The sequence below is a fragment of the Dasypus novemcinctus genome, chromosome 11, assembly GCF_030445035.2.
Source record: "Dasypus novemcinctus isolate mDasNov1 chromosome 11, mDasNov1.1.hap2, whole genome shotgun sequence".
Classification (NCBI taxonomy): domain Eukaryota; kingdom Metazoa; phylum Chordata; class Mammalia; order Cingulata; family Dasypodidae; genus Dasypus; species Dasypus novemcinctus.
The window spans coordinates 116,405,384-116,663,169 of record NC_080683.1 but is presented as its reverse complement, the minus strand read 5'-3'; the positions used below and the strand labels follow the sequence as shown (position 1 = coordinate 116,663,169).

Here is a 257,786-nt window from a genome sequence, read left to right as displayed (position 1 = left end):
GAAACACTTTGTTGCTATTAAATATTCCATTAAAAGGGGCAGTGCCTCCTAGACTCTTTGGAATATTCATGAATGAATATCCCCCATCCACATAATCTTAGGACCACTGAATAAACAAAGGGTGTACAGAGAGCATAAGGGAAATGAATATTTAAGGGAGGATTTGTTAAACCTTGGCATAATTTACTGTGGGAACTAAAGTGTACCATAAAACAATAAATTTCTGGTTAAATTTCGGTAAATATCCCATGTTATTCTACCCTGAAAGATGTGTATCTACATTAAAAGATGACAGCATTATTAGATTGAACCATATGAGATCATTGATAGTCTACCATTTTTTATTTTCAAACACAGCAATTTCATATGGGTTACCTTAATATATATTTGTTCTAATCATGAAGTGATACTCCACTGATGCTCTTTCAGGAAAACAGGTATCATCTATGTTTCCTTATTTATACTTTTGGCAGAGGCAGACAGCCCAAGTAGGAGAGATGGACTCAGAAGTCAAGGTCTTTTGTGTTTGTCCACAAAGCCAAACAGGTTTTAATCTAATGGTTTAATTTAGGGCATAATTTAATTAATCAGAGCGTTCCGTTCTCAAACTCTGTAGAAATGATTCTGCCAGTTTTGAAGAACAAATCTGTAATACTAACTGTAAAAGAAGTTCAGGAGTGGGGAAAAAAAGGAGTGGTTACTAAAAACAAAAAGAAAATAAAGGGACTGATGACAGTTCAGCTCATTCATTCATCCCCATGACTAAATATTTACTGAGAACCTACTGTGTCCATCAGTGTCTGCATCCATGAGCTGGCAATAACAACCTCTTTGGAGCTGTTATAAGGATTAAAAGAGTTAGAATGTAGAAATCACTTTACACAGTGCCTGGCATGAAGCAGGTGATATAAAAGTATGTATGGCATCATTATTAACTGCCAGATCATGTCTTTGCATCAAGAAGAGGCATCATTTAGAGACGTGACTATGATGACTGACAGGCAGACCTTGCCCAACTTGGCTTTTCTTCCTGTAAATTACAATAGGAATTTGCTTCTTCCTTTATGCCTTCAGATGGAAATCGTTCAGGGCTTGATCCATATTTCCCAATTAATTCTGAGTTCCTTTTCTATCTCTTGTCCTGCTAAGCATGTCAGAAGCATTGAGTATTTCTCTAATTTTGTTACTTTGGTACTTTGCAGCATGCCCACTCATGCACGCAGGTCCACCCAGTGCTGGCAGGTATGTCGGAGTGAGTGGCAGGGGTCACTTCTGCAGCCAGGGTCCCACCAGCTCGGGAACCATCATCTAGGTCCTCACCTGGATTCCATTCTCTGCCCGATAGTCAAGTGGACTCGGAAGTCGAGGGTTTAGAATCTTCAGCAAGGCTTGGTCACCCTGTCACTGGCTGTTCCTCAACTCTGGCATTTTACATACCGCTCCCCATGTTAGGTAAGTCTTCCTGGTGAAAACAGCTCCTCATGGCTCTGTTTCCACACCCCTAAATCCTGAACAACTGCGTGAATGGAAAACCGCCACTGTCAAATGAGACCTGGTGCCCCGCTGACCGCGGGAAGGAAGTGAGTGATCTGTGGAAGGGGCGCTCGTCCCCTCAGCCTGCAACAGGCTGGCAGGCGAGTCCGTGCAGACAAAAGCTATTTGTCCAGCCCAGGGCACCATCTGCCCAGCGCGGTAAATCTAATGTGAGCGTTAAATAGATGGCTTTGCCACAGGTGGGTGCACCTGGGCCATAAATCAAATTCTTTCTGGCCCATACATCTCCACCCCCACTTCTCGTAGATGAATTTTTACTAGATTATCTCAGAAGAATTGTTTTTCTCTATTTCTCCCCAATATCGCCCATAAAATTTCTAGAAACTGTGTTTACCGAGACTTTGCTCAAAAGCACATGCCTATCGTTTTTATTAGTGCTATAATTGTGGGTCTTTTAATAGTATCTTTTATTTTTTTGTTGTAGAAGATTAGATGGATAGATACATTGATTCGCTAAGATTCATGAACGTTTTTCATCATAGAGGACCTATAAATACATGGAAAAAATAAAAATTACCTGTAATATCTCCACCCAGAATTAACCACTTTACAGTATTAAGGTAGAGAAATGATTCTCATTTGGGGTAAACTTTGCCCCCTGGGGAACATTTGGCAATGTCTGGAGACAATTTTGATTGTCACAACTGGGCAGGGAGTTCTACTGGCATCTAGTGGGTGGAGGCCAGCAGTGCTGCTAAACCTCCTATAATGCAAAGAAGAGCTCCCGGAACAGAATTACAAATGTCAATAGCATCCAAGTTGAGACATTCTGGTACAGAACTTTCCAGACACTTTCAGTGCATATATGTATACATTTTTCCCAAAAGGGAGGGTCATATTGAACTCTTATAAAACATTCCCTTTCACTCAAAAATACATATCACTCAAAAATATATATCAAACGACATAAAAACTACACTTAGATTAGCTTTATGATGCACTCATCCTACTGAAGTTAGAACTTTTGAAGTGAGATAAAAATTCTATTTTCTAAACATAATGCTTGAAGAATTTTTAACTCAAGCAGCAACCTAAAGTCGGAATCATTAAGAGCAGTAATTCAGATGTTTTTGAAGGTGCAGTGAGTCCTTTAAAGATAATAAACTTCTCAAGAACGTAATTTCATGGACATCACTACCTCTCCACCTTGGCTGGACAGTGAACTTCCTTTTAGCTGTTGGACCTCCCTGGAACTCGGTTCCTACCACCACCACTTAAAAGTCTTCTGGACCTTCGGTGACAGGTCCTTGAAGACAGCATTGGTTTTTCAGGCCATTATGTTGACCATGCCAGCCCTGATACTCCTCCAGACTCCTCTGCATCTGGCAGCTGCAAGATCACTGCCCACTTTGCTAGTTTTTGTCTATAACAAAATTTCCAGTGGGTTTCCATTGCTGAATGCCAATGAACACGCGGAGTTAAAGTTCTGAAAGCATCTCTGCATCCGAGGCTCCCTTAGGCAGGGGTGAGGGCTGGTGGGTTACGTTGTGTGGAAGACTTTCTGGTGTGTTTGTGTTAGTTTAAGGAAAATCCTTCCATCCTCAGGAAAGGCTGCCTGTTCTAGTGTTTCCTGACACTGGATGTCTAACTCATTGCTCATTCTGGAAGCAAGTGAGGTGTTTTCTCCCTAACTCCTCTCAGGAGATTTCTCAGTCATTCTCTGGATGAGAATGGTACTTGGAGTCTTCCCACAACCCAGAAGATGGACATATGGCACATGTTTATGTTTTCTTGCCCAGACCACCGAGAAGGATGAAGACTGATGAGGATAAATATCATCTGCCATTTGCCTGTCCCTGGAACTGGCCTCTCTGAGACTCACAAATTAGACTCTGCTCTCTTAAAGGCTTCATATAGTTAAGATGATTTACATATTATTATTTCTTTGCATGCAAGCTTATCCTTCCCCATTCTGAAATTGATCAAAATGGAGAAACTTCAAAAATAGTTGATGGGCGGGGAGGGAGTTAATGGAGCTTTTAATCCCAATCATAAGGGTGGGGGGAGAGATACCTTTAAAGAGAAGGGGATCTTTATTAAATGTTTTACTTTCTGTTTCCAAAAGAATTTGACAGCATTTGTTAACAAAAGGGTCCACGAACAAATGGAAACAAACCTTAGAGTTCTTCAAATTGATCGATTCATTACATGTTGATTGAAAGGATGGGCTCTGAAACCAAGCTGTTTGGTTCAAAGTCCAGCCCTGCAGCTTCTTAGGGTCACCTCGGATGATTTGCTTACCCAGGTTGGACAGGTTCCCTCACCTGTGAAAGGCGGGTAATCACTGTACCTACCTCGTAGGACTGGGCAAGGTTTAAAGGAATCAGTATACATTTCAAGTTCCTAGAACAGTGCCTGGCATGAAATAAATGCTCAATGCATGTCACCAAGAAAAAAAAAAAACACCCAGAGGCACAGATAAGAATCTTCTTAGAAGCACTGTTCATTAAGAAATCTAGAAGCATCACAAATGTTTACCTGCAGGAGAAAGCTGTGAAAATGAACGAACTACAGCTGCACAGGCCAACATAAATAACTAGATGGAGGATAATTCCATATAAAGTCCCAAAGCATGCCAAAGCAAATACTCTAATGTTTAGGGATACGAAAATACATGGCAAAACTATCAAGAAAGGCAAGGAAATGGCAAACACAAAGTTCAAGGGCATTGATCCCCTGGGAAAGGAAGGAGAGGGCAGGACAGGCTCATGAGGGACTTTGGTGGAACTGGTAATGGTTTCCTTAAACGGTAGTAGAAACAAGTGTTTCCTTTTATTCTTCATTCTTAAACTGAATATGTATGTTATACCCATCCACCCTAGAGTATGCATATTTAATCAAGAAAAGCAAGAAGAGCACTCCCAAGGCCCTGAATTTTCCTGACATTTTCGTACATCCCCACAATCAATACGGGCTTTGTGACAGCAGCCAACGCACTGGAAACTCTGAAGGTGACTGGACATTTTCCCTAGAAAGTCAGAAACAAGTGAGTCATTCTCTGTTTACAAAGCTTCCTAGTTCCCAAAGTTTTGACTCAGTCTAAGATTCTGAAAAGGGAAAGGCTGTCACCCAGCTGGTTCATTGAATTTCTACGGTGAAGGGCACACTCTTGAAACTTCGGTTTTGCTGCAGACACCTGCGCCCTGGCAGGACCTGAGGCCAGGGGATTCACAGAGACTTCTGAAAGCAAGTGTCTCTCCTACAGCCAGGAAGTAACCAGGTAACAAGTAAAAAGACCTCAGTCAAGGCAGGCGGCGTAAACAAATCCCTTCTTTAGGAACCAGTGAAGAGCCAATCTCTGTGAAGGGGTTTGAGGTCTGCACGGGAAGGGGACTAGGATTTTGACACGCTCTACCTTTGCATTTCAGCTAGCTGGTCCTTTTCGTGTTAAACTTGCCTTGGTTACAGACCCTTAGTGACCATTAGCAAATAGAACTGTGTTGGCTTTTCCTAAGTCTCATGTTTCCTGCCAGCTGGTTGCCACCAGCTTCCAAAATCACAGATTTGAGCAATGCTTTCCACTGGACACACTCCTAATGCAGGCATAATGAAGAGCCTTAAACATTTAACCTTTGCAAGAAAAGAGATTATAAACAGAAGTATAATTAAGACATTTGCCAGTATTTCTTGATAGCAACTCATATCAACTGAACCCTCGTCTCCAAAGCCTAAAGTGATGGGTTCTTTCTGAGCATCCCACTGTAAGAAGGACTTTTAGGCAATGGGAAGGCAACTCCAAGAGGGTCTGGAAGGTAGGGCATGCAGGGTGTTGAGAAAGCATGGCTGTTTATCCAGGATCTGGGGAAGCGCAATGGCTGCCATATGCAAAGGACTTTCCTGAAAATGAAGACATTAGACAGAGGTTTGTTGCTTCAGAGAATGGAATTGGGACACATATTTGGGAGTTGCTGAAGGGCAGAGCTCGGTGGCAATAAGGAAGGACTTTCTCTAATGAAGTGGCAGCTCTTAATTCTTACCCACATGGGGCTCTGAGTTCCATGTTACTGGGAGGGTTCAAGCAGAGGCTGGGTTCTGCTGAAGCTTTTGCAAAAGGGATTCCTCCATGGGGCTGGGGGTTGGAATCAGTGGCCTCGAAGGTCTCTTCCACCTCTAAACATCAAATACAAAAATTAAAAAGAATATTTGGAGTTTTTATTTTCTCTTTTTTCCTTTTTCTTTCGGGCAATTTACTAACATGTGCTCATTCTCTGTTTCCCACAACAGTTCGTAGACCTGCCCTTTTTGACTGGGTAAGAGGGGCCAAGGGGTGCCTTGCTTTGAACATGACTTGCAGGACTTCAGAGGTTGTCACCTGAAACCTGAGCCTTAGGCTGGCTGTTCTAAGTGCTCAAATTTACAAGAAATTACAGTTTGAGCTAGAAATGTCTTTTCCTTTTCATTGCTATTATGCCTAGGCAATTCCCTTTTTTTTTTCCTTGATGAGATTTTTATGAGATTTTGGATTTGACTATATAAAAACAGCTCAGACAGCATCTAATTTCCATCAGTCTCTTTCTGGTCCTTAGACCAGGACTAGAAATTACTAGAACAACTATATGTCAAAGAAACACATATAAGCAATAGGTTAAGAACAATTTACATTTTGCAAGCATTGCTTATATCACCCTTCAGACCTTACATCTTTCACAAAAATTAACTCAAAATGGATCACAGACCCAAATGTAAGGCACGAAACTATAAAACCTCTGGAAGAAACCAGGAGAAAATCTAGGCAGTCTTGGGTCTGGCAATTAGATTTTAATTACGACACCAAAAGCACAAGCCAGAAAGTGGTTCTTGGCCAGGAGGGGCACGTGCTAAGTCTCTGAGGCCTGCTTTCCTTTGCAGGGTGAGGGACGGTGGGGAGGGAGGCAGCTGGGAAGGAGACGATAGTGGGAGCTGATGAGCCAGATCCCAGAGCCTCGGGGCCAGTGCAAGGCATCTGGATGGCAAATGGCAAGGGGAAGCCAAGCGGGTTTTAAGCAGGAGATGGACATGAACTGATGGAGTCAATAAATGTCCATTGAATCTGAATCTGGACAACTGTGTGACCATGGATAGTGGACGCCTTCCATTTTTAAAAGAGAACGCAGAAGGAGAAGGTGAGTTGTTTTGTATGTGTTGGGGGTGAGGCTAGAGCAGCTTTTGTTGGTGATTTTTTTGTTGGTAAGAGTTGGGGTAAAGTGTGATATTAGCCTGGGGAACACCACCTTTCAGATTGCTGCATTACTGTCAAGTGGCAAGGTCAGCGGGCTGGCAGGGGTCAGGGGAGAGGACTGCTCAGGAATTAATTTTGGGGGAGTGGCTGTAGCTCAAGTGGTTGAGTGCCTGCTACCCATGTACAGGATCCTGGGTTCAATTCTTGGTATCTCCTAAAAAAAAAAAGGAATCTTTCTCTTAAATTAGAACCTGACGGAGAATTAGCTAGGCAAAGAAGGGAAATCAAGGACAGAACCATGGGAAATGCAGGAGTTTAAAGAGAGGGCAGAGGAAGGAAGGCCAAGGCTGCTGAGAGATGGGAGGGAAGGACGAAATTACGAAGGTCCCTTTGGTTCCGCCCCACATAGCCTCATCGAAGCATTAGCGACCCCCAAGTGAGGACCCTCAGCAGCTTTGGCAACTGAAACGCAGATTCCAGGCCCAAGAACTACTGGGAGGAATCCAGGGGAGCACTACTATATTCTGGGTTGGCTACACCAGTTCTCATTGAAGGGGACTGGTTGAGGCCACAAACAGAAGGATAGTCAAAAGAAAATTGGGTCCCAGAAAATTTATCTTACAAAATGAACAAAAATATAACTATAAAATGTTCACCACTGCATTTATACAATACCAAAGATTTTCAAGTAATTTACATGACCAAAAATAAAAGATACGTTAAATCAATTCTATGACACCCATAAGATGCAAAAATATGCAGCCATGAGAATAACGCAGATGTATGTGAAATGGCAAGGAGCATGTTTATGCTATGTTAAGTGAAGAAAATGTTAAAAAGCTATGGAACGTATCATGTTTTCATAAAATTGTGCACATTTTTGTAAACATGTATTTATAAATATATATGTATATAAGTGCATATTTTTGTCTTTCTACGAATCTGCTTTCTCATTTTTCATCATGGATATATATTACTTGTGACTTTTTTTGTCTGTTTAACCATTTTTCAGTGTGTAATTCAGTGGCATTTAAAACAGTCACAATGTTGTGCAATCACCACCACCATCCATCACCAAAAGTTCTTCATCACCCCCAAAGAGAAACTTTGAACCCATTCAGCAATAATTCTGTATCCAAGCCCCCCAATTCCTGATAACCTATAATCTACCATCTGTCTCTGCGAATGTGCCTATTCTAGATATTTCATATAAGTGGAATACACAATATTTGTCCTTTTGTGTCTGGCTTTGATTACTCACATAATGTTTTCAAAGTTCATCACATGATAGCATAAATCAGAACCTCATTCCTTTTTGTGTGTGTTTACCCCATTTTGTTTACCATTCATCGCTGATGAACACTTGGGTTGTGTCCACCCTTTGGCTATTGCTAAAGTATCTATTTGGGTCTCTGTTTTTGATTCTTCTGAAGGTACATCTAGAAGTAGGATCGTCTGATCATATGGTCAGGCTGTGTTTAACTTTTTGAGGATCTGCCATGCTTTTTCACAGCAGCTGGACCATTTTACATTCCCACCAGGAACCCCGGAGGGTTCTAGTTTCTCTATATCTTTGCCAACACTTGTTTTCTGTTTTTCCTAATTGCTGGTGACATTTTAAATGTATTTTTAAAAGAAAGGTGTGGGGGAAAAGGTTGGGAATTTCTACCATGGGGACCTTTACTGTCGCAATGATTAGCACCACCCTCAAGAGCAGAGGCACTTCTAGGCTAGCGCACTTTTAAAGGACCAAGGTCTCAAAGAAAAGGTAATGAGGAATGCACAGTAGCCAAAAGGTGGAAGCAGCCAAGTGTGCATCAGCAGATGAGTGGACAAGCAAAACAGGCTACAGCCGGCCTTGGAATTCTATTCCACCACGAAAAGGCAGGTAGGTCTGACACCTGTTACAGCCTGGGTGCACCTTGAAAACCATATGCCAGGACGTAAGCCAAACACAAAGGACAAATACTACATGGTTCCACTTACATGAAATACCCAGAAGAAGCAAATTTATAGTGGTAGAAAGTGGATTAGAGGTTACCAGGGAGTGGGAGCAGGGGAATGGGGAGTTATTTCTTAATAGGTATAGAATTGCAGTTGTGGGGGGGGGGGGATGAAAACGTTTTGGTAATGGATGGAGATGATGACGGAACAATATTGTAAATATAATTAATTGCGCTGAATTGTATATATTCAAGTAGTCAAAATGGGAAAGTATATTGTACATAGCTTATCAAATTAAAAATGTAAAAAAAGACCACAGAAGAAAATTAAAGAGCCTTTTTAAAAAAAAGCAATTAGGAAAAAATGGTGAATTGAGGCTTCCGTGTCTGGCACCTCCCCGACAATGTCACAAAGGACAGGAGCAGTCTATGGGCTGGATAGGCACATCCGAAGGTGTGTTTGAAGTAAGGAAGCAGAGCCCGGTGGGCCCAGCTGAAGATGAAGCGGTCCGGGAGGTGCCATCCAGGATAGAGCAGAGTTGAGCGGCTGTAAGAGAAACGAGAGCTCTTCACCTCAGTCGCAGAGAGGAACTCACACAATCCTAGCCAGCTTGTCCACTTTAAATGTCTCAAAGACCCAAGGTAAACTCTTCAGTTACAAGGGGGTGCATTTTCTGAATATCTCAATACAGTTAGATACAGCACATGTGCTCACTTACGGAAGCCAGTTTGGGCTCATGAAGAATCTGAAATAAAATATATGCTGGTACAAGCGCGTGTCCTGACCTTCCATAAGTCTGATCTGAAATACCATTTGAGGCTAGATGGTAGGTACATTTTTTTAAATTATTGAAGTTTCAAACTAGGCAAGGAGTTTATGAAGACTCTACCTAATTGATGTGGGTGGCTAATAAAAAGAAACACCTCTGTCATACCTGTACATCCAGGGCAAGTGTGGAAGGCGATGGCTAACCATTAAATTTGGGATGCCCAGCAAAACTGCAGAAAAGCCCAGCATTTATCTCAGAATGCACACGCACAGCCTGGCTTTGGCAGCGAGGGTTCCGGGTTGAGTCCAACCCTGGCCCTCCATTCTGAGCTTGTGGGCACAGTTGTGCACCTGTGGCAATCGGTGCCCCCTCGGCCGCTTGAGCTGCGCTCTGCTCTCGGCTGGGAGCTCTGAGAAAACTCCAAGAGCTGCGGCTGCCCTCGGAGAGCGCGGGAAGGAGCCGCAGGTGCAGGCACAGCCGGGTGTGCACCGCAACCTCCAGGGAGGTGGGTAGGTAAGAACGGGGGTGAGGGGGCACCCCGCAATTACAGGCTGCCTTGGACTGCCACAGGTGAAGCCCTGGATGTCTATTTCCAAAACCAGCCCCTGCTCCCACAGCCTTGCTGGAGGCAGGTCCCTCCTGCCATTGCTCCCGCACCCTCCACCGCCGTCGGGAAGCCCTTTTAATGCGGGGTTCTCCCAGCGGGGCCTCCTTGAGGGCCCTCTTTGCTCCTGGTGTTTGCTCCCAGTGGCCTGAAACCACAGAAACGTATTGTCTCATGGTTTTAGAGGCTGGGAGTCTGATATCAAGGGGTCACTTGGCCACGTGCCCTGAAACCTACAGGGGCCGCCCCCCCCGCCACTCAATGCTTCTGGCCTTGGCCCACAGTCTCCAGCACCCTTGGCTTGCACACGCCTCCCTCCAGGCTCTGCCGCATCTCCATGTGGCCCTCACCTCTCTGTCCCCTTCCTAGCAGGACACCAGTCACACCAGATTCAGTCCACCCGGCTACGATTTGGCCTCATTTTAACTCGACTCCTGCCCTCTGAAATGACCCTATTTCCAAATAATGGCACATTCTGGGGCCTTGGGGACACAGTTCAACCCAGACCACTGTCCTCTCTTCAGGCCACTCCTGCTCCAGGGTCGGCTTTGGGCTGGCCCAGGCTTCTCACAACGTGCCACAGCCCCTGCACGGGGACAGCGCATCCAGGGGGTGGTGCGCCATCCCTGCACACCCCCTCCTGCCTCAGCCTGGCTCCAGCTCGGGCCCTGGGCCGTACCCCCTCTTCTTGGCGGCTGCCCTCCAGCCAGCTGCCCACGTCATCTGCCCACAGCGAGCGGCTGAAGTGGGGACGGTTCAGCTCAGGGTTGGCTCTCCAGGCAATCAGAGACACTTGCTGAACAGCCTTCAGATTTGCAGAAAACCACAGCTGCTTCGAGAGGATTCCAAAGAAACCAAAACCACGGCCTGTCCAGGCAAAGGACATGAACTTTGACCCGAAGGCCCCACTGCCTGCTTCGTCCTGTGTTCCAGCCAGCCCCCTCCCCACCACAGCCAAGATCGTAAAAGAACAACACCTGCTCTTGGCACTCACACACTTATTTGGCAATCTGATACACTGAATTGTTTCATACACAAGGATATCCGTGCTTGGGAGCCGCTTTAGAGCTTGCTTTCCCTGAGTGATTTGATTCCTGTTTTATTTTGTTTTTGTTCCTACTTCAAAGACCACTGAGGTTTTACAGCTGATTTTTTGTCAGACGTTATCAACCATGACTCACAGCCCTTTGATGAAGGATAAAATTTTGCTACTTTTTAAGCATAGCTTTCAAAATTAAACATCCAAGTGAAAAAGTGATGTGGCTCCAGTAGATATCAGCAATTAACATCATGAAAATAATTCTTTTCAGATAAGCTCAATAATGCATCGAGACTGCCATTTCCCTTGGTTCAATCCTGACCTAATTCTGAGCAGTTCTGTGCACACCCTTTCCTTTTAATTGTTTGTAAATTGGCTCTCACCACTGAGCTTCTAGGGGTCAGGAGGGTTTCAGGACACCTTCTGTCCCCTGAGGTCCCCTAAAAAGGCCTCCCTCTTTCTGCTTAGGCAGTGATGGGCTGTCAACTCTGGGGTGGCTGCCCCTCCCTCCACGCCCCACATGGAGTCAAGGGGCTAAGTGGCATCTGCCACTGCAAAAGCCGCTGGAAGCCTGAGGAGATGGAAAGGCTGTCGTCAGGGACCTGAGAAATCTGCTCCAATAAGACAACATGGCCTTTTAATTCTCTCAAGAAAAGAAAAATTCCTTTCGAAAAAGAAATATCTCTGCAGCCAGCCACTAAGAGCTCAAGGACAAAAACCATCTATAAATGTCCTCTCTCTTATCTTATTCCCTCAAAGAGATAACTAAAAAAGGTCAAGATGGTTGTAATTGGATTTTATAAATCAAATGAATAGATTGCTATTAAGCGTCACCATAGTTGGGCACGAGGGACCTAAGGATAAATGATGTGTTCCCTGCCCTCAAGGAACTTACCATGTCTTCTCTACGCACCATTCGTTTAGAATGAGCTGTTTTTCCCAGACAGAGAAAATCACTATTAAATGGATTCCACGCTTCTCTGACCTTTGTCAGCTGTGCTGGCGATTCGGGGTCATTTGGCATGTCAGCTGGGTACAGCGATGCCCCTGGAGAGACCAGCGCCTTGAACTCTCTCTTCACACCAGCCAGAAATCTGAGCAATGTCCTTGATGTCCTCCTGAACTGGAAATTCTACTTCCTTGGCTCTTAGGCTCTTACCCCCTTCTCCATTTCCCTTGGCACTGTCCAAATCTGGCCTTCATGACATCTGTTTTCATTTCCTTGGCTGCTTAAGCAAATATCATGAAATAGGTTGGCTTAAACAATGGTGTATTCGGGTTCTCTAAGGAAACAGAACCAACAGGAGATACCTGTAAATATCACTGTGAGGACGCACAAGTCCAAATTCCATAGGGCAGGCTGCAAGCCAGGCGCTCCAATGAAGGTCCTCAATGAATTCCCCAGCAGGAGCTGTCTGTCTGAAGTAGAGATGGGAATTCTCTCTTCTGGCTGCTGAAATCATCACATCTCTGTTTAAGGCCTTCAGTTGTTTGGATGAGACGTCAATCTCCTCAGCTGATTGTAGATGTAATCAGCCATCTATGCAATCAACTTACCGATGATTTAAATCCACGAAATGTCGTTAGAGTAACAAATGGGCAACTGCTTACTTGACCAAACAACTGGGCACCATTACCCGGTCAAGCAGCACATGAACCTAACCATCACCAATGAGGATTTATTCGCTCATGGTTTTGAGGCTGGGAAAATGTCTACATCCAGGCATATCATCAAGGCAATGCTTTCTCCAAAGACTGTGGCATTCTGGAGCTGGTTGTCAGCAATCCTTGGCTCATCTGCCATGGCAAGGTACATGGCAGCATCTGCTGGTCTCTCCCTTCTCTTCCAGGTTTTGTTGACTTCCGCTTCTTACTTTTGCGGCTTCCTCTTTCTGTCTGAATTTCATTCTCTTATAAAGGACTCCAGTAATAGGATTAAGACCCACCCTACTGGTTCTCCCGAGGGCTATGGAGACCCACAGGTTCTGTGGTCATGGCAGATGGCTCTGGAGTTCAGTGCCATGTCAGTTGACCCTACTTTGGAATTTGTGTTCCTGAGAGTGAAGTAGTTGGACTCAAGATGTGACCTTTCTACACATGCCTCTTCTGTCACTTTTACTGAACCTATGGTTGGCGCTAGGGTTGGTATATACTCAGGAGGCTTGAATCTCTGGACTGTCCATGTGCCAGCTGGGCCTTGAGCCTCAGCAGACTTGCAACTCCTACCCTCTGGTTCATTGGACTTACCCAGGCCAGCTAACAGGGAGATGAAGAAGGTCAACCACCACACCAGGGAGCCAAGAGTGCCTACAACTGCAAGTAGGAGAATTGCATCCATCATCCATGTGGAATCTAAGCCCCCTCTCGATATAGAGGTGGAATGGACATTACCATCCCAGGGTCCACAGGATGGAGGAATAAAATATGGATTAGAGTGGACTTACTGATATTCTACTATGGGACTATTGTGACTAATAATGGAACAAATTGTAGCATTGATATGGAGAAAGTGGTCACGGTAGTTGCTGAGGGCAGGGAGAGGAAGAAAAGATGTGATGTGGGGGCATTTTGGGGACTTGGAGCTGTCCTAAATGATACTGCAGGGACAGATGCTGGACATTATATATCCTACCATAACCCATTGAAGGGACTGGGGGAGAGTGTAAACTACAATGTAAACTATTACCCCTGTGGTGCAGCAGTGCTCCAAAATGTATGCACCAAATAGAATGAATGTGCCACAATGATGAAAGAGATTGTTGATGTGGGAGGAGTGGGGAGGAGTGGGGGGGTATATGGGGACCTCTTATATTTTTTTAATGTAACATTAAAAAAATAAATAAAGAGATCGTTAAAAAAAAGGCGCACCCTGACTGAGGCAGGCCTTAACTAAAGTGGCCTCATGTAAAGCCTACCTACAATAGCGTGGTACATTAATTAATGTAGGTACAATGTTTGATGGGGCTACTTCAGTTCTAATTCCCTTATATTTGTTTGGGTAATATTTTGTGTAATCTAAGTATCTTTTAAAAAAATAAAACATATATTTAAAAAAAAAAAGGTCCTACCTACAATGGGTTCTCACCCACAGGAATGGGTTTAGTGTAAGAACACGTTTTTCAAACCACCACCACGTCTCACCTTGAAAACCTGAAATGCATTCCGGCTTCAGTCTTATCTAGCACTTAATCATTCTCCACACTATATTATTTTGTCTTCATTGAGGTGAAATTCACATAATATACAATTAACCTTGGTTTTAGTGGCCTTTAGTGCATTCCCAGTGTTGTACGCCAGCCCCTCTGGTTTAAAAACTTTTTTGTCACCCCAGAGCACCCCTTTTGAGTCAATGCTAGCTTATAACGGCCTTTTTATTTGTCAATTTCTATGCTAGATTATCCGTCCTCGAGGACAGGTGCTGAGCTTTTAGTCTCTCTATCCTGGGGACCGAGAGGCGGGATGGCCAGTAAGAGGCCCTCGTCCAAGCTTGTTAAATGGAGGTGAGTGGCGCCGGGACATGTGGCCATTGCCAGTCTCCGGGATACGCTGAATACAGTTCCGGCTCCTCAGTCCGCCCTCAGGTCAAGGCTGGCTCTGTATTTTAACAGCCCTCTGCTCTCCTCGTAAATTCTTGGTTCTCATCTGCCCATGGCTGGCAAGTCAGATAAAAGGTATTTAGACTGTGTGTAAAACAAGAGTGAAGAGGCTCTGCGTCCCTCCTCTACAGTTAAAGCAAGAGGATCTCGTGAGACTTATTCCAGCGCCTCAGGAAACTTCGTTCCATTGCCAGGTTCCAGGTCGCAGAAGCTGCCAAGAAGTCTGACTTCTAAGTAACTCAAGCGTAGCATATTACATTTTTTGATAATCAAGTGTTTCCATTCGTACTTTTCTTTCAACAGGAATCTTTAAAGTTTGTGTCCAGAAATGTATAGCGGGAGTCTTGATTTTACTACATTTTTTATGATAAATACGAAGCTTACAAAAACGCATTCTTAAATTTTAGCTCCCCAGAAAATATCCATTTCTAGTTTCATTTATATTTTTCTCTTTAGCTTTTTCAAACACAGTTTCATGTTAAATGAGACAGGATGGTTTTAAACAATGTTAGAATGAATTCAGGGTATCCTCCACTAAAATTTCTGTTGACGGCATCCCCCAAATCCTATTAATGGGTTGTCGGTGGCGAGCTGAGCTAGACAGCCCCGCAGCTCCTCCGCCCAGAGCCCCGGTTTCGGCCGCTCCTTGCCAGACTGTGATGGGTTGTGTTTCTTTCTGGGAGTGAAGATGCTGACCACCCTGTGGACAGAGGCCGAGCTGGGAATTGAAGCCACACTGTCTCCAGGTAGGCATTGTCTTGGCCCCGGCCGGGAGGCCACACCAGCCCACCGGTCCTCTCTTGGTGGTGCCGTCCTTCCAGGCCGTGCCAAAGCTCTGGGCCTGGCAGCTGCTGGTGGGAACAGGTGGACACCTGGCACTGGACCAGTGAGGCCAGAGGCTGGACAGGGCCACTAGATTGGGTCTCAGCTGCAGTGGCGGTAGGTTGTCGATAAACCCGGTCATGGAGGGTCAGGGCGGGTGCAGGTGCGTGGGGCGCGATGCAGGCACAAAATAAAATCGATTGTGAGAGGGACAGGGGGCTGAGAGGAGCAGTGAGTTTCGGCTCTGAGGGCCTGGGGAGGCACGGGGGGGGGCACCTCAATCCAAGGGTGACTAGCGACACAAGCCGCAAGGCCCAGTGCAAAATGAAAATGCGGAGCCTCTTACTCAAAAGCAGAGGGGAAGTATCATTAAGGGGACTAAAAGATAAAGCTTTTTCCTTGAAAATATTTTATTATTTATAAAATTTACGAGTTAATAGTGGCACATAAGTAGCAACATAAACTTACGTATTAAAAAATAATATTTTTGGTGTCCTTTTTATATAATAACTAATACTTTATTGGTGATATCCTGATCTACCATAAGTGTTTTCTGGCTCTGTCTTCTGCAAATACATTTATTAGGTCATCAAAATGTATACTTTCAGCAACTTCATTTTCAATCTACATAATTGAAAGCAATAGCAATCACTCTTGGAAAATGCAAATCTCAACCAATTTTTTTATGATTTTTAATTTTAAGGAGGACCTTTTTTCTGATGAAACTGTTACTGGAGCTATTACGAATATTTTACAGACTATGACAACATTGGGATAAATTTCTGATAAATTATGTAAAAGTACAATTTAGCACATCTGAAACTGATACTCTTCTGGAACAATTTTTTTCAAAAAACATCTAACTGCACACAAGTCATTTTTGTCTTAGTGTGGATTTAAGTGTAAATTTACACATTGGCATTTTAATATTTCCTATGACATTTATTACAGAGGTCATCCAAGAAGCTGAAGGTAACTTGATGATTTGTAGAGGACACAAACACTGTTTATGCATTCCATCACTTGTATCTTAAATTACAAGGCAAAATTAACTTTAAAATTACTTTCATTAATAATTGGTTCATCCAGTGCTCATATGAAAATAGTGCCCTTTTTTGCCAATTGCAAAAAGTCTTTACATTTAATTTCTAAGTCTGTGGATATTTACTTTGTGATGTTGCAGCAGGTTCCAAAACCAAAGAATTCCAGTAACTCAATGATGGGCTTTATTGCAATATCCACATGTCCACTTTAATTTTGTAATCATTACTGACAGTTTTACTGTCTGAGCTCCAGCATTTCCTGGCTGGGTGCTCAGACCAAAGTGCAAATATTTCTGCGGCTGCCCCAGGGATGGGTTCTGGGGACAGAGGAAGAGCAAGTCGCCCTCCTGACCCTCCGCCACGGGCCCTGGCATTGCTCCCTTGTGGAGCCCTCCCCTCTCCTGGGGCGGGCTCTTGCTGCTTCTGCCACTGCCATCACCGTCGGGGGTCCCACTTGCGTGTGAGCTGATACCTGGCTAGCTGTGCCCCGCCGTCCCATTGGCCTTCACTTACACAGCACAAGTTCAAAGATAGACTTGTAAAGCCTGTTATGACAGCCACACAGGCCACAGATCCATGAACCAGCCCTGCCTCAGTTCCTGTTCAGCCAGTTTGGTTCCGTCTCCAGGAATCTGAGCTGGCCTTGCATCCTGGGGAGCCCACAGGATGGCCTATGAAGTTTGGACAATGAAGCCATCTTGGATAGACACTGCTGGATGCGCTCATTGCCCCATGCTCTCTTCTTTGCACCTTCCCAGAACTCTACTGCTGAAAGACATTAGGTGGCACAGCTATGGTCTAAAGCATAAGCAGATTTCCGGACAAATCTTTTCGTTCCTGACAGACACACGGCTTCTCCTTTCTGTGCCTCTTCTTCCTGCTGGGAATGAGGACCTGAGGTTGCAGGTGGATGGATCCTTGTAACCAAGAAGCAACAAGCAAGTAGAGGGAGACCTCGGGGCAGGTCAGCAGAGCAGAAGGAGCCTGGACACTGTTCACCCATAACATCAGGAAGCAGCCACACCGATCCCAGACTGCCCCAGCTTCCAGTTCTTTAGAAACATAAATTCTTTGGGGGCTAAGCACTGAGTGGGTCCCTACCACAGGCTGCCACATGCATTCTTAATAGCCTCTACGTAAGTTGGCGAGGGGGGTGTTTGTGTCGTTCAGCTTGCTGGAGGTGCTCCAGCCAGACCCTCTGGGGCCTCTTCTGTGGACAAGGACCTTCGGTGGGATTTCACACCTCCTGGCCAGGCTTGCAGCTCTTGCGGGGAGAGGGCACTCTCTTCAGGCTGCCTGTTGGCCCTAGATATTCTCTAGTGAATCTTCCTAAGTGTGTGAATTCACATGCCCCTGGGTCCCCTCTAGGATTGAGTAAGTTACCCAATGTGGGACTTTGAAATTATATGCTTGCTTGGTCTGTCCCATTTCCCTGCTCCCCTGCCAGGTTCTCCTGGGGAAATTTCCTAAGAAACTACTTTCACATGAGTCCTCATCTCGGGGTCCACTTCTAGGAAACCCAAACCCAAGACACAATCCAAAGATCTCTAAATAGAATAGATATATCAGGGATTTAAAATCAATTTAAAAGCCAATCAGTTGTATGTCTACTATACAGCTGAGACTTCAACAGGAATAAAGTTCTCCTTCCTTGCACTATGTCCCTATAATCTCCAATATAAATGTCAGTCTCTACATATCCCAACTGATAGCAGCCCAGTTTTTGAGAGTTCATATATAATATGATAGTCCAAATAAAAATACGTTGATTTGTCTCAATATAATACAAGTATAATCAACAGAAAGAGAATATATGCAGAGGGTTGCTTCTATATTGATACCAACAAGATGACCAAAAGACACACACACACTATAAAATAAATATTGGTTACAGTGGTGATTGAGGATTGGCCATCACACCTCTGGACACCTTTAGGGGGAGCCAAGCTCTGGCTCGGGGCTACTGCAGTTTGACCCTAACCAACCTTGGCCTTTTCATCACCTTCCAACATTGTGTTTGATTATCTAAAAGTTTCAGTCCTAAAAAAAAAAAAGGTTTCCATCCTAAGATCCTGATTAGCTTGCCGACCTTCTCTGTTGGCCATTTAAGAAATGCCCAGTTGGATGATATGCATGTTTGTTTGTAAGTTCACAACTTTTGCTATGCATTTAATGTTTATGTATGCCATGTATGAATATATACTTCAATAATGCTTTATTATAAAAAAAAGATGCAGCAATTAAACACACGATATACACATAAAAACTCAAAAGAGAAATGCATTTCAGAGTATTGTTTTACACGTAAAAGAAACTCAAACAGCTTTATTCACAGCGTGATTATCTTTTATCTTGCTGCTGTGTATAGTTGCCTTGATGTCAGCATGCCTGCAGATTGTTTTTAGAGACCCAAATCAATACTTTCATTGAGAAATTTGGCCCATGCTGGCTTGTCAGCGCATGATGAAGCTGAAACCCTTCCCAGCAGCTAACTTCTGAGGGCCAGATCAGGAGCAGATGGCCCGTGTCGCTGCTGGGACGCAGGGGAGAAGCACAGATGGACAGCTGTGGTGAGGCAGTTTAGGAAGCAGGCGATACTCAGTGACAAGCAAAACGCTCCTTCATGTGTTAAGGGCACAATTTTTTTGAAAATGGAAAATTTCTTCCTATAGTAAAGGGTCTCTCTTATAAGATCTTCCCTTGCAATTCCTGATTTTCACTGCATCTTTGTCTCTCTATTATTCAGCCAAGTGGGGGTTAGAAAATGTCCCAGTGCAAGCTCTGTGGAGCCCATAGGCCCTTAGAACTATAGCGCTAGAGGGAACCTTTGGGATCATTTCATGCTGAGTAAAACCCCTTTTGTTTTGGAAGGTGGTGAGGGGCGCGCTGGCCTTCCTGTTGCACGTAGCCATGTACTTCACCTGGCAAGACGGTGGACACAAGGGTGCGTGGGCAAACAGCCATGCCTTCTGCTTGCACGACTCGGAAGCCCGCTCCAACTACCTTAAAGAAAGGAGAGGAAGGGCAACAACTGAAAGAACCCTGTGGCTCTCTCAGAACCCGAGGACAAAGAGGACGGCCGAGACGGATGGGAAGCTGAGACGCTCACCGCGCCCAGGAAGCCCCCTCTCAGGAATTACGGGGTTTTCTGCAGAGCTGCCTGCTCCTCTGCCACGTGCCCCGCAGCCCAGCTCTGCGGCGTGGCCTCTCAGCTCGGGGACCCCCAGGGCTGACTCAATCTCCAGGGGTTCCAGGAGGGAACCTGGGCCCCATTCAGCATGCCCGCCTGGTCACTAGTGAGTCTCCTGAGGGAACCCTGGGGTCACATGTCCACTCCCAGTCCAGTCACGGATGCTTGGGGTAGGCAGAGTCACGTGTCCAGCTCTGGAAGTTTCCGCAGGCTGGAAAAAATCGGGAACCCTAAGAAAATGAAACAGTTTGTTCTCCTGAAAAGTACTGCCAAATTCAAACAAAAACCTGTTTAAATATTTTATGGGATACAAGAATAGTCTAACATGTGGCCATTTGTTACTGCAATATAGCTCACCTATAGGTCAAAAAATAAGGAAAATTATCAGTAGATACCAGTAAGGCATTTGGTAAAATTCAATAATGATTCATAATTTTTTTACTTTGAAAATAATTATCTAAACACCATTACAAAGGCAAGTGGTAAGGGGTACTGATGCTTAACGTATATAGAATTTTTAATTAGTTGACTGTAAAAGTGTGGGAATAGATGAAGTTGATGATAACACATCACAGTGACTGTAACTAACACAACTAGTTAATAAATGTGATTGTGGCTGAAAGCGGTAGTCTAGGGATATAAATGTCAATTGGAAGAAGGCGAAGGAATAATTTAGGGACTGAATAGCGTGGTGGACCCAGAGGCAGATAAGGATTGTTGCTAATAGTACAAATACAAGATTGTTCTTCCATGAACTAGAACAAACGTATATTACTATTAAGAATATTAAGGTGGTAAGAACATAGTTTTGCTTGGGAAAAATACAATTAATGTAACTTATGGACTACAGTTAACAGCAATATTGTAATATTCTTGCATCAGTGTCAAAGAAGGCACTACATCAATGCTAAACATTAATAGGGGGTATATTAGTCAGCCAAAGGGGCGCTGATGCAAAATACCAGAAATCTGTTGGCTTTTATAAAGGGTATTTATTTGGGGTAGGAGCTTACCATAAAGCATAAGTCACTTCCCTCAGCAAAGTCTGTTACCGCATGTTGGAGCAAGGTGGCTGCCGACATCTGCCAGGGTTCAGGCTTCCTGGGTTCCTCTCTTCCCAGGTCTTGCTTCTCTCTGGGCTCAGGTCCTCCATCTCCACAAGGCCAGCTGTAGACTATCACGTGAAGGGCTCTGTCTCTCTCCCCGGGGTTTCTGCCATGTCTAAGGAGCCATCTCTATTCCCTTGTGTTCTTCTCCTGGCTCAGGTCCTCTCTTCCAGAGGCTGGCTTCTCTTTCCTCTATATGCTTACTTCCCCGGGCTCCAGTCAAGACTCTAGAATCAAACTCTAATATCAAAATTCCACCCCTGTCCTTTGCCATGTCTTTTCTCTGTGGGTCCCCACCTTTTGGTGGGGTGGAAACTCAACGTCCTACTGATGTGGCCTGATCAAAGCCCTAATCATAATTTAATCATGCCCAGGTACAGACCAGTTTACAAACATAATCCAATATCTATTTTTGGAATTCATAACTATATCAAACTGCTACAGGGGGTTTGAGATTTTTTCTTTTGAACCAAGTAAAACGTTAAAAAATTAGCTGAGATGATGATTGCACAACTATGTGAAGAAAGTGAGAACCACTGAGTGTACACTTTGGATGGATTGTACAAGGCACAGGACTGTATAACACAGGGAACCATGTGGTGGAAGATGAAACATGGTTAAGAGTACCAATATGAGAGTATTCTCTCATGAACTATAACAAATGTACAGTACTAATACATGATGTTAATAATAGGGAGGTATGGAAAAAATATACCAAATGTAAGCTATGGGTCATAGTTAGTGGTAATAATCTGATCATGTTCTTTCATAATCTGTAACAAATGTTCCGCAACAATGGAAGGCGTTGGTAGTAGGATATTATATGGGAATTCTGCACATTATGCATGTGTTTTGTACGTTCACAACTTCTCTAATAAAATATATATAAATATATATATACATTTTTAAAAAGGCAAGTGGAAGCTAATTTAATTATAATAGACAATAGTGTAGTATATTTAGTATAGAAAGAATAGTAAATTTTAAAAGATTAACTCCTTAATTTAAAAAATGGGCAAAGAATTGAAGAGACAATTCAAAAAACTTTCAGCCTCATGAAAGATTAAAATACAAGATAAAACAATTCTAAGGCATTAGTTTTACTCATCAAATAGACAAAAACTGACATTGTAATTATACCCAGGTTGTTTATTAGAGTGTGGTAAAATGTATAGACTCACAATGTTTTTTGGCACACACACACATATATATATTTAAATTTTTTTTGAAAGTATATATTGTACAACTTTCATGAGTGCCTTTTGGCATTATTCATCAAAAGTAAATGATTATACAATTTTACTAGGAATTTATCAGATGTATTACAAAACTTATGTATATAGATATTTATTACAGAACACTGTAAAATATAGGGAACTTATAAGCAATAAAAATGTATAATAATTAAGAATCTTAATTTGTGATACTATAAACAGATGATATGAGAGGCTGGGAAAGAATGCACACAAAATAGTTTACAGGCTTATTTCTAGGTAGAATTTTTAAAATATCTTTGATTTTTATTTTCCTCTTCATGTTTTTCTAGGTTTTTTCCAAAATTTTTATAATGCATGGTTGTCTTGTCAATGAAAAACACTGAGTATTCATAAAGATAAAGAAAGAACACAAAATTTTAAAATAGGAAACAGGGAAACATTGGAGGCATTCTCTTTAAAATCAGAACAAAGAAAAAATATCAAACGTAACAATTATTGTTATTTTTATACCCTGTCAATCCAAGGGGGAAAAAAGGAATAATGAAAAAAGTTAATCCAAGGAAAACAGCTTAGTAAAACGAACCAGATACAGTAAGACAACCTTCCTCACAGCAATTACAGGCCAGAAAATGTAAAATAGTAACAAGGAAAATACACAAGCTTATGACTTACAAAAGATAATCATACCTTACTTACGTTCCTAAAAATTGCTGTAAGGATTAAATAAAATAATAGATTTGAAAGCCCTTTCCTACTTGCAAGAAAAGTCATGCACTATTGTATGAATTTGTAGTTGAAAAGAAAAAATTCTGAAACTAACTGATCCATTCCGAGCAATAGTCACTCTTTTCCTGCTTGTGAAGAACTCATTTTACTGTAGTTGTGTGTATTTGTTGCTGATGTCCAGGAGAATCATGTAAAAACAATGGCTTATAGCGAAAGTGTCCATGCCCCTGGTCCTCCCAATCTTGGCACATACAGAAGGCAAGGTACGAGCAGGCGACCTTCAGGGAGGCAGTTCTCGGGGAGCGTGAGAATCCACAGAGGACCCTCAAGGGCTGCGCGTGGTCTGATGGCCCTGCAGATGTCACACAGGCAAGATCCAAGGCCACTCCCAGCCCCGCCCCGTCCTGAATGGATGAGTGAGTGAACGTCTGCTCTAGAGCGGAGAAACAGAGGAGGCAGGCGGCTCGGGAGAAATCTCAGTAGAAAGCGGGATCCAGGAGGCAGGAAGGAGCCCTGACCCTAAGCGCCGACCCCTCCCCCATCTCTACCCCTGCTCCCTCCTTAGATTCTGAATTGGTTAGAAGATAAAACTCAAACCCGAAGTCAAGACCTCCTTGTGACTAGCTCACGTCCAGGAAAAAAGTCATACCTAACGTTCTCATTTCCAGGATCTTTCAATATAAGCCACGCAACGGGTTAACTTAAGCAACAGGAATATGGCTCGTGGTTTCCAGAAGCTAGCAGGTTTGCTTCCCTTCCCTTCCTCCGGGGGTTGGTACGTCTGGCCACCGGCAATCCTGCGGCTTCCCTACCACATGCCGATGGCCTCTCCTTTCTCTTCCGGATTCTGACGACTTCCGGCTTCCTGCCTGTACTCACGGTTTCCTGTGACTGTGTCTAAATTCCTTCCTTCCTTCTGCTTACGGCCTAGCACACCTAAGCTAAAGAAAAATCAATACATTAATAAAGGAGCTCTGCGTGCCTGATTCCAAACGTATTTTACTTATCTAATACCTTCTCTGGCTTCTCCACCAACATCTGGCTCAAAACTTTCTGAGCTTCATGCCTCCTTAGATAGAGGCGTAGATGTCACAGTAAAATCTAAAACACTGGGTTCAAGTCCCAGCTTCACCACTTACTCACAGTGTAATTTTCAACAGATGGCTTGGCCCTTTTTCGTGACTCATTTTCTTCATCTGAATAATAGGGATAAACCATTTACTTTATAGGGTAGCCTGAAGGGATTAGTAAGATAATGCACGGAAATCACTTGGACAATGCTTAATGCATAAGGATTGCTCTATATGATGTTTTTAAAAAAGTAATGTCTTGTTATACGTTGCAAGTTGTTATGACATCATTATTACAAATGTAATGACATAGAGAAAGTCTTTCTCCCTGAATTCCTCTAAGGAGTGGTATATATTTATTTAGAAGAAATATTTTGATAAGCTGATTGAGATAGAGGATAAGACCTCAAGGTCATGTTTAAGGTGAGAAAAAATGGTAAGCGGGCATTCAAGAGGCAAGCTGAGGAATTTGTTTAACTTCTGAGAAGGAAGGAGGAGAAAAGAAGAAACCAAGATGCGAGGGAGAGAAAGAGAGAGGCACAGAGAGAAAGACAACGAATCTGAGAGATGGACCCCAGAATTTTATGCTTAGGTTATCTAACCAGGGAAACACAGAGGAGAGGGTATCAACAGCTGCACTGTCAAAAGTCCCTTTGGAATTTTAGAAAGGATTTTTATATATCTCTTGATCTAGCATTGTGCATTTTTGGACTTATATTACATCATACAGTTTTGAAAATTAACTTAGCATACTAAAGGTACAATTCTAAGTCAAGCAAATCCAATTTTAAACACGCGTATTTGCACAAAAATAAATTGACTGAGTAGGTGCCTTTTAAAGGACCCTTTTCTTATTTGTAAAAATAATAAATGTATATTGGGTTAATACAGAGAAATAAAGGAAGAAAATAAAATCAACAGTAATCCCTGCACCAAGGGATCACCCCCTAACATTTCAAGGTATTTACCCTCAATTATTTGCTTTCTAGACATACTTTCATTGTTATCCTACTGTTTGTGCAGGATTTTAAAATAAATTTATCTTTGAATAGGTAAAACTTTCATATGGAATTAAATTCAAAAGGCCATACAATTAAAATAAGACAAGTTATCCAAGTGCATTTCCCAGAGGAAACCTCTACTGCCAGTTTATTTCAAACTTTTCGAGAGAATAATACATATAAGGATATATATGTACCTAATTTAGTACAAATTATAGCACACTGGTATAGTACACACTATTCCATACATTATTTTATTTTCTTGATATCAGTATATTACCATATTTTAGAAATCCTTCCATAGCACTACATAAAGATCCTTCATCATTTTTAAAGGCTGTGTAATGTTCCATTGTCTAGATGTAGCATAGGTTGTTTAATCAGTCCCTTATTGATAGACATTTATGTTGATTCCAAACTTTTTACATGTTTTATAATTCTTTTTTTACCTAGTATTACTGCCTGTCTATTTCCCATGTCACTATATATTCTTTATATATAAGATTTTAATAAATTGCATAATGGTCAATTATGTGTATTTATACTGATTTTTAAACAATCTCTAGCAGGCAATGATCATTCTTCTATACAATTTCTGCTCCTATCTCATTCAAAATATTTCCTGGACACACCCAAAGGATACATACATCATTAATGTTCTTAACATATATCTTCAAATTGTTTTCCAAGAAAAAAAAAATGCTACCAATTTTTAATCCTATGAGTAGCTCCTATATCAGTGTTGGTATTACCAATTTTTTAAACTGTAAAATTTTCCAATTTCATATGCAAAGACATCTTGTTTCCATTGTTTGTTTTCATTGTTCTTTTATTCACTTAATATTTATTTATTTATTTTTAAGATTTATTTTTATTTATTTAATTCCCCTCCCCTCCCCTGGTTGTCTGTTTTCTGTGTATTTTTGCTGCGTCTTGTTTCTTTGTCCGCTTCTGTTGTCGTCAGCCGCATGGGAAGTGTGGGCGGCGCCATTCCTCGGCAGGCTGCTCCCTCCTTCACACTGGGCGGCTCTCCTTACGGGGCGCACTCTTTGCACATGGGGCTCCCCTATGCGGGGGACACCCCTGCGTGGCAGGGCACTCCTTGCGCGCATCAGCACTGCGCATGGGCCAGCTCCACACGGGTCAAGGAGGCCCGGGGCTTGAACCGCAGACCTCCCATGTGGTAGACGGACGCCCTAACCACTGGCCAAAGTCCGTTTCCCTCACTTAATATTTATTAAGTGCCACCATAATCCAGGCATCGCTGTCGGCCCTGGACATAGGACAGTGAGCAATGTACTTCTCTCTTTGAGCTTACATTCTTGTACAGATTTCATGTTTAGCATTAATCCCTTTTAATTTTATTTTCAGTTACAGTGTAAAGCATCCTTCTAATTTTATATTTTTTCCTAAAGAGTTAAACAATTATCTAGTCCCCCCAACTTACTGAGCAAGAATTTCCTCCCCTACTATTTTACAACACCATCTGTAGCAGTTTTGATATTATTTATGAATTCCTAAAAAGGGTTATGTTTGTAAACTGGTCTGTTCCTCTGGGTGTGCTCCCCCTTGATTGTATTAGATTCAGCTGAGATGTCTTTGATTAAATTATGTTCAGATTAGGACTTTGATTCAGCTATGTCAGTAGGGTGTAACTCAGGGTTGAGTCCCCACCCCTTTGGTGGGCTATAAAATGGACACTCACTCAAGAGGACACCCAAGAAGATACACAGGAAGAAAGAGCTCCATCAACACAGCAGAAGAGAGAATTTTGATCCTGTGGCTCCAGCAAGAGAAATGAGCAATTCGCCTGATAGTTTGCAGCAGAGCCTGAAAAGAAACAAGCCCTCTACCAGCCTGTAGCTGGGAGACAGGAAGGCTGAACCCTCCCAGAGGTCACCCGCCATCTTGCTTCAACATGTGACAACTGACTTGGGTGAGAATGTACCTCCATGGCACCTTGAGTTGGACTCTTTTGGGCCTTGTAACTGTAAGCTTTTACCCCCAAATAAATACCCTTTATAAAAGCCAACAGATTTCTGGTACTTTGGCTATCAAAAAATACCATCTTTTTCTTATATTAATTTTCTCATAGACTAGAACTATTTCTTGGTTCCACTGATATACATATCTGTTATTATACCATATAATGCTATTTTATTGGAGTTGTGAGTTTATTTTTAATACTTAATAATTTTCCCTTATTACTCTCAGCTTTTCTGAATTTTCTTAGCTAATCTCACAGATCATTCCTTAAAATAAGCTTTAGAATGAATTTGTCAAGTCCTGTTTCCCTAAAACATAAACCTAGTAATTGCTATGTACAACAATTCACAGTATGATTACATTAAATAACAAAATCCCCAGTTCATTTAAATTGTGATTTTGGGTTAATTTATTTACATTTAACAACTTATATTTATTCCAGGAAATTTGACAGATGTGTGTTTTGAAATTTTTCACAGGGCTTAAGGACCTGTGAAATTCTTTTAAAAATTTACAGCCTAGAGTTGAAGGAAACTGTATTTTTAAATAAGTTACTATCATTATTAATAAAACATGTCTCTCTGATCTCCACACTATTTAAAATTTTTTAAAATTCTTTCCCATCATGTATTTCAAGTAAATGATGTATCTCTCTGTCTCAGGGAAGCTTCCCCATTCACCACACACCCAGCCCCATGCTCCCACCCCAATCAGATGCTTCTCCTAAACCTCTCCCTCCTACCCCAGCATCATCCCCCGCTTTAGATCACGGATGCTGGGTCCCCCTCCATCCTCCAAGGCTCCCTCAAGAGTCACACCTTTTAGCATTGCCTGAGCACCTTGTTAGAAGTAATTTCTTCCCCCTGCTAAAGTTGAAGTTTCAGACACTATTGCGTCTTACACTTATCATGTATTGTGTAATGATGGTAATTATCTTTTACCTAACTTATGTTTAGGTTTTGAACTGTGATTCATTAAGTCACATTAGTTTGGGCAATATATTTTAATACAGTGTGCCCTAAACGTTTTTAAAAATCAGACTGGTTAATTCCACCTACTTCTCCTAAATTTTTGTGTTCCAAATCACCTGAATTGGCCTCACCAAAGACACTTTTGTCAAAAGGAACACGTAGCATTTAAAATGTGTCTTTAGGTGGCGGACTTGGCTCAGTGGTTAGGGCGTCCATCTACCACATGGGAGGTCCGCAGTTCAAACCCCAGGCCTCCTTGACCCGTGTGGAGCTGGCCCATGCGCAGTGCTGATGTGCGCAAGGAGTGCCCTGCCACTCAGGGGCGTCCCCCGCATAGGGGAGTCCCCCGCACAAGGAGTGCGCCCCATAAGGAGAGCCGCCCAGAGCAAAAGAAAGTGCAGCCTGCCCAGGAATGATGCCGCACACATGGAGAGCTGACACAACAAGATGATGCAACAAAAAGAAACACAGATTCCCGTGCCACTGACAACAACAGAAGCGGACAAAGAAGACGCAGCAAATAGACACAGAGAACAGACAACCAGGGTGGAGGGGAAGGGGAGAGAAATAAATAAATCTTAAAAAAAATAAAATAAAATGTGTCTTTATGTGGTTCAGGGATGGCCTCAGAGCTGCTTCTCTGAGGACTGGATACAGATGTCAGTGGAGGGCGATGCTTTCCTGGGTGTTTCCAACTGAACCTTCTCTGTGACGAAATAAGCCCCGGGCAGAGAATTGGAAAGGCTGGATTCCTGCGCTCACTGCTTGGTCTTTCCCTTCTCCGGGCCCCAGTGTCTTCACCTGTATAATGCTGCTCTTGTGCTAGCTCTAAGCCAGGGGAGTTGCTTTGTTTTGTTTTGCTCAACTGCAGCAGCAATAGAGCCCTTTTAAAAAGTTGAAGTAAGGGGAAGGTTGGCAGATAAAAAGGGAGGAAGCTGGAGCCTGGGCTGGGAGTTGGAGTCAGAAGCCTGAGCTTGGGGCCAAGAGAGGGAGCCTGGGCAGGGAGAGGAGCCCAGGGTGAGACAGGGACCCTGGGGTGGGAGAGGGAGCCTGGGCTGGGAGAGGCAGCCCGGGGTGAGAGAGGCAGCCCAGGGTGGAAGCCGGGAGCCTGGGAAACCATTCAACTCGGTCAGGGTTTCCTAAGCTTGTGGCATTCACGAACACCCTTGCGTGGCTGGCCATAGCATAGAGCAGGTGTTTTTTATTCATTGATTCATTCGCCCATTCTATAAAGATTTGTTGTTGGGGTTCCAACAAAAATAGAGCCCCTCTGTCGGGGATGTGATTCCATTCGTGGGGGCATATCCAGAGGAAGAGTCCAGGCTCTGAATTCACACCAATCTGAGTTCAACGGATTCCAGCAGATCCACCCCTACATTTGGGTGAAGCTGGGCGAGTTATACCATTTTTCTTTGCTTCAACTCAGTCTCCTGTAAAATGCCACTCAACTCACAGGATAATTGTGAATATGAAATGAGGACCTATATACAAAGCAGTCCATACAAGGCATGAGGCCCGGAGCCCTAGGCTTTTAAAAACTCTCCTCCTAATTTCTTTAGCCTCCTTGTGAGGAGATAGGTTGAGTTGCTAGCCACCTGCAGACCTTCACTGCTGCCCAGTGTTAGAATGAGCCTCTGCACACGTCCTCTAGCCCTCTTGGTGTACCATGGTCCATGTAACACCTTGGTGGAGCATAAGTGCCGTTGTCTCTTCCAGGATGGGAAAGCTAAGAACCTCATGTTCCTAGCCCCTCTCTCCATCTTGGTAAACAGTCATGAGTGCTTAGTTGCTCCAGTGATTTGTATCTAAGGTGCAGCCAGCATCTATTTGCTGCGTGTTCTTCTTTGTCTGCTTCTGTTGTTGTCAGGAGCACAGGAATCTGTGTTTCTTTTTGTTGCGTCATCTTGTTGTGTCAGCTCTCCACGTGGGCGGCACCATTCCTGGGCAGGCGGTACTTTCTTTCGCGCTGGGCAGCTGTCCTTATGGGGCACACTCCTTGCACGTGGGGATCCCCTACGCTGGGACACGCCCACATGGCTCCACACGGGTCAAGGAGGCCCGGGGTTTGAACCACGGACCTCCCATGTGGTAGGTGGACGCCCTAACCACTGGGCCAAGTCCACTTCCCAGGGGCTCCTGTTCACACCACCAGCTCACCCCACTCCCCAGTGACCTCATTCCATCCACAAGCAGCCTAGAGGAGCTGCCAACCCGCTCTCCGCAGTCGGCCCATGTCCCCCACCACACAGGCTGGGGACTCTTTGCAAGAGGAATTACACTAGGGTGTCCCATGCCAGACACCCCCCATGAAAAGAGCCTTTCCTCAAAGCCACCCCTTCCTAGGGCCTGCCTTTCCAATCCCACCCTGTGCAGCCAGGCACAGACTTCTAGCACCATGAGTCATGGAAGGAGCTGCACAGCTCGCTCACAGAGACAAGCCTCTGAGAAGTCAGCGTGGAGGTCTCCTAGGGACCCGGCCGCAGCCAGCCCCTGTGCAAGGCAGGACCTTCTCCGTGGACCCTGAACAGAGCCCACTCCCACACGCATCCAGTGCAGCCTACAGCTGGGCTGGCAGCCATCTTCGGGTATGGGCAAAAGGCCTGTGTGCCAGTCCCAGCTCTGCCACTGGCACATCATGTGATGTGACACCAGGCAAGCGCTCCCTTCTGGACTTATCATCTTCTTTTATAAAATTAGGACTTCGTTTGATGGGGTTTGAGCTTCCTTCCAGAAGTTGCCTTCAACCAATCTGATCCTAACAATCTGTGTCTTCTGCACGACAGCCCTGCAAATCTGCAAGGCCGGTGTCCATGTCACCTCCTCCCCTTCCGGACAGCCCCACCGTGCCTGGTTTCCAGATGACGTCACCCTGCTCTGGAGCTGCGCCAGCTCGCCCACGTGGTTCAGATAAGGGGCACAGCAGGGCCTGCCCGCGGCGCCTTCCAAGGCCCCTCTGTCATCGCCAGAACCGCGGCCGACTCCATTAGAACCTCCGGCCGCCTGCCCTGGCTCATGGAAAACCACTGACTTAAGACCTGAAGGGTTAGGTGGGAAATATCGGCCATTTGGCAAAAGAGACGTGCCCACAAATGCACAACCTCCTCATTTCCAAGCCATTCGTTTAAGAAAAGAGAAACATTAGGAAAACTGCTTGTAATAAGGACTCTGAGGCTCCTCCAAGAGCAACTTCTTTCTGCAAGTACAAGTGGAGCCAACACCCTGACTTGGGCAGTTCCAGAGAAAGCACCCACTGGGCCCGGGGAACGCAGCCAAGGAGGTACTGCTGCCACCTGGAGGCGGTCATCGTACTGCGCTTCTGTCGCCCGAGAGGACTTCCGGAGGAAGGCGAGGAAGAAACTACTCCAACAGCTGCCTTCCCACTGGAGTCAGGACGCAGAGGAACTTAATAGCGCCGGCACTCTCGACGGAAGCGCACCCAGATTCTTTCCCCCTCTCCCTTCTTCCCATCCGCCGGCCCCGCAGCTTCCTCCCGGCCCCCCGGGAGCCACGTGGGCCCGGGCAGCACCCACAGCGAGGCGTCTGCACCGCCAGAGCGCCCCCGATCCCCGCTTCTGTCACCCCCTCACTGCCTCGGGGCCTTAGACGGCGTCTCGGCACCCCCTCCGCTCCCCCACCTGAAGGGGTGCGAGCAGGGGCGGCCCCACCTCTTCAAGCTGGCGGCGCCCTCTGCGCTGGTGCAGCCGGGCACGCCCACGCGGAGGCAACCCCGGGGTCCGCTGTCCCCCGAGAGCTTCCCGGAGGCCCCGGCTTGCACCTGCGCGGGTAAGAGGAGCCGCGCCCCCCCCCCCTTCCACAGCCTCGAGGCCCCGCGCCGAGGCCCCCCGCAGACGCCACCCAGGGGCCCCGAGGGCGGCAGGCACAGCGCCCGCTGCTGGCCCCTGGGGGCGGCGCCCCAGCCTGGCCGCACGTGGGCCTCTTGGCCATCCGGGCGACCCCGGCTTCTCCCACACAGACGCCCCCCTCCCTCCCCAGCGTCCCCCTGCGGCGACAGCAGGCAGTGCGGGTGGACGAGGACACGCCCCCAAGGCTGGCTTCGCCTTAAAATAACTGATTTCCCCCTCACTAGTTTACAAGTTGGGGGAGGGGGGGAATGAGAGAAGAAAAAGGGGGTATCATGGGCCATTACTCACAATAGCCAAAAGGTGGAAGCAACCCAAGGGTCCATCAAAGACGAATGGATCAACAAAATGTGGAATCTCTCCGCAGACACCGGAGGAGCCGAGTTCTGGCACCGGCGACAGCACAGATGGACTTTGAAGCCATCATGTTGAGGGAAATAAGCCGGACACCAAAGGAAAAATAGTGTATGCTCTCACTGATATGACCTTATTAGAATATGCAAATTCATAGCGACAAAGCAGATGAGTGGTTAGAGAGGCAAGAATGGGGGTTATTGCTTAATGGAGACAGGGTTTCTGTTTGGGGTAATTAAAGAGTTTGGGCGGTGGTTGGTAGGGGTGGCAGCACAACATTGTGAATGTAATTAAAACCACTGACCTGTACCCTTAAAAATGGTTAAATTGGGATCTTTTGCTCTATATATGTTGCCACAATGAACTGTTAGACCAATCTTACAGAAGGAGTGTGGGCAGAGGATATACCACTGGGTCTAGGGGCCAGCTCTGCATCTTACTCGTGTGTCACTTTGGGCAAATCACTAAACTCTTGAGCCTCAGTTTCCCTGTCTGTAAAATGCAACTCACGGTGCTCAGGCTGACTGAGATTACACGTGGAAGCACCTGGACCCCAGTTGTCCTTCCATAAATGTTTAAGAGATTATTGCCCAGACCAGAAGTATCACAACCTTGGAGGAAGCAGCAGGGGATATGAAAAAGAAGAGCCATATCGGAGAGATATTTCAGAGAGGAAGATGGAAAATGATCGCCCAATCGTTAAAAAACAAAACTGAGGCTTCCAACCCAAGGCCGCCTTCCCTGCACCCCCTCGCCATCACCATCCTGGTTTGGGGGGCTTCTTTTCTCCTTCAAGACTGTCAGATGTTACTGTCATTTGAGAAGAAGGGAGAAGAGAGAAAATATAATAGAACAGGATGAATTCCAGACTAAGTCAAGTCCACAGCGACACCTTTAAATGTTGGCGTGCTGCAATGATTGGTTTGTAGAAGAAATTGCCAGGCCCCTGGCTTCTGCAAATGAGCGCGTGCCCCATCCTGTGGATTTCCTTATCACAGTTCTCGTCCCTAAAGCCTGCTTCCGTCTCTCCCTCTAAGCCAAGCATTCTCGAGGGAGGCAATAGAGCCCCCAAGGGGTGAATATTGGTGCTTGGGGAACCCCCCAAGAATCTTACTGTTTTTATGTATGAAGCACAATTACACACATAGTACATAAACAGATATACAGTATAGCTGTGGTATTAAAATACTGCCTGTGGGTGGGCAAGGGGAGGCTAAGTAGAAATAAAGAATTCAAAGAAGCTACTTAAGGGGCAATAAGGAAAACAAGGTTGGGGAATCTGCTCTCACTGTCAGTCCCTTTCAGGCAGGGACTCTGAATTCACGTCTGTCCTGGTATCTGCTGGCCGCGTGGTGGGGAGTAATCACAATGTTGCCTCGGATATTGTTGTTCACAGTTTTTAATAATCGCGCTCATTCTTTTGGGATTGCAGAATGGATAAAGGATAGGTAATTCAGTGAATGCTTGCTTGCTGTCTAATATTAGGTGTAATTCGCAGGTGATGCTGAGGAAATAAAGTGGCAGGGGTGTGTCTTTCAGCAATTAAGAGCTTTGGACTTGATCCCTGTTCTAATAATAGGCCTCCCTTGGGTCTGCAGCTTGTGTGCACAGGAGGAGCACACTCTAGTCGCCGGCTTCCCAAAGGACTTCCTGGCACTTCCCTTGGACTCTGCTTTCTTTCCAGGAGCGCATCTGAACCGCACGTGGCCCCGCCGTCAGGGAGGAAGATGGCAGGTGGTAGCTTCATTTCCCCTGGCACGTTTACCTTTAGGGTTATGGGATTTGTAGGTTGCCACTACAGAGTCGGTGTCTGTTCTCTTGTGATATGGTTTCCCGTATAAATATAAACAACTACACACACACACCTCGAGCCGTTCACAAAGCCAGTACAATTTTTAAGATTATTAAGAACGGCAAGGAATTATGGATGCTTCTAATCTAGAAGAAAACCCCTCTAAAAAGCAGTTTTCTCCTTAGCCCCATCAATCAATGCCATGAAGTTGCCGTTGTATTATTTCACAGTTCCCAACTCACACCTAAAACCCAACCGAGCCCAACTTGTCACATTCCCGGCGGGCTTTGGCTCCTGAGCCACAGCGCATGCGCTGCCTCGCGGGACCTTGCACGCTGGGGGGACCCTGGCAGGACTCCTTTGGGGTCGCGGCTTCTCGCCCACTTCCGACAGCTGCCCTCTGGCTGGCGAGCAGGGGCAGACGCCCACGGCGATAAGCCCAGAGCCGGTTCCTCTGGCCCTTTCAGGAACAGAAGGAAACGCTTGGGGCTCTAATTAGAGACCCAGCAACCACAAAGAGCTCGTCGCAGCAGCCTTAGGGAAGAGGGGCTGGGTGCGAGAAGCCCGGGCCTCCTTTGCCCTCCTTTCACTGCGGAGGAGTCTCCAGGCGTGTTGTTTATTTCAGGCAGAGCTGAGCGGCCGACGCCTGCCTGCACTAGGAAGACCCTAGGACCCTCGCTCTGCGCCCGGCTCTGACCCCATCAATCCTCAGTTGTGGGTGTCTGTTAGCACCAGCGGTGCGGCTAAATGCTGGCAGGAGGAAGACAATTGAGATAAGATCTTATCCCTAGGGTGCTTACAATAAGTCACCCCACACCCGTTCCCCAGGTCTGTCTATCTCTCCTTTTCCCAGTGGGGGCAGGCCCTGGGGCCAGAAAGGCTTTAGATCCAAGCTCTACCTTGTATTAGCAAGTTAGTAACATCTCTGGGCCTTGGTTTCCTTTATGCAAGTGGGGAAAATGACAGTTCCTACTTTGTAGAGTGGTGGTGAGCATCGCAGGAGTTAGGTGCAATGTGCTTAGAAGATGTTAAATGAGTAGGACATATTAACTATTGTCATTAGCACATAATTTTCTCTTGCTGCATCGTCAGGAATGGCATTATCTTTTATTTCATCTCCATTAAAAATTATAACTCAGATCAGAAAGGCAGCACTGGAGCAGTTATACAATGTCAAAAGGTAGCTGAGACATCTTAATTGGAATTCTAATTGTTGACTTAATTAATAGAGATGCTGAATGTTTCTTCACACATTTATGACTGTTGTGTCATGGGAAAGTGTTCAGAGTCTCTGATGTTTCTTTTCATGTACTTGGGGACATCCAGGCACGTGCTTTTTGTCTGGTTTAGAGAAGAAGGAGTTTGTGATTTCTTAGAAAATCGAATTAACTTATTTTTCCCTCTGATAAGACTAAGGTAGGCTCATTATAATATTTCTAGAAAATACAGCAAAGTATAGCAAAGCAAGGAAAATCACTTAAAAGCCCCAAATGAAATAATTCCTGGGAACATCTTTTTTATTATAAATTAAAGTTTTACTGCACAACACCACATAAGAATTGGCCTATTTAGTGTCTCTTTGGCAATTTCTAGATCAAAATGATTTCTTAATCTTCCAAGCCTTTTTGTTGAACATGTCTCAACCAAGGCTTACATTAATTCTTTTTGTGTGTGTGTGCATAACTTAAATTGAGTAAAACATGCAGATCTAAAGAGTACAGCTAGACGAATGTTCACACAGGTATATTCCATTGCTTCCAGCTCCTAGTCCACAAAGAGCCTCTTTCCAGCCCCCAGATGAGTGTCTTGGCCTCTTGGAGTCAACACCTCCCATGTCTAACCACCACACTCTCTCTGTCTACCCAGATTCAATTGCTGGCTTCTGTTCTTCAAATGAGTGGGTTCCAACATTGTATAGGTGTTTTTTGTGTTTGGCTTATTTCTATTCAATATTATGGTCTGTCCATGTTGTTATACATACCAGTAATTCATTTTTGTTTTGGTTATTGTTTTTAAAATAGTATTGCATGTGTGAATTTATCTACCTATTCTACTGTCTCTTTTTATTATGTATTTTTTTATTCGAGGCATTGTTGGTTTACAGAAAATAGAGTTCCCGTATACCCCTGTCAGGCATATTTTCTCAACAATTAATAGTTTTCATTAGTGTGCTACTTTTGTTACAAATTTTTAAAAATAATTATTATACTATTAACTATAGTCTAATGTAACTTAGTTTACATTAGAGTTCATTGTTTTGTACAGTCCCATGTTTTGTTTAAAACAAATCAATTCTATTGATACATATTAATAAAGCATACAATTCATCCAAAGTGCACAATCAATGGTATTTAGTATAATCACAGTTGTGCATTCATACCTTCAATCGTTATTAGAACATTTACATTATTTCAATAATAATAATAACAAAAAACAGACAAACAAGAAAATTCTTCACTTCTCAACCTCTCTATGCTTCCCCTACTGTACCTAGCTGCTATTTCTGGCTATTCTTGCACAATTTTATATAAATTATTTTGAATCAGTGAGATCATATAATTGTCCTTTTCTGTCTAGCTTATTTCATTCAATATAATCTCTTTGAGATTCATCCATGTCATTGCTCACATCAGAACTTTATTCCTTCCCAAGGCTGAAAATATCCCATTGTATCTATATGCCACTTTTTTTTAAAAATTTATTTATTTATTTATTTCTCCTTCCTCTCTCCTTTGTCTGTTCTCTGTGTCCATTCTCTGTGTGTTCTCTGTGTCTGCTTGTATTCTCATTAAGCAGCTCCAGGAACCGATCCTGGGACCTTTCAGAGTGGGAGAGAGGTGATCGTTCTCTTGTGCCACCTCAGCTACCTTGTCTGCTGCGTCTTTTATTATCTCTCCTCTGTCTCTCTCTTTGTGGTGTCATCTTGCTGCACCAGCTCTCCACATGGGCCAGTCCTGTGTGGGGCCAAACTATGTGTGGGTCAGCACAACACATGGGCCAACTCACCACAAGGGCCAGCTTGCCTTCACCAGGAGGTCCTGGGTATCAAACCCTGGACCTCCCAAATGGTAGATGGGAGCCCAATCACTTGAGCCACATCCACTTCCCTATGCCATATTTTGTTTATCCATTAATCTGTTGATGGATACTTGGGTTGCTTCCACCTTTTAGCTATTGTGAATAATGTCACTGTGAACATCAGTGTGCAAATATCTGTTGAGTCCCTGCTTTGAGTTCTTTTGGAAGTGGGATTGCCAAGTCAGATGGTAATCCTACACTTAACTTCCTGAGGAACCCCCAAACTGTTTTCCACAGCAGCTGCACCATGAACAAGTGTTCTTATTTCCCCACATCCTCACCAATACTTGTTATTTTCTGTTTGTTTTTTTTAATAGTAGCCACTATTTAAACAACTAAAGATTGTTAAACAACTAGTGTGAAATAGTATTTCATTGTAGTTTTGATTTGCATTTCCCTAATGGCTAATGATGTTGAGCATTTTTCATGTGCTTATTGGACATTTGTATATCTTCTTTGGAGGGAAGGGGAAGAAAAAAATAAAGTGCATTTCTTTAAAAAAAAAAGTAAAGCAATAATGGAGTGGATGTGGCACAAGTGGTTGCATATGCACTCGGCTCACCACATGGGCACTGGCTTGGCTCACCATGCAGGCACTCAAATGGGCACTCAGCTCACTGTGCAGGCACTCACCTTGCCATGTGGGCAGTCATGTGGGCCCTCGGCTCACCACATGGGCACTCAGCTCAACACACAGGCACTTGGCTCACCACATGGGCACTTGGTACACTGCACTGGGCACTCGGCTCACCACACGGGCACTGGCTCGCCATGCAGGCATGCTTTCTCTTCTTTTTTGAACCTGGGTCCTCCCATATGGTAGGCAGAGGCCTTATCACTTGAGCCACATTCACCTCTCTATTCCTTTTCATTAAAGATTAAGTATAGTTTAAGGTGATGTATATAGCTGACAATTTGACAAGGGGTAAACTGTGATGGTTAGATTCATGTGTCAACTTGGCCGGGTAATGGTGCTCAGTTATTTGGTCAGGCAAGCTCTGGCCTAATTTTTACTGTGAGGACATTTCATTCATGTAAATCATCAGTAAGTTGATTGCATCTATGGCTGATTACATCTACAAACAACCGAGGAAATTGCCTTCAGCAATGAGAGATGTCTTGTCCAATCATTTGAAGGCCTTAAAAGGAGAAGTGATGATTTCAGCATTCAGAAGAGAGAATTTCCATCTTTACTCCAGCCAGCCAACTTCTTCTGGAGAATTCAGAGTTCCTAACCTGCAGCCTGCCCTACAGAATGTGTACTCACACATCCCCATGGTTGCATGAGACAATTTTATAAAATCTCATATTATTTACAGATATTTCCTATAAATTCTGCTTCCCTAGAGAACCCTGACTAATACATCAGCAGATACCACTATGTGCCTTGCCATGTAACAGAGAAGTCCAGGATTGCCAGGAGCCAGACTTTAAGGAGAAAGCATCCCCTGATGATGCCCTAATTTGAACATTTTCATGACCTCAGAACTATAAGCTTGCAAACCAAAAAATCTCCATTGTAAAAGCCAATCCATTTCTGATATTTTGTATTTGGAAGCTTAGAAAATTAAAACATGAGGTTTGGTATCTGATTTGAGATCTTTCTTCTTTTTAAATGTATTTAGAGCTATAAATTTCCCTCTCAGCCCTGACTTTGTTGTATCTCACAAGTTTTGGTGCATATGTTTTGTTTTCACTCACCTCAAGGTATTTCCTATTCTCCCTTGTGATTCCTTCTTTGACTCATTGGCTGTTTAAGAGTATTTTGTTCCATTTTCACATATTTATGAACTTTCCAGTTCTTTCTCTGTTATTTCTACCTCCATTGTGGAGGCTTATACTATTGAGAATTCTTTTGTGACTTAACGTATAGTCCATCCTAGAGAATGACCCTTGTGCACTATAGAATAATGTGTATTCTGCTTCTTTTGGGTGAATTATTTAATATATGTTTGTTAGGTTGTATTAGTCAAAAAAGAGGTGCTGATGCAAAATACCAGAAATCAGTTGGTTTTTATAAAGGGCATTTATTTGGATAGAAGCTTACAGTTACCAGGCCATAAAGCATAAGTTACTTCCCTCACACAAGTCAGATCCACATGTTGGAGCAAGATGGCTGCCAACATCTGCAAGGGTTCAGGCTTCCTCTTCCTCTCTTCCTGGGACTTATTTCTCACTGGGCTCCTTTGCTCTGCTCTCTCCTCAAGGCCAGTTGTAGACTATCAGGCAAACAGCATACATCTCTTCCCTGGGCCTCCTTCTGTGTCTAAAGGAGCCTTCCCTCTTTCCTCATGTATCTGCTTTTCTGTGTGTTTACTTCCCAGGCTCCAGGATCAAAACTCTAAACTCTGCCCTCTGCCATGGCTCTTCTCCGTGAATCCCCACCCATCCGGTGGTGGGGACTCAACATCCTACTGACATGGCCCAGTCAAAGCCCTAATCATAATTTAATCACACCCAGAGAAACAGACCACTTTACAAACATAATCAGTATTTCTTTTTGAAATTCATCAATGATATCAAACTGCCATATAGATACAGTTAGTTAACAATATGATTCAAGTCTTCCGTTTCCCTATTCATCTTCTGTCTAGATGCTATATCCATTATAGAAAGCTGTGTATTGAAGTCTCCTACCATTAATATAGAACCATCTATCTCTCCCTTCAAATCTGTCAATATTTGCTTCATATGTTTTGAGACTCTGCCATTAGGTGCATATATATTTATCATTGTTATGTCATCTTGTTAAATTGACCCCATTATCAGTATATAGTGAGCTTCTTTGGCCCTCATAATAGTTTTTTACTTAATGTCTATTCTATCTGATATTGGAATAGCTATCCCAATTATCTTTGGGTTACTATTTGCATTGTGTAGCAGTTTGATATTATTGATGAATTCCAAAAAGAAATGTTGGATTATGTTTGTAAACTGATCTTTTCCTCTAGGCATATTAGATTATATTGGATTCATAGTTCCCCTCAACTGAATCTGATATAATCAGATAACCCCCAAAGGGTGGGGACTCACAGATAAAAGGCATGGCGAAGGACAGAGTTGAGATGAGATTTTTAATGTTGGGGTTTTGATGTTGGAATTTGATGCTGAAGCCTTAAATTGGAGCCCTGGGAAGAGAGGAAACCTAAGCCTGGAAAGAAGCAAGCCCTGGGAAGAGAGGAACCCAGGAAGCCTGAACCCTTGCAGATGCTGGCAGCCATCTTGCTCCAACATGTGAAATTAGACTTTGGTGAGGGAAATAACTTATGCTTTACAGCCTGGTATCTGTAAGCTCCTATTCTAAATAAATACCCTTTATAAAAACCAACCAATATCTGATATTTTGCATCAGCACCCCCTTGGCTGACTAATACATGTGGTATATTTTTCCACCCCTTCACTTTAAACCTCCTTGTGTCTTTGAATTTAAGATGGCTCTCTCGTAAATAGGACATATTTGGTTCATGCCTTTTTCACCCATTCTGCCAATCTCTGCCTCTTGACTGGAGAATTTAATCCATTTATATTGAAAGTAACTACTCAGGAAGCAGATTTGGCTCAACTGATAGAGCATCTGCCTACCACATGGGAGGTCCAGGGTTTAAACCCAGGGCCTCCTGACCTGTGTGGTGAGTTGGCCCATGTGCAGTGCTGATGCACGCAAGGAGAGCCCTGCCATGCAGGGGTGTCCCCCACGTAGGGAACAAGAACAAGGAGCATGCCCAGTAAGGAGAGCCACCCAGTGCAAAAAGAGCGCAGTCTGCCCAGGAGTGGCACCGCACACACAGAGAACTGATGCAGCAAGATGACGCAACAAAAAGAGACACAGATTCTCAGTGCCACTGACAAGAATGCAAGTGGACACAGAAGAACACACAGCAAATGGACACAGAGAGCAGACAACCAGGGGGGTGGGTGGGGAAGGGAGAGAATAAATAAAAAATAAAACTTTAAAATAAATAAAGTACTGATAATTCAGGTCTTTCTTCAGCCATTTTGCTACTAGGTCTTTTTAAGTGTTTTACCTTTTTGTCCCTCAATTCTGTCATTAATATCTACTTTCATATTTATTTGGTTTTTAGCAGTATACCATTTTGAATCCCTTCTTATTTCATTCCATTTTTTTTTTCAGATATTTTCTTTGTGGTTGCTTTGGAGCTTAAGTTTAACATCATAAATCTATAAAATATCATTGCTCTTTAAATGTCTATATCTTTGATTATTCATTGAACACCTCTTGGTGAGTTAACTATCATTTATTATTCTTTCAAGAATTGCATTTTCCTGTTTTTTCCAGTGTTTTTCAATATTCCTTGTTGATTTTAATTGTTCTTTATTTGCTAATATTAACCTTTTGTCTGATAGAGATGTGGCAATTTGAGATTATTTATTAATCCCAAAAAGAGAAAGATTATGTTTATAAACTAATCTGTTCTGGGTGCGATACCCTTTGATTATATTGGATTCAGTTGAAGGGCCTTGATTAAACTACCTGTTAAGGTTAGGGTTTTGGTTCAACCATATCAGTAAGGTGTGACTTGGGTTGAGTCCCTGCCCCCTTTGTGAGCTGATAAAAACAGATACTCAAGAAGAAACACAGGAAGAGCAAGACCCCCATAGATGCCAGAGGGAAGAACTGTCATGTGACAGAAAGGAGAAGGCTCACACAGCTAAAGCCCCAAGAAGAGAGACCAGGCAGAGCTCAGCGACCAGGTTTCTTCAACATGTGGCAACTGACTTTAGTGAGACAGCAACCTTGAATTGGACTCTTTAGGGCCTTATAACTGTAAGCGTTTACCCCAAATAAATACCTTTTATAAAAGTCAACAAATTTATGGTACTTTGTAACAGCACCCCTTTGGCAGACTAATACAGATGCTGAAAATAGTTTCCCCAATTTTTAATCAGCTTGGTGATGGAGTGCTTTGGGCCCTATGAAAGTTTTCAAATATGATATATAGATAGGTTTTTAATGGTTTCTGCCATTACATCACACTTTAGAATGACCTTCTCAATTTTAAGAGTATAAATCTATCACCTACCCAATATGTGCTCACTGAGTGCGACGAGTGTGCCACAATGATGGGGGAGGCTGTTGATATGGGAGGAGTGGGGTGGGGGGTGAGGGGTATATCCCCAACCTCTTATATTTTTTAATGTAACATTTTTTTTGCGATGTATGTATCTTCAAAAAAAATACAATTTACAAAAATGATGAGGTGGGGGGGTGGGGAGTAGTTTATATGCGAACCTCATGTTTTTCATTTTTTAATGTTTTTAATATAATGTTCCTTGTGACCTATTAACTTTAATAAAAAAGAAAACATAGGGAAAAAAAATCTATTCACCTATATTTTCTTCTAGTCCTTTCAGGATTTCAGTTTCTAAGCAGTAAGATTTTCATGCATTCACCCAGTACTGCATAAGATGTGGATGATTAATAAAGGAGAGCTCACGTGGGGTGGAAGGGGCTTCTTATCCCCACCAGGATAAAAACTAAGCAATGATTGTAAAGAGAGGGGGAAAAGTAAAATATCAGACTGATAGTGGAATGATTTCACAGATAACGAGACAGACACTCAGAGTGGTCCAGTGACTGCCAATGGCACAGTGCTGTTAATTGATGAAATGGGTTGAACCAAGATCACCTGGCTTCAGAGTCTGAGCTCTACATCACCTGACTTCCCCGAAACACCAAGTCCACCTGATCTAGCCCCCATCCCCATCCATGGTCCCTACTTGTATTGCTTTGAGCTTAAACACCTAGGCAATTTCTTCCTTGTCCCTCACTCTGACCATGGAAACTGGCTCATTGTGTCTACCTCCCATAGGTTAAAGTAGAGTGAAGGTGCTTGCTGGCTAGGTTGTAGAATACCTTGGGGTTTGGGTGAGCAGTCGGGGAGGAACAGGATCTTGGATGGCTTTTCAATGCCCAGGCTCAGAAGCAGCTACAAAATTTGCAGAGCCCACTGCAAAAGGAAAATGCAGAACCCCTTGTTCTGGGGCTAAAAAGCTGTTTCCTTTTACCCACTCTTTGTCTCTTGCCCTTTTGGGGTGTTTTCTATTTGCTATTTAATGTCAGGCTCCCACACGCCCCCGAGGGGTGCAGACCCCACAGTTCCGGGCCTGCCTGGGAGGACGGAGCCGGAGTGGGCCGGCCGATTCCTCCAAGGACCCAGCAGCCGGAGGCGGGCAGGGGGTGGCAGAGGCAGGTGCCCAACTCCCAGTGCATGCTCCCTTGGTCCCTCAGACCTCACTTCAAAAACACAAATTTGAGGATAAAATTATTCAGTTTCAAGACACAACCTCAGGGGAAGCGGATGTGGCTCAACTGATAGAGCGTCCGCCTACCATATGGAGGGTTCAGGGTTCAAACCCAGGGCCTCCTGACCCGTGAAGAGCTGGCCCACGCTCAGTGCTGCTGCGTGCAAGGAGTGCCGTGCCACGCAGGGGTGCCCCCTGTGTAGGGGAGCCCCATGCGCAAGGAGTGCGCCCCACAAGGAGAGCTACTCATCACGAAAAAAGTGCAGCCTGCCCAGGAGTGGCACTTCACACACAGAGAGCTGACGCAACAAAAAAGAGACGCAGTTTCCCAGTGCCACCTGATAATGCAAGCGGATGCAGAAAAACACACAGCGAATGGACAGAGAGCAGACAATGGGGGGAAGGGGAGAGGAATAAATAAAATAAATCTTTTTTAAAAAAACTTGGTGAACTTGGTGGGGGGGGGGGTCGGGTAGTGGGGGAAGGGCCTTTCCTGGGCAAGGGGCTTGCCCACCCAGATCTCTGGCCCGCCTGTCTCCCTGAGCCCTGAGTGACCACTTCGTTCCACATTTATCTTTCTCCTCCTTCCCTCCTCTGCAGCCCAGGCTGCCCCTAGCCCTAGCCCTGAGCTGGCTGAGATAAGCCCCAGCAGCCACCAGGGACGGCGAGCTGCCCCCTGCGCTGCGTTGGCTGCGCCAGTGTATTCCACGTAATTACCAGGACGGATTCTCTGGGACTGCCTTGAGTGCTATTCCTAGAACCGATGAGCCAGAACCTTTCATTTAGATGCAACTTGAAGAGGCAAAGACAAATAACTCTGGTGCGGTATTTTCACGGGTTAGGCAGCTGATTCAGCCTGAACAGAAGAATAGCTTTCCAGAAATACACAGAGGAGCCCCCAGGCCTGAAGAACCCACAGCTGACAGCTACGAAGTCACAAAGGAAGTGCCACTTAGTTGCCATTTGCTAATGAGGTGTATTTTGGGAGAAATAGAAAAAAGCTGTTAAAATAATGAAAGTCAAAGCCAAAATAGAAACCTTCTTCCCATCTGTTTTATTTTATCAATTAACAGCTTGATTATCAGCTTGGAAGATGATCTGGTTGATATCAGCAAGAAGGGGATTAGGGCATTTAAGAAGGGAAGGCTCTGTCTGGGGGGCCTGTTTTGATTTTGCATTTAAAGAGAAAGCATGTGCACGGGGAAGTGTTTATAATTGTGTGATTACAACATTTGCTACATTTGCTTTGCTTTCATAAAGACATGTGCTAACTAGGAGATAGATACACATGCTGAAGAGCCATATTTAGAAAACAGCTTCTACAAACAGGCAGGGGAGCTGCTCAATTACAGAGAGGATAGTTAAAAGCAGTGCTGAAACATATACATAGAATTAATTTTCAGGTGTTTTCTTGAATTTTAAAATTATTGTGCTCGAAATAAGTTAACAAAAGAGTCTCGTGAACTTTGAATTCAAGCAAAGATTTTTAAATTAATTTTGTCGTTTTCTCCCTGTCCATCTGTTCATAACAAGGACGTTTTTTAAAAACTAGCTTAATTGCTTTGCCACCTGAAGAGCCTAATCTTAACCTAGAGGCCTTGAATTACTTTGGGTACACGGTAAGGCCTGCGCCAAACATTGCCTCAACCTACCCAACCCGCCCGTGTGTTTGTCCACGACACTCATGACATGTTCAAGTGCACGGCACACAAAAATAAAGGCCACACACAAAATAAAGGCCCTTAGCAGTTTCAAAAGTGCCGAGAGACCAGGTGCGCCAGTTGAAAGAGAACTTTAACTGCATTATTCCAGCTTTAAGGACATTTTAATTTCATTTGGGAAGAGTAAGCACCATCTGCAGTGGGAACAGTGCTAATGACAGGAACCAGGGACCCAGGAGCAGCCTGTCCTGCCTTTCCTCTAAGGCCTCTGTCCTTCTTCCAAATTGTACCTTTCCTGTCCTCTAACCTTGCCCTGTTTTGTAAACCTTTCGTTCTCATCTTTAATTCTTTTCTTGATTGAAACACACACAAAAAATCAACCCCTCCAACAGGCTCTCTCACAACTCAAAATATATTATTATTGAGCTTGCTTTGGGAGCTGTCTTGTGTACAAGATAAAAATATTGGGTTCTGAATCTTGCGCTGCTGAGGGTGAGTCAGTGCCCCATTTATAACTCAGAGGGGCTAGCCACGGTGGAAACGAGAATTAACTCTTTTGTGCCCTCTCACTCCCCCCCGACTTCCTTTCTTGACTGGTGCTGCGCCCACTGCCCTCCCTTCACCCCACTCCTTGTCCATACCACCCTTCAGAAGAGTTCTTGTCTCTTCTTTCATTTAACATCCATCATGCCCTATCCCAGAAGCCCTCAAAATGGCACAGGTAGTATTACAGGAGTCAAAATTCCAGCAAAATTCAGCAGCTATATGGGCTTTTTACTAAAATGCTTCTACCTGAGAAAGAGCCTGTGGTCTAGGTGGCCTGCCGGCTCTCTGCTCCCATCTCCACTTTCACAAGTGACTTTCTCCCACCTGGAAAAAAAAAAAAAGGACAGCTTTGGCCCATCAGGACTCACCAGTCTAAAACTTTGGTACTGAAACCCTCTGAGGCACACAAGAGAAAAATAATTTGGAATAGCGGTGTCCACATCAACCATGGGATAACAAAGATAACAAATCCTTTTACAAGTCAAGCAGTTTCCAATTCTTTTTGAAAGAAGAAAACATTCAGTAGTCAGCTGACAAATCATTACATGTAATCTTTCATGATAGATCTCTATGGGATTTTGTTAGGATGGATCTTGGAGAAGTGAATGGTTTTCCTAAAAGACAACTTTCCCCCTTCCCATCTACTTATTTAGTGAATAGTTTCTCAACAGTTGCACCTAGAAAAATGACAAATATGAAAAGAAATAGATGTGATCATGAAAGCTCATGGATTATCCCAGGTTTGAGTTTAGAAAGCCGTTGGAGAGGGCTCTCTCACATGCACAGACATACAACCAGATCACTGCCCCCACTGCCTGTCTGTCTGTCCATCGCCCTGCTCACTCCCCTCCCCTTACCCTGAGACGTGTGCTCTCTGAGCCTCTGAATGTCCCAGATTTTGAAAACAAACCTGAAGAGGGCAGGGATCTGGTTTTCCCTTTACCACGAGCATAGCTGTCAGCACTTAGTCCACCTAGTACTTTAAATGTAGCCCAACAAAACCAGAAGAAGGCTCGCCTTGCCCGTGAATGCAGTGGAGAGCCCTACGAGAAGCCTAGAGAAGACTGAGGAGTCACCTTTTCAGTCCCTGCCCAACTGTTAGGGTCTTCACCACAGGACCTGGTCCCACCCCGTGCGCCCATTTCCTGGGCTGTGCAGGATGTAGAGATGCATGAACACCAGGCTCACCTGCAATCAGCTCGAGAGTGAGAGGACATGTGACATTCCTTCTCTACTGCTTATCTTCTCCTTTCTACTTTTGCAGTACACAACCTGTTAGTTAGTTAGTTAGTTAGTTTCGTTTTGTATGCCCAGAGTCAGAGATATTAAATGATCATTTAACCCTCCCAGGTAAGAGGATTTTACTCATTCAACAAATATTTTGGTGTCCCTCGTATTGCCAGACAACTGTTGCAGATGCTGAAGATTCAGCAGTAATGAAACAAACAAAAAAAAAATCCTGGCTCTCAAGATATTTCTGGGGGAGGGGAGGCGTCTCTCAATGGAAACCCAGCCCTGAGCCACATGCTCCTATGACCTCTCACTTAGGTGCCTCTGCAACCACTTGGCCGGCACCCAGGGATGGCCACATCCTCTTACCTGCCCATAGCAAGGGCCAACACCCAATGGCCAGACGGCCAAACCCAGCCTGCTCCCTGTTTTTGTAAATAAAGTTTTATTGCAACACAGCCCTAACCATTCCTTTACAGATTGTGGCTGCTTTGACGCCACAATGGTGGAGCTGAGCGTTGCCAAGGAAACCATATGGCCTATGGCTACAACACCTAAAGTATTTACTAGAAAAAGGAATGTACCAACCGCTGCATCTTTGTTTGCCCCTCCTCTTTGCACATCTGCAAAAGACTCAAATTTTCTAGAAAATTTTACTAAATATGTACAAAAGGAAAATGAATCCAGAGAAGAAAAGAAGCACAAAAGCGTTCTGACACCGGCCAGTGGTATCTGATGCTCTCTCGGGTGGCTTGGCATAGCCTGCCCTGGCCTTCCCGGCCTCTGCCTTCCGCTCCCGCCGCCGAGGCTCGCGGGGAGCTGCCGACTGCGCCTCGCCTCCTCTCCCCGCCGGCTCTCCTGGAGCCGCCTCAGGACCCGGGCTTTGGGAGCTGCTCCTGGACAGGGAGACTCCTCAGCCCCCTGGGCTCGCCCTGTAGCTTTTCCACAAACATCCAGGTGTCTCCATTTATCCTCAGATGCCGGGGCTCTTGGAAAGGGCTGTCTCTGGGCTACAAAACGAGAGATTGTAAGGTGATGAGTTTTGTTCGTTCGGTTAGTTGGGTTTTGTTTATTATTATTATTACTGGATTCATGAAAATGCTCTAAAAATGGCTGAAGTCATGAATGGAACTATGTGATTATACCAAACACTGACTGTACACTTTGGATGGGTTTATGCTTCACTAATATGTGTCAATGGAAGTTGTTTGGTAAATAAGAAAAATGCTAGATAAATACGGCATCTCAGCGAAAGGGTCCCCTCCTGGAGCAGCAGAGGCAGGTTCCAGCCTCCACTCCCTGCATGAGCTCCTCGATAGCCCGAGGAATGTGCAGATGGCCTGAGGAAACCAAACCTATTGACGGATGATAGCCCAGACCCGCAGGAGGAAGGCGCCTAAACCAGGGCAGGTGCGAGTGTCAGTGCTGAGGGCTGAGCCAGGAAAGGCGGAGGTGAGCATCGAGAGGCAGGGAAGTCTCTGAAGAGGTGGCGCTTGAGGGATGCAGGATGCGGGCCTGCAGAGGGGCGTGGGCGCCCACGCTGGGGTCCTCTCCACATGATTTCCTCCTGGTAACTTGTCTCAAAAGCCCCCACGCAGGGAAGCGGATTTGGCTCAACAGATAGGGCATCCGCCCACCACAGGGGAGGTCCAGGGTTCAAACCCCGGGCCTCCTGGCCCACGTGGTGAGCTGGCCCACGCGCAGTGCTGATGCGCGCAAGGAGTGTGCAGGGGTGTCCCCCACGTAGGGGAGCCCCATGCGCAAGGAGTGCGCCCCGTAAAGAGAACCATCCCGTGGGAAAAAAGTGCAGCCTGCCCAGGAGTGGCGCTGCACATTCAAAGAGCTGATGCAGCAAGATGACGCAACAAAGAGACTCAGATTCATGGTGACGCTGACAAGAATACAAGCAGACACAAGATCACACAGCGAATGGACGCAGAGAGCAGACAACTGGGGGGAGGGGGCTCAGGGAAAGGAAGAGAAATAAGTTTAAAAAACAAAAAACCCCTTGGCAGCCAGGGGGTGGGGGTTGGCGGCTGTGGAGGTATGAATGGCTTTGTTTACTGAAAACAAAAGAAAGAGGCTTTGAAGAGGTCTTAACTCTTTAGAGAAAAATAGGCCTTTTGCAATCAGCAGTGGAAAGCCATTTGCCAGAATAATCGCTTTCATTCCCATTTGATTAGTAAAACGCCCACTAACGGTGGAGGAAGTCTGTCAAACAGTAACTGAAAGAGGTTTTCTCTCACAGAGGTCACAAGGATTGCTGTCCTTGTGAGGGAAGGGCTTAAGGATACAGAGTTCCACAAGAAATTTCCTCCGTGTTGCACGCTCCCTCCCCCACCACCCCATAATGATTTTTTTTCCTTAGCGTTCCTAAACCTTCCTTAAAAAATTTTTTTTGATGATAACATCTATATATAACATGAAATTTGCCATTTAAGCCTTTCTTAAGTATGACATTCAGTGGCATTAATTACACTCAATATTGGGTTACCATCACCACCGTCCATTATTAAAACTTTTTCATCACCTCAAACAGAAATTCTGTCCCCATTAAGCAGTAAAGCTCCCATTTCCCCTCCTCAGGCCTTGAGAGCCTCTATTTTTTTTTTTAAGATTTATTTTTTATTTATTTCTCTCCCCTCCCCCCCACCCCCTGCAGTTGTTTGCTCTCTCCGTCCATTCACTGTGTGTTCTTCTGTGACTGCTTCTGTCCTTATCAGCGGCACTGGGAACCTGTGTTTCTTTTTGTTGCATCATCTTGTTGTGTCAACTCTCCGTGTGTGCGGTGCCATTCCTGGGCAGGCTGCACTTTCTTTCACTCTGGGCAGCTCTCCTTATGGGGTGGACTCCTTACTCATGGGGCTCCTCTATGCAGGGGACACCCCTGCGTGGCACGGCACTCCTGGAGCGCATCAGCACTGCACACAAGTCAAGGAGTCCCTGGGTTTGAACCCTGGACCTCCCATGTGGTAGGCCCTATTCATTGGGCCAAGTCCACTTCCCTAAGTTACTTTCTGTCTCTGTGAAATTACTTAGTCTAGATATTCATAAGTGGAATCACACCATATTTTTCCTTTTGTGACTGGCTTCTTTTACTTAGCATAATGTTTTCAGGTCTCAGCCATGCCAGTAACTATCTTTTAACTCACTCATTTTCCTTCTTTATAGGGCCAAGGGATAAATATTCTTTTACTCATATATTAAGTGGATCTAGACTGATGTAAAATAACAACAAGGAAACTTCTTAATACAGGTAAGATTAAGTTTTATCATTTGCCTTTGGATTTTTGTCTTCCCTCTATATAAGTATTTCTAAGGGAAAAACACCTGAGGTCAAAAATATAACTAGCATTCCCTTTACTTCAAAGGAAGAAAAATCTTTTTTTGTGGGATTGTTGGAACTGTTTAACATCCATTAAGGAGCACTCTGTTTTCTCTTTTATAATTTGCATTTGAATTCCAAAGATTTCCCTCTGAAGTATTTCCAAAGGAAGATTCAAACAAATTGATTTTTTTTCTTTTAAGTGTAATATTAAGGTCTGATTCTATGTACTTAATAAGGTACTCTTGTTGGTACTTTATCAAGATTTTTTTTGTTCTACCCATGGAGGTTTATTAGGGGAGGAAGAGGTTGAAAGATGAAGGGGGTATGTTTTCACCAGACAGTGGTTCCAGGATGGAGACGTTGTGGTAGAAGAAGTTGAGTATACACAGTATTGAAGGGCAGGACACAAGAAGTTGAGAAGGAAGATTTATTACCACCAGCCGGACTCGGTGGACGCTTGTCCTAATAAAAACTGAGCCCCAAATAAGATTTTTGAGTCCTTTTTATACAGAGGAGGTAGGAGTGGGAAGTCAAATGGTGCTTGTATGCAAAAGGACTTTTCGTTAGTTTCTTCAAGTGTTTTATCTGAGTATTAGATGGGTTATATCCTCCAGGTAAGCTTGAATTAACACATATCCTCCACATTCCAGATAAGCGTTTAACATGAACCCAACACAGTCCAGGTAAGCTTTTAACATGAACCCCCCCATATGTGAATTAACACATTTAGTTTGCATCCCCCCTGAATATCCAAAGCCTAGAGAGTTTATACCTCTCAATTGGCTCTCCAGGGAACTAGGCATACTTGGATATAGAATAAGTTTGAATTATGCACAGGCCATATTAGAAGGAGCTCTCTGGCCAGGTCATGTGTTTCAGAAGAATTCAGGAGGAGAAGCAGGGGCTGGCAGGAAGCACATCCTGCGGGTGTCGGGCTGGGAGTGCCAGTCACGCTTGACATGTTTCAGATCACTTGACACGGCCATGCAAGCAAGAGAAAGTTATATGGCTTTTAGTCTTCTCAGGAAAGGCTCGTGTGGGTGGATTAGGGGGGAAAATGAACTTCTTCTCGTTTTTAATTTAAATGACTTTCGAGCTAGTTCTAGACTGCGGAGGAGTTGATCCAGCACCTGGTTCATGCACACTCGCCCCTGCAGCCACACCAAACTTTTCCTGACTCGCTCCAGCAAAATCATACTTGACTCAGTCTGCTCTGAGGGTCACCCAGTGGGGAAGTCAGCAAGGAGGCAGACAATCGCCCTGCTGGAGGAGGGACAGCTAGTTATGTTTCAAAAGGGGGACAGGAGCTCCCAGCAAGAAGGGAAGGAACTGCCAGGGGAAGGGAGCAGCATGTGCATGATCCCAGGATGCAAGCATGGGTGGGCTAGCTCAGGATGCAAACATGGGAAGGCTAGCTCAGGATGCAAACACGGGTGGGCTAGCTCAGGATGGAAGCATGGGTCCTAGCTCAGCTTGGGAAAGAAAGCAGGGCCAATGCTGAGGGCCTAGAGACCATACTAGGCATTTGCAAGGAGTTCTGAAGTCAAAGGGAAGCAGGACTAGGATGTTAAGAAGGGAATAATCTGATTTCATGAACAGCCCTGGGGTTACCCACCATCCCCAACACCTCCAAAGGACTTGAATCAGGAACCAGGTAGGACAAAGTCAGGGCTGGAGCCCTGAGGGTGGTTCAGGAGGGATTTCTAGGAAACGGCTGTGCTGAACCTGCTGGTGGGTGACAGCAGAGATGGTGGTGCCATTCAGGGTTCAGAAATGGGAGCCTCAAAGAGAAGCGGGAAGGGGGCTAACACAACATGGGCTCTGTTTAGATTAGAAGAGTTTAGTCCATGGAAATATCTCAAGGGCAATTGGATATAGAGACAGAGCAGGTCAGAAGGATACATTTGGTGTCCTCCAGGTACACCTCCGGGGGTAGAAGATATCACAGGTGCTGATGAGATGGCTGAGGAGGAGGGTGGACCTCTGGGGAACTCCCACATTTAAGGGATCCCAAGAAAGAGGAGGAGAGGGAGTGGCCTGTGGGTAGAACAAAAAGTCTGAGGGCAATGGAAGGTCCCAGGAGAGGAGTGTGTTTTGGAACGAGAGCATGATGACCAGGAACTGATGCCACAGGGAAGGGCCATAAGATCAAGAGAGAGAAGAGACTTGGCTCTTGTAAGTTTGGCATCCTGGAGGATCTCGGTAGAGTGGTTTTAGCCGAGTGGTCGGGACGACACCAGATCCCAGATGGCTGCAGACTAAACGGGCTGTGGGAAAGCAGGAACAGCAAAGCAGACTTGAAGTCCCGGAGCTTGACATCGCAGGCAAGAAGGAAGAAGGTACAGAAAATAGGAGGAGATCCAGGTCAAGGGAAGACATGGCATATGTGTGTGTGTGTGTGTTTGTGTGTGTGTGTAAGAGAAACAGAGAGAGAAAGAAACAGTAACAGAGACACAGAGATAGGGAGACGACACAGAGAGAAAGAGAAAGAGACAGAGTGACCGAAAGACAAGACTTGCCTGTATCCTCAGATGTGCCATCTCCTTCTTTTTCCTGCCCATTGAGAACCCTGGCAGTCATCTAGTCTATTTCTGGGTTTTTAAGTAGACTAGAATGGTGTGTGATGTGGAAATCACTATTTATGGAACACTTACTACACGTCAGAAGCTCCATAGACTTTTTTTCTCTTTCAATCATCTCAGCAGTCCTCCCTGTGGGCATTTTTGTATTGTCCCCCTTGAACTACTGAGGAATCACAGAGTCAGAGAGACGGTGTTTTGCCCAAGACCCCTGCAGGTCAAGAGCAGAGCTGGGATTTGGGTCTGGGTCTAGCTGAACCTAAAGCGCTGAGAATCCTGGGAGCAAGAGTCGTCCATCACCGAGGAGTTTCACCTCCAGGGTGGGAAGAAAGTGTTGGACAGCCGGTCACAGCTCGCGAAGCCACCCTCTTTGGGGCACCGAGCAGGGGAGAACCAGAGGGTTCCGTTCCAGAAGGAAAGCGGTTGGTAAACCACTTGAAAATCCATCTCTTTTTCTTCTTGCCCTTTGACTCCCATCTACACACCTGAGCGCACAATTCTATTATTTTCAAACTCTTAATTTCAGGGTAGGAGGAACTGAGTGAGTTTTAGCACCGCAAGTGGCTGGCTCAGCATTCCGAGGCCCACGGCACGGAGCACCAACGTCCTGCCCAGAGAGTTTCGCCTTTGTGTCTGCCGGGTTGCCTACGATAGCTAGTTCAAATTTTTAAACATTTTGTTGATGTATAACCTACACAAGGAAGACCTCACAAATCCTCAAATGTTTAGCTTGAGGGATTTTCCCAAGGCGAATGCACCCATGTAACCAGCCCCCACCTATATTCTTTTAGAAAATTATTTCTCCTTTGTTTCCACAGTTCTAGAGCTTACTTGGTAATTCAGCTCGCTACCTCACAGAGCATTTAGAAGGGCTAGCTAATTATAGCTTTAACTGTAAAACACTTTGACAAACTTGAAGTAGGGAGAGAGCTGCTTAAATTGATTAGAATGTCATATGGTTTCTACTTAAATTATTTCACCTGCAAGAATGTCAAACTGTCCTCATTAGCAGATCACGAAAGAGATGTGTTTGAGATTCAATTTAATGGAGACCTGTGCATTTTTAAAAGTATTGGTGGCTTGTTACCTGAAATATTCCTGCTTAAGTGGCCTCAGTCAGCCTCCTTCCCTTGCCAGAACTTTCTCCACATTCCTTTTTCTGTAACAATGAAAACTTTATGTTTGAAAGAGAGCATGGTCCCCCAAATGTCCTCTGTTACAGGCTTGGCTATTCCTGGTCCCCAGGCCCAACTCTTACTTTCTCAGTTATTTTAATGATGCTTGGTTCAAAGCTACATCCAGATTCTAACCTCCAGACTAGGAGCATTCTTCACAGCCTGCACTCATTCTAAGCCATGTCCCACCTGGAGATGCCTGGTTTGAAAGCGCTCAGGTGGAGTGGTGCAGGAAGGCAAGTGGCCTCTTTTCTGGGCTATGCTTCCACCAGATCAAGGAGCTGGGAGGTTGGGGGAGCGGGGAAGGAGAGCATCTATGGGACAGAGATGCCAATGGTGAACTCTAGCAAGGCCCAGGCCCAGAGTGAACCACTGGAAGAAAAGTTGAATAAACGGGACAGGATTTTGGTTCCAGCAAGTCATCAGTGCATGAGCCATCGTGGACTACAAGATGTGAACCAAGAATAATGATGCTTCCTGTAGCCACATGCAGCTGGCCTCGTTAATATTATTAAAATAAGTCCTGCTGTGTCTAGTCATCACAGCATGGTTGGGAACTGCCGGAATGATTGGCCCTTTTTCCCATCACCATTCTGATCAATCAGTCATTTTCCATAGCCTCTGGGTTATTAGTTCATCTACTTGCGCCTTGTCTGAAAGATCAGGCTCACAATCAAGAAGTGCACTCAATGTAGAGAGAGAGTTCTCATTCCCGAATTATGTGCCTCTGATCTGCCAAGCTTAAAGATTTATCAAGGGAGGGACGTTCAGCCCAACATTGGTAGTTACTAACTTTATTCTCTACCTCAAGCCAAGAGCGATAATTTGCAAATTAAAAGTCTGTTTTGTTTTGTTTGAGCACTGGTTTCCATACTATTTTGGATTCTCAGGTCGCAGGCCATGTGCGAAAATCTTACCTTGCCAAGAAGAATGTGTGCTCCTTGAGAGCAGAACAGTGTCTTATCTTGTTTGTATGCCCAAAGTGCCTTACTCAACATGGTAGGTGGTAAATATTTGTTAGCTGGAAGACTGATCCAGGGGAAAAAAGTCCAATAGACCATATTAGTATATTATTTATGTAGGAATATACTACATTACATGGTTTTTACTTGTCCCAGTAGTAACGTGAACTCAGTCCAGATTCTTTTTAAAATTTAAACCACTCTTGCAGACCGTAAACAAATTAACCATCTGATTAGGCCAAGTATCTCTCAGAGAGAGCAACACCTTTCCTTACATAATTCTAACAATAGCTTCGAATGAGGACCATACCCAATTTCAATCCAGTTTAGGAAGGGTAGGACCCGGCCCGCACGAGCAGCTAACAAAACCTTCACAAACGGGCTCAGTGCTTCTCTGCAACACACTGGAGATTATCCTCTTGTTCTCAGCTCTCCCAATTTGTACCGTCTCAAGAAAACATCATTTTACATTCCTGACAATGAAAATTGCTCTCTGAGCAAAGTGCAGTGCCCCAGTTAAGCAAGCCAAAGGCGAGATGTGACTAGAAGGAGATAAGAAAGGTCCCAGGGCTGGAGGTAAGAAACAATGTGGACCTCACTGACCTTCTCCGAGAAGAGAGAAGACCGTGGGTCTAAATCTTGAATAATGGTATTATTAAGTACTTCAAATGCAAAATATGCCCAGATCTGTTTTTCTAATTAAGATGTCTCTTCAACACAAGTTTTCAACACCTCATTTAAATAATTATCTTGTAGGGTATTCTGTCCTTCTATCTTGTGTATTAAGAGTGTTCAATCAGGAGGAACTTGACCAGTTTAGGAATGTTTGTTAATTAAAAGATCTGGGGATTTAAGAGGAGTACTTCCAGCTTTGGGAGAAAACTCAACATTAAGTCAACAGAAGTTACAGCTCTTGAGAGGTGAAAGTGAAGGATTAAAAAAAAAAAAAAAAAAAAAATTAAACAGCTCTTACTCTTTATCCAGAACCAATAACTGGCAGGCATTTGGGCTCATCATCGGTCACATGGGAGAGCCCCATCAAAAGGGCCACTTCTAGAATGCCACCCCAAGCTGTCCTCTGGTAGATGGACCCTTCTGCACTTCCTTGTCCAGCCTGGCTAGGCTCCCCAAGCATCATTTTCCGTTACTGAATCTGGAGGAAAAAAAAATAGGTTTTTGTTTGTTTCTAGCTACCCAGCTTACATAACAATCTTGCCCAGGTTTTAGGATAATATAATTTACCAGCAAGAGATTACTATCCAACTTAATAGAAAAAGAACTAACAAGATGTCTGTGCTATAATTTGGTTTTGAACATGTTGATACCAACACCATAGAGGGAAATTCAGGGAGGATTTACAATGCACCCCATTTTCCAAGATCTGCACAGAAGGGCCCGTGAATCCCTCCACTGCCAGCATTTCTTTAATGTTCATGATGAATGGTTTTGAAATTTAGTTTTATTTAGAAAAACAGTTTTAATGAAGCAAAGCATATTTTAAATGCAGGCGAGGAGATGCACTGGCTAAACACTGGCTGAGTGCTGGAAATCATAGTTGTTTGAGACACGACGGTGAACAAACCCCAGCTCTGCTTGTGGGCAGCTCATTTGAGTGAGGACACAGCCAGCCACCGACCGTGCGGAGAAAGTCCTCCAGGGGATACTGATGCAGGGACTTCCCGGGTCTGGAGGAAGCTGGCCTGGCTCTTCAAGTGCAGTGGCACCCTGCTTAAAGGACCTGGGTTTAGAATACTTCTACAGGGCAAAGCAAACCCGTGGAGCAGTTCAGTGGCATTAATTACCCGACAGTGTTGTGCTACCATCTCTACCATCCATTGCCAACAACTTTAATCACTCCAGAGAGAGCCCTGTCCTCATGAAACAGTAATTCCGTGTTCCTCCCTCTCCCACCCATCACCTGTTACCTATTTTCTGTTCTCAATGAATTTGTTTATTATAGGTATTTCATATGAGTGAAATCATACAATATCTGTCTTTTTGTGTCTGGCTTCTTTCACTCAGCATCATGTTTTCAAAGTTCATGCATGTTGCTGCATGTATCAGAACTTCATTCCTTTTTACAGCTCAGTAATATTCCCTTGTGTGTACATACCACATTCTGTTTATCTCTTCATCAGTTAATGGACCCTTGGGTTGCTTCCATCATTTGCAATTGTGAGTAATGCTACTGTGAACACTGGTGTGTAAGTCCCTGCTTTCAAATCTTTTGGGTACCTAGTAGAGGGATTGCAGGGTCATACGGTAACCCTACACTTAGATTTCTGCACAATTACCAATCTGTCTTCCGCAGCCCTTGTACCACTTTACATTCCCACCAGCAGTGCATGAGTGTTCCAAAGTCTCCATATGCTCACTAACACTCGTTTTCCGTTTTTAAATGAATAGCCAACCTAGTGGGTGTGAAGTGGTATCTCATTGTGGCATTGATTTGCATGTTGGCGTTGGTTTTTAATCAATGCTTCTTGTGGATGGGACTTAGCAGCATCAGCTCTAGCAGCACTGGTCCTTTGAAAGACCCCTGGGTGTCATCAAGTCCACTGGTCTACTTTGGATACCAGCAAGCCCCTACCGTCCTTCTCTCCTCACTTACCCTCTCTTCTAGCTGCTTCTTCCCTTCACTGTCTCTCTCCATGTGCTCTTCAGACCCTGTCTAGCTCTGCTAAGGTTTCTCAGCACTAACGTGGTGACCGCTCCCTGCTCTGGTGAGACCTGCACCTGGCCAAACGCAGATGTGATGACCCACCCGTATCTCAGGCTAAACTGCAGGGCTCTGCGGGGCAGGCATTCGGTGGGCTCTGTCTAGTCATTCACGATTTATGAGTTATATTGATCACCAACCCCAGAAGAATGACGGAAATCCAGGCATAGATATTAACTCCGAAATACAGAACAAATTTGTTCATCTGCCAAGAGCTATTTCAAACACTGTTCAGAAGATTAAAGGAAGGCCAGACAACTTCACCCTTCAATTTTTTGTCTGACCTATTTCTATTTCTCCTGGCTAAGTTGTTATTATATTATGAGGTTCGACATTATTTTTCAAGACAAGAATCCTAGCCAAAATAAAAGTTTCTTTATGAACGTTGTTATTAGATTGAGCCAGCATAAGTCTCCTAAAACCTGAGTGCACAGAGCCTGGGGGCTCCAGGAGCACTGCGCAAGCGTGCTGCTCCCTGCTGAGCACCTCTCCCAGCCATGCTGCTTCTGGACAGACCACACAGCCTGTTCCTTATCTAGCAGACTCAATTTATAGCATTTTATTTTCCAAGAGCGGCCCTGCCTGGAAATCGGACTTACCAGCAGGCCATCTTGAAAGGAGCTTATAGTCCATGTGGCTTCCAACTGAGCGAGAAAACTAAAGTTATACTTTGATTTCCTGACTCGGATTTCTTTTGTCAGTCATGCAACAAATATTTATTGAGCCCTAGACCAAGCTGTATGCACAGTGTTGGACTCTGGGAAGTACAATACCCTACCTCAGGGAGGGGTCCTGTCTGACCCACTGGCTCCCTTTCTGCAATCATCTCCCCGCACAATTACGGAGTGGAAGTATTTGCTTACAAAGCCATTCATCAAATGAAAAAGTTGGTGCCATCCGGTGCTTCCAGCAGTGCTCTGGAAGGCTTCGGTAATATGTAGCAAAGTGAGTTCCCTTTTATACCTTCACACTGACAGTTAGTGCCAACAGAAATGGCTGTTTCCCAAGCTAGCAATAATGTTTATGAAATATATTACAGGTTTTGGAAGACAGCCACTAGGAGAATTGCAAAGTGTAAACGTTTTCCCTCTTTGCCTAACGGATTCATCTGAACATTGAACATTATTCTTTAAGGAAAAACAGGGAAATAGCCATTTGGACTGGGTTGCTTATTATGTACTGCTTCAAGGGTAACAGGGCACAGCACTTATTATTGAGAAAGAAGGTAGCCCTCGGGAGAGCTGAGCAATCCGTGAGCACGCACTCCTCCCACCTCCAGGACGTTTTAAGTTTCTGCCATGACCTCTGTTCACCCCCGCTAATCCAAGGTAGGGTTGCTACAGCCAAGATTTACAACTGGTGGTGCTATATTAAATCAAACACATTGTAATTGTACAGAAAGCCAACCCTAAGACGGACGTTCCTTCTGAGATCTTTAATACAAGGATACACACAAGGTCCACATGAAGTCAAACAGCCAATCCCAAAGCAAGAAATTTGGTCCGCTACCCAGATGGCCCTAAATTTAGATATTCTGCCTCAAATAACAAAAACATCAAGATGACTGGGGTTTTGAAACTTTTGGCCAGGTGTTTTGGCACCAAATGATTACAACCAAACTCTCTTCCATCCCACTAAAGGAGAAGATTGATCAGGAGGCAGGATGCGCCAGACACAATGGGAATTAAATCCCGTGGAGGGACAAAACCAAAGGCATGCTCTTTGCTAGCAGGCAATTGCTCCTTCTATAGCATCAGATTCATTTTATGGATTATTTTCAGAACCTGTCATTGAGGTTAATCCATTGTTACCTTCTTGCAAGCCTTTGAGATCTACCAAATTAGTTTACAATGAGGGAGGGATATGAGAAAATTATGCTATCTCTTCTTTTGCTTTCATGTTCTAAAATCTTTTCTGTGGTGAGATAAAAGGAATAAATGACAAACAGAAATGACTCAGATGGCTTGGGATAAATTATTTTTGCTCTTTTGAACATATCTTCTATACTCAATTAACTCTCTGTTGCCATAAACCATGAAGCATACTAATTCTTATTTGAGTTATACCATAAAATATTGTACTCATCAAAACTCTATCAGACATGAAATGTCTAGAATGTGAATATTCATAGAGAAAATGGATTAGAGTTTACCTTGGGCTGGAGGAAAAGGGGAATGGGGAGTTCGTGCTTAATGGGGGTGCAGAGTTTCCATTTGGGGTGATGGCAAAGATTGAGTAGTGGATGGTGCTAATGGTAGCCCAACATTATACAAGGATTTAAGGCCACTTAACTGTACTCTTAAAAATAGTAAGAAGAAATGGCAAGTTTTATGCCATATATGTGTTACCACAACAAACTAGGAAAAATTCAACCACCTGTTAATGAAGTCAACGAAAAAATAGTAAATAGCAGTAGCTTACCCTTACATGCAACAGCATGCCTCCAGTGATTCTGCACACTAGTGAGAGGCAACGTGGCTGTACCGGTCAGATCCTGCCTAAGCCCCTGATCTAAAAAGAACCCCAAAAGACATGGCCACGTCCTAACCCTTGGTCTCATGAGTATGACCTTCTTTAGAAATAGGGTCTTTGCAGATGTAATTAGTTAAGATGAGGCCAAACTGCTGTAGGGGGGTCCCGGATCTGATAGGACTGGCTTCCTCATCAGGAGAGGGGGAGAGACACAGAGGAGAGAGGCAGGGAAGGCAGGGCCAGAAACTGGGTGATGCGGCCGCAAGGATTGCCGGTCACCCCAGAAATGAGGCAGGTGAGGAAGGCCCCTGCCTATGGGGGTCAAAGGCACACGGCCCTGCCGACACCTTCGTCTTGGACTTGTGCTCCCCAGAAGTGTGAGAGATTAACTTTCAGTGGCTTGTGGTACTTTGTTACGGCAGCCCTAAGAACCAGAAGCTAACCCTCAATATTAAAGCTCAGCGGGTTGACGTGGAGATAGCTCTCTCATAGCCCTGCCCCACAGCACCATCCAGGACCCCCATTTCCTCTGGCACCTGCTCTGCCACACCCTAAAGCTGGCCCTTGTCGGAGGGTCCTGGCTGGGTCAGGACCACAGGCACAGCCTGGCCAGTGGGACTGGAAAGGACACACAGGTTTCTTTTAACAGGTGATGAGCCCCTTGCCCTCCATGCACATTTCACGGGTGACCTCAGTCCCGCGGCCGCCGCCCTGCAAGGGCTGAAAGGAGCGCGGGGCACAGCTGCAGATTCCACCAAATATAGTTGTCTAAAACATAATTTAATTGAGCACTGTCACAAATTTTGCATTGCCTTCTAAAAATGTGATTTATTTATCCTCTCTCCTTGGGAAGGGGGCATCTTTATTTGCAAGTTGTCATGAACATCCTCGACAGCAGCAAAAAAGCTCCAGTATTAATTAAGAACCTGTGGGGGGAAACGGACTTTGGCCCAGTGGTTAGGGCGTCCGTCTACCATATGGGAGGTCCGCGGTTCAAACCCCGGGCCTCCTTGACCCGTGTGGAGCTGGCCATGCGCAGTGCTGAGGCGCGCAAGGAGTGCCGTGCCACGCAAGGGTGTCCCCCGCGTGGGGGAGCCCCATGCGCAAGGAGTGCGCCCGTGAGGAAAGCCGCCCAGCGTGAAAAGAAAGAGCAGCCTGCCCAGGAATGGCGCCGCCCACACTTCCCGTGCCGCTGACGACAACAGAAGCGGACAAAGAAACAAGACGCAGCAAACAGACACCAAGAACAGACAACCAGGGGAGGGGGGGGAATTAAATAAATAAATAAATCTTTAAAAAAAAAAAAAAAAAAAAAAAGAACCTGTGGGGGAAGCGGATGTGGTTCAATAGATAGAGCATCTGCCTACCACATGGGAGGTCCAGGGTTCAAACCCGGGCCTCCTTGACCCATGTGGAGCTGGCCCATGCACAGTGCTGATGTGCTCAAGGAGTGCCCTGCCACGCAGGGGTGTCCCACCCATACGGAAACCCCACGTGTAAGGAGTATGCCCCGTAAGGACCCCTGCATGACAAAAGTGCAGCCTGCCCAGGAGTGGCACTGCACACATGGAGAGCTGAGACAGCAAGAAGATGCAACAAAACAAGACACAGATTCCCAGTGCCGCTGACAGGAATCCAAGCAGACACAGAAGAACACACAGCAAATGGACACAGAGAGCAGACAATGGGGGTGGGAGGCAGGGGAGAGAAATAAATAAATCTTTTTTTAAAAAAAAGAACCTATGGGAAGGGAAATCTGGGAGAGAAACAGGCTCTTGATGGAATGTCACCATCTTTTACAATTATTATTTTGATTTTGAATAATTCACAGGATACAAACTCCAAAAGGTAAAAAATGATACATCTCACACAGTGTATCTCCTTTTACCCGTGTATCACCACCACCCAGTTCCCCTGCCCAGGGAGAGTTCTTGTTGCCCATTTCTTGTTCAGTCTTCCAGAGATGTTCTGTGCATGTAAAAGCTCAGCGTCCCTATTTTCCCACGCACCCTGGCAAATGATATGCGGTTTTCAGTACTATGCACTTCTCCTTAACACATTTTGAAGATCAGCCCCAAATAGAATTGTGCCTCATGCTTTTCAAATACCAGCAGGTATTCAGTGTGAGGCTGTACTATCAAGTATTTAGCCAGGACCCTTTAGTAGACATTCAGGATTTGGTAATTTGGGGTATGGTCAACAAATGCTTCGATCTTACATATGCATTGTTTTGCCCATGTGCAATTACAGTTCCAGGATGAATTCCTAGAATGAATTGCTGGGCCAATAATTGGTGCGTTTTTTTCCTGCCAGTTTGTTTTCCTTGGTGATTTCCAGCCCAGGTGCCCTGTGTGGGCCATCTGTGAGAGCCGAGTCCCCGCAGCTGCGTGGACACAGGTGTTCTCACTGCAGGTTAATTTACTTTCCTCCTATTATAAAAGAGGGCAGGGCTCCTTTCACATGTGTCCAAGCCACTCAATTTCCTGTGCTGGGACTTTCTGGTTATATCTTTTGCCTGTCAGTATAGGGTTTCAGGTTCCTTTTTAAAGTATTGGTGAATATAGGAAAATTGTCCAGCTTGATCATTCAAATAAAATTCAGAAGGAAAATGTTAGCATGTTTATCGCCCTTTCAAAGGCTGTCTGAATGTTTATCATCCAACTAGCCCTTTGAAAGGTTATCCTTCAAGTATATAAAAACACTAATTATATTTACCATAAAAACTTGTTAGGGAAAAACAGACTCTTTACAAATTGGTACGTAGTATATACTTAATAAATGTTTGTTGAATTAACGAATAAATCATGGGTGGGTGGATGGATGAAAGCTGGTGTTGCCATGGAAAAAAAATGTTTTGTTTTTCAAGTATATTTTCAAGATAAATTATAATGCTTACATGATACCAGTTGGGAAATTTTTATTTGAAAGAAGAACGTCCAACCGGAAGGGACTTTAAAGCAGGCATTCATTAGGACATAATGATGGGTCTGGACCTAGGCAGTGGAAGGCTTCGGGGACCGGGGCTCTTCCCCTTGTCCCGCGCGCTGTCCTCTGCCCACTGCCATCCGCCGCAGCATTGTCCACTCGCGGCTGGGAGAAGACTCGTGGTGGTTTCAGACGTCTCAGCCTCCCCTCCTGACACAAAGGCAGCCTGACGGGAGTTTGTTCTTGAGCGTTTCATAGAGAAGCACATCCCCAGGGCCTCTCCTGGCACACATACCCATCCGTCCCATTCGCAGGGCCAGGCCACAGGCTCACCCCTAAACCCATCACTGGCAAACAATTATGGGCTGTAGTTGGTTTAGCAAAATGATCATTCACTCCCTGGACACTTGGCCCACCTTTCCAGCACATGGCTCCTTGTTCCTAGGTAACTTCAGAGTTCTGTGTGCGGGAAGAAAGCAAGGGGAGGGCAAGACAGGGGGGCAGTTGGCCAGCTTTGCCTCGGTTGTGGAAGGTTCCAGATAACTTTCTGCGTGAATCCAGTGTAGTGGGACAGAAACGGGGGTGGTGGTTGATAGTTGGGGCTTTTCCTACTTTGCAGGAAGCCGTGCAGAACTCATCACGGAGAGTGCAGGCTCTTTTGCTCCAGGGATCACTGTTACAGCTCTTCCAGCTATTTCTCAAGAAAAGTACTGGGAAGCAGACTTGACCCAATGGATAGTGTGTCCGCCTACCACATGGGAGGTTCATGGTCAAAAACTCTGGCCTCCTTGACCCGTGTGGAGCTGGCCCATGCGCAGTGTTGATGTGCACAAGAAGTGCCCTGCCACGCAGGGGTGTCCCTGCATGTAGGGGAGCCCCACGCGCAGGGAGTGCACCCCGTAGGGAGAGCCGCCCAGCACGAAAGAAAGTGCAGCCTGCCCAGGAATGGCACCGCACACGCAGAGAGCTGACACAACAAGATGACACAACAGAAAGAAACACAGATTCCTGTGCCGCTGACAACAACAGAAGCGGACAAAGAAGAACACGCAGCAAATGGACACAGAGAACAGACAACTGGGGGCGAGGGGAGAAATAAATAAAAAATAAATCTTTAAAAAAAAGAAAAGTACTGGCAAACAGTAGGGCCGGGGTGCTTGACTCTAGTGCAAGGGTGACTCTAGGGAAAGACCTGCACCCAGTGTGACAGGGCCAAGGAGAGGGGACCCAGCCAGAGCGGGACCCTGACATGGACTTCAAGTTTTCCTTTTCTGCACTGAAATGTCCTTTGAGCACTCCGTAAATGTTGTCAACTGCATTCCAAAATCAGTATTGTATTAGCAAAACATTGGGTTAAAACGGGAGTGCAGGAATAGCCTACAGAGAACGGTCAAAAAAAGCAATTCAGTACAGCAAGAAGTGATGGGACCAGAAGAGGCAAATCAGTAGAGACAGGAAGCAGATTAGTGGTTGACGGGGGCTGGGGGAGAGGGCGGGAGGGTGGGGTGGGAATGGAGAATGACTGCTAATAGGTGTTGAGTCTTCTTTCAGAGGTGATAAGATTGTTCTAAATTTAGAGAGTGGTGATGGTTGTGGAACTCTGTAAACATACTAAAAACCACTGACTTGTACCCCGAAAATATGAGAATTTGATAGCATGTAAATTATATTTCAGTAAAGCTGTTTTTTTGGCAAAAGTGGTCAGCATGGCAGCCTCTAGAGTAAGCGGCAGCACTGAGCTTGTTCGGCGCTCCCTTGGAATTGCATGGTGGCCTGGACTCTCTGTGGTCATGGGAGGCAGAGGAAGATGCTATTTTCTTGGACACATCAGAGAACTGGGGTGGCCAGGCAAACCACCACCGCAAAACCTGGAGGGTCATGAATATGGAGCTGCTCACCTGGAGCCAAAGCTGCTGGAGCCACAGACATGGAAATGGTCATTTTTGCAAACTTCTGGAGGTTGAATGTGGACCACAGTGAAAATGAGAAGCTCCTGGGGCTGCTGACTTGGGGAGGAGCACACTTTACTGGGTTTGACTTCCAGGAACCCCAGCAGTAACGAGGAACGGAGGAAGACCCCCTTGGGGCTCTGGTGGGGAGAGGGAAAGAAAAACCCTTGTGAAATAAGCCCAGAGATTTCTCCATAGCCAAGGCCCACCTGCCAGGGGCAAAGTCTTACCAGAGCCTTATTCTACCTGGGGGAAGTCCATTTCTCATATTCCAGCCCCTCTCCTCTCCCTGTCTCACCAAAAGGGAAGAAGAAAAAGCTAATAAACACTTGCCAAGGTCACAGCCCAGAGACACAGGCCCACTAAAAGACTGGGGTTTAGTGGGAAAGCTAAAGAGTGCTCTCCCCCTCAACACACTTTATCCCACCAACCCAACAGTGCATTACAGCTGGAAGAGTTGCACGGCACAGACACATCCTATCTGCAGAGTTCTTGGGGAAGCCCATAGTCACAGAGGAGACATAAACAAGGACACTAGAGGAGTTGGAACCTTCTGACACCTACAGCTCTGGCAAACATTAAACATTGTCCAATTTTTAGCCAGATTAACTTGAAACTTCACACTAAAGACCCATTTACCTCAGTTCCTATTACCCAATACATCATGCCTTGCTTTCAACAACAATAAAAAATTAAAGGCATGCTAAATGAAAAAAAACACATCTGAAGGAATAAAGCCATCAGAACCAGACTTGATTTTGGAATTATCAGGTAGGGAACTTAAAATAACTATGATTAATATGCCAAAAGGACTAATGGAAAAAAGGAGACAATAGGTAAAAACAGATGGGTATGTAAGTGAAGAGATGGAAGCTCTAGAAAGAACCAAAAGGAAGTGCTAGAAATCAGAACTGCTGTAACAGAAATCAAGAATGCCTTTGAGGTGCTCCTCAATGGACAGGACAGCACAGCTGAGGAAAGAATCAGTGAGCTTGAAGACAGGTCAATAGAAATTTCTCAAACTGAAGTGCAGAGAAGTCTTTGGCCAGTTCTGAACTGGTAAGTTTCACCCAGTTGAGTCCTCATGAGTCTTGTTGTTAAACCTCCAGGCCCCTGACAACTCGTGGCTGCTTCTGCAGGCCTACTGGCCTTGCTGGAGCTTAGGTCCCTGCTTCAGCTCTGCTCAGCAGCTCACAGCAACACACACACACCCTCTCGCCAGCCCAATTCTGGGCACTCATTGCCCCTGTGTGCTTCTGGTTGACCAGGGCCTCCTTTGGGGGAAGCTGCCAGCAGTGTGGACAGCAGTGAGAAGCTGACTCTGATAGTCCAGCTGTGTTTTAAAGTCCAGCTGGGAAGTGAGAGGTGAGCATGAGGCAGGGCCTCCATCCTGAGGAACTGATGCAGAAACAGGTCACCAAAGCAAGGACCAGACACCCAAGTGGGTATGTGGTGGGGGGTTAATCTCAGAAATAAGGGAGAATCTGAGTTGTCAAAAATATGACACAAAGAATGAGCCTGTCAAGCAATGACAGTGACTACCAGTGATGTCTTGCTCACAGTGAGGTCCTGATGTGACTCAGAAGCTGCCCTACCTGAGCCCAGGGGTCAGCATGGATTGAGTCTGTAGATAGCCTCAGGTGTCAACGATGGGTGGAAGCAAGGATTAGAAGGCAGGAATCAAGCCATGCCCAACACGTGCTCATACCTTCTGCACTGAGCCCCAGGTGCCAAGGCACCATCTGCCCTGCCCTGGACTCACTTTCTTGCTCCTTGTAGAGACCTCCAAGCTTTGCCCAAATCAATGCATGTGACAGAACCTCCATTTTTGATCTTGCTGGGTTTTCCTTCTTCTACCTTACCCTATTGCAATCCCTCCATCCTCCAAATGTAGGAGCCTCTACAAACTTGTTGATAGGAAACCATTCATCTTTTTGCCATAAATACAAACTAACCAATCACTTTAACCAAAGTGATTGTCTGCAGTGAAAAGCTATCACCCTTTCCACTGATCTGAGAGTGGTATTCACAACAAAAACACACTCCATTCTACTTTGCTGCCTCTCATTTGTTCTCAGCTTCCCAGGCTTGCAACAGGAGTTGCAAGCCCTGTGGAGTGCCAAAATTAACACTCACGCTTATTTTCAAGTCCGTATAACCCCAGCTAACCGCCTCTAGCTGCGGCCCTATGTGGGCTCCTACAGCTTAAACCACTGGCAAAGGTCCCTAGCAAAGCACTCAGTTGCCTGCGAAAAGCGGTAACTTAGGACCAGTTATGACTGGGCATCCCCTGGCTCATCAGCATGTGTGGCCAAACTGATGCAGCTGAAGTTTATTCTCTCCTTTTGCTGTGGGTTTCGTGGATTTGAGGAAAGGAAATGCAAACAAAAGACATTCAGCTACCATCAAAAGTCTCAGGAACAAGCTGGCCCTGCGGCAAATGGCAGGAGTGCACTCACTCTCAGAGGAACCCTCCAGGAGGGGGCGGCCAGGGGTCCAGGTGCTTCCCTGCTCCCAGACGACATCCGTTTCACCCGTCATTGGTTTTGGATGGTCCCACCTGTGAGGTTCGGCTCTGGTTCGAATTTTAAGTGATAGAGCTGAAATTTAAGGAAGTAAATGTATAATAAAATGAGGCAAAGCTGCGATGAATAGGAAGGAAGAAAAAAAAGGGAGGGAGGGAGGTTGGTTTTGCAAAGCCATGTATTTTATATTACATCTCCAACTCCATGTTAACGGAAGTCTGGTGGGCATGGCTTTAACGCCTCAGCAGTGAGGCCATGATTTTTCTTCCTTGTAACAGTTGCCTTCACTGGTAAACGAGGGCATATTTGATTGTTACTATGGCTTTTGTTTTAAAGCCCACTGCCACGTTTATTTAGGAAGTTTATTTAGAAAGTTCCCAATGCTGTGAGTTTAGTACCAGCTACTGTACACCACACGCTGAAGACAAACATAAATGACACGGCAACCTAGAATAGAAACGTGTCTCATACAAATTTATAACAACATTATCTTTTAACAGACTCGTACTTTATTTTGGCAAATTTAATATAGAAAAATATCATAATGTGAATATAGCTGTTGCTCTTTTTGTAGCATGGCTTGGGATGAGCAGTGCAAGATGGGAGAAGGGTTGCTTTTCAGAAGAGTCTTTCTTCTGGATGGGTCAAATACTGGATTATATTTCAACCATTGCTTTTGCTACGAAGAATATTGGATCCAGTAAAAGTGGTTTAAAAAGGTGATGGCCTTCCTAATAAATATTATAAAGCAATGAACCAAAACAACCTTGAAAGTATTTTTATAATTAATAAATGTAAACATCAAATTTCACAATTAATGCTCAAAACTCTTATTTTCAAAAAATTTTTAACATTTTCTACCATCATATAATAATAGAGTAACTAAGCACATATTTTAAAAACAAAGTGAAAAAGTGGAGTAAACATTTCAGATGACTCTAACAGTAAACATAATTCAGTATATTTATATGCAAAGTCATTCCAACAATATACTCTTTTTTTCCAGCTGGCGATCAAAACTGTAGTTCTAACTACCATCAAAAATGTCCCCTGAATGTAATTCCCGAGCTTATTCAGTGCTGTCATCACTCTGCTCTCCGTCTTTGGCAGGGGGTGCTTGGGGGACCCTTGGTACATGCAGATATTTGGCTATGGTTATAAAGACAGGAAACAAATGTGCCAGGATTCTGAAACGAAGCCACTGCCTTGTTCTCAAGATCTTCACATCCCTTTGTCTCTGTGATGCCTCAGGTAAGGTCACACTAAATAATTCACAGGGGTGCTCTTTCTGTTCCTATCAGTCTCTTCAGCTTCTCTCTCTGCTTCCCTTCCCCACTCCTCAAAGACTACAACTGGGCAGCCCCTCCTCAAAAGACCTGGCATCTGTAGCATATAAAACCAGCGCATGTACAGATGGACCTACATGCTCTGTCCCCTTCAGGGGCTGGGTAACTCCTCGTTTTCTATCAAATAATCCTTCTTCGTGTACTTGGTGCCCCTAACTAATCTCCACACTTGGAGGTAGGCATCCCTTAACGGCCTCTTGCTCCCTTCTCCAGCGCCCGCTGGCGTCTGCCCGCTCCCCATCTCCAGCCCGCCTCCCCTGGGGCTGCCGCTCGCCCCCGGCCCGCTCTGCTGCCCGGAGCCCCCTGTCGCCTCCCCACCTTCTGCGCCGCCACCTCCACCCTCCCCGGGCAGCTCCTCCAGGGGGAACGGCAGCTGGCCTCCAGCTGGCTGCGCGCCCTCGTCGGGCTGCGCCTCCAGGTCCTCGTAGGTGCTCTGCTTCCGCGTCTCCACGAATTTGGCCACACAGTAAATGACGGAGCCCAGGGTGTTCACCACGACGCCGGCGATGAACAGGGAGGTGGGCGCCACGTCGCTGAAGGCCACCATGCCCACGGTGATGGTGGCGATGCTCTTCACCACGCCCACGAAGCTGGTGGTGACCGCCGAGTTGATGTAGGTGCAGTGCAGCGTGGTGAAGTTCATGGCGCAGCCGATCAGGATGCAGGCCACGAAGATGCTGACCATGGCCGGGTCCTTCCAGCCGGGGAAGGCCCAGGCGTGGATGGAGTCGGTGCTGGCGAAGGAGAGGACGACGAGCAGCGGCGTGGCGGAGACGGCGATGACGTACTGCGCCGTGAGCGGCCCGTGCTCCGCGTCGGCGCTCGCCTTCTGGATGAGCACCAGGTAGGCGGCGTGCACCAGCACCGCCAGCACGCCCGTCACGTACCCGATGGGGTCGCCCGTCAGGTCGCCGGCTCCTGCGGCACACGAGAGGGCCCGGGCGGGAGGGAAAAAGAGAGAAGACGCCGGTGGGCGCGGGTGCGCAGCTGCTGGCGCCACTCGCCGGGCTGCCAAGGGCTCGGGGTCGCGCCCTCGCTTCTCCCGTCCAGCGTGGCTGGCCCATTCTCGCCGCCCCGGGGGCGCCGGGTGTGGGGTGCGGGAGCCATGCGCGGTCAACTCCCGGGGCGATCCAGGAGGAGAGACGCCCGCCCTGCCACACTGCCGGGGGCCCCGTCCAGCGCAGATGCCCTCGGGGGGCGGCGGGAACAGGGGGAGCCCCGGCTAAGGGCCCCCAGCCCCGAGCGGTCCTCAAGCGACAGCTTCCCGCCCCCGCCCACTCCAGGCTCGCGGGGCCGCCCAGCCCGTCCGCGCGTGGCTCCCGCTGGGGCCCTTCCGCTTGCGCCCGCACCCCCGCGCGGCGCCGCCGGCCCCACGGGCCCCGCCGTCTGCGCCGCGCTCCCCGTGCCCGGCGCGGCCCAGGGAGTTTCTCCTGACGGCGCAGTCTGGCTTCGAGGACGCCGGGAGGAAGGAAGGGTTGCTGGGGGGCGGGGGGGGGTGGGGAAGGGGGAAGGCACGAGGGGCGGAAAAGGCTATACGGGGTGACGGGGACGTCGGAGCCAGGACAATCGTGGCAGGCGGGAGTGGAGGGAGAGTGTGGATCAGAAAGAGGGGCGAGAGCGCCGCGGGAGGCACCGCGGGGTCCCCGCCGTCCCGTTGGCGAGGCTGGCCACTCCATGCCTCAGTTTCCCCATCGGGCAGCGCGAGTGCCACACGAGGTGACCCCCACCTGGAAGCCGGGGCGCTGCCCGGAGTGGGCGGGCTGGGGAGGGCGCGGAGCCCGCTCACCTGCCAGGGCGGCGCCGCAGGTGGTGATGAGCACGGCGGCCAGCACCCCCGGCGAGGGCGCCCCGTTCCTGAGCACCAGCACGCCGACCAGCATGGTGACCAGGGGCAGGCAGCGCTTGAAGACCACGTACATGGGCAGGCTGAGGCCGCGCAGCGACCAGAGCGTCAGGCTGGACTGCAGCGTGGAGAGCGCGGCGACCCCCGCGAAGGAGCGCGCCAGGCGCAGGCCGAAGGGGGGCACGGCCACCAGCCCGAGGCGCCGCAGCAGCTCCAGGCTGAGCGCGGCGGTGGAGCTGGTCAGGCACTGCACCAGCGTCAGGAAGGAGAACTGGTAGCGGCTGATGAGGAACTTGAGCAGGATGTTGAGGGAGCCCGAGAAGACGCCGTGCGCGATGGCCACCGAGATGCCCAGCACGCGGCCCCGGCACCGCAGCCGCATCGCGCCGGCCCCTGCGCACCCCGCCGGCGGCAGCGCTCGGGGGGCCGCGGGCGGAGCGAGGGCGGCGGGGGCGCCCGCCCGGCGCGGCGGGGAGGGCCGGGGGCGCCGGTCGGCTGCAGGGGACAGCCGCGGCCCGGGGTCCTCGCGGCTCGGCGGCTGCGTGTCCTACTGGCCCGCCGCTCCGGGGAGGCAGGGACAGGGGCGGGGGACTCCGAAAAGTGGCGGGTGGGGGGCAGGCCCGAGAGGAGTGGCGGGAATCCTGGCGACAGCGCTGTGTAAGGAGGTGACGAGCGCGGTGGGTGGCGTCCCGCGCGCTGTCCCCGTCAGGGAGACGACGCTGTGGAGCCGAGACCCGGCGCCGGGCCGAGGGGCGCGCGGGCTCGGGGAGGCTGGGACCCCGCCGAGCGGGAATTTTAGGGACCTGAGCGCCCCTGGACCGAGCACCCCTGATGGACCGCAACAAGTGACGGCGCCCCGGTCGCCACCCCCACCCACGCCGTCCCCGGTCCCCGGGGCTGCAGCGGCTTCGCCATCCCCGGTCCCGCCCGCCGCAGCCGCGGGGACCGGTCTAGCCGCCCGCCGGCGGGGGAAGCGGTCGGGGTCGCTGGGGCTCCCCGACCCCCCGCCGCGGGAGGAGGCCGCGCCCAGGCCGCCGGTTGCGCCTCGGGGCCGCAGGCTGCCCACCCTGGGCGCATCTGTCCCGAGGGCTCCGGAGCGCGGGCGCGGGGGAGCCGCCGGGGGCGCCGGGGCCGGGCGAGCGGGGGCGCAGGTTGGCGGGGAGGTCAGGGGATGGACCGTGGGCCCAGGAGAGACCGGTCTCGGGTGAGCCGCCCCGGAGCCGAGGGGCGCGGGGGCGGACGCGGGCCCAGGGGAGCGCGCGGCGGCAGAGCCCCGGCCCCAGCCTGGCGGCTCGCCCTCTCCGGGTCCCAGGGAGCGGCTCGGCGGCAGCGGTGGCTTGGGACAGCAGACGCGCGGGCCTGCGCCACCTCCCCTTACCTCCCCGGCCTTGGGGACTGCCGGCTTCCATCTGGCCAAGAGAAAGAGGAAATTTTCTGCGGGAGCAAGACCTCCGAAGCCCTTGGCTCGGCCTTCAGCGCCCTGGGAAGGAAGCTGGGGGCGCGGGTAACTCCGAAGTGGAGGGGTTCGCTGAGCCGATGCCCCCGCTAAGCTGCGGACACAGCTGAATCCGGGCGCGACTTGAAGATGACGGCCCGGCCCTGGCGAGGGGGCAGCGAGGCAGGGGAGGGGCCGCGCCCCGCCTCTGGTCCCCTCCTGGTGGTGGCTTCCCGTAGCCTCCCGCCCGCCGGGACCCCGGGCTCCGGACCTTTAAACGCGCACCCCCCTGAACCCAGGACATGGTTCCCTGGCGCATCTGTCCCTGCTGTCGGCCTCGGTGCGGACCCCGACCCTTCCGGGCCAGGTGTGTAAGCTGGGATTGTCACCAGCGCAGCTGCATGGCCGCAGCCCCTCGGCTGCTTTGTCCGGTAGGTGAGCTCGGAACCAGCCACCCACCTGAGCCCAGCGCCTGGCAGGGCCATCCCTACCTCTGCAAGGTGGGCATCCAAGAAAAGGTTTCCGAATGGCCCATTGTGCCAACTTTCCAGGAAAAACTGGAAAGCAGGACACTGAAAAGGCGCCTCCATTCCCCAGGGAATTCTTGGGTTTTTGTTTCTGAACGTTGTGGTTACCCACTACCGGCTATTTCAGGGACTTTATTTTTGAAAAGTTGCTACCATTTCTCTGGTAAATAATGAGGTCTGGTGCAGCAGTTCAAATTATCTGTATGTGTGTGGTGAATACTCAAAGCATACGCAGAGGTTTTAAAAAGTATTTGAAAATTAACTTTTAAAAGACGTCAGCAAATAACGGATTGCTGCTTCCCAGGACCACTGCAATTAAAGGATGGCTGCTTTAAGCCATCTTAAGAGACTCCCATAAAGAATTATCTGCCCAGACTTAGTTTTGGAATGATTCATTTCTGTCAGCAATTACAATTGCTTCCATTTGTGATACTAACATTAGGTAAAAGATTTGGGGCTGATTCAGCTATTTTACCCTTCCCATTTAGGCAAGAACATTTAGCTTGACATTTGAAACTTACAGTGGCATGAGACAGAATATGTTTTCTCCTTTACTTATTGCAAATAAATTTTTCTCATGATGGTTTTCATTTTTATTATTAAAAAAAAAAAAACTTAACACCATCTCTCACACACCAGTTATGAGATAAATGCCTAAAGAAAAATGGGAAAAAAAGGGGGGATACTATTAGCAAGGTTAATTGAACAAGGAATGTCAATCCAAAAGCCAAATAGCTATTTGACCCACTGGAGTCAAGGTATGAGCAGACCCAGGCTCTGCTCTTTGGAACCCCTGAAGAAATGTTAATGGCCTTAGATAAGGCCTTTAGTTCATTCGTTCATTCAACAAACATACGGAGCAAGTATTTTGTGCCAGGCAGTCTGTTAGCCAGAGAGGACCAAAAGGGGGGCATGCATGTTTGTTCCCCCGTGGTTCTCAGGTGGAGGTGAGGCAATGCTGAGAAGCTAATGAAATAATGGGGTCAGGTGGCAGGAAGTGGGGGTGGGGAAGGGGGAGGGAATGCACGGAGGGCAATGAAAGCAGCTTGAGAGGAATATCAGAGAAGACTTCCCAGAGGAGGAAGTAAGGACTTGGGGGAAATTTTTACTTCTCTTTATGATTTCAAATTGTAAAAGTAACCCATACTACTTGTAGTATACAAAAGGAAAACACTTAATAACCGTGACCATGACATCTTGAGTTGATTTGTCTTGCAGCAATAGGTGCCCAATACACATAAGAACAATGGATCGTTCAGTGTCAAGATACAGAGCTCTATCTCATTCTTTCTCCCCCCTCCCCTTCCTCCTTCCCCTGCTTCCTCCCACTGCCCTTCTGTTTTTGTTGTCTGTGTCCATTCACTGTGTGATCTTCTGCATCTATTTCTCTTTTTTTTCTTCTTCTCTTCTTTCTCTTCTAGGATTCACCAGGATTCAATTCTGGGGACCTCTGATGTGGAGAGAGTTTCCCTGTCAATTGCACCACTCAGTTTCTCGTCTTTGCTGCGCTTCACCTTGACTCTCCCCTTTCTCTCTTGTTGCGTCATCATCTTGCTCCGTGACTCACTTGCCTGGGCACTGGCTCACCGTGCAAGCACTTGGCTGGCTGCATGGGCTCTCAGCTCACCACACGGGCACTCAGCTCACCACACAGGCACTCAGCTCACCACACGGGCACTCAGCTCACCACACGGGCACTCAGCTCACCACATAGGCACTCACGTGCACTCGGCTCACCGTAGGCACTCAGCTTGCCACGCGGGCACTGGCTCACGTGCAAGCACTTGGCTGGCTGCATGGGCACTCAGCTCACCACACGGGCACTCACGTGCACTCGGCCCACCGTAGGCACTCAGCTTACCACGCGGGCACTGGCTCGCCGCGCAGGGCATTGACTCGCTGTGCAGGCACACTTCCTCTTTTTTCACCAGGGGGCCCCAGGGATCAAATCTGGGTCTTCCCATATGGTGGCAGAAGTCCTATCCCTTGAGCCACATCCATTTCCCTCTATCTCTTTCTTTTAAATGACTATTCTAAAATATAACCTTTAGACATTTAAGTTATTCCCAAACAATGATCAAATTAATATTCTTAGACATTTATTTTTACATACTTCTGGAAGTATCGTTTTAGGGAGGGGACAGGAAATCCTAAAAGTGAAACTGCTGGGTGGAAAGTCACTTCTACATCTTGATTCATTGCCAAGTTGCCCTTCAAAAAGGTGACAGCAGTGACCTCACTTTAACCAGTACTGGATAGTATCTGTATTTGAAATTTTTGCCAAAAAATGGCATCTCACTTTAATGTATATTTCTTTATCATTAATGAGACAGTCTGAGCATCATTTTGAAGTGGATTGAACATTTGCATTCTACTTCTGTGAGACGTGTACTGGGATGTTAATCATGTTATACATGTTGCAAATATGTTCTTCCAATATCTTGTCTTTTAATTTTGCAAATGGTGTGTTGTGCTATTTTCAATTTCACATGTCGTCCATCTCTTTTTTTCATCACATCATGTGGGGAAATGAGCTGCAAATGATGGGTAAGACTTTGCCAAGCCAAGATCGGGGCAGCTTGGCCCAGCTTGGGTACAGAGAGGAAACCCTGCATTGTGGACGTGGGGAATCTGTGCGCACGCTAGTGTGGCTGGCGCACCACGCGCGCGACCAAGCGGAGGGCAGCAAGGCTGCGGGGAAAGGCAGGCGCTGACCCCTGAGGGACCTTGGCCGCCTGGTCCGTGAGCTTGACTGTTTTCCTGTAGGCAATCCTCTAAGCAGAGAAAGGTTTTACACTAAAATTGATGTAATCAGATTGCATGTTAGATCCATCTCCGGCAGCTGTGTCGAGGAGGGCTCTGAGGACATGGGGCTAGAGCCAGACGTGCCATTCAGGAAGCTGCGGCAATTGTCCAGGGAGCGCTCATGGTGACTCGCCCCGGCAGACAGTGGTGCGGAGAGGGGAAGAGACGGAGCGGAAGGTATTTAGGGGGAAAGGGACAGGACCCCGTGATCTCCTGAACGTGTGGAGTGGAGAGAGGAAGAGGGAAGAACAGGATGACGCCAGGTCTTCAGCCTGAGCGCGGGATGAAAGTGTGCGCGGGAGGAGTGGGTTTCGTGGGCACGATGGGGCTGACTGGAATGGGTGCACCTGCAGTGCGAGGCCCACGAGAGGAGGCCTGGGGCTAGCAGTGCATATACGGAAGCGGGCTCCATTCAGCGGCTTAGCTCCCGCAAGGAGAGGCCTGCCCGTTTTTGGAAGAGCACAATTACAGCTAAGATCATATTTAAGAACTGCCCAAGGCAGAGGGGCAGCTGGCTCTCTGCCTGGCCCCCCTTGTCGGGGAGGACCTTGATAGGATCCCCCCATGCCCAAGGCCTGCTTCTTAGGTCTTAGACTCAGTTCTGTCTGCCAGTTCTCTCAGGAACGATAAGGACCTAGTCCCCAGAGTTCAAAATCGTGACTATTTCTCAGGGACCAATTCCTGGTACTCTGAAGAATGGGAGGCCATGTGGCTGTCAGATGGGTTTGGAGTCAGTCAGACTTCAGGGGCCAGCTCTGTTACCTCCTCGCTCTTATGACCCCTGAGAGGCCTGGTGTTCTTGTCCGGAAAGCAAAATAAAGATGGAAAGGGCTAAGAGCTACAAAGCTCTGGGTGTCCGGCTCATAGGCGACGCTCGGTGCCGGCGAGCCCCCTCTCCCCTCCATGCTCTGGTGCTCAGGCGCAGGAGGAGCCCGGGCGGGTGACGGGCCGAACTCAGAGCTCAGGGGCTGACGTGAATGCGGATTCTCCCAGCCCACTGGGGCTGACGGGTGGTCCTCTAAAGGCCAGAGCTGCTCAGCTTGTCAGCTACCAAGAACTGAAAACTGTTCAGAATTCTCTTTCAGGAGACAATCCAGCTCCCTTCCTTGTTTTCCCATTCTCCTTCAAGGAACCAACTGGCTACAGGTCCACCCACCCACTTCCAGGCTCGCAGATCCAGGAGCAGGAGGTGAGTATCACAAGGTCGGTGCTCTAAGATTGCCAACATCCCAGACTGAAGTGGAGGGAAGAAGACATCAAGGGAGACATTAGTTTCTAAAATCACAAGTATATGTCTTAAAAGGTACATGTGAGGCGATTTTGTTCATAAAATCCCTTGAATTCGAGAAGGAGAACATGCGTGTCATTTCATTCTACCGTGAACAGGAGTGGGGTAGGGTATGCTGGAAAGTCCACTGTAAGTTCTCCGACATGCAGAACAGCGCACTGTGGGTGGCGCCAGCTGAGCACACCCTGGTGTGCCATCACCAGCTCACACTGAAGGGGGCAACAAGTCCTCTGGACCCCACTGCTGGGACACCACCAAGGATGAGGACAAGCACTCATCATCACAACACACTTAGGTGAAGCAGTGTCCTGTTTATAGGAACGCCCCAAAATAATCAGGACTGATTGGTCTGAGAACAAAAGAGTTGTATTTGAGATCATTCAGTCAACAAGTATTTATTGAGCACCTTCTGCATGCCAGGCACAGTGCTGGGGCCAAGCGTGGGACTGGGATGCGGTCCTTGCCTTCCGGTCATGGGCACTGAATGGGGTAACTGACCAGGTGTACACAGTTAGGTTGCTAGAAACCGTAAAAGCAGATCTTTACCCCCCGCAGGTATTTACAGGACTTGCAGACATGTTTAAGCCCCACTCCCGGCTCCATTTTATCCTCCTTCTGTTCCACCTTTTAACATGCTTTCTTGTTTCTGTACTTTGTAAGCTGTCTTAACATTTTCCAGGAACAAGTAAACAAAGACGTATGTAATGTAAGACACCATACATACATTTTATTTCTCTGATTATTACCCTTTTACTTTTGAAAAATTCTCAAAAACTTGTCAAAAATCAGTTATAATTTTTCATTTAATAACATTTTTAGTATTATTTAAAAATATAATAAATGTTATGCAAAGTGGTTTTACTAATTTTGCCTTCTATGCTACTTTTTTAATAGTCCATCAAAACCTAGAGATTTTTCAAGGACACTTAAAGAGGTAGCAGGAGGGTATATAGCATTAATGAGGGCTAATTTCAAGGGCAATTGCTAGAAATCTTAGTAGGGCCTTTGACTTTTTGCTCAGTGAACAGTTTTTAAAAATTTGATAGTTGAGAAGCAGGAAGGAGGAAAATAGAGGGTTATGGGTACAATACCTGAAAAGATTTGAACAAATATTAAAAAATGTAAGCTCGTTGCTCACAGCACCCACTCTCTGTGGTGTGGCTCCAGCCCTTGAGAGAGTCTTACTCGTTCTGTGCATTAAGCACATGGCAGACACTCAAGCAGCTGCCAAATAAATGCACAATAAACTCCTCTTGGAGCCCAATTACTGAACCACACATACGTCCCACTGCATATAGTATTGTATTCTTAGACATACAATATTTTAGATAAAGTCCTCTTGTGGGGATGTCATGCAGTGATAAAAGGTCAAGAGATGCAGTTTATTTTCATTTTTATCAACAGCAGCGATACTTTACATTAAAAAATCACATAAAAATGCAATATATCACCATCAGTATAATCTACTGATCTCCTATATTTTACTATTATACAATATAAGGATTACATTTTAATAGATATTACAGGGTATGCCATAACAGCAATTACTCCATAGGATTTTAAGAAAAATGGCTTATGGTACCAGGTTTAAACAGGGAACAAAGTCTCTATCAGCTGCCTCAAGAATGATTTCAGGGTAAATTTTGCAAATTTGAAATCTGCATAGCATAGAAAAGCATAATGTGTATGTTATCAACAATCCATTTATTTCCTGTTAAGGTATTCTTCAGCCAATCCTCTTTGCTTCGGACCAAAGCAGTGTTTCTCAGGCAGGGACAGCAAGGCAAGCAGGATCATAAACCTTGATCGTTTCATCCCAAGCACAGTCAACCACCTACAAAACACAAACGAAGCAAGAGTAAGGATATTGGCAAATACATGCATTCAAAACTGGCAGCAGAGACTGCGTCATTTAGATCACCCACCGGTAAGCCTATCCTTAAATAGGAAAAACACAGGGATACATTTGTGATCGAAGGTCTTTTCTTTTTAAAATATATTTCAGTGATGGTCTCCCCCAAGCAAATTTGCCTACAAGGATCTCCTCCCACCCCAAAGCTACATCTTTCCCTACTTCCAGAAATAACTGTGGGAAAGATACATTCCCATGCTGTGAACCAAGACCCCGGGCTAGGCACCATGGGGACAGAGGCGAAGATAAAGGACAGCTCTGCCCTCTGCTCTTTCTGGACTGTGCATGGCAAGTGCTCTCCTCGAGGGGCTCTGAGCCTGCACTATTTGAATGCACTGGGCACTGTGCCAGAAGACATCACCACTGCCATGCCACCTGCACTGGCTCTCTTGAAATAAAAGATTTTAGGAGGCAGACTTGGGAGACAAGGGCATTCAAGTCTGAAAAAACACATGAAGAAGAATATGATGGGAAGAAAGTCCATGGTGTTGAGGCACTGTGTTACAAGGAAAATGTAGTGAGTGCAGCAATGTCTCAGGGCAGAGGTTAATAATAAAAATTGATTGCATTTCTACATACCAGCAGCAAACAAACAGAAAATGAAATTCTAAACATCCATTTACAATAGCATCAAATAACAAAACAATAATAAATTTAACAAAAGATATGCAAAACTTCCACTAAAAACTACAAAACCTTGCTGGGAGAAATTAAAGAAGACATAAATAAGTGGGGAAATAGAGGGTTATTGATTGGGAAGTGGACTTGGCCGAGTGGTTAGGGCATCCGCCTACCACATGGGAGGTCAGCGGCTCAAACCCCGGGCCTCCTTGACCCGTGTGCAGCTGGCCCATGCGCAGTGCTGATGAGCACAAGGAGTGCTGTGCCACGCAGGAATGTCCCCTGCATAGGGGAGCCCCATGCACAAGGAGTGCACCCCGTAAGGAGAGCCGCCCAGCACGAAAGAAAGTGCAGCCTGCCCAGGAACGGCGCCGCACACACGGAGAGCTGACACAGCAAGATAATGCAACAAAAAGAAACACAGATTCCCGGTGCCGCTGATAAGGATAGAAGCGGTCACAGAAGGACACACAACGAATGGACACAAGAGTGCAGACAACTGGTGGGGGGGGAAGGGGAGAGAAAAAATAATATATATATAGGCTTAAGGATTGGAAGAATAAATATTGTTAAGATGCCAATGTTTCTCCAAATAATTTATAAATAATTTATAATCACAATAGGTCTTTTTATAAAAACTGACAAGGTGCTTTAAAAATTTACGTGGAAATGAAGGGGACCAAAAGAATCTTTAAAAAGACCAAAGCTGGAGTTCTTATACTACCTGACTTACCGCTGTATTTGACAAAAGTGCCAAAACCATTCAATGGGGAAGGGAGAGTCTCTGCAATGAATGGTGCTAGAAAGACCGGCTAGCCATATGGGAAAAAAGAACCTTGACCCCAACTTCATACCACATACAAAAATTAATTTAAATGGATCACAGACCTAAATATGAAAGCTAAAAGTATAAAGTTTTATAGAAGAAAACCTAGGAAAATATCTTCTCAATCAGGAGGTGAGTAAAGATTTCCTAAACAACAAAATAAAACAAAACAATAACTATATAATTTTTAAAAAGATTTATTTTATTTATTTCTCCCCTGCCCCATTTCCCCCATTGTCTGCTTGCTGTGTCCATTCACTGTGTGTTCTTCTGTATCTGCTTGTAGTTCTTCTGTGCCTGCTTGTAGTCTCATTAGGTGGCTCCACGAACCAATCATGGGACCTTCCAGAGTGGGAGAAAGGCGATTACTCTCTTGAGCCACCTAAGCTTCCCTTCTGCTACATCTTCTTATTTCCTCTTCTCTGTGTCTCTTGTTGCGTCATCTTGCTGCGCCAGATCTCCATGTTGGCTGGCACTCCTGTGCAGGACAGCTTTCCCACACAAGGTGGCATTCCCACGCAGGGCAGCACTCCTGCACAGGGCCACATTTCCGCATGAGCCGGCACATGCCACGTGAGCCAGCTTGCCCTCACCAGGAGGCCGTAGACATCAAACCCTGGACCTCCTACATGGTAGACGGGAGCCCAACTGGTTGAGCCACATCCATTTCCCTAACTACATAATTCTTGATAAATTAGTTTTAATAAAAAATAAACCTTTTTAACATCAAAAGACACTATTAAGAAAATGAATATGCAAGCCACATGGTGGGAGAGAATATTCACAAAATATAAATCTGACAAAGAAGTTGTATCCAGAATATATAAAGAACTACTCCAACTCAATAAAAAGACAGCCTAAATTTAAAATGGGCAAAAGATGTTAACAATTTATACACACAAAAACCCTCAACATCATTAGGCATCAGGGAAATTCAAATAAAAACTATGAGATACCATTGTATCTTACTGTAACATATATCACAGTTTTGCTAGACTGGCTAAAACGAAAAAGACTAATAATACCAAATGATAGCAAGGACACAGGGCAGCTGTGACCCTCGTGCATGGCTGGCAGGGATGTAATATGATATGAGCATTTTGGAAAAACTATTTGGCTAATTTTTATAAAGTTAAAACTATCTTTTGACCTGCAATTCTACCTCTACATATTAATCTAGAAGAAATGAAAACATACCTTCACAAAAAGATGTATTAAAAATGTTCAGGGAAACGGACTTGGCCCAGTGGTTAGGGCGTCTGCCTATCACATGGGAGGTCTGTGGTTCAAACCCCAGGCCTCCTTGACCCGTGTGGAGCTGGCCCATGCGCAGCGCTGATGCGCACAAGGAGTGCCCTGCCACGCAGGGGTGTCCCCCACGTAGGGGAGCCCCATGTGCAAGGAGTGCGCCCCATAAGGAGAGCCGTCCAGCGTGAAAGAAAGTGCAGCCTGCCCAGGAATGGCGCCGCACACACGGAGAGCTGACACAACAAGATGACGCAACAAAAAGAAACACAGATTCCCGTGCCGCTGACAACGACAGAAGCGGACAAAGAAACAAGACGCACGCAGCAAATAGACACAGAGAACAGACAACCGGGGTGGGGGGGGGGAGGGGAGAGAAATGAATAAATAAATCTTTAAAAAAAAGAAAAATGTTCATAGCGGCTTTAGTCACAATAGCCAAAAAATGGAAACAAAATGCCCACTACCAAGAGAATAGATAAACAAAGGACAGTAAATTCACATACGGAATACTTCTCAACAACAGGAATATCCTCAACAAGATGGGCAAATCTTTCAGAGGTTAAGCTGAAACAGGCCAGAAACAAAAGTACATACTGCAGGTCTACATTTAAAGAAGTTTTTAAAGAGGCAAAATTATCTAAGGTGAAAAGAACTAGAATGGTGTTTTGTTTGTTTGTTTTTCAGATACAGGGTGGGGTGGTGGTGGTGGGAAGATGGGAAAAGGATCCAGGGAACTTGGGGTGAAGATGCAAATATTTCGTGTGATGCAGTGCGGATTACACAGTGCATACTGGTTTTCAAAAAATGTATATGTAACATTTGTGCACTTCAGTGGATGTAAATTTTACCTAAAAATAGTAAAAAGTAATGGTAATAATAATAACAGAATGAGGGGTGGGAAGTAAAGAGAGAAATAAATGAAACAAGAATGTAAGTAATCGCTGAAGTTAGGTAATTAAAGTTCACTTTGAATATGTGTACTTCGTATATGTTTTCAAAAATTTTTTTACAAGAAAAAGAAAAGAAACAATGTAGCCATTGATATGAAGGACAAAGTACTGAGGGAGAGTCTTTACTACAGGTACTTTGCACTCTCTTCTCCACCCTTTAATGGGTACAAAAGGTGGTAAGTAACTGGAGGGAATCCCCAGGCATGGGTAATCTGAATTACCTGGCTGTCATTAACTGGGAATACAAGAACCACTCAAATTAATCAGCACTCCTCAGCATCCACTAACAATATTTTTAGATCAGAATCCCAGCTACAGAGAGCATTAGAGACCTTGTGGTCAAGCATTTTTATTTTAGCTTTAAAAGCCAGGATCTTGGAGGTTGGTGGCTGCCTGCTTCTTCCTTTCTCTCCGCACCAGGCTCCTGGGCTCAAGTTCAGCCGCGCAGTCCTGGCCCTGTGCTCTTGTGCTGATCCCTCCCCCCGCCCTGGAGAGGTGCCCTCACCTGGCATCGGTCATTCCTAACCCCCATCCCTGGGTGCCCTCTTTGGCCCCCTACGGATCCTACGGTACCCTGCCCCACGGTACCTCCAAACCTGATTCTACTTATTTCTTAATGCCTGTGTCTCCAGCTCTTTGAGAGCACCGACCATGTCTTGCTAGAACATAATCACAACTCAATGAACAGTGGCTCAAAGAACGAGTTTTTTAGACGAAGACTTTAGAGATGAACTTTTTCTCGTGTTCACACACTAGAGTAGCAGAGCTGAAACCAGAACCCGAATCTGTTGAGTCTGTCCACTAAAAATAGTGCCTAATAAAAGGCAAACTGACATTCATTATTTACCTAGTCCTGCAGGTGCAGTTTTTATACCTTGGAACACAAAGATCATTCTATTAATTTACCCTGGCCTCATCTATGTATATTTTTTCAAGGGCTGGGCCTGCCCCATTGCTAAGTGTCAACTATCATGGAGAGGTGAATCAGGAAAATGAGATTTCTGATTCTAGCACAAGGTATCCACAATCGTGTTTCTGAAATCCTTATTCAGCACTCTTCAGTCCAGCTTCTTATTTGCTCAGAATTTGGTACAATAATGAACAAATGTCAAGGGCACTGAATCAGCAAAGTTTCCTGAATTTATCATTAAATTAACTGGTAAATACAAAAAGGGCTAAAACTCCAATGGTACTTAACTGGGGACAGACTAAAATTAATGAAAATAATATTTTCCCATTAATTAATTAAACCCAAAGTCTATAAAGTTAAAAAAGCTTACAATAATTTTAAAATAAGGTTAAAAAAAGCCTTTACTAAACCACAAAGCAGCTCCCAGTGCTGGCCCCACGTCTTCCTGGTAAGGAAGGCTGCCGCCTCCACCATCCCTGCGGGTCTTGCTAGTTATCCTGGCCACCCACCGCCCTCTGCAGACACGCTTCCCCTCTGAGTCTAGGCCTGAGAATGAACCTTGGGCTCTTTCTTAATGTACCACAGTACCCACCCAAGGACAGCCTGAAAAACTGTAAAAGACAACTTTGCTAAAAATAAAAACAAAGCGAACTGACATGAAAATACCCAATTTGCTTTGCAGAATGAGGTCCTCTCATTCTTTAGCTTGCAAGCCAGAGAGCAGAACCCTTCCTGGCACATCCTGCCTCCTCTGAACAAAAGCCACCCTTGCCTGCTGTCCCACGAAGACCACTTCGAGGCCAGGCTCGGGAGAGGGAAGAGGATGAGGCCAGGGCAGCTCCTTTCCCACCGACCCAAGTTCCTCTTTCCCAGTTACAGTCTCCCATCTGAGGATCCACCTGTTTGCCTGTGACCCTGATGTTGGGAGAAACTGTGAAAGACTGAAATCAGCAAAAATATTACTCGGTGTGCTTTCAGTGACACGCGTGTTCTACAGGGGCCTGTGCCTCTTGTGCTCTCGCTCTCTGCACTATTTTACAACTCCGTGGGTTACAGAAGATGGACAGTGATGCGAAGGACTCTTGCCCATCAAAATAGCAAACGAGTGAGCAATTGCCCTCTCAGGAGATAATTCCGAACATTACATTTTATGCCTGGTCAGATACTGACCGGTTTTGCACCTAGAAGTAAATTCATTTCAGTATCCCTGATTGCTTCTAAGTACCTGGTCTTCGGTTCCTCTGAGCTAGTTGTAAAGTGTTACATCAGTTACACAAATGAGTTAAATAAAATCTTCAAAATGTGTTCTTGTTATATTTGCACGAGGTTCGTGACTTCACCATTTTGAAAACTGTCCACTAACCCTTCTTTCTATGGATTGTGATGATCCATGTTTTCGCACAGGAAATAAACAGTAACAAGCGCCGTTTTCTTTACAAATGTCATAAAACGGGGAGGAGGGACAGGCTGTTACACTAGAGACAGGTTTAGATGGGTGCTGAATCGGGCACGGCAGGGAGCTCTGCTCCTAGTGGCGAAGGTGAAGAGGGCAAGCCTGCAAGATGCACAGCCTCACCGGCACCTCACCCGTTCCCAGGGGCGAAGGTGCTGGTCCTTGACTCTAAGAAGAACATAATAGATGCCTCCAATGCAAACTCATGCAACGCCCACACAAAAGTCTCTCGGCATATGGCTGGTTTTTATTGTTGTTCTTTGTTTGTTTGTTTATTAATTTATTTATTTCTCTCCCCTTACCCCCCGCCCCAGTTGTCTGTTCTCTGTGTCTATTTGCTGCGTGTTCTTTGTCCGCTTCTGTTATTGTCAGCGGCATGGGAATCTGAGTTTCTTTTTGTTGCATCATCTTGTTGTGTCAGCTCTCCGTGTGTGCGGCGCCATTCCTGGGCAGGCTGCACTTTCTTTCGTGCTGGGCGGCTCTCCTTACGGGGTGCACTCCTTGTGCATGGGGCTCCCCTATGCAGGGACACCCCTGAGTGGCAGGGCACTCCTTGCGCGCATCAGCACTGCGCATGGGCCAGCTCCACATGGGACAAGGAGGCCCGGGGTTTGAACCTTGGACCTCCCATGTAGTAGACGGACGCCCTCACCACTGGGTCAAGTCCGCTTCCCTATTGTTGTTCTTATCTCAACCCTCAACTGAGCCCAAAGCATTATACTAAACTACAACTTCCTGGAGCCACCTGTATAGGACAGTCTTTCTTAAATTTCAGCGTGTATCCACATCACCTGGAAGGTGACTGTATTAGTCAGCCAAAGGGGAGCTGATGCAAAATACCAGAAATCTGTTGGCTTTTATAAAGGGTATTTATTTGGGGTAGGAGCTTACAATTACCAGGCCCTAAAGCATAAGTTACTTCCCTCACCAAAGTCTATCACCTCGTGTTGGGGCAAGATGTCTGCCTTCGTCTGCCAAGAGTTCAGGCTTCCTGGGTTCCTCTCTTCGGAGGGCTCAGACTCTCTGGGCTCAGCTGTTATGCTCTCTCCACAAGGCCAGCTGTAGACTATCAGGTGAACAGTTCTGTCTCTCTCCCCTTCTTACATGTCTAAGGAGTTGCCTCTATTCCTCTGCTCCAGTGTATTCACTTCCCGGGCTCCAGCTCAAATCTCCCAACTCAGTCCTTTGCCATGTCTTTTCTCTGTGAGTCCCTGTTCACCAAGGGATGGGGACTCAACACCCTACTGACATGGCCCAATCCAAGTCCTAATCATAATTTAGTCAATTAAAAGTGATACCTTTGACAGATCAGTTTAAAGACATAATCCAATACCTATTTTGGAATTCATAAACAATGCCAAACTGCTACAGTGACACAGACACAGATTGCTGGACCCATCTTTGCAGCACTGGTTCCCCAAGTGTGGGCCCAGCATCTGCATCCTTGCAAAGTTAGGGAACAGTCCCCAAGACTACCCTGGCTTCTGACACCAACTGCAGAGTTTGGGGGGTCCCCAAGACTACTCTCAGGTTTGATCATTCACTAGGACTCACAGAACTCACTGAAAGCTGGTATACTCATGGTCATGGTTTATTACAGGGAAAGGATGCAGATTAAAACCAGCCACGGGAAGACGTGCATGGGACAGAGCCCAGGAACTTCCTCGCGAGGACTTTCCAGGGGTCCTCTCCCAGTGAGGATAAGGATGGCGTTACTTCTCCAGCAGTAATGTACGACAGTATGCACAGAATGCTGCCAACTGGGGAAGTCCACCTGAGCCTTCATGTCCAGAAGTTTTTCTGGGTTAAAGTCGTTTAGCCCTGGCTGGTCACCCACGTAGCTGACCTCAGTCTGCAGCCCCTCTAGAAATCCAGCTGAACTGCATGGCCTAAAGCACCCAGCCTAAATCACACTGTTACTATCTGGGTTGATCCAAGGCCTGAGGTAAACAGACACTTTTATCAGGCAGGGCATTCCAAGGGCTTAAAGATTATGAAGTGGGAGCAAAGGCCAAGCCAGTCTTTGGGCAAGGCTGAATTCTTTATTACACAGGTTTTTGTTTTTTTAATATTTAATCTTCTTTATTACATACTAAAGTCTTCAAATCTAGAGTGTATTGTTTATACTTACAGTTCATCTCAAATTGTACACTAAATTTTTTAATAATTAGAGTGAAATGTAGTCCTACCAAAACAATAAAGTTCATGTTTAATGGAAAAATATTTTAAATAGTTTTTAATATTAATTACATTTTTCCTGTTCTACTTGTTTTAATTTTTAAATATAATATACTTTAAAATATATATATATACTTAGATTATGTAAATGTTACATAAAAAATGTGGGGGATTCCCATATGCCCCACTCCCTACCCCTCCCACATTTTCCCACATTAACAATATCCTTGATTAGGGTGGTACATTTACTACAATTGATGAACACATCTATGGAGCATTGCCACTAAGCATGGATCACAGATTACATTGTAGTTTACATTCTCTCCCACACAATTTTCTAAGTTATGACAAGATACATAATGGCCTATAACTGTCACTGAAACATCATTCAGGACAATTTCCAAGTCCTGAAAATGCCCCCATATTATACCTATTTTTCCCTCTCCCTCCCCTCAGAACCTCCAGTGACCACTGTCTCCACATCAATGATAACAATTCTTCTATTGCTAGAATCACAATAAGTCTACAGTAAAATAACAGTAAGTCTACTCTAGTTCATCGATCATTCCCCAGTCCTGAGGATTCTGGGATGGTGATGCCCACTCCACCTCTAAATGAGAGAGAGCTTAGATCCCATGGGGCAAGTAGATGGAACTATCTTCCTTGCAGTTGCAGACTCTCTCTGTTCCTTGGGATGCTCATTGTCCACCATCACCTCCTTGTTTGTTGTCCTGGGTGATTTCAATGACCTGGAGAGTAGGTTTTGCAATGCTGTTGAGATTCAGGGCCCAACTGGCACATAAACAGCCCAAAGATTTAAGTCTCTTGGGCATACATCTATCCATTCTACACAGGGTCTTTACACCAACGTCCCCAGACGACTTGGGGAACAGTGTCCATAGATGGGCCTCAGCAAGTTCCATAAATGCAACCGCTGTTTATACATACATTGAGGGGTATAGGAGTTTGGCATTGTTTATGAATTCCAAAAAGAGATCTTGGATTATGTTTGTAATTGATTGTTACAAACTGTTGTAAACTGGTCTCTGTTTCTCTGGTCTGTTTCTCTTGGCATATTAGGTTGTATTAAATTCAGAGGTTTCACTTTTACTTGATTAAATTATGATGAGGGTTTGGATTCGGCCACATCAGTAGGGCGTTGAGTCCCCACCCCCTAGATGGGCAGGGACTCAGAGAGAAAACAACATGGCAGAGGAGAGAGAGTTTAAATGTTGGAGTCCCGGAAAGTAAACACAAGAGAGAAGAACACAGAGCAGTAGACACAGCTCCATAGACACGGCAGAGGCCTCAGGAAGAGAGAGAGCCTGATAGCCTACAGTTGCAGCTGAGCCTTGAGAGAAATGACCCCCAGGAGAGAAACAACATTTATCCCAGGCTACAGCTGATACTGGAAGAAGCTGCGACCATGGAGACTTAGGAGGAAGAGGAAGGCTGAACCCTCACAGAAATGGCAGCCATCTTGCTCCAACACGTGGCAAGAGACTTCGGTGAGGGAAGTAACATATGCTTTATGGCCTTGTGACTGTAAGCTTCTATCCCAAATAAATATCCTTTATAAATGCCAACATATTTCTGGTACTTTGCATCAGCACACAGTTGGCTGACTAACACAAGCGGGGTTCATAATTTCCTTCAGATTCTCAATACTTGAATCTAAAAAAGGTCACGAGTCCATTATACTTACCTAAGGAACCTTCTAATATACAGCCAGGACTAAGAACCTCTGGTTCAGAGCATATGGATATCAATTGTCTTTTTTTTTCTTTCAATTTTTAAAGAAGTTTTAGATTACATAAATCTTACATCAAAAATATAGGAGATTCCCATATATCTCACTCTCTCCTCCCCCATTAACATCTTTCATTAGTGTGATAAAATTGTTACAAATGATGAACACATATGGATGCACTGCTACTAACCATGGACTACAGTTTACATTACAGTTCTGTACACTGTACACTCTGCCCCACACAATTTTAAAGGATTTGACAAAATGTAGAATGGCCTGTATCTGATATAAACTGTCTTAACTCAGCTTTTGCCACATGAGTAAAGATTGATTTCTGTGGGAATATTTTTGTAGAGGAATTCTTTGTTGTTGACTAAAAAAATTACAATTCAGCAGAATTCAAATATTACTTTTGAGAAGAAAGAGGAAGAGATCATTTTACCATCTATATAATGGTAAAATATTTTGTGCTATATTTCCACCATTTTATTTATCTTTGAGTTTCAAATCTGGAAGACTGACATGTGGGAGGAAAAGTGCGATTTGGGAGGGCAACTAAGAAAGAAGAAACTTGATTGAACTATCTTTAAACCAAAACTCCAGCCCTACCTAAATCTATCTAAAACTAAAAGTTTATATGCTTCCTGATAACTATTCTATATAAGCCAGTATCTAGAATTTTTACTTAAAGACATGAGAAAATTGTATTAATCATTTAAGCGCTAATCACAATATTTTCATTTTATTTGAAACAAATAAATGGATTGTGTTCTAAATGGGCTGAGGTGGTTTACACATTAACCCATAGGGTAAAAAAAAGTAAATAAAGATACAACAAAATACAATCTGTTCTAAAGAGAACAAATGGCGCAAAAGCTTTCAGGCACCAGACTGAACATATTACAACACTTGCACAATGAATTAGGTTCTCTGCTTTATGACAGTTAAGGAGAGAACAGGAGCACACTGGAAAAGAGAGCTTTTGTTTTCTAAGAACAGCCGCGAATCATTCTGTATGTAGTAAAAATATAATTCTTGTGTATATAAATGATTGGTCAATGAATGAATGAGTGAATCTTTCTGGCAAGACTGTTGTCAGGCACAGACTCACAGAGGATGAAAGGCTGCTAAGGAGACGTGAGATCAGACATCTAGGGAAAGGCAGGAGACCAGTGGTATTGCTTCTATGTCCCAGGAGCTCTCGATTATTCTTCTGCAACACAAGGCTGTTTAAAACATAAGACACACATACATGCACTCATTCCCTCACTCAGCACCTCCTCTGCACCAGAAGGGTTCTGAGGGCAGCATAGTGAGCCCAGTGGTCCTGGTCTCCGGCTCCTGTGCAGAGATGGAGGAGTAAATCGACAACTGCACACAGTGATCAACACAACGACGGAGGAAGTGTGGGGTCCAGTGAGAGTATGTTGGGGTCACTCTATCCAACGAGGGACAGGGTTACCTAGCTGAGGCCCAAGGAGGAGAAGGCCTTGAGTCAGAGAGTGGTGGTGGTGGTTTACGTGGATTTGTTGCTCTTGTGCTTGGGTTTGTTTTTTTTTTTTGGGGGGGGTGGGGGGGAGTGGCTGCTGAGGGAAGGAAGGAAAATATTCTAGGCAGTGAAATAAATTAGAATAATGAAGTAAAAGTCCTGGCTCTAAGGAAACGAAAATAATTCCTCTGGTGCACCTCTTGATCTGAAGAGAATCAATCATCTTCATTATTATTTTTTAAAGCTGTTATATTCTACAGCAGTGAAAAAAACTAAATTAACAGGATAGAATTCCATACAAGCTCTTTTAATTACTGCATTCTCACTTTTGTACAGCAAAATAGGTATTCCTAAGTTTTAAGAATAAGCACACTAATTAAAGATATAAATTCCTTGCAACTGCACTAACATCAACTTCTTTAAAATACATAGCAAAGCATTCTTGAAAATTTGAAAAGAAATTTATCAATATGACCTATTAATTCCTAAATACTACTAAACACATACACCATGATATCATCAATATGGAATGGTTGAGATCAACTGTACGAATTCATTAAACAAATATTTCAGCATTTCCTGTGTACAAAGTACTGGGCTAGCTGCTACAGTAGACCAAAGATGGTAGAGAAATGAACCCAATCAATAAGGGTTTAAAATAAAAAATTATCGGTAGATCAAATAAGATTTGTTACAAAATGTCTTTAATCATAAAAATCCCATAAATACAAGATTTAGAGAATAAAATATTATAATGAAAACACCAGACTTCAAATACATATTTGCTAAATCAGTCTACCTGGGTAACTGTGGTCATTTTAGACCCACACAGCATAGATTGTTGCCCACACCTTAAGTTCCATCCCACCCCAGGAAGGGGAGGATGGGTATGAAACTTCATCAGTCTCTCAGGGCAACTACAGATGGTAGTGGCCTGCATGACTTGGATAATTACAAATGGCTGCAGCTCTGTAACTACCTCTGGCAGAGGAGAAAGGTGGGAGAAGCTTCATTGATCCCTGGGGCAACAAGGGCAGCATCAGCCTACACAGCTTACAGTATCAACTACATCTTCAGTTCCTACTACACAACCAGCAAGGGCAAAAGGGCAAGAAAGCTGTAAACTAAAGAAAGAAACTGTTGCTGAGGATAAATACATAGAGTAAGCCAGATGCCAAGACACCAACAAAAGTTACAATCCATACCAAGAAGCAGGAAGATATGGTCCAGTCAAAGGAACAAGATAAGCCTCCAGATGACATAAAGGAGTTAAGACAACTAATCATGTATGTTCAAACAAATCTCCTTAATTTATTGAGATGATGAAAGAGATTAGATTAAAGGATATTAAGAAGACACTAGGTAAGCACAAAGAAGAATTTGAAAGCATACATAGAAAAACAGCAGATCTTATGGGAATGAAAAGCACTATAAATGAAATTAAAAATACACTGGAGGCATAGAATAGATTTGAGGAGGCAGAATAAAGAATCAGTGAACTTGAAGACACAGCCTCTGAAAGTGAACATACAAAAAAAAGAGATGAAGAAAAGAATGGAAAAATTGAACAGGGTCTCAGGGAACTAAATGATGGCAAGAGACATGCAAACATACATGTCATGGGTGTCCCAGAAGAAGAAGGAAAGGGAAAAGGGGCAGAAGGAGTATGTGAAGAAATAATAGTAGAAAATTTTCCAACCTTATTGAAGGATTTTGATATGTGTCCAAGAAGCACAACATACTTCCATCTGAATAAATCAGAACAGACCAACTCTGAGACACATATTAATCAGAATGTCAAATGGCAAAGACAGAGAATTCTGAGAACAGCAAGAGAAAAGGAATGCATAACATACAAGGGATACTCAATAAGATTAAGTGCCAATTTCTCATCAGAAACTATGGAGGCAAGAAGACAGTGGTATGATATATTTAACATACTACAAGAGAAAAACTGCCAGTCAAGAATCTTATATCCAGCAAGATTGTCTTTCAAAAATGATGGCAAGTTTAGAATATTCACAGATAATGAGAAACAGAGGGAGTTTATAACAAAGAGACTGGCTTTGCAGGAAATACTATAGGGAGTGCTACAGTCTGAAAAGACAAGACAGGAGAGACAGGCTCGGAAGAATCTGGAAATGAAAGTTTAATCAGTAAAAGTAACTAAAAGTATAAAAAGAGTGGTGAAAATATGACAGATAAAACCCAAAGGTCAAAATGGGTGAAAGAAGAACTGCCTTTATAATAATAAATTGAACGTTAATGGATTAAACTCCCCAATCAAAAGACAAAGACTGGTGGAATGGATAAGAAAATATGAGCCATCTATACGCTGTCTACAAGAGATTCACCTTAGACCCAAGAATACCAAAAGTTTGAAAGTAAAAGGCTGGAAAAAGATATTCCATACATGCAGAAGCCAAAAAAAAAAAAAAAAAAAAAAAGCTGGAGTAGTTATATTTTTATTTATTTTTCATATATTATATGAGCTGAAATAGACTGTAAATGCAAAACTGTTATTAGAGACTAGGAAGGACATTTTATATTAATAAAAGAGGCAATTTAACAGGAAGAAATAACAATCACCAGGAAGAAATAAATGTATATGAACCTAACCAGGATGCCTCAAGATACATGAGGTAAACACAGGCAAAATTTAAGGGAGAAATAGATATCTCTACAATAATAGTTGGAGACTTCAATCTACTATTCTCAACATTGGATAGAACATCTGGACAGAGGATCAATTAAGAAACAGAAAGCTTGAATAATATGATAAATGGACTAAACTTAATAGACACTGCATCCCAAAAGAGCAGGATATACATTCTTCTCAAGTGCTCATGGGTCTTTCTCCAGAATAGACCATATGTTGGGTCACAAAGCAGATCTCAATAAATCTAACAAGATCAAAATCATACAAAGCACTTTCTCTGATCATAATGGAATAAAGTTGGAGGTCAACAAGAGGTGGAAAAAAGGAAAATTCACATATATATGGAGATTAAACAACACACTCTTAAATAATCAGCGGGTTGAAGAAGAAATTGCAAGAGAAATTAACAAATTTCTTGAGATGAATTAAAACGAGAACACAACATACCAGAACCTATAGGATGCAGCGAAGGCAGCACTGAGAGGGAAATTTATAGCTTCTAATGCTTACATTAAAAAAGAAGAAAGAGCTAAAATCAGTGACCTAACTACACATCTGGAGGAACTAGAAAAAGAACAGCAAACTATTCTGAAAGCAAGTAGAAGGAATGAAATAACAAATATCAGTGAAGAAATAAATGAAATTAAGAACAAAAAAACAATAGGGAGAATTAACAAAACCAAAAGTTGATTCTTTGAGAAGGTTAACAAGAAAATAGGGACATTGACCCCAGACAAATAAAAGGGTTCACTAAAGGATACTACAAACAACTGTACACCAACAAACTAGACAATGTAGATGAAATGAAAAAATTCCTAGGAATGTATGAACAACCTACACAGACCCTATTAAAAATAGAAGACCTCAGCAAACCAATCACAAGTAAAGAAGTTGAAACAGTTATCAAAGAACTCCCCAAAATGAAAAGCCCAGGACGAGATGGTTTCATAGGTGAGTTCAACCAAGCATTCAATGAAGATTTAATACCAATCTTACTCAAACGCTTCCAAAAATTGAACAGGAAGGAACACTTCCAAACTCATTCTATAAAGCCAATATTACCCTAATACCAAAGCCAGGTAAAGACATTATAAAAAAAGGAAATTATTTTAATTATCCTAATAAATATGAATGCAAAAATCCTCAACAAAATCCTTGCTAACTGAATGCAATAACGCATTAAAAGAATTATTCATCATGATCAAGTGTGTTTTATACCAGGCATGAAAGGTAGTTCAACATAAGAAAATCAATCAGCATAATACACCACATTAATAAATCAAAGAAGAAAAGTTGCATGAGCCTATTGATGCAGAAAAGGCATTTGACATAATACAGCATCCTTTCTTGATGATACTACTACAAAAGATAGGAATTGAAAGAAACTTTCTCAACATGATAAAGGCCATATATGAAAAACCCATAGCTAATGCCGTACTCAATGGTAAAATACTGAAAGCTTTCCTGCTGAGACCAGAAACAAAACAAGGATGCCCACTGTCACCACTACTGTTCAATATAGTGCTAGAGGTTCTAGCTAGAATAGTCAGGCAAGAAAAAGAAATAAAAGGCATCCAAATTAGAAAAGAAGTAAAATTTTCTCTATTCGCAGATACGATCCTATACCTAGAAAGTCCCAAATCTACACAAAGCAGTTAGAGCTAATAAACAATTTCAGTAGAGTATCAGGACACAAGATTAATATGCAAAAATCAGTGGTGTTTCTATACACCAATGTGTGCAATCTGAGGAGGAAGTCAGGAAAAAACTTCCATTTACAATAGAGACTAAAAGAATCAAATATTTAGGAATAAACTTAACCAAGGAAGAAAAGCAATTGTATTCTGAAAACTACAATGCATTGCTAAAAAAAATTTAAAAAGACCTAAATAAATGGAAGAACATTCCATGCTCATGGATTGGAAGACTAAATATCATTAAGATGTCAATTCTACCCAAATTGATATACAGATTCAATGCAATCCCAATAAAAAAACACCAGCATTTTTTGAACAAACAGAAAACACAATTACCAAATTTATTTGGAAAGGTAAGGGGCTCCAAACAGCCAGAAACATCTGAAAAAGGAAAAGAAAAGTTGGAGGACTTCCACGTCTGTACTTTAAATTATATTACCTAGCTATAGTGGTAAAAAGAGCATGGTACCAGCGTAAAGAAAGACATGTAGACCAATGGAATTAAAATGATGTTTCAGAAACAGACCCTCACATCTATGGTCAAGTGATTTTTGACAAGCCGGTCAAACCCACTCAGCTGGGTAAGAAAAGTCTATTCAACAAATGGTGCTGGGAGAACTGGGTATCCACAGCCAAAAGAAATAAAAAGGACTCCTATCTCACACTGGATTAGTCAGCCAAAGGGTTGCTGATGCAAAATACCAGAAATCTGTTGGTTTTTATAAAAGGGTACTTATTTGGGGTAGAAGCTTACAGTTACCAGCCTTACCAAAGTTTGTCAAGAAGGTAAAAAGGCAGCACACTCAGTGGGAGAAAGTACTGGACACCACATATCCAATAAGGGTTTGATATCTATTCTACACAAAGAGGGCATACAACTCAACAATAAAAGAGCAAGCAATCCAATTAAAATATGGGCAAAAGACTTAAATAGACATTTCTCCAAAGAGGAAATACAAATGGACAAAAGGAACATGAAAAAATGTTCAATATCACTAGCCTAATAGAAAATGCAAATCAAAACAACAAAGAGATATCATCTCACACCACACAGAATGGCCATTATTAAAAAAACAGAGAACAGTAAGTGCTGGAGAGAATGTGCAGAAATAAGGTACACTCATTTACTGCTGGTGGGTTTAAAATGATGCACCCTCTGTGGAAGACTGTTGGTTCCTTGGGAAGCTGAATATAGAACTAACATATCACCTAGCAACTCGTCTACTAGGACATGAATAGGCATCTGCACACTGATGTTCACAGCGGTATTATTCGCAATTGCCAAAAAATGGAAACAACCCAAGTGTCCATCAACCAATGAATGGATTAAAAAATGTGGCATATACATACAATGGAGTACTATACTGCAGTAAGAAGAAATGAAATTGGGACACATATGATAACATGGATGAATCCTGAAGATATTATGTTAAGTGAAATAAGCCAGACACAAAAGGACAAATACTGCAAGGTCTTACTAATATGAACTAAATACAAAGAATAAACGCATGGAGTTAAAACCTAGAGTATAGGTTATTAGGAGATAAAAAGAAGGTTGTGAAGGAGTACTGATGTTTAATGTACGTAGATATTTTAATTAACTTGACTGCAAATGTGTGGAAATGGATAGAGTTGATAGCAACACATTATAGTGAGTAGCAGCTGGTTAATAAATAGGATTGTGGTTGAAAAGGATAGTTTAGAGTTGTAAATGGCAATTGAAAGAAAGCTAGAAAGTAATGAAGGGGCTGAAAAACACAGTGAACCCAGGGGTGGATGAGTTATAGTTATAGATTGGTTAATAGTATAAATGCCAGAATGGTCTTCTGTGAACTAGAACAGATGTACATGACTATTGTAGGGTGGTGGAATATGGAGAATTATGGGAAAATACAATTAATGTACCCTATGGACTATAGTTAACAGCAATACTATAATATTCATGCAGCAATGCCAAAGATCTACTGTGTTAATAATAGGGGGTATAGAAAAAACATGCCAAATGTATGCTATGGACCAAATTTAGTGGTAATAGTCTGAAGATATTATTTTATAATCTGCAACCAATGTTCTGCAATGGTGTGGAGTGTTGGTGAAGGAGTGATGTATGGGAATTATACACATCTGCATGATCAATTTCTGTAATAAAAATAAATTTAAAAAGACTAATAACATAAGACGAGTACAGATAATATTGAACATTTAAAGTAAGATTAAGAGTTGATCATCAATCCTGAAAGCAACAGATTGCCTTTTGAAGGATTCTAAACAGGGACAGTGTGATGAAAATGAAAATGAAACTGTGCTAATTTGAAAATTAAAACAGTATGTCACTAGTATGGCAGAAGATGAAGAGTCAGAGCAGTTAAAGAACATCACAGATGTGGGTGACCATATATTCCAAAAAGAAAAAGACATAGTAGGAGTCAATTGTAGCAGTACCTGTATATTAGAGAAGAAAGGCTGGAAAATGGCAGCAATAAGAATAAATATATATTCTGTTGCAGAAACATGGTATGCCTGTTCACTGGTTGCAATGTTTCTTAAAGGTCTCTTAGTAAAGTTCTATACTTTTCTTCATCTAGAGTCTTGCATTTTATTCTTTATTAGAGAAGTTGCGGGTTTACAAAACAATCATGCATAAAATACAGGATTTCCATGTACCACCCCATTATCAACACCTTCCATTGGTGTGGAACAGTTGTTATAACTGTACATTTTTATAATTGTACTATTAAGTATAGTCTATCATTCAACTCAGGGTTCACTGTGTAGTACAGTTTCATGGATTTTTTTTTTTTTAAGATTTATTTACTTACTTCTCCCCACCCCCTTGCTGTCTGCACTTGCTGTGTCTGTTTGTCCCCCTGGTTTCTTTAGGAGGCACCGGAACCAAACTGGGGACCTCCAATGTGGGAGGGAGATGCCTAATTGCTTGAGCCACCTTCATTCCCTGCTTTCTTCTCTCTCTCATTATTTTTTCTTCTTGTATCTCCTGTTGCATCGTTCTGTTGCTTGCTGATGTTTGCCATGCCTACCTGTCATGCCAGAGCACTGTCTGTCTTCTTTAGGAGGCACCAGGAACCAAATCAGGGACCTCCCACATGGTAGCCAGGAGCTCAATTGCTTGAGCCACATCCACTTCTCCTTTTGCCCATTTTAAAATTGGGTGTTTGTATTTTTGTTAAGTTGAAGGATTTCATTATACATTTTAGATATTAAACTTTTATTGGATATAGTTTCTAAATATTTTTCTTCATTTTCATGATAAAGTCCTTCAAAGCCCCAAAGTTTTAAATTTTGATGAGATACCTATGTACCTATTTTTTTGTTGTTGTTGCCTGTGCTTTTGGTGTAAAGTCTAAGAAACCATTGCCTAACACAGGTTTTAAAGATGCTTCTCTACATTTACTTCAAGGAGTTTGATAGTTGTGGCTCTTATTCTTAGGTCTTTGATTCATTTTGAGTTGATTTTTTTATAAGATGTGAGGTAGGGGTCATCTTTAATTTTTTGCAGATGGAGATCCAGTTTATCCAGCAACATTTGTTTAAGAGACTATTCGTTCCCAACTGAGTGGTCTTTGCCCCCTTGTCAAAAATCAGATGGCCATAATTGTGAGGATTGATTTCTGAGCTCTCACAATTTGATTCCACTGGTCTATATGTCTGTCCTTGGGTCAGTAGCTTGCTGTTCTAATTACTGTGACTTTGTAAAATGTTTGAAGATTGGGAAGTGTGAGTGCTTCAACTTCATTCTCTTTTTTCGTGGTGGCAATGGCCATTCAGGGCCCCTTACCCTTCAATGTAACTTTGGTGGATTGCTTTTCCATTTCTGCAAAGAAAATGCAGCTTTCTATGTATAAGACCTTTATATCCTTTGGGTAGATTAATTCCTAAATATTTGATTCTTTTAGTTGCTATTGTAAATGGAATTTTTTCTTGATATCTCCTTCAATTGTTTATTGCTTGTGTATATAAACACTACTGATTTTTGTGTGTTGATCTTTTACCCCACCACTTTGTTGAATTCAATTATTACCTCTAGGAGCTGTTAAATTTTTCAGGACTTTACGTATACAGGATCATGTCATCTGCAAACAAGGAAAGTTTTACTTCTTCCTTTTCAGTTCAGATCCTTTTTAATTCTTTTTCTCGCCTAATTACTCTGGCAAGAACTTCTAGGTCAATGTTGAATAACAGTGGTAGCAGTGGGCATCCTTATCTTGTTTCTTTCTGACTTTAGAAGGAAAGCTTTCAGTCTTTTACCATTAAGGAGAACGTTAGCTGTAGGCTTTTCACATATATCCTTTATTATGTTGAGGAAGTTTCCTTCTATTCCTAGTGTTTTTTTAGAGTGTTTATCAAGAAGGGGAGCTGGATTTTATCAAATGGTTTTTCTGCATCAACTGAGATGCAGGTTCTGTGGGTTCTCCCCCCCTTCATTATATTAATGTGGTGTGTTGCATTAACTGATTTTGTTATGTTGAGCCACGTTTGCATATCAGGAATAAATCCCACATGATAATAGTATGTAATTCTTTTAATGTGCTGTTGTATTTCATTTGCTAGCATTTTGTTGAGGATTTTAGTCTGTAATTTTCTTGTCCTGTGGTATCATTGTCTTCGGTATGAAGGTGATGTTGATCTTGTAGAATGAATTAGGGACTGTTCCTTCCTCTACAATTTTTTGGAAGAGTTTGAGCAGAATTGGGGTTAAGTCTTCTCAGAATGTTTGATAAAATTCCTGTGTGAAGCCATCTGGTCCTGGGTTTTCTTTGTTGGGGAAGTTTTTGATTACTGATTCAGTCTTTTTACTAGTAATTGGTTTGTTGGGATCTTCTATTTCTTCTTGAGTCAGGGTAGGTAGTTTGTGTATTTCTAACAAACTGTCCATTTCATCTAGGTTATCTAATTTATTGTTGTACTGTTGTTCACAGTATCCTCTTACAGTCCTTTTTATTAAAGCAGCATCAGTAGTAATGTCCCCTTTTTCATTTCTGATTTTAGTTATTTGTGACCTCTCTCTTTTCTTTGTCAATCTAGCTAAAGGTATTTCAATTTTATTGATCTTTTCAAAGAACCATCTTTTGGTTTTATTGATTCTCTGTACTGTTTTGTGTTTTTGTTTATTTTTTTTTTGTTTTTTGTTCTTTTTCTATTTCATGTACCTCCATTCTAAGCTCTGTTTTTTGTGGGGTTTTTTTTCCCTTCTATTTGCTTTGGGCTTAGTTTGTTCTTCTTTTTCTAGTTCTTCCAGTTTTGAGGTTAGATCTCTGATTTGAAATCTTTCTTCTTTTTTAATGTAAGCATTTTGAGCTATAAATTTGCCTCTCAGCACTGCTTTTGCAGCATCACATAAGTTTTGGTATGGTATATTTTCATTTTCAATCATCTCAAGATATTTTCTAATTTCTCTTGTGATGTCCTTTTTCTTTTTTACATTTCAGTGTACACTTTTATTGGCTTTCCTTCAAAATGTGTTATAACTGTTTGGTAGCACAAATTTTTAAAAAATTAATTTTTTCTTTTAAATGTTACATTAAAAACATATGAGGTCCCCATATACCCCCCACCCCACCCACACCGCCCCTCCCACATCAACAAACTCTTCCATCATTGTGGCACATCCACTGCACCCAGCGAATACAGTCTGTAGAACCACTGCAGCACATGGACAGTGGTCCACATTGTAGTCCACACTCTCCCCCAGTCCACCCAGTGGGCCATGACAGGACACACAATGTCCAGCATCCATCCCTGCAGCACCACCTAGGACAACTCCAAATCCTGAAAATGTCCCCACACCATTATCTCTTCTTCCCTCTCCCGACCATCAGCAGCCACCATGGCCACCCTCTCCACATTACTACTACAATTTCTTCCCTTACTAATCACAAATAGTTCCCCAGCAGAACACCAGTAAGTCTACTCTAATCCATACTCTATTCCTCCATCTTGTGGACCCGGGATGGCTATGACCAGTCCCCCTCTACATCAAGAGGGGGTTTAGATTCCACATGGATGATGGATGCAATTCTCCTGCTTGCAGCTGTAGGCACTCTTGGCTCCCTGGTGTGGTGGTTGACCCTCTTCACCTCTCTGTCAGCTGATTTCCTCTTTAACCCATTGGTTGCTTAAGATTATGACATTTAATATGCATATTTTATTAAGTTTATTCCTCTATGCATTACACACATACACATATATTTGTTGCTGTGCAAAATCAATTTTTACCATTTTATTTTCTAACTGGTACTTGTTATCTAGATAAGGTATGCATTTTTTATAATTACTTTTAGTGACCTTATTTAACTTAGTTTCAAGAGTTTAAAAATTCATATTCTTGGATTACACAAGTTGGCAAGCACGTGGAGTAAAAATAATGATACAATTTTCTACCTTTAAAAATTATTTATATCCCATTTTGTTTTCTTATCTTACTAATTGCCTAGAATTTCCAGAACCCTGTTGAATAATGGTGATGGTGGTAATTCTAATCTTTAATGGGGCTGTTGATATAGTTCAGGTCTAGAACTAAAAGAATTAGGTTCGTACTACTCTCCCTGGTAGCAGGGTAGAGAACCAAATGGAATACTGGAAGAGCTTCAAAACCAGTTAAGAAAGTATTATAGTAATCTATAGCAAAGTACTGATAAATACTTATCTAAGGCATTGGACCAAGAAGGGCATAGTACAGATTTCAGAGATATTGATGAGATGCCCATGTGAATTTAGAGAGTGCAGAAAGAGAAGAAAATTAAGATGACTCCCAGGTCTCTAGTCTGGCACCACCATACAATCAACTGACCAGGCTAGAAATACTAGAGGAAGAGCAAGACATCTTCTTGGATCAGACAATAGAAGTGGAGGGAGAAAGGGTCAAGCATAAGAGCAGAGAATTAAATGACAGCCTTGAGGAGAAATTACACAAAAGTAAGAGGGGTTAGAATTGAGTAATGGAGAATATTTACTTTTGGAAGAATGATAAGGAAGAAACTAGCTAAGGAAATGTGTATATTTGGCAAAGTGGTAAGGAAGAAGAGGTTAGTAGGTTGCATTAAAACAAAAGAAGTGCATAAACTTTTTGAAAATATTAAAACGATAAAGCTAAAGGAGCATAAAGTCTCAAAAGAGCATATTTGGTTTTCAGGAGTTTCCTGGTGAAACTTTTAGGCTTAACTTCAACTGAATGATGGAAGACAAAATACAGAGGGATAAAAGGAGATTTATCTAAAAGTATCTAAACGACCAGGTAAATCTACCAATTTAGAATGTAGTGTAGCAAAATAGGACAGCAAAGTCAGGAACTGGTAATCCCAATAGGGTTTTGAAAATAGAGAAATGAACTGGCTGAAGATGGAAATCCGTGGATAAATGAGTTAACAAAGGGTGGATGTGGGAGCCAGTGAGAAAACTAGGAGCCCACTGGAAGGAAAGAGAAGCAGAGGTAGAACATAAATATTCAGAGGTGATAGAGAAAGGAGAAGATGTTCTTTCCTGTGCCTCAATTTTCACAGCAAAGAATGTGAGGCCAAAGGTCCAGAGTGTTCATTATACTGTAGAAGACTGGGAACAGATATTGGGGAGAAAGGGCTAGAAAATCAGGAAAATCAGGAGGGCACATTGAGTAGAACCAAGGGCTCCAGTAAAGCTTCATAAGAAGTACTTTGGCTTGCATCAAGGCGGCATGCTTGCTTGTTTTTAGAAGCAATGCTCTCTAGTCCAGAGAGGGAGAAAGGAGTAAGAGGGAGGGTGGTTCAGGAATGTGAACCCAGAGGCAGAGGCAGCAGAGGCTAAGGTGTCACCAGCTCTAGGGAGCTCTCACTGAAAGGGCTGTATCACTTTAGGGCTAGACCTGGGAAGGTTTTATCGCTGAGGAAAAAATAAGTGATTTTCATATACTCTTAAGCTAAAAAAATTACACAATTATGACAGCATCAAAGAGGAAAAGAGCAGAGACTAAAGGCTGAGGCCACTGAATTCTCAGGCCTGGGCTCCTTTCCACTCTAAAGCTAGTCTGTTACAGATGCTGAAATATTACCTGAGACAAAAGGTGAACAGGACAGAGATCCCAAGTGCCAATAATGCCAGTTCTCCTCTATAATCTGATGTTCAAAACTCATATCGAGAAATGACTGGAAATATTTTTTATCCACTTTCAACTTTTAAACCTGATACCTAAAATCGTGGAAATAGAGATTTTAGCCAAAGAAAAAGGAACTGCGTTTTAAAATGATTTCTATTATTTTTTACTAAAATACCAACAAAGCCAAAGATACTTTAAACAAACACTTGGAAACGATTTGTTTAAATCAGTATCAAATCTAAATATCTTCCACTGAAACAAAAAAAAAATATAGAAATTTCTTCTACCCGATCTTAAAGACAAATCTTTATAGCACCTACATGTTCCCAGCATGGCTAGACTACGACATTCATTTGTTAACAATGCTGTTTACCAAGCATTTGGGGAGCCCTGGAAGATAACTGCAGAAAAAGACTGGGAGAGCAGCTGCCACCAGAAGGAGGGAGGGGGTGACATCTGGGAAGAAGCAGGAGGGGGCAGCTTGGATGCTGGTGCTCTGCAGCGTCGCTGCAGTCCCGTAGGGATAACTTACTGAGCTGTACACTTAAAGTATGTGAATTTTTCAGTATGTTTGTTATACTTCACTTAGAAAGTTAAGGACTGAAAAGAAATATTAATGTGGTATAGCAGGCACTCTTTGGAGTGGCAGGACCATGGGTAATCTTTTTTCCTTTCTTCTACTTAAAAGTAATTTTTTCAAATTTTCTCATGGGAAAAAGTTAAATAAACTGTTTTAAACTTATAGACATGATATATCTATTTTGAAAGAGATTAAAAAAGACAAGAACTATGACTCCAAAGGAACATGTAAGATAAGTCAACCTCTACCCAGCTTATAAATAAAACACCCGTGAACATTCAAAACAGCAGATCTGATACCGCAGAGGACAAAGTCGGGGATTCTAAAGCTACAGTAATAAAGAAAACCTCAAATATACAAATGGATATATTGCAGCGCTAGAAAAATTCACAAACCCAAAGAGAGAAAAAGTGGTATCCAACTGAGAAATAATAAGGAGAAGCGAGCAATCAAAGAATGGCAGCACTGTACAAAACATGATCAGAGGGGAGAAAATCAAATAAAAAATTTCTGAAGAGAAATATAACTTCAGCCTGGTTAACAAGCGAGGGCAAAGAGTATATCTCAGCAATTATCCTTAAAGAATGACCTCAGACACTTATTTGCCAGGTTTTAAGCCTTTAAAGACATTGTGTCTTTACATTCTGCCAAGAAGAAAGAAAGTAAAATACAAGAATGTCTTTGGACCTCATTTTTCAGATCTCTAAGAAGAGAGAAACTAAAAAGGACAAGAATTATAAATACAAGAACAGTATACTCAGATAAATCTCTTTAAAGCCAGAGAGTATTTTAAGACACAGAAGCCCTAAAGTAACGTCAGCAAAGCCCTCCAGCTACAAAGAGCACTACCAGGGAACAACAGGTTTTTGAAGGCAGATGGAAAGATACTTCCTAAGAGATGAGTAGAATAAGATAGGAACAAAGGGTGAAACTAAATTAACACACTATCAGCAAACTTGACTACCAACTGTTAAAATAAAGGATGAAAAGATTATGTCAAACACAATTTAAATTACCAGTTAGAACAGCAAGAGGTTATTGTGGTAAGTTTAAAAGGGCTACAAATTCTCTACAGCTTGTCCTATCAAGAGGTGGCGTCCACTTTCCACTCTCTGAGTCTGGGCTGGCCTCCTTACTTGCTCTGCAGCAGGGACACTGTGTGACTCCCCAGGCAAGTTCTCAAGAAGCCTTGAAATTTTTGCTCTTGTGCCCTTGGGAGGCTACAAGTGCGAAGGCAAGTGGCCCGGGATCACCTGGAGACATGGGGCCAGAAGACAGACCTGTGAGTGAGGTCAGCTGAGCCCTCCCCACACCAGGTAAGCCACCAGGTGACTGAAGCATCACCAGTGACATCGGCTGGAACCACAGCAGAAGTGCTGCTTCGCTGAGCCAGCCCCACCTGCCTGCCCACAGGACTGTGAGCAAGAAAGACGGCTGGTGTTGGAAGCCCCTCAAACTGTGGGGTCGACTGTTAGGGAGCAACAGATACCTGATAAGAACACACACCACGGGCTTGATTCTCATCTCTACTGGAAAGGAGTTCAATATTACTTGGCAAAAATATAACAACAATATAAACAATACAAATATCTGTGCTAATACATGTGAAGTTAGGTAAAAAATATAAAGTATTGGTTGAGATTATCACCTTATTTTGAAATAAAAGAAAGTTTAAAGTCTGAAACACAATATAAATAAAATGGAGGAAAAATGGAGAAACTTTAATATGAGTTTACAGGGAGAATAATGCAAATGCTTCCCTGAAAATATTATACAAAAAGTAACAGGATCCTAGGCACTTGGAGTTAGACAACCTCTTTTTCAAATCCAAAATCCACAGGTCAGAATGTCTTGATGATTCTACCTTCTTCAATCTCTTATATATTTACCACTTTTTTTCTGATCTGACCCTTTCCAAATGCCCTCACTTGAGAGGCAGCTGCCCCTCAAAGGACCCTTATACCTCTGGTGGGAAAGCCTCTGATTTCCAGAGGCATCATATTAAACTTTCCAAAAAGGCCTTCTTAAAAGGACACCATTTGGATTCAGAGTGCACCCCAATCCAACACGACCACATCTTAGCTAACTGCATCTGCAGATACCCTATTTCCAAATAAGGCCATATTCTGAGGTTCCAGGTGAACATGAATTTTGGGAGGAAAACTATTCAACCCAGTACAGTAGTTATATTTCTTTTCCTAAGAAAATTTAGTGGCTGTCCTAGAGATTACAATATACATCTTTAATTGAGCACAATCCATCTTTATATATCATTATACTGCTTCACATATGGTATAACAAATTTGCAACAGTATACTTCCAATTCTTTCCTTTCCCTCTTGTGCTATTGTTGCCATATAATTTTACTTTTACATGTCATAAAACCTGTAATACATTGTTACTATTTTTTTGTTTTCAGCAGTCAGTTATCTTTCAACATGATTCAAAATAAGAAAAACTATCTCTTATGTATACTTCATTTGTACCATTCCCAGAGTTCTTCATTTCTTTTTACAGTTTCATATTTTGGTCTGCATATAATAGTCCTCTGCCAGAAGCACTTTTTAAAAAGATTTCTTGTTTTAAAAAAATCTGCAGGCAATTAATTCTTTCAGATTTTATTGTCTACAAAATTTTTTTCCTCTTTATTTTTAAAAGATATTTTCAATGCATATAGAATTAAGAGTTCAGTTGTTTCTTTTAGTACTTTAAAGAACACACTCCCTTGTCTTCTGGCCTGCACAGTTTCTGACAAGAAGTCTGCTGTAATTGTCACCTTTTACCCTTTAGATACGATGTGTCCTTTTTCCTCTGTCTGCCTTCAAGGTTTTCTCTTTATCTTGGGTACTTAGGAGTTTGAATATAATATTGTGCCTCAAAGTTTTGTTTTGTTTGCTTTTTAAAATCCTGCTTGGGGTTCTCTGAGCTTCCTGGATCTGTGACTAGATAGTTTTCATTATTTTTGGAAATTCTCTTCATGTATTTCCTTCTCCTCTTCTCTCTTTCTCTCTCCTCCTTCCAGGATTCCAATTACACATCCTTAAGAGCACTTAATATTATCCCACAGTTTCCCTAATGCTCTGTTCTATCCTCTTTCCTCCCCAACTCTCAATTTTCTCCTTGTGCTTTAGCTTGGGTAATGTCTACAGACTCATCTCCAAGTTCACTGCTGGGTGTACTGATGAGATATTGAAGGAACAATATACCGTATTTTTATTTTGATCATTTCCACTAGACTCTTACTGGTATCTTCATCTCTCTGCCAAAATTCCTCATCTGCTCACACCTGCTGCCCACCTTTTCCACTAGATCCCCTGGTAGAACAGCTGCAGCTTCTGCTTGTGATAAGCCACAGGTGAAACAGACCAACCATCCTTTCTCTCCTTGAAGGGAGTGGTCTGTTTGATTTCAGGTTACTTGTTTGCTCTGCAATCTCTGCTGTCTGATTGGTTCAAGAAAAGTTGTGATTTTGTAGTTCTTCTGACTTTTACTTATTCTTAGAGCAGTAATAATGATCTTTCCAGCTTTCCACACCGAGCTTCTATTCATTTCCACCTTAATTTTTAAGACAGACACTTGGATTGTTTCTACTTTCTGGCAATGAACATTCATGTACAAGTCTTTGTTTGGACATTCTTTTCATTTCTTGTGGGTGGATACCTACGGGTATAAATGCTAGGACATACAGTAAATTTGTGTTTAACTTTTTCTTTCTTTTTTTTTTTTACTGAGGTACCAGGGCCAGGAAGCCCTCATACATGGGAAGCAGTACTCAACCACTGAGCCACATCGGCTCCCCTGAGTTGGTTTTTTAATTGTTTTTGTTTGCTTGTTTTTAGGAAGCACCGAGGACCAAACCTAGGACCTCCCATGTGGGAAGCAGGCACTCAACTCTTGAGTTACATCTGTTCCCTGTGTTTAACTTTTAAGCAACTGTCAAATTGTTTTCCATGGTGGCTATAACACTTTGCAATACCATCATCAATATGTGGGTGTTTCCCTTTTTCTTGAACCACTTTTTTCTTTGAACTTCCAATACATCATAGATTCCAAGTTTTCCTTTTACCTCACTGGCCATTCCTTCTCAGCCCCTTTACTGGAATTCTCTTTCAGGCTTCCAGATGTTAAGAGTGCCTTGAGGTGCAATTCTACCACCTTCTTCTTCATTAACATACTCTCTCTAGATGATTTCATCCTGCCCCAGAATCTTTCAGGTTTTCATATGGTCAAAACTCCCAAATTTGTACCTTTACCCTTGACCTCTCTCCTGAGTTGGAGAAACCTATATCTAACTGCCTTCCTCATGTCGCCATTTGAATGACAAACAGGAGACATTGTAAACAAAACTCATTGATTGTCCCTGTCCCAAACCTCCTCTTCCACCATCTCAGCAAATTAAATGATTGTCCACCTTGTGGCTAGGTCCAAATCCTAGGAAAACTCGTTGATTCTTCTGTTTCTTTCACAGCCCATTTCTAATCCCTCAGCAAATCCTGTTGTCATTATCTCCAAAGATTAGTTGAAACCAGATGAAACGTTCAGCAATTTCACATGGTTCAACCTGAAATATCCTGCATCTTTCTACCTCTCCATCTTTAACATGTTACTTTAAGCTACCTTCTTCATCCTTTGCTTGATTATCTCAAGAGACTTCAAACTGGTCTCCAAGCTTCTACCTTTATTACAAACTATTCTCCACAGCAGTCAGAAAGATCTTTTAAAAACACAAATCAGATTATATCACTCTTCTGCTGTGAGACCTCCAGAGGTTTTATACTACAAATTAGTGAAAAGCAAACACAGGGCCTGCCAGATCAGCCCCTACCGGGTTCCTACCATTCCTTCCACTCGCCCCTCCTTCACGAAGCCCCAGTCACACTCACGTTCTTTCTGTCTCTCACGCCAAACTCGGGCCCTCACCATCTCAAGGACTTGACATTTGCTGCTTCCTCTGTGAAAAAAGACTTGCCTTCGATTTTTGGCTGGCTGGTTCCATTTCATTATTCAGTTTCCAGCTCAAATTTCTTTCTCAGAGAGGCTTCACCATTCAAACAAATGTACCCCTCCCCCATCACTTTCTCTCAAACTGCCCCCTAACTGAACAGTACTTACCATTTCAGGAAATTATCTTATATATTTACATGTTTATTTTTTACTTCTCCAACAACATGTAACCCCAACCTGGTCTGCTGCTTTTCCCCTAGTGCTTAGAACGATGCCCAGCACTTAGTATCTATTTATTAAAAACATGAATGCGTATTTTCCCAAAGCATCCTTTGTTTCCTTCTACTCTAGCATTGATCACACTACCTGTGATTACCAGTCCCATCCAGCTCTTGTAGAGACTCAGTAAACATTTATAGAATGAAAGAGTAAATCGATGAACGCCAAAAAAAGCATTAAGGGAAACAGAGAAAGTTATTCTGTAATACTTTTAAGAGATTAAAAATGCATTAAGTAATCAAAAATGCATTAAAAATAAAAACCCTTCAACACTTCATTTATATGACCTAAAAGATAGCAAACAATTATATAAAGAATAATTGACTAACAGTGAAGAACAGGGAGAAACATCAAAATTTAGTTTGAAATCTCAACACTCAATTTTTTAAAATATGACAAGTAAATAAATATATTTGCTTAATTCTAATTTTGAATACCTTACCATAAACAAGAAAGAACTCTTCCAGTCTCAAGTACTAGCCTGGCTCCCTCCCATGACAAGGTCTGTGAGATACAGTTATCTTTGCCTATTTATGATCTTTCTTTTGCCTCTTCATAAAGGTAATTCCTCCTCATTAATCAGATCTCAGATGAGCCTCACTTCCTCTTAAAAGCATTCACTCATCTCTTAAACGAGCCAAATACCTACCCTGATTATGAACCCTTAAGCACAATATCGTCTCCTTTATTGAACTTCTCTCATCTCTCCGTTTACATTCGTTTGTGAGATTATATGATGTAGCCCTGGAATAAATGCTTCAGGAAGGAAGTGCCCTTGTTTATTTCTGCTCCCGACTGAATCCTCAGTACCTAGTACAATGTGTGGCATATAAAAATACTTGTGGAAAGAATAAATGAATGAGAGGGAGAGGGGAACAGTGTTCTTATTTCAAAGTTGCTTTCCAACCCTGATTCCATTCCACTATGAATAAATTCAGCAGAGATTTCAAGAAGAGTCAACTGTGCATTATACCTTTGCATCTACCGCTTACTTAGAGTCTAAACACCTCTGCTTCTCCATTCCTATTTGTTCTCAGCAGCAACTAATTCCTTAATACCAACAGAACTTTGGTTCTCCAATTGATCAATTAACACAATAGACGGTGGCACATACCAGGCTCCAAACAAAATATATGGCCCTGCATAAAATCTCGTATTAGTTCCTTCTAATAGGTTCTTTCTACTGAGGGGGTCTGCAGTGGATTTATAAATGCTCTGGAGCTCCTCCGACACGGATGAGGAGCACTGCGGCAGCGGAGGTGGGGAGGACGTGGGCGGTCTGAGGCCCTGGGCTGGGACTCAAGAGTGTGGGTAAGAGAAAGGCAGAAAGATGAAAATATTTATTTAGTTCTTCATTTGGTCCTGCCATGCTTTAATAGGTACTCTGCGACTTTTAACAGGCTTAGAAAACAGGTAAGATTATTTTATCAAAAATCATCTATAATAAATGTATTCCTCAGAAAAGGAACTTGTTCATATGAAGCACATTGTATTTATTAAAGATAATGCCATTTTCACTCATCACTGTTTCAGGAGTTCTCTTCTTCTTACGTACTACGGAGCCATTTTTAGACAATTATTCTAATGCTAATGAGAATATTTTACACCCAGAATTATGTCTTAAATTCCTAAAATGAAAAGAAACCAGAATTAAAAGAGTAGACGTGCTCCTCTACTGTTTTCGTCCCTGACCCCTCTCAAAGGGGGAGCTGCCGTCCTGAGAAGGCCGGCCAGGCCTCCGCTGCTTCGTGGCTGCCCTGAGCTCGGCCCTCGCGCTCCTGCCCCCGCCACCCGCTGGGCGCAGTCCTCTCGCACGCCACCTTTCTCCCTTCCGCACGCCACCTTTCTCCTGTCACCCCTTCCACTCAGAGCCCTCGGCACGGTAAGCACGAGACCTGTGGAGGTTCCTTCTTCTCTCAGAAGAGTCGGGTATTCAAGAGGAGAAAGATAACATGTCTCTGGGTACTTCCTCTACCCAGCATTTCAAATGTTCAAACGTTCACGTTTTCAGCAGAGATCAGATTAAACTTAGCTCTGCCCTGAGCTAAGTAACAATTCTGTCCATAAAAGCAGCACGCAGCACCACGGATGGCTATTTGTAAAGCGTACGGGTAGGAGAAAAACATCAGGAGATGGTGTCCATTACCTGAGTAGGGCTATGGAGACTTAAGTCTAAACCACAGGTAAACTCAGTGTGATGCTCCACTGTTTCAAGAAGAGGATCAGGGTGGGAAAAGTTCCAGAATCTGTGAATACAAACAAAAATAAGTGCTAAAACTACCAGAAAACTTATAAGAAAAAGATAGTTGGTATAGCAAAGATTTTATCAAAACAGGCTGAACCAATTCATAAATGCACAGCCCTAACATTGACATACATAAAACATCTAAAAAAAGAAGAGTATATCTTATGCTAAAAAAAAAACAAAAACACCAAAATGGAATTATTAATCAATCTATCCTTGTAAAAGATAATTGTATTCCCATTAGGATACCTTACAGGATGGAACCTTAATAAGTTTTGGTTACACTTTAAAAAAAAATATGTAACACTAAGACATTTGAGATGAGAGATATTGTATGCTTTTGTAGCGATTTCCAAAAGCATGCACAGCTATAAAATAAAGATATCGGATTAGATGAACTCTAACATTTTGTGAATTTAAATACTACTTCATTTCTCAATGACTGACATGAAAAGATCTTAGGTTTAATTTACATTTCAACAGCATTAAAATTCTGTGAAAATAATATGTTCTCTTATGAAAACCTCTGTAATTCTAAAACTCTTTTTTTTGAGGCACAGCCTTTCTTATGGATTGCACATCAAGTAATTTCTAAGAGGCAAGAAAAACAGAAATATGTTTTCCTGAGCCAATATTAAGTATTCTATTTACCTTCTAAAGACTGGGAGTGATAATATTCACCATAATACATCTCTGATTTTCCCTGTATAGAGAAGAATTTGGTCCTATTTTCAATATACAAAATAGTACTTTATTTCTAAAGCTTTATTTGCTCATCATCTTTTTTATTTGACTCTAAACACCCCATAAAAATGACACATTTGGAATCATAGTCATACCCTCCTTCAGCCTCGCTAATGAGCTACATCATGGAACACACAGAAGCGTCAGCAGGTTGCTTTGAAAGAGAGTAAACACACAGAACCAACAGTCGCAGTTTGTTTAACCTGGAGCTATTATTTCCCTAATAAACACAGAGTTGGCCCTATTAAGTTCTGAAAAGGACTGTTGCTGTGGATAAGCAGCTGTGTGGACACCAGGGAGACTATGAATAAACGGCTCCCTCCTCAGATTACTGAAATCTGCAGAATATTTAGGGAGAGTGATTTTACTTTTGAAAGTCTGCCTGTCCAAAATAAGGAAGCAACAGGCAGTAGTCTTGCTCAGAAATCATAATGGTCTCCCCCGTCCTTGCATATTTGTTCCTTCAGGTCTAGAAAGAGTGAACTGTATCAAAATTTAATTTCTTGGATCTTGACCATGGTTAAATAAGTAAAAGTAAATATGTAATTGTAATTCAGTTTCCAAAACACTGGATGTTTTGCATGATTTGAAACAACAAGCAAATGATCTTATAGATAACCATTATGTTCCCAAAAACACTCAAAATAGTTTAAAAAATATGCATTTACTATGGCAAAAAGAAAAATATGGGAAAACGGTAGGAAAATAAGTTGGAACTGCAATGAGAGCAGAAAGCAAAAATGTACTGCATGAAATTGTATGTGCTTGTCAGGGGAGGGCCAAAAGATGCCAAGCTTTCTAGCCGCCAAAGGTAAAAAAAGGGGGACACAATAGGCCCCAAACTCAGTGCCTCTAACGAAGCCGTTCTTGAGACATTCAAAGGGAACTCTGCCTCAGGAGTGCCTGGAGGTGAGACTCTGCTTATGTCATGAGCAGTGTCCTCAACCAGTCTAAGCTGACACGGGGACGCTATTTCGGTGGCTGCTGCTTACACATCAATGGCACCACCCCATCCCACCCCACAGTCAAGGGGATGTCACCCAGAAACTCCGCTCTCTGACCATTTGTGGTTTAGATTTTATTTCAGTAAAACTGATGGGCTAAATATTCTTTAGGGAAACCATAAAAATTGGTTTCTTTCAGTAGAACTTTCTAAAGGTAATGAACAGCAGAGGGGATTTGTTTACACCTTCTGGACAAGTTCCTGGAATGCAGTTTTTGTTGTTACTGTAGTTGTCTGGAGCCAGCTGAGGGCCAAGCTGCCAGGAGGACAAGACAGGCCTGCCCTCACGAAAATGAGCCATGCACCTGCAGCCTCAGGTGGGGACGGCAGGCACCGCCGGAGGGCCGGGACGCTATTCAACAGTAAATTGGAATGTCCTCCAATACACAGTCACAGGCAATCAAGGCCCCACATCGTTCGGCAGCATGGAAAACAGGCACGATAAATTTCACCTCAGAAAACTATCAAGTATTCATGCACACTTCCAAAAAATTCACCAAGCTGAAACGCACATGAAGGATTCTCTTTGGTGGGGGCAGAGTTTATCTCGTGAATGGCCGAAAAGCCCTCCTGGCCATTATGCCACTCCACAGCTCTGGCGGAAATACGTCACAGGCAAAGTGTGTGTGACGGTGCCCAAACCGCAAGGGCTGTTTCCCGCAGCACGGCCACCGAGGAGACGAGGCCCACCTGCCTGAAAGCCACTGGGAATCCTGGGTACAACGCATGAGCAGCCAATCAACCACAACCACCACAAGGCACCAGCAGGGAGGGGACAGGTGAGGAAGACTCGGGTGAAACTAAGTGAAGGCTGAGCCCAGACAGTGAGCGGAGCACAGAAGCCAGCCCCGCCTGCAGTGGATTTGCTAAATGGGTAGAACTGGAGCTTCGATTTTCTTAACCTCAAGGGAATCAGGGGCCAGGAAAATCAGAAAAATGGATATTAATATTTAGAATTAAAAAGGAATTTTCAGTAAAATAAAAATAGCTTATTAAAACTATCAAGTTAAATACAAAGCTAATTACACAAGCTAAGTAAACTGAGAGAACCCAAAGCCCAGCAAAAGGCCTCTGCCAGAATTTATTTTCAAGTCACTGATGGCCTTTTTTAATTACGAAGAAATATATGCATTTCTTTCCTTGTTCCCACTGTCCAGCAGCAATCGGATCGCTGCTGTCCGATGCACACAGGTCCAGAGGTTTCCTACGGATTTCCACCAGGACCACCAGGAAGGGTGCGCTCCCGGGAGGGAAGCGGCACTTCTCCCAGCGCGCTCACGTCTGCAGCGGGGTCTCTCCTAGCAGCGTCTGACCGAGGGCTCCCTAAATTCCACATACCCAAGATTCCTCATGCACCAATCACACAAGCAAACGGGCTGTTTCTTTCTGGAAGAAGTCAGGCTGCATATATCATTAAATGGTCATATAAGGAGCACTATTTTTCAGGGAAATGTTTGTTTGTTTTGATCTAGCATATATACTCCTTGGTGCCTTTTTGTCTCTTAACTGATGAAATCACTGACTATTTAAGCTCTCTCATGAGAAGCGAATACACTGGACAGGCCTCCAGTGATTAAAAATATTATAGAAATGAAGGACCATTTTTCATTTAAATTGAAGATGGAGAGAGAAAAAAATGATTATAATACAATGTCTTGGCTGAGTTGCTTCTTCCTTCTGACTCCACAATTCTTTAACAAATCAAGTATGTACCGCTGTATTCAATAAATCATCAAAACTATTTCAAAAATTAAGCAGAGATTACTTTTTACTTTACTGAAATATAATTTGAAACCTCCCATACCAACATTTTTAAAATTCAGCCAACAGATGAAGTCAGTAGAATGTTTAAAATATTTCTAAAAGTTCTTTCTTTTCCTTTCCTGTGCTAGACTTACAAGTTATTCATTAATTCTTTGTGAATCTTTCCTAAAAACAAGACTGGAAAGTGTTTGACCTTATATGTATGAAGATTTGAGTTGTGTTTCATAATTTTAAGTGCTTGCACTATTCTAATCCAATAGCGCATTAGGAGGAGAGTAAAAAAACCAATTGGGTAGAGGTTCTTAGCCTTGACCACCCTGGAATCAACTCAGAAACCTTAAAAACGATTACTGGGTAAGGTCCACCCCTGGAGATTCTGATTTAACAGGCGTGAGGTATGGTACAGCCCCAGGAGGTTCAAAGCCCCAGGTGGTTATATTGCAGCCAAGGTTGAGAACCTCTGACCAGGTGGGGGGATATTAAGTAGGAATATTAATTAAGAATCACAGATCTAGACCAGTGGTTCTCAAATTTATATTTTGATCCAAAACACTGGAGGGCTTGTTAAGCACAAATCAGGAGGGCTGGTGAGGGGCTTAGGATTGTTAACAGGAGAAACAAGGCCCCGGTGGCAGGTGCTCCTGCTCAGGGACCCCACTTTGAAACAACCACTGCTCTAGACAGTCAAGCTGGTAAGAACTTACTAACACACAGTAGCTCTAACCACCACTGAAGGCAAAACTTTGGGCGAGAAAAGGGCAGGCAAAGATTTTCAAAAGAAAAGTAACACCCTTATTTTATATAAGTTGATTAACTTAGCAAATAAAGTGGTTGGCTATTGCCTAGATACAAAACACAGAACAGTATCAGTGTTCACGCCAGCTTCCTAGTGAGAAGGAATAAAGATGACCCCCAACAGCTTTCCACTTTACTCCATTCTCAGCAAGAAGGACTTCCAGTTTGCACAGTGCTTTCACGTGACCTTATACTGTTTTTGGTCATCACAAAGACTCTGCAGCAGTTTGATATGGTTATGAATTCCAAAAATAGATATTGGATTATGTTTGCAATCTGTCTGTACCTGGGCATGATTAAGTTATGATTAGGGCTTTGAACGGGCCACATCATTAGGGTGTTGAGTCCCCACCCCTTGGGGGGTGAGGACTCACAGATAAAAGATATGGCAAAGAGCTGAGGGTTTTTGATGTTGGAGTTTGATGCTGAAGCCTTAAGCTGGAGCCCAGGAAGTAAGCTCACAGACGAAAGGGAAGAAAGCCCCAGGAAGAGAGGAACGCTGAGCCCAGGAAGAAGGAAGCCCTGGGAAGAGAGGAACCCAAACCCAGAGAGAAGCAAGACCCTGGAAGGGAGGAACCCAGGAAGCCCAAACCCTTGCAGACGTCAGCAGCCATCTTGCTCTAACACATGAAAATAGACTTTGATGGGAAGCAGATTTGGCTCAAGGGATAGCGCGTCTACCTACCACACGGGAGGTCCAGGGTTCAAACCCAGGGCCTCCTGACCCGTGTGGTGAGCTGGCCACGCATAGTGCTGATATGCACAAGGAGTGCCGTGCCATGCAGGGTGTCCCCTGCATGGGGGAGCCCCATGCACAAGGAGTGCACCCGTAAGGAGAACCGCCCAGCACAAAAAAAGTGCAGCCTGACCAGGAGTGGTACCACTGACAAGAATACAACCCAACACAGAAGAACACACAGCGAATGGACACAGAAAGCAGACAACAACGGGGGGGGGGGCAGGTGCAGGAAGGAAAGGGAGAGAAATAAAAAAAAGGAAATAGACGGGGGAAGTAACTTATGCTTCATGGCCTGGTATCTGTAAGCTCCTACCCCAAATACATACCCTTTATAAAACCAACCAATTTCCAGTATTTTGCATCAGCACCCCTTTGGCTGACTAATACATACTCTATGATAGATAAAACAGGTAGAACCATTCTCCTTTCAGAGATGAGGAAAACATGCTCAAAGAAATGAGGTGAACCAGGGAGGTATGGCTGGTAAATAGCAGTCCCAAAGCACAGCCTCTAGTGACAACTCACCCAGTACTTTCTCTATTAACACTAAAAGATGCTGACCTTAACTTGTCCTCTAGGCCATGCCAAGGATCTGGAAGATGGGAGCATGGGATCTGTGATTCTTCAGGTAGCTTTGTTTAACACTCCAACAGTTTAAACGTGCCTTGACCAAACTGGTCTTCCCCCCAAATCCTCAAACTACATAGAAAACTCCTGAAGCCAAAGCCTATGCCAAGAGTCCACTCATCTGCCAACACACATTTCAAAAAATACTCTACGGATGTCATGAGCCAGAATAAATCTGAACTCCATGGCCAGGGGTTTAGGAATTCTCCTGTCTATTCTCTCTTATTTTTATAGGCACTTGCTGCCTACTCTCATCCATCTGCTATCTTTCAGTGACTCTGCTCTTTTTGTAACCCCCTGGTTCCCATCCTTTTGAAGTCAACCTCCCCTGAGTAGAAATTTGGAATAATGGGCTTATTATTTTATTGTGCATCCCTCTTGGAGGGAATTAAAAAATGGAAATTATAGGCTAGCAAAACAACTTCCTAAACAGCTAAACTTTCACTCATTCACTCAAAAATACTTGTGTGCCAACTCTCATTTATTCGAATGGTTGGACTGGAGGCCTGTTTGGTTTTTGCTTTTTATTTGGAAGTTCTATTAACAAAAATAAAGTTTAAACAGAAAAACACTAGCTGCCTGCTAAATGAAGAATATATGATTACTGAAGAATTTCCAAAAACGACTTGTAGAACACTTGATCATAAATAGCCAGAAACCACACCATCTCAATAAATGTTCAAAGTTAAATATGAGAAAAAAAAAAAATCTAGATCTGAGGTTCCCTATCAAAATACATTAACTACAACATTTCAATTAAAACTTTAATCAGGCGAGTATTTCAGAGGAGCTGATTCTACTTCATCATCGTGACATTAAGCCAAGGCCCCAGCCCACAAAGCCTCAAGGACCATGGCCAAAGAAAGAACTAAAGAAGTCCATGGGGCTGGTGCAAGGGCTGCTCCAAGGCTCTGGTGGCTGCGACCCACAAGGACACATCATGGCTTTATGAAGAAGGCCACATCTGAACAGAAGGGAAAAGCAAAAAGAAAAACTCCTATACGGTCCACTTACTATTTACTAGCAAAAATGTTAGAGTCATGAAATAGTTCTACAAAAAAGTTTCAAAGATATATCTCACTAAAAAGAAACCAAATGGGAAGAACTCCATCTACAAATGAAAGAGAACCAATATTTCAGAGTTAAGAACAGTCTGTGTACATGTGAACCATAAGTGGCTATGGCAGTTTGAAACATTTGTGGACCCCAGAAAATCCTGTCCTTAAAGCTAATCCATTCCTGTGCATGTACATCTACATGGGACCTTTCGATTAAATGACTTTGGCTAGGGGCCTTTGATTAGATTATATGACCCAGGGTAGGTCTTAATCCTCTTACTGAGTCTTTTATAAAGGACTAAGGAATAAAGTCTGAGGAATAAAAATCTGCAGACATAGGAAAAAAAGCTGCAGGAAACAGAGAGGAACCCAGAAGCTGAGGGAGAGGGTCTTGGGAGCCAGAAGCTGAAATAATGGAACAGAGCATCTGAGAGGAAGCCACTTTAGCCAGAAACTGAAAGCAAGAAGCCTGGAGAAGAGGGTAAAGACAAGTACATTTCACCATGTGCCTGATCACCTACAGCTGCAGCTCAGGGAGAAAGAATCTCCATGATGCCTTCATTTGGACACTTCACGGCCTCAGAACTGTAAGTTCATAAGTTACTAAATCCCCGTTGTATAAGCCAACTCATTTCTGGTATATTGCTTTGGCAGCATTTAGCAGAATAAAACAGTGGCACCAAAATGCGGTTACTTTTAGCAAAAGAGCATTTCACAGGAGTCCAGTGGATAATGAGATCAGATGAGGTTGCATTAGAACTTCACTCCACACCGAAATGTAGAAAATCTTTAAACTTAAGCAGCTGTCAGCCTGGGCTCTGGGCGCCCATTAGTTATCTCACCATGCAACACTGAATGTCCTCTTCTCTGCAGCTAAGGCCTGACGTGCGAGCCCACAGCTGTGGGCTATCTGAGCAGCGTACCTGGATCTCTCTTATGTCCAGCTGCTCAGTGGAGATTGGATACAGTGATGGGGATGAGGACAAAGGTGGAGGGAAAAAACAGCAGGCTGACTGATTCCCTTTCTTTCCTGGTGACAGGACACAAATGAAAGCTGGATGGAAGGGAGGGAGAGAGGAAATGAAAAAGTGCAGAAAGAGGAGGAATGGCGCAGCAGGTACGCAGAGTAGGGCAGTCTGGGGGCCTCTTTAGGCCCCGCTGCCTTCCTTGGGCTCTGAGGAACCCCACATCCCAAGAAACACTGCCCCTTTCTACTTAAGCTAGCTCAGGTGGCTTCTGCTACACCCTCCCCCCCCCCCCCCCAAATGATATGGTGGAGAAAGACAAGGAACTCTGCTAATTGCTGTTTTTAAATATTTCTCTATAAGGTCCATTCCATTAAGTCAAAATCTCTAAGAATTCAATTTTAGAATACTGAGTGGTGCCACCTTCTAGACTGTGGTTTTAGGCAGACCTCAGGATGAATTCTTTATTCCTGTGGACTTAGGGGGACAGATCAAACTCCCACCAGTGGACTGGTAGTACCTAGGTTGATTCGCTTACCACAACTGAGAGACTGGCAGGACTTTCTGCTAGTTTTCCCTTTTCTAAAAAACAGTAAGTGTACAGATGGGAGTCAACTAGTTCAAGTAGGCTGATTAAAAAAACAAAACAAAAAATGCAGCCTCCTGCCGCCCCCTGCCACCACAGGCAATTACTTTAAATTGTTCTAGTTGTTTCTTCTGATCTTTCACTCTGTACTTCTAAATAATATGCTCCCAGACTTCACTGATTTTTTTTCATTTTCGGATATTGTCTTTTGATTTCCTACTATAGAAGATGAGGCAAAGTGACATCTACATTAGAAAATACAAATACCTACAACAAAATCCACCGGGCTGCCTGAGACTGAAACCCTACCACAGAGGATTTAAGAAATTTTAATGCAAATTAACCAGCAACATCCAAAAATGTTCTCTTAGAACTAATCAGCACAATTCAAAGTTTAAAGCAATGACTTTTTGCATTAAGCTAAGGCTTAACACTCTGCACTCCTTTTATATCCACCCATTTCTTCCTGTGCTTGCATTAGATTATGAATTAGACACAGATTTTGGTTTGATTCTTAAAGAAAAAGGCAGGTAATAAAAAATTCCAAGAATGTTCTGCAGTTATAAATCAAGGCATTTAACATCAAAAGTCTTACAAGTTTCTTTCTAATTAATGTATGCTGTTTTACTTTATAGGAAATTTTCATTTTTTTCCTTAGCATTTAATTGAGAAAATTAAACTGCACTCCATGAAAAGATCTTTCCAGCATAACAATAATTAACATAAGAAGTTCCAAATGTAAACAACTGAAATGGAAAAACTCTTGGGGCATATGAAAAAATGAACATAAATTTGGGAGTTATTGCCTTACACATACAAATATCTTCACCAATAGGTAAGGAAAACCAAAATGATATATGAAATTCAATTAAATTTATTAGTAAATCATAATTATTTGATTTTAGAAAAAATGGTCCATCTGTAACTCTAGTTAACCATCAGGATACCAATACAACAGTTCCAAAACCATCAAATAATAAAATTCTGCAATCTAGTCACTATTGACTTCGACATAAAAGGAAGAGCTAGTTTTCTCCTTGGAAAATATTTTCTCATCCCAACAGGACTTTCCAACTATTGGGATTCCACACTGAACTCAGTTTTATTAATGACTACTTTAAGCTTAATTGTATTTGAATATAATTGCTTATGGGCTTTTATAGCCAGAGTGATATAAAGAGTATCACAATTTTTCACATAATTTATGTTCACTTAAATTTACAAATATTTATTTAGTAAATAGAAGTCTCAGGGGTTAGGAACAAAAACAAAACACAAAAACAAAAACGAAATAGACATGTCCTACCCTATAATATAGCACTGTGGTTTATTCACATAAGTATTGTCAATACTAAAACATACTTATAAGGGAAACGGACTTTGGCCCAGCGGTTAGGGCGTCCGTCTACCATATGGGAGGTCCGCGGTTCAAACCCCGGGCCTCCTTGACCCGTGTGGAGCTGGCCATGCGCAGTGCTGATGCGCGCAAGGAGTGCCGTGCCACGCAAGGGTGTCCCCCGCGAAGGGGAGCCCCACGTGCAAGGAGTGCGCCCGTGAGGAAAGCCGCCCAGCGTGAAAAGAAAGAGCAGCCTGCCCAGGAATGGCGGCCGCCCACACTTCCTGTGCCGCTGACGACAACAGAAGCGGACAAAGAAACAAAAGCAGACAAAGAAACAAGATGCAACAAATAGACACCAAGAACAGACAACCAGGGGAGGGGGGGAAAATAAATAAATAAATAAATAAATCTTTTTAAAAAAATAAATAAATAAAAATAAAACATACTTACAAGAAACAAACTAATAAGTGTATGCAAATACTTCCACTTTTACAGAGGAAACCAAAGACATCCGCATTAAGTTGCTCTCCTAACATCAGTGGTGAAGGCTGGTGAACCTTTACCACAAAGAAAAACGTGATAGGTTTACAAAGACATTTATCTTCATCATCAGACATCAGAAAGGCATCAGAAAGGCACCGAACATTAAGCCAAACTTTCATAAATTTTCAGAATTCAATTGTAGGTCCTGCAAATGTTAGCAATCAGTACCATATGATAAGCCACATAATTTCTTATGGTTTGATAAACAAATGTAGAGGAAATTTTTTTAAAACTATCTTAAAAGGTGAGGAAAGATGATCACTTGAAGCTGCACAGGAGCACACGTCCACCCCATTTCTCCTCTGTTTACTCTGGCTGACCTTTTTTTGTGGGGAAGGGGAGTAGGTAAAGTTGAAATGGAAGGTCTGTGAGACAGAGTACATATTCAGCTATACTATCTATTTACTTTGGCTGACCTTTTTTATGGGGGAGGGGAAGAAAGAGAAGTAGCTGCCTGTGAAAATCTCTCTGCTAATAAACATAAGGATCAAAAAAAGCCCATCAGCCACACCAAAGTCAAGGCACTTGACTAAGTAACAGGGAATCCCAGGACAGTCGGTGTGACAAAGATAAAAGGTATTGCTATATCTGCTACTCTGTTAAGATGCTACGTTTACCTCAATCCAATTAAAGATCATTTTCCCACTTACATAATACACATAAAGCTATTTATCTTATCTCACAATTAAACTAATATCACATTAGAAGGTATGAGTAAGAAATATTTTTGGTGTCTTATTTTTTACGGGTAAACATTTTTTTCTCAAACTTTATTTTGAAAATTCCAAATACAATGATTTACCAAGTATTAAAATTTTGCCACCGGTGCTTTATCTCTATGATATACATATAAAATACTATTTTTGTAAAACCATATAAAATTAAATTGCTGACTGTTGGAGAAAATACAGCGCTTACTGGGACACAGAGACTGAAGTGACTATAGACAAAGAAAGATTTATTGAGCAGCTCTCCCAAAGGAGGGAGTTCTGAAGAACAGACTTCGGCCCCCTCTTGGAAGGGGGGAACTTGAGTTTATACAGAACTTTCCTAGGCGGGGGAATGATAGTTGGTGGGAGGGGGCTGAGGGTCCAAGTGAAGTGCGGGGGCCAATAGGAAGCCCTAGAGGTAGAACTTTTTCCTGACAGTGACTAGAAGATAGTGGGTTAGGGAGTGATGGTTTCTTGGAATGCTGCAGGAGCAGATGTTTCTTTGTTCTGTAGGAATTTTATCTCCCTCTGATATTTAGGTAAGAAAGGCTTCCATTTTCCTTTACTCTCTGTGTGGTTTCTTTATTTAACCAGTGGGGAAGCGCCATGCCCTTAGGCACGAAGGCTTATGGGGGATGAGGTTTGCCTTTCCCCAGTGCCTATCAGGGGAAACTGAGCCACAGCTTGTTAATTATTGCAAACCTCTAACACTGACATTATGACCTGAGAGTCTTTTTGTGATTATTTCTTGATTTTAGCAGCCCTGACTATAAAAGTAGGCACTTATATTGTACAGTGATATGGAACTAAATGCAAAGTTTGGGGAATGAAAAAGGGAAGGACTTGAACATTTGTTGAGTGCCTAGTAAGAGGCAGGACTATGTGAAAAGTCTTGCATATACTGGTATTTATATCTCATAACACATTAAATGACCCAGGAAACCAAGGCTCAGGAGGTTAAGTGATTTATAAGAGATTAAATACAACAGTAGCTAGTAAGTCCAGGATTCTGAACTCCGGTTCTTTATCAATTGCATTGTGCTGTCTCTCTAAGAAGCAATTTTAAAAACAAATATGTAGACAATATATAATCATTTAGGGAAAAATATTAAAATCGGCTGAAGGGAAGTCGAAGGGCCACCCAGCCGTGGACGCAGAGAGCTTGGGTCCGCGCTCCCGGCCCCCCGCGCCATCTTCATGGGGGCTTCCCTGCCTCACCCCATGGCGCAAGCGCAAGGCCTACACACAGAGGCCCGCAGTGGAGTTGAGCAATCCAAGCGTCTCATGACAGTACTGTTAGATACGGCACGAATGATGAAGCATCTTAACTCTCCCTAAGTTACTGACATTTTGAAAAGGAAACATCATTACTCTTCATTTTTTTAGCACGCTTTATGCCCCCTGGACATCCCTGCGTAACAGGTCTCATTTCCTCCATTCCACGCTAGTGAACAGAGGGGACGGCATTTCACCCGGGCCTGACGGCCCCAAAGCTCCAGGAGCTCACCCACTGCTCAGCAGGGTGCTGCCACGGAACCCGGGAGCAGGTGATTCTAGGTAACTGCCCACCCCCACTCTGTACTTCTCTCCTACCTCCTATTTAATGTGGCATTTTATTAAAATATGACTTATGAGTAGAACCTGAGAAAAAGTTAGCAATTCGGTTACAACTTGCGCTTAACTAGTCTTTCTGAATTAAATAGTTAACAAATTTTGGGAGATTGTTTACTCCAATCTCCCCCCAAAAAAACTTAAATTACATAATTTTAAGTTAAACTACATTGCTTTTTCAGGAATATATCTCATAGTAACTTGGGACTCAAGCACACTTTAGTGGCATGGGGATGGCTCACGTAAGGGCATTTACTGTAATAACAATGACTTCTTTAGGAATCTGACTTCTGGAGGAACAATAACCCAGATTAGAGGGCCAAAAATATATAGAATAGAAAAGTATCTGTAAGTGACAAATGGTTATTCTTTAAAGTCTGTGGATTTTATTAAGTAAGCAGATTAAAAAACGATATGCAGAAAAACGAAGAATGTGAAGGCTGGAAATGAAGACCCAATGAGAAAACATATAAAAAGTTAAAAAGAAAACAACAACCAACCCTACATAACTATAAAGACCCTCACAACAGTTCCATAGTCCCCAGAACAGTTCGCCTGTTCAGAGAAGTGCCAGCCACGGTCAGAGAAGGTTCGACTTCTGTTAAGGAGGATTTGAGGACGTGTTTTTAAGTGAGACACCCATGACAGAAGGTGAAACCAATTATATTCAGGACACCTGAGTTTCAGCCAGCAATAACCTGCTTTACATTCTGGTTATATCTTTCCAAAGATTTTCCAAGGGAAATGTGTATACACACTCATAACCACAGGCTCATCTTCACAACCAATAAATATTAAGATAACAGCGATGCAGGTGTAGGGCCAGCCCCAGGGGTGCGCCAGAGCTGGCTCGGACTGGTTTGCAGGTCCTTCCCAGGACTGTGCCCAGAAGAGCCTCTGGTAGCCTGACTAGCATGGTGGGAGCGTTTACACCACAGAACCCGGTGAACACCACCAGTCAGGTCCCCCGTCTCCCCCAGCACACCCCCGGTCAGCCCTCGTGTTTTATGTTGAATAATAAATTGTTAGCAAATGTGAATGGTGTCACAGTCAGGTCTCATGAACAAGGAAGCAATGACAAAATCTGATTACATTTTTTTAGAACTCAGAGCTGGAGCTCTGAAATAAGTTACGTAGTGAGAACAGGTGGATGAATCGTCCGTGCGGTCACCGAAGAGCTGAACTGCAAGGAGGAAGAGGACAGCGACCAGGTGCAGGCGGCGTGTCCCACCTGGAGGGCCACAGGAACTTGCTCACAGCTATAGGCTACACTGCTGGTAAGGGGTGGAGCCAGGATTTGGACCAGGGTCCAAACCCGAGAAAAGGTGGAGCCAGGTCCCAGACTGCGTCCTCACTACCGTGCACAGGAATGCCACCTCCTGGGTTTGTGCCCCATCCTCAGGGCAGCGACAAGGCGGACACGCTCAGGGCTATCTTTGCACTTCAACTTCTCCCCAAATGGCTTTGGCCATTTCCTCTGCAACATACCCCCGATGTGGCAGCGGCTGGCAGGCGACAGCCCGACGCTCTGAAGCAGAGGACAGCCGCACGGTCATCCAGCAATGAGGTGGAGACGCCGACTTTGCTGGTTCAGGCAGACAGAGACCCGAGTCACACAAGCAGTGGACGAGTACAGCTTAATAACATTGGGATTAAAATTCCCTTCATATTTTTCTTGCCAAATAATCAGTATGTCTAAAAAAAAGTAAGTTCTGTTTGTTTTATTTTACCAAAGACCACTGATAAAAATGGTTTAAAGATTAGAATTTTTATGAAAGTATTATGAGACTTGAAGAGTAGTGCTTGTTGCATCTTCAAATATCTGATAAGTATTTGCTACAGTGTGGAATAAACAAAATGATGCTCTTCGTCAAGAAAAACCTTAATTACAATGGCTTTTGCTTATGTTTGGCTGTCACACATGCCCAGTTTGCTGATTTCTGCTTGAAACCAAAAACAAGCATTCAGAACTCAAATCATGCTTATTCACGGTTGGCACAGCAAATGTGGCTTGGCAGAAAAGTCACTTAGTGGAGAATGCATCTGGAGAAAGATAATATGCTAAAATCTACGGTGATAATACACACCGGAGAATGGAAATAATTCACACGACACATTTGAGGTTTAGTTACATCTTGATTGAAGCCTTAGAAAGAGGCAATATATGTTTTATAAAGTATATTCCCCATCAGCTGAAGGGAGGTGGGATATTTTTCATAAAGGTCGAAAATTTTACTTAACCTAAATCATCCTAAACAATTTAAAATGCTATACTGTAGATTACATTTTAGATTTTCATTGCTTATTTAGTGAAACACAATGAGTTATCATTCAGGTAAAGAACTTAAAGCGTATCTTTTACTATGTATGTTAATATAGCCACATAAAACAAAAATGTGAGATTTGCATTTTATAAAACCAAAATATCCATCATATCATCAGTCCTGGTATAACACCCAGCATAAGAAGCCGTTAAAATATAAATTTTAAAACAAAACAAAACAAAAAAATATATATAAAGGCAACTAAATGAAAACTTATATATTGAAGCGCCTGTGTTACAAAGATTAACCACTCAGAATCTAAAAATGATATCTATATAATTATCAGGACTAAAAATTTAAACAGGTTATTGCTGGTCTTATATCTTGAATTGTTTTCCTTCTCTTTTAAAATTATTTTTCTGACACTAAAAATACCATCAACCAAATCAAGATTTAAAATTCTTTAGAGAATTTAACAGTGATAAGACATACAAATAATAAGAGAATACCCTCACACAGGGCATTGGTGCAAGTAAAGCCTTACCCTCAACAGGGGCTGAGGGAGTTGTACAGAGATATATATGCAGATAAAACATATATTCAAAAACAAAACTTTTACAGATGATTTTCTTTTCCTTTTCTCCTTTTCTATTTATTGTCCCTTTTAGAATAAAATCTTTGACAACCGTCTATTGGAACACACAATTACATGTAGTTTGGTGGTAGAACAGTAATCTGATACCTATAGTGCATGCTCAATTAAAATTCTATTTCTGGGTAAAAAAAGATCTTGCTTCTATATACTGCCCGTAAAGCAACTTGGTTTTGAGTTTTGTTTTTTCATTCTTCTGCACATGGGGAAATGTTTTCCATTTTACAGGAAAGAGGAGAATTCTAAATTTCAGACTTGTTTGACTAGGGATAATAGTCCCATTAACTAAGACAGATAATACAGATAAATAAGCAAGACTAGCAGGGGAAGGAAGGAAAGAAAGGGCTTGGTTTTGGAAACGTGCATTTTGAGGTGCCTGTTTTGGGCCCCAGATGTCTATGCCTGGTTTCCCTGGAATATGCAGGGCTAAAAGTTCTCAGGAGAGGTCCTGCAGAACGGATGTCAGAGGCAGACAGGATAAAAGGAGGACGAAGCCAAAGGCTGAGCACAATTGAAGGGTGCTTCCACAAGGAAGCATAAGAAGGAAGGGTCAGAGGAGAATGAGGAAAACAAAAAGAACCTGGAGTCCCCGGCTAGGCAGTTTCCAGAAGAAAGGCTTAACAAAGAGTGCAAAGCAGAGCAGGACGGTCCAGGAGGAAGGGTGCGACAAGGGGATGGGGTTTGGGATTAGAGGTCCCTGGAGGCTCTTGCCAAAGCAGTTTCAGTGGAGAGGTGAGGGTTTTGGTAGAGAGGGGAGGGTTTCGGTGGAGGGGAGGGTTTAGGAATGAACAGACATAGACCCATAAGCACCTTGGCCCACAAGCTATCAAAGGTCTACAAAAATGTCTGAGTGCTGGGCGTTAAAATTAATTTTAATTAAACATGTATAAATTAACATTATTATTCATAAATTTGGTATTCAGAAACATTTCATTCCATTTCAAAACAATTTATTGGTTAGTTTTTTTCCTTCACAAGAATCCCTGATGATTCATGATGCTTGCCAGGAAATCATAATCAATCATAAGAGTCACTCATTGCCAAGTCACTTCAAAAACAAAATTATAAAAATCTTTTTAATATAATTAACCCTATTTAATCAGTGGCATGGGTTCATTTTAATAGGTTTAAATGATGGGGTGATGGGACCTATGAGGTAAGAGTATCCTGGGACTACAAAGGCCTTAAAACAGCCTGGTGAATGGATGCTTAAGGGGACACCCAGAGCTTGGCTAAGAAGGAAAGAGAATATGATGGGAGTTCAAGGGAAATCCGGGAGAAAGTGGGTACAGACTGGGGAGAAAGACAGTAGTGAGTGGAGGGGAGACAAGGGTTGGGAACAGTCACATTATTTTCAAGCATGGATTTCTCTCCTGGAATTCTTGTGATCACCTTGTGAGCTTGGGAGGGCAGGCATTATTCATTCTCTTTTGCGTATAAAGAAACCTGGGCTCTTAAGTTATACAGGATAATTGCTTATTCAAACTTTTTCAACTTATATGTTAAAGATCTCCTATTTTTTAACTATAAATTCATTTTTTCCAAATGCTTACAAATATCTTTTGAAATTTTACTTCATAACATGTCATAGGAAGCTGACCTAATCCACCTCATGCCCCAGGAGCACTAAATAGCTATCTCCCAATCTCCACTTACTCAGGGTTCAGGAAAGAAGCAAAATCTAATTCTTAAAAATAGAGAGAGAAGTAGACTGTAATGATTTCTGAGCACAGTATAGTACCTTCAAGATTTCAGAGTAGTTCACATTCCAAAGTCCAGTTTTAAATAACCAAGTCAAATCTACATCAACAAAAGTAAGTCTCCAACTGGAGGGTCTGGAGCTCTTAGAGAACACAGATAAAACAGGGAGTGTCAGGATGGAGAGCACAATGGTGGTTCCCAAAAGAAAGTATGGAGAGAGATCTTAATGTGATGGCTAGTCAGCGGGTCACCCCTTCTATTCGGAAAGGATCTAAAAGTCAGAAGGAAAAAAAAAAGAACAATTAAAACTAGTAAAGGTACTAAAAATGAGATCACCAAAAGATTAATGTCCCCTCTACTGATCAGGTCCCAACATCAGAAAGATGGCTGAAATCCAACGACTAGGTTCTAGATCAGGACATCCCTTTTGATTGCAGAAGTGGCACTATGCGACAGAGGACTCTTCCCCGTCACAGCCAGCCCCCTCTGGAGAAACCCACACCTGCAGTTTCTGTGACAAGCTCATGCCCTGGGGTCTCCTCCTGCTTCTGGTGGGCGGGTCCCTCCTTCCTTCCCACATGACTTCCCTCCTGAAGATACTGTTCACTTTTGGCTCTGCTTTCTCTACACTTAGCTTCGTTGGGCGTCTTCATTTGTAGGAACTGAATTATCGGTAGGCAAAATGTGCCTTTCAAATCCACATTTATAACCCTAAATTCCAGGGGAAGATCTGGCTCCACAGTTCCGGTCTGGGAGTGTCTGGGATGGATGGTGAGCAACCAACAAGCTTTCTTCCTGTTTGCTGTGTTGCCATCCTTTGGCTGCCAAACTAAAAACTACAATCGCTCCTTACTACTTTATAAATACTATTGAAATTTTAAAACCAGTTATGGTTTTTAACTGAGAGCTGGGAGCCTCAGTGTGATTATGTTTCCCAGTTTGTCTGGCTGCTTATACTGAATGAGTCAGGAAAACCAAGTTAAACATGTACTTTCTCTTAAGGCATTGTTGTAATTTATTCTGTTAGAAATAAATTTTACACAAACAAAATTACAGTTTCTGCCATATCAAATACTGATTTGGAAGGAAGGAGAGAGGAATTCTGGGTACTTGAGGCAATGAGGCTTTGTGAATCTAACACTCAACATATCCTCAAAAAAAAAAACCCAACACAGAATCATACAAGGAACAAAAAGCTACCTAAAACTCATTTCTTCAGCATTTCCAAACTTCAAACTATCTGTAAGAAGAAAAATGAAAACAATCCCAAGGAACTATCTTTCATATTCCTGCTGCAAGCTTTATGGACAAGAAGTGGATGGAAGAGAGACAAGAGAAGCTCTATGTGCAGGGCTATATGAGATCTAAAACTACCACCAGAGAGAGAAAGTCCACCCTATGTGTGGAAAAAGCTGAAAAAGTGTACTGGCAGTTAGAGTAAGAGCTTAAAACTACATGCAGGCCACTGTGGAAAGCAGTTTGGCAGTTCCTCAAAAAGTTAAACACAGAACTACATATTACCAGGCAATCCCCACTTCTGGGTACATGCCCAAAAGAAATGAAAGCAGACTCAAACAGACACTTGCAAGCAATGTTCACAGCAGAATTATTCACATTAGCCAAAAGGTGGAAACAAACCAAGCATCCAGCAATAGAGGAATGGATAAATAAAATGCGGTACATCTGCACAATGGAATATTCTTCAGCCATAAAAAGGGATGAAGTCCTAATACATGCTACAACGTGGCTGAATCTTGAAAACATTATGCTGAGGATCTCAGAGACAGCCAAAGTAGATACAACCCCTGGTAGTGGTGCTCCTGAGGGCTATGGAGACAGCTAGGACCTACAGTTATGGCAGATGGCTCCTAAGTTTTAGTACCTTGCTAGTTGGCCCTACTTTGGAATTTGAGCTCCTAAGTGTGATGGAGTTGGACTCAGATGTGACTTCTCTACACATGCCTCTCCTGTCCCTTTTATTGAACCTGTGGTTGGTGCTGGGGCTGGTGGATGCCCAGAAGACTTGAATCTCTGGGCTGTCCCTGTGTCAGCTGGGCCCTGAGTGTCAGTGGTGTTGCAGCATCTATTCTCGTTCATTGGATTTCCCCAGGTCAGCTGACAGGGAGGTGAGGATGGACAACCACCACACCAAGGAACTGAGAGAGTCTATAGCTGTGGGCATGAGAGTCCCATCCACCAGCTATGTGGGATCAAAGCCCCCTCTCAATTGAGAGGGGGAGTGGGCATCACCACCCCAGGGTCCTCAGGATGGGGGAATAAAATATGGAGTAGAGTGAACTTACTGGTATTCTACTGTACAATTATTGTGATTCTAGCAATGGAAGAAATTACATCATTGATGTGGAGACAGTGGCCATGGGAGTTGCTGAAGGCAGGGAGAGGGAAAAGGAGGTGTGATATGGGGGCATTTTCAGGACCTGGAGTTGTCCTGAATGATACTGCAGGGACAGATGCAGGACATTATACATCCTGCCATAACCCACTGAATGGACTGGGAGAGAGTGTAAACTACAATGTAAACTATAAAACATGCTGTGTAGCCATGCTCCAAAATATATTCATCAATCGCAATGAACATACCACACTAATGAAAGAAGCTGTTGATGTGGGAAAATTGGGGGGTGGGGGGAGTGGGGCATATGGGAACCTCCTACATTTTTTAATGTACATTTTGTGTGATCTATGTATCTTTTAAAAAAACAAATTAAAAAAATATTTTTAAAAAACATGCTGAGTGAAATAAGAAAGGCACGAAAGGATAAAATTATAGGATTCGACTTCTATGAAATATCTAGAAGTAAATTCAGAGAGACAGAGAGTATTACAAGTTACCAGGGCTGGGGAGAAGGGAAATGGGGAGTCAATGCTTAATGGTTACAGAGTTTCTGTTTGGACGATGAAAAAGTTTTGGCAAAGGACAGTGGTGATGGCAGTACAACACTATGAATGCATTTAGTGTCACTGAATTGTACACTTAAAAAATGGTTAAAATGGGAAATTTTGTGTTGTATATTGTATTAGTCATCCAAAGGGGTGCTGATGCAAAATACCATAAATTGGTTGGTTTTTATAAGAGGTATGTATTTGGGGTAGGAGCTTACGGATACCAGGCCATAAAGCATAAGTTACTTCCCTCACCAAAGTCTGTTTCCACGTGTTGGAGGAAGATGGCCCTTGACATCCGCAAGGGTTCAGGCTTCCTGGGTTCCTCCGGGCTTATCTCCTCTATTTTCTGGGGCTTGCTTCTCTTTCCTCTGCATGCTGACTTCCTGTGGCTCCGACTAAAGCATCAAACTCCAACATTAAGACTCCAACATCAGAAAACCCTCAATTCTGTCCTTTGCCATGCCTTTTATCTTTGAGTTCCTACCTACCAAGGGGCGGGGACTCAACGCCCTAATGATGTGGCCAATCAAAGCCCTAATCATAACTTACTCATGCCCGGGTACAGACTAGATTACAAACATAATTCAAATCTATTTTTGGAATTCATAACCATATCAAAGTGCTACATATATATATATATTAACACAAGACAAACTTTAAATATAGTAGTAATCGAAAGTTTCAGCAGGAACAGGATATCTACATGTTCTCAAAGCATCTCTCCTAAACTATTTAGTAATTAAAAATGAAAATAGCAACTTTATACTGGAGAATCCTGGCAAACACAACCTTACCCAAATAATCAAGCCTAACAGCACTGTAGTACAGATTGTCATGTACACTCCTATATGATGCCCTGAGAAGGGGATCCCACCTCTGTGGTGGACTTTCCAATTATGTGTGACCTCAATCTAATCATGAGAATGCATCTGACAAATCCCACCTGAGGGACATTCTACAGAATAACTAGTTAGTACATTTCAAATCTCTCCAGGCCATGAAGACAGGGAAAAACTGAGGAACTATCACTGATTGGTGGAGGCCCAAGAGACATGACAACTAACTGCAGTGTGAGATCCAGGATTGGACCCTAGACGAGAAAAAGGCATCAGTACAAAACCTGGTGAAATCCAAATACATCCTTTAGTTTAGTGGCTAGCATTGTAACAGTTAAAGTTTAATTTTGATCATTGTTCTATGGTTATATAAGATGTTAACATATGGAGAAACTGGGCAAAGGGCGTACAGGAACTCTACTATTTCTGCAAATCTTCTGTGGGTCAAAATTATCTCAAAATAAAAGGTTTTTGGGTTTTTTTAAGGTATGTGAGTACATGTAGGGCACAAGGAAGTAGTCTTGGAAAGTTAATAGTTTAGAGGAAAGGAGGATTAGGAGGAAGGAAAGGTGCCAACCCCAAACCACTAATCCTGTCTATGAGTATGCAGAAAAGTACTACGAAAATAAAATGGATATGAGAATTCAAACAATTCATCTGATGAAAATCTTCCTAAAAAAAAAAAAACAACAAATAGGGAAGCAGATTTGGCTCAATGGATAGGGGTCCGCTTACCACATGGGAGGTCCAATGTTCAAACCAAGGGCCTCCTGGCCCATGTGATGAGCTGGCCCACATGCAGTGCTGATGCGCACAAGGAGTGCCGTGCCACGCAGGGGTGTCCCCTCACGTAGGGGAGCCCCACATGCAAGGGGTGCGCCCGTAAGGAGAGCTGCTCAGCACAAAAAAAGTGCAGCCTGCCCAGGAGTGGTGCCGCACACACAGAAAGCTGATGCAGCAAGATGACGCAACAAAAAGAGACACGGATTCCAGGTGCTGCTGATAAGAATACAAGCAGACAGAGAAGAACACACAGCGAATGGACACAGACAGCAGACAAAGGGGGACGGGGGTGGGCAGGGAAGGGAGGAGAAATTAAAAAATAATAAATCTTTAAAAAACAAAAAACAAAAAAAAAATAGTGGCCAATAAGCACACGAAAATATGCACATTATGATTAGCCAATAGGGAAATGCAACTCAAAACCACTAGATACCACCTCACACTCACTAAAATGGCTACTATTTAAAAAAACAAAAAGTAACAAGTACTTGTGAGGCTGCTGGGATATATGGGCCCTTGTACACTGTTGGTGGGCACATAAAGTGGTACAGTCACTATGGAAAACAGTTTGGCAGTTCTTCAAAAAGCTAAACATAGAAAGAACTACTGTATGACCCAGAAATCTCACTTCTGGTATACACCTCAAAGAGCTGAAATCAGGGACTGAGACATATTTGCACAGCGACATTCACAGCAGCATTATTCACAATGGCCAAAGTGTGAAAGCAACCCTGAAGGTCCATCGGTGATCAACAGATAAAGAAAATGTTCCACACAATGGAACATAACTTAGCCCTAAAAAGGACAGAAGTTCTGGTACATGCTACTACATGGATGAACCTTGAAGACATCATGTTGAGTGAAATGAGTCAGATAAAAGAAACAGATACTGTATGATTCCATTTACATGAAAGCAATAAAACATGCAAATTCAGAAAGACAAAGAGTAGAGAAGGTTAATGGGGCAGGGGAAGAGAGAAAAAGGGAGAGTTAATGCTTCATGGTACATGGTTTCTATTTGGGGTGATGGGAAAGTTCTGAGGGTAGCACAACATTGTGAATACAATTAATCCCACCAAATTGTATGCTTGAGAGTGGCTGAAATGGGGAAGGCTCATGTTGTATACATATTTCCACCATTTCTTAAAAAAGCAAAGTGAAATTAAAGAGATAATAACAACTAAATGCAATACATGATCCTGAACTAGATCTAATAATGGAATATATGTATGTATAAACTGGAGCATAGACTGTAAACTTTATATCATTATTAAATTTCTTGAAATTGATAAGTGTACTTAAGGTGGTTATATAAGTGAATATCCTTGTTCTTAGAAATGTACATGGAAGTATTAAGTGTTCAAGGAGCATAATGTATGTAACCTACTTTCAAATGTATAGAAAGAAAGAAAGAAAGAGAGAAGAAGAGGAAGAAAAAAGGAAGAAAGGGAGGGAGGGAGCGATGGATAGCAAATGTGACAAACATGAAAAGTTGGTTGATCCGGGTAACTGGGTGGGGTATACTGGAGTTCTCTATATGAGATTTGTATTATTTCTACAACTATTCTGTTAAGTTTGAAATTATTTTTAAAATAAAGTTAAAAATATTAAGCCCAGCAAAATAGAAGAAAACTGTGACATAACACTCTGAGCTGAGTTAAACATGTTCAAACAAGCATTTGAACATCTGAAAAAAATATCTTGGTCAGGAATTCAAAAATAAAGAAAAGAAGTAGACAAAAATGGAAAGAAACAAAGAGTTGACTGAATCCAGGAGGAAAAAATAAACTAGAATAGATAAGGTGAAATCATATCAGAAATTAAATTACAAGATGCCAAAAGAAGAATAAATTCACATTAAATCATAATAAAAGTCTATAAGACAAGTAGGAAAACAATCAAGAGAAAGAAAATGAAATAAGAAGTAAAAAGCATCAGAAATAAAGTATTTAAAATAGAAGACAGGCAAAAGAGATTTGGTGAAGTCCCAATGAAAGATAAAACAATGGATCAGAACTAATATTTAAAATTATTTCCAAAAATCTTTCTGGAAATAAAAAAAGGCCCAGATCTATATATTTAAAGAGTCCACTCAGTAGCAGGCAAATTGACCTGCAATGATCAACTTGAGATATGCCACAGTAAATCTAAAGAGAAAATCCTCAGGGTCCCCAGGAAAATAGATCAAATGCCTTATAAGAGAATTAGTCTGGCATCAGAACTCTTGAAAATAACATATGAAACAATGCAAAAACTAGAAAAACATTTTTTAAAATCTCATGGAAAGAGACTATGAACCAAGGAGTTTACCTTCAGCTAAGTATATGTCCTTTAAGTATCAAGGCTATAAAAAAATATTAAACATACAAGAGCTCCAAAGAATTTTGTACTCATGAACACTTCTTTAGGACTCTACTAGAAGATGAACTTCATCAAGCCAAGACTTGAAATCTTCAGCAAAAAGACTGATGATGAGCATTTAGTATATGAGTTATGTATCTAAGTGTAAAATAAAGATGGAAACAAGAGTGGGAGACTAACATTCTGTAATATGTGCTGTACATTATTTGTTGCATGTTCTGACAAAGTAGAAATAAAACAATTAAAATAGAGAGATAAAGGGAGATGAAAAAAAGGAAATAGAATAAGCTCACTGTGCAATAGAATAGTTTATGCAGTAAGTGCGGGTTTCAAAAAAAAACATTAAAAACTGCAAACCAGGTAATAAATGGATAATTTTAAAAACCAGGGAATAAATGCATTTAAAAAGTTATAGGGACAAAGAAAACCACTAAAAAAATAATAAAAATTTACCTAAATACCAAATTTATAAAGTAAAAGACCAAAACAATATAAAATGCATCACCTATAAAAAGAAACACTGCATATAAAACATAATATACATAATACTCATAACATAAAATAATGACAGTCTTACTACCACACACATCATTCTTACTGATAAAACTGAGTTAAACTCATCTACTATAATAAAAAGATTTTTGATTTGGCTTAAGAAGCAAGACCCAAATATATGCTGTATTTAAGAGATATACCTAAAACAAAATTACTCTGATAAGCTAAAAATAAAGGTATGTGAAAAGGTATACCAGGGACAATGTTACTGACAAGAGAAGAAGCATAACTGAACCAAAAAAGCATTAACAGTGAACAAGAACACTTTTTAATGCTAAAAGCCGCAATTCACAATATAAATACTATAAACATAAAAGCACCAAAAGCACAGACTTCATCTTTGCAAAACAAACACTACCAGAGCTGCTGGGAGACACAGAGATGCCACCAGTACAGGGAGATTTTAACATATCACTCTCAGAATAAAACAGACTAAATGCTGCAAAAATAAGGAAGGATATAAAAGATCTAAACAACATAATTCATGAGTAGATCTCATGAATATACATTGCACTTCACACTCTGATAATAGAGAATACACTTCCTTTTCAACTGTACATGGAATATTCTAAAAATTATCATTAGTTCCTCCATGCAAAATATCATTAAATTTCATAAAACAGGAAGATTACAAACAGTATTCTCTGATAAGAATGCAAAAAACAAATTATTAACAAATTTTAAAACAATAAATAAAAAGCCCTTCTATCTGGAAATTAAATAACTTCCTATTAAATAACACTTAGGGGAAAAGGAAAATGCAAACAGAACTTAGTAAATTTTTAAAAATGATACTGAAAGGAAGCATAGGTGGCTCAAGCAGTCGAGCACCTGGTTCCCAAATGGGAGGTCCCAGGTTTGGCTTCCTAGAAAAAACAAAAACAAACAACAAGCAAAACAAACAAACAAAAACAACTCAGGGGAGTTGATGTGGCTCATTCAGGGGTTGCGCACTTGTTTCCTGTATACAAGGTCCCAGGTTCACTTACTGGCCCCAGGTATCTCAAATAAGACAGTGAAAGCATTATATATAGGAATCTATCAGATATATTTGAAACAGTAACCACAGGAAAATTTACAGGCTTAGTACTTCATTAATAAAAATGAAGGAATAAAAAAAATAAATTCCCAACTCAGAAAGCCAAAAAAAGGACAATAAAGTAAGCCAAAAGAAAGTAGCAAGAAGGAAATTACAAAGACAAAAGCAACAATTAATAAGATAGAGAAAACCAGTACTTAAGTTTGCTGGAGAAAAATAATAAACATACCACTAACTAACTTAATCAAGGGAGAAAGTACAAATATACAAAATAAAAAATTCGAAGAATGAAATTATCGACGGAACAGAAGAAATTAAAAAATCCTAAAACATTACTTTACAGACCTCTATGCAAGCAAATTTGAAAGTTAAGGTATGGCCCAATTGAGTGAGGCTTTTATTAAGATTACTGGAGTCCTTTTTAAGCAAAATTCAGGCATAGAGAAAATCAGGGGAAGAAGCCGGAAGACAATGGAATGCATGTGCAATGTGCTGTGACAAAAATCCAAGGGCCGAGGAGTCAGCCCCAAAGTACCACAGTCTTGAGGGGGAAAGCACTACCTAGCTGATGCCTTGATTTTAGGCTTCTCCAAGTCTCAAAATTGTGAGCAAATAGATTCCCATTGCTTAAGCCAATTCATTGCAGGGTATTTGTTTTAGCAGCTGGGAAAGTTAAGACACAGAGTATTACTTTTTGGGTAAGAAAAAAGGGAAAATAATTAAAAACACAAAACAGGAAATAGAGGCATTCTGAGGGAAAAGAGTTACGTGCAAGACATGGGATGAAATTAAACGAAAATGACAGAGGAAACTGAAGGGGAGGGGAACAACACCTTTTTGAATATAGCTTTATGGACATCCTAACTTTTGGAACCATGGTAAGATTTTGTGTGCTCAGGAAAAAAAGATAGATAAAATCAACAGGGATGGGAAGGAATGGGAGGAAAACCCCAAAACTAGAGGAATACAAACAGAAGTAAAGGAATCAAACCATGTTTCAAATGAATATCATAACCATCCTCTGATAGGGGAGCAGAAAACCAACCCAAATAACTTTTGAACTCAGTGTTTGGACTATATTTTCCTAAGCAAATGACAAAACAAAACACCTCTAAGCAAATGTTACAATCCAATCAATAAACTTTTTCACAGAGGCATGGGTTTACAAACCTGAAACAACTTTCTGTGCATTCTAGAGCTTAGCAAATAAGTAAATATATTTTGGTAATGGAAATGGGGAAAAAACAGAATGTATCCTGTGGTGTGGGATTAGAAATGGGGGTGTGGTTGGACTATACACACACACACACAATTTATATATGTATATATTTATTAATACATATACATTCATATATTTATATACATAAACAAATATACATACCAATTGTTTTTTCATCTAAAACAATCTTAGCCTTAAGATTCATATAATTAGACATGAAAAATGACATTTCCAAATTTCTAAAATCTAAACTCAAAAGATCTTGGGTCTATACAATCTACAAAGTGGGAAAGTGCTACAAAAACAACTGTGAGGAAAAAAAGCTTTTAAACAGAGTAGCCAGGTTACACTTTAAATGGCAAAGAATTATTACTCATACATGGGGCTGGATCATGAAAATAGGAAAAATATAACATTAATCCTAAGAGCAAATATTTAAATGTGCCCAGCTTAAATTATTTTTATATTAGTAAAATAAACATGTTATCTTTCATAAATATTGCAAACATGCAAATGCTACTTGATATTTTACAAAGAAACATATTAAAAGCCACTGTACCTTACAGTAAAATCATAGGAGCAAGAGGCCAGCACTGAAGCATGAAATGGTGAAAACTACAAATAAATAAATAAATAAATAAATAAATAATAAAAAAAACCTTTTTGAGGTTAGCTGTGATTATAACATGCTACTTCATATGATTATTCCTACTAATATTCAAATAAATTGAAGTTTAGTCACTTAAAATTATGCTTTCTTAAACCTTACATGCTTTCATTTGAGTTAAAAATCATCCTGGCCTATTACATACTCATCTACAGGAAAAACCTTTCTTTTTATATTATTCAAAGAAAGCCATCCTTCAAGTTTTTAGAGCTTATATAGAATAAAATTCCCAAAATGTTGCTATTCTGAAAAAATTAAATATAAGTTATCAGAAAGAAAAAAGAAGGAAACTGGGAGATGCCATTTAAGTAAGATATTTTCCACAATGACTTAGCAGAACCTGACAAAACAGAAGCCGGGAAACTAATTTAAATTACCTGATAGTCAAGCAAATTTCTCTGGAGTGGCACAAAAAAGTTACCTCATTGTCTGCTGTTTACAGAGTAGAAATTTTCTATATCCTCAACTTTTGTGAAGATTCATATATTTATCACATCAAGAAAAAGAAAGAATTAAACATCTCTCAACTCCAGTTTCAAAAAAGAGACCTTCCCAATGAATGAGAAATTATGAAGTATATAATACTAAAAGCAAATTACTACAATTACAAAATAAAATTTAAAAGAAGAAATACACTGGGGATGACAGAATTAGGAAAACATTCTTATCTAGCCCTAAGTCCTAAATATCTACACTGCCCAATGCATCAAATAATAATTCAATGATTTTACCTAATTTTAGCTTTCAGGGTTCACAATTATTAATTGCATAAGAAAAGTGTGCGTGAAGAAGAGTCATTAGCCCCCAGTCCTTAAACACTAAAAATACCTGTGATACACGCTCCTTTGATTATCTTTGCGGGTCAGCTTTGCTCTGCGTGAGACAAGCAGACTGAGGACTCACCTTCACCCTCCTGATAGCATACGTGTGGCCCAGCAGCTCGAACACCGGCTGCCGCACATTCCTCAAGTCCCAGCCTCGCAAGCTGCAGTCAACTGCCCCTGTCACCAGCAAGTTCTGAAAACAATTCAGAGGAAAGTAAACTGTGACATATGTGCCATTACGCTGTACCCAGGCTTTCCTTCTAGAATTAATGTCTATTTTCTGACAGTTATTCAAAACTGACTCAGGAGTCATTCTCAAGATATTAGAGAAGGATAGAAAGGAATCAAAATAGATATTAAAAGCAAAAATCAATATGACTTCAGGGGTAAGGAAATCAATATGCTTTATGTATTAGGATAGAACACTGTACACAACAGAGAAAGGCAGCAGTCCCAAACAGCACTAGGAAATTTCCAATTTGCCTTTAGTAGCATTAACTTCCAGTTCGCCTCTTGCAGTATTCTATCTGACAAAAGAGCTGGCCTTTCTCCTCCAAAGGTTTACAACATGCACTGTGGCTTTATCAGGCATTAAAAGGCAAGAGACCTATTAATTTAGGAATATTTGAAAAAGCAAAGGGTTTAAATTCAATTTTTGTATGATTTTCTGAATCTAAATCAAAAACTGTCCCCAACTCTCATGGGCCAAGTCTTCATACAGTATCTATGCACATCTGACGGTCGATGCAAATCATGGTGGTCTCCTATCTCGTCAGATTTTACACACACTGCTCTCTGGAGCCCTGGGTGTACCCAGAGCTCTTGGCCAACCCTGCCAGGTGCTGGGTCCATGCCCACCCCCCACACCCCATGTCAACCCACCTATCATCAACTCACTGTCTCAATTTATTGGGCCTCTGTGTAAGCACATTTGAAGAAAAGTTTCAGTGATGTCAGCATCTGTTTTAGAATTACTAGAAGTATAAAATATAACTCACAAGTTAATTTTCCTGGATGGGAAATTCATTTATGATGAGTGATCTGAACTGTATTCTTCAGCACTGAGAGTTCCATTTAGATCAAGTATTACTACTGAAATATGGGACTATCTGTACTTTTAATCTATTTTATGTATTTTTATTTGAGGAACTCTGCCAACACAAGGTTCTCTTAACCACCATTAATTAATTTAAAACTTGGAAAAAATAAGGCTTAAGTTTATCAATTTGTCATAGTCAGCAGACCATTCATGTACAAAAACAGCAGAGCAACACATTTAATCCATTTCTATTTCTAATTCATATGCTCATGTGGTTAATTGAAGTTTTGCAAAAAGTTACACATGGACACCACCATGTCATGAGAGCATGAAGCTTGATTAAGCCTACAAGGCAGATGAAACTGAAAATTTTAAAACTAATGGACTGTCAAATTAAAAATCAAGTTGCAAATCATTCAGCAGCCTGACCAGAAAAATGAAAAAGACATAAAAGCAAAAGATGATACAAATTTGCAAAGTGAAGGGCAATAAAGAAAAAAAATTTAAATAAACTGTAAAGCAGTTTCCCAAAATGAACAAGTAAGGCTGCCCCGTTGTACTTTTGAGAATTTCTGCTTCTTATTCTGCCAGTTAATTTGCACTTATAGCCACTTAATCTTAATGCAGGTCACTCACAACCATCAATTTAATACAAAAGGGATTGAATTTACCCTAACAGCCCATGAACGCCACCCAAGCCCACATAAACAAAGCTAAAAAAAATCAGGACCATTTTACTATGACAAGGGCTCTGCAGCTCAGGATAGATCTATATACCATACCTCGTTGTATTTACACCAGTCACAGCTCAAAATCTCTGTCTGGTGTGCTGGAATCACAATTCGGACCCCCGCAGCCTTCACATCCCACACTCTCAGGGTCTGATCACCTGTAGAAGAGGAAGACTCCATCACTTTCCGTCACCCTGCTGGGTGATCAGTGTGACCTAACAGTGCTTGTGATAAAAAAATCTAGTGAAAACAGTTTCCCATGTTGGGGGATGCTGCCATCTCTTTTTTCCTACAATTATGTGTAAAAATATACTAACACGATGGACTGTAAAAAGTAATGCACCATAGAGAAACCAGCAAGATGGCGGTGGAGTAAGGAGCTCCTTGAGTCAGCTCCTGCTAAGGGCAGTGAGCAAACACCCAGAGCTCTCTGGAGCTAGCTGAAGCACCTGTCTGGGGGCTCCAGGAGGCCAGAAGAACATCCTGCAAAGTCCTTGAAGGAATGGAAGGAGGAGGGTATGCATCTGCAGAGAAGACTCCTAAGTAGAGGCTCCACACCCCAGAGGTCAGTGCCCATCCTCCACTGGAGGCACAAGCCACCTTGGGAGCTGTTCCACGGCTAGAATTGAAAGCTCCACTTCCCCAAAAGGGGGGAGGAAGAGACGGTTGGGCACCAGTTTCAGCTACTGATGAGGAAATTCAGTGGGCTACAGTATGATCCTGAGAACAGCTAAAGCTTGAGCCTTGAGCCTCTCCAAGTAGAAAGAGGCCGGGAGCCGCCATCTGAACACCGCACCTGGCACGAGGGGAAGCAGGGCGAATGAAAATCCCAGTGCTGGTAGGCACCGGCTTCTTCCCATCCAGATCATATTGCAGGTCTGGCCTAGGCCCCAGTGCCACCTCCAGCAGAGAGGAAGTTGCGGGGACCTGCACCAGCCTCTCCAGGAAATTACCAGCCAAGCCGTGAAGGCCAGTGATCATCCTACTCTGGCGGCATGAGCTGCCCGAGGAGCTGCTCTGTGATGGGAATTGGAAGCTCCATTTCCCAGAAACAGGGGAGGAGGAGACAGTTGGCTGCCGATTTCAGCTACTGATTGGGGGACTCGGCTGGCTATGGAATAACCCTAGCAACAGCTGGGCTGTGAACCAGCTCAGGTCAGAAAGAGGCCAGTGGCCGCCATTCTGACTCCGCCCCCAGCTTGAGGGGAAGCTGGGCTGACTGAAACTCTCAGTGTCCAAAGGAACCAGTTTCTTTCATGCAGATCAGCCTGCAGCCCACCTAGGCTTCAGCCCCACCCCTGGCACATGGGAGGGTGAGGAGTCCTGCACCAGCCTATAAAGGTAACTGCAGGGAACTTCAGCTGGCATAGGTTGAAAATCAGAAGTCTACCAGGGCAATGGCGGTCATCTTAGGACGCACACTACAGATTGCTGCCCACATCTGCAGCTCCATCCCTGCCCCAAGTAGGGGAGAAAGGGATGTGAAGCTCCATCAGTCTCCCTGGGCAACTATGGTCTAGGCCAGCAAGTGGATTATTTCACATAGCTGTGACTCTGTCCCTACCCCTGGCAAAGGAGAGAATTGGAAGAAGCTTCATTGGTCCCTGGTGCAATGAGGGCAGCTTGAGCCTCCACAGCTTACAGCACCAACTACATGCTTGGCTCCTACTGAACAACCAGCAAGGGAGAAACAATAGGACGCCCTAAACTAGAAAGGAAAAATACTCTAGCAAGACAGATGTGAAGGCACCAACAAAAAATTACAATCCACACCAAGAAGCAGGAAGCTATGGCCCAGTGAAAGGAACAAGATAAGCCTCCAGATGACATTAAGGAGTTGAGACAACTAATCATAGATGTTCAAACAAATCTCCTTAATAAATTCAATGAGATGGCTAAAGAGATTAAGGATATTACAAAGACACTGGATAAGCACAAAGAAGAATTTGAAAGCATACATAGAAAAATAGCAGATCTTATGGGAATGAAAGGTGCAATAAATGAAATTTTTAAAATACTGGAATCATATAATAGCAGATTTGAGGAGGCAGAAGAAAGGATTGGTGAGCTTCAACAAATGGCCTCTGAAAGTGAACATACAAAAGAACAGATAAAGAAAAGAATAGAAAAAAATTTGAACAAGGTCTCAGGGAACTAAATGACAGCAAAAGGCATGCAAACATACGCGTCATGGGTGTCTCAGAAGAAGAGAAGGGAAAAGGGGCAAAAGGAATATTTAAAGAAATAATGGCAGAAAATTTCCCAGTGCTATTGAAGGACATAGATATCCCTGTCCAAGAAGCACAACGTACTTACATCTGAAAAAATCAAAGAGACCAACTCCAAGACACATACTCATCAGAATGTCAAAGGCCAAAGACAAAGAGAGAATTCTGAGAGCAGCAAGAGAAAAGAAACGCATAACACATAAGGGATACCCAATAAGATTAAGTGCTGATTTCTCACGAGAAACCATGGAGACAAGAAGACAGTGGTCTGATATATTCAAGAAACTACAAGAGAAAAACTTCCAGCCAAGACTCTTATATCCAGCAAGGCTGTCTTTCAAAAATGAGGGCAAAATTAGAATGTTGACAGATAAACAGAAACTGAGAGGATTTCTAAGCAAGAGACCAGATTTTTCAGGAAATACTAAAGGGTGTGCTAGAGCCTGAAAAGAAAAGACAGAAGAAAGGGGCCTGGAAGATAGTTTAGAAATGAAGATTATATTAATAAAAGTAACTAAAAGTGTCAAAAGAGTGGTGAAAATAAAACATGACAGATAAAACTCAAATAGTCAGATAAAACTCAAATAGTCAGGAATAAACTTAACCAATGATGTAAAGCACTTGTATTCAGAAAACTGCAACTCAATATTAAACAAATCAAAAAAGCCCTAAATAACTGGAAGAACATTCCATACTCATGGACTGGAAGACTAAATATCATTAAGATGTCAATTCTACTCAAATTGATATACAGATTTAATGCAATCCCAAAAAAATTCCACCAGCATTAAAGAAAAATTGAAAACATGATCATTAAATTTATTTGGAAGGGTAAAGAGTCCTGAAAGCCAGAAACATCATAAAAAGGAAAAGTGAACCCTTATCTCCAGACTTTAAATCATAATACCTATCTACAGTGGTAAAAACAACATGGTACTGGCCTAAAGACAGACATAATAGACCAATGGAACCAAATTTATGGTTCAGAAACTGACCCTCACAGGTAATGGTCGAGTGATTGTTGACTAGCCTGTCAAACTCACACAGCTCAGGTAGAACAACCCATTCAACAAATGGTGCTGAAAAAATTGGACATCCATAGCTAAAAGAAGGAAAGAGGACCCCTATCTCATACCTTATCCAAAAACTAACTCAAAATGGATCACCAAACTAAAAATAAAAGAACCATAAAATTTCTAGAAGAAATTATTGGAAAATGTCTTTAACACCTGGTGATAGGTGGTGGATTCTTAAAGCAGATAAGAGAAGGACTGAGTGGACCATTGATGTTTTATGTATGTATAAGTTTTAATTAGCTTTACTGTAAAATTGTGGAAATGTATAGAGTGGATGGTAACACACAGTGAGTAACAGCTAGTTTATAAATGGGGATGTGACTGAAAATGGCAGTCTAGGTATGTAAATGCCAATTGACAGAATGCTTGAGAATAATCTAGGAACTGGATAGCACAGTAAACCAAGAGGTGGGTGAGAATTGTGGTTGATGGTACAGATGCAAGAGTGTCCTTTGTTAGCTAGACCAAATACACATCACTACTGCAGGGTTTTGGGAATGTGGAGAAGCATGGAAAAAATACAGCTGGAGTGGACTATGGACTGTGGTTAGTAGTAATAATATAACATTCTTGCATCTACTCAAAAGATATACTGTGCTGATACTGAGGCAGTATGGAAAATCTGAGCCAAATGTACACTATGGACATGGCAATAATCAGATGATATTATTTTATCTGCAGCAAATGACACACCACATTGTGTTGATGGAGGGGTGTTGTTTGGGAATTCTGCACATGTGCATGATTGCTTTATAAGTTTACAACTTGTCATAAAAAATACATATTTAAAAATAATAATAGGGTGGGTTGGGGGGAAAACACACCAAATGTAAGAAAAGAACTATAATTAGTAGTAAGATTTTGACAGTGCTCTTTCATAGTTTGTAACAAATGTCTCACGACAATGCAAAGTGTTGGTGGAGGGTTGATGTATGGGATCCCTGTATGATATTATGCATGTCTGCTTTTTAAGTTCACAACTTTTACTATACACTTAATTGTTTATGTATGTTCATATATAGATGATATAAAGATAATAATCAGATTGGTTAGGGGAAAAATACTTTGTTTAGTAGTAATATTCTGACAATGGTCTTTAATCATTAGTTAAAAAGGTTTAAAAACAATGCAAGTTATTGGTGGTGGGTGAGATGTTATACATGTTTGCTTGATGTTATATATGTTTGTTTTGTAAGTTCACAACTATTATACATTTATTGTTTATGTATATTTACTATGAATGATATATTTCAATGAATTAAAAAAAAAAAAAGTAATGCACCATAATAATGCTTTTAGATAGTGTAAGAAACTTAGAATCTTCCAAAGAGACAAGCACAGTGGTAACTAAACCCATTCTGGTGCATTTTTTTTTCAGGGCAGGAAAAGTCCCTGAAAATCCTCCTGTCTAGTAAATATAGTTAGTACCCTGAACCAGCATATTCCAAAGAAACAAAACGGTAACGATATTCCTGTTAAAGTTTCTCAAGGTAAAATGGGGACTTTTTTTTTAAACTTTTATGCACACTGCACTTCAGTGGGTCAGCCAGACACATAATTTTCTCCTTGGAAAAAGTTGGGAAAAAACAAAGGATTATGCTTTACATCGCTGCAAAAATGGTTTACATTGCTTAGCTGCACAAAGTTACTCCTGAAAAATATTTCATATGATGTTTCCTTTCACTTTTTCTAAACACTGAAGAAATAAGTTGGCAAGATGAATAAAACCCAGGAAATACACATCTACAGCAAAGTAAAATACAAACAATCGATCACAAGAGAAGCTTCCTCCATGTGGAGGAAGAGACCGTGGTCTCTGGCACGACAGGTGTCGGAGCTTTCAGTCCCCTGGCAGCTGTGTGCCCTGGCACAAGGAAAGCCCTAGCTGAGGCCGAGTCTTCATTTTTGAGAAACAGAGGGCCTACCAGGCAGGGTTGGACAATTATGCAATGAAATAAAGTATCTGTAAAGCGCCTAGCACAGTTTCTAGCATGCAATAGCTAAAAATGCTCATTTAAAAAATTATCCTTTAATTCCCTACAAATTTCCCTATATTCCCATTTGTAAATCATGTCTCATGTGACTAAATTGAACTATTTTGGACAAGTTTATTCCTGGCTTCTTTGGACGTTGCTTAAGAAAAATATGAATTAAATTTGGTGGAGGTAAGAATACATAGTGTTAAGGATAGGGGCTTAGGAGTTCGGGGTCTGGTTCTCATCTGGCTCAATCATTTCATAGCTGTTGACCTCTGAACATGTCACTGTGGCTTCCCTGATGCTGTTTCCCGCTATATAAGACTGAAATGAGATAAGGTAGTGGGGACTTAGCATGGTGCCAGCTATATAGTACACCTTCAATAAATGTTAAAAAAACAAATGAGAAAACATATCCATGATTATTAGAAGGCATTAAGAAGAATAACAAGAATAGCTAGGGTTTAGTGAGTACATACTACATGCCAAATGCTTTACTAGGCATTTTATATGTATTAATTTTTTAAAATACCACAACTATTTGAAGTACAGAAATTTTTATAGTACTTAAAAATAACTCACTCAAGAGAGGAAGTGGCAGATCTGGAACCCAAACCAGAACCGGAATCAGAACCTAAACTTACAACCAGAACTGGGAACCGGAACCCAGGCAGTCTGGCTCCCGGGCAGGTGCCTCGTGAGCTGCTGGAGGACAAGTGCCCTGCAGTCAATGGTGGCAGCTTCTTCAGGAATGATTCTTTTCATTTCTACGTTACCTTCTCCCCTAATTGGGAAAATAACAATCTCACACAAGCAAATTTTACCATATTTGCCCCTGAGGGTACACACCACAGATAAAGTTGAAATCTCTATTTTCAATGCACCCCCACCCCTGCCCAGAGCCCACCACTGTCATGAATTTGGTGGGCATTCCTTTAGTCCGTGTTTTTAATGATACTTTTACAACATGTTTATGGATCTATAAAAATGTACTAGTGTTGGGGGGGGGTGTTTCATTTTAAATTTGAAAACACTCTTCTGTTACTCTTAAAAATGGTTGAAGGGAAACGGACTTGGCCCAGTGGTTAGGGCGTCCATCTACCACATGGGAGGTCCACGGTTCAAACCCCGGGCCTCCTTGACCCGTGTGCAGCTGGCCCATGTGCAGTGCTGATGCGTGCAAGGAGTGCCCTGCCACACAGGGGTGTCCCCCGCGTAGGGGAGCCCCACGTGCAAGGAGTGCACCCATAGGGAGAGCCGCCCAGCGTGAAAGAAAGTGCAGCCTGCCCAGGAATGGCACCGCCCACACTTCCCTTGCCGCTGACGACAACAGAAGCGGACAAAGAAACAAGACGCAGCAAATAGACACAGAGAACAGACAACCGGGGAGACGGGGGAATTAAATAAATAAATAAAATCTTTAAAAAAAAAAATGGTTGAAAAGCACTGTGGCAGGTGATGAGAGTAACTGACATCTGTGGATCTAGCTAAGGATGTTGGGATGAGAGGGAGTGAGGGATCTGAAGGTTCCAGACGGAAACTATTCAGAATTGGAAGGACTAGAGCTTCAAACACCTTCAAGGGCCTGATTATAATCATTGCCTGTGGTCAAGCTACCGGCCAGTAGAGTTTGCTTCCGAATCCCAAACAGCTCTGACCCGACGTGCCTGCTCGACTTTCCCAGCCGTCAGCGTATAAAGCAGGTGATGTGGACGTCGAGGGTCTGGTCTTCCCAGCAACACCCTTCCTCTAGAAGCCATGTGATTCTAGAAGACCTGGGACTTAGCACAGTTGACGAGCCAGGGGCAGGTCCTCGTCGGGCCGACCACAGAACTGAGCACAGCTGAGAGGTCAAAAGTGGGTGCTTGGGATTTTTCTGAACTACAAATGGAAAAAATGTCACTACCTTTTTTATGACAGAATTTATAAGTTAGAAAATTCAGGAGGTGCTGGTGCCCACGTGTCCCACTGAGTGAGAAAGCCAGCCGACAGCGCCATGTCAAGGGACAGGGAACAGGTGAGCTGAGAAAGCAGGCACCCCGGGCACTCATGCACCCCTGCCCCTCCCCTTTCTGGGCTGGGGTCTGCTTCTCAGTGAACTTGACAAAGACCTAAGAGAGTTCAAGATCTATCACCTCCAGGCAGAGAGATCCTTTTCATCAGGGAGCGAGTGAATGGAATTCTCCTGCGGCGGCAGTCACTAAAAAACCTACTCCCAGAGAAAAACATTTGCTTCAACAAGAGGTTTCAACTGAAACATATAAAATGTCTAAATGATGGCCACCAGTGTTCAAAAGAAAATTTCATACTAGGTCTTTAACTACAAAGTGTGCTATAGCCACGACTCAGCAACTGGTTAAGGTTCAGTGAGCTTGACTTCACCCTCGAAGTAAACGATCTGGGCATGTGAATGACTTCACGCATTAAGAAGGCACAATGAGTGTGGACTAGGAGATTTAAAAGTAACTGCTGGGGAGCAGATGTGGCTCAGGGAGTTGAGCACCTGCTTCCTACATGAGAGGTCCTGGGTTTGGTTCCCTGTGCCTCCTAAAAACTAAAACAAACACACACACAAAACAAATGAAAAAAATACCAACTCAGGGGAGCCAATGTGGCGCAGTGGTTAAGTGCTGGCTTCCCATACCAGGTCCCAGGTTCAACCCCAGGACTGAGCAACAACAAAAAATGTAACTGCTATTCTAATAACGATATGGAGGAACCTCACACAACAAACTACTGAGAGAAACACACAGTTTAAACACAGGCCACGGCCACCTGTGCTATTAGAAGATGGGCGCGTGATCAGCTGGTGTGGGGGATGGCAGAGGCTGGTAGGGCAGGGGTCCTGCTAATATTGTTTCTCAGCCTCCGCACTGGCTACACAGATGTGTACACTGTGAAAATGCACTGCGCTGTGTACTTAAGATTATGCACTGTTTAGTGTGTTACACTTCACTTCAACAACAACAAAGGGTTGGCGGAGGGCTATTCTTTTTTTTTTTAAGATTTATTCTTTATTTATTTCTCTCCCCTTCCCCCCCTCCCACCCCAGTTGTCTGCTCTGTGTCCATTCACTGTGTGTTCTTCTATGTCCGCTTATATTCTTGTCAGCAGCCCCGAGAATCTGTGTCTCTTTTTGTGACATCATCTTGCTGCGTCAGCTCTCCGTGTGTGCGGCCCCACTCCTGGGCAGGCTGCACTTTTTTCACGCGGGGCGGCTCTCCTCACGGGGCACACTCCTTGCGTGTGGGGCTCCCCTATGCGGGGGACACCCCTGCGTGGCACGGCACTCCTTGCGCGCATCAGCACTGCATATGGGCCAGCTCCACATGGGTCAGGAGGCCCTGGGTTTGAACCTTGGGCCTCCCAGGTGGTAGGCGGACACCCTATCTGTTGGGCCAAATCCGCTTCCCTGGAGGGCTATTCTAAACTTCTCTGGCATGGTATTTTGATTCAGCACTGTCATATTCGTGCAACATTTAAAAAAACAAACAAACGTGGCTTGGCTCGGCCCTTCTTGCAGTTAATTTATGGGGCAGAGAACTGTGGAGGCCTGCCCCGCGGGGGCTGAGAATCCACTCCGCTCTGCAAGTCTGATACTCTATCCTCATCCTCAGCCAAATGGCACAATGACTCACTCAATTCTTCTAGCCACCAGGACATTTGTATTTCCGCCTGTGTTCAAATCACATTTGCCAGACAACTGGCCTCTCATTGTCAGCCAGACGTTTTATCAGGGCCATGTGGTGGTGCCATGGATCCACCTGAATTACCAGCTTTTCTTACTGCTTGCAGACTGACCGCTAGTGGCTGGACCAGTGAGTTTAAATGCACAACACAGAGTAGGAAGGGCTGGCTGCTCATATGTCTGCCTTAAAGCTGGAGCAGGTAAGAGGAGGCTGGGCAAGGAAAAAGAGAAGAAACAGAGAGGCTGAAACTGTGAAGTGTACTGAGTAGCAAAAGGAAGGAGATTGGGTCCAAATAATTTAATTGAGTCAAAATGCCAGATGCCTCTTGAATGTAACAGGACTTTTCCTTGAAGTAGAATGAGGTTAATTTTAACTGCTGGACCCCACACATTCAGGCATGGCTATGACTTCCATGCAATTATGTAGAGTCTGTAACAGCAGTAATTTAGTTTTCATGGTTCAAAACAAAGTGCAATTCACATTAATTCTCTTTATACAAACAGCTCGAATATTCTTCCTTTCTATCTCATGTAATTTAGGAATATGAATTCTGTGCTAATTCAACTATTGTGAACTAGACAGAAGGCAGCGTCCTTGGAGAATGCCCCTGTGGGAGCTGGAGCTAGAGCTGGAGCTCTACAAACTCCCCTCTAGGGGGCCTGGCAATAAAGCTAATGATCACAAATTTGGTTCTAGATTTGCAAATACCAGGAAATGGCTTTACTGCACCTAAATAAAGCCTCACGGGAAAAGTTTTTGTTCTTTTTCAAAGAACCTATTTTACAGTTTATCAGTCCAGTGCTTGATTTTCATCTAGTCCCTTCTGGTTTATCTTTAGCCTTAGACATGGAGCCACCTTGGTGAGTCTTGGCCCCCTAGAATCCATCAGCCTACCTCTACCCAACCAGGACCCACTCTTTCCATTTCAGTGTCTGCTGTTTGGGTACTACCTGCAGCACCGAGTCAGGCCTTGGCCCAGCAGCACACTGCATCCCTCTCCAGGTACCATCGCCAGCTCAAGAACGTGGACCCATCAGAGCCAAAGAGAGAAAAGGAAACCCCCAGATCTCTGAGGAACCATTCATTTTTCCTACAAGGAAGAAACCAGAGCGGACGCAGAAGCCGGCTGCTGCCTCCATCTTCCTATCACCTGGTGCCTGCTACTGAGACCCACGAACAGAAGAGAGGGCAAGAGCAGCCCGAGCCCGGTGTCCAGCTGGAGCCAGACCCGCTAATTCACACGTGAGCAGCTAAATGATCTGTCTCCTTCAGGCAGTGTGGTAAGGATTTCTCTCAATTTCCAACAAAGCAGCCTGGGCTGATATAACAACTGCTGTATTCATTTCTAATGCAATACGTGAAGGTAATGTCATTAAACAGATGTTCTCTTTGGCTGATACAAGACTGTTTTTAGGTACCACCTATGTACACCTTGCAGACAGTTTAAAAAGCACCCAACTCATCATACTAGGCTGTTCACCCTTACACACGGACTCTTGCACAGCTATATCCACAGCCGGTGTTGCAAACACCGCCCGACACAAAGGCCAGTGTAAGAGGAAGTGTGGTGCCTCGAACCAAACACGGGCTCCTGCACGCAGTGCCGCCCGAGATCTGAGGGAAACGTAGCCGCATCTGTTTATGATTTTGTCACTTTCTGACTTTTCATAGGTCACTGACATAAAAAGAATCATCACTGAAAATAAAGGAAGACAATTTTAGAGCCTTAAAATTGTAAATTAACAAAACCATATAAATGGGAAGCGGACTTGGCCCAGTGGTTAGGGCGTCCGTCTACCACATGGGAGGTCCTCAGTTCAAGCCCCGGGCCTCCTTGACCCGTGTGGAGCTGGCCCATGCGCAGTGCTGATGCGTGCAAGGAGTGCCTGCCACGCAGGGGTGTCCCCAGTGTAGGGGAGCCCCACGTGCCAGAAGTGCACCCCGTTAAGGAGAACTGCCCAGCGTGAAAGAAAGTTCAGCCTGCCCAGGAATAGTGCCGCACACACGGAGAGCTGACACAACAAGATGACACAACAAAAAGAAACAGATTCCCGTGCCGCTGACAACAACAGAAGCGGACAAAAATAAGAACACCCAGCAAATAGACACAGAGAACAGACAACCGGGGTGGAGGGAGAGGGGAGAGAAATAAATAAATAAATCTTAAAAAAAAAATAGACATGATAATTTGAAAAAAAAAATAATTAAAAAAAATATATATATAAAATAGTGAGGTAAAGAGTTTTTATGTAGAATTTTTCCAAGTCAACGCGTATTCTATATCTAACCTTTAAACCCATCGCTATATTCCATTTTGCTAGTAAGAGATCCTGACATGATATTGGGGCTTCAATATTCAGGAAGTTCTGGATCCCAGAGTGGTCCAACAATGGCAGCGGAGAAATACTGGTATGGGATACTATTGACAGGGGATATATGGTTGACAGGGAGCTATACAGGGCATATGTCCAGGGTGCATGGTAATATTTGGATATACTCATAGTGGCAACAATTAAAAACTAAAGCTGGGGGGGTACTGGGTCCCTGGCCGGGGGTGCTGTGCCGTGGTCCCTAGGGGAGCAGCGGCAGTCCCCCAAGTGCAGTGGCAAGGACCGAGAAGGAATGAAGGTCCAACAGTAAGCCCCTGATACTAATGACTATGCTTGTGAGCCTATAGGCCTGAAATAAGAACAAGGCCTAGAGCAGCACTGTGCCTGGGAATTTCCTCCTGATAGCCTTCATATTACTCAAATGTGGCCAGTCTCGAAGCCTAACTCAGCATCTAAATGCAACGCCTTCCCCCCAGCGTGGGACATGACACCCGGGGATGAGCCTCCCTGGCACCGAGGGATCACTATCAGCTAACAACTGATAATGCAACTGGAAAATGACCTTGAATTGAAGGTTCGATGCGGATCAGTAGAATATCCCTGTCTACATAGAATAATGACTTTAAAATGCTGTTTGATCTAATGTAAGGGGGAAATAGAAAGGAGAAATGAGTTTATATGGCTATGAGTCTCTAAAAAAAAAAGAGTCTGGAGGCTGTCAGAAGGATTTCCCTTATGCACAACTGAGCAGAGTCTAAGAGACAGATAAAGTAGATACAATCCCCAGGTATTGGTTCCTTTGAGGGCTAAAGGGACCCACGGGTTCTACGGTCATGGCAGATAGGGTTCACTGCCATGTCAGATGGCCCTTCTATGGAGCTGGTGTTTCTGCGTGATGAAACTGGACCCAGAGGGGATCTCTTTTCATAAGACTATCATGCTACTTTACTGGAATTGTAGTTGGTATTGGGGTTTAAGATATATTTAGGGGATTGAATCTTTTTACTGACAATATGATAGCTAGGCCCTGAGCCTCAACAGACTCCAGCTCCTACAATCTGAATTATTGGACTCACCTCACTCAGCTAAGATGGAGTTGAAGAAGGGCAACCACCACACCATGGAGCCTAGAGTGCCTACAACTGAAAGCAGGAGGATTGCATCCAGTAACCATGTGGAATCTGAGCCTCCTCTTGACATAGAGATGCAACGGACACAATCAATCCAAGGACCTCAGAGAAAAGGTGGCAATGGAGTGGGAAAAGTGGACATGGTGACTGATGGGTATGGGGAATGGCAGGAAGAGATGAGATGTGGAGGCGCCTTTGGGACTTGGAGTTGCCCTGGATGGTGCTTCAGGGGCAATCACCGGACATTGTAAATCCTCCCAGGGCTCACTGGATGGAATGGGGGAGAGTGTGGGCCATGATGTGGACCAATGACCATGAGGTGCAGAGATACCCAGAGATGTACTTACCAAATGCAATGGATGTGTCATGATGATGGGAGTGAGTGTTGCTGGGGGGGGGGGGGAGGGGTGCGGTGGGGGTGGTGGGGTCGAATGGGACCTCATATTTTTTTAATGTAATATTTTTACAAAATCAATAAAAATTAAAAAAAACCTAGCAGGGGGAGCAGATGTAGCTCAAGTGGTTGGGCACCTGCTTCCCATGTACAGGACACTGGGCTCGATCTCCCGTACCTCCTGGAAACAAAAACAAACCAACGAAAGGGCCAGGTCTCACTGGGGAGTGGATGTGGCTCAGTGGTTGAGCACCTTTTTCCCATGCGCAGGGTCCTGAGTTCAATCCCCAGTACCTCCCAAAAGAAAAACAAACAAACCTGTCAGTAGTTCAGGCCGTTTTACTTACTAATATTTTTCTAAATAGATAAACTGATACTCAATGGTATTAGTTTATTGTGAATGTTGCTGATCAGAACTCTAAGATGTCTTCACTTTTTCACTAGGAGGGAAGCACGTTCCAGTTCCTTCTGAAGGTGGATCTACTCTATACCCTAATCACCTCCAAGTAACTCCTTTGAAACTGTGGGATACAGGAAAGGACAGCACTACCCTAAGAAAAACATATAAAGGATGCTAATCTCATTCACACCCTTACAAGAATTTTCATTCAACATGGACGAATAGTCTCTGTGATAGAGCTTTAGAGCTTTCACCAGCTACAATAAAATTCTAAGCACTAACACTGTAACCAAGCATGTTCTTCCATAATGAACCGCGGTCCTCCTCCAGACTTGATTCCCTACCAGCATTAGCATTTAGGCTAAATTAGAAACATGAAAGGTTACTAACTCAAGTTATATATGCAAGATAAAGGGTTCGTTAATTCAAATTAAGCACATTAATATTTCAATCACTTACCTAATACATACCCTGCCTTATAGTTCCCTGTGCCACAGAAAGCAAAGACAAAGAAAGTCTAGGCTTGGAAAAGGAAACATGACAAGGGGAAGATATTACTGGTCCCATATTTTGGAAAAGATTTAATTCAGATTATGAATACAAAGCTATGACTTAAGATAACTTGGGATTTTTTAAAGATAATAGTAAGAATTTTATAAGTTGCTAGAGTGTACTGCTCTTCATTGCAGAACACAATGCCGTTAATTTTAACTAGAGAACAAAGACTTTTTGAATTAATTGTGCCTCTACACACAGAAGTTACTATTATTCACTATTATTTTAGGATCTCAAAAAATTGCTTAATCTAAATGGATATACTAGCCTGTACACAATTCGCCTGAAGGTTTCCTTGCCAAGTATCTTAAATCCAATTATATTTCCAGAATTCAAAGACATTTGATCATTTTTAATTTTTAGAATTAAAAAGTAACAATAAAATCAACTAATGAAAAGGATTTCTGTGACATAATATTAACTATAGAAAAGCACTAGAGATAATCCAACAACTCTGGGCACTGATAAAGTTTATTACCAAGAAAAGAACAATTACCTACCTACCTTTGGATGCTGGATAATTAAATGAAAGACTATACTAGGAGCAGTTACTTGAAATGCTTCTTGTTGGATGAGAAATTTTCCACAATTAAGAATATAGAAGATGACCCAAATTAATCTGCACATTTACTGCAAACCCAATTAAAATTCCAACAGAATTTTTTCACTCTTTGGAATTATAAAAATCATCTGGAAAAAATAAATAATGAAGAAATCCCCAAAAATGAATGAAACCAAAGAGCAGGGGGAGAAGGCTTATGCTACCAGAAACTAAAATGTATTATGAAACAAATGCAGTTAATCAATGTGGCATGTACAGAGGCAAACAAATGAACTGTCAAAGCAGAAAGCCTCAGAAATGGACCCAAATACAGTGATAAAGGTAACAGTTCCCAATATAAAATTATTAGGTTAAAAATCTGAAGGGTTTATATTGGGCCTGACATAGTAAAATGGTCAGGAAACGAAAGTTATCATCACTATTTTTATTTCAAATCAGTGGGGAAAAGAACATTTTATCAAGGCATTACAACAACTGCTAAGCCACCGGGTGGGTGGGAGGGTTAAAGTTCTGCCTTACTTTTTATTCTAAAATAAATTCCTGATGAATTCAATATGAATTTTTAAAAATTTCACTATTCCATAAAAGTACGAGAAGAAAATTTAGGGGAAGATTTGTATAATCCTGGAATGGAAACCTTTTTCTAGCACAAAAGATTGCTGTCTCACCCTTTCCTAACTTTCTACTGACGCCTTATCTTCATTTACAGTGTCTCCCAGTTAAATACAAGCAAAACCTCCCTCCATGCTCCCTCCTCCTCCAGCTCTTGCCCTCTCTCCTCTCCTCCACCACCAAACTCTACAAAGTGCTGCCGCTTTATCTCCCCTCAAGGCTCTACTCAGGGGTCAGCAAACATTTCTGGAAGGGGCCAGATAGTAGATATTTTGGGCTTGGGGCCTCTGGGTCTCTGTCACAGCCACTCAAGTCTGCCACAGGCAATATGTAAATGACCAGGCAGGGCTGTGTTGGTGAAGGGCAGTGTTTTGCCCTCAATGTAGTTTGCTCTACTCCAAGCTTTCTTCTGTTGAGTTCATTGCTGTTCATAAAACCCAAATGAGAATAATCAGTGTCCTATAGATTATATTCATGCATACATCCCTAAGAGGTGCTAATTCATTGATTCCTCACATCGAATACCCTAAGCAGACCTGGTTTCTCCTTCCCTCTACATGTCCAGCGAGGAGGCAGGAAAACCGTTACTGGGAGACCACCAGATGAGCAACTCTGTCTGGCCAAGACCAACTAAATTGCTCACCATGTTTCATCTCTACATTTTAAAAAGCTTTAATGGCACATGACACACATCACCAAATTACCTAAAAGAGGAATGAAGTATAAGATATTTTAAATAGATATACGTGGGAAGCGGATTTGGCTCAACTGACAGAGCTTCCGCCTACCACATGGGAGGTCCAGGGTTCAAACCCAGGGCCTCTTTGACCCGTGTGGAGCTGGCCCACGCACAGTGCTGATGCACGCAAGGAGTGCCGTGCCATGCAGGGGTGTCCCCCAAGGAGGGGAGCCCCATGTACAAGGAGAGGTGATGCAGCAATATGACACAACAAAAAAGAGATGCTGTTTCCCAGTGCTGCTGACAAGAATACAAGCGGACACAGAAGAACACACAGCAAATGGACACAAAAAGCAGACAACTGGGGGCTGGGCAAAGGGAGTGAAATAAACAAAAAATAAAAATCTTTAAAAAAACAAAGATATATGGGAGTGTGAGAGCGAGAGAGAGATTTTAAGAAACAGTATTCAGACAACTCTTTGGCCAAATGTTTACTGGTGGTAGATCAAATAAAAGAAGTTGCTGTTTTCATAAATTTAAATCAATAATTCAACAAAATGTTCTTCCGCATCAAGTTCATTCAATACTACAGACTAAGAACCACCCTCTTCCTGAATGGATGTATGACTCACTAAACTCAGCTCTAACGCTGACTGAAGCAACTCAGAAACCTCCACAATCAATAAATGTTTTTTAAAAATAATATATTTAGTTGAGAAAAGTAATTTGAAATGAGATTTTCTGACTCAAAATTACAAAGTTATTTTTCCCACAGGATTTCACCAACAAAGATGATTTATAGCTATAAGCATGTAATTATAAAACCAAATATCACTAAGCAAATTAGCCTTTGAGGATATTTGACTTTTTCCTGAAGGATATTCCCCATTATTATTTTTAGTTTGGTGTACTATATATTGGGGAATGGGCACATAATTTTTCTGGAGAAATACAAGAAAACATTAGCATAGTTATCCTGAGGGGCATTGGGGTGGCATGTTCTGTGTGGTTTGAATTTCCATGGAATTTTTAAAAAATAAACTCATGTGTCTTTTTTAAAGTTATAAAAGCAAAAAATTTAAGAGCGATCATGTTTTGTGGCAAACAACACATATGATTTGTTAGCCCAGGTAACAGATTCTTAAAACTTTTACTTAGTCTTAGCAATCTTTATTTTGATAAACAGACCAAATCTTAAGCAAAGTAATCTCGGGCTACTGAAAGGAGACAGACAGGTTCTCGATGTTGAAGGGTTTGGAACCCATGATCTCTCTACTAGGAAGCGTATTCCCTCATTCCCCAAAGCTGCGCTCCACCTAACTGGCATTATGAAAAGTCACGCTGTGGAGGACAGGACAATATCCCCCACTGAGAAGCACAGTCCCTATTCCCAGGCCCCGCACTGCGGCTCCACGCGCCTCCCCGCAGGAACGCTTCCTCCTGCAGAGAACCAGCCCGACATGGACCGTGCAGAGGAGGCACTGCACTCTGCTAGGGCCTCGTGCTCGACTTCTTCACGTAGAAGTCAGGAGAACACAGAGACTGGCCCGACTGGCAGGAAGGAAAGGTAAAGGGATGAAAGCACACGCGCCACAAGGGCAGAGCTCCAGGGCTGTGACAAGAAAGAGGAAACGGCAGTCCAGAGCCGCCAGGGGTGGGGCAGGCAGGGCGTGCACCCGGGGGGCCACCTGCGGTGGGCTCTGCTGCCCTCCATGGCGCTCTGCAGAGACAGGGCAATGCTTCACGACAGCTTACATACAACTGATTGCAGAGCAGCGATGCCTTTATATTTTGTGAATTCTAATGTAAATTCTAATATAATTTAAAATTCTAAAATGATTTTGCAAACTAGTCTACAGCATTACACTTAACTGTTAAACAACAGTCTGACGTGGTAAACAGATGTACCCCCTCAGTCTTTCCGCGCTGCCCGTCAGATGAATAAAGAATGATAGCTACTTGTTACCTGGATCGACATGTTTTAGATGGCTTATAAATCAGTCGACAAACCAAATTTGGAAATTTTTATACAAACACTACAACAGTAGGATTATTAAATTTCTATAAAATGATCTTTCTCCACAAAAATATAGAGACATATAAATATAAGTGCCTGCTTTGCCATAGAGTTGCTGATGTGACTTAAAAGCAAACAGATAAAATTCACTCCCACAACATCCTTGCCATGGCTCAGTGGCAGTGAACTAGAGAGAACACCCCTGAAGGAGGGGGCACCAAGAGAAGGAAGTGTGCTCCTTATTTAATCTCCACCACAAGCTCGTGATCAGGAGATATTTTCCCCATCTTTTTTTTTTTCCCAGGAGGAACCCAGGACCTAGTATATGGGAGGCAGGTGCTCAACCACTGAGCCACCCCCGTTCCCCTATCCCCATCTTACTATGAGGAGGAGACAGCAGTCAACTCAAGTGAGTCTGAGGCCAAAGCCCTGCCTTGCTCCTTGTCTTCCTGCCTCACCCAAAACAAACATGTCAAGTCAAATGGTTAGACTCACTGAAAAGTAATCCAGTCCCAGGCCAATTCTTGCCAAGAGGGTGGAAGAAAGAAACAGTCTGAAGAGCACAAAAGACTAGTAACGCAGGCCTGTTTTCGCTCGACTCTCAGGTCCACAGCGCCACCTACTGGGCAAGCAAGGTCACAGTCGCCACAAGTAAGGCTTTGGCTAAACAGCTAAGTATTTACCTGAGGCTGAAGCAAAGCAGCCAGGGATGTGGGGAGACCAGATCGTGCTATAAATGACACTTTCATGTCCTCTAAAAGTGCACAGTGACTTTCCAACCGTTGGATCCCACTACAAATAAATGAAGAGATCAATTACTAAAGAGAGGTCGATTAGAATATATGCTTTTATAAAATATAGTATATACACAATTTACACATAAATATCTCAAAAATTTTATAAGCAAGGCATTATTTAAGGGACATAAATAATCAATGCTAAGCTAGTTATTGGGTAGCCAAAAGATGAGAAAATTTTAAATTCTAAGTGTTTCAATACATACTTTCGAGAAAAATTAGCTGTCCAATTGAAAAACTGTAGAAACATCTTTTAGAAAAGAAAATACTTCAGTGAAAGCTTGGGGAAGACAGTACAGTTATCCCTTCCATATCACGGTGGTTAGGGACATAGTGCCCCTGTGATCTGGAAAATCCACATAAAATTTTTCAGCCCTCCCTTCATAGTAGAGAAGAAGTATGAACTTTTTCTTTTTCTTTTATGGAGTGTTTACTATACGTTATTGTAAAATTTGGGTTAAATATTCAGTCATAGGTGATATACAATACTAAATATATATGTAATGCATTTCTGAGTTTCTCTGTCATCTGATGGCCTTCACATATTATCTGCAGCTTCCACAAAACTCCCCAGAAAGTCCCACTTAATTTCTTATGCTGACCCAAGATATACTGAAACCGCACTGGGGAAAGTCGAGATATGGAAGAGATAGCTATACTTGTTTTTTGTTGTTGTTGTTGTTTTTTGAGGTACCAGCTGGTGACTGAACCCTGGCCTTCCCATGCAGGATGCCAGCGCTAACCACTGACCAACATCGGCTCCCCTGAGTTGGTTTTTTCGTTGGTTTGCTTCTTTGTTCCTTTGTTTTTAGGAGGCACCAAGGGACCGAACCCATGACCTCCCATGGGGAAGCAAGTGCTCAACTGCTTAAGCCATATCCACTCAATTTTTTTGTTTTTTGTAGTTTTTTTTAGGAGATACCAGGGATTGACCCCAGGACCTTGTATTAATTAATATATGGGAAGCAGGCGCTCAACCACTGAGTTACATCCACTCCCCAATGAGAGTTAGTTTTTTTGTTTGTTTTGTTTTTAGGAGGTACCCGGAATCTAATTTTTTTTTTTTAAATACAGTAATGCTGACATACCAGTTTGACAGTTTGATCCCAGGAGCCAGACACCACAAGCTGTTCACCTCTTGTTTGGCTCCAATCAACGCTATAAACCTACAAACATTGTAAAGTGTCATTTAGAAAGCAAAAGAGCATTAGGCTTACTATCATATTTTATCTCTTTATAATAGCGATAGCTAATAAAAACAATCCATTCATTTCGATGTAGCACCAAAGTCCTACAATCTCCATGTGGTATCGAGAGATGGAAAAGTCACCTGTCCATTCATCCAGGCTTACTTCTTACAGCTAAGGCTCCATTCTGCTTTAACAGAATTCTACAGACTATTTCAAAACCCTTCTCTAAAATTACACATCTTCTTAAATCTACCAACAAACCACTGTTTGCAGCACCTTGAAGAAATGTCAAAGCAGATTAGAAAGTTGGTCATCTAAAAACCTGGCCGGGTCAGTGCTTATCAGAAAGCATTAAAATTCAATTAATACCCATATCTGGCCTTTCTTAGAAAAAGCTTACAGGAACCAGGTGATCCTTTCAGATCTCTTGGTAAACAGTTTTAGTTATCCTATGCTGCTCTTCTAATCTATGCATCACGGCTTTCAGTGAACCCTCTGAAAAATTATGAAAATTCATCACATTTTGTCGTCTTAGACAACTGATTATATACAGGTCAATACTGTAAACTAGGCCCAACAAAGTGCCCGCATGCTTACACCTGTGAAAGTGAACCTGACATGGGCCTGAGTTCATGTCACCAAATGTCATCAGCCGCCAGGTTCCTGGTTCTTTGAGCTGCCACATCCGTGTGGGAAGTACCTGGGAGCCTGGGGTTTGCTGCAGCCAACGTGTGGTTACCTGCTCTCTGCTTCCAGTGCTGTGTGAGACACACTGGAGCCCCATCCTGTACTTAAATTCTTGATATTTTGTTCATCGTGGATTTTCTGCAATAATTTTGATTTTTAAAATATTGCATTGAAACCATATTTATTTTAATTACTGAGTTTGGGGGGGCACCCTTGTCCTGGTTCTGCTGCTGCCCCAATTCACGTAAAAGAGCGAATAGCCCTTGACACTCAGGAAACACGGTCAGTCCACAGGCAGCAGAGAGCCGCCCAGGAACCCAGGAGTGCAGGACAGCCAGAGAGCTGCCGTACCACCTGCTAGTTATGGATGGAAAGACAGGTCTGGCAGCAATCACTGAAGACCGTGAGAGCTGGAGGGCTTGCTTTTACCCTCCAGGCCAGGGCTTGCAAACCTCTGTACAAGGCCATCCTGTAACTATTTCAGGCTTCATAGACCATGTGGTCTCAGACGCAACTACTCAACTCGGCCCTTGAGACAAAGCTCAATGAATGGGCGTGGCTGTGTTCCAAAGGCATTTTCTTTACACAAACTGGGCCCAGGAGCCCAACAATCAAAAATAGCGACAAGGACGACAACCCATCTTTACTGAGCCCCTACTGCATGCTGGATGTTGTTGGAAGCCCTCTACCTCTTTCATTGCCTCTTCACTTCTACGAGGTAGACGCTGTGCCGAGGCTGAGAGGTCACTTGTCCGACCTCTGGGATAGTTAAGTTCAGAGCTGAATTTGAACCCAGACTGCCTGACGGTCGAGCCCACTCTCAGTGGCAGCCTGGGCTGTCTCTACAGCAAGCTGCTTGAGGCCACGTTGACCTGGAGCTCCACGGGAACCGTGGGCCACGGCAGCCAGCAAAAGAAGCCCTTGCCGGGCTCCCCCTTCAGTGGAGCTCCATGGCCCAGGCGATGTCCTTTCTGTCCCCATGAATTATCCAGAGCCAGGACTTGAAGCACCTGCTCACTTGGTGAAGCGTTGCTCACCCTCAAGACTCAGCCCCACTGCCTCCTTTAGGAAGTAAGCCTCCCCGAGTCCCCTGGAGCCAGCTGCTTCCTGTGCACCTCAGCAGCTTCTGGTACCTACTTCTCATTCAGCACTTAAGTTTCACTAAAGTTAAGGATAAGTAACTGCCACGCCTGCAAGATCTGGAGACCCCTCATGTGGTGGATTGAATTCTGTTGCCCAAAAAATGTGTGTTCTTAATCTCAGTCCACATCCCTTGGGGGGGATGACTCCCTGTAAAAAGGACCTTTGGAGAGGGTATTTTCAGTTGAAGAGTGGCCAACTGAAGCAGGCTTTCACCTGGATTACCGAAGGCCCTTTAAAAAGAACCGGGAAGTCACAGAAGAGAGAAAAGAGAGGACATCGCCTCGTGATGGGCGGCAGAAATACAAGCCAAGGAGCCCTCAGGATTGCCTGCAGCCAGCACCAGAAGGCTACGTTCTTCAGGCAGAAAGCAAGCCTTGCCCGCATCATGATTTTGAACAACTTTTAGCCTCAAAACCATGAGCCAATGAATGCCTGCTACGTAAGCGCACCCATTGTGTGTATCCGTCAGAGCAGCAGGACAAACTTAAGACACCACGTGAGCAAAATCATCTTGTATCCTCAGTGTCCATCACAATATAATAGGCACTCAAAACATTGTTGGTAAAATTAATTAAACCAATCAATTTCTCTTCTCAACCTGCATCACTGTTAAATAGGCATGGTTTTCATTTTAGACAACAAGTGAACAAATACAAACTAAAAAATAATGCCATGGCTCAGGTTCCACTGCCTCTACACACTTCTCTCTTTCTAAAACTGAGTGAGCCTCCCAAGCTGGGAGAACCCAGGCCTCATGAGAGGAAAAGACAGCAAGGAAGGAAGCCAGCAGATGGCAGGATTGCTGCCAGCTGTCTGATCTTAGCACCACAATAGGGTTCTAGGACGAAACTGCGCAAAGGACACCCATGGTGGTGAGGTGAACGTGGGGCAGGAGGAAGTAAAGGCAACTCGATTGGTAAATGTTTTGTTTTACTGTGTTTAAAAGATGAGGATAAAGGACGGAACAGAACAAGCTAATGAAATTGTGTTTAATATAGAAATCCTATAACGAGAAGCACCAAAGCAGCCTCCGTGTGGTGTCGGGAAGAGGAGGCTGCAAGGAGGCCCTGAGGGGTGGCCTCAACGTCCCCAGGGAACCCTGAGGTGAAAACCATGACCAGAAACCCCCCCAAAGACGAAAGCAGAGCTGGCCCCGCCTGGGGAGAGCATGGGGCCGCGATGTGCGGCCACCTGGGGCCTGCCGGCAGCTGGAGGAGGGGAGACAACGAGCCGCCTGAGGCGTGCGGAGCTGGAGGGGACAGCAAGAGCCCGTGGTGATGCCTCCCAGGAACAGGATTATTACGGGTGAGCTGTGAACCCTGAAGGAGCACACGGCTGGGCTGAGGCTCGGAGACAGTGGACAAGGGCGGCTGGATTCCCCGAGGCCACTGCAGGTCCACTCGCTCTTACAGCCAACACACAGTTAGTAAGCACCTACTGTGTGCAATGTGAGACCGAGTCCCAGCCCCCAGGGATCTCATCTTCTAGTGGGGGGAGAAATGTCGTAATAAAAAAGAAATTTCAGGTTGTACTTTTAAAAATAGAAACAGAAAGCCAAGTCAGGGACTGGAAAATCCTGGCCATGGAGGGGCCGCTTCTCGACAGAGAAGCCTCCGGAGTCCAGAGGACGGTTTCCCTGGAGGGACCAGGACAAGCCGAGGAAGCTCTTCCCCCTCAGCCACAGGCCACAGGGAACAGCCGCTCAGGAGCACCCGCATCTCCCCTCAGCGGCACGTCAGGTTCATCTGTGGGGATGTCTATTACTCAAAGGTCAAAATCATGCAAAAGCTGTGCAAATCCAGAAAGGAAAGCCAAGAAAATATAAACACAAAACTCAGGACAGTAGCTACTCCTGGGGAGAAGGGAGGGAGGGAGCAAGGGCACGGGGGGGGGGGGGGGGGGGGGCGCGCTCCAGAAGCCAGGGGACAGGCACAGCAAGCCCCTCCCTGAGCTCCACACACATTACTAGAGCCGATACCATGTACGCCCTGCTGATACTCTGCACGTATGAACTGTTTCCCAGAGACCTTTTTAAAACCCCAAGGTCTCCCCCCCAGCACCCGTACCGCCCCTCCCCCTCCTGGCGTGCGCTCTCCTCTGCCTCGAACACTGTCCCTCCACCTCCCCACCAGCAGATGTCACACTCCAGGGTGCCCCACTGCCCCAGCAGAGAGCCCCCGTCGTGGCACTCTACGCTCACAGCCCCTAGCAGAGCACAGATCAGAGGGCCAGCAGCCTAAAGCCTGGGCTCCAGAGGCAAGGACGTCCAACCCGTCCATCTTCCCGGCTGGGCCCGGTACAGTAACTTGCACACCACGGAGTTAATAAAAGCTTTTGGAATGAATGAAAGAAGGAATGGAGGGACAGAAGCCAATCTGAACGGAGGCACGTCTCACGTGAATCTACCATTCTCTTTCCCCACTATTCGCAATTTCCCCTCTACTCCCACTTAAACAGTGGACATGGCAAAGGGTCTGATATCAAAGGAAGAGAAACGTGCAGGCTGTGATTTTTGTGCTTTAAAAGTAGGCTCTTCTAAAGGCCTGTACTCTGAAATTACATTTGGCAGTGGTAAAGAAAATTAACTGGGAACATGCAAAAAGAAAAAAAAAACACGGAACACCATTTTGTCCTGCTTTATGAAATCTGAAACTCATCAAAACCATAGTATGAGGACAAATTTTATTACTGAAGCTAATTCCCAAAGAGCTCGTTTTTAATCTACTGTAAAGATTTGCCCTTTTTAAGTTGGTCTATTTAATTAAGAATCATCAAATAACACTATGCCCAGAATTTTCATTCTTATCTGTATCAATACAAAGGAAAGGGACACTGACTTTTAATTACTGAGTGATTAGAAAAGGCTGTGCATTTTGGTTTTTTTTGAGAAATTTTAAATTTTTAAAACTTTCCATTATGGACTTTTTTTTAGGAGGAATTGAACCTGGTACGTCATACATGGAAACAGATACTCAACCATGAGCTACATATGCTCCTGTTTTATGGACATTTTTAAGCATGCATTAAAATAGAGAGGATAGTATAATAAATCGCAGGTGCTCATCACACATCAACAATTCTCAGCATTTTGACCATTTTGTTTCATCTCTCCCCTGGATGAATGGTTAACTGAAGGTCAGATTTTAACATCAGACTGCTTCATTCAAATTCTTCAGTGTCATCTTTGACAAGGACATTTTGCTTTTTTATACACCTAACAAAATTAATATCATCTAATACTCAATCCTATTCATATTCCTGGGTTATCTGAAATGCCCCTTTACAGTTGGCTTATCTGAATCAGGATTCAAATGATCCACGTTTTACATTTAGCTGTTTTATCTTTAAAGCCTCTTCTAATCTAAGACAGCGCCTCTCCCCAAAACCTGCACTCTCCGCTCCTTATAAGTACCATTTATTTGTTGAAGAAACCAAGTTATCAGTCCTGGAGAGTGACTGACATTCTGGATTTGACGGACTATTTTCTCCTGATGAGAGTAAACTTTTTCCTCTGCCCTTTCTATTTCCTTTAATTTGGAAGGTGGGGTTAGAAGCTTGATTAGATAGACAACATTTTTTTAGTTCCCTATTGTATTAGGACATGTATACTTTGCGGTTGACCCATTTAAGAGATCCTGATCATTCAGGATATATCAATCTTAAATTACTGGTTTTAGCATCCAGTACTTACCTTGCTTCTGTTATTATTTCATTAGAAGTTACTAGTGATTTTCTAGCTCTGTGATTCCTTCTGCACTTTTTAACTAGAATTCTTTTATAAATAAATTTCCTTCTCAACTGTTATTACCCCACAATACGAATCATATGGGAGAGGCAGGATAAACATTTCCTTTTTTAAAAAATTTACTTTCTTTTAATTAGAGCATTTGTATGTTTACAGCAAAATCATATTAAAAATAGTGTTCCCATATACCCCACCCTCTATTATTAACACTTTGCATTAGTGTGGTTCCTTTGTTATAATTCATGAAAGAGTATTTTTACTCTTAAATATATTATTACTATTAAATATAGACCATTGCTTACAACAGGGGTCACTGGGTTGTAGAGTCCTATGTTTTAGCTTCTAATTTTTATTCCAGAAACATATATACAACCTAAAACTTCCCCTTTTAACCATATTCACATATATAATTCACTGTTACTAATCACATTTGCAGTGTTGTGCTGCCATCACCACCATCCATTTCCAAAACTTTACAATCAACACATACTGAAATTCAATACAAATTATGCATAAACTGCCATTCTCTACCCCCAGCCCAGCCCCTGGTACCCTATATTCTAGATTCCAACTTTATGAGTTTCCTTATTCTATTTCATACCAGTGAGATCATACAGCATTTGTCCTTTTGTGTCTGGCTTATTTCACTCAACATAATGCCCTATGTTGCCATCTATGTTGCCACTTGCATGAGGACCTCATTCCTTTTTTTATTTTAAAAAGAAAAATTGTCTTTAACTTTTTTCCTTTAGAAAACTCCCTCCTATCAATGCACCCCCATCAATGACACCCCACACCAGTGCTCCTCCCCTGCCATAGTTGAACCCCTCTGTGATCGAAAACGTCTTCAAAAATGAAGTCTCATATATTGCCAAATTCAATTAGTAGGAAAATGAAATAGTAATGATAGGTTTAAAGATCAGAAATAGAACACATAGTAATTTAGAAAAACTAAAATAGAGGTATTAAAAAATGAAAAAAATCATGAAACTTTGTTTTTGATGTTTTGCCTTTCATCACTGTAATAGGTATTACCCTGTGTGTTAGTCAGCCAAAGGGGTACTGAAGCAAAATACCAGAAATTGGTTGTTTTTTATAAAGGGTATTTATTTGGGGTAGGAGTTTACAGATACCAGGCCATGAAGCATAAGTTACTTCCCTCACCAAAGTCTATTTGGAGCAAGATGGCTGCCGACGTCTGCGAGGGTTCAGGCTTCCTGGGTTCCTACGTTCCTGGGGCTTGCTTTTCTCTGGGTTCAAGGCTCCTTTCTTCCTGGGGCTGGCTTCTCTTTGTGTGCTAACTTCCCGGGGCTCCAGCTTAAGTCTTCAACATCAAACTCCAACATCAAAACTTCAACATTAGAAAATCCTCAACTCTGTTCTTTGCCATGCCTTTTACTTTTGAGTCCCCACCCATCAAGGGGTGGAACTTGATCCCCACCCATCAAGGGGTAGGGACTCAACGCCCTAATCATAACTCAATCATGCCCAGGTACAGATCAGATTACAAGCATAATCCATTATCTATTTTTGGAATTCATAACCATATCAAACTGCTACACTCCACCTGTTAAATTCCAAAAAGAAATCACAATATTCAAAAAAACCTTATATCAGTTACAAAGCAAGTACTAAATCACATCACAATCAATTTAAAGAAATGCAGTTTGTCTTGGGGCAAAGCTCAGGCTGCTATAGACCTCTGAAACTTAGAAAATAATTCATCTGCTTCCAATAAACAAATGGACAAAGAATAAATATTTTCATCACAATAAGGAGAGACTGGGAGGGAAACATGAGTCATGGTTTCTCTACAGTTCAGTAAAACCAGTAGGGAATCCTCTGTCCGATTTCAAAATCGGAGAGTCATTTTCAAGAAGATGGTTTCTTCTCCTTGGGGCCTTATGGGAACCTACCCTTTCCACATGCTTGTCCAAAGGCCATTTTCTTGGTTCCACCCTCATCAAGCATCTGGGTGTCAACCAAGCCCCAGACCTCACCCTCCAAGAGCATAGGGGTGATTGCCACATCTTACCCAATCTTTGGGTTAGAGTCTTAACACCCCTAGTACAGTGATGTAAAGACAACATTCCCCCTAACCTTAGGCAAATTGGCTCAACCCTCTCAGAGCAATGAGTTGACCACCTGGCCTTCCCTAACCTTTGGGGGACAGGCCCACCCCTCTCAGACCTGTGGGGTGCTGACCTTAACCACCCTAATCCTAGGGGAATGTGCCCCACCCTCTGTACCCTGGGGCAGCAAAACTCTCCCAGAACATAGGACAGGAACATCTACCCTCTTCAACTGCTGGGGCAAACTCACCCTCTCTGTACACATGGATGGGGTTCCTCTCTTGGCCCAAGGTGATGTCTTAATTCTAGATCTTAGCATCCGTGGTTTTCCTCTTAAAGCTATTTCTCCTTCAATCTCTCCTTTCCATGTCCTGTTTATTCCAGGCTGACAGTGGTTTTGTTTATACAGCTCTCTCAAAAAGTCTGTTGGTTTCGCATGCAGAAAGCAGGGGTCCAAGCCATCAAACAGTTAAGACTTTCCACAAGTCTTTCCAACCTAACTGCATTTTCCATCCTGATTTACATGTCCCAAGTTTAGGTAAGTCCTCCAAAGGGGTACTTTCATCTGGAAGCCTGATATCCAAAGGCTTGGAATTTTCAGAATCAGTTTCTGTTTTCTTTGTGCCCAACAATTCAGTTCTCAACTTATCTCACTCATCTAGTATTTTGCTATAAGCTGCAAGGAGAAGACAAGCTGCATTCTTCAAGTTTACTTTGGAAAGTTCTTCAGCTAAATGCCGAGGCTCACCATTTTCAAATTCTGCCTTCCATAAAAAAAACTAGGAGTTAATCTGCTAAATTCTCTGCAACTTTCAAACACAGATTGCCTTTCTTCCAGTTTCCAGTACTAGTTTCATCATTTACTTCTTTTTTTTTTTTTTTTTTTTTTTTTTTAATTTATTTTATTTTATTTAATTTCCCCCCCTCCCCTGGTTGTCTGTTCTTGGTGTCTGTTTGCTGCGTCTTGTTTCTTTGTCCGCTTCTGTTGTCGTCAGCGGCACGGGAAGTGTGGGCGGCGCCATTCCTGGGCAGGCTGCTCTTTCTTTTCACGCTGGGCGGCTTTCCTCACGGGCGCACTCCTTGCGCGTGGGGCTCCCCCACGCGGGGGACACCCTTGCGTGGCACGGCACTCCTTGCGCGCATCAGCACTGCGCATGGCCAGCTCCACACGGGTCAAGGAGGCCCGGGGCTTGAACCGCGGACCTCCCATATGGTAGACGGACGCCCTAACCACTGGGCCAAAGTCCGTTTCCCTCATCATTTACTTCTAATGCATCATAAAAAGTCTCTTTGGCATCCATGTTGCTATCAACAGTCTCTTCAAAGCACTATAGGTCTTTTCTTCCAAGCATCTCACAATTTCTCCAATAAAAACCCCTCACCCATTTATAAAACCATTCCAGCATTTTGGTAATTCCAAAAGCACTTCCCCACTCCTTGGTACCAAATTCTGTATTAGTCAGCCAAAGGGGTGCTGATGAAAAATACCAGAAATGGGTTGTTTTTTCACAAAGGGTATGTATTTGGGGTAGGAGCTTACAGCTACCCGGCCATAAAGCCTAAATTACTTCCCTAACCAAAGTCTATTTTTGCATGTTGGAGCAAGATGGCTGCCGATGCCTGCGAGGGTTCAGGCTTCCTGGGTTCCTACGTTCCTGGGGCTTGCTTTTCTCTGGGTTCAAGGTTCCTTTCTTCCTGAGGCTGGCTTCTCTTTCCTCTGCTTGCTGACTTTCTGGGGGCTCCAGCTTAAGTCTTCAGTATCGAACACCAACATCAAAACTCCAACATCAGAAAATCCTCAACTCTGTTCTTTGCCATGCCTTTTACCTGTGGTTTACAACACCTTAGTACAGATCAGATTTCAAGCATAATCCAATATCTATTCTTGGAATTCATAACCATATCCAATTGCTACACCCTGTGTGTACATGGTAAGACAATCTCTTCCATTCCTTTCATAGGGTCTACATTCTTTTTTTAAAAAAAAAATTTTATTATGTCTTCAAATAGTTTTAGATCACAGTAACGTCACATATACAATATAGGGGACTCCCATATACCCAACATCAAACCCTTTTCCCCTTTCCCCAGCAATGATCTTTTTACATATGGATGTTATATTTGCTACAACTGATGTAGCTACTGAAACATAGCTACTAACCATGGTTTCACTGTGGTTTAAATTACGGTTTGTATTTCAGACTGTACACCTTTACAAATTTTTTATTACATTATGTTTTACATTATGGTTTACAATTTAGACAATACACTTATAAATTTTTGGTGAAATTTAACATGGCCTCTGTCCATCATTGCATTATCTTGTGGAACACTTCCATTGCTCCCCAGTTACCCCCTCTTCCATCTTTTCTATTTCTCTCTCCCCCTCCCCTCAGGGCCCACAGTGACAACCAAGCTTCACTGCTTGAAGGACAAGATTCACAGATACTTGCAACAATGCTGAGGGCTTGACACACTAGTCTGTCCTCCCCCATTGTGAGCCACCCATGCTCTCAAGAGACACCCTCCCCTTGGTTTGAGAACATCAGGCCTCCCCAGGATGGGGGTACAACACCTTCTCGCTCATTGTATGAGTCTCCACCCACTAATAGGACACACTATGACAAGATGAGCACTCCACACTCCCTAGACGCCTGCCCCAGGTGTACCCTGTGCCAGATGTCCCCCCATCAAACACCTTAAACCAGTAACCCTTCCTTGTATTTTCTAAAGAGTTTTCTTAACCATGTACCTGACAATTTCCTATGTTTACCTGTTCCCCCCCAAACCCTCCCCCAAATTCCATGGACCACCTGACTCATTCCTTTTTACAGATGAATATTGTTCAACTGGATGTCTACACCACATTTTGTTTATCCATTCATCAGCTGATGGATACATAGGTTGCTCCCATCTTTTGGCAACTGTGAAGAATGCTACTGTGACATCAGTATACAAGTATCTGTTCAAGTCCCTGCTTTCAATTCTTTTAGATATATACCTAGTAGAGGGATATTTGGGTCATAATTTAATTCTATACTTAGTTTTCTGAAGCACTGCCAAACTGTCTTCACGGTGGCTGTACCATTTTACATTCCCACCAGCAATGAACTCTCCAACAGTTGTCATTTTCTTGATTTTTTTTAATAGTAGCTATTATGAAATGACATCTCATTGTGATTTTGATTTGCATTTCCCCAACAGTTAGTGATGTCGAGCATCTTTTCATGTGCTTTTTAATCATTTGTATCTCCTCTTTTGAGAAGTATTTATTCATGTCTTTTACCAATTTTTTATTGGGCTGTCATTTTATTTTTGAGTTAGGACTTCATTATATATTCTGGATATTAAACCTTTATCAGATATGGGGTTTCCAAATATTTTCTCCCATTGAGTAGGTTGTCTTTTCACTTTCATGAAAAAGTCCTTTAATGCACAAAAGTCCTTAATTTTGATCAGTCCCTATTTATCTATTTTCCCTTTTATTGCTTATACTTTGGGTATAAAGTCTTAGGAAACAATTGCCTAAGCATCCAGAAGATGCTTTCCTACATTTACTTATAGGACTTTTATAGTTCTGGTTCTCACATTTCAGTCTTTAATACATTTTCAGTTAACTTTTGAATATGATGTGAGATAGGGGTCCTCTTTCATTCTTTTGCACACAGATATGCAGTTCTCTCAGTACCATTTGTTGAAGAGACTGTTCTTTCCCAATTAAGTGGACTTGGCAGCCTTATCAAAAATCAACTGGCCATAGATGTAAGAGTCTGTTTCTGAACCATCAGTTCAATTCCATTGGCCTACATGTCTATCCCCTGTGCCTGCTCCATGCTGTTTTGGCTACTATAGCTTTGTAGTAAGCTTTAAACTCTGAAAGTGTGAGACCTCCAATTTTGTTCTTTTTCAAGATGCCTTTAGTTATTCAGGGTCCCTTACCCTCCAAATAAATTTGATAATTGGCTTTTCCATTTCTTAAAAAATGACTGTTGGTATTTTTATCGGGATTGCATTGAATCTGTAAATCAATTTGGATAGAACTGACATCATAATGATATTTAGTCTTCCAATTCATGAACACAGAATGCCCTTCCTTCTATTTATTTAGGTTTTCTTTGATTTCTTTCAGCTAGGTTTTGTATTTTTCTGTGTACAACTCCTTTTCAGCCTGGTTTAATTTTTCTATTTGATTTTTAGTTGCTATTGTAAATGGATTTTTTTTTCTTGATTTCCTCCTCTGATTCCTTATTATTAGTGTATAAAAACACTACTGGGAAGTGGACTTGGCCCAATGGATAGGGTATCCACCTACCACATGGGAGGTCCGCCGTTCAAACCCCAGGCCTCCTTGACCCGTGTGGAGCTGGCCCATGCGCAGTGCTGATGTGTGCAAGGAGTGCCATGCCACTAAGGGGGGGTCCCCTCCGTAGGGGAGCCCCACGTGCAAGGAGTGCACCCCATAAGGAGAGCCGCCCAGCGCAAAAGAAAGTGCAGCCTGCCCAAGAATGGCGCCACACACACGGAGAGCTGACACAGCAAGATGCACAACAAAAAGAAACAGATTCCCAGTGCCGCTGATAAGAATAGAAGCGGTCACAGAAGAACACACAGAGAATGGTCAGAGAGAGAGCAGACAACTGGAGAGGGGGGAAGGAGAGAAATAAATAAATCTTTAAAAAAAGAAAAAAGAAACACTACTGATTTTTGTGCTGTTGATTCTGCCACTTTGCTAAACTCGTTTATTAGTTCTAGTGGCTTTGTTATTGTTTTTCAGGACCTTATCTATGATCATGTCATCTGCAAACAGGGTAAGTTTTACTTTTTCCTTTTCAATTTGGATGTCATTTTTTCTTTTTCATGCTTAACTGATCTGGCTAAAACATCTAGCACAAAGCTGAATAACAGTGGTAACAGTGAGCATCCTTGCCTTGTTCCAGACCCTTAGAAGGAAATCTTTCAGTCTTTTACCACTGAGTACAAAGTTAGCTGTGGGTTTTTTATGACCTTTATCAGCTGAGGAAGTTTCCTTCTATTTCTATTTTTCAAAGTGTTTTTATCAAAAAGGATTCTGGATTTTGTCATATGCCTATTCTGTGTCAATTGAGATAATCGTGTGTTCTTTTATTCCCCTTTCCTTTTGCAAATACGGTTGTAATTAGTCAGCCAAAGGGGTACTGATGCAAAATACCAGAAATCTGCTGGCTGTTATAAAGGGTATTTGGGGTAGAAGCTTACAGATATCAGGCCATAAAGCGTAAATTACTTCCCTCACCAAAGTCTATTTTCATGTGTTGGGGCAAGATGGCTGCCGACGTCTGCCAGGGTTCAGGCTTCCTGAATGCCTGAATTCCTCGGTCTTGCTTCTTCTGGCTCAGGTCCTCTCTTCCCAGGGCTTGCTTCTTCTGGCTCAGGGTTCCTCTCTTCCTGGGGCTTGCTTCTCTTACTTCCTGGGGCTCCAGCTTAAGACTTCAGCATCAAACTCCAACATCAAAACTCCAACATTAAGAACCCTTCAACTCTGTCTTTTACAATTCCTTTTATCTGTGAGTCCCCACTTACCAAGGGACAGGAACTCAATGCTCTACTGACACAATCCAGTATAATCTCATATGCCCAGTGGAAAAGACCAATTTACAAACATAATCCAATATTTCTTTTTGGAATTCATCAATATCAGACTGCTACAATGGTTTATTACATTAATTGATTTTCTTATATTGAATCACCCTTGCATACCTGGGATAAGTCCCACTTGACTATGATGCAAAATTTTTATAATGGACTGTAGGATTTGGCTTGCTAGTATTTTGTTGAAGATTTTTGCATTGATATAAGAGAAATTGATCTGTAACTTTCTTTATCTTTATCTGGCTTTGGTATTAGGGTGATGTTGGTTTTGTAGAATGAATTAGGTAATGTTCCCTCCTGTACAATTTTTTGGAAGAGTTTGAGCAAGATTGGTATTAATTCTTCTTATAATGAATGGTAGAATTCAACTGCCAAGCCATTTGTCTTGGGCTTTTCTTTGGTGGTTTTTAATGACTGAATCAATCTCTTTACTTGCAGCTAATCCTGTGAGATGTTCTATTTCTTCTGGTGTCACTGTAGGTAGGTCATGTGTTTCTAGTAATTTGTCCATTTCATCTAGGTAATCTAATTTTTTAGCATACAGTTGTTCAGGGTATCTTTTGATCCTTTTTATTTCTGTAGTAATGTTCCCACTTTCATTTCTGATTTATTTACACCTTTTTTTGTCAGTCTAGCTAAGAGTTCGCCAACTTTATTGATCTTTTCTAAAAATGAACTTCTGCTTTTGTTAATTCTATATTTTTAAACTATTATTCTCAATTTCATTTATTTCTGCTCTAATGTTTCTTTCTTTCCTTCTGCTTGCTTTGCGTTTAGTTTGCTGTTCTTTCTCCAGGCCCTCCAAGTACGCAGTTAGTTTTTGTGTGCGTGTATATGCAGTTAAGTCTTTGACTTTAGTTCTTTCTTCTTTTTTTAATGCAAGCACTTAGGGCTATACATTTCCCTCTCAGCCAGTTTTGATGTATTGCATTCTCATTTTCTTTAGTTTCAAGATATTTACTGATTTCCCTTGAAATGTTTTCTTTGGCCCACAACTACTTAAGAGTGTGTTATTTAACTTCCATATATTTGTGGAGTTTCCAGTTATCTACCTGTTATTGATTTACCGCTTCATTTCATTATGGTCAGAGACAATGGGCTTTGTATAATTTCAATCTTTTTAAATGTATTGAGACTTGTTTTAGGACCCAACATGAGGTCTACCCTACAGAATGATTCAAGTGCACTTGAGAAGAATGTATATCCTGATGTTTCGGGGTGCAATGTTCTGTATATGTTAGGTCAATTTCATTTACATTATTCAATTTCTCTGTTTCCTTACTGATCATGTCTAGATGTCCTATTTATTGATTAGACTGGTATATTGAAATCTTCAACTATTATTGTACAGACATCTATTTCTCCCTTCAGTTTTGCCAGTGTTTGACTCATGTATTTTGAGGTACCCTGGTTAGTTACATAAATATTTATGATTATTTCTTCTTGGTGGATTGTCCCTTTTATTAATACACAGTGTCCTCTGTCCTTGTAACAGCTTTTGACTTAAAGTTTATACAGTCCAAGATTAGTAAACCTACCCCAGTTCTTTTTTGGTTACTATCTGCATGGGTTATCTTTTTTCCATCCTTTCACTTTCAATCTACTTTTGTCTTTGAGTCTCCAATGTCTTGTAAACAACATATAGTTGGATTATGCTTTTTTATTCATTCTGCAAATCTGTCTTTTGATTTCAGAGCTATTATTGTAAAGAAGTACTTACTTCTGTCCCTCTGTTCTTTGGGTTTTACATGTCAAATGTTTTTGTCTTTTTTCCTTTTCTGCAACCTCCTTTTTGGTAGACTTGATTTTTTGTGATGTATCTAACTGATTCCTTTCTCATTTTTGTGTATTTTTTAAATACTTTCTGTATGGTTACCCTGGGGTTTGTATTACACAATCTATGTCTACAAGTTACTAACTTGAAAATACACCAACTTAGCTTCAATAGCATACACATTCTGTTCCCCATCCCTGTGTCCCTTCTTTATGCTGCTTTCTTCCCACATTACCTCGTTATATTCAACATGCCCATTATCAGGAAATATGCCTTTTTCTTGTTTAATCATATTCTGACTCTTACATTAATTAAAGTAGTATTGTATATTGAGAATACAGTACTATTGAATTATGCATTTACCCCTTTAGTTACTGTACTAGTCAGCCAAAGGGGTGCTGATGCAAAAATACCAGAAATGGGTTTTTATAAAGGGTATTTATTGGGGGTAGGAGCTTATAGATACCAGGCCATAAGCATAAGTTACTTCCCTCACCAACGTCTATTTTCACATGTTGGAGCAAGATGGCTGCCAACATCTATGGGGGTTCAGGCTTCCTGGGTTCCTCCCTCTGAGGGTCTTGCTTCTCTCTGGGTTCAGGGCTCCTCTCTTGCTGGACTGGTTTCTCTTTCCTTTGTGGGCTTACTTCCTGAGGCTCCCGCTTAAGCCTTCAGCATCAAACTCCAACATCAAAAAACCCCCACTCTGTCCTTTGCCATGCCTTTTATGACTTGGCCCAATTAAACCTCAGTCATAACTCAAGCATGCCCAGGTACAAACCAGATTACAAACATAATCTAATACCTATTTTTGGAATTCACAATCATATCAAACTGCTGCAGTTATCCTTTAGTGAAGATCTTCCAATCTTCACACTACTCCAAGCCACTATCACCTGTCTTTTCCTTTTAACCTGCAGAACTCCCTGCAGGAATTCCGGTAGGGTTGGTCTTTTGTTGACAAACTCTCTCAGTTTCTGCTTACCTGTGAATATTTTAAACTCTCCCTCAATTTTGAAGGGCAGTTTTGCCAGATAATGAACTTTGGGCTGGCAGTTTTTCTCTTTCAGTACCTTAAATACATCACTGCCTTCTTGCTGCCTCCATGGTTTCTGATGAGAAATAGGCACTTAGTCTTATTGAGGATCCTTTGTATGTAATTAATTGCTTTTCTCTTGCTGCTTTCAGAATTCTGTTTATCTTTGGCATCTGACATTCTATTCAGTATGCATTTTGGAGTAGGTCTATTAGGGTTTATTCTGTTTGGCGTATTCTTGGGTATGTATACTTAAGTCTTTCACAAGGGTTGGGAAATTTTCACCCATTATTTCTGCCCCTTTTTCCTTCTCTTCTTCCTCTGGGACACCTATGATACATACATTTGGATGCTTCATGCTGTCACTCAAATCCCTGAGAACTGCTCATATTTTTCCTATTCTTTTTTCTATCTTGTTTTCTGACTATGATTTCAATTGTCCTGTCTTATAGTTCACAGATTCTTTCTGCCTCTTAAAATCTGCTGTTGTATGTCTCTAGTATATTTTAAATTTCCGTTATTACGCCTTTCATCCCATTTTTTTTTAATCTTCAAAGTATTCTCTTTGCTCACATATTGTCTTTTTAATACCTTTTAGTTCTATAACCATATTTTCCTTCATCTCCTTGAATTGATTTAGGAGGTATGAACTTGTTTAGTTGTTCTAAATTCTCTGTGTCCCCTTTTTTTTTAATTTTTAAAAAAGATTTATTTATTTATATATTTTTCTCCCCGTTCCCTCCCACCCCAGTTGTCTGTTCTCTGTGTCTATTTGCTGCATCGTCTTCTTTGTCCACTTCTGTTGTTGTCAGCAGCACAGGAATCTGTGTTTCTTTTTGTTGTGTCATCTTGTGTCAGCTCTCTGTGTGTGCAGCACCATTCTGGGCAGGCTGCACTTTCTTTCGCGCTGGGCAGCTCTCTTTATGGGGCGCACTCCTTGAGCGTGGGGCTCCCCTACGCGGGGGACACCCCTGCGTGGCAGGGCACTCTTTGCACGCATCAGCGCTGCGCATGGGCCAGCTGCACACGGGTCAAGGAGGCCCGGGGTTTGAACCGTGGACCTCCCATGTGGTAGACGGACGCCCTAGCCACTGGGCCAAGTCTTCTGCCTGTGTCTCCTCTTAAGTTTTAATATGTCCCCTTGACTGCACCATATCTTCCTGTGTCTTGGTATGGTTTGTAATTTTTTTGCTGATGTTTGGGAATCTTATTTTTTTAATGTGTTAACTCTGAAGGTCAATTTCTTGCTCTTGTTTAGGATTTTATTGTTGATTTGCATTAAGGCTCTTCTTTGACACTTGGTCCAGGTTATTATGGACCTTTAGAGTAGCTCATATCTAACTGTTCAAATTTTCTCAGCTCTCCTTCAGTTCCTTACCCTGGATATGCAGTACAATTTTTTAAGATTGTACTTTTTGTGCAATTGTTTCACTTCCAGGATAAAGTTTCCTTTCCTCTGTTCCTTCTCCAGAAATCCTGATGTTTTGTGCAGAATTTTCTCCCCAGCTCCTATGATGTGTTTAAATTCTATCCCTCACTCAGTGTCCCCTTTTCCTTTCACTTTTCCATTCTCAGACCCATCCTGTCTTTAGCAGTTCAGTAACACCTTTTTTTTTCCTAGAAGGCTTTTCTCCCTTCAGTTTCTTCCCTAGTAGGGTGTTCTGCCTCTTAGAATCCAGAAAGGTGGGTCAACCCAGAAAGGACTTTTCTGCTTTTAGGTGGTCCAGCAAGCAGAGACTGGATTGAGTTGAGTATGCACAGCTTGTCAACAGTTCTGTCACAGCCTTTTTTCCCCTCCTGGGGACCCTTTTGTTTGTGGCACTCCTCAGTGGCTTGTGTTCTGTCCTGGGTCTCTGTGAACTTGGGTCCCTGTGCCTGAATATGCATGGGGTTCTAACTCACTATTGTGAATGACCTCATGCCTGCATCTGTGGCAAGAGGGACCCAGACCATGCTGTCTCTGTGCAACTCACAAGCTGTATGGGGACTGAGTTAGGGGAAAGGGTCTAGACTGGCAAGTCCATGAGGGAAATCTCTTACCTGATCTTGGAGATTATTTTCTTTTTCTACAATTCAGTGTCTCTGGAATCCTTCTCCCATCTCTATCATCCTTCAGAGTTCAAATCAAATGGGACTTGTCCTTTTATTTCAATGCCTTAATTCTTTACCTTTTTGTAACACTTTTTAGAATGAATTGGATGTCTTTGTTCAGTGGTGACCAAGCTTTCATTTTTCAATCATTACAACTCTATGGAGTGAATTAAAATATAAATATAAACGTTATGTGTATGAATTATTTCACTTTACTGTCATCTTTATTTTTGATATTGAAATGGTCTCATCTTTGGCTAAGGAGAGCCCATGTGAGTGTGTGTGTCAACGTTTCTTGTTCCTTTTAGTGGCCAATGGTACTTACAGGCCACAATCTGGGCAGTAGGGGTATTCACTGCCACCAAGTGGTTATTGTTTCCAGGTCTCTACAGAGAAGAGAATGAGGAAAGGTGAATTTTTTCCGAAAGAGATAAAGGAATCACAGTTTATATAGATACAAAAGATGACATACCATCTGATTTCATTCATGTCAATGTCCAGAACAGGGAAATCTGTACAGATAGAAAGTAGACTAAAGGTGGCTTATAACTGGAGAGGGTATGGATTAAGGAGAATGGGGGAGTGACAGCTGAAGGAGATGCAGTTTCTTCTTGAAGCGACAAAAATGTTCTAAAATTGACTATTTCACCTATCTGTGAATATACTTAAAAACCACTGAACTGTACACTATAAATGGGTGAATTGTATGGTATGTCAATAAAGTTGTTAAAAATTATCAAATAAGGTTACAGCATTCTCCTAGATATGTTTGCTAATAGATTCTGAAACAGGAAATCTGGGGTTCTAATTCCTAGCTCCAAGTCACTCGCTAACTGGCTTGGAGCCAGGCATAGTGCTTGGTGCCTCTGCCAATACCTGTGGGAAAAACTAGAGGGACAGCAGCAGAAGTCATGCATGCATGAGTCACTCCCTACCTGTGCAGCTTCTATCTACTTAAAACTGCATTGTTTTTTCTTCTTTAAAAAAACAAAACAAAACAGAAATTGAGAGTTGAAGAATTTTATCTATTATTATTGATATTGTGAAAATGTTCTAATAATTATTGATGTGATAAATACACAACTATAAGATTATGCCAAATACCATAGGTTGTACATTTTGGGTGAACTGTATGCTTTATTAATATGTATCAATAACATATTTTTTTAAAAATTATAAGATTTGAGGTTCCACACATTGCTGCACTATGGAGTCATCTGCAAATCTTTAACTATTACTGAGGTCTGTTCCCAACCCCCAAACACTGGGTCTGATTGGTCTGGGATGTGACCTGGACATCAAGATTTTTAAATGCTCCCCAGGTGGTTCTACTAAATTAGGAAGTACTGAGTTATAGCAAGAATTTACCCACCTTTTTTCATTTCAAATACTAAGATTTTGTATCACTAAATGATAGTCTCATCCTTCTAAAGAGCTGACATGTGAACAAGTGGAGTAAGTGAAAATGCATACTGCTTATCCATCCACAGATGGCCTGCCGTCTGCCCGCAGTGTAGCCCCAATCACATGATCCCTCCTTCTCCTGAACTTTAAGCATAAAGTGTCCCCCTCCCCACTCAGCCCTTTGAGGCCTATCAGGAAGACCCTTGTCCAACTTTGCTGCCTCGTTTCACATGTTCCACCCCACGCCTGCCACCCTTCCCCCACCCCACGCTCCAGAGGACTGAGGTTGCCGCCTGGGTCCTGCTCTTCCGCAGACCTGGATGCCGGCAGACACTCTTCTCCATCAGGAATGCCCTTTCCCCTCTGGGCTCAGAGCAGACTCCTGAGTGCCTAAGAGACCACCATTAGCTCCTCTCTCTGTGCCTTGTCCATACCTCACCAACGGTGACCACGTTGTTTAAAATGGCTTGCTTGCACATCCCAGGACGACGACCAGGGATGTGCCCCGAGTCTTACTTGTACTGCATCTTCAATGACTAGCACATGGCTGGCACAAAATACATGCTACCTGTACAGCCAGCTCTTGCTCTATGAATATAAGTCCAAGCTTTAAAATACTAAACAAGCCCTCCCCCTCAAAAAAAGTGAAGGCATTTGAAACATAAAGATTGAAAAGCAATGACAGATATTGTATCTTAATGACAGTAAAATCCAAAAAGGGAAAATGGATTCAACTGACATATAACTAGAAGCTGTTTTCCTCTAAAATGACAACTGGGGGAGACTAAAGGTTTAAATTGCTATTTTAAATTTTAATAAAATATATAGTCAGCAGCAAACAAAGCCACAGGTGTTTTGTGGGACTCAAAGACACACTGGCCTCTGAAAATACCACCAAACATTATAGAAAGGAATTTGATTCCTCTTTGATACGCAATCTAGAAGCCAGGCACAAGACGATGGTTGTGTTTTCCTTTCCTTTCATTTCACCAAGACCCTCATTCCTCCATGTCTAAAAAAGAACTGGATCTAGGATTCTTCCTTTCTGCCTTGCATAATCTGATGGGCAATCTGCACGTCTCTATTTGTCACTCTGCCTCCAGAGTAGGCTTTTCACTAATAATTTGGAGCTAGACAAGGAGGAATGCTGTGACCAGTAGTGGTGGTTGGTTCCCCAACAATTTTTCTTCCTTGCTTGCAGAACCCCAATTTTGTCCTTCAGGGATAGGAGAAACGTGGGTAATCGAGGATGCAGACAAACCTGGAATTAACCATACCTGGAACCAGCCCACCTCCATATGCTTGGTTAGATGAAATAATAACTATAATTGCTGAAGTCACTTATAGTTGGATTTTCTATTGCCTAAATGGTCAAACCATTCTGACATAAATGCTTGTCAAAAATCGCATTTGAAAAGAAAATGAGAAGAGATGATCTAGAATAAGAGTCAGGAAAAAAAAAAATAGAACACCTCAAAAATATGACAAAGCATGTCTTCAGTCCAAAACACCAGTTATGTAAGTATAGAACCCTGAAAACCTGGCTTAAGAGCAGTTCAAATAGTAAAGATCTAAGTGACTTACTATGGAGCTAAGTAACCCAACATTCCAACATTATAACATGGCTGAGGAAAACACACAGGTCTTTTAGATAATGTTATAACAGTATAGGCTCAAGAACATGATGGCAAAATCTTTTAAGGCTCAGCACTGATCATCACATTTCTCAAATAAATTAGACATGCAATGTTAAAGAGTCACTGGAAACCAGGAGAGTGCCAAAAGCAGGGCATCCAGGAGTATGGAAGATGGGGAGACCATGGCATCTGAGGACAGGCTGAAGGAATGACAGATCACAGTCTGGAAGATGGAAGACTGAAGGGGGCGCAGTGGCTATTTTCAAGGGCTAGTGGATAGTGAAGTCCATTTTTGCTGAGATCAAGTAAAGACTGAGTGACCGTCTGTGAGGGACATTCTAAAGCAGTGTGATGGTTAGGCTCATGTGTCAACTTGGCCAGGTAATGGTGGCCAGTTGTTTGGTCAAGCAAGCACTGACCTAATTGTACTGTGAGGACATTTCATGAACTTAAATCATCAGTGAGTTGATTCCACATATGACTGTTCACATCTATAATCATCTGAGGAGATTGTTTCAGCAATAAGAAACATCTCATCCAATCGGTTGAAGCCTTAAAAGGAGAAATGCTTTCACAATTCAGGGAGAGACTTCCCATCTCTACTTCAGCCAGCCAGCTTCTCCTGGGGAATTCACTGAGCTCCCGGTATGCAGCCTGTCCTATATATTCTGGACCTGTGCATACCCGCAGTCACGTGAGACAATTTTAGAAAACTTCACAATACATGCAGGTATCTCCTGTCGGTTCTGTTTCCTTAAAGAACCCTGACTAATACTAACAATATTTCCCAGAGAGTAGTACACACACCACTGAGTATACCTGAGGTGATTTTAAATGGTACCTATGCTATTCATTATAGATTTTTTTGATGCATTTTAAAAATAAATAGATGTACATATTAAGCTAGCCGTCAAACCCATGGATTCATGACATTGTAGGATAAACAAAAGTAACAATTTAAAGAAAAACATTAAGTTAATTGCATTACAAATGGAATAAGAAAATGGAAAAAACCATCGCAGTATCACAAAATGTCTGAATCTTGGATTTGCTATTCTCTGTGGGGGTTCTTGCATTGAACATGCTGAAACTGAAGTTCTTCCTTTACCAAAGTTGTCATAATAGTCAGTGATTCTCTGGAAACGTGGTAATTTATAACCATATTTTCAAACAGCTTTCACAGTAAAATACGGCAACTAAAATTATTTCTCATTTTTAGTAACAATCTTAGTAATACTGATTTTTAATAGCTATCACCATAAAATGATATCTGGAACTCTCACGTACCTAATCATTAATCACAAAAGACTCATATTCTTGCATCTAATAAGCATTTATGAGTGCCTCCTATGAGTCAGACACTGTGGTAGACACAAATCTGAACGTAAATGTCCTAAGTTTTTGTTTCAAACACCAACTGATAACTGCAGTAAAAAAAAAAAAAAAAATTAAATATTTAAGGCAAATTACTAAAAAAAAGAATGTCTTCACTGCAAGGTTCATTTAAAAAATATATATATATCATACATATTTATTATATAAATTTTTAATATAACTGAAGCTCAAACTATTCTCTGAGCTCCATACACAAAAAATTCTATGCACATGAACCAGTTTTATACTTAAAAATTTTCCAGTAAGCAATGTCTCCCACTCCACACCTGGTGCCCCTGCTCTAATATATTATGAACCTTCCTGAAGCCCCAAAGAAACCTTGTGATGTCTTTGTGGAAAGTCCACCCACCTCTGCCTTCAGGCACCGTGTGGCAGGTATAATCTTACAGAACCAAGAAAGCGATGGGCTCTGAAGGAAATGATGTCACAGTACACAACTGGAGGCATTCTGACCAACTAACGAGAAGCCTGACCTTTTCTTGCCTTTACCAGCTCCTGAGGCCAAAAAGTACTTTACATTTGAATAATCAAAAAATAAGTGACATCTAAGATGTACAATATCCTAAAGAAACCCTTTAAGAAAGCTTAAGCCCTTATCCCCTGTAGACATTTTCCCACAAGTCCATCTGTAAAGGGATTCCTTTCAAGGTCTAAGGGAAAAAGGCAAGCAGCCCGAAGTATTCCCCCTACCTCCTGCGTGTGTTCTTTGTAGACCTGCAGCGGCCCGGTGGCTTTGGCGGTGTCCCAGAGCTGCAGCGAGCCGTCGCCACTACAGGTGATGAGGACGTGTTCATTGTTCTCACTCCACGTCACATCAAACAAACCATCATTCCAGTCAAAGCTGCACCAGGGAAATTCAACAAAAATAACAGTGGTTAGAAAGAGATATAGAAACATACACACTTACATAGGCAGTTGAACAAGAGGAAAACAATCATCATTTTACAGTTTATCAAGTGTTTTTTACAGTTTATCAAACACTATTTTAACACACGCTATCTCATGTGGTCGTCACAACCACAGCAAGTAAGTAGAGCAGCCACCGGACCGACTACAAACAAGGTGAGGGAGGGTAGAAAACAGTCCCCAGTGACACAGCAGGAAAGCTAGAGAGCCAGATGAGAGCAAGAGCTAGCCTGGCACTATTTATACCCAGGCATGCTGTCACCAGGGGTTCACTGCATTTTGTTGTTTATAGGATGAGCCAATGAAACTTCAAAATACTAATCTAAACCAATAATGTCAACTTTTCCCATAAATCCTTCACCTGACCCATGAGCAAGTAGTTCTTTTCTTTTTCACTTTAAAAACAATTTACTGGGAAGTGAATTTATTGGGAGCGTCCGCCTACCATATGGGAGGTCCAATGTTCAAACCCAGGGACTCCTAACCCTGTGTGGTGAGCTGGCCCACGTGCAGCGCTGATGCACGCAAGGAATGCTGTGCCACACTGCGGCAACCCTGCATAGGGAGCCCCACGCGCAAGGAGCATGCCCTGTAAGGAGAGCCAGCCGGCGCAAAAAAAGCACAGCCTGCCCAGGAGTGGCACCACACAGAAAGCTGACACAGCAAGATGACACAACAACAACAACAAAAAAGAGAGACACAGATCCCCAGTGCTGCTGACAAGAATGCAAGTGGACACAGAAGAACACACAGCAAATGGACACAAAGAGCAGACTAACGGGGGAGCGAGGGGGGAGAAGGGGAAAGAAATAAACAAAAAATAAATCTTAAAAAAAAAAAAAAAGAATAAGTGTGAAAAAGCCAGCAAGAGTGGAAAGAAGACTACTTCAGGAAGGAGTAGAAATGAGGGTAGCTTGGTATCTAAAAAAAATAATAAAAATTAAAAAATAAAATAAAAACAATTATTGAAGTATATCCGTCATACATGAATATACATAAGCAATAAGTGTATAATGAAATTGTAAACTTAGAAAACAAACATGCATAACGTCATACAGGGATCCCACATATCACCCCACCACCAATATCTTGCACTGTTGTGAAACATTTGTACCAAATTATAAAAGAGTATTATCAAAGTATTACCACTAACTATAGTCCATATCTTACATTTAGTGTATTTCCCCACAAGCCACCCAATTATTTATTTATTCATAAACCATGAATTTATCTAAAGTGTACAATCCACAGCATTTGGTACAATCAGTGTAGTGTATTCATCACATTCAATATTAGAGCATTTTCATTACTCAAAAACAAACAAAAAACAAACCATTTTCATACCCATAAGTTGGCGCTAATTAAAAATCCTGTGATGTGCTTGCAACATTTTTATTCATTTCCAAACATCTTCACACAACTTTTTAACAATTCTGCACAGATTAAACCTCAGCTTTCCATTCTCTAACCACAGTCTACTCTCTGGTGACTTATATTCTATTAACTCCATGAGTGTGCTCATTATATTTACTTCATAATAGCTAAGTAATACAATATTTGTCCTTTTGTTCTTGGCTTGCTTCACTCAACATAATGGCCTCTAGGTTCATCCATGTTGTCATATGCTTCACAACTTCATTTCTTCTTACAGCTGAATAATATTCCACCCTGCATATATACCAGTTTGTTTATCCATTCCTCAGTTGAAGGACAGCTAGGTTGTTTCCATCTTTTGGCAATTGTGAATAATGTCACTATGAACATCAGTCTGTGTCATGGCTTTCAGTACTTCTGGGTGTATACCTAGTAGGGGTATTACCAGATCACATGGTAGATCTGTATCTAACCTCCTTAGGAATTGCCAGACTTTCACAGAGGCTATAACATTCTACATTCCCACCAACAGTGAATAAGCATACCTATCTCTCCACATCCTCTCCAACACTTGTAGTTTTCTGTTTTGTTAGTAGTGGCCAGCATAATATGCTCTTATGATCCTTTTTATTTCTGTGGAGCCAGTCATAATATTCACGCTTTCATTCTTGATTTTAGTTGTTTGCATCTTCGCTCCTTTTTTCTTTCTTAGTCTTGTTAAGGGTTTGTCAATTTCATTGATCTTCTCAAAAAACAAGTTTTGATTTATTGATTTTTTCTATTGTTTTTTCTCGATTTCATTTATTTCTTCTCTAATGTTTGTTATTTATTTCTGCTTATTTTGGAACTGGTTTCCAAACCAGTTCTTTTTTTTTTAAGTTTCTCCTATTGTTCAGTTAGGTCTTTGATTTTAGCTCTTCCTTCTTTTTTTAATATAGGCCTTTAGAGTTATAAACTTCCCTCTCAGCACTGCCTTGCTGTATCCCATTAATTTTGAAAGTTCTGTTCTCATTTTTATTTACCTTGAGATATTTACTAATTTCTTTTGCAATTTCTTCTTTGACCCACTAATTGGTTTAGGATTGAGTTGTTTAGCCTCCATATATTCACAAAATTTCCCCTTTCCTCCCTAATATTCATTTCAAGCTTCATTCCATTATGACCAAAGAAGGTGTTTTTTGTATAATTTCAATCTTTTTAAATTTATTGAGACCTGAGGTATGGCCCAACATGTGGTCTGTCCTGGAGAAAGATCCATGAGTAATTGAAAAGAATATATAACCTGCCGATCTGAGCTGCAATGTTCTGTATATGTCAGGTCCAGTTCGTTTATCAAACTGTTCAAGTTCCCTGTTTCCTTGTTGATCTTCTGTCTATTTGTTCTATCTATTGATGTGACTGGCATGTTGAGGTTTCCAACTGTTATTGTAGAGACACCTATTTCTCCTTTCAGTTTTGCCAGAGTTTGCATCATGTATTTTGGGGCACCCTGGTTAGGTGCATAGATATTTAAGGCTGTTACTCCTTCCTGGTGGGTTTTCCCTTTTATTAATATATAACGGTCTTCTGCATCTCTTATCACTTTTTTTTTTTGCTTTTAAAGTCTGTTTTGTCTGATACCAGCATAGCTACTCCTGCTCTATTTTGGTGACTATATGCATGACATATATTTTCCAGCCTTTCATTTTAAGTCTATTTGTATCCTTGGGTCTAAGGTGAGTCTCCTGCAGACAGTATGTGGATGGCTCATTTTCTCTTATCCCTTCTGTCACCTATGTCTTTGATTGGAAAATTTAACCCATTAAAATTCAATGTAAAGGCATTACTTACTTCAGCCATTTTATCCTTTAGTTTCCATGTCATATTTTATTTTTGTCCATCTTTTTACCTTTTTGGTTATCCTTTCTGATAGTCTTCACTTCTACAAGCTCCTCCAAGTCACTCTCTCTCTTCTCTTCTCTGGCTGCAGAACTCCCTTTATTGTTTCCTGCAGAGCTGGATTCTTATTTATGAACTATCTTAGCTTCTGTTTATCTGTAAATATTTTAAACTCACCATCACATTTCAAGGACAGTTTTGCCCAATAAAGAATCTTGGCTAGTAGTTTTTCTCTTTCAGTACTGTAAATGCATCATATCAATGCCTTCTTGCCTCCATGGTTTCTGAAAAGAAATCTGCATTAAATTTTATTGGACGCCCCTTGTATATGATGTTTTGCTTCTCCTTCACTGCTTTCAGAATTTTCTCAACTTTGACATTTGGCATTCTGAATATTGTGTTTGAGGATAGGTCTACTTCGACTTATTCTAACTGGAGTACGCTGTGGTTCCTGTACACGTATATTCATGTCTTTTATGATAGTTAGGAAATTTTCAGCCATTAGTTCCCCAAATACTAAAAAAAACAACAGCGCAGAGGAGAGTTGGAGTTTTGATGCTGGAACCCTAGGAATTAAACACACAGGAGAAGAACACAAGTAGAGATGCCTCCATAGACATAGCAGAGGCCCTGAGAAGGGAGAGAGCCTGACAGTCTACAGTTGACCTTGTGGAGAGAACAGAGCAGCTGAGTCCAGAAAGAAATGAGCCCCGGGGAAAGAGACATTTAGGAAGAAGAGGAAGGCTGAACCGTCACAGAGACTGACAGACATCTTGCTCCAACATGTGGCAACAGACTTTCGTGAGGGAAGTAACTTAAACTTTATAGCCTTGTGACTGTAAGCTCCTACCCCAAATAAAAAGCCTTTATAAATGCCAACAGATTTCTGGTACTTTGCATCAGCACCCCTTTTTCCTGACTAATACAGCATCTGATTCTGATGCTAAGTTTACTCTAATGTTGTTTCTCTCTCTTGCCTAGGGATATACTGTTAAGCATTTGTGTGCTACCAATGTTCTTTGACTCTTAGTTCAACTTCTTCTAGATATTTAGGACTGCCTCAGTTTAACTGCTCAAACCAGGGCTAAGGACCCAGTAATGTGGTACAGGCCAGTTTCCAAGGGCTTGGAGACAGGGTCAGTAAAGTCACCTGATTGCCACTTTTATTTACTTATTATTTTTCCTTTTCGGGCACATTTCTGGGCTGCCAACAGACAGTGTGCTTTGGCAGACCTCTCAGTTCAGACCCCAGATGACTCCGCCCACAGGCAGTGCAGAAGCAATGTCCTTGAGGCTGGCCAAGCCTCACAAACAAACTTTCTCAGAAGGTGTTCTCCTCTCTTGGCCAGCCACACCCTCCCTCTCTCTGCCTCTTGGGCAACCAGCCCAGGGTAGTAGGGAGGATGTTTGAGGAGGCAAATTATCTTTAGCTCCCTGCTGGCTCTCAGTGCTAACAATGCTATGGCCCCACCAGTGCACCAGAATCGTGGAAGTCTGAGTCCCCTCCAATGCAGCAGACCAAGTTCGCCAGTGAAAATCCAAATTTACTGTAGGCTGTGTCCCACTCTCTCCCCTCTTTTGGGGAAGAGGACCCTTGCAACCCTCTCAGTCCACAAGTCTGCAGACCACTGTTTGCTCCAAGGATGTAGGGATGGGCGCCAGCTACTGCTGCTGCTACAGCTTTACTCATAGGATTTTTCCAGTCAGCTGAGACTTCTTTCCTTTGCCCTCTCTCCTCTGGGTAGTGTCTCACCTTCCCCTGATTCCCTGAGCCCCAGAGTAGCCCTCCAGACAGTCTCTGCCTGTCCTCTAGCTAATTTTTTCTGCGAGAGGAATGATCCCTCTGCCTCTCTAATCCTCCATCTTCCCAGAAGTCAGTAGTTACTTTCTGATGGAATTTCCTTTCCTTTCTCTACCTGTGACTAACCCAGTTGGAGGTCTTACTGAGTCCAGCAGTCACACAGACAAGACAGGCAGGAAAAGAAGAAAGTAAAAGAGGGGTTCGGTAATACACAAAATGGATAATTCATTCCTGAATGAGTAAAGCTAAACTAGATTAAGAAGATATCAAGGATAGTCAACATCACACAGTAAACTAATCCACTTATTTTTTATGTTTGCTTTATAAAATGTAACATAATACAACTTAGTTGCAAAAATAAGTTCTAAACTATGCAAATGCCCAAGTTTCTTCTATGCTGACAATTAAAATATTTTATTGATCAAATAGAACCACCTTACCTTCTGGAAAGCTGTAGCCCAGATTCACTTTGATCCAATACTACTAGGGTTCCACAGCCTAAAGAGAAAAAATCATCAAGGTCATGCCACTGCACACTAACCTGCCAAGCAACCATCTAAGTTCAAGGAGGTATGGACCACCGAGTACCTAATCTTACTACCACAAGGGTCTCCCTAAAGTTACTGGGAACATGTGCACAGAAGAAGCAGGAAGGGTGGTACTCTCCATTTCTTTTAACCTTGTGCTTCCATCACTAAACAGTCAACTTGCCATCTCATCTGTCACTAGAATCCAGGCACAGACCCAGGGAGAAGGGGAGGGAGCTGAGAGCCTGCCCTGTGACCAGGCAGGGTGCCAGGCACACAAACCTGCCCTGTATGTGTTACCACCCCCATTTACAGATGAGAAACCTGAGCCTTACAGACTCTGTCCTCCTTCAAGGACATCACCCTGCCGCCACCATAAACCTAAAATACATTCAAACAGGGACTTTAAAATATTTATGACTATGCAAAGACCTAGTGGAATTTACTACATCCTTGGAGATAAAGTGCTGAAAAAAATGATAATATCAGTTATCCACCAAAGATGAATCATTTTACCAAAAGAACAAATATATATATATGTATTCTTAAAGATTTATTTATTTATTTCTCTCCCCTTCCCTCCCACCCCAGTTGTCTCTTCTCTGTGTCTATTTGCTGCGTCTTCTTTGTCCACTTCTGTTGTTGTCAGTGGCACAGGAATCTGTGTTTCTTTTTGTTGCATCATCTTGTGTCACCCCAGTTGTCTCTTCTCTGTGTCTATTTGCTGCGTCTTCTTTGTCCACTTCTGTTGTTGTCAGTGGCACAGGAATCTGTGTTTCTTTTTGTTGCATCATCTTGTGTCAGCTCTTCGTGTGGGAGGCGCCATTCCTGGGCAGCTGCACTTTCTTTCACGCTGGGCGGCTCTCCTTACTGGGCACACTCCTTGCACATGGGGCTCCCCTACTCGGGGACACCCCTGCATGGCAGGGCACTCCTTGCGTGCATCAGCACTGTGCGTGGGCCAGCTCCACACGGGTCAAGGAGGCCCGGGGTTTGAACTGCGGACCTCCCATGTGGTAGGCGGACGCCCTAACCACTGGGCCAAGTCCACTGCAGACCAATACAGTTTAAAAGAAGTTATATTTCTTTTTATAAAGGCTGAAAGAGAAAACTTTTGTATTTAAACATGACTTCCTTTTTAAGGAGTTTTTTAAAAGAATTTTGTTTAAAGTATCTTTACAAACTCATGAATCGTTAATACTGACTTCAACCTAATCTGTGGATAGGTATTGTATATCTGCATATGCAAACACTAAGAGTTAATGGTAAAAGTTTAGAAAACAAGTAATTCTCTCCGTCTGAGTTTTAGAAATCATCATGTTTTTCTGCTGTAGGACCAAACAAAAAATACTTCTGAGAGCTGACATCATGCAAGCCTTGTTTCATATAGCTTCAGTGTGTAACTGAGTCAGGATATAAATCTAGTCCACGCAGAGACCATTCAATTGAACCGCTACAAAGGGCTCTGCAAACATGCACAAGCCTGCCGAGACAACAAAAGCTCGGGCTGGAGCTTCATACAAGTCCTCCTGGCACTCGCCGGGAGAGCTCCAGTGGCCTGCTCAGGAGCGCCCTTCCTGGGGAGGACACGTGCGTCCCGGCGCAGTGGCGGGTGGACCGTGGGACGCGTGGATCTATGGGCCAGTCGGAAAGCCGCCCTGGCTGCCCAGCCATCTGCAGGGCAGGGAGTGCCTGGGCCACTTCTGGCTTAAGAAACGGGGGTACGGGCTGCTAAGCTACCGCACCTGCAGGAGACGGTGGGCATCGCCAGCGGGCCAACGCGCCCCAGGACCCCAGCGAGCGAGCGGGAGCGGACAGGCCCTGACTCCCCTTGCTTTCACAGTGGACCTCTCGAGCCGAGGGTTTCCCAGGCCCTGAGAGCCGGACCCCGGACCCCCGCGGCTCCCCGGGACCGGCGCGGCCCGCCAGGACCCCGCCCGCGCCAGATCCCGACGGGTCTCCGCCCCTCCCCCGGGTCCCCGACTCCGACTCACACCCGGCTGCGCTGAGCCCCTGCCCAGGCCTGTTCCCGGCCCCCGGGACCCCCGGCCCATCCCCACCGCGCCCCTCCTCCGAGTCCCCACCCTCCCCAGGCTCACGCCCGGCTCTCCTACAACCCCGACACCCGCGGCCCCGGCGCGACCCCGCTCTGTCCCCGCCCTTCCCCCGGGCCCCACCCCCATCTCACCCGGGCCGCGACTTCCCCCGGTCCCGCTCACCTGCGATGCCGTAGTGCTGCGCGGCGGCGCAGGCCAGGCGGCCCGGCAGGTAAGGCGAGAACTCGGCGGCGTAGCCGTGGCGGCCCGGCACCCGCAGCGTCCGCCCCGCCGCGCTCATGCCGCCGCCTCCCGGCCGCGCCGACAGTTCGGAGTCAGGGCGGCCCGCCCCGTGGTCTGGAGAAGTTGGAGCCCCAGCAAGGGCGGGCGGAAGTGGGGAGGCCCGTGATCTAAATGCTGGCCTCCGATTGGTCCGCAGAGGAAGGGCACTGACTCCGGTGGACACCATTTTGGCTTTGGGCAAAACAATCCCCTGGTGGGTGCTTGCTGGGTGGCCTGAGCTGCCTGGAGAGTGATGCTACGGCTGGACGGGGATTCTCGCTGGTTTGGGTTTCACTCTCAGCCTCCACTGCGGAAGTATCTGGTTTTTATCAGCTCACTAGCATTTGAAGACCAACAGCAGGGAATTTTCTTGATGATTACAAAACGCGACAAGCGACAGCAAATTCTGAAACTCTGCAGTGAGTCAGCCAGGATATTGAATGCTGTGTTACCCAAGGTAGCTTAAAGCAATGTTAACTTAAGTCAGGGGGGACTGAAGCTAAAAAAAAAGACTTCCTCATAAACAACTAACCTTTTTGTTTTTATCACTGCATATATTGTATAATAATAAGTGCTTAGGTGCTGGGGCTAATTAGAGAAACCCAAGTCTTATTAGTACATTTATTTAAACACTTACAAGGCCTATGTGGAGTATATAATTTATAGAATTAATCTGCCAAAGTAAGATGCTTTTGAGAGTGAAAGAGGATGTTGTTAATGTGCCTGGTTAACAGGCACAAAACAAGTCCTGCGGGTACTTTAACTATACACGGACCTCTGTGCTAGGCACTTGGGAGTCAAAGGTGGTAAGATATGGTTCAAATTCTCAGAGATTAGAGTCTGGTAGTGAGATGATAGGTCAGCAGTTAAGTGCAATCGAGATACTGTAACTGCCGTGACATATATAAGGGGGCATATCAAAGAGGAGGTTGTCAGTGCTGGCCGTGGAGGGTGGCAGGAAAAGCTTCAGAATGGAGGTGATCTCTCAGGTGAGAGCACAAGTGGGTTTTCTCTTTGGACAAACATCCTGTGTTCATAACTGATGTCAGCAACAGAAACATGGGATGAGTGGATATGGAAACGCTGCCTACCTTGTCTTTGAAACTTCTCTGTAAATCTTAAATTATTCCAAAATTGAAAGTTTTTTTAAAAGTACTCAATTATGATAGAAAGGTCCAATATTATAGAGGAGCTTCTAAAACATTTCTTTGAAAATTAAATATGTGCACACACTTGGCCAGATAGCATTAAATGTTTGAATGTGGTCAGAAAAAAAAGGAACAGCTTCCTCATTTCCATTCTGATCGTTGTAGTTAGGTATGCTTAATTGGAATGATGTTAAGATAAGAAAACCAACATGCTAAATAGATGCCTCTTTTCAGGCATAATTTGATCTTGTGGAACTTGGTGTTTAGGGGCTGAGATCTGTTTGAGAGAGAAAAGCTGGCAACGGGTCTAGGGTCTCATGACTAGGGTATGACTAGGTCTCATGACAGGAATAATATCAAACATATATGTTGTTTAGATTTGAGGGATTGATCATAGTTTTGGGCCACAGCTTCTGTGGCTGTGAACTAAAGGGAAATGGATAGTCTCCCCCATTTCCAGTTCCTTTAGGAAAAAATGAGATTGTAAACATATGGCATATGAGACAGATGGTGTTGCAGGTAGACACTAAGTTGAGTCAAACTACTGCATTGGCGAGGTGCAAGGGTTGAAATCAATTGGCATGATATTAGGAGCTCAAGCACAGCACAGCTTGCTATGTCCCTGCACCCTGCTGGCACAGCCTGGACCCGATCAAGGTGGGGAAACATGACCCTGCAGAGGGGGGTGTTCCTCCTTCCCGTGTGCAGGTGCTGCTGAGCGGGCATCTGCTAGGTGAGCTCCCACGACCACCTCTTCTTGCTGAAGCCTGAGTTTGCAGCAATCAAGTTCCTGGAAATCACCTGGGTAGGAACCACCTGATGCAAATTCCTCTAGGGAGGAATGAATTCCAGACCCTGGCTCTTCCCAGATCCATCCTGAACCATTTGGCCTTCCTGCTTGGTCTCAATGGATTCTAACCACCAACGTGCTGAAAAGCAGTGAATTTGGTTTTCCTCCTGGGTTTACTCAAGGAACACAAAGTTTGGGGTACCTCTTTTATTCCAGGCAAAAGTTTGCATATTCTACACTAAACTATCTGACAACAAAACATGTACATTATATGTGTACATTTTATGGTTAATTAAAACAATGTGGAGGGCGGCAGACTTGGCCCAGTGGTTACGGCGTCCGTCTACCACATGGGGGGTCCACGGTTCAAACCCCGGGCCTCCTTGACCCGTGTGCAGCTGGCCCATGCGCAGCGCTGATGTACGCAAGGAGTGCCGTGCCACGTAGGGGTGTCCCCCGCGTAGGGGAGCCCCACGCGCAAGGAGTGCGCCCCATAAGGAGAGCCGCCCAGCATGTAAGAAAGTGCAGCCTGCCCAGGAATGGTGCCGCACACACGGAAAGCTGACACAACAAGATGATGCAACAAAAAGAAACACAAATTCCCGTGCTGCTGACAACAACAGAAGCGGACAAAGACGCAGCAAATAGACACAGAGAACAGACAACCGGGGTGGGGGGGGGGGGAGGGGAGAGAAATAAATAAATAAATCTTAAAGGGAAACGGACTTTGGCCCAGTGGTTAGGGCGTCGGTCTACCACATGGGAGGTCAGCGGTTCAAGCCCCGGGCCTCCTTGACCCGTGTGGAGCTGGCCCATGCGCAGTGCTGATGCGCGCAAGGAGTGCCGCGCCACGCAGGGTGTCCCCCGCGTAGGGGAGCCCCACGCGCAAGGAGTGCGCCCGTGAGGAAAGCCGCCCAGCGTGAAAAGAAAGAGCAGCCTGCCCAGGAATGGCGCCGCCCACACTTCCCGTGCCGCTGACGACAACAGAAGCGGACAAAGAAACAAGAAACAAGACGCAGCAAAAAGACACAGAAAACAGACAACCGGGGGAGGGGAGGGGAATTAAATAAATAAAAATAAATCTTTTAAAAAATAAATAAATAAATAAATCTTAAAAAAAAAACTATGTGGAGACAGCAAAATAATAAAAAAATGTTTGAGTGTTTGGAGCATATCCATTATAATGCAAATATGGTGTTTTCAACTAAAACATGTTATCAAAATATTTTGCTGGTTTTTATAAGTTGATTCTTGAGAAGATCATGCACAATGAAAAATATGAACCTGAAGAAGCTGTTCCAATTGACCATTTAATTTGTGGTTTTCAAAATCTCAAATGAATTTTGATAAATAATTTACATGTATTCATTGAAATTCTTAATTGGTATTTCAAGTGTTGGATCTGTGTAAAGTTGAGGAAATGATTACCTCTATTTACTTACACAGGTTAAATACTATAAAATCCTCAGAGCTTCTGTTTGTCTGTCTCTTCCTCATTGGTAGATTTAATGTTCACTGGTAACTCGCTGGTTCAGAAGAGCTAGTGGAAGTGGAAGGATTCATCTCCACGGGAGGACTTGCGAGGTGCGCCATCTGCTGGCCAGCCAGGAAAGTGGAGGAAGACAGGCCTCTCTCCTGTTTCTGTCCCCAGCACAGTAGACCCGCCCAGGCCCCATTAGTGGCTTCCTGCCCCAATTGGGATTACTTACTTACGTGGGCTATCTTGACGTTTTAGAAAAACTAATCCAAATATTAAAGAAGAACTGTGAAATAAAACCACTAGGCGAGAGAGAAATTGATCAACAAGGCAAAATCACCAACCTAATCAGGTGACTAAAAATGAACAATTTATAGAATCCTTGTAAAGAAAGATGAAGATTTGGCCCAACCAAACAAAGAATCCAAAAAAAACGCAGGATTTAAGACAACTTATAAATAATGTTCTCACAAACCTCATAGTCAATTTAAGGAGATGAAGGAGAATAGGACTAAAGAGATAATGGATATTAAGATGACACAGTGAGTAGAAGAACACCTTGAAAGTCTGCAAGAAAGGAGCACAGCTGATGGGAAGGAAAGACACAATTATAGAGATTAAAAATATGGTAGGGTGGGCCAAGGGACCAGTTTTAGGAACCTACAAAGCAGGAGGTGTCTGGACATCGATCTGGAGAGACAGAGACAAAAGCCGTGCTTGCTCAAGGTGAAACCGCGGGTTTCTGACGTTAGCGGTGGAGGCTGCGGGAAGGCAAAACCCTTCCCCTGGGGCCGATGGCCACAGCGTTCCCTGAACACCGCCAGGTGCACAGCAGCATTCCTGAGCCCCATGTTCCCCAAACACATAACCCCCGAACCCGTGTGCTCTGAACCTCGCATTCCCTGAACCCCACATTCCCCGAACCCAGCACTCCCCGAACTCCGGCATTCCCCTAGCCCTCCAGTCTCGGACAAATTCCGAGAGTGGGAGGGTTTGGGTGAGGGGTGGTTAGGGGCCCGAGGAGAGCAGGTTCAATCTTCTGGTCCCCCCTTTTTTCAAGCTTGGAGGAGCATACCAGCTGGCTTGGGGAGAGGGTAGGAAGAGAGGAGAGGTGAATCTGCTGAGAGAGCCCGATTTACGTAAAAGCCCTGGGATAGGGAAACTTGGTCTGGGAGAAGGTGGAGTCAGAATATTAACTAGTCCTCAGTAACACACCTAAGGGAGGGGGCAATAGGACGTGCTTTGTAGGCTTCCAATAGCATATGTAGGTTCCTGGCACGGTGTGGGTGCTCCCTCTCAAGGAAACTAAGTCATTATTTTCTGTGGTGTGTTGGTTCACCAGGTCCCAATTGAATGTCCAAGGGGAGTCCTCACACAACTTTCCCACTTTCCTGGGATACAGGGAAGTGAGGATGGGAGAAAGGGGGAAAAGTTAAAAACTTTTGCGCCTCCAAGGGGTTTGTCAAGTAAATAAAAAAGCAGCCTACTCATTGGAGAGAATATGTGGTAACCATATATTTGATAGGAGCCTAATATCCAGCATTTATAAAGAAATCCTATATCTCAAAAATAAAATGACAAACAACCTGTTAAAAAATGGGCAAGAGATTTGAACAGACACTTGTCCAAAGAAAAAATACAAATGGCCAAGGAGCACAGGAAAAGATGCTCAACATCACTAGCTATTAGGGAAATGCAAATCGAAACTGCAATGAGATACCATCTTACACCCATTAGACTGGCATATATTAAAAAGACAGAGGACTACAAGTGTTGGAGAGGATGCAGAAAAACGGGAATACTCATCCACTGCTGGTACGAACGTAGAATGGTGCATGGTGCAGTCATTGTGAAGGACAGTCTGGCAATTCCTCAAAAAGCTAATTATAGACATGCCATATGATCCAGCAATTCCACTGCTAGGTATATACACAGAAGAGTTGAAAGCAAGGACACGAACAGATATGTGTGTACCAATGTTCATAGTGGCATTATTCAATATTGCCAAAAGTTGGAATCAACCCAAATGCTCATCACCTGAAGAATGTATAAACATAATGAGTTATATACATACAATGGAATAGTACTCAGCCGTAAGAAGGAATACAGGACTAAGAAATGGGATAACATGGAAGAACCTTGAGGATCTCATGTAGAGTGAAGTAAGCCAGGCACTGAAGGGCCATTATTAAATGACATCACTGATATAAACTATGCATCTTGAGCAGATTCACAGAGCTAGCATCTGGAAGATAATTTTACAGGAATTAGAAAGGGAGAAGAAGGTTGTGAGCCAACGCCCACTTGGGCAAAATCTATGACAAGGTGGAAAAGTGTATTGTGCAGTGAAGGGACGTGACAGGGTATAATGATGGTATTGTCTTTCATGGTGCAGGCTACACAGAGGGATAGTGTGGGGAGGGTGGGTTGGATGGTCCTGGAAATGGGGGAGGTTTGGGGGATGGAACAGCAGAACACTGGGAATGGCAGGTGCGTGGTTGAAATTACAATGTTGGGAATGCTCATTTGGCAAATGACAAGGAAGGGTTACGGGTTTAGGGTGTTAGATGGGGGGATATTTGGGCCAGGGCACACCTGGGGCAGTCTTCTAGGGAGCATGTGAATGATCGTGTTGCATCAGTAAGTAAAGACCCACATAATGAATGGGAAGCTTTTGGATTCCCATCCTAGGAAGGCTCTCTATGTTCTCAAACAGAGGGACGAGAGTCACTTGAGAACATTGGCAGTGCCTAATAGGGGAGGATAGACTAGAGTGTCAAGCTATCAGTGAAGATGTAAGTTATGATGAATCCTGTCCTTCAAAGAGTGATGTCTGGTAGTCTCAGTGAGCCCAATGGGAGGAGGAGGGAGGAATAAAAAAGGTGCAACAAGGGATTTTTGGGGGGTGATGGAAGTGTTCTGCAGGACCTTGCAATGATGAATACAGGCCACATTAAATTTTATCAGATTTTCTAAAAATACATGATCCAAAATGTAAACCATAATGTGAACCATTGATGATGATTAGTAGCTAAGTTAACTATTTGTGCATCAATTGCAGCAAATGTACCATCCATAGATAAAAAGTTATTGATGGGGGAAAAGGAAAAAGGTACAGGATGTTGGGTAGATGGGAATACCCCATATTCTGTACATGACACTACTGTGACTTAGAAATTCTTTGAAGAAAAAATTAAAAAAAAAAAAAAAGAGTAAAACACTGGGGGAATAAATGGAAGAAAATGTCACTGTACATACAGGACAACAGTCTTAGAGCGATGAAAGGCAAAATGCCAAAAAAAAAGGTTTTTTTTCTTTTTCTTTACATATTTTTACATTATTGTTTAATATCCCAATTTTTAAAAAATATTACTTCATTTTTACTTTTTATCAATTTGTTCTGCATTATATGTCTTGTGTATAAAACTATCAATATTATTTCACTTTCTTATTAATTGTATGTGGCTATTTTATTGGCTTCCTTTTTGAAGAGGTTTTAGATCACAGAAGGGTTACAACTGTGGAAGGAAGATCATTTGTGTGGGGTGTCAGTGAAGGGAGATACATGGGAGGAGTTCACCTGATTATGCATATAAGGCATATAAATGTGTTCAAATGTACATGAGGCATTGTCACGGTGGAGAATCACACAATAACCAAAAGAATATAAAATTCCCATCTAGTGCTGCTCTGCCACATTCCCTAAGGGAAGAATCGAATGCCCCAAGTACAGGGACAATGACTTGTGAAGGACAATGGTCTATTGAAGGACGCTTGATGTTGATTACTGTGCTTATTAGCCTTTGCTCTTCAAGTGGAAAGTTAGCCTAGTGACTTAAGATGTCTAAGATTTACCTACCGGGCACCTCCTTGTTGCTCAAATGTGGCCTTTCTACGCCAAACTCAGCAAATATAAGCAATAACTTTGCCCCAGCGTGGGACATGACTCCAGGGATGAACTTCCTTGACACTGATGGATTGCTACCAAGTACCAACAAGCAACGCAACTGGAAAAAAAACCACCTTGACTAAAAGGGGAAAATACTAAAGACAAATGCATTTTTATGGCTAAGAGACTTCAAAATGATTCAGGAGGCCATCTCAGATGTAGCCCTTCTGCACATCTCAACAGGAAATCATTGACAGCCAAAATAGATACAACACCAAATAGCAAGGCTCCTCTGGGATATGGAGACATTCAGACACTAGACACTATAGTCAGGGCAGATAGCTCAGGAATTTGGCTACTTCCCAGTGGGTCCAAATCTGGTATTTATGCTCCCCAGTGTGACAGAATTTAGATTCAGCAGTGGTTTTCTTAAGGATGACTCTTCTGTCCTTCCATTTGAACCTATAATTAGTATTAGAGTTGGTAGGTATACATCCAGGATTTTTAGATCTTTGGGCTGTCCATGTGCTGGCTGAGCCCTGAATCTCAATGGAGTTGTAACATCTCATCGGCAGTTCAATGGACTCACCCAGGAAAACTACACTTTGGTGTAGATGGTTTATTCAGCTTGGACTCCTGCATGTAGTAAAGTAGGGAGGTCTTGCTCCTCATTCGTGAAATTCTTCATTGTGTTTCACCCCTTGGTGGAGCTTCCTTTCCCTTCCTCCTATCTAAATTGCATGTGAAGCTGCAGAGCTATTTCAAGCTTTGAACCAACGACACTCCAGACCTTCCCCAGGAAAATCTTCTACTTGGTCTATGAGAGCTTCCTTTGTCTCTAGGGGGAACTTGTTATAGCTACCTGCTCTGAGACCTGGGACTGGCAGAGGAAGCGATTGAGTAGGAGATTTTACAAAGTGTATTTTATCTTTTAATTCTTTGGTCCTCAATGTACAGAACCCAGTGCCCTTCCCCAGACCTCCTGAATGGGGACTGTGGCTCAAGGAGCGTCCACGTGATAAAGAAGCACATCCAAGGGTGCGAATCTGCTCCTTGACTTTCCTTGTCCTGCCCCATGAAGCTGTTCTCCTTCAGATGCCACAAGCTTGGAAACTTCCTGGGGTTCTACCAGGAAAAGAGGCCCACTCTCTCCTCTCACCTACCCTCAAGGCTACAGGTTCACCTTCCACATGACCCACTTTCCTTTTTTAGGATATAAATGTTGAAAATATGAAATAATAGAGTAAACAGCTAAGCACTCATCATCTAACTTATAAAGTTGGGAACTATTGTGGAATTACTTACTTCCCTCTTCAGTTTTGCAAGTATGTGCTGTATTTATCTAGGGTTTCCCCATTAGGTAAATAAACATTTATTATAGTTATTCCTTATGGGTGAAGTGACCCTTTTATTACAGTATAATGGCCTTCTTCATCTCTCACAACAATTTTGCATTTAAAATTTGTTTTGTCTGATATTAGAATCATTACAACAAGTTTATTTTTGTTGTTACTTGTGGGATATCTTTTTCCATCATTTCACTGTCAACCTATTTGTATCCTTATGATTGCGGTGAGTCTATTGTACACAGCATAAGATGGCTGGTTTTTAAATTCATTCTATCAGTCTATGTTTTTTTTTTGACACCAAGTATTATTTTTCCCACTTAAAAACCTTATTAATATTTATTATATGCATAATAAATCTTGTACAATATTCAAATATTAAACAGAACGGAAAATGTGAAAGTCCTTATACTCCCACCACCCCAGTGTAAATAATGTACAACAGCTTTGTGTATTTTTCCCAGCTCATACCTGGTGCATGATACATTTTACATATATATGTGCAAAAATACAAATTGTTAAGTAAAAAAGGAATACTGATGTTTTCCAACTTTCATTTTCCTTTTGGAAAAACAGTCTGTGTCTGTTGATTGGGGATCTCAAGCCAATAACACGCAATGTCATTACTGTGAAGGCTTTGCTCACTTCTTCCATTATGCCCTTTGGCTTTCTGTGGGCATCTCGTGCTAATCTCTGTGTTTTTACCCTTTCATTTACCCTTCCTAACGATCTTCATTTCTACGCCCTTCTCCGAGTCTCTCACCCTTGCTTTTCCCTTGCAGGCCGCAGCCCTCCCTTTGGCGTCTTAGCTGGAGAAATGGCTGAGGGTCATGCTCAGCGCAGAACAGGAAGGGACAGTGAGGCCGACTCTGCTAGTGGGGCACGGATGGGGACTGTCGCCCGTGCTCCCGCAGTCAAGCAGCCTCACCCCGCGGCTCTCCTCCACGGCCCAGCACGGGGCTGGTCCCCGCAGGCCGCCCTCCTTGTCCTGGACCTTCCTTGTGGGGTCCTGGCGCCCAGCGCAGCTGCAGGGCCTCAGGAGGCCTTCCCTGTGCAGCAGCCCAGACGCCTCCGCAGAGACCCCCGGACACGGCCGCCTTCCCACAGGGACAGCTGCTTACCAGTGAGGCCAAGAATCCACGCGCGCCACCAGGTCTGCGCACACCTGGGACGGGCCCAAACCCTTTTTCTTCCTGTTTCTGACCCATGTTCATTTACCAAAAAAAAAAAAAAAAGAATCCCTAAGAATCAACTGAGGGTTGGTTGAGCAAGAATGGATTCTAGGGGGGTGTCTGGTTAGGGAAAACTTCCCTTTGCTAGAATGACCCTGTGGAGGCGATTCTGCAGATGGAAGGCAAGTGGGTACACAATGCTAGTAAGGAAGAAGGAGGTAAAAGGCCTTTTACATTTATTTACTATTTATTCATTACTGTTTGTTAATTAGGAGCAGATTGGGCATCACCATCCCAAAGTCTTCAAGCTTGGAGAATTAACAATGGACTAAAGTAGACGTATTATAATTCTATTACAGACTTATTATTATTCTAGCCATGGAAGAACTGATGATTGGCGTAAAGGCAGTGGGCACCAGAGGTTCTGAGAGATGGGAGAGGGAAGAACTGGTGTCAGAAGGGGGCATTTTCCAGACATTGGAATTGATCCCTGACATTGCAGTGATGGATACCGGTCATTATATATTTTGTCATAACTTACAAAATTCTGCAGAAAAAAGTAAATCAAATTGTAAACTATAGTCTGTGGTTATTGGCAATGCCGCAATATGTTTTCATCAACTGTAACAAATGAACCACACAATAAAGGATGTTGTTAATGGTGAAAATTGTGGTAAGGGGAGGGAGTTGGACATATAGGAATCCCTTATATTTTTCATGTAACATTTCTGTAATCTAAAGGTTTTTAGAAATTAATAAAAATTATTTAAAAGGTGTTTGAGAAGAACGAGTGTGGGTAAGCATGCACATATACTGAGGAGCCTCATGGGAGAAAAAGGATGTAAACCCTAACCCCCTCCCTTTTGAATTTTAAATAGTTATTTGAACATGGCTGGTGGACTGAGGTTCCCCAGATAAGGAGAGGCAGCTGGAGAACACAGGGACTCTAAAGGAAGACCACTGCAGAGATGGTGGGAGTTTCACTAGGAACCACCACAAGAATCTTAGTCTTAAGGAAACACTAACTTCATACACAGCTGGCAATTCTCTGAGCCTGGAGAAAATGGATAGGAGTTCAAGCTAAGGAGCTGTGTAAGGAGCAGGGTGGCAATAGCTAAGCCAAACACAGGGGTAAGAGAGAAAAGGAACAATTCAAAATGTAGGGAAAATTTAAGCACAAACACCCCAAGCATCAGCACGCAACCTGGGATGGCCCAGAGCAGTGATTCTGAGTCCCAACTTCCTGCGGGGTGTGATTCCAGAGAGCTGGGGACCACGAGGGCTGGAATCTGAGGCTCCTCCACAAAATGGGGAACAGCGCTGGGCCACGAGGGGCGCCCTGACAGCGGGAACTGCTCCCTTGTGCACATTTTAGACTGCCCAGGGTGCCTGACTCCTCCCAGGGCCACTCCCACCCTGTAGCTGAAAGGGGGAAGGTGGTGGGAGACGGGCCTGACACACTTCCCACCTCGCTGTCCTAAGGCTGCCTGCAGGTCCACAGCCCAGGGAGGCCAGACGCCGGGTTGATGGGTGCAGGGCAGCCTGAGGTTCCCAGGGATCTGCGGGCCTGGGCATCCCCAGGGAAGCCAGGAGAGGACAGAGCTGGGGTCCTGCCTGCACTGCTCTGGGCACCTGGGGCTAGGGTGGAGGCTGTCGGAGAGAAGGCTCAGGTTCCTCCTCTATAAATTGGGTACATAGTGTGGGTGAACCCAAGCATTACACACCAGGAAGAACTATACTTGGCAGTGGTTCTCCACAATGATGCACGATGCTCTGAGACACTGGAAAATATGCTCTACACCCTGAGTGTCCTTCTGAGCAGCTACAGGCTTGGAGGTTTGGGGTTCAGAGGGCTTGGAGTGACACAGAGCATGGGATGCCAGACCACAAGTCCACGGGTCTGGGAAAGACAAACTTTGTAGGAGCCTGGATATGATACAATACAGAATGAGAGATCTTTGGAGGGTTTTACACTGAGTGTGACAAGTTCTGATATCACTAAATTTCAAACCCCTCCTGCTGTGGACTTAAAAATGAAGCCGAAGTGGTAACTGGCTTTCCAAGATCACAAACCCTAATCTAAGCCCTGTTTTGAGTTGTGTCCATGCTGCTGCCCACCCCTTCCTGCACAACTTCCTTCTTCTCCCTTCATGCAGTGGGTACACATGACACCAGCCGTCATGTTTCTAGGAATGAGCTCCCATCTAGCTGAAGGCCCTTCTGGGAAGGAGGAGCTAGATTGGTCCCATTGTGCAGGAGGGGAGACTGAGGAGACCCTGAGGGTCACACAGACTCATCCAGTGTCACAGAACAGGCAGGAGGAGGCCTGGGTCTGAACCCAGCTCCTTCCCCTCAGATGGGTCCTGACACCCCCAGGCTGGATGCTGTGCTGGTGACATTGAGCACAGTTGGGAAAGGACATGGGAGAGGATGGTGAGCATCAGCAGCCCACAGGGGTCCTTGAGGAGTTGTTGTCCAGGAAAGGGGCACAAGGAAGGGGACCCAGGAACTGACCTCACTTCCTTGGAGATGGAGCCCAACAGAACTTGGAACCTGGTAACCAGGCACCCACATTCTAGAGACAGCCCCTAACTGCTCACTCGGGCAGAGAAACTCGAGGCAGCAAGATGTTCACTTGCTGCCTCCGAGCTCCCTGAGGCTCCCGGGCCAAACAGCCCCATAGCGAGAGCCTTATCCGACACTGCAGGCATTGGCTGTGGCCTTTTACAAGGAGGAACCATGAGGTGACCCAGGGGGTGGACAAGTGATGGAGGCCAGGCCGAGCCTGTGGTTCTACCTGGGCAGCCTCAGCTCTTCCCCTCCAGCAGGGGTGTGTGCAGGGGAAGGTCATGAGAGTGGACATTGCTGGGCAGGAACAGAATTGGGATGTAGATGCCAGTTGGCTCGTCCTGTTCCCTTCCAGGCAATGCCTGGCAGTGCAGAATGGGGATCCCTGGTCTGGCACTGCTCTACCCAGATGTTGATCCTGAGCAGTGAAGCTGGTTCCCTCGGGGAGGAAGACTACAGAAAGGCTGTGCCTCATCTCGGAGGAGAACTTCATGTGGACTTGCTCCACTTGGAGAATGCCAGGCTGCGCCCTGATTCCTCCAGGCCTGACTGACAGCCCTGTCTTTGCAGGTCTCCAACCATGAGAGCAGTGCAGACCCTGACTCGGAGATCAATGACACCTCCTCCCTAAATAGGGTCCCAGAGTGTCATGCTGCCAGTGGAGACCAGAGCAAGATGGAGGTGAGATGGAAGCAGAGGGTTCTCAACACCGAGTCCCTAACAGTCAGGGACTCCAGGTCCAAGACCCTGCCCAGGAAACACCCAGGCTCCCTGCCAGGACTCCTTCTGTTGGGATCAGTCCTACTCCCAGCAGGATCTGAGCCACAAACCCAACCATGACACCCACCACCCAGCCCCAGCCTTGACCAAGTAGTGTTTGATGTAATACCAGAAGAGACTTTGATCATATCTCAACTTCATTTTAAAACTTGATGGTCTTTGTTGTTGCTATGCTTTTGTTTGTTTGCTCTACTTGCCCCTCAGGTGCTCCTGACCCCAGGTGTCCCCGGGCAGTCAGATAATTTGTCCCTACATATCCTCTCTATTCTTACTCATGGTTGCATTTCTGGGTCATTTTTACGTAAAAACTGTGGGGATGATATGGTAATCCATGTTTCTGGGCACCCTGCCATCTCACAGAGCTCAGCACTGTGAGCCTCCAGGTCAGGTGACGGGGCTGCATCATCATTAGTCAGGAGAAGGAAGTCAGGGGTCCAGGCTCTCACTACCTTGGACCAAGATGGGAATCCTCCCTCTTGCCATTTCAGCGGGGTTGAAGGGAACATTCCATGCCCTTGAATATCTGAATGTTTCCAGCTCACCCAGAATAGACTCCTGGGAATGGGCTGGCCTGCTCTGAGGTGATGCATATATAAAGTTTGAATGTCTTGGCTAGAACACTTGAAAGAGTTAAAGACCAAAAAGCAGGCTTCTTCTCTGCCATCTGACAACATTGCGTGAGAACATTTCAAATTCTCGTCTGGTGTCTATGGGAAAGATATCATATTTGCATTTTCCCTTGTAAAAGGTGATCTACCGTGAATATTTTCAAGGCCATTTAAAATTTCTCTTCCCTGCATCATCTGTTCATTTCATTCAGCAAGGCAGGGTCTTTCACCCACAATGAAGCTTCCAGGTATTTACCAATATGTGGAATCAGGGTTCACCCTATCATCAGAGTATCAAAACTCACTTCAGTTCAAAAGAGAGAAGAGAAGGTGTCCTGCTGTGCAACCAAATGTAGGCGCCCACGGAGTGGGGGTGGGGTGGGGAGTGGGGTCTCTCTGTCACTGTCAATAACCTGAAAAATCCAAGTCCTCCCTGCTGCCTAGTCCTTGAGATCTTGGGATTTCCTGGTCAGAGTTTCATACCCAACCCTCCTGGTAGAAACAGAGAAGAATCTGACTCTGTTTTCCTTCTCTAACACCCACATCCCAGAGTGAAAAGGAGACTCCCGGGGACAGGGAGAAGAACAGCCCACAGAAGAGATTCAAACAGGACAGAAGGCAGAAGAGCCTGGGCCAGAGATTGGGGCATGGCCACCAGGAGAGGCCATGGCCAGTTCCCTGCCCTCCTCTGCACGAATTCCAAACTTTCCACTGCAGCCAGCAGGCCCAGGAGCAGCTGGTCACCAGGTGAGAGCCCTGCCACCCACCAGGCCCTGCTCTGCGAGATTTCAAAATGTGTCTTGAGATACCACTTCACCTCCCTGTAGCTCAAGTGGCTCCACGGAAGTTTAGGGCTTGAGAAGGCACAGTTAACAGGGTTATTGTGTGGAAAAAACAGGACACACCATGAGAGGCGTGACACAGTGCTAGCCAGTGTGACAGGCTGCTTCTTGGACTGCAGGATTTCAGTCTTCTTCTTGCTTTCTCCCTTTGGAGAAACATGACTAAGCCCACAAATCCCCTTGGCCATGAACCCTCCTATTCCCTTAATGTCAAAATGTTGGAGACTTCATTCAATTTCCAGTATGAAGGCTAGTTAGAAGAGAGTTGCAGCGGAGAGGAGTGACCCATGCCCACTCTGACTTGTAGGAAAGGGCTGGTGGGTCTCAAACAAATATATGCAGTGTGTCTCTCTAGGCAGGTGTATTTCTATATTTAGCCTAGGGGTAGTAGTAAAGAAGGAAAATCTCTAGTATTGGATTCCATTCCAGTCAGGAATCAGTAGGTGAACCTAGATCTCATGAGCAGGAAGGGTCCAGGGTAGGTGATCTGTGGCACCCTCAATGCTCCCTGTAGGTGCCCAAGAGACTTCACCATTACCAAAGTGGATAGAAGATGCCTGACACAAGTGAATATGTGAGTGGACATGAGCTTAAGAACAAAAAGTCCTTACTCTTGATTAAAAGAAAAATGTGGGTGTGTTAGTGGCTAAGGGAGGCAGGTCCAGTCTACTAGGCCCCCATATCTAATGTTCCCCACCATCCCAACATCACCCATTGTAGGTCTGACTTACCCCATTCTTGACTCTAAACCAGGATACCTGTTCCCAGAAAAGGATATGGGGTGAGCAGCCTGTAACCCTATCCAGCTGGTTGCTCAGTCAAGGTTGCTCAGCGGCAGGCAAGGGGTGACTAGGCTCTACCATGCCTCCAGTAGGACAGTGTCAGGGGGATGACACCCTCCCAGGCACACAGAGAACAAGGCTCTGACACATGAGCCTCAGGTGGAGGTGCGGTGAGGGCCCTGGGAAGGAGAATAGGAGGTCCACCAAGCACGAGTTGTTAAGGGAGATCCTGCTCTCGAGTGGTCAGCACAGTGAGCAGAGGAGATACAGCCCATCTCTAACCACCCGGAGTCCCGATTCCTGAAGTGCGTGCAGGGAGAGAGAGATATGTGCCTGGGCTACCTGAAGCAGAAGGTGCTTGGGAAGATGAATGGGTTAGACACCCCCAGTGGTTTGATCTCTTCAAAAGTCCCCTCTCTGTTAATGTACAACCATGAAAAGGAAAATAAGGGAGGGGATGGGTTGTGGGGGGTGGACAAGAGGATGGACAGGGGCAGTCACAGGAGCTGTCCACTCATACAGGTTGGGATATGTTGGAGGGGACAGTGTTCAAAAGCCAAACTTCTGATCCGCTGCCCACCATTATCTCTGCAGTGCCATGTCATGCTCCCGGGGAGCCTGGCTTGAATACCCTGCAGCAGGCATCTCCCATATCCTGGGCTCTACCGGCCTCAAGGCCCTGCTGTGCACAGTGCAAATGAACATCATGGGGTCACATTTGCAGTACCAAGCCCACATTTGCCATGTTCAGCTTGTGACCATGTATTCAAGTGTGACTGAGCCACAGGTAAGGAAGACTGAGGGTGGATGATGACTATGAGTCTGAGTGAAGCCCAGAGTTCTTGGGCCCACCCCCAGGCAGGAACACCTAAGGCAGGGGCTAGTCCAGGAGCAAGAGGACCTGAAGATGAGTCATCTGGTGGACCTCTGACATGGAAGGCTTCCTGGGCGGGTGGCATGGTTTTGTACGTTTGCATCCAAAAGTTGGGGATATTTTCTGCTTTTGTGAAGTCATCTGGGAAGGTTGTCATGTTGGGTGATAGAACTCCTTTTCCAACCCAGCATTAAGACCTGTGCCTGCTCCGTTAGCAGCTCTAACTGCTGCCCCAGAATCCTCATCGGAGGGACAGCCATCTACAGAGCTGGAGTCCCCTTTGACAGACTTGAAATTGTGAGTAGATTCTTGGACAGGAAGGAGTATTTCCCTTTTTTCCGTGGAATGGTAACTGTGAGGTGTGGTTCATGTTTGGGATAGGCAGGTCAGACCACTGTGGATCCACATCTGAAGTACTATGATCCCAACATCACCCCATTGTCGTTAAACTTCCCATGATCCTGACTCTAACCCAGGATACATGGTCCCAACTAGAGTTGGAGATGTGAGCAGCATGCTCCACAAGTTGATTGGCTACTCAGTCAAGGATGCCCAGCAGCAGGCAAGCATTGCCCGGGCCGCACCATGCCTCCATGAGCAGCGTGTCATAGGGATGAGGCCCTCATGGGCACACAAGAGTAGATGTAATCATTTTGCTTGAGCTTCAGACTGTAGAACACATCTAGCCCTCAGAAAACATGGGCAGCAGGTCTTGTGACACCTGTAATTTAGGGAGTGCCTACTGTTGATAAAAGCAGAGCAGACACAGACCCTTGCTGCCCATCGGAAACCCAATTCCTTTGTATAACAGTTCTGGAGACAGCAGATATATGTCAAAGATATCTGAAGTAGTAGAACGTGTTTAGAAGATTTCAGACGATCCCCCTATGTTTAGCCTCCTGAACCAGTCCCCTGCTCAGTTACAAGTCAGCCACAGCCAGCAGTACCATGGAGCATTGTGGCTTGGGCTACAGACCCAGAGATGGGCAGGGGCAGGTAGAGGACCATCCGACATGCACACACAATGTTAAAAGTGGAGGAGACGGTGGAAGAGGGCCCGGCCTCTGATCTGCCCACCCTTCTCCCACCAGGGTCACATGTTATATCCTGGCAACCTGGCTGAACCACCATCTCAGCAGAGCCAGTTTTTATCCCCTGGGCTCTGCCAGCCACAGGATCTTGCTGGTGTCCGTGTCCGTGAACAGTAAATCATGTACTCCGTACTGCACTGCTGGGCACATCATAGCTGTGGTGAGCTTGAGACCCTGAATTCAACAGGGCTTGTACCAGAGGGTGAGGGGAGCTGGGTTTCATTGCATGTGAGGGTGATTGGAGGACCTGGGGGGAGAACCCAGGCAGGAGGCCTCAGGACTTCTCTGGGGCTAGGAGCTAGAATAACCTCAAAAGAGTCCTCTATGGTCTTCTTAAGGAAAAGCTACCTAATTGAGGTTGGAGTTTTGGGGCCTTTCCTCTGAAAGGCTTGAGGATAGTTTCTGCCATTAAAAAGAAACCTTGCAAAGGGGCCGTGATGCTAAATTCTTCTTCCTTTCCAGCTCCAGCATCAGGACCAGCACCAGCAGCCTTGGCCATTCTGCCTCCTGCACCTTCATCTTCTGGGCTGGATGAAGCAGAGACAAAAGGGCCAGACGTGCGACTGGGCCTCACGCCAACCCTGACTCCAACAACAACATGCACAGAAAGGTCAGCTGACAAGCTCGCTCTTTTCCAGGCACCACATGAGGCTGAAGCTCCTCTTCTCCAGCTTGTGAATGACAAAGGAAAGGAGAATACTTTCCCTTCCCCAGGATTGCCTTTATGTATTTGTTTTTCACTATTTTGGGTTGTGCTTTATTTTTTGTATAGAAGTATTTGTTTCCTAGTGTTAAAATATATATGTTAAATTTTAGTTATCATTACTCCTTTGTAATGTGCTTAAGCATGTCTTAGCTACATTAAGAGTTGTGCAAACATCAGTCACTGTTGTTGGGAACAAATCTTTAGGCCACAAAGGAAACCCTGCCTGCTGGATAATAACAGTCATTTATAGGAAAGGGCTGGTGGCTCCAAACAATAAATATGTACAGTGTATCTCTCTGGGCAGGTATATTTCTACATTTAACCTAGGTGTAGGAATAAAGACGGAAAATCTCTGGCTAGTGGATTTCCATTCCAGTCAGGAATCAGTAAGTGACCCTAGATTCCATGTGCACGAAGGGTCCAGAGTAGGTGGCACCCTCAACGCTCCCTTTAGGTACCCAAGAGACTTGACCATTACTGAAGTGGATCGAAGATGCCTGACACAACTGAATAGGTGAGTGGACACGAGGTTAAGAACAAAATTCCTTACTCTGAATTGGAAGAAAACTGTGGGTGTGGGTAGTGGCTGAGGGAGGCAGGTCCAGTCTACTAGGCCCCCGCTATCTAATGTTCCCCACCATCCTAACATCACCCCATTGTAGGTTCGACTTACCCCATTCCTGACTCTAAACCAGGATACCTGTTCCCAGGATATGGGGTGAGCAGCCTGTAACCCTATCCAGCTGGTTGCTCAGTCAAGGTTGCTCAGCGGCAGGCAAGGGGTGACTAGGCTCTACCATGCCTCCAGTAGGACAGTGTCAGGGGGATGACACCCTCCCAGGCACACAGAGAACAAGGCAAGCACTGACACATGAGCCTCAGGTGGAGGTGCAGTGAGGGCCCTGGGAAGGAGAATACGAGGTCCACCAAGCACCAGGTGTTAAGGGAGATCCTGCTCTCGAGTGGTCAGCACAGTGAGCAGAGGAGATACAGCCCATCTCTAACCACCCGGAGTCCCGATTCCTGAAGTGCGTGCAGGGAGAGAGAGATATGTGCCTGGGCTACCTGCGCAGAAGGTGCTTGGGAAGATGAATGGGTTCGACACCCCCAGTGGTTTGATCTCTTCAAAAGTCCCCTCTCTGTTAATGTACAACCATGAAAAGGAAAATAAGGGAGGGGATGGGTTGTGGGGGGTGGACAAGAGGATGGACAGGGGTAGTCACAGGAGCTGTCCACCCATACAGGTTGGGATATGTTGGAGGGGACAGTGTTCAAAAGCCAAACTTCTGATCCGCTGCCCACCATTATCTCTGCAGTGTCATGTCATGCTTCTGGGGAGCCTGGCTTGATACCCTGCAGCAGGCATCTCCCATATCCTGGGCTCTACCGGCCTCAAGGCCCTGCTGTGCACAGTGCAAATGAACATCATGGGGTCACATTTGCAGTACCAAGCCCACATTTGCCATGTTCAGCTTGTGACCATGTATTCAAGTGTGACTGAGCCACAGGTAAGGAAGACTGAGGGTGGATGATGACTATGAGTCTGAGTGAAGCCCAGAGTTCTTGGGCCCACCCCCAGGCAGGAACACCTAGGGCAGGGGCTAGTCCAGGAGCAAGAGGACCTGAAGATGAGTCATCTGGTGGACCTCTGACGTGGAAGGCTTCCTGGGCGGGTGGCATGGTTTTGTACGTTTGCATCCAAAAGTTGGGGATATTTTCTGCTTTTGTGAAGTCACCTGGGAAGGCTGTCATGTTGGGTGATAGTACTCCTTTCCAACTCCAGCATCAAGACCAGTGCCTGCTCCGTTAGCAGCTCTAACTGCTGGCCCAGAATCCTCATTGGAGGGACAGCCATCTACAGAGCTGGAATCCCCTTTGACAGACTTGAAAATGTGAGTAGATTTTTGGACAGGAAGGAGTATTTCCCTTTTTTCGATGGAATGGTAACTGTGAGGTGTGGTTCATGTCTGGGATAGGCAGGTCAGACCACTGTGGACCCCACATCTGAAGTACTGTGATCCCAACATCACCCAATTGTCGTAAAACTTCCCATGATCCCGACTCTAACCCAGGATACGTGGTCCCACCCAGAGTTGGAGATGTGGTGAGCAGCATGCTCCACAAGTTGAGGAGAGGCTCAGTCAAAGATACCCAGCAGCAGGCAAGCATTGGCCGGGCTCATCATGCCTCCATGAGCAGCGTGTCATAGGGATGAGGCCCTCATGGGCACACAGAGTAGATGGAATCCTTTTGCTGGAGCTTCAGACTGTGGAATACTTCTAGTCCTCAGAAAACGTGGGCAGCAGGTCTTGTGACACCTGTAATTTAGGGAGTGCCTACTGTTGATGAAAGCAGAGCAGACACAGACCCTTGCTGCCCATCTGAAACCCAATTCCTTTGAATAACAGTTCTGGAGACAGCAGATATATGTTAAAGCTATCTGAACTGGTAGATCTTGTTCAAATGATTTCAGAAGATCCCCCTATGTTTAGCCTCCTGAACCAGTCCCCTGCTCAGTTACAAGTCAGCCACAGCCAGCAGTACCATGGAGCACTGTGGCTTGGGCTACGGACACAGAGATGGGCACGGGCAGGTAGAGGAGAATCCAACATGCACACACAATGTTAAAAGTGGAGGAGACGGTGGAAGAGGGCCCGGCCTCTGATCTGCCCACCCTCCTCCCACCAGGGTCACATGTTACATCCTGGCAACCTGGCTGGACCACCGTCTCAGCAGAGCCATTTTTCATCCCCTGGGCTCTGCCAGCCATAGGATCTTGCTGGTGTCCATGAAAAGTAAGATCATGTACTCCGTACTGCACTGCCAGGCACATTGTATCTGCGGTGAGCTTGAGACCCTGAATTCAACAGGGCTTGTACCAGAGGGTGAGGGGAGCTGGGTTTCATTGCATGTGAGGTGATTGGAGGACCTGGGAGGAGAACCCAGGCCGGAGGCCTCAGGGTTCTCAGGGTCTAGCTGCTATAATCAGCTCACAATAGGTTGGCTTGAAGGGAAGGTAACACAGAAATTTACGAAATAAAGGGACAGAAATAAGACACAGAGTAACCAAGGGACTCACAGCTTCTGGACCTGAGAGCCTTAACCCTAGTTCCACCTCGTATTTACTGGAAACTAGGAAGCAGCTGTTTGCTATTAGAACTGCAACATCTAAGAACTGCAACATGTACAGCAGATCAGGAGTAACATTTACAGTCAGGAACAAGTAAGCCGGTTTCCCACAATACCTAGGAGCTAGAAAACCTCAGCAGAGTCATCTAGCAGTCCTCTAAAGAAAAGCTATTTTGATGTGGGTTATGTGTGGGAGGCTCTTTGTCTCTTCAGAGATAACCTAAGCTGTCTGTCCTGACTTGTGGGTGTGGGACGGTAAGAGGCTGCAGTCCTCCCTTGGTGACCATGGCAAGGACTCCAGCCCTGGGCGGCCATTTAGCAATGCAAACTCTATATACTTACCCATCAGTCCAGGGAAACTCTGATGGTGGTGATGCCGAAACTTAAGGGAACTTTGGCCTCAAATGGGAAATATAGCCTGTGCATAAATTCAAAATCATCTAATTCTGTAACCAAGTGTGCCTAGTCTCTAGAAATCCAGTTAAGTGATATGGGCTTTGAATGTTCAGAAAGGATGTAAGACTAAATGTGTATTCAAAGTTGCATCCAGACGGAATGTGGGCAAGATGCTAATTCAAGCTCACCTGAAATGTGGGAGATATGTTCATTCAAAACCTATCTGGTACTCAGGCAAAGACTTAACAAAGAAAGTAGTTTTCTTTGTTAAAGGCCCCATTTAACTCCCCACCCTGTATAAAAGGAACTTGAAAATCTTGTTGGAAGCCTGGTTTTGAAAGAGAAAGCTCCCGAGTCCCGCCGGCCATCAATAAACCATTTTTCCTTCTCAACATCATTCCTGAGTCCTGGCCTTTCTATACGCAAATAATTGAACCTCTCTCAACTTATACAACAATTTGAGGTTGATGTTTTGAGGACTCTGCCTCTGAAAGGCTTGGGGATAGTTTCTTTCATTAAAAAGATACCTTGCAAGGAGGCTGTGATGCTGAATTCTGCTTCTTTTCCAGCTCCAGTGTCAGGTCCAGCATCCGCGGCCTTGACCACTCTACCTCCGGCACATTCATCCTCTGCCCTGGACGAAGCTGAGATAAAAGGGCCAGATATGAGGCTGGGCCCCAGGCCAGCCCTGACCCCAATGACAACACCCACAGAAAGGTCAGCTGACAAGCTCGCTCTTCCCCACGCACCACATGATGCTGAAGCTGCGCTTCTCCAGCCTGGGAATGACGAGGGAAAGGAGAACACCTTCCCTTCCCCAGAGATTGCCTTTACATACCTGTTCCTCACTTTTTTTGTTGTTTTTTATTTTTTATATAGATACGTTTATTTTCTAGTGTTAAAATATATATATTAAATTTTTGTTATAATTACTCCTTTGTAATGTGCTGAAGAGTGTCTTAGTTACATTGAAAGTTGTGCAAAAAAAAAGTTGAGAACATATCTTTATGCCAAAAAGGAAACCCTGCCTGCTGGAAAATCACACTCATTTCTTCCCCCCTTTGACCTCCGGAACCACTGAGCTGCTGCTGTCTTTGCCCTTCCTCCTTGGCCCTGGCCTGAGCAGCTGCTCAGCCTTATCCTGGCCCACAGTCGGGCTCAATCAAGGAGCCATTACCCTCCTTTGATATGCAGGGTCAGGGCTGCTCAGGCAGGTCGAAAGAAATTTATCAAGTCTTTAATGATTGAAAAGAAATCCTGTGTTCAACGATAGGAAGAGCTAATATTGATAAGGTGTCAATACTACCTAAAAGACCTATGGATTCAATGCAGAACCTGTCAATATTTGGCAGCATTATTTCAGGAATCAGAAAACTTGTTAAATTCGTATGCATAGGTTAAAAAAAAAATAGGCCTAAATACTCACTACGAATTTGAAGCAGAAGAACACAATGGAGATCTGAAACTTCCTAATTTAAAAACATACAATAATCCACAAACATGAAAAGAATGTTGTAACGGCATAGAGATTATGTAGGACACCAATGGAAAAGATCTGAGTGTCCAGGAATAAGCTCACACACCCAGGCTTGCCTGATTTTGGACAAGGGTTCCAATTATATACAATGGGAAAAGAAACTCCATTTAGGAAATAGTGCAGAGAAAACCAAATGTTCACACGCAAAGGATTAATGTTGGACCTCTACCTACTCCACAAACAAAAATGACTCAAACTGGTTCAAAGACCTTAACTTTAGAGCTAAAACCTGAACACCATAGAAGGAAATAGAGGGGAAATATTTCATGGCCTTGGATTTGGCAGTGATTTCCGAGATTAACAAGAAAAAGCATGAAAACCAAAAAGTGTAATAGATGAAAGAGATGTCAAGAGAATTAGAAAAATGAAACAAAACTTTTCTACTTCAAAGGACATATTCAGGAAAGGGAAAACACAACATACAGAAATTGAGAAAATAAATCTGATAAGGGTAAAATGTCCAGAATACCTAAGAACTCTTGCATCTGTACAACAAAAAGCTGAAAAACCAATTAAAACACGGGCAAATAACTTGATGAGTATTTCTCCAATGAAGATTTTCAAAGACGCACATAGGAAGGTGATCAACTATATTAGGCATTAGGGAATTGCCACTCAATACCACAGTAAGGTGCCATGCCATTGTAACTATTATACCAGGCCATTTGTTGTTGTTGTTTTAACTGCAGAAAATAACGGGTGCTGGAGGAGATGCAGAGAAACTGGAACACTTACACTTCACTGGTAGAGATATTCAGTCCCTTGAAAATAGTCTGGCTGTTCCCCCAGAAAGACAAGAATAGAATTACCATATAGTGGGGTGAGGGAGGTGGGGGGTATATGGGGACCTCATATTTTTTTAATGTAACATTATAAAAATAAAGAGAAAAAATTACCATATGAATGAGCACTTACACATTCAAATATTCATCCCACCCCCCCAACATTGAAAGCTGGGCTTCAAGCAGTTATTTATATACCACTGCTCAGACAGCATCCTTCTCAGTAACCTGAGGTGGAAGAAAATAAGTGACCATCAAGCAGATGAAATGGGTTAATGGGTGTGAAATAAATATTGTAAAACATGTCAGTAAGTGATGTGTTTAATGAACAATTGATGTTTAAATGTGAAATGGAATATTATTCAGGAAGAGAAAAGATAAAGTTGTGATACAGTCTACAACATGAATGAATTTGGGAGAAATAAGACAAAAATAAAGCTAAATATACCATGATTTCACATAGGAAACAACTAGATTAAGCCAATTTAAAGATGCAGCAAAGAGACTACACATTACCAATGTCGGGAATGGGATTGTAATGGAGAATTATTGCTAGTTAGGTACAGAATCTCTTTTGTGGTGTGCTGAAAGCAATGATAAATGGATGCTGGTGATGATAGGATAGAAGAGTAACAGCTATCATTGGTTTGATCTAGGGTGATACACTAAAGATTTGACTTGGAAGCAAACATGTTATCCATGAAATATATGTTTCTAATGTTCAACAAAACAATAGATCTGTACAATAGGTGGACTAATGCTAAGAGAAATACAAATGTGGATACAGTTCGAGTGCTTTACAGTTTGTAAGTGCTCTCTCATCCATCATTTCCTCTGTACCCATCCTGCATAAGGTGACAGCAAAGCATGAAAATAAAATACTAGACAAAGTACTATTTCCCTGACTTTATTTAAGCAGGTAATACTCATGAATTAAGGTAGCTTCCAAACTGCATATACAAAGGTTCTTATGCAAAAAAAAAAAAAAAAAGAAGAGGTTATAGAGAATTAATGTGGAAACTTAAAGTGAATATTAAATGGATATTGTTAAAATATATATATATATTTTTAGGTATCAGTGACTTTGGGTTTGGTGAGACTCCTATTGGACAAACGACTCCCATACATTCCATTTATTCTTACAGGATCTTTTGGTAGCATTCGCTGAATTTATCAATGTCCACTTAGGTCATATTCTCACTAGAGAGCTTGAACTGCTGTTGATCTAGCCCAAACGTCATCAGTCTTTAGTTCAGATTCACTGTAGAGCTCAGCAGGGAGGACGAGATCTTGTAGCCATCATGTCCATCTTCCCATTCCAGGCTGTCCATCCCTTTTGATTTTCAGTCACAGAGGAATCATCTGCGGGGTAAGTGACTATAACTCCACAATTAAGACAGTGACACAACAAAAAGTATCAAGAATGTGATAGTATTCATCACCAGGAGAATGCAGACAACAGATAGAGGTGCTTTCCAGCTGGGGACCTAGACCCACAAACTACACCTCACTAAACAAGTCCAAGGTCGAAGCATTTCCAATTCTTCCAGAACATTAATTTATTGCATAATGTCTTAGCTGAGTGTTCCACTCTTCCAGGTATTGGTGTATACAGAAACTTCTCTTTTAAATGGCACTTGTGCTCTCCTGATGGTACAATTATCAAGGGCTCTTCAGATCTGGACACTCCTTTGACATGCTGTTGACTCTGCTTGCATGGATTCAATGGCTGTGATGCTATCAGTACAATATCCCTGTGTAAATAGTTCAGATGGCTTGCTCCGAATGATCCCGTGGAAGCAACTATTGATTGAGGAAATTCTATCCTATACCAGGTCTTGCAAATAGTGGGTTTTCTTCATTAGACTGCAGTTTCCAAAATGTGGTATATATTTTGGAGAAAATAACACCAAACTTAAAAGTATCTGTGGAGTCTAAGATTACATATTGAGCAAGAACCCAACACTACATCTCCCTAATCTGGAAAACTGAAAGACTCTATATTACTCAAGACACTCTAGGAAAACATAACTGATAGGAGATATCTCTGAATATTTTGGGATTTTATAATTTGTCTCTTCCAGTGTGGGGATGCACAGGTCCATATTCTATAGGACAGATACCTTGGGGGCACTACATGAAGAATTTCAGTGAATTCTCTGGGAGAGGCTGGCTGGTGGAAGTAAATTGGAAAAATTCTCTTCTGCCTCCTGAAATTATCACTTCTCCTTCGGTAGCCTTCACCTGATTGGAAGAGATGTCTTTCATTGGAAAAGGATGCAATCTCCTCAGCTGTTGGTAGATGCAGTTGTCCAGAGATGCATTGAACTTACTGATGACTGATGTCCAAGGAATGTCCTCACATCAACAATGGCCAGGGCTTCCTTAAGCAGCAACTGAGCACCATTACATGGCCAAGGAGACACATGACCCTGACCATTACACACCATCCTTTGTCAACAAGGCAGCCACAGACATCAGCTTAAACAAAACTTATCTCTAAATGAAAAAATGATAATGGACTTATTCTCTTAATAACAATATTAAACTGTAATGTGTACAACCAGGAATTCTCTAAATCTTTCCTGAATGTTTGGAATTCATTAGGTAATTTTCCCTCTTATACTTGATAGTCTGTAACTTGGATACTGTAACATGAAACTGACACAAGTTATGTCTTACCATAAGACCACATGTTAGGGAAGAAATAAAAGTTGTTTGCTTTGTGTACACATACCTAAGAAGTAAAAACGAAGAAGAAATACTCATAAACATTAATGTCCTGGTTATTATAACTGGTTATGGGATTCTGGGTTGTATTTGTCACCACCTATTTCCCACTACCTATTTCATGTTCCCTTTATGCTCAGCAAACTCCTTAGCTTGTCATATCTCCTTGCCTGCCGGGAAGACTCAAGCTTTCATTCTTTAAGATCCTGAGTCACTGAGCATTGATTGAGTTATTGCTGTATTTCCTTGACTTTATTCATTGAGCATCATAGTACTAAGAGGAGCCCTAGAGGATGTCTGGTATCCCAGGCAAACTCTCCTTTGCCTGCACTGTGGAACTGCAATCTTATTTCATCTTGATAGTCAGGATCAATCACCCCAGCCAGGATACCAAGTCCCTTTTTGCTTATCGCTTCAGAATCATGAGGAGCCCCAAGTGGCCTGTGGAAGTCTTAACCTCCAGTTCAATGGAATCATTGTGTGTCCTAGTTGAAGCACATGCCTACTTTGGAACTAAGACCTCTAGACCAGCAGAGATGAAGGATGCAGGGACACGTAGCAGAAATCTTTCTACTAGTTCACCAGGAGTAATAATGAGTGGTCACAGATTATCACCCCTAACTTTCTGAATCTGTCAATCCTGACTTTGTCAGAAATAGCACCATAGATTCGACCTGATTTAGAAAACGTGTCATGGAGGAAAACTCACATGTCATGGCCCTTCATTAAGGGTTTGGACTGTAATGAGACCCAGAAGAAGGTCAAAGTTGTTCTCAAAACTAGAAGAGCTATTGAGAGAAGATGGCCGGACTTTGTACCACACCTGAAGGGTCTGTGATATCAGTCTCTTAGAAGGGCCCAAGAAATGCACCAAACTTCATCTCTATTTGCCACCAAACCTTAAAGTACCAAATGACCTACCAGATAATATAGCTGAGGTGGCAGAGCAGGGTGCACAGCAGCCTGGACCTGTTGGAGAGCCTCCCCATACGCCCCTCCACACACAAAACCTGAAGTGTTTTAGTCATTCTGTATTTGACACACAAATGAGGAGTAGGTTTCCTCTAAAATAAAACAGTCCAACAAAGTGTTGTGCATGTTTTACAGTTTTACAATATATTAGATGCTGCCTTTTATCCTTGCCATTGAAGGAATATCTGGGCATGACCCACAATACTGGATGCCTCTAAATTTAACTAAGGTGGAAGAACCCTGAATTTTTGTTGGGCTTATCTCCCCCACTCTGGCACACAGTAAGTTTTAGCTACTTCATGCTCACTACATGCACTCACCATAATGCCATCAATAGAATGGCCCAGTATGATGTCTTGTGGAAAGGAAAGGTAATCAAGTGTATGCCCTGAAGACTATTTTATAACAAAGGGGGGAATTTTGTTATACCCCTGAGAAGAGACCGTGAAGATATTTTGCTGGCCTTGTCAGGAAAAAAACAACTATTTCTTTTGGTACTTCTTAAAAAATTTCAAGAAACATGTTCAAGCCAGATCAATAGCTGCATACAAGGGAAGGTACTGATTTGCTCAAGACTAATCTGGAACAGAAGTAGCAAATGAAGAGAACCCCTACTTAGGTTTATGAGAATCCATTCTCATCCTTCAAGGACCATCTATCTTCTGAGCAGGTCAATGAGAGGTGAAATGGGCTGTGGCAGGAATCATCATCCCTGCATTTATCATGTCCTCTTGGTAGGATTAATCACTGCATCTTTCCAAGCTGTGGAATTAAATTTGGTTTACTCTTTTGGTAGGTAGTGCCTGTTCTCATGGCTTCCTCTTGGCCTTTGTAGTATAATAGCCCTCTTCCAAAAGGAGAGTGGCAGTGACATCCCTGAGAGGAGGAGGGATCTGAGAGGGTGGAGAGTGGTCTCTGCAGTAATTTTAGCCAACCAAGCACCTCATGGGTGTCAGAAGGGACCCTAAAGTGACAGGGATAGGGAAGGGAGATATCCTCATGCCAGCTGCCATACATATACCCAAAGAAAATATGGCTAATCTTAGTGATTCCATGACAACATTAACATTGATTAGTAATGACCTAAACTCATCAGTCAAGAGACACTTACTTGTAGAATGGAGAAGAAATTACGACCCACCATATGCTGTCTACCAGAAACCTACCTTTCCCAGGGATTCAAGAAGGCTGAAAGTGAATGGTTGGAAAAAACTTTACAAGCACACAATAACCAAAAACAATGGGAGTAGCTTTACTATATTTGGAGAAGTTAGACTTTAAATGTAAATCTATTGTAGGTGACAAAAAGAGACACTATGTATTAGTAAAAGGGGTAATCTTCCAAAGAGAAAGAACAGTGGTAAACATTTATGCACCTAACCAGGGTGCCTCAAAATACATGAGGCAAACCCTGGAAAAACTGAGTGGAGAAATAGATGCCTCTGGAATTATACTGGGGGACATTAATAGAGCATTATCACCATTAGACAGAACATCTTTACAGAGAATCAATAAAGAAACGAAGACTTTGTTTCTTCAGAGGAGCTGCACTTTATAGACATGTACAGAACACAACCCAAACACAGCAGAATATACAAAGATTAGAGCAGAATTAATGAAATGGAAAATAAGAAAGCACAGAAAAAATAAACAATACCAATGGCTGGTTCTTTGAGAAGATCAATAAAATTGACAATCCCCTCATAGGAAACAAGGAGAAAAAGAGAGAAGATGCAAATACACAAAATAAGAAATGAGGCAGGGGAAATCACCACTCACAAGAAGCCTACATTGATGAAAGAAAAAATTGAAGAGCTTAACAGACCAATTACCAGTAGTGAGATAGAATCGGTCATCAAAACTTCCCTACTAAGAAGAGCACAGGACAAGATGGCATCTCAGGCGAATTCTCCCAAACATTCTGGAAAGAACTAACTCCCATCCTACTCAAACTCTTCCAAAAATAGAAGTGGAAGGAACATTGCCCAACTCATTCTATGACTCCAACCTCACCCTAATACCAAAGCCAAACAAAGATACTTTCAGAAAGGAAAACCAGAGATGAATCTCCCAAATGAACCTAGATCTAAAATCCTCATCAAATTCTTGCGAATCATATTCACGAACACATCAAATAAATTACACACCATGACCAAGTGATTTTATTCCTACTATGCAAAAATGGTTCAATGTAAGAAAACCAATCAATATCATAAAGCACATAAACAGAATGAAAGAAATAAACCACATAATATTCTCTATAGATGCAGAAAAATATTTCAATAAAATACAACACCCTTTAAGGATAAAAACACTACCAAAGATATGGATAGATGGAAATTTTCACAACATTATAAAGGGTGTTAATGAAAAGCTCACAGCAAACATCATATACCATGGTGAAATATGAAAAGCCTTCCCTCTAAGAAAGAGGAGAAATAGTCAAGGATGCCCAGAATCACAGCTCTTATATAATATTGCAGTAAAAGTGCTTGCTCAGGAAGTGGACTTGGCCCAGTAGTTAGGGCGTCCGTCTACCATATGGAAGGCCTGCGGTTCAAACCCCGGGCCTCCTTGACCCATGTGGAGCTGGCCCATGCGCAGTGCTGATGCATGCAAGGAGTGCCGTGCCACGCAGGGGTGTCCCCACGCAGGGGAGCCCCACGCACAAGGAGTGCGCCCCGTAAGGAGAGCTGCCCAGCACAAAAGAAAGTTCAGCCTGCCTAAGAATGGTGCTGCACACACCAAGAGTTGACACAACAAGATGACGCAACAAAAAGAAATACAGATTCCCATGCCGCTGACAACAACAGGAGTGGACAAAGAGCACACAGCAAATAGACACAGAGAACAGACAACTGGGGCGGCGGGGAGAAGGGGAGAGAAATAAATAAATAAATCTTTTTTTTAAAAAGTGCTTGCTTGAGCACTTACACAAGAAAAAGATAAAAAATTCATCCAAATTGGAAAGGAAGAAGTAAAAACTTCAGTATTTGCAGATGGCAAAATATATACATAGAAAAATCTACAATATTGAGAAATCTACAATAAAACTTCTAAACTTATAATTGAGTTCAGTGAAATTCCAGGTTTGAAGATCAATGTGCAAAAATCAGTAGCATTTCTGTACACCAATAATGAACTATCTGAGGGGGAATCAGGGGAAAAAAATTTACAATAGCAAGTAAAAAAAATCAAATATCTAGGAATAAATTTAACTAAAGATGTAAATTATTTATATGCAGAAAACTACACAATACTGTTAAAGGAAATCAAAGAAGACTTTAATAAATGGAAGAATATTCCCAGTTCATTGATAGGAAGACTAAACATCATTAAGATGTCTCTCCTACCCAAACTGACCTACAGAATTAAAGCACCAATAAAAATCAAAACAGCATATTTTACTGAATTGCAAAAACCAACTATAAAATTTATTTGGAAGGGCAAGAAGCCCCAAATAGCCAAAGACATTGAAAGGGAAAAATGAAATCAGAGGAAACACACTCCCTGACTTTAAAACATCCTACGAAGCTACATGTTCGTAGGGTGAAACTGCATGGAATTGGCACGAGGATAGATATACGGACCAATGGAACTGGATCTAGAGTTCTGATACAGATGCTTGCATATACAGTCATCTGATATCCACAAGGCCACCAAGTCCACTCACCAGGGAAAAAATGGGCTCTTCCAAAAAAGCTGCTTGGAGAACTGGATATTCTATATCCAAAAGAATGAGAGAAGAACACCATCTCACACCTTATACAAAAATTAACTCAAGATGCATGCATCAAAGATCTAAAATAAGAGCCTAGACCATAAAGATCTTGGAAGATAATGTAGGGAAATATCTACGGGACATTGTAATAGGAAATGATATCATGAACTTCACATCCAAAGCAGGAACAGCAAAAGAAAAAATAGGTAAATGGGAACTCCTCAAAATTAAAAACTTTTGCATCTCAAAGGAGATTGTCAAGAAAATGAAAAAGCAGCCTACTCTACTGGAGAAAATATTTGGTAACCATATATCTGATAGGAAGCCAATATCCAACATTTATAAAGAAATCTTATATCTTGAATATAAAAAGACAAACAACCCATTAAAAAATAGGCAAGAAATGTGAACAGACACTTCTCCAAAGAAATGCAAATGGCCAAGAAGCACAGGAGAAGATGTTCAACATCACTAGCTATTAGGAAATGATACCATCTTACACCCATTAAATTGGTGGCTATTTAAAAATCAGAGGACTAAAAGTGTTGGAGAGGATGCAGATAAATGGGAATACTCAAACACTGCTGGTGCGGATGTAGAATGGTATAGCCAATGTGAAGGTCAGTTTGGCAATTTCTTGAAAAACTAATTATAGACCTGTCATATGATCCATCAATTCCACTGATAGGTTTATACCCAGAAAAGTTGAAAGCAAGGACACGAACAGATATATACACACCAATGTTCATACCGGCATTATTCAATACTGCCAGAAGTTGGAATCAACCCAAATGCTCACAAACTGATGAATGGATAAAAATAATGTGTTATATACATACAATGGAATATTACTCAGTTGTAAGAAGGCATACAGTAGTAACACATGGGATAACATGGATGAACCTTGTGGACCTCATGTTGAGTGCAGCAAGTCAGGCATTGAAGGACAAATATTACGTGACATCATTGATATAAATTAAGCAAACTGAGCAGATTCACAATGCTAGAGTCTGGAAGATACTTTTACAGGAAGTATATATGGAGGAAAAGGTTATGATTCAATGCCCATTTGGGCGAAATCTATGACAAGTTGGAAGTGTGCAGTTGTGCAGTGAAGGGACGTGATAGGGGTATAGTGATAATATTGGGTTGGGTGGTGCAGGTTAGACGGGGGGGTAGGATGGGAAGGTTGGGTTGGATGGTCCATGGAACTGAGGGGAGGGTTGGGGAGGAGCCAGCTGAACACTGGGGAATGGCAGGTACGTGGTTGAAATTACAGTATTTGGAATGCTCATTTGGCAATATGACAGGGAAGGATTACGGGCTTAGGGTATTGAGTCAGGGGAAATGGGGCCAGGGTGCACCTGGCACAGGCTTCTAGGGAGCATGTGAGTGATCAGTTGCATCAGTGAGTAAAGACCCACATAATGAGTGGGAAGGTTTTGGAATCCCATCCTAGGAAGGCCCTCTATGTTCTTAAACAGAGGGACTGGAGTCACTTGAGAACATCGGCAGTGCCTAAGAGAAGAGGATAGACTAGTGTGTCAAGCCATCAGTGAAGATGTAAGTTATGATGAATCTTGTCCTTCAAAGAGTGACATCTGGTGGTCTCAGATGCCACAAAGGGGAGGAGGAGGGAGGAATTTAAAAGGGAATATTTTGCGGGTGATGGAAATATTCTGCATGATCTTGCAATGATGAATACAGGCCATATTAAATTTTATCAGACTTTCTAAAAAGTATATGGTCCAAAATGAAAACCATAATGTGAACCATTGATGATGGTTAGTAGCTAAGTCACACTATTTGTACATCAATTGCATCAAATATACCATCCATACATAAAATTTTATTGACGGGGCAAAGGGAAACAGGGGGAGGATGTTGGGTGTATGGGAATACCGTGTGTTCTGTACATGACTCTTGTGACTTGGAAATTCTTTGAAGAAAAAATGAAAAAAAAAAAAAGTAAAACACTGGGGGAATAAATGGAAGAAAATGTCACTGTATATATAGGACAACAGTTTTAGAGTGATAAAAGGCAAAATGTCAAAAAAGATTTTTTCTTTCTCTTTAAATATTTTTACATTATTTTTAATATCCCAATTTTTAAAAAATATTACTTTGTTTTCACTTTTTATCAATTTTTTCTGCATATGTCTTATGTATAAAGCTATCATTGTTATTTCAGTTTCTTATTAATTGTATGTGTCTAATTTATTGACTTCCTTTTTGAAGAGGTTTTTGATCTCAGAAGGTTAACAACTGTGGCAAGGGAGGATCATTTGTGTGGGATGACAGTGAGAGGGGATACCTGGGAGAAGTATACCTGGTTATATATACAAGGCATATAAATGTGTTCAAATGATCATGGGGCATTGTTAGGACGGGTGGAGATTCACACAATAACCAAAAGAATATAAAATTCCCATCTAGGGCAGATCTGTCTCATTCTCTAATGGAAAAACAAGAATGCCCCAAGTTCAGGGACTGTGACTTGTGAAGGAGAATGGTCTATTGAAGGACCCTTGGTATTGGTGACTATCCTTATAAGCCTTTGCTCTTGAAATGGAAAGTTAGCCTAGTGACATAGGATGCCTAAGAGTTACCTACTGGGAGCCTCCTTGTTGCTCAAATGTGGCCTCTCTCTAAGCCTAACTCAGCAAATATAAGCAATGAATTTGCCCCAGCGTGGGACGTGACTCCTGGGAATGAACTTCCTTGACACTAATGGACTGCTACCATGTACCAACAAGCAATGCAACTGGGGCGGGGTGGGGGGGAGAGGAGAAGACCTTTACCAAAAGGGGGAAATGCTAAAGACAAATGAGGTTTTATGGTAAGAGACTTCAAAGTGTTTCAGGAGGCCATCTCAGAGTTAGGGCTACTGCACATCTCAACATGATCTCTTTGACTGCCAAAGACTCCAAATAGCGAAGCTCTCCTGGGATATGGAGACATCCAGACACTACAGTTAGGGCAGATAGCTCAGAAATTTGGTTCCTTGCCAGTGGGTCCTAATCTGGTATTTATGTTCCCCAGTATGACAGTGGTGTCCCTATGCATGACTCTTCTGTCCTTCTATTTGAACCTATAATTAGTATTTAGAGTTGGTAGGTGTGCATCCAGTAGATTTAGCTCTTTGGGGTGTCCATGTGCTGGCTGAGCCCTGAATCTCAATGGAGTTGTAACATCCAATCTCCAGTTCAGTGGACTCACCCAGGACAACTAATGGGGAGAAGATGATGGACAAACAACTCACCAGGGAACTGAGAGTGCCTACAATTGCAAGCAAGACGGCCCCATCCATCAGATGTATGGGATGGAAGCCCTCCCTCAATTAATGGTGGAGTGGGCATTACCATCCCTGAGTCCTTGGTTGGGAAATGATTTATGGACTGAAATAAATTTACTATAATTCTACTATACAATTATGATTGTAGCAATGGAAAAAATACCATTTTTATGGAGGTATTGACCCATTGTGCTGGGATTAATGAGAGGGAAAAACATTTGTGATGGGGGGCATATTTAGAAGTTGAAAATCTCCCCAAATGACATTACAGTGACAAATACAAGCCTTTATATATATGACTATAACCTACCAAATAGAATGGGTAAGAGTGTAAACTAAAGTGTAAACTATAATCCATGCTTAGTGGCAGTGCTTTTCCAAAGGTGTTTATCAATTGCAATGAATGTACTACACTGATGAAACAGGTTGCTAATGTGGGAAAATGTGTGAGGTATGGTGAGTGGGACATAAGGGAATCCACTATATATTCTCTGTAACATTTATGTAATCAAAATATCTTTTAAGGGAAACGGACTTGGCCCAGTGGTTAGGGCGTCCGTCTACCACATGGGAGGTCCGCGCTTCAAACCCCGGGCCTCCTTGACCCATGTGGAGCTGGCCCATGCACAGTGCTGACGCGCGCAAGGAGTGCCGTCCCCCGCGTAGGGGAGCCCCACGCTCAAGGAGTGCACCAGTAAGGAGAGCCGCCCAGTGCAAAAGAAAGTGCAGCCTGCCCAAGAATGGCACCGCCCACACTTCCGTGCTGCTGACAACAACAGAAGAGGAGAAAGAAACAAGATGCAGCAAACAGACGCAGAGAACAGACAACCGAGGAAGGGGTGGGGAGGTGGGGGGAATTAAATAAATAAATTTTTAAAAAAAATCTTTTAAAAAAATATATAAAATTGGAGAAAAAACATTTATTGTCTGACTAGTAAAGGAAATTGGCAAAATTATTCTTCGCAGGGCAGAAGAACCATTTACCGAAACATCCCACTGCTGAAAGGGGGCCTACCATCATATTCTTTGCACCCATGTAGGGCATCAGAGACAGTCCTCACTTTGAAGTAGATGGTCCTTTCAGCTTGGACTCTCATATGTAGTAAAGTAGGGAGGACTTTCCCCTCAATTGAGAAGCTCTTCATTGTGTTTTGATACTTGGGGAGCTTCCTTTCCCTTCCTCCTGTCTAAATTGCATGTGAAATTGCAGAGCTATTTCAAACTTTGAGCCCATGACACTCAGGTGTTTCCCCAGGAAAATCTTCTACTTGGTTTTATGAATACACCCTTTCTCTCTAGGGGGAACTTGATATAGCTGCCTTCACTGAGGCCTGGGACTGGCAGAAGAGGCAACTGAGTAGGAGTTTTTACAAAGTGTCTTATAATTCTCTGGTCCTCAATGTGCAGAACACAAGGCCCCACCCCAGACCTAGTGAATGGGGATTGTGGCTCAAGGAGTGTCCATGATGATGAAGAAGCACATCCAAGTGTGAGACTCTGCTCCTTGATTATCCTTGTGCTGCCCCATGAAGCTGCTGTCCTCCTTCAGATGCCAGAACTTGAAAATTTCCTGGAGTTCTGCCAGGAAAACAGGCCCACTCTCACCTCCTCTCATTGGTTACTGGTTCACATTCCACATTATCTACTGTCACAGTTTGATATAATTGATAAATTACAAAAAGAAATATTGGAGTATGTTTGTAATCTGATCTGTACCTGGCCATGATTGAGTTACCATTAGGGCATGGAGTCCCCGCCCTTTGGTGGGTAGAGACTCACAGATATAAGGTATAAGGCATAGCAAAGGACAGAGTTGGAGCTTTTGATGCAAGCGTTTCTCATGTTGCAGTTTGATGCTGAAGCCTTAACCTGGAGCCCCAGAAGTAAGCCCACAGAGGAAAGAGAAGCCAGCCCCAGGAAGGAAAGAATCTTGAAGACAGAGTAAAACAAGCTCCAGGAATGTAGGGACCTGGGAAGCCTGAACCGTTGCAGACGTCGTAAGCCATCTTGCTACAAATAGATTTTGGTGAGGGAAATAAATTGTGTTTTACAGCCTGGTATCTATAAGCTCCTACCCCAAATAAATACCCTTTAGAAAAACCAACCAATTTCTGGCATTTTGCAACAGCACCCCTTTGGCTGACTAATACATCCACTTTCCCTTTTTAGTACACAAATATTGAAAATATGAAATAATATCATAACCAACTAAGCACTTGTCATCTAGCTTAGAAATAAATCTTTACAAATATCACCTAAATCTTTGGAAAATGTCCTGCTCCTGATTTTCTTTATTGTCAGTTCTGAGCACAGTCTTGCAGGGACCAATATATCACACAGCCACGTGTACCCCACTTTGGTACAATTCTGGGTATTGCAGGCACAGGTGGAGCTGCACCCTTAACAGAGCAGAATTGCCTGGGAGGAATAAGGTCTTGGATCAACACACACCTACGTGGATTAGCTTGAAAAAATTGAGCCGAGGTCTTACTAGATTGTTAATACAAGGCAGCCCACAGATGCAGTGACTGACAACTTGAATATACAAAGGCTGGGAGAGCATAATATGGTCAGGTACACTCTGTGGAGACAATCCTGTGAGTTCAGGCAGAGCTTCTATAGCACCAAGGAGGCACAGAAGCCAACAATGGCACCCAGAGCATCTGTGGCAAGAGAAGTTCCTTCCTCAAGGCAGTGTCTAGAGCCAGGAAAAGAAGGAAACAGCACAAACCTGGCTCCAAGACCTAGAGAATATTGGCATAGGTAGAAGGCAGTTGAGGTGGGAGTTGATACCTGAGGGCCTCGGAGAAATTCAAAATCCAGAATTTGGAATCAAGATATAGCTTAGGACCCTAGAGCAAGGATGTGCTAGACCCATCTGTTGCAAGAGTGAAGTTGCAGATTCCTAGAGCCTGGAGCTTCTTAAATTGTTGCAGTTGATGCTCAGAATTGATACTGAACTAAATTGATCCAGGTAAAGTGGACTCAGCAGGGAAAGAGGGCAGGTATGGAAATAAGTGTGTGGTTTAGGACTGAGCCAGGATCCAGGTATGACCTGATGCTATCAGCTGACTTTATAGGGGTTTATGAGCCTTTGTGAACAATACAACAGAAATGCCAAGCCAAATGATCAAAAATATTCTGTTATCTCTCACACACAATAACACACACACCATGGGCAAAATAACCCCCAAAGCCCAGGAAGACCTTGATCCGTTCCCAGTATCATTTTGAGTACTTTCTGTGAATGGGCATTACGCCGTGATTTGGAACTTCAAGCAGAGTAGGACATGACCTTGACTTCACATCTGCAGTTCACTAGATAGTATGACATGCTAAGAGATCATTTCATACCATCTTGAAAGGCTGGAGGCAGGCCAGGCAATGGAGGGTACAGGAGGTACATGTGTGTCACAGGACATGATATGTTTCAGGAACAAGAACTCAGAGCTTAATGTGGGTTGGATTGTGTCCCCCAAAAACACATGTTCATGTCCGCACCCTGGGTCCATTAAATGTGACACTACTAGGAAAGGTGGTCTTTGAAGATGAAATTAGCTAATATGAGGCCGTATTGTAGTATGGTGGGCCCTTAGTACAATATGACTGGTGTCCTCCTAGAGAGCAAATTTGACTCAGACACACAGACTGAAACAGGGGAGAAGTAAAGTCCAAGTGATAACCAAGGCAGGTGGGAGTGATGCAGCTACAAGGCATGGGCCATCAAAGATGACCAACAACCACCAGATGCTGGAAGGGCCATGGAGGGATTCTCCTTAACAGGTATCAGGGGAAGCATGACTCTCCTGCTACCTTGAGAGTAAACATCTGGCCTGTACAACTGAGACAATAATTTTCTGTTTTAAGCCCCACTTTTGGGGTATCTAATTAGGGCTGCAAGGAAAGTAAGACAGCGCTTCTAGAGCACAATCCTTGATAGGGTACAGTCTTTACAGGTCATGAGCTTGGAAAAACCTGGGTGTTACCTTATCTCTGCTGTGTACTATCAGGGTGTCCTTGAGTATGATACTTACCCCCTTAGTTCACTCCACTGATGACTTGAGACATCAAGGAATAGAGCAATAGAAAGAGCCTTATGACTTAGTAAGTGCAGGAAAGATGTACACATAGTGGTCACTAGAATTGTTTGACATTTATTTCTGCTTTTAGGATTAGGAAGCTGCATCCTCAATAGGTACATATGCTAAGAATTTGTAGTGATTAGAATTAATACTAGAGAAGAATCAAACTCTACCATTTTCTTCTTAAAAATTAGCTCCCTTCATTTCTCTTTGACCTTGAATGGATGTATTTCCCTGCGCTTACTAGATATACCTTTTCTAACAGATTGCATGTTATGTTTACCACAGACACCCTCTGTCCTCTTATGTAATGCAGAGCAGTCAGTTTTCTATTAGCCATGTTAGAATGGGGAGACCATCTCATCCATCTCCCCAAAGGTAGAAAATTACAATGATTGGTTTCCCTTGGCTTTAGATTTTTTTTTTATCATATACTTGAAAATGAAAAAATCTGATTCCATGAGAATTCAAAAGAATTCAATCAAAATGATAGGGAAAGTACTATGAAAACATCACTTGGGAGGGACCAGAAGATGGTTTGTCTTCCTTTCTGTGCCTTCCCACTCAGATGGCCTCCCTTCTTGGATCCACAGTGAATATAGACATATATCATTAATGGTGGTAAAAAATACTAATTACTAGGATGAGCTGGAGATAACCATCTACTGAGAAAAGACATGGCTGGGCTTAGGCCAATATTTGGGTCACCACCCCTGGATGACAAATTCTCTGCCACAAGGCACCCTCAGACACAGCATTGCTACTGAGAAAGATCAAGCTTTAATAGTGATGGTTTTCATTTCCATGAAGAAGTCGTAGGAATCCTTGGCTCCTTCTCTTCCTATCCCAGAGTTCTGCCCCACCCCAAAAGGAAGTCAGCCCTCTGATGAGTCAGCAGTTTGTCCACACCAACCCTGCTTGCAACTTCTTAGCCACTTGTTGTCACATCCCTTGTTGCAGGACCATGCTGTAGCTGCCATCTCATAGTTGTCATTGTTACCTCTTTTAACCACTTCTTTCTTTCTATCATAGGGGATGACACAAGTCACTGGACCAAATCTCTTCCTTCATGCAGCAGGATTCATCCTTAATGTCTGTTATCACCGTGGTAAGCATAAAGTAGCCTGACTGATTTGGGGGTGGAAAGCTCAATTTGTCTGCTCCCTTACCACAAAGAATCCTGGAGCCTTTGGCATGATCTTTTTTCACATAACCTCTAACATGGGTGAGTAAGAATCAAATTAGCAACATCTGACCATTTGTGTTTCCCAAACTCAGCAAAAGATCTCATATTTTCGAAATCATCTTGGAGGTATATAGAAAGTCAAGCTAGAGTTGAGCATCTCCTCACTGTATAAGTTAACCCAGTGACTGGTAAAAGTTCATTAATTATGGTTGTACAAAAGACTGACCTCAATATTGATATATTTTACATATGTAACTTTATATATTTCATATGTACAAATTTTTCTATCCCTAAGGGGCATTGTCAGCCTTGGACAAATGGGAAAATAGGCCTCATAATTAAAACTATAGAACAACAGTAAGCAGATGTGGCACAGGCAGTTGAGTGCTAGCCTAACACATGAGAGGTCTTGGATTTGGTTCCTGGTGCCTCCTAAAGAAGATGAGGAAGTCAGCAAGATGGTGAGACAGGCTGGCACAGTGACATGACGCAGCAAGATGACACAACAAGGAGATATAACATGACATACAATAAGGAAATATGAGTCACAGTTTCTATTCAGTTTCTAGAATACTTAATAAGCCAAGAAGTCAAAGTCTTTTTGGAAAATGAATATCTTGTGGATTTGTAACTCCTTAAATGCTCTTTCCCCAAGATCTAGGTTGATCTAAAAGTTTTGCCAGAATTTGCCCTATTCAAGTTTGAGTATAGAGTCTAAGTTCCATCTCTACTTCTCTTTCCACAATGCTCTTGCTCCTTTGGAAACAATCTAACTTAATAAAAAGTTGCTAAGTGCAGGTTTCCTGTGTGAACCTGGGTTGTCAGGGAAGGGATACCAAAGGCCTGTGGGAAGCAGTAGCCAGAACTTTTGTCAATTATTTAGAACAGGACAAGGAGAGGCATGGCTTCAGATGACCACATCCAAGCAAAATTCCATGACTATATCAAAGAGCCTCTTGGGATAATAATATATTAAAGGAAGTGCCTGTTTTAAATGATGACTGTATTAGTCAGCCGAAGGGGTGCTGAGGCAATACACCAGAAATCTGCTGGATTTTTTAAGGATATTTATTTGGGGTAGAAGCTTACTGTGACCAGGCCATAAATAGTAAGTTACTTCCCTCAACAAAGTCGTTGCCACTTGTTTGAGCAAGATGGCTGCTGACATCTGCAAGGGTCCAGCCTCCTTCCTCTCAAGACTCCAAGGTCCCATTTTCCTCCAATATCAGCTGTAGGCTGGGATAAGTCTCATGTCTCCCAGGCTCAGTTGCTCTGCTCTCTTCACAAGCCTGGCTGTAGACCATCAGGCGTACAGCTCATCTCTCTTTTCAGGGCCTCTGATGAATCTAATGGACACTTTTCTCCTTCCCTATGTATCTGCTTCTCTGTATGCTTGCTTCATGGGCTCCACAATCAAAATTCGAACTTTATCCTCTGCCATGTCATTTTCTCTTAGTCCCTGCCTACCAAGTGTGTGGGACTCAACATCCTACTTATGTGTCCCAATCACATAACAGAAGCTTTGCCTGGGTCGGTGATCAGGAAGCAGGACAACAATCCTAGGAAAACGACATGGGGTCACAGAAACACCATCTTCAAGGATTCTCCCTAAGGACAAGTGCCAGTGATGGAGTTTATGAGTATCTGCTTAAATTGGGTGGACAAAAAGTTTCACCTTGAACAAGTGGCAGAATGGAACTTTCTGAGATGGATGCAAACTATCCGTCTTTTTTTTTTTTCCTTTTTTTAAAAAGATACATAAATCACAAAATGTTACATTAAAATATATCAGAGCTTCCCATATCCCCCACTCCCATATAAATGAGTTTATATGACTAAGAAACTTAAAAATGAGTCAGGAGGTCATCAGAGGGGTTGCGCTTATGTACATCTCAACAGGATCTCAGAAACAGCCAAAGTAGATACAACCCCAGGCAATGGTACTCCTGAGGGCTACGGAGACACCCAGGTCCTACGATCATGCAGATGCCTCTGGAGTTCGGTGCTTTGCCAGTGGACCCTACTTTGGAATTTCTGCTCCTGAGTGTGACGGAGTTGGACTCAGATGTGACTTATCTACACATGCCCCTTCTGTCACTTTTATTGAACCTATGGTTGGCACTGGGGTTGGTGTATGCTCAGGAGACTTGAATCTCTGGATTTTCTATGTGCCAGCTGGGTCTTGAGTCTCAGCAGAGTTGCAACACCTACTCTCTGGTTCATTGCACTTACCCAGGTCAGTTAACAGGGAGGTGAAGATGGTCAAACACCACACCAGGGAACCAAGTGTGTCTACGACTGCAAGCAGGAGAATTGCATACAGCAACTATGTGCGATCTAAGCCCCCTCTCAATTTAGAGGTGGAGTGGATATCACCATCCCATGGTCCACAGTGAAGGAATAAAATATGGATTAGAGTGGACTTACTAGTGTTCTACTGCAGAACTATTGTGTCTTCAGCAATGGAAGAAACTATCATTGATGTGTAGACAGTGGCCACGGGAGTTGCTGAGAGAACAGGTGTGATGTGGAGGCATTTTCGGGACTTGGAGTTGTCCTGAATGAGATTGCAGTGACAGATGCAGAACATTATTTATCCACTATAACCCACTGAATGGACTGGGGGAGAGTGTAAACGACAATGCAAACAAAATAGAATGTTTTTCAAGAAGTTGGCTGACATAGAAAATCTCCAAAAGTATATATGGCTGTTGAAAACTCTCTTTGAAAGATAAATATATACTCATACCACATAGCATTAAGTACTTGAATAAGGTCAGAAAAAAGGAACTCCTTCTTCATTTGCAGGGTGATGCATAGTAGCTAGGTATGATAAATTGAAATTATGTTAAAATCATATAACCAACATGTTAAATATATGCCTCCTGATTTCAGGCATAATTTGATTTCATGGAAGGTGGGGTCTCCAGGCAGGGACATGTTACGTAGAGGAAAGCTAGCACCATGTCTAGGGCCTCATCCATGTATCAAGACTGGAAAAATATCACACATTGCGTGGTTTAGATCTATGAGGGATTACTCATGGTTTAGGAACAAAACATCTGTGGCTACAAAACAAAGGAAAATGAACATTTCCCTCCTTCCCCTTCCTTTATAAAAAGATGGGCAGACAACAGGCAGGAAAAGGCAGAGAAATAAATAAAATAAACCTTAAAAAACAAAAAACAAGATGGGATTGTAAACCTATAGTTTCTAAGAGGATGATTTTGGAGGTAAAAATTAAGATGATCCAAATTATTGTTATTGGGAGAGCAAGGGATGAAAATGACTTGGCACACTATTGAGCAGACAGCACACAAAAAGCGACAAGGTGGGGGGATAAAAAAATTATACATCACATTCACTGGGGTTTATACCACTTAGGCAAGGGCAGGTCAATATAAGAAAGTCAATCTGTGTAACATTAATAAATTAAAGAAGAAAATATCACATAATCATTTCAATAGATGCAGAAAAGGCATCTGACAAAATATAACATCCTTTCTTGATTAAAATCACTATGACAGATAGGAATAGAAAGATGTTTTCTCAAGATGATAAAGGGCATATATGAAAAACCCACAGCCAACATTGTACTTAATGGAGAAAGTGTGAAATCCAATCTCTCCATTATTATTTAACATGGTGCTAGGAGTTCTAGCTAGAGACATAAAGCAAGAAAAAGAAATAAAATCACCAAAATACGAAATGAAAAGGGAAAATTCAGCTAATTGTGAATCCTACTCTTGGAAAATCCCTCAAAATCCACATGAAAACTTACAGATGATGGGCATTGTCCATTATCATTTCCTTGTTAGTTGTCATGGTTGAGTCCAATGAACTGGGTTGTAGGTGTTGCAACTCAGCTGAAATTGAGGGCAAAACTGGCACAAGTAGAGATCAAGGATTTAAGTCACTTGTACATATATCTATCAAGTATCATGTCAATTTTTGGTTCAAATAAAAGGGTAGAAGACCTATTTATAGAGAACCTATACACGAGTCTAACTCTGTTACACTGAGGAGCATAAATTCTAAACTATGGTCCACTGACAGGGTGCCAAATTACTGAGCTGCTTATACTTTCTGGATGTCTCTACAGCCCTCAAGAATCCCTCTATTTGAGGCACCGTTTACTGTGTCAGTCAATGAGATCCTGTGGAGAAATGCCTAAGAGTAACCTCTAGAATGATCTCCCAATTCACTTTGAAATCTCTTAGCCATAAAAACACATTTCTATTTACGATAACCCATTTGGAATAGGTCTTTTTCCAGATGCCTTGCTAGTTTTCACTTGGCAATACTTCCTCAGTGCCATGGAAGCTCATCCCTGGGAATCATGTCCCATGCCGGGGGAAAGGTTGTGTGTTTATTTCCTGAGTTTGTCTTAGAGAAAGGGCACATTTGAGCAACAAGTAGGCTTTCAGAAGGTAAATCTTAGGCAGTATATAATACTAGGCCTAGTATATAACACTAGGAATAGGCAGTGTCTGCACCTACAAGCAAGATATTTCCATCCATTTGCCCTACAGGGTCCAAGCTCCCTGTCAGTTAGATGCAGAGAGGCCTCAATATCCCAAAATACTCAACATTTGGGAATGAACAATGGGCTACACTAGACTTATTATTCTAGCAACGGAAGAACTATTATCGGTGGTGTAAAGGAAATGGCCATCAGAGATTCTGAGCGAGGTGACAAGGAAGAATGGGTGTAATATGCGAGTATTTTGGGGACATTGGACATGTCCTGCATGACACTGAAGTGACAGATACAGGCCATTGTGTATTTTGTCATAACATACAAGACGGTGCCTGACAGAGTGTAAACTATAATGTAAGCTATAATCCATGGTTAGTGGCAATGCTTCAATATATGCTCTTCAATTGTTACAAATGTACCACACTAATGAGGGATGTTGATGTAGGAAAGATGGGAGCGAAAGGGAGTGGGCATATGAGAATCCCTTCTATTCTTTATGTAACATTTACATAATCTAAAGCTACTTTAAAAATTAAAAATTATTTAAAATAAGAAAAACATCCTAAGTCACAGGATATGCATATTATTAGCTTAACAAAATTGCTTTAGAATTTTCTAAAATCAAATCCCTGATCAAAATGTATTTTCCTTTTCATATATGCTGGATTCAGATTTCCAATATTTTATAAAGGATTTTTTTTTCTGCTCACAGGGGTTAATTATCAGTAAATTTCATTTCTTATATATTTTGTCAGGCTTTGATACTATAGTTATACTCCTGTTAGCAATTCGATATTCTGAAAGACTGTGTAAAATTGATAATATTTTGTCTTTATATATTTCATAGATAACGATTACTGCAAGTATCTTGACTTGGAGTTTTCTTTATTGGAATGTTTTGATTTTCATAGTCAATGTCTCCAATAGCTATGTGGCTGTTCGGGTTTTCTCTATTTTTTTTCCAATTTTAGTAAGCTGTATCTTAAAGAAAGTCAATTTCTTCTAAGTTCTTAAATATAATTTTAAGTAGTTGTTTATAACAGCCTTATTATATTCATGTGTATAGGATGTGTAATGATAACTCTTTCAGGTTTTTTTTGTTTTTGTTTTTGTTTTTAAAGATTTATTTATTTATTTAATTTCCCCCCCTCCCCTGGTTGTCTGTTCTTGGTGTCTATTTGCTGCGTCTTGTTTCTTTGTCCGCTTCTGTTGTCGTCAGCGGCACGGGAAGTGTGGGCGGCGCCATTCCTGGGCAGGCTGCTCTTTCTTTTCACGCTGGGCGGCTTTCCTCACGGGCGCACTCCTTGCGCGTGGGGCTCCCCCACGCGGGGGACACCCTTGCGTGGCACGGCACTCCTTGCGCGCATCAGCGCTGCGCATGGCCAGCTCCACACGGGTCAAGGAGGCCCAGGGTTTGAACCGCGGACCTCCCATATGGTAGACGGACGCCCTAACCACTGGGCCGAAGTCCGTTTCCCACTCTTTCAGTTTTGATCTTAGTAATGTGGATTTTCTTCTTTTCTTGATCATTCTTTTAATAATTTATCAATGCAATAATTATATTCAAATAATTAAATTTCGACTTTGCTAGTTTAAAAAACTTATTGATGAATTTGGCAAACAGGCAGGATTCAAGTTTAATAAGCAAAAATTAAAAGAGGGCAGTGAATGATAGCTCAAATGTTAAGCACCTGCTTCCCATGTACAAGGTCCTGGGTTCAATCCATAGTAACTTTTAAAACAATCTATCAATAGAGTTTCTATACATTACTAATGAGCAATCTGAGGAGGAAGTCTGAAGAAAATCCATTTACAAGAGTGACTAAAAAAATAAAAAATTGTCATGAACGTATGTAGCATTAATAATGTTAATTGTAAAGTGAAGTGCTGCAAATGCTCTAAAATTGACTGAGGGGAACACAGCACAACTCTGTGATGAGAATGAGTGCCACTGATAGTACACTTTACATGGATTGCACCAAGTATGGGACCTGATGACACAGGGAACTAATGGTGGATGATGGATTGTGGTTAACAGGACAAATATGAGAATGTTCCTCCTGAATGATAACAAATATATAATACTAATATAGGGTGTCATCAACATGACAGAATGTGGATTGAGAAGGGGGGAGATGCTGCTGCATATCTGTAGAATATTGAATAAGGTCAAATGTGAATGTGTGGTAATGGATGGACTTAATAGTAACACATTAAAATGAGTAACAAATATAGCTGATTATGGATGTGATTATGGCTGAAATAGTCTAAGGAAGTTAATATTAGTTGGAGGACTGCTGGAGGATAATAAATGGAATGTACAACAATGATTTTGGTGGAAGATAAATATTGTGATTAATAATATGAATACAGAGATGTACTTCTAATTACAATGTGTTAAGAAAGTGGAGATAAATGGGAAAAATATAACTAGTGTGATTTATAGACTTTTTGAACAGTGACATCAGGCTTTTGCAGCAAAATCAAAGAAGGTACTATATTAATGCTAAATGTAAAAAAAAGAATATGGGGTTTGTTTCTCTGAGATCTGAATATGATTAAGCATTGTTTTTCACTTCATTTTTTTTTTTTTTTATTAATAAGGACACATTCACCATGACTTTTCACTAGTCTGTGTTCTTCTGTCTTTTAATTAGTCTTTGTGAACTCTGGAGGAAAAATTGAGTTAGTTGTTGAAATTAGATGGGATAAAAGTGCCTGGACAGAACTTTTAAGGAGTAATGCTTCCACTACCTGTGGAGCTGACTTTTTCAAATTTATTTTTGAATTTGAAATAAAGTACAAATTTAAGAAAAGTGCATTACAGGAAAATGGAGACTTTAATTTGTGTACCCCACTGTAAATAGAGCACATAACATGGTATTAATTCATTCCTTAACCCGAAGAGTGTTTATCAGGCTACTTCAATGTAACGGGCACTCTTTGATGGTCTCAGGATAGAACAAGGTGTAACCCTGAATAAATTGGAGCAGAGTGTCAATAAGCAAAGAAATAAGAAAGGTAGATTGTATGCTAGGTGGACACATGGAGAAAACAACACAGCACAGGGAAGGAAGTTCTGAAGGAGGTGGGAGCGCAGTTTGGCAGAGGGCAGTCAGGAAAGCCCTCCTTCAGAAGGCAGCATTTGATCTAGAATGGGGAATTGGGGAAGCAATCATCTACGTGAAGGGAGAACATTCCAGGAAGCAGGAGAAATGACCATCAGCAGAAGAGAGCCTGGTGTTTTCAAGGAGGAATACAGAGGACAGTGTGCAGGAGCAGCAGAGCAAGGGGGAGAGGGCAGAGGCGACAGGAAACACTTCATGGCCACTCTAATGCCTTACGCCTTTACTGTAAACAAGATGGTGTGTGATCACGCATCACAGCCAGGGACGACACAAGTCCAATCTTAGAGCAAGGCTAAAATATAACTCAGCTAAATAGGAAATACCAGCCTTAACTCAGGACCCTCATTTCCAGGGCAGCACGTGGCAAAGGTTAAAGTCAAACCTCTTGGATATCATCAGCTATTAAGGGTTGAACTTTGACCCCATCAGAGATACATTGATCTCCTAATCACTGGTGCCCCCGAATGTGGAAGCATTTGGAAATAGGGTCATTGCAGCTACAATTAGTTAAGGAGGTCCTACTTTACAGGGTGGGCTCTTAATCCAATGTGACTGCTGTCACCTCCATGGTGAAACAAGCTCCTTCTAGCTCCATAATTCCATGACTTATTTTGGGAGTCGCATGGTGGACATTAATTCAAATGACCCTAAATATCCGACTTCCCAAAATCATGCAGAGACCATCAATGGCTTCTCCTCCCTGAGCTGTTAGTCACCCACTGATGGAGGACCACACTGTTTGGACTGTCAGGCTGACGTTTCCAGAAACCCACCTTCTGTAAGCCGGCTGTGGGACATTTTTACTGGAAATGTTTGCCTGTGGAATTCCCTGTGAATCAGGGCAACTGGGCCTTAAGCTCTGACCTTCTCCCAGTGAAAGTGGCCTTCCATGCTCTCCTCGGGGTATCTCTACACCACCTCCTTTAGTACATCCATTTCACACGGGGTCCTGTTGGGACCTGGACTACATTTCGGTAGTGGACAACAGTGACAGGCACAAGAGCTTCCAGCGGAATGGAGGGGGAAGGGGTGCTGTGTCTCCTTCCTGATAAGTCACCCTCCCAGGGTACAAAACCCTCCTGAACGACGACTCTGACCAGTGGCCTGCTCTCTGCCTCCAGGCAGCACACCCACCTCTAGGACGAGTCCACGGCCCGCAAGTGCCCTGGACTGCCTCGCTGATGCTCAGGCTGGGGACAAGCTGCCCACTCGGCTACCTGCAGCCCTGGGACACTGTGGCTCCGGCAGGACCGTCTTCTGGATCAGGTCCCCTGCCCACCCCCACACCACCAGGCCCCCGACCTCTTCCCCTGGCAACAGAACCCAGTGTGGTCTGTTCAGATGGCACCCCAGCGTGCTCCCCTCCCCATGCACCCCCTCCCTAGAGCCTCCTTCGCCCCGGGACCCATCAGGCTGTTGCCCTCGCCACAGTCCCCATGGCTCAGTACCCTCCCGTGGCCCCACACCCCGCTGACTCACCTCAAGGCTCTGCTCAGAGGCCACCTCCTCCACTCTCCTGTGCAAAGCTCAGGCTTCGGGGTTTGGACCCACCAATGGGCCAGGCCAGAGCCTGTGACAGGCAAGCCATGGCGACTTCTCAGAGCCTCAGTTTCCACGAACTCAAACTGGGTGAGTGACCACCCCGGAGGGTGTGCGGGTTAAAGCTTGGCAGGTGGGAGGCAGGAGAGCCTGGCACAAGGGGCTCCCGCCCAGGACAAGCCCCCGAGTGGCAGCACACGGCCAGGATGGCTCAGAGCAGAGATTCTGAGCCCCACCTTCAGCTGGTTCCGTTCCCCCGAGTGGGGGGCCTTGAGTGCTGGAGCTTGGGGCTCATCTACAAAATGGAGAAAAGCACTGGGCCAGGAGGGCCGCCCTGACAGCTGGACTGCCTCTGATCTCCATAGCCCAGGGGGTGGGCCTCCTGCCAGGGCCACCCCACTCCTGTGACACCAGCTGGAACGGGGGAGGGGGGGGGAGGAGGGGGGGGGAGGGGGAGGCGCTGGGGTAGGAGGGGGTTGGGGGAGCGCCCTGGCCCCTCTCCTGCCTCCAGGCCCCAGGTGCCTGCAGAGCCGGCGGGCGGGGCAGGAGAGGAAGGGCTGCAGCAACCCCAGGCTCCACAGACACACCGGGTCCACTGCCCTGTGCAGCCCCGGGGCTGTGTTTGGGACCTTCCAGGGTCCTCCAGGTGAGGAGGTCAAAGAGCAGGCACCCAGTTGCCGGAGTCACGCGGCAGTGTGGCGGTTCCAGCCGTTGGTGCACTGCGCATGCTTGGTGAGGCGGGCCGTGACACGCCCAGTCCTCCGCCGCGTGGCGTCACGTGAGAGCCCAGCAGTTCCACGACCCGGCTGCCCGCGCGGTGACGTCCGTGTCCGTAAGTTATGGGAGCCCCTTGCCAACAGGCCACCCCGAGTGCGGCGTCCCCCGCCCACACCCAGGCTGGGGACCCACCGCGCGTCCTCCCTGCGGGTGCCCTCTGGGTTCAGTCAGGGAACTGAGGCCGCAGAGAGGCAGCAGAATCCAAGGACCCGGATCTTCCTAGGCCTGGACTCGGCCCCTCCCGTGGGGATTGCTCTCGGAGTGAGAGCCCCTAAATCCTGGGGGACCCCTGTGTGTTCCTGCCCAGGTGAGGCTCATTTCTTCTCAACGTCCTGAAATGAGTTCACAAGAGCACGTCCCTATGCACACAGTAAGTGACAAGTGGGGACAACGGAGAGGGAGGCGGAGTAGGAGCTGGCAAGGGGACAGAAGAAAGGGGTTGAGACAGCTCTGCCATAGGGCAGGATCCAAAACCTCCTGGCAGCGAGTCCGTGGTCCACAGCAAGGGGAGGGGATGCCAGGCTGATGGGCAGGGGGATTCCAGAGGTTCCCAGGGGCTGTCCAGGACTGGGCATCCAGGGCAGCCAGGAGAGGACAGAGCTGGGGTCCTGGCTCCACTGCTCTGGGCACCTAGAACTAGGAAGAGCCCCTGTTGGATGGAGGCTGCTGGAGAGGAGGCCTCAGTTACTCCACTGTAAATGAGGGTGCTTGGAGTAGGTGGTGTCATTCGTTCCACACCCAGGAGAAATGTGCTTGGTCATGCTTCTCCATCAATGAGCCATGGAGCTCTGAGACCCTGGAAAACAAATTCTACTCACTGGGGATCTTTAACAGATACAGGCATGGAAGTTAAAGGGTACGAAGTCTTGGGATGGCACAGAGCATGGCACGACACAGAGCCAAAAGTCCAGGGTCCAGGGAAAGACAAAAGTGGGAGCCTTTGATCTGATACCAAGTAGAATGGGAAGCCGAGATATTGATCCTGAGCCATGAGCTGTCATTTCATCTCTGGAAGGGGGACTGCAGACAGGGTCTGTGCCTCCCCTGGAGAGCTCCACGTGGACTTGTTCCTCTTGGCGACTGCCAGGCTGCGCCCTGATGCTTTCGGGCTGGCTGATGGCCCTGTGTTTGCAGAGCTCCACCCATGAGACCTGTGCAGAGAAGATGTGGAGGTCATGACACCTCCTCCTGACCAGGGTGTCTGGGTGTCACACAACCAGCAGAGGCCAGAACAGGCTGGAGGCCAGATGGGAACAGAGCAGTCTCCACCCCCAGTCCCTAGATAGTCATGGGGGCTCTAGGACGCAGAACCTGCCCGGGCAGCGCCCTGATTCCCCTTCACATTAAATCACGATGGTCTCTGTTTTTGTTTGTCTCCCTGCCCACACCCCCACATCCCAACCTCCACCCCCAATCCCCGTGCACCAACCCCAGGTGAGCCCCGTACAGGCAGCTAGTTTGTGCCCCCACACCTTCTCTAAGCTAACTCGTCGTTATGTTTCCTGGGTTGATTTTACCTAACCATGGTGAGGACATGACACTGTAATACATGTTTCTCTGTACCTTGCCATCTCCCAGAGCTCACCACTGTGACCCTGCAGGTCAGATGACAGGGCTGCATCATTATCATAGGGTAGGACAGGGACCTCGGGTTCAGCCTCTCACTCCCTTGGACCTTGATAGGAATCCTTCCTCTTGCCGTTTCAACAGGGCTGCAGGGAACATCCCTTGTCCCTCAATATCCTGATGATTCCAGCTAATCCAGCGTAGACTCCTGGGAATGAGATGTCCTGGTTGAACGTTAGGCATGGAAAAAATCTGAATCCCTCCAGCCAGATCAGGAAACAGTGAAGGAGCAAAAAGTGGCCTGCGTCATTGCCATCTGACAACCTTGTGTGTGTAAAGTTTGAAACACTTGTCTGGTGTCAGCACAGGAAATAAAGCCACATTTGCAGTTTCCCCAGTGAGAACATGATCCATCTTGAATATTTTCAAGGCCATTTAGAATTTATCTTCGCTGCTTCATCAGCTCATTTCTTAGTGCGGGCCAGGATCTTTCTCCTACCATGAATTTACCAATATGCAGAATCAGGAATCACCCTAGCAAGAGATGATCAAAATTCACTTTACTACAAAGACCGAAGGCATCCTGCTTGGTAATCAAATGCGTGCAGGTTGAGTCCCGGGTCATCCTAAGTAACCTCAAGGTATCCACGTCCCACCTGATGCCCCAGAGCCTGAGTTCTTGGAGTTTCCCGGTCTGAGTCCATCCCCAACCCTTCTGGTGGACACAGAGAACGTCTGACTGTGTGTTCCTCTTTTGTCCCTGATGCCCCCACACTAGTGGGAAAATGAGCCTGCTGAGGATATGGAGAAGACCGGCCCAGGGTAGATGTTCCACAGGGGTGGAAGTCAGAAGGAGCCAGGCCAGAGTTCAGTGCTCGACCTCCTAGGCAGTAAAGCAAAGTCACCTGCCCTTTTGCAGGAAATACAGAAACTTCAGCTGCAGCCAACAGTCCCTGTACCAGCTGGTCACAGGTGAGTACCCCACCAGTCCCTACTCTGCCAGGCTTCAGCATGTGTCTTGGGATATCACTTTAACTCCTTGTACCTGAAGAGCCTTGGAAGACTAGGGCTTGAGAAGGCATATGTAACAGGGTTATTGTGTGGACAGAACAGAATATGCCAAGAGAAGTGCTGACACAGTGCTAGGCAGTGTGGTGGGCTGCTAGAGGACTGTAGGTTATTCTTGATTTCCCCCATGGAAAAACCTATGACTCAGCTCTCGCATACCCTTGGCCATGAAGCCATCTGTTCCCTTTATGTCAACACATTGGACATGTCATATAATGTCCATATCCAAGGTCAAGTTGGAAAGAGTTGCAAGGGGCTAGGAGGATTGCCCCAGGTGCACTCTGACTTCTGGGAAGGTGTTGGTGGAGCTCAAACAGTAAATATACAGGGTGCCTTTGTGTCAGGTACATTTTTATATTTAGCCTAGTTGCAAGAATAAGGAAGAAAAATCTCTGGCTATTGGACTTCCGTTCCAGTCTGGTAATCAGACAGTGACCCTAGATCTCATGAGCAGGAAGGGTCCTGAGTACTTGAGATGCGACATCCTTATGGCTCCCAATAGATATGGAAGAGTCTTCCATCTTGCTGACCTCTAAAAGAACTGAAATATGACTCTAGGTCAAAAATAAAGGGTTCCTGAATGTTCATTGGAATGAACAATATGGGATGTGCATAGTGACTGGAAAGGGCAGGTCAGAGCACTGGATCCCCACATGGGACGGTTCCTGTCATCCCAGGATATGCCCATCATGGTTCAACTTGCTTCCATTCCCAACTCTGGCCCAGGACACCAGTCCCCGAAAAGATGGGTTGAGTAGCATGTTCCCCCATCTGCCTAGATGCTCAGTTGAGGTTGTACAGCTGCAGGCAGGGGGTGGCTAGGCTGTAGCCATGCCTCCAGGAGGAGAGTGTCAGGGGCATGAGAGCCTCACAGGCACCCAGCAAATAAGGCAACCACTGTTGCACAAACCTCAGGTTCAGGTGCAATGAGGGCCTTAGGAAGGCTCATTTAGGAGGACCCCCATCCACCAGGAGCTCCTACTCTTGCACACTCAGCACAGTGAGCAGAAGAGATGCAGTCCATCTCTGCCCAGCTGGAGTCCAGCTTCCTGTAGTGCATGCAGGGAGAGGGAGAAATATGTGTCAAGGATATCTTAAGTAGGATAGACTTGTGCAGATTATGGGTCCAGACTAACCCATCTTTTAATTTCTTCACTAGTCCCCTCCTCTGTTACCATTCAGCCACTGAATTATGAGGAAGGGGATGGGACTGTGGGGTGGGGACAAGGGGATGGGAAGGGGCAAGCACAGGAGCCATCCTCCCACACCACACCGACAGGAATATTTTTGGAAGCCACAGTGGTAGGAAAGGCTAAACTTCTGATCTGTTGCTCACCATTTTTCAGCAGTAGCATATCCTGCTTCCAGGGAGCCTGGAAGAACATCCAGGGCCAACTTCTTTCATATCCCAGGCTTTCATGGCCTCAAGGCCCTGGTGGGCTCAGCAAAGATGTACATTCCAGGCTGTCAATTGCTGTTCCCATATTTCCCTTGTCGAGCCTGAAACACTATATTCAAGATTGTGTGAGCCAGAATTGAGGAAGACTGAGGGCAATGATTCTTGAGCTGTGGGAAGGTCCATAATATCCAGGGGGATCCCTATGCAGGAACCTCAAGGCCTAGTGTAGGCCCAGGGACAAGAGGAACCTCAGATGAGTCTTCTGGTGGACCTTTGTCGTGGAAGTCTTCCTGGGTAGGGGGTATGGCTTGGGTGTTTGTATCCAAAATGCATGGCGATATTTTCTGCCTTTATAAAGGCACCTGGAAAGATGGATATTTTGGTGAACACTCCTCCTTTTCCAACTGCAGTGTCAAGACATGCACCACCTGTTTTTGCATTCTAGCTCCTGCCCAACACCATCTCCAGAGAGAGAAACACCAAAACTGGAGCTCTGTCTCCATCAGATTTTGAGAGTGTCTCTGGATCTAGACCCAATTTTGATTAGAATTCCAAGAGCAACCCTAGATGAATGGAGACCTCTATGTCATGAAGTACATGTGGAACCTTGGGAGTATACCATGGAGACCAGCCCAGAGCAGACTCTCCTCAGTTATGGTAAGATGGAGGAGATGGGCCATGATGTGCTGCCTGCCCAGCTAGGCTGGATGTGCTCTGTCACTTCCCGATTACTGAAGAGCAATGGGCCATTCATCAGAAATTAGCAAACCCTGATACAGCTGATGACCATGTGAGCACACTACCTCCACCACAGCCACAACTATAACAGACTTTTCCATGGCTCCTCGAAGAACCTCAGGTGGCACCTTAGAGGACCACGGATTGAGAGCAAACATGACTCTTGGTTATAGAGTGGAACAAACAAGATGAACCAGAAGAATGGATGAGCCATTCCTGAGCCACTGTGAAGGGAGCTTGAAGACTGGGCATTTTCAGACCTATTTTAGGTATTTGCGCCGTGAAGAAGCATCTAACTTGGCCCTCACCTACCCCCTTGCTATGAACACGTGTATTTTGCCGTCTGTAAAGTGGGTTGGATATTCCATTATTAGGTCCCCACTGGTAGTCTAGTCAAAGCAGACAAACTTGGGAGCTGGGAGAAATGCCCAGTTCACACTGACATCGAGGAAGGAGCAGGTGGTGCCAAACAACAAATATCTATTGGCTGCCTAGGCGTAGAGGCATACTTTATATTCCATATAGTTGGAGGAATAAAATTTTTTTAAAATTGCTGAATCATGTGCTTCTAATCAGGGGATCAGACAGTGACCCTAGACTCCGTGAGAAGGGAGGGTACAGAGCACATCCGATGTGATGCTCTCATGTCTCCCTCTAGGTATGGACGAGCCATTTTAGTCATGAGACGAATGGAAAACCTCTGAAAGAAATGAAAATCTGAGTGGAATCTTGGGCACGAACAAGTGTTTCCTTTTCCCTCAGTGGAGTGGGAAATGTGGGGTGTGGGTAGTGTCTGGGAGGCGCAGGTCAGTTCACTGTGTCCCCCCATCTGCTGTCTTCTAACATCTCCTCACCACCCCATGTGCTCATACTTGTCATTCCGACTCTAACGAGGATGCCTGGTCCCAGAGCAGGAGGTGTGGTGAGCAGCATGTTCTCCAGTCTTCCTGGATGCTCAGCTGCTTCAAGGGGTGACCAGGCTGTAGCCATCCCTCTAGGAGAACACATCAGGGGGATGAGGACCTAATAGGACACACAGTAAAGGGACCATTTTGCTGGAGCCTCAGATTTTGGTACAGTGAGGACCCTGGGAAAACTAAGGGATGAGGTCCTCCTACCTCTTGTTATTTAGGGATTACCTGCTTTTGATGTGAGCAGAGCAGACACAGCCCCTCCCCGCCCTTCTAGAGCCCAGATTCCTTTTGTCTGCAATCATTGAGACAGATGGATATGTGTCACAGGTTTCTGAAATGGGAGAAATTATTCAGACAGATAATCATGATTCCCCTAATGTGAACCCTCTTCAAACAGTCACCTGTTTGGTCACCGGTCAGCCACTGCCAGGACGACAGTGGAGGCTTGTGGCTTGGGCTGGGGCCATAGGGATGGGCAGGGGCAGGTAGGGGAACATTCCACATGCACACATGATGCTAACATTGTAGGAGATGGTGGAAGGAACGGCCAGGCCTCTGATCTGCCCACTCTCCTCCCACCAGGGCCATATGCTACTTCCTGAGAACCTGGCTGCACCACCAGCTCAGCACAGACGTTGCTCATCCCCCAGGCTCTCCCAGCTTCAGGGCCCTTTGGAGTCCATGAATATTAAAAACCATGGCACTGAATTAACAGTGCCGGGCACATCTCCTCTGTGGTGAGCTTAAAGCCCTAGATTCAAAAGAAGTTGTACCAGAGGTGAGGTGGGCTGTGGGTCATTTCTTATGAGGGTGATTAGAAGTCCTTGTGGGAGCACCCAAGCAGGAGGCTTCAGGGCTTCTGTGGGACTAGGAACTACCAGCACCTCTGAAAAGTCATCTAGTGGTCGTCTGTAAGGGAAACCTTCCTGATTGGGGCCTTTGGCTCTGAAAGGCATAGGGATAGTTTCTGCCATGATAGAGGCCCCTGGCAAGGCTGTCGTGATGCTGAATGCTGCTCCTTTCCAGCTCCAGTATCAGCAGTATCAGGTCCAGCACCAGTGGCCTGGGAGCTCTTCCTCCCTCCTGCCCATTCAGCTTCTGAACAAGACAGGCAGGGCCAGATGTGAGGCTGGGCACAACACCAGTCCCGGCTCCAACATCACCATCCACGGAAAGATCAGCTGAGGAGGTCGCGCCTGCCCAGGCACCACAGGAGGCTGAAGCTCCTTCTCCAGTTGGGGCCAGAGGAAGGGAAGGAGACCACTTTCCCTTTTTCTGTGAGCACCTCTGTGTTTCTTTTTCTAACTTGTTTTTTGATGTTTTTATTTTTTATATGGACATATTTAATTTCTAGGGTTAAAATATATATATTAAATTTTTGTTATTAAAACTTCCTTTTTTTTAAAATATGTCCATTTAAAAAATTTATTGAAGGATATATACTCATACATAAACATACATATATAAACAATAAGAGTATAGTAATAGTTGTGAACTTACAAAACAAACATGTACAACATTATACAGGGCTCTCATACTTCATACTACCATATATACCTCACATTGTTGTAAAAGATTTTGAACTAATGATTAAAGCACATCCTCAAAATATTACTACTAGCCAAAGTATTTTACATTTGGTGTATCTTTCCCTCAACACGCCCTATTATTATTATTATTATATATCATTTATACATGACCATACATAATTAATGTATAGTAAAGTTTTGAACTTACAAAGCAAACATACATAACATCATATATGGGTCCCATCTACCAACCAACCAACACCTTACTTTGTTGTGAGACATTAGTTACAAATTATTAAAGAATATTGTCAAAATCTTATTACTAACTTATAGTCCTTATCTTACATTTGGTATATTTTCCCCTAACCCATCCTATTATTATTTTTTAAATACATTTTTATGACAGAAGTTATAAATTTACAAAACAATTATGCACATGTGCAGAATTCCCATATGTAACACCCCTCTATCAACACACCATACTGTGGTGGAACATTTTTTACAGATGAGATAATATCATCAGATTATTACCAGGTCCATAGTGTACATTTAGCACACTTTTTCCATACTCCCCCATTATCAACACAGTACATCTTTGACATAGATGCATGAATATTGCATTATTACTGTTAAACACATTACATAGGTCACTCCAGTTGTGGCGCAATCGGTTAGCGCGCGGTACTTATAAAACTTCCTTTTATTATGCTTAAGTGTCTTAGGAACATTTAGAGATGTGCATCCATCCTTCCCTGTCATTGATAACACATCTTTATGCCAAACAAGAACCCCTCCCTCCTTGGCAGCCACACTCTTTTCTCTCTTCTTGTGGACTTTGGGTAGCACTGACCTGCTGCCATCTGTGGCATTCAGTCCTGGTCCCTGGCCTGAGCAGGTGGACAGTCTGAGCTCCTGGCCAAGAGTCAGGAGGCATTTTCCTGTTTTGACATATGGGATATGGGCATCTCCAGCTGGCTAAGAGATGTGTCCAAAATGTCCCAGTTGGAATGTCAGAAACAAGGATGGAACCCAGACCAGAAATCACAGCAGGGACAGGTGTCTGAAGTCTGAGGCATCCATTTTGTAGCTGAGACCCTCCCTTCCGCCCCTGCCACTGGTTCAACCACATGCAGGTTTTCAGTTTCTAGCAGAGTTGGTCCAGGAAATGCTCTTTGTGACAGGATATGGCCAAAATCAAGTGCATGGAGAATGGCAGCCTGTAGTCTCTTGAAATTGTCCGCATCGTCTTCCCCACCACATGGGCTCTTGGTCATACGGGAAGATGCCGAAAGAGGTAGGGAGAGGTTTGGTACTCCTGAGGATGACAAAGGAGAATGCCTTATATGGCAAGGCATGCACTGTGTGTGATCATCACAAAAAGGTTCCTGGAAGAATCTGTAAGTGGAGCATGGAAGGACCTGAGGAATTGCTCAGAACTCACAAAGAAACTGTTAATTCCTATGCCTGGATGAGGTTAAGCCATTGGCCTTATTTTTGGTATCTACAATTTCAAGTGAGTTTATACTCACCTCTACTCAACATTTTGAGGCATGTTCTTCCTCTTATTCACTACCACGAAAAAGGTTTTTCTCTACAAGTGAATTTGTATTCTTCATATAATTGGATAAGGTACATGTCCTGTGTGTTTTCACTTTTGACCTTGACTGATAGGATGCTTACAGCTACCTTTTCTCCATTCTGGCTGCAAAGTTTCTTCCTACATTTTTAGGTATATTTTATCTTCTTTTAAGAATTCCCAATATTTTTTATTTTAATTCTCTATTAATTTATAGAGGCTTTAATATTTTATAGGCTTATGCTCTATTGGAAAAGTCGTAGATGGACCCCTAAGAGTCCATCATGCCATGTTCTCTCTTTGCCTGCAGTGTGAGTGCTCTCAGATAGACTTAAGTGAATAGTGCTGCAATGAACATCATTGTGCATATATGCGCTCATGTCCCTGTCTGTTTATCTCCAAAAAACTTAAATCTTTGGGCTGCCCATTTGCCAGTTGGGCCCTGAATCCCAACAGGGTTGCAACACCTACTCTCTAGTTAGTTAGACTCATCCAGGACCATTAGCAATGAGATGATGATCAACAACACACATCCTAAAGAACACAGAGTGCATGCAACTGCAAGCAAGTTCATCCCCTCCATTACCCTCATGGAATCTACACCCCCTCTAAATTAGAGGTGGAATCAGCATCACAATCGCAGCATCCTCAGGAGTGGGGATTGAACAATGGACTTGAGTAGACTTATGGTTATTCTACTAAGAATTATTGTCATTCTAGCAAAGGAAGAACTTTATAATTGATGTGGAGACAGTGGCCCTCAGAAATCCTAAGGGGTGTAAGAAGATAGGTGTAATATGGGAGCATTGTGGGGACATTGGACTTGTCCTGAATGATGTTGCAATGATGGATACAGATTCTTATACATTTTTTCATAACATACAAAATTGTGTGGGACAGTGTAAAGAGCAAATGATAATTCACACTTAGTGGCAATGCTCTACTATATGTTCATCCACTGTAACAAATGTACCACACTAATGAAGGTGTTGTTAATGTGGGAAAGTGTGGGAGGGGTAAGGTGTGGGGCATATGGGAATCCCCTCTATTTTTAATGTAACATTTATGTAATCTAAAGCATTTTTAAAAAATAAGTATTAAGGAAAAAAAAGTAAGGACATAGAGATATTTGCCAAAAATAAAAGAGAGACTTAAGGACTTACCAGTGTGATGGCCTGGAGCATATGTAAGTGTGGGCAGGGTTAGGTGGGGCAGGGAATCCTAGAAGGATTTTGTAAACACTTTGAGACTGAGATGTTAAAATAGAACCCTCAGTTCTCCTCAGGTCTTGTCAAATCATATGAGGCAGGAAAATGTTGGAACCAGTACAAGGCTTCCCCAATGGTCCTGAGGTATTTGACCTGTGTGCTGGTGATGATGTCACAGGATGGTCAAGAATCCCAGATGGGTCCCCCCTGGAACTACCCCACACCCACTTCCACTCTTTTTGTTCCTTGTGCCCAGAGCATGGCGGGTAGAGGTTTGGGAGAGGAGCATTCCAGGGAGAGGTGGAAGAAAGGCAGCTGAATACAGTGATGGAAGGAAATGCACTGGTCCCACCCACATTCGGCCCATCCTCTACTGGGATGCCCAAGGCCATCTTGGGTTTGAGAAGGAAAAAAACTTTCTGTAAAAATTGATTTTTATGAGTGTGTTTCCTTGGTCAGGCATCATATTGTCACTACTGAGACAGGAAGGAGCCTGAGGGATGAGAATGTGCCCTGCAGAGCTGATCATCTGCACCTTTGGGAACAGGGATGAGGTCTGTCCAGATCTGGGTAAGTTTAAAATGGCCCACACACAGCTGATTGTGTACTTCCCAGCAGAAGGTGGAACACAGGATGGAATGTGGGGTACAAACGTGGACATCTGTAAGCATAGGAGCTGGTGGTCCAGAGAATTTGTGGTGAGCCAAAAGGCAAACAAAACTGTGTATATTTTCTTTTTCCTAATGCATCATTAGTTAGCAATAGGTAATAGTCCATCCATACCAGGGAGGTTTATTCCCAGGAGCCATTTCCCACATTGGGGGGAAGGGAATGAGTTTCTTTGCTGAATTTTGCTTAGAGAAAGGGAGAAAACTTTAAAAAAAAGAAAAGAGTTTCTATGGCTAAGAGATTTCAAAGTGAATCTGTTGCTTATTCCTGATGTTACAATAATGCAAGCCTCAGGCAGATTTCACTAACTGCTACAGGAAACAAAGACTCAAACAAAAGTGCTTCTGAGGTCTTTAGAGACATCTGGACACTCTAAGCAAGGCACACACACCCTTGAAATCTGCACCCCTTCAGCAGGACCTGTTTGGCAATAGGTGATAATCTATTTCCCACTATCACATAGTTATCCCCATTTATAATTTCTCTACCCATGATTATTCTAGTCCTTTTATTTGAACCTATAGTTACCCTTATATCCATTAAATAAATGTCTCAGAGACTTAATACTTCAAATTGTTTGTAAGTCAGTTAAACCCAGAATCTCAACATAGTTGCATTCAACTCTTACTTTCTAATTCTTTGGGCATGCCTGAACAACCACCAAAATGATGATGATGGACAAGTCCCACCCAATAACAAAGAGTGTCTACAAATAAAAGCAAAACATTTCCTTCCATCTACCCCATAATATCTAAATCCCCTCTCAAACTGAGGTAACCAGGACAGATATCATCCAGGGGGCAGGGTGGGTGGTTCAGGGGGTTCCCCAGGATCTCAGGGAGGCCTCAGTGTAGTAAAACATGAGAAAGTACCTGCTGACTGGTGTATGCCCCAGGATGGGATAGCCTGCTGCAGCTTTCCCAACCTTGGCCTCTCGTGAGGAAGTGAAGACAGCTGAGTAGCTCCAGGTTGGGGGATAGTGGTCCCTATGGAATATATATTCATAGAGATTATTATGCAATCTCGAGCCATTCTAAGGGGCCTTGAAGCTGGGTAAGTCAAAGAGCCACCAAGAATCATGCAGAGAAAGTGCTCAATTCCAAGAATGAGTGAACGACTGAGCACATGGACTTGGGCAAGAAACAGAAGAATCTGCATTAGTTTGCTGAGTGATGACTCTTATTATAGAGGTCTTCAACAGAGCCGAGCTTTCAATGAATTTGTAAAAATAGCAATTCTGTGAGATTTTCTTTCTCAAAAATTTTCAGAAACGTGTTAATAAATCAACTGCCACCTTTATACATAGCATTCGACCATCTCTTACTTCCTCTCTATTATCCCTCAAAGGTCTGTCAAATGGGCAGAAATTTAAATGCCTTGAGTCCCATCTGCCCTTGGCCACAAAAGGTTTAGTGCCCCAGTGTTAGAGCCTCCCTGTGGGATGAGCTTTGAGCATCAGAGCAGGATGTGACCTCAGGGCCTCCTGGGCAGTTTCCACAGTGTTGGCAAAACCAGCCCTGCCCAGAGAATGGCCAGTTCAGTCTGGTAACCTCCCCAGAGCTTAGGGATCCATGATGGAGACTGGCAGTGTCCCTGAGTTCAGGAGATGAAGAGGGGAGCCAAAGGGGACATTGAAGCCAGAATTTACAGTGCACATTGCCTGAGGGAGGGAGCTGCAGACAGAGGGGAGACCTGCCCAGGGAGGGAGAAATTGAAATAAGGGGAGACAGAGAGAGAAAACAAGAGAGTGAGAGGAAAGAGAGAGCTCTCCACAGCTGTGCACCAGGCTCCCCTCAGGCTTCAGCTGAGCACGGTGCATGTGCAAAGATCTACCCCAGGCCTGGGATGAAACCAGCAGAAAGGAACAGGCCAGGCAGTCCTTAGAGCTCATCAAGGATGAGGAACACTTTTATGTTCTCACCAGTTAGTCGAGAAAATCTTGTAGTTGTGGTCCATCAGGTAAGAGATTCAAAGGCTTGCCACATTTATGGATTAATGATTATGAAATTAATATTGTAAAACCTATGAAAAATGTTATACAACTAAAGAACAAGTCGATCAACAAGCAATTGTTTTAAAAATATACAGGTTACAAGATTACCATGGAAATATCAGTTGTCTTTCTGTATACCAGAAATTAAGTACCCAAAATAGAAAATAAGAAAGGAATTTCATTATATTAGCATCTAAATGAAAATGAATATCTACGAATAAATTTATATAAGCATGTGACACACATGTACACTGAAAAAATACAAAACACTGTCCAAAGAAATTTATAATGAATAAATGGAAGGAAATCCTGTGCTCATCAATAGGAAGACCTAATATAGTTAAGGTGTCAATACCACCCCAAAAGTTCTATGGATTCAATGCAAAACCTAATAAAACTCAGCAGCATTATTTTAGAAATCAGAAAACCTATTAAATTCCTAAGGACAGATTAAAAAAATAGCCCTGAACATTCAAAACTATTTTGAAGTAGAAGAACAAAATAGAGCTCTAACACTTCTTAATTTCAAAACATACTACAACTACAGCCATCAAAAAAATGTGGTGACAGCATGGAGAACGCCATGTGATAGACTAATGGAATAGAATTGAGGGCTTAGGAATAAACTCACACACTCAGACTTGCCTGATTTTGGGCAAGGGATCCAATATATAAAACGGAAATAAAATCGTCCATTCAGGAAATGGTGCAGGGATAATCAAATGTTCACATGCAGAGGGGTAAAGTTGGACCCCTGCCATCACCACAAACAGAAATGAACTCAAACTGTTTCAAAGACCTAAACTTGAGAGCTAAAATCTGAACACTCTAGAAGGAAACATACAGAAAATACCCTTGTCCTTGGATTTGAAAGTGATTTCTTAGTTTAACATCAAAAGCATGAACACCAAAAAAGGAATAATAGATAAAATGGATGACAGCAGAAATAAAAAAAAAAAACCCAAATTTTGTACATCAAAGGAAAGTGAAAACACAACCTACAGAGTGGGAGAAAATACATCTCTTAAGGGTTTAATATCCAGAATACTTAAAAACCTCTTGCATCTACACAGCATAAAGATGAAAAAACCATAAAAAAATTGGCCAAGGTCTTGAATAGATATTTGTCCAATGAAGATTTTCAAACAAGCACATAAGATTCTCAACAACATTAGGCATTAGGGAAATGCCACTCAATACCACAGTAAGGCCCTGTCAATCTAAAGACAACAGCTGTTTTGTTGGGTTTTTTTAATTGATGAAAGTAATGAGTATTGGCAGAGATGCAGAGAAACTGGAACCCTTACACTTTTTTGGTGGAAATGTCCAGCCACTTGAAAATAGCTGGCTGTTTCCTAGAAAGTTGAGTATAGAACTACCATGTGAATGAGTATTTCCACATTTAAGTGTATTAACCCCAAATATTGAAAGTTGGTACTCAAGCTGATATTTATATACCACTTTTCAGAGAGCATCATTCTCAATAGCCTGAGGTGTCAGCAACCTAAGTGACATCAAGCAGATGAAAGGATGAACAAATGGGGTTTATACATGAGCTGGAATATTATTCAGCAAGAATAAGGATTAAATAAGATAAATGTGCCTGGACAGCAATTTTAATTTTTCTTTGTTTTTATTTTTATAGAAGCTATAGATTATGTAAATGTACAAAAAATATAGGGGATTCTCATAATCCCAAACCCATTTTCCTCCCACACTTTCCCTGTTTAACAACATCTTTCATTGCTGTGGCAAATTTATTAAAATTGATGGACGCACATTGAAGCATTGCTACTCACGTGGACTATAGTTCACATTATGGTTTATAGTCTGCTCCACACAATTTTATAGGTTATAACAAAATGTGTAATGGGGACCACCAGCAAGATGGCATTGGAGTAAGGTGCACTCGGGATCTATTCCATGGCTGGAATTGGAAGGTCCACTTTCCAAGAGCAGGGGAGGAAGACACAGTTGGGCACCAACTTCATCTACAAGGAGTAAATTCAGCAGGCTAAAGCATAATCCTGAGAACAGCTAACGTTGAAATCTGTCCAAGCCCAAAAGAAGCTGGAGCTGCCATCTTAACTCCATGCCTGGTACAAGGGGAAACAGGGCAGACTGAAAATCCCAGTGCTGGTGGGGACTGGCTTCTTTCCTCCAGATCAGATTGCAGCTCTAGCCTAGGCCAACCTCCAGGAGGGAGGAAGCTGCAGGGACCTGTGCCAGCCTCTCCAGGAAATTACTGGCCAAGCTGTGGAGGCTGGTGATTATCCTATTCTGGTACATGAGCTGACCCAGGAACTATTCTGTGGCTGGAATTGGAAGCTCCATTTCCCAAAAACAGGGTAGGAGGAGATGGTTGGCTACTGATTTTGGCTACTGACTGGTAGACTCAGCTGGCTAAGATATAACCCTGGGAACAACTGGGGTATGAATCTTCCCAAGTCAGAAAGAGGCTGGTGGCCACCATTTTGACTGAGGGGCAAGCCAGGACCGAAAATCCAGCCTGAGGGGAAACCAGGACAGAAAATCACAGTGACTGTAGGAACAGTGTCTTTCACCCAGATCAGCCTGCAGCCCTAACCTAGGCTCCAGCCCTGCCTCTGGTAGGGAGGAGGCCTGTGGGCCCTATGCCACCCTATCCAGGTAAAGGCAGGTACCTTTGTCTGCCACAGACTGAAGATCAGATGTCTACCAGGACAACTGCAATCATCTTGGACCTGCACTGCATAGATTGCTGCCCATACCTGCAGCTCGATCCCTGCCCCAGTCAGGGGAGAAAGGGGTGTGAAGCATCATCAGTCTCTCTGGGCAAGTATGGTCTAGGCTTGAATTATTCCACACTGCTCTGAATCTGAGTAATGTTACCTAGTAGGTGTAGCTCCATTGTTGAGTGCCTACTTTGCATGTATAAGGTCCAGGGTTCAATCTCCATTACTTCCTAAAAATAAAAAAGAGAGTAATGTTATTCTATTCCATTATTAATCTTCCTTCAGTTTGTAGAACACTTAATAGGTCATGAAGTTAAAGAATTTTAGAAAATGAACATCTGGTGGATTTATAACCCCTTCCACTATGCCTCCTTCCCCAACATTCAGAGTGATCTCAATTTTTTTCCAGAATTTGCCCTATTCTGCCTTGTATGTAGAGACTAAGATAGCATAGAGATTAGAAATGGGGTTTGGAATCTGGACTATGTTCAATCTCAGTTCTTCTGTTTACTAGCTAAGGGATCTTTTACTTGAAAAATAGGATAAACACTATTAGTTACTCATAGGGCTCATGAGAGGATTAAAGAAATGAAAGATGTAAAATAATTACCACAATGCTGAAGACTCCTTTGAATGCCAGATTTAGTGAGAACGATGTTAGTAATGGTGATGATGTTGGCTGCTTTTGTGATGATGATGGTGGTGTAGATGATGGAGTTAGTGGTGATGGGTGTGGTGGTAGTGGCAGTGGTGGTGAGGGTGGTGATGAGGATAATGATATGTTCTGTGACCTGACACTTAATAGTTAAGAGACTGTGCAGGTTAATTTTCTGTGACAACTTGGCTACACTTTGTTGTCCAGTAGTGTGGCCAAACACTGACCTAGATGTTCTTATGGAGGTGTTTTCTGGATAACTCAGTTGACTGTAAGTAAAGGAGATCAGCCTCAATGGTGAACATGGGCCAGATCCATCAGTGGGAGGCGGTAGGAGGAAAGAACTGAGGTCTTCAGAAGATGAAATACAGCCTCAAGACTGCAACATCAGCTCCTCTCTAAGTTCCAGCTTGTTGGCTTCTATGGATTTCAGAATCAATACATCAATATCAACTTGAATGGAATTTCCCACCTGCCTGGCTTCCCTACAGATTTCAGACTTGCTCCTGTGAACTTTCTCTGCACTTCCTG

General features: G+C 43.3%; 2 protein-coding genes and 3 long non-coding RNA genes across 7 annotated transcripts; 2 read left to right on the top strand and 3 right to left on the bottom strand.

Annotated features, from left to right (window-relative positions):
• The first annotated feature begins 47,154 nt into the window (after positions 1-47,154).
• Positions 47,155-53,017, top strand: LOC131280467 (uncharacterized). 2 transcript variants are annotated; one of them, XR_009188074.2, is made up of 4 exons: positions 47,155-47,613; positions 49,753-49,837; positions 50,560-50,592; positions 52,612-53,017. It is a non-coding gene; the product is annotated as an uncharacterized lncRNA (long non-coding RNA). The 2 variants fall into 2 exon arrangements; XR_009188075.2 differs by lacking the exons at positions 50,560-50,592; positions 52,612-53,017 and adding an exon at positions 50,247-50,340.
• A 14,705-nt stretch (positions 53,018-67,722) lies between these two features.
• Positions 67,723-70,786, bottom strand: SLC35D3 (solute carrier family 35 member D3). The gene is made up of 2 exons (XM_004468546.2): positions 70,348-70,786; positions 67,723-69,479 (listed from the first exon to the last, which is right to left on the bottom strand). Exons 1-2 carry the CDS (start codon positions 70,784-70,786, stop codon positions 68,653-68,655), a joined length of 1,266 nt encoding a protein of 421 aa, XP_004468603.1. The 3' UTR covers positions 67,723-68,652.
• Positions 70,787-76,838: 6,052 nt separating this feature from the next.
• Positions 76,839-191,601, bottom strand: PEX7 (peroxisomal biogenesis factor 7). 2 transcript variants are annotated; one of them, XM_004468544.5, is made up of 10 exons: positions 191,301-191,601; positions 188,995-189,052; positions 183,286-183,436; positions 159,882-159,959; positions 158,680-158,788; positions 140,400-140,506; positions 138,658-138,771; positions 137,647-137,702; positions 110,188-110,287; positions 76,839-78,293 (listed from the first exon to the last, which is right to left on the bottom strand). In XM_004468544.5, exons 1-10 carry the CDS (start codon positions 191,584-191,586, stop codon positions 78,225-78,227), a joined length of 1,128 nt encoding a protein of 375 aa, XP_004468601.2. In that variant the 5' UTR covers positions 191,587-191,601; the 3' UTR covers positions 76,839-78,224. The 2 variants fall into 2 exon arrangements, 1 of the variants encoding a protein (XP_004468601.2); XR_011650158.1 differs by lacking the exon at positions 137,647-137,702 and having other exon boundaries at positions 78,145-78,293.
• Positions 191,602-210,552: 18,951 nt separating this feature from the next.
• LOC131280466 (uncharacterized) lies at positions 210,553-240,789 on the bottom strand. Its single transcript, XR_009188073.1, has 3 exons — positions 240,390-240,789; positions 213,525-213,641; positions 210,553-211,790 (listed from the first exon to the last, which is right to left on the bottom strand). It is a non-coding gene; the product is annotated as an uncharacterized lncRNA (long non-coding RNA).
• A 435-nt stretch (positions 240,790-241,224) lies between these two features.
• Positions 241,225-246,550, top strand: LOC111766570 (uncharacterized). The gene is made up of 3 exons (XR_002798590.2): positions 241,225-241,281; positions 243,571-243,764; positions 245,705-246,550. It is a non-coding gene; the product is annotated as an uncharacterized lncRNA (long non-coding RNA).
• The last annotated feature ends 11,236 nt before the right edge of the window (positions 246,551-257,786 follow it).

Coding starts and splice junctions, on each gene's coding strand:
- SLC35D3 (XM_004468546.2), bottom strand. CDS start 70,786: ATGCGGCTGCGGTGCCGGGGCCGCGTGCTGGGCATCTCGGTGGCCATC. Junction 69,480..70,347: donor CTGCGGCGCCGCCCTGGCAG/GTGAGCGGGCTC, acceptor CGTGTGCCGCAG/GAGCCGGCGACCTGACGGGC.
- PEX7 (XM_004468544.5), bottom strand. CDS start 191,586: ATGGTGTCCACCGGAGTCAGTGCCCTTCCTCTGCGGACCAATCGGAGG. Junction 183,437..188,994: donor GGGCTACAGCTTTCCAGAAG/GTAAGGTGGTTC, acceptor TCCCTGGTGCAG/CTTTGACTGGAATGATGGTT. Junction 110,288..137,646: donor TCCTATGATTTTACTGTAAG/GTACAGTGGCTT, acceptor TTGTATTCACAG/ATTCTGGAACTTTTCCCACC.